Source organism: Hemiscyllium ocellatum, chromosome 8 (assembly GCF_020745735.1).
Source record: "Hemiscyllium ocellatum isolate sHemOce1 chromosome 8, sHemOce1.pat.X.cur, whole genome shotgun sequence".
Classification (NCBI taxonomy): domain Eukaryota; kingdom Metazoa; phylum Chordata; class Chondrichthyes; order Orectolobiformes; family Hemiscylliidae; genus Hemiscyllium; species Hemiscyllium ocellatum.
This window is the reverse complement of record NC_083408.1, coordinates 100,862,269-101,150,626: the sequence shown is the minus strand read 5'-3', so window position 1 is coordinate 101,150,626 and position 288,358 is coordinate 100,862,269. Positions and strand designations below refer to the sequence as shown.

The window sequence follows — 288,358 nt, the reverse complement described above, 5'->3', positions numbered from 1 at the left end:
ACATCAATAAATTTGTACAAAGCAAACTGTCACAAACAGTAACATTCTAATAACTTGATAATTTGCTCTTAATTACATCAAAACAGAAAGTACTAAAGAAGTTCAGCAGGTCTGACATCCGGGGGGAGAGATACAGAGTTAACACTTTAAATTCAATATGACTCTTCTTCAAAGGGACTGTCCATGTTGTGACAGAGGGGGAGGAGGAACAAGTGGACCAGATGGTGAGGATGATCAGATCAAAAGACAGAGGGAGTGCAACGGTAGTAGATGTGAACAGAAATTAACATTCACACCACAAAAAAAGCCAGGTAATGACCATCTCCAAATATGAGGATCTAACCATCATCCCTTGACATTCAATGGTATATTAGTTGTCATCTTGCAAACTTTTGTAGATTCTAATACAATCCTGACAGATTGAATGGCAACAAATGCAACCTTACTGTGTGAAAAAGGAGGGAATGAGAATTGGGAATTACAGACCAGTTAGCCTATCATCAGTACTTAGGGAGAAGGCTGGACTTTTTTATAAAGGATGAGATAATAAAACACCTCGAAAACGCCAAATGGGATTAGATTAGATTACTTACAGTGTGGAAACAGGCCCTTCGGCCCAACAAGTCCACACCAACCCGCCGAAGCGCAACCCACCCATACCCCTACATTTACCCCTTACCTAACACTACGGGCAATTTAGCACGGCCAATTCACCTGACCCACACATCTTTGGATTGTGGGAGGAAACCGGAGCACCCAGAGGAAACCCACGCAGACACGGGGAGAACGTGCAAACTCCACACAGTCAGTCGCCTGCGGCGGGAACTGAACCCGGGTCTCTGGCGCTGTGAGGCAGCAGTGCTAACCACTGTGCCACCGTGCCGCCTACTCTAAGTCAACAAGGGTTTATGAAAGGGAAATGGTGATTGATAAGTCAACTGTTTTTTTTGAGGATATAATGAATAGAATAGATGAAGGAGACCAAATGGATGTTGTGAAGTTGAATATTCCAAAAGCTTTTGATAAATCCTACATCAAAGGTTAGGGTGCAAAATGAAAGGTAATAGAGAATTGATTATAAGATAGGAAACAGAATAGGAATAAGTGGGTCATTTTTTGGAGTGGAAGGTGGTGAGAAGTGGGGTTCCACAGGAACCAATGTTTGACTTTGAAATAACTGCACAGAGGCTGGTATCCCGTCACCATTCCACCCTTCATTTTCTTGCACACAGTGCATTGGTTGTGGCCAGCCAGCTCAGAGCCAGTCCCTGAACTGAGGAGATTCGAAACCCGCTGTTAATTTTTTTCATTTTTTTAACTTATATTTTCCCCAGCACCCATGTTGTGTGTGTGCAGATGTGAGTCACAGTGAAAGACAACAGGTTATACAAATCTTTATTCAACTTCCGCCACCAGGAAGAAAGAAAACACCTGAGTGGCCAGTGACAAGCAGTGCCCTTCTCAGAGGCAATGCTGCGTGATCAAAAAAGTGAAGGGGAGGGCAGGGATTAAATCAAAACAGAGTTGGAGAAGGACATAATGCACTCCACTCCCTGTCCACCTTTCCCTGAAAATCTCAAGAGTGTTTGTGGACACTGTATATTCCTTCTCAAGGGACACCCGGGCTCTGACATAACCACAGAAGACGGGTAGGCAATCAGCCCAAATGGCCCCCTCCACAGCCCACTGCCTGGACCTGTTTATGGCCAGTTTGGCCAGGCCCCGGAGCAAATCCACGAGGAGGTCCTCAGACCTGCCTTCCCTCCCCTCAAACCCCCCTTCCCTCTGTACCGGGTGCCCAAAGATCAGGAGCGTGGGACAGAAGTGCAACCAGAAACAGAGAAGAAGGTCTTTAAGAAAATCAAAAAGGGAGTGCAAACGCCCACACCCAATATATACATGGTCCATGGACTCCACAGCACCACAGAACAAGCAGTTCGGCTGTGAGTCCGTGAACCGTCGCAATCTGTGGTTGCAGGGGACCACTGCGTGCAGCACCCTCCACCCCAGATCACCGAGAGAAAGGGGGAGGACTCCCACATAGAGAGACCTCCACTGGGGATCCTCACCACCCAGTGGACCTCTTGTTTATTTTTTTTAACTTTTTTTAAAGGAAGGCCAACTGGAACACATTGGGATTGCAGAACTTTCAGGCAAATTTCCAGCCTGAGACATCCTGATGGGCATTGCTTCTGCAGGTTCTACAAATAGCAATGTAAGATTGGTGAGGGAGCCAAGGGAAAGACCTGCCCCTTTTTTTCACTTGATCTCTGGGACCATTTTCATGTCCTTAGCTTTTGTAAGGCAAATTGTTAGTTGGAGGAATTTTCTTTATCGAAAAGATAGTTAGGAACAAATTATTAGCAAATATGGTTTGACACATAGCTGCATTGTCATATTTAATAAATCTCCTCAGTTAAATGAAGGAAATGTTGTTGGTCCATTTAATTGATTGAACACAAAGAAGAAGAAGAAAACACAATGGGAGACAGCTTTAGACTGATAAAGTAAGGACTGGCCAAACACAGATTATCCATTTTCAAAATCCAGTAGGCTGTGTAGTGGAGAAAGGCATTTGGAAAACAATTGAAAACAGAGACCAACACTAGCTATCACATAATTGCTGAGATTAGGTTACATCTGAAAACTAATTTGTTTCAGGGCACTTTTAAATTAAAAGGGAGGCAGATACAGCAAAAAAAATCAATCAGCAGGAAAGGAATTAATTTGCTCTGTATTATCAGCACAAATGCTGAATCCAATTTAAATTTACCAACATCTTGAAGCTATGAGGTTTATTAATTAGTGATGATACTAGTAATATCACAGTACATCCACTTAGGAATGAGATCAACACAGCCACTTAAAAAGTGACCATTTGACAGCTCTGTGCCTTAGTAATCCAAATTGAGCCTGATATTTTATCTCACCCCATTAACTTCTACTTTATTGTTTCAAATATTTATCCATATTTCCACTAAAATGAACAGTATTCCTTTCCTCAACTGAAATAACTTCTTAGAGGCTGTTATCCGTTCATCAAATCACCCTTTATTTACATGTGGAGAGTCCTTGACACTGATCCAGCTCCCTCAGACGCAGCTCTCTGAGTGAGCAGAACCTCTAACACTCCTATTCTTTTTTTTGTTTTTTTGGGCAGGTGTGGGACACAGTGAAACACAAATCTTTATTCAATTTCCACAACTAGGAAGAAAAGAAACACCCTGTTTCCTCACACAGTCCAAAGATGTGTAGGTCAGGTGAATTGGCCATGTTAAATTGCCCATAGTGTTCGTCAGAGGGAAATGGATCTGGGTGGGTTACTCTACGGAGGGTCGGTGTGGATTGGTTGGGCCGAAGGGCCTGTTTACACACTGAAGGAAATAAATCTAAAAAAACCACGTGGCAGTGACAAGCAGTGCCCTTCACATCAAAGGGCAATGCTGCGTGATCAAACCGTGAAGGGGAGGGCAGGGATTAAATCAAAATAGAGTTGGAGAGAGAATAATGCACTCCACTCCCTGCGGCACCCACCTCTCCCTGAACAACTCAAGAATGTTGGTGGACACCGCGTGCTCCTTCTCCAGAGACACCTGAGCTCTGACGTAACCGCGGAAGAGGGGCAGGCAATGGGACTGAAGTGCAACCAAAAACAGAGAAGGAGGTTTTTAAGAAAATCAAAAAGGGAGTGCAAACACCCACACCCAATATATACATGGTCCACGGACTTCACAGCACCACAGAACAAACAGTTGGGCTGGGAGTCCGTAAACCATCGCAATCTGTGGTTGCAGGGGACCACTGCGTGCAGCACCCTCCACCCCAGATCCCCGAGAGAAAGGGAAGGACTCCCACATAGAGAGCCCTCCACTGTGGATTGCTGGGCAACCTTCCTAGATGGATGATTGATTACCAGCATCCACACCCCTTAACTAGCCACTTGATGAACCCACTGGTGTTCTAGGTTGGAAGTTACTCATATGTGTGTGAAGCTTGATCTGGGTGGGGAGGGGGTAGGGTAGTCAGGAAACTGGTGATATCCTATTACATAGTCTGACTCACCTCCAAACTTCCCTCAGCTGGAGCAGGGAATCATCAAATCTTGATACCATTTTGAAGCCAGCTCTACAAGCATTCAGGCAGAACTCCTGTAAGATGAACTTCAATGGAGTCCACATTGTGAGAAGATGACTGAACAGTCCTGTTGTCTCAACTCACAAATACTGAACATTATAGGGCAGTTCAAAGAAAACCCTTTGAAGCCGCTCTTAACACCCTCCCCACGCACCCCAGCCCCCAACCTTAATGTGCTGTAGAATTGACATCCATGACTCAGAGGAGTTCGCTGCTACAATAACTGATCCATAAAGCTGTATCACATTTTCATTCCTGACACCTTAATGGTGAGGCAGAGCAGCAGCAGAGAATGAAAGGAAAGAAAGCAAATCCAGATCCTACTGTCATGTTGGATATTCTATCCCATTTGAGCAAAAATGTGTCAGTTAAGGCTGCCTGTTCAGTCACATGACCCATTGCACAAATTCATGTGCGGGAGAGAAGATGACGACAAAATTCCACCTGAGTTTTCTAAGCTCCAGGAAACCTAGTGGCCAATGGAACCTTCCTTTCATTAAATCTTAGATTCACTCTGACCCAAACCCTTGGTCTTGCATTGGGCCTTTCATCTCTCCAGCTCCTTGCGTCCCTTGCCCTGGTTTTGGACTTCAACCTTAGTTCCTCAGCATTGATATTGTTAATATTCTGTTGGTTTACCCAATGTGATGGCATGTCCCATGTGTCTTTAGGATGTTTATACTTTACTCAGTGGATAGTTTCTGTTGATGTCCTTTGGTAAAATTATCCATCTTATTTCAGGCTTTGACTACGATTCTTTTTAGTTTCTACTTCGAGCACAATTTGAATAGGTTTCTCCAAAGATAAACCTTCAAACAACAATTTAGTTTCTCATGAATTCTGATTTCACAGCTCCATAGTCAGTTTTCTATTAATTTTTAAAGATACTAATGATTCACCTGGATGCTGAACTCTTCTATTAAAAATTCCTCTTACAAAAATTGGTTGTTCTCTGATTTAAATAATTGTTAAAACCTTGAAGAACTTCCAGAAGGGTACCTGCACCTTCTTTTATATATTGATGATTTTATAATATTATTTACTACAGGTCCCATTGGCTAAAATATAGGGTTTAATTGTTCAACTTGAGATTTGGTATTTAATTTTGAAAAGCGTCAGTATCCCTGAAAGTTGCCACCCAGGTTGACAGTGCTGTTAAGAAGGCATATGGTGTGTTAGGTTTCATTCGTAGAGGGATTGAGTTCCAGAGCCGCAATATCATGCTGCAACTGTACAAAACGCTACTGGAATATTGTGTACAGTTCTGGTCACCATATTTTGGGAAGGAGGTGGAAGCATTGGAAAAGGTGCAGAAGAGGTTTACCAAGATGTTGCCTGGTCTGTAGGAAAGGTCTTATGAGATAAGGCTGAGAGACTTGCATCTGTTCTCATTGGAAAGAAGAAGGCTAAGAGGGGATTTGATAGAGACATACAAGATGATCAGAGGATTAGATAGGGTAGACAGTGAAAGTCTTTTTTCCTAGGATGATGACATTACCTTGTACGAGGGGGCATAACTACAAATTGAGTGGTGATAGATTTAAGACAGATGTCAGAGGCAGGTTCTTTACTCAGAGAGTGGTAAGGGCGTGGAATGCCCGACCTGCCAAGGTAGTTACCTCAGCCACATTCGGGAGATTTAAAAAATCCTTAGATAAGCCCATGAATGATGATGGAATAGTGTAGGGGGACGAGCTGAGAATAGTTCATTGGTTGGCGCAACATCGAGGGCCAAAGGGCCTGTTTTGCGCTGTATTGTTCTATGCTCTATGTTCTATGTATTTTGAGGACTGTTTTCTCCTAGGTACCCAAAGAACAAAGAACAATACAGCACAGGAACAGGCCCTTCAGCCCTCCAAGCCTGCTCTGACATATTTTGTCCTTCCATACTAAAATTGTCTTCACTTACAGGATCCGTATCCCTCTATTCCTTTCCTATTTATGTATTCGTCCAGGTGCTTCCTGAATGCTGCAATTGTATCTGCTTCCACCATCTCCTCTGGCATCATGTTCCATGCACTCACCACCCTTTGTCTGAAAAACCTGCCTCGCACATCTCTTTTAAACTTCCTCCCCTTACACCTTCAACCTGTGTCCCCTCATAATTGACCCCTCCATCCTGGGAAAAAAACCTCATACTTCCCACTCTATCCATGCCATTTGCAATCTTATAAACTTTTATCAAGTCGTCCCTCAACCTCCTGCATTCGAGGGAAAACAAATTCGGTTTATCCAACCTTTCTTTATAGTTAAGATCGCCCATAGAAGGCAGCATCTTGGTAAACCTTTTCTATACCCTCTCCAAAGCATCCACATCCTTCTGGTAGTGTGGTGACCAGAAGTGTACACAATAGTTCTATAAAGCTGCAGCATAACTCATCTACCCTTATACTCAATGCCCCTTCTCATGAAGGCAAGCATGCCATAGGCCTTTTTTACTGCCCTATCTATCTGCGCTGTCACCTTCAGTGATCTGTGGACCTGTACACCCAGATCCCTCTGCATATCAATGCTCCTAAATGTTCTGCCATTCACTGTGTAATTTGCACCTGTACTTGACCTTCCAAAACGCATCACCCCACATTTGTCCAATCTGGTATTCTGTTTTGCACATCTCTGACATTGAATATTATTTCTCCAGCCACTTTCTCTTAATGTGATTATATATTCACCTTCCTTTATAACTGTTTTAAATCCACAGTATCTCAATATTGTCTGTAATCTGGTTTTAATCTTTCTGTGGATCATTGCTGACTTAATCTTTTGTCTGCTAGATTTAATAAATCTGTATTGTAGAAATGCCGCCTACTTGTCCTTGTTTTACAAGCTTTTAAATGCTGTATTATAGCAATGTTACATTATTTTTTCCAAGAAAGCTTCTGAGTTTATGTTGTTAAGTATTTAATGACTTTTAAAGCCATAAATTCTGTTAAATAGCAATCCGTATCTCTGGGCAGCTTGCTGGGAACTCTGCCATTTTTGCAATCACAAAGGTCATTTCCCACATCCTATGGGGAAAGAATGGATATTTTCTTACCTTCTGGCACATAGATGGGTGTTTTCTTCCCCATCTTTCCCACCTCTCACATCCTAATAAATAATGCATGGCTGTTTTCTAGGATGTTGAAATAAACTTCTTTGGCTGTGGCCTTGATGAATCTTCCCACTAATTCAACATATCTTCTGATTTTACCACAATCATGAAGTGCTTTTAACCATCTTTTTTTCTGTCAGAATCTGCCGTCTCAATCATTTAAGTTGCTTCTTTGTTGCAATAAATCTGCTCCACAACATTCCTGATGCTTCAGCCTCAGTATTAATTAAGTTAATGATCTTTGACTTGATTATTGCTGCTTGCCTCTTGGTGCCCGTTCCTGAGGGCGGCAATGCGAATTGTGAATGTTTTACCTTAACACGTCACAGCCTGATCCCTTGTGCCACTAATTCAAACTTTACCCCCTTGCACACAGCAATTCTTAATCTTCCTCAGGTTGGTTTAAAATAGTGACTTCCCCACCTTACCTTTGCCCCCTTGGCAAGACCTTCTTGTTGAGGGGCTCTGATTGCCCCTTACCAGCTCTGGAGTCTAGGTTGTATCTGGAGTGCTACTTTTGCCTTGCCACTCCTTCATGAGATTTTCTGTTTGCCTGTCTGTCTGACAATTGTGGTAAACTCAACATCTTCTGAAATATTGTTTTCCTGAATGAAATGGATCTCTCCTCCTTTGTTACCTTAAGGTACTTAAACAAAGATTCTCCCACTGATCATCATGACAAATGAGCCGTGGAGTCCAGAATATAGTGTTAGAAAAGCTCGGCAGGTCAGGCAGCATCCAAGGAGCAGGAGAATCGACATTTTGGGCATAAGCCTTTCATCAGAAATGAGCTTTGTGGGCCGGGGAGGGCTGAGAGATAAATGGGAGGGGGATGGAGTTGAGGGAGGAAGGTAGCTGATAAGCTGAGGAGTCAACCACTGTCAACTAATAGGATCACAGAATCCCGCCAGTGTGCGAGCAGGCTATTCAACCCATCCAAACCCATCCCCTGTAACACTGCACTTCCCTTGGCGAACCTACACATTCCTGGACACTATAGAATGGCCAATCCACCCAACCTGCACATCTTTCAACTGTGGGAGAAAACTAGAACACTCGGTAGAAACCCACAAAGACAGGGGGAGAACATGCAAATTCCACACAGAGAAGGTCGCTCGAGGGTGGAATTGAACCAGGTCCCTGATGCTGTGAGGTAGCAGTGCTAATTACTGAATCACAGAATTAGATTACTTACAGTGTGGAAACAGGCCCTTCAGCCCAACAAGTCCACACCGACCCGCAACCAACCCAGACACGTTCCACTACATTTTTCCCTTCACCTAACACTACGGGCAGTTTAGCGTGGCCAATTGACCATAAGTACATCTTAACAAGAAGAAAAGCTTGTCTGAATACCAAAAGGTGTAGCTTATTTCACAGTGGCAATGAGTACAAGTTACATTGGCTGTTTAGATACAATTAAAAAGACTATCAGAGACGATACAAGTGACCTAAAAGAGCATTTCAAGTTGGGCTTTTTTTAACCTTTCCAGAGCTATTGCCACAATTACCTCCAGAAACTGTCCACAGTAAAACTGGATAAATCTCTTAGTAAATTCACAGAAGATACATCAGAGAGGTGTTCAAAAAATAACAATGTGATAAAAATGCAATCTCTACCATAAAAAGGGCAGTAACAGTACTTCCCAGAAACAAATGTTAGAAATGAAATGAGCATTTTTTTAAAAAAAAGTAAGTACAGAAATGGAAAAACTTGCATAGGAACTGTTAAATGTGAAAAGTACAAACAAGGCCATATAGGTGGCAGAATTTGCAAGAAAGGTGCATGTATAGACCCTTTCAAGTCATAATAAAATCAAGAACATTACAATTGTATTAGGGAAAAAGAGCTGGCTGAAAACTGATAATGGGAATATCCTCAACACAGAGGAGCACTTACTCTGTGTAAGTATTTGTAGTGGAGGAACAGGATAATATGCAAGATATCCCAATGAAGTTAACATTAAATCAGGGACCAATTATCTCCCAAATTAATGCAAGCTAAGTAACTGCTGAAGAAAGTAATGACATTGAAGAGTAATCATTCCACAGACCAGATTATTCCCAGGCCTGGCTTTTAAAGAGGATAGGTGAGAACATTGCAGACGCCCTTGCCACAATCTTCCAAAATGCTCTTAATATAGGAACTGTTCCTTTGCATTGAAGGATATGTACATCTCTGCACTATTTAAGATAGGTGGCAACGGGAATAGAGGGAAGTATAGATCATTTAGCTGTTGTCAGAAAATTACTAGAGTCTGTATTTAAAGTTAGAGTGACTGAACATCGTGAACATTTACAGCAAGTGAGAGCCAATGTAGATTGTAAAGACCCAATGAACCAACGGAATTTCTTTTGAAGAGGCAACTTTTGTATTTTGGTGGGGAATTGTTGGTTAACATTGAAGCTCATTGTATTGAAGGAAAATTATTGACCTGGTTAGGAAATTGACTGATTGACAGGAGACATTTTACGGATAGTGGCCAGGTAATCTAATTGGTAGAATGTTACTAGAACTGACCCATTATGATCTGTGTTGGGGACTGTACTATACACCAACAATGGAGATGTTGAAAAAGCAAATCTCTAAGAAATAACATCTGAAGTTTCAGCTTTATTTCTTTACTTTCTACTTAAAACTAAGAAGGTCTGCAATGTGTAATTTTTAACCTAATTTGTTATGTTTTATGCTACACTATGATTACTGCAGTGTTTAACTTTTAACTTTGTTCTTTCTCTCTCCCTTGTTCTTAAGATTCTGTACCTACATACCTGTACCTAAGAAGGCACCTTGTGTGGCAATATTATACACTTTTCACTGTACTCCTGTACTTTTGTACTTGAGTACTTGTGGCAATAAAAATCAAATAAAATCAAAGTTTGTTGATGACACAAAGAAAGACAGCAATGTTAAATTTGTAACTGGAAGCATAAAATTACAAGATTGGTAGATTCCACAAACATACAATAATCAGGGAAATAGATTTCAGTTTGGCAGATGTGAGGGCATGTGAAGGCATAAGAGGTAGAAAAAAGTTCTCTCTAAATGGTAAAGTGTTAGAACCACTGGAAATCTGAATTGACTTGGGAATCCTGGTACATTGATCATCAAATTGACATGAACAGATACAGGGAACAATTAGATTAGATTCCCTACAATGTGAAAACAGGTCCTTCAGTGCAACAAGTCCGTACCGACCCTCTGAAGAGTAATCTACTCATTTGCCTTCTTTTATCCTTGACTAATGCACCTAACACTATGGGCAATTTAGCTTGGCCAATTCACCTGGCCTGCACATCTTTTAGAATGTGAGAGGAAACTAGAGCACCTGGAGGAAACCCATGTAGACACAGGAAGAATTTGCAGACTCTACACAGACAGTTGCCCAAGACAGTATTCGATCCTGGGACCCTGGCGCTGTGAGGCAGCAGTACTAACCACTGAGCCGCCTTGCCACATCCAAATTAGTCAAAATGGAATCCTTATAAAACACAGAGGACTAGAATATAAGGGACAAAATTCTTGCTATAGCCCTGGTTAGTCAGGCAGGAGGTTGGAAGATCACAGTAAGCCCTGGTTAGATTACACTTGGAGTACTGTGAGTAATTCTGGTCTCTATTCTTTAGGTAGGATATATTGGATTTGGGTAAAAAGTGAGGTCTGCAGATGCTGGAGATCAGAGCTGAAAATGTGTTGCTGGTTAAAGCACAGCAGGTTAAGCAGCATCCAAGGAACAGGAGAATCAGGCTTATGCCCGAAACGTCGATTCTCCTGTTCCTTGGATGCTGCCTGACCTGCTGCGCTTAACCAGCAACACATTTTCAGCTATATTGGATTTGGACAGTGTACAGAGTAGATTTACTAGAATAGTACCTGGATTGCAATCGTTAATTATAAAAAGGTTTTACTTAAGCCAGGGTTGCATAACCTGGAATTTTGGACATTTAATCAAAGTTTTCAGATTATTAAGGAGGAGATGGAGATAAACCATTTGTGGAGTCTAGAATTGCGGAGGCAAGGTCTAAATATTTCAGCCAGATCCCTTGGGAGTAAAGTTATGAAATGCTTATCCACACAAAGGGCAACGTATGCCTGGAATTACCCTCCAAAAATGGTAATTGTTGCCAATTTAGTCATTAATTTTAATTCCGGGATTGAGAAGTTTTTTTAGTAAGATGTTATGGGATATAGAACCAAAGCAGATACATGGAGTTAGGGCACGGTTCAGCTGTGATCAGCTAGAATACTGAAATAGGCGGAAGGGGCCAAAGACCTGTTCCTATCACTATGTTCCTCTCTTCCATTATCAGAGGCACCATCTTTCAAAACATGACGGATATTCTGAAGATTCAAATGGACGTTAAATATTTGACAAGACCATATATCCTCATCAACATTACTCATCTAACCAAATACAAAGGAGTGGTCAGCTGACTCATTGCTATCCATGAAGTTAAGCTGTGTACAAAATGGCTTTCATAATTGTGTGATAAAAGTCACAACTTCAAGAGAATTAACTTTGAGACAAATCATGGATATATTAATTACGTTTAGTGAAGTAAGCAATAAATAGAATTGTTATAGCAGGCCAATCAACACAGCGAGTCAGCACCAACCGTCGAAACAGCATCCTACCTAGACCCACCCCTGCAGTTTCCCATAGCTAATTGACCTATCCTCACATCTTTGGATGATGAAAGAAAATCCAAACAGCCACAGACAGAATGTGCAAACTTCACAGACAGCTGCCCAAGTGTTGGGGTGGCACAGTGGCTCAGTATTTAGCACTGCTCCCTCACAACGCTAGGGACCTGGATTCGATTCCTGCCTCAGGCGACTATCTGCGTGGAGTTTGCACATTCTCCCCAAGTCTGTGTGGGTTTCCTCTGGGTGCTCTAGTATCCTCCCAAAATCCAAAGATGTGAGGTCAAGTGAATTGGCAATGCTAAATTGCCCATAGTATTAGGTGCATTAGTCAGGGTGTATAGGGTAGGGGAATGGGTCTGGGTGAGTTACACTTCGGAGGGTCGGTGTGGACTTGCTGCGCCAAAGGGCCTGTTTCCATACTGTAGGGAATCTAATCTAAATTCCGGTCCCCAGCAATGCTAACCACTGAGCCATGGTGGCGCTTAAATGGTAAGACAGATTTTCAAAGAAACACTGGAGAAATGGCACTTGGAGAGGAATGAGGTAAGGAAGCAGCTATTCTTCAGAGTTTGTGAACACATGGGAGAAAATATGCAGGAAGAACATCAAGGAAGTTCATAAAATTACATAGCCAACAGAAAAGATCTGTCCACGATCAGAGAACATTGCAGAATGAAATGCAATACTATTGGGAGCAAAATGTATCTGATGAAGACTGAGATTTCACCTTTAAAGTGACATGCTTTTGCATATCTCTGTTCACCCCCTCAGGATGAGCCACCTTATAGCTAATTGAATACGTTTTGATGTATGCACCATAAAATGGAATATATCGAATTTTTTTACTGAATATGTAAAATTTGATAAACAAGCAGCAAATGCAACGGAAGTCAAAGTTGATCTAAATTCTTAGCAGTTATTTTTCAAGTTCAGATTAATAATAGACATCATATTAAAATAACAAAATGCTCAGGTATAATTTGAGTTTAATTACCAACACACATTTTTCTTGTCCTGTTTTCTCAAGATGCTGCTTCCATAATGACATTTAGGTGACTCCTAACTATGGTCTCGTATCCTTCAAATCATCCACTACAGACAGTCAAACAGGATACCAGCATCTTTTGGCCACAATAGAATTCAGGATGTTTAACTATTGGATTTTAATATAGTAGATGTTGGCTATCAGAATTGTAAAAGCACATTACTTAGCTCAAGAGGTTTACTAAAGGAGTATAAAAACAAGTTAAATACTTTCAAAGAATATTAAACAATGTCTGTCATGTCAGATGTGCTACAGAAAGTTAAAGAGAAAAGTTAAGTTATGACTCATGAGAAAGGGAATTTACTGAACAAGGATCAAGGAGTGGAAATAGACCCCATATGGGCAGGGATAAAAGGGGAGAACCGGGCACTGAACCAAGGAAAGGCAAGAAAAGGGAAACGTATTTAAGGCAGACATTCCGTAAGCCAGGGTTAGTTGTTCAGGAGTTTTATCTTTCCGTGAATATATGCTGGAAACACGACCTACTGAACAAACCACTGATGACAGACTGTAAGCAAGTCTGAGACATTTGTGCATTTGACAAAAATGTTCTCAATAAGAATTAAAGTATTGACTTTTAAATGAAGTACAAATAATTAATGGGATAATTCTCAAAATCCCAGCAGGAGTGCTCATTAGACCTGCTGGTTAATTGTTCATTTATATTGTCCAGATGGTTGTTCAGATTAAATTGGACTTCAGATTCAGACATTCATTAAAATGTCAAATTTCTAAGCTTAGTTTCATGAACTGCAAGAACTTCATTTACATGTGCTCCTATTCAACTGCCAGACAACTTAATAACATGTAGACTAGGTGTAAAGGGGGACAAGAACATGCCTATAAGTACGCATCACCACACTGATACAGCATTCAGAAACATAGCAATTAGACTCTTGGACATGACAATTGTATGAAACTTATCTGGAACTTAGGTTGAGAGCGACTGATTTTGAAGGATTTTAAGCACATATCCATATTATCAGGAAAATCTGATGTATAATTATTACAGCAAGCAAAGCATGAGAGCTTTAAACTTGATTCTATATCTCTAGTGGTGTTAAATTTCCACATGAATTACTTATTTCACACAAGCACTTCATATTTTGAGGGGATCTCCATGGGGAATATTCTGCAAACTGAACATTCATTGTAATGTGGATTATTTTCTCACAAATGTGAATTAAGAAATAGATTAAATCAGAATGAAAATGATGGTCAGCAAGGAGCAGCTCCATTGTACTGGTTCTTTATCACAGAGTTTATACAGTGGTTGATCACAAGTTCATGCCTGCAATCCTTCACACTGTGCTGTAATGTATCTCTGTCACTTTTGAGTTACATTGTGGAGAGTGAAATCAAAGATAGTCTTTGTCTATTTTCTTCCCAACATTTGGGTTCTTATTAATATTCATCTGTTGGCATAAATGCTATTGTGGGCAATCTTACAGGGATCTGAGTAACATGGGCTGTGGATGAGGCACATGGCAGAATCAAGTCAGAATTTTGGTGCAGGCCATCTCAATATCAGGAGCAGCTTATTCCATTTTTTTAAGCTTTTCACAAATGACGTGGCAAGTTTCTCACTGGGCAGCTGCAATTTGCCGATTAAGGAGGATTATTGTTTATTAACTACCTTGTTAACAGCTTAATTTAGCTTCCAATCTTACCAAACTTGCCAAACTTGCCAAACAAGCTGAGCATTGACAGAACTTGATATAGGAACCAAAGTGGGCACCAACTCATCACTTGCTCCCAATGACTTCCACATTGTGTTCTATCAAACGGTAGCCCAATCCACAGGCACCAGCCTACCTTAGCCCTCATTCACGATTATTGGCAACCAACATTTACCAACTTCTCATGACCACCATATCACCTCTCTCACACACTGGCAGAGTGCTCAGAATGCACAGACTTGCACTGCAGGACAGTGAACATTGGAAGGATGGAGCAGTGGAGGCTTGTACATATGGACAGGCATCCAGCTCAGTGATTGGACCTGGCTGCATCTCAGGGCTGCTTGTTTGCTCTCTTACTGTTAACTCACTTAGTGCCCACCTGCCAACTTGCAGCATCCACGACCTGCCTTGCTTTCCCATTATAATGAGTGCAGTCACACAACCAAACATCTCGCCTTGCTGGTTAGCAATCCTCTGTCAAGAGGTCAAACAACTTACTGCACAACAGTGTGCTACATTTGTCTCTCATCTCCACTATGTATCAGCTGCTTATGAGGCAAAAACACTGCAATGTGCAGAAAGCAGGGTGGGGCGAGTAGTTCTCATTAAAGTCCATAGAGTCAGGGCGTCAGTCAGTCAGGGGGTCTGTGCTCAATACTTCAAGGGCTGCCTCCGATACAAGTCCAGTGGATTGGCTGTAGTCAGGGGTCTGGAAGTAGTGTCCTCATCCAGGACACCTGTGCCCTCTGTAGTCCAGGGAGTGGGTCACCGCACACAGTAGGATGGGGTCAGAATCAAGCTTTTATTTGCAGACAGTAAAAGCAAACACATTCAATACCAACGGCTGAAGCTTACCCTCACAATGCAAACCAGATTTCGTCATCAGGCCCAAAGATTATTTTACAGTCACTGATTGTCTGCTGCAGCTGACTTTCATCTATTGGAAGCAGGTGTCAATAAGGTTCTGTCTGGCTCAAAACACCCAGCCAAGCTCTGTCACAGATAAAGATATCTACCTCAGATGGCTATTCCCAATCCCTCAGTTCCTCAACATTTAGGATGTCACCTCATTGCCTGCTCCAAGTGTGTAGAACACAGTATGCCAGGGTGATGTGACACATTCTGTCTAGACTGTGTTAGAGGGCATTCACCCAGACCAGTCCAGGCATCAGAATTGCATCTTCATCAGCCCCACTGTCTGCGCCATCAAGTCCCTAGTTGAAGCAGGGCTGGCATTGTATCTGAGCTCCACATCAGTCATGGGGTTATGCAAGACCATCTTGAGCCATTGTCAAAGCGAGTAGGCATAATCCTCCAGCTTTGAAAGGCACCTGGGCCCCCAAATATACCAGGTACATGAGGATACTCCAGGACATTAGAATCATGACAGCTGCCAAGTTAGAGGGTACACCTCCAGAAAAATGTGCAGGTTAGGTGAATTGGCCATGCTAAATTGCCCGTAGTATTAGGTGAAGGGGTAAATGTAGGGGAACGGGTCTGGGTGGGTTGCGCTTTGGCAGGTCGGTGTGAACTCGTTGGGCTGAAGGGCCTGTTTCCACACTGTAAGTAAGTTAAAAAAAATGGTAACCATGATCACAGATCAGCTGGACACTGATCGGATGGAAGCCAGTGAATTTTGCAGTGTGGTGAGTGCAGCCAATGACACCCCGCACTTGTGGGTGGGGCAATGACATGAAGCGAAATGGAAACGGTCACTAATATGTTTGTGTTTGCAAGACTGAGAGATTCCACACAGGTCGGCCGTCACTGCTTTCAAAGGCAGCAGAGGCCTTCATCAGCTCAGGACATAAAGACTTCCCATTCCTGCAGCCCTTAGGTCCCGCTACGATAATTGACATTGTTCTGTCAGAGTGTCCCAGGACATATGGTGCCTTCTCAATCATCGTCAGGAAGTGAAGTTGGGATCAAAAAATACTGGGCCTCCTGTGCACACAGTATATTCTGAGGGCCCTGCAGTAGTGATCTTGCCCCAGCTGGATGCTCCTTGTCTTGAGTGTGAGGGTGCAAGTATTGCTCTTGGGCTGTTATTCCTGGTCCTTTTACATCTGCCCTCACCTCCTTAGGTGATGGTTGGATCATCACTCTCAGTAGCAATGAGTTAAAATGGGAAGAAAAGGAATGAAAGAGATTCTCAGATTCTACATCAGTCATTAGTGCCATTCCCTGCAGTTTGAGGGCTGAGCCCAAAGCGCCCCCTGCTGACAAGGGACATGTCGCCATCGCTCACTCAGCTCCAGCCTCAGCCTGTGCAACAACTTTGTGAAGGGGCCAGGCCAGGTTGAGTCACGCCCAATGTCATTGAGAAGGGAGAGCCTGCTGCATTCTTCCTACATTCACAGCCCACGTCACATTCTCGCTGCATTCAGTACAGACTCACATTTCACAATCCAGAGAGAACGTGGGGACTGCAGATGCTGAAAATCAGAGTCAAAAAGCATGGCACTGGAAAAGCACAGCAAGTCAGATCAGGATGAAAGGCTTATGCCGAAACATTGATTCTCCTGCTCCTAGGATGCTGCCTGACCTGCTGTGGTTTTCCAGCACCACACATTTTGACAATCAATCCAGAGACTCTACTAATGTTTCACAAACCCAGATTTGAATCCTACCATGGAAGTTAGTAAAATTTGAATTCAATTTAAGATATCTAGAATTAAGAGTCTAATTTAACATTAAAACCATTGTTGATAGCTACAGAAGAACATATTAATGTTCTTTGTGACGGAAACTGCCATTCTTCCTGGTCTGGCCTGCATGTGACTCCAGACCCACGGCAATGCAGTTGACTCTTAACTGCCCTATAGGCAATTGGGAATGGGCAATAAGTGCTGTTTTTAGAACATCTGAGTGGTAAAGAGAGGAAGATATGAGTTATTCTACATTGACATGTTCTGACACAGTAACCTAAGTATTTAATTGCTTTGAATGTCCATCCAGCTCATTAGCCATTTGTAAAGTCATTGCTGCTAACCTCAGCATCATTGAGATTCCCAGGTTCAATTTGAAAGTTGGCCAAGAAATTCACCGAGATCTCAAGTCCTTAATGTCCTCCAGGGAAGGAAATCTTCCATCCTTACCTGGTCTGGTCTAAATGTGACTCCAAAGCCACTACAATGTGCTTAATTCTCAACTACCTCTTGAACAGCACAGCAAGGCACTCAGTTCTACCAATCACTATGAAGTCTAAAATAAAGAAATGAATCTGGATGGACCATCTGGCATTGACCTAGACAGTGGAAAAGACAACAGCAGAAGTCTTTCTCCTAAACATGTGGGGGCTAGTGTCAAAATTGGGAGAGCTGTCTCACAGACTAGTCAAGCAACAGCCTAACGTTTTCACACTCACAGAATCATACCTGACAGACAATATCCCAAACACCACCATCACCCTCCCTGGAAAGGTCCCATGCCATCAGTAGGTCAGATCCAGCAGAGGTGGCATCACAGTAGTATATAGTCGGGAGGGAGTTTCCCTGGGAGTCCTCAACATTGACTCTGGAATCCATGAAATTTCGTGGTTCGGGTTAAACATGGGCAAGGAAACTTCCTGCTACATACCATCCTCTCTTGGCTGGAAAATCAGTACTCCTCCATGTTGAACAACACTTGGAGGAATCAGTGAGAATGGTAAGGACACAAAAGGTCCTCTGGGTGAGAATCTCAATGTCAATGGCAACAGTGGCTAGGCAGTCGTGTTAATGATCGAGCTAGTTGGGTCTGAAAGGTCATGGCTGCTAACCTGGGCTGCAGCAGGTGGTGAGGGAACCAATAAGAGAGAAAACCATGCTTGATCTCACCCTTACCAATCTGTGAGCTGCAGATGCATCTGTCCTTGACAGTATTAGTAAGAAAGGACACTGCTGAAATACTGCAGATGTGCTCCAGAACTTGCTACTCCCCCTAGCCAAGCTATTCCAATATAGTTACAACACAGGCACCTATGTAAAGATGTGGAAATTGCCAGCACAGACAAAGCAGGACAAATTCAAACCAGCTAATTACTGCCCCATCAGCCTATTCTTAATCATCAATAAAGTGAGGGAACATGTTATCAACAGTGCTATCAAGCAGCATCTGCTCAGCAATAACCTGCTCAGTGACACCCAGTTTGGGTTCCACCAACTCCTGACCTTATTACAGCCTTGGTTCAAATATTGACAAAAAAGCTGAATTCCAGAGGTGAGGTGAGAGTGACAGCCCTTGTCATCAAGGCCACATTCAACAAAGTCCAGCATCAAGGAGCCTTATCAAAACTGGACTCAGTGGCTATCCAGGGGCAAACTCTCTGCTTGTTGGAGTCATACCTGGCACAAAGGAAGATGGCTGTGGTGCTTGGAGGTCAGCCATCTCAGCTCCAAGATATCTCTGCAGGAGCTAGTGTCCCAGGTCCAACCATCTTCAGTTGCTTCATCAATGATTTTCCCTCCATCATAAGGTGAGAAGTGAAGATGTTCACCAATGATTGTACAATGTTCAACACCATTCACATCTCCTCAAATACTGAGGCAGTCAATGTTCAAATGCAACAAGATCTGGACAATGTTCAGGTTTGGGCTGTCAAATGCCACACAAATGCCAGGCAATGTCCATCTCCAACAAGGGACAATGTAATCACAACTCTTTGACATTCAATGGTGTTATCTTCACTGAATCTCTCACTATCAACATCCTCAGGGTTACAATTGACCAGAAACTCAATTGGATTTGTCATATAGTGGCTACAAGAGCAGGTCAGATGTTAGCAATACTGTGGAGAGTAACTCATCTCTTGGCTCCCCAAAGCCTTTTCACCATCTACAAGACACAAGTCAGGAGTATGATGGGATACTCCCCGCTTGCCTGGATGAGTGCAGCCGAACCAACAGTCAAAAAAATTGACAGCATCCTAGACAAAGCAACCCACTTGACTGGCACCACATTGAAAACCATCCATTCTGTCCACCATCAATGGTCAGGAGCGGTATTGTGTACAATATACAAAATGCCCTGCAGGAATTCATCAAAGATCCTCAGACAGCATCTTCCAATCCCACAACTATCTAGAAGGACCAAGACAGCAGAAAAATGGGAACACCACCACTGCAGTTTCCCCTCCAAGCCACTCACCATCCTGACTTGGAAATATATCGCTGTCGTTGGGTAAATATCCTGGAATCACCTCCTTATGGGTAATTTGGATTAACTTGCAGATGGTGAACTGCAGTGTTTCAAGAAGGCAGCTCACCACCACCTTCTCAAGGACAACAAGGGATGGGTAATAAATGCTGGCCAGAGAGTGACATCCATGACCCATGAATGAATAGAAAACAAATGGCATGTCACAAATCGCCTTTGATTAGTACCTGCCCCTCCCCTCCCCTCACCACACTCCCCCTGCCCCCAAACCCTCTACTAGCATAACAAATGTATAACAAAATGATTGCAAGTGAAATGTAGCTGGGGTTTTCAAATGACTGCTTCATGCATTTGTTCCTTTGATGCCCTCGCATTCAGCAAACATGGATCCCATGCTTTTGCTCATCAAAGTGACACTGACCCTGCCCACCCTGGACATTGTCCCAGCCACTTGGAGCTCTTCTCATGAAAAGAATGCAAAGTGACGGCAGGGAATGCAGTTCACGGTAGATGCCATAAGGACCAGGTTCCTCCCCCGAAAGCCTTCATATTGCATTTTACCCTGCACGACCCTGACAGCCCATTTCCACCCATCCCTACAATCTGGAGACTAATGCCATTGAATTTCGATCATTGTCCTCCCTACCCTCCTGAAACTTAATGATATACCTAACAGATGCCACCCTTCTTTCCTATGGAGATACCCTCCCTATGGAGATACCACACCATGTCCCAGAGAGAGTGTCCCACTGTGGGCTACACCAGCCCACACCATGTCCCAGAGAGAGTGTCCCACTCTGGGCTGTTCCACATACACTCATTCCCCCCCCATATGCCTTGAGATTTGCCCTGTCACCTTCCTTGTCCCCATTTCTCTCCAATACCAGCCATGACTTCCCCATGCCTTCAGGTAGTTATCCTTCTAGGCCGCTATTCAAACTCTCCTGAAAGATCATTGGAAGGACAATTTGGACTGTATTCTCCCAAGCCTCTGACCGACTTCAATGAGCAGCCCTTAGGTATGACCGATTTAGACCCCTGACCATTTTGAGATGATACACAATTTCCCTGACTCAAAAACAGAAAAGATGGAGCGAGATCCATTCAGTGTCAAGAATGGCCTCATTTGACCTCTTATCAGATTCTGTCACGTGTCTCACTACATTGCTCACACCCATATAAGATTCCCGCCAACAGCAATCAGATATATCAATTCGTTACCCGTTACGTTAATATGATAAACATTATTACAGGGACAGAGAGGAGGACCGGATATTGAGATTCATTCTTTCTGATGCTGGACTCTTCTGCCCAAAAGCTCAAAGAACATCAAAACACTGGGTGGTTCTTATGACACTCCTCCATATTCACCCTTTCAGACCCAAACAGAATCGGTACTAGGAGAACCCACTGCTCAGATTGAAGGTACACCGTGATCAAAAGTGGAAACAAGAAGGAGTTCAACAGAGAAGAAAGAAAACATGAAAAAGAATTGAACAGAACCAGAAAAAAGGCAGGAAGTCGCGTGAGTGGGATGAATCCAGATCAATTGGCAAATTCAGTAACTCCAGAACATTGAGAATATAAGTAGCAAGAAATACCTTCCACTCAATCATCAGACATATGGAATATCTGACATTAAGCTTTATTAATAACTCACCAGGCTTTCCCATTGTATACAACTGGAACACTCAAAGGTTTGCAATGCTTGGTATTTCTTTGTGAAAAATGACACCATGATCTCTAACCTGCAAATTCACCTTACTCCATCCCACCACTATCCGAACACAAACTCGGCTCATTTGTATAAAAGAAAAGATTGTTCTTTCCCCCAATTTACTGCAACGTTCACAGTTAAGACAGAGAACAATAGTTCAGTCACGGCATATAATGAGACTGTCACACGGTCTGCAGGTGGAGAGGGAGCTGGAAGAGGTGAGTGAATTGGTATGCAAGGAATAGAACAGAAATGAATGGGTTTTGAAAGGGGATTCTATAATTATTGGATAGATGCTGCTCTGTGCAAGCATTACTGAGAGTTCTGAAGGGCATGTTGTTTACCCAGTGACAAAGTAAGGGATCCCTTGGGGTGGTTGTATAGGAATTTGTAAAGGAAGGGGAAAAGTCCAACTGCCGTGTTAGAATAAGAAATCTTGGTAGGAAGAGGATCTTGCTGAGGGAATATCTGGCGTTAGGTGCTAAATTCACAAGCAGGAATTTGAGAGCGCTAATCATTGGATTATTGCCTAAACTTAATGCAAATCCAATGAAGGCAGAAATCAGGACTGTTCACACATGGTGTAGGATTGATGTGGGAAAGAGAGGATCCTTTTCATGGATTACTGACATGGATACTGGGAAAAGATGTATTGCACAGATGGGACAAACTGCAGCTGGGACTAGAGTTCTGGAGGAAAGGGTAAAAAAGCCTAAATGTAATAGTGACATGGTAAAGACTATGTATTGTAAAGGCGGTAAGAGGAGAGTTCTTGAATGTATTTAGGCAAAAGCTATTCGATTCTCATTAAGCAAAGAGGTGAAAGGTTATCAGAGCTAGTGTAAAATGTGGAGTGATAAGATCAGCGGATTCGCAGGATCTTGCTCAGGCAGCAACAGTGGTACTGCTCCAGCGCTTTGAGGTATCTGCTGCAGACAGTCCATGTCTCAGAGCCAAATAGGAGGGCGGGAGCTACCACATCTCTAAATTCCGAACTTGGTGTCAGATCTGATGTTGTTGTCCTCGAACATCCTTTCCCTCAGGTGGCCAAAGGCAGCGCTAGCACACTGGAGGCGGTACTGAATTAATAGCTGCCTAGGCTGACAGGACACTCTTGAGGTATTCAAAGTGGTCAATGTTCTCTAAGACCTCCTCTTGATGATCTGGGGTTTGCTCCACAATGCCAGGCCAGGTCAATGGAGGACCTTTGGCTTGTAGATGTTCAGGATCCCCAGCATTCAGGCACTGACCACGCCCCTTGATTGATTGCGATTGGCTGGGCACGTCATCTGGATGACCGACTGATTCCCAAGCAGGTGCATCTCCGAAATGGCAGGCGAGCCCCAGGTGGACAGAGGAAGTGCTTCAGGGATGTCCTCAAGGCCTCACTGGGTGAAGTGCGGCATTCCTACAGAGACCTGAGAATCACTGGCCCAAGGCTGTCCAAAGTGGAGGAGAGCATACGGGAAGGCTTCGAGCACCAGAAGACCTGCCCATCGGGAAAAAGCAGATGTTGGCAGAAACAGTGTATGGAGCATGCTGCCACACCAACGTCCCCAACCACCCCCTTCCCATGACCACCTTCTGCCCCTAGTGTAACAGAGGCTGTGGTAGCTGCATCAGTCTGTACAGTCTCATACAGACTCACTCTGAGAGTCATCCTCAACTGCAAAGGATCACCAATAATGATGAATCAGAACAGCTATGATCTTACTGAATAGTAGAGCAGATTTGAGAGGCTGTGTTTGCATGTTCACAAGTCCATGACAATGCCTCTACCAGAGTCTGCTTGCATACTAATCTACACTCTCTTCCCATAAAGTATAAAAAGGGTGTTTTCCCATTGTATTGGTATTTCTTGCAAATTTGCCTGATGATAGCAAGACAAAACACTGTGACAAATGTGGAGTCTTTTCAGCATTAAATTAAAGACTTTCAGAATGGGAAACACAACTTTTAAATTTGTGGTGATTGCCAAACTGAAGGGATAGTCAATCATTGAGAGAATTGTAACAAATTACAAAAGGCCATGGATAAACTTGCAAAATTGGCGTATAATTACCAAATGAATTTCAACATATTTAAGTGTGATTCATTACATTTGGCAAAAAAAATAACAGGGTGACGTATTACTTGGAAAATAAGAATTTAAATAGGATAGCACAGCAAAGGGATTGGAAAGTACAAATACTCTAATCACTAAAAGTAGTAACATAGGCTAATGAAGCAATTATCCGACCAAACAGTCGGATTTATCTTTCGAGGAATGGAGTTGAAAAGCAGAACAAATAGGATGAATTGTACCAATCTTTGGTCAGATCACATTTACATAGAAACAAATGGGAATAAGGATAGGACACATAGTGCCTGAAGTCTGTACTATTCAAGCTACTGTACACAGTACTGGCCACTGTATTGAAATAAGGATGGAGGGATGCTGGACAGAATCCAAATATTTTTTGCAAGAATGGTACCAGAAAAGCAAGGTTATATTAGAAACTGAATTTGCCATCTTAATACTGTGACTACAAGAACTGGCAAGAAGCTGGGAATTCATCAACCTAAATCAGCTTCATTTGCAAGACACAATTCAGGACTGTCATGGAATAATCCCCACTTCCCTTCATTCCCTCCACCTCAGACACACAATAACAGCAGTGTGTACCGTCTACAAGACCCACTGCAAAAAAATCCCCCAAGGTTCCTTTGACATTGCCTTCCAAATGGTGACCTCTAATACCTCGTAAGTCAAGGGACCAGCCACGTATGCATGCATCCTGCATGTTCCCCTCCAAGTCACACACCATGTGGACTGGGAATTATGTTGTGATTCCTCCACTGTCACTAGATCCACACCCAGGTGAACAGGTTAAGGGGAAGACTGCCTGTAATCCTGAGAGAGCACGTTAAGGTACATTGAAGGTTCCTCCCCTTTGTCTGGAGTAAGTCCCCCCACAGAGAGCTTGAATAAGCCAGTAGCTCTGTAGTTCTGATGAAAAGTCACTGGATTCAAAATGTTAATGCTTTCTTCCCACCAATTCTGCCAGACCTGCTGAGCTTCTGTTTTCGTTTCATATCTCCAGCATCGACAGTTCTTTGTTTTATTAAAGTCCCATAGTTCTAGCAATGCTGGGTGGGAGCGGAGGCCATTTTTGGGACTACAGGCCAACCCACTTCACTCAGGGGCCTAGTCAAGCTGAATTTGGGGGTTTTCAGCAGGGGGGGGGTTCAGTGATAAGAACAGAAAATGCTGGAGAAACTCAGCATCTGTGGAAAGAGAAACAGAGTTGATGTTTTGAGCCTGTTCAAAGGAAGACTTTTCAGACTTGAAACATTATTTATTTCTCCACAGATGTTGCCAGGCCTGTTGAGTTGCTCAAGCAATTTCTGTGTTTTATTTTCAGGTTTCCAGCATTTATTTTCATTTGAGGGGTTTTGGGGGAAATGTTCTGGAAAACCAGGTGAGGGATAAAGGGGGAGAGTGTGCTCTGCTGGTCCAATGGGCCTTAGAAAGGAGTTTCCTACATGCCTGGCTATGTGTAACCCTGCGTAATTTAGACCTGGAATATTATGCACAGCATTGGTCTCCTTATTTGAGGAAGGACATTCTGGTTATGAAGGGAATGCAAAGACTGATTCCTGGGATGGCAGGAACTGATGTATGAGGAGAGATTGGATCAGTTAGGATTATATTCACTGGAGTTCAAAAGAATGATAGGGGATCTCATTGAAAACCAAGAAAATTCCAACAGGATAAGACAAGGTAAATGTATATAGGACATTCCCAATGACCAGAGGATCAAGAACCAGAGGTCACAGTTTAAGGATATGGGATAGGCCATTTAGGATCAAGATGAGGAGAAATTTCTTTACCTAGAGTGTGGTGAGACTGAAGAACTCTCTGCTGTAAAAGTGGTTGATGACAGAACATTGTGTTTTCAAGAAGATGTTTGATATAGTTCAAGGTTACAGAGGTCAAGGGGTATGGGGAGAAAGTAGGAAAAAGGTACTCAGTTGGATAATCAATTCTGATCATATTGAATCTTAGTAGGATTTACACACTTAATGGTATGGTCCTCAGGAGTGTTGCTGATCAAAGCGACCTTGAAGTGCAGGTTCATAGCTCCTTGAAAATGGAGTCACAGGTAGATAGGATAGTGAAGAAGGTGTTTGGTATGCTTTCCTTTATTATCCTGAGTATTGAGTACAGGAGTTGGGAAGTCATGTTGCAGCTGTACAGGACATTGGTTAGGCAACTTTTGGAATATTGCATGAAATTCTGGTCTCCTTCCTATTGGAAGGATGTTATGAAACTTGAAAAGGTTCAGAAAAGATTTACAAGAATGTCATCAGGGTTGGAGGATTTGAGCTATAGGGAGAGGCTGAACAGGCTGGGGCTGTTTTCCCTAGAGCGTTGGAGGCTGAGGGGTGACATCAAGGCAGCATTCAGCCAGGTCTGGTACCAGGGTATCAATGGATATCAGGAGCAAACTCTGTGCTGGTTGCAGTCATACAAGGCACATGGGATTATGGTTGTGGTAGTTCCAGAACATCTCTGCAGGAGTTTCTCATGGTAGTGTCTGAGGCCCCATCCATCATCAGCTGTTTCATAAAAGACTTTCCCTCCATCATATGGTCAATTGTGAAGATGATTGCCGACGAATGCACAATATTTAGCACCATTCACGACTCCTCAGATTCATCAGGTGCTCCTGATGCGGTCTCCCCTACATTGGGGAGACTGAACGTAAACTTAAGGAACAGTTCAACAAGCGTCACAGCTGGGCCCGCAGGGGCCAACCAGACCTCTCAGTCACTGCCCATTTTAATTCCCCTTCTCACTCCCTTTCTGACATGACCATCCTTGGCCTTCTCCTTTGCCACAACAAACCACACCGCACATTGGTGGAAGACCACCTCATCTTCCGCTTGGGCCCTTCCCTTTTCTTTCCTTTCCTTTCCACTCCCTTCCACCAACCGGATTTATTCCTCCCATTGACCAATCAGGTCGTAACTTCTGCCTGTCATCACCTAGCCCCACTTCACCACTCTTCCCCCGCTCCCCCCCTTTATCTGCAGCTCCCCCAAACACCCAGTCCCAGTCCCGAAGAAGGGTTACACTTAAAACATCAACTTCTCTACCTCCTGATGCTGCCCGGCTTGCTGAGTTCTTCCGGCCTCCTGCCTGTCTTCCTCGGATACTGAAACAGTCTGTGTTCAAATGCAACAAGATCTGGACATATCTAGGCTTGGTCTGACAAATGGCAAGTAGTATTTGTGCCAGACAATGAGCATCTCCACTAAGGGACAATCTAACCACCGCCTTTTGACACCATCCAGGACAAAGCAGCCATTAATTGGCAACACATCCGCAACCAACACTCAGTGGCAGCTTCTTTAAAATGAACCGCAGAAATTCACTGAAGATCCTTAGATCCAAACCCACAAACACTTTTATCTGGAAGGAAAGGGCAGCAATCCATGGGAGCACCCACCACCTGTTGTTCCCATCTAAGTCAATCCCCATTCTGACATGAATTATAATCGCCGTTCCTTCACTGTCACTGGGTCAAACCCTGGAATTTCCTCCCTGATGGCATTGTGGGTTAACCCACAGCAGGTGGACTGCACCACCATTGTCTCAAGAGCAGCAGGAACGGGCAATACATGCTTGCCCAGCCAGTGATACCCCACATATCATGAGTGAATAAACGAAAAAGTATATGTGGGAGAAGGTAACAGAGGATAATGTGATGGAATAGATAAGTGGAGCTTTAAATGCAAACATAGCCTGCTTCAATCAGATGGTTTGTACCTGTGGTGTAGATATATATATATGCGGCAATAACTGACACTTATATTACTCTTCACATTGTAAAACACCCCAAGGCACTTCACAAGAATATTATCAAATAATATTTTACACATATGGAGATGAAAGGAATGAAGACCAAAAGCTAAAAAGCTTTGCTTAAAGGAATGCCTTATCGGAAGAGCATGTGAGGTGGAGAGGCAGTAAAGTTTAGGGAGGGGTAATAGACCTTAGGGTCTAAGCAACAGATGGCATAAAGGCCTGTTGTGGAGTAATAAAAGGAAAGAATGCACAAAAGGCCAGATTGAAAACATTTAAGACCACTGTAAACTTGGAAGGCCTTCAATCTCTCAAACCCATCCCAAATCCTTCTCTATTATTTGCTCATTTGCACCTTCTAATCAAACCACTAAGTCCTAACTAAATATTTGTGCAAAAAAAACCCTCTGAAGACATGATCTTAATTTTTTAATTACAGGTCATAAAACAGATGCAGCCGTGCTTATAATTGCAAGAACATTATTGTTTATACAAATAGTGCAGCTATCGAATGTACTTATTTGGAACAAATTAAAGCAGTTGCAGATATCAAAGAGGCAGCAGAGTAATACTGGGCATCAAGTAAGCCTCTCGCTTGCACCAAAACATCAAAGTTATCAAAGTTATCCGAAAGCTTTCAATTAAGGCATCAAAAGGTCTCAAAACTATCAATATAGAGCTCTCCAGAAAGGCTTTCAAAGACATTGTTGAAGTTCTCAAAGGGATCTGGTAATGCCAATTGACACTGGGGGAGAAAGGGATTGGGAAACAGAAATAGAAAGGAAATATGATCCCAGCCTCAGGCAACCGTCTGTATGATGTTTACACATTCTCCCCGTGTCTGCGTGGGTTTCCTCCGGGTGCTCTGGTTTCCTCCCACAGTTCAAAGATGTGCAGGTCAGGTGAATTGACCATGCTAAATTGCCCATAGTGTTAGGTGCATTGGTCAGAGGGAAATGGGTCTGGGTGGATTATTCTTCGGAGGGTCAGTGTGGATTTGTTGGGCAGAAGGGCCTGTTTCCGCACTGTAGGGAATCTAATCTAATCTAATCCATTGCACAAGTAACCAAATTGATTAAAATTTTCACTTTAGTATAAAACTAATCTGCATAGCAATAAAACATCTAAAACCTTAAAAACTACACAAACAATAGATGTCTATAAAATAATGGGGGCTATAGATAAGGTGGATAGTCAGAGGCTTTTTCCCCAGAGTGGAAAGGTCACTTACAAGAGAGAACAGGTTCAAGGTGAGAGGGGAAGGTTTAGGGGAGAAGTGTGGGGAAAATATTTTACCCAGAGGATGATGGTAGGTGCCTGGAACATCCTGTCAGTAGAGGAAGTAGGCACGTTAGCAATGTTTAAGACATATCTTGATAGCCACATGAATGGGAGGGGAAAAGAGGGATATAAACCGTGTATGGGCAATAAATAGCAGATCTAAATAAGGATTAGGAATCAGTGCAGGCTTGGTGGGCCGAAGGGCCTGTTCCTATGCTGTATTGTTCTTCGTTCCTGGTTTTCTAATAGTTATATAAACTTCACAAACCTTACACCTATACAAACAATAATGATAAACAATGAAACAGGAAGTATAGCAAAAATATAGAAACAATAGCAACCAAAAAATAGAGTCATAGACGCATAACCTTCAGACCAACTGGTCCATGCTGATCATATTCCCAAACTATACTGTATTAGTCCCACTTGCCTGGATTTGGCCGACATCCCTCCAAACCTTTCCTGTTCATGTACTTACCCAAAGGTCTTTTCAATGCAGGAAATGTATCTGCATCCACCACTTCCTCTGACAGTTCGTTCCACACACAAACCATTCACTGTGCAATAAAGTTGTCCCTCATTTCCTTTTTAATTCTTTCTCTTCTTAAAAATATATCCCCTAGTTTTAAACTCCCCCACCCCATGGGAAAGACCCTTGCTGGTCACATCATCCATGCTGCTGCTGATATTTTAAACCTCTACAGGGTCAGCCTTCAACCTTGTGCACTCCAGTGAAAATGTTTCAGTCTATCCAGCCTACCTTCATAACACAAACTGTCCAGTCCCAGCGATAGCCTGGTAAATCTTTTCTGAACCCTCTCCAATTTAATAATATCCTTCCTATAGCATGATACCAGCTACAAAAATGATGAGAACCTCATAAAATATCAGAGCCCGGATCTCCATCAGTTATGAACAGCTCCAACTATGTGACAGCACAGGGATTGCGGCTTAGTGGGTGGCCATCTTGCATTTGCACTGCAGCTGGTGATGATGAAGTGAAGTCTCCCTTCACTCACCGCAGCCACTCTATCATTTCTGCACTGCTTTCTCATGAACCCTGGAAAGATAATGTTTTATTGTCTGATCAACTGACAAAGGGGCTACAGTTCATCAGCAAGGAAAAGCAAATCCAAAAAACCCTACTGCACCTTCCACATTGGCCACAATTAATGGGAAAATGTGTAGAATGATGAGACTAGCTGCCCTTAAAAGCACAAAATTTCACTACTAGGACACCTCATCATGACTTAACTATAGGTTAGCTGTGTAGGTTCTTGAATTTGTTGTGGTCTTATTTTTGTCCATTAGCTAGTAATAAGAACATAAGAACTAGGAGTAGGCCATCTGGCACCTCAAGTAAGACATTCAGTAAGACCATGGCTGATCCTCTCATGGACTTAGTTCCACTCACCTGCCCGGTCACCATAACCCTTAATTCCTTCACTGTTCACAATCTATCTCTGCCTTTAAAACAGTCAATGAGATAGCCTTAATTGCTTCACTGGACAGAGAATTCCACAGATTCACAACCCTTTGGGTGAAGAAGTTCCACTTCAATTTAGTCCTAAATCTTACTTTGAGGCCATGCCCCCTACTCCTAGTTTCAGCTACCAGTGGAAACAACCTCCCTGCTTCAATCTTACATATTCCCCTCATAACTTTATAACTTTCCTTCATAACCAATGAAGGACAATATTCCATTTGCCTTCTTAATTACCTGCTGTACCTGCAAACCAATGTTTTGTGATTCATGAACAAGGTCACCCAGGTCTCTCTGCACACCATCTTGCAAATTTTCACCATTTAAATAATAGTCCATTTTGTTGTTATTCTTATAGTAAAATGATGACCTCACATTTACCAACATTATACTCCATCTGCCCACTCACTTAACCTATTATATGCCTCTGCAGATTTTCAGTGTCCTCCACACACTTAGTTCTACCACTCATCTTAGTATCATCTGCAAACTTTGACACATGACACTTGGTCCCCACTCCAAATTATCGATGTAAGTAATTAAGATAACTGAGGCACATCACTAACTACTGATTGCCAACCACAAAAACACCCATTTATCCCTACTCTTTGCTTTCTGTGAGTTAACCAATCCTCTAACTATGCTAATACATTACCCGTAACATCATGCACTGTTATCTAATGTAGCAATCTTTGCACAGTGCCTTGTCAAATGTCTCCTAGAAATCCAAATACACCAGATCCACTGGTTTGCTGTTGTCCACCGCACTCGCAATGGCTCATAGAATTCCAGTAAATTAATTAAGCATGACCTGACTTTCATGAGGGCAGCACAGTGGCTCAGTGGTTAGTACTGCTGCCTCATAGCACCAGGGACCTGGTTTCAATTCCACTTTCGGATGACTGTCTGCATGGAGTTTGCACATTCTCCCCGTGGCTGTGTGGGTTTCCTCCAGATGGTCCAGTTTCCTTCCACAGTCCAAAGATGTGCAGGTTAGATGGATTGGCCATGGGAAATGTAGGTTTACAGGCTTAAGGTAAAGGGGGAGGAGGGGTTAGTCTGGATGGGATGAGAAAGATCAGAGTGGACCCAATGGGCCAAATGACCTGCTACCACACTACAGGGATTCCAAGAAACCATGCTGTGTCTACCCAATTTCTATCCAGATGTTTTGCTATTTCTTCCTTAATGATAAATTCGAGCATTTTCCCCACTACAGAAGTTAGGTTAATTGGCCTATACCTACCTGCCTTTTATCTACCTCCTTTTTCAAACAGTGTTGTCACAATTGCTGTTTTCCAATCTACCAGAACCACCCCAGAATCCAGCAAATTTTGGTAAACTACTTTTTTGGAAGACGGCCGTTTTTCCTCATAGAATTGGTTTTTAAATGCACATAAAAGTAATGCCCAAGATTGTAACTAACATGTTTACATAAATGAGTGTGGTGAGGAGATGAGCTGTTGGACTATATATGGAAGTTAGACCATGTAATGATCAATGAATGTGAACTACACTTTAGCAGATGTGTTGAGTGCAAATTAGATCTGTTCAACTAAGAACAGTCTCAATAAGCTCCATAAAATATGTTTGTATTTATGTCAGTGTTGGCATAGTCAAGGACAATGTGCCAAGTCATGAATTTAGTTTCTTTTGCCCAAACTATGTTGAGGGTATTTAAAGATTCTGTCCAGCTTTCAAACCTCAATGTAGCCACCTTGTAAATGAAGATATATACACACACACACACACACACACACACACACACACACACACACACACACACACACACAGCCCCAAGAAACATCAATCTGTCTGCCCATCTCAGTATTCCTGCCATGTTCCAATACTGAATTCACTTGTTTGATTTGGCTGTTCACAACAAAACCAGAGCTGAATGTACCCCAGCTTTCCTGCACTTGCAAAATGCGCAACACAATATCTACCTTTAGATGTGCAATTGGACAGCATTTACTGGATAATCTGAGTGTGTGATAAATTATGTCAACAACCAAGTTAGGATTGGCAGTAGGGCACACTATGTGGTGCATTTGTGTGTAATGGAAAATATATATGTTCTATTCTCTGCAGACACAAAAGTATATGGCCATGCACAATATCTGTTTGAATTCTACATAATAGATAGCAGCCATTCACTGGTTCATTTCTCAGGCAATGCTCTGAAAAATCAAACACAGCCTAGCATTTATCTGTTCATTAGCTTTAACTGGGTGCATTCTGCATGGCAACACATCTGCCTATCAAAGTTAATTACAATAATAATTAGCATTCCCTCCTTATGTTGTTTTTTCCTTGAATTGGCAATCTTGCAAATAGCCCTGATGAGTTGAAGATGGAAAGCTTCAATAAAATGTGACTTTTCTTCAGCGATACTCATTGTCTGATTTTTGTACAACATAATTTTGTTTTATTTGCCATGTCTATTTTTAGGTGGGGTTGTCATATCTCAAGGCATATAATGATATTGCTAGCTGGATACTGCACTTCAAACTGTACACAGGCAAGTTGACTATTTTAATTATCCCATACTCCATATTCTAATATTGTAACCATTACTATAAAACATTCCATTATTGACTCTTACAATAAAATGCTTTTAAACAATCATTAAAATTTCATTGGCTCACATTCATAAGAACATAGGAAATAAGAGCAGGTGTAGAATACCTGGCCAGTTGAACCTGATCCACCATTCAATAAGATCATGGCTGATTCTATTGTGGACTCAACTGTACTTTACTCTGGTGAAGAGCTTATGCCTGAAATATCAACTCTCCTGCTCCTCGGATGCTGCCTGACCTGCTGTGCTTTTCCAGCACTGCACTCTTTGATTCTGATCTCCAGACTCTGCAGTCCTCACTTTCTTCTACTTAGCTGCCCACTCACCAAAACCCTTAATTCCTTTACTCATATAAAATCTATCTAGCTTTGCCTTAAAAACATTCAACAAGGTAGCCTGAACTAGGAAGAGAATTCCACAGATTCACAGCCCTTTGGGTGAAGAAGTTCCTCCTGAACTCAATCTTCAATCTATTCCTTCTTATTTTGAGGCTATACTCCTTGGTTCTAATTTCACTAGCCAGTGGAAATAACCTTCCTGCTTCTATTCTATCTGCTCCCTCCATAATTTTATAAGATTTCCGCCCTTCATTCTTCTAAATTACAGTGAGCATAGTACCAATCTACTCAATCTTGCCTCATAAGGCAACCTTCTCAATTCTGGAATCAACCTAGTGAGCCTCCCTCTGCACCCCCTCCAGCATCAGTGCATCCTTTCTCAAGTAGGGACATGAAAGTTCTCTACAGTACTACAGCTGTGGCCTCAACAGTTGCAGCATAACCTCCTGCAAATGAACTTTTTGGAATTCATGCAAAAGGGCACCCATATCCCTCTGCACAGCTGCATGCTGCAAGTTTTCACCATTTAAATAACAGCCATTTAACTGTTATTCCTATCAAAATGGATGACCGCACACTTACCAACATTATACTCCAACTGCCAGATCCTTACTCACTGACTTATCTATCTGTATCTCTCTGCTGACTTTCAGTGTCCTGTGCAAACATTGCTTTACACTCAGTTTAGTGTCATCTGCAAACTTTGATACACTACACTTAGCCCCCAACTCTAAATCACCTGTGTAAATAGTAAACAATTACAATCCCAACACTGATCCCTGAGGCACACGACTAGCCACTGACTGCTAACTAGAAAAACACCCATTTACCCCCCCATGCTTTGCTTTCTGTTAGTTAACCAATCGTCTATCCATGCTAATACATTATCTGAATGCGATGCACCTTTATTTTATGCACCAGCCTTTTGTGCAGTACCTTGGCAAATGCCTTCTGGAAATCAGATACACCATATCCACCAATTCTACATTGTCCATCGTGATCATAATGTCCTCAAAGAGTCACGGTAGATTAGTTAAACATGACCTGCCTCTCATGAACTCATACTGCGCCTGCCCAGCGGGCAATTTCTATCCAAATGTTTTGCTATTTCTTCCTTGATGATAATTTCAAGCATTGAGGGTCATTGTCTCAAATTCCTACAATGAAATAAAAATACACGAGGATTCTTAAACCGTTAGTCAGCTTAAAGGAACAAAGGAAATGGCTGCATAGCAACTGTAGAACATAGTACATAGAACATAGAAAAGTACAGCACAGAACAAGCCTTTTGGCCCACAATGTTGTGCCGCGATTTAACCCTAATGTAAAATATAGTAACCTACGCACCCCCTCAACTCACTGCTATCCATGTGCATGTCCAGCGGTCACTTAAGTGTCCCCAATGACTCTGCTTCCACCATCACAGCAGGCAACACATTCCATGCATTCACAACTCTGCTTAAAGAACCTACCTCTGATGTCTCCTTTATACTTTCCTCATAATATCTTCAAACAATGACTCCTCGTACCAGTAAATCCAGCCCCGGGGAAGAGACTCTGGCTATTGTCTCTATCTGGATTAGTGGTGCTGGAAGAGTACAGCAGTTCAGGCAGCATCCGAGGAGCAGTAAAATCGATGTTTCGGGCAAAAGCCCTTTATCAGGAATACAGGCAGAGAGCCTGAAGGGTGGAGAGATCAGTATTGACTCTATCTATTCCTCTCATTATTTTGTACACATCGATCAGGTCTCCTCTCTTTGTCCTTCTCTCCAGAGAGAAAAGTCTGAGCTTATTCAGCCTTTCTTCATAAGGCAAGCCCTCCAGTCCAGGCAGCATCCTGGTAAACCCTCTTTGCACCCTCTCCAAAGCCTCTGTATCTTTCCTATAGTAGGGTGACCAGAACTGGATACAATATTCCAATTCCAAAACCTTGCAGCTCTTAAACACGATCCCCCTGAATGAAAGCCATAACACCATATGCTTTTTTAACAACCCTATCCACTTGGGTGGCAACTTAGAGGGGTCTATGTACTTGCACACCCAGATCCCTCTGTTCCTCCACACCGTCAAGAATCCTGTCTTTAATCCTATATTCAGCATTTCAGTTCGACCTTCCAAAATGCATCACTTCGCATTTATCCAGGTTGAACTCCATCTGCCATTTCTCAGCCCAGCTTTGCATCCTGTCTTTGTCACACTGCAGCCTGCAATAGCCCTCTATATATCAAGACCATAAGACCATAAGACCATAAGACATAGGAGTGGAAGTAAGGCCATTCAGCCCATCGAGTCCACTCCGCCATTCAATCATGGCTAATGGGCATTTCAACTCCACTTACCAGCGTTCTCCCATTGCCCTTAATTCCTCGAGACAACAAGAATCTATCAATCTCGGCCTTGAAGACATTTAGCGTCCCGGCCTCCACTGCACTCTGTGGCAATGAATTCCACAGGCCCACCACTCTCTGGCTGAAGAAATGTCTCCGCATTTCTGTTCTGAATTGACCCCCTCTAATTCTACGGCTGTGTCCACGGGTCCTAGTCTCCTCGCCTAACGGAAACAATTTCCTAGCGTCCACCCTTTCCAAGCCATGTATTATCTTGTATGTCTCTATTAAGTCTCCCCTCAATCTTCTAAACTCCAACGAATACAATCCCAGGATCCTCAGCCATTCCTCATATGTTAGACCTGCCATTCCAGGGATCATCAGTGTGAATCTCCGCTGGACACGTTCCAGTGCCAGTATGTCCTTCCTGAGGTGTGGGGACCAAAACTGGACACAGTACTCCAAATGGAGCCTAACCAGAGCTTTATAAAGTCTCAATAGCACATCTCTGTTTTTATATTCCAACCCTCTTGAGATAAGAGACAACATTGCATTCGCTTTCTTAATCACGGACTCAACCTGCATGTTTACCTTTAGAGAATCCTCGACTAGCATTCCCAGATCCCTTTGTACTTTGGCTTTACTAATTTTCTCACCATTTAGAAAGTAGTCTATGCTTTTATTCTTTTTGCCAAAGTGCAAGACCTCGCACTTGTTCACGTTAAATTCCATCAGCCATTTCCTGGACCACTCTCCCAACCTGTCTAGAACCTTCCGTAGCCTCCCCACTTCCTCAGTACTACCTGCCTGTCCACCTAACTTCGTATCATTGGCAAACTTCGCTAGAATGCCCCCAGTCACGTCATCCAAATCATTAATATATAATGCAAATAGCTGTGGCCCCAACACTGAACCCTGCGGGACATCGCTCGTCACCGGCTGCCATTCTGAAAAAGAACCTTTTATCCCAACTCTCTGCCTTCTGTTAAACAGCCAATCCTCAATCCATCCCAGCAGCTCACCCCGAACACCATGGGCCCTCACCTTGCTCAGCAGCCTCCTGTGTGGCACCTTATCAAAGGCCTTTTGAAAGTCTAGATAGACCACATCCACTGGGTTTCCCTGGTCTAACCTACTTGTTACCTCTTCAAAAAATTCCAACAGGTTTTTTATGCATGACCTCCCCTTACTAAAACCATGTTGACTTGTTCTAATCAGACTCTGCTCTTCCAAGAATTTAGAAACCTCATCCTTAATGATGGATTCTAGAATTTTACCAACAACTGAGGTTAAGCTGATTGGCCTCCAACATGTGTGTCATCTGCAAATTTACTAACCCACCCCTCAACCTCCTCATCCAAGTCATTTATAAAAACTACAAAGAACAGAGGCCCAAGAACAGAGCCCTGCGGGACCCCACTCAACACTGTCCTCCAGGCAGAATACTTTCCATCTACAACCACGCTCTGCCTTCTGTCAGTCAATCAGTTCTGAATCCAGATAGCCAAATCTCCCTGTATCCCATACTTCCTGACTTTATGAATGAGCCTACCATGGGAAACCTTATCAAATGCCTTGCTGAAGTCCATATACACCACATCCCATTACTTGACCTTCGTCGACCTGTTTTGACACCTCCTCAAAGAACTCAATAAGAGTTGTGAGGCATGACCTGCCCCGCACAAAGCCATGCTAACTGCCTTTAATCACACTATGCTTTGCCAAACAGTCATAAATCCTATTCCTCAGAATTCTTTCCAAAACTTTGCTGACCACAGACATAAGACTAACTGGTCTGTAATTGTCTGGGATTTCCCTATTACCCTTCTTGAAAAGAGGAACAACATTCGCCTCCTTCTAATTCTCCGGTGCAATTCTCATGGAGAGTGAGGAGGCAAATATCCTTGCCAGCAGATTAGCAACTTCCTTTCTCCGTTCCCGGAGCAGCCTAGGATAAATCTGGACTTATCAATCTTAATGTTTTCCAAAATTTCCAGCACATCAACTTCATCAATCTTGATCTGGTCAAGCCTATATCCCAGCTCCTCTAAGTTTTCATTTACAACAAGTTCCCTTTCCTTGATGAAAGCTGAAGCAAAAAACTGACTTCGGGCTTCCCCTATCTGCTCAGACTCTACGCACAAGTTCCCTCCGCTATCCCTGATTGGCCCTCCCTTCTCCCTGATCATTCTCTTATTCCTCACGCATGAGTAAAATGTTCTCTCTAGTCCTTCTTGCCAAGCCTTTTTCATGCCCCCCCCCGGCTCTCTTCAGTCCAATTCTGAGCTCCTTTCTAGCAAGCCTGTAATCCTCTAAAGTTGTGCTAGATCCTTGCTTCCTCCACCTTATGTAAGCTGCCTTCATCCTTTTGATGAGAGGTTCCTCTGTTCTCATCATTCAATGTTCCTTAATCTTACCCCTTCTTACCTGTCTCAGAGGAACAAATTTGTGCATCACTCTCAACAACTGCTCCTTAAATTGTCTCCACATGTCTACTGCACCTTTTCTGTGGAACAATTGCTCCCAACTTCAAAATGGCCTCTCCCTTCGTCAGTCTGTCTACGTACCGAGTAAGGAAACCTCCTGAACACACCGGACAAAAACGGCTCCATCCAAACCATTTGCATTTAGGAGGTTCCAGATGATATTGGGAAAGTTGAAATCACCCATAACAACAACCCTGCTACTTTTGCATTTTTCCAGAATCTGTTCGCCCATGAGTTCTTCAATCTCTCTACTGCTATTAGATGGTCTGTAGAAAATGTGTGGTGGCTGTTCCCTTGCTGTTCTTAACTTCCACCCATACTGACTCAGTAGACAAACCTTCCTCAACAACCTTCATTTCTGTAGCTGTGATGCACTCTCTGATTAGTAATGCTACATAGCTTTTTCCACCTCCCTGTTCTTTTTAAACATTCTAAATCCTGGAACATCAAGCAACCATTCCTGCCCCTATGAAACCCATGCCTCTGTTCTGGCTACAACATCATAGACCAAGTACTGATCCATGCTCAAAGTTCGTCACTCTTATTTTGGACACTCCTTGTGTTAAAGCAGACACACTTTAACTGATCCCTTTGTTTCATCGCATGAGAAACCTTCCTGATATATTCATTACATCCTGTCACTGTCCCATCTGCAACTGACCCCCTCTCAGCCATGTGGCTCTGATTCCCACCCCCAAGCCAAACTAGTTTAAATCCTCCCGAATCGCACAAGCAAATCTCCCACCCAGGAAATTTGTGCCCCTCCAGTTCAGGTGCAACCCGTCCTTCATGTACAGGTCCCACCTTCCCCAGAAGGTATCCCAATGGTCAAAGTATTTGAAGCCCTCCCTCCTGCACCATCCTCGCAGCCACATGTTAAGCTGCATTCGCTGACTGTTCCTCATTTCACTATCTCGTGGGACGTAATCAAACCTACTCTTCATTTCTCATTCAATCAGCTAACAGCACTGGTGGAGATCAAATGGAAGCTGGAATAACTCCACAGAGGCTAGTGTCCCATCACCAAGTCACTCCTTATTTACATGTGCATAGTACTTCACACTGGTCCAGCTTCCTCAGAGCCAGCTTTCAGGCTGAACAGAATCCCTGGCACTCCTGTTTCTATATGTCAGCTAGAGCTCCTTGTTTGACCAAGTTAACAGCCCCAATCAGTGAACTCATATTATATGAGGTCCACTGGCTGACCTCAGTACAATCACTACAAAGCTTGATGGCGTGATATCACATTCAATGCCAATTAATGACAATGATATCAATTGCTAATAATGTTGATTTACAGCTAATCAGCTCAATTGATATCAATTAGTAGCTGAAAGGTTTCTAATGAGATCAAGCAATGCCTGAAGACTGCTTGTAAGAATGAATGAGACATGTCAAGAATGAATGGTGTGAAATGTTAAAAAAAGACCAACAGTTTAGATAGAGAAATAGCATCCAAAGCTATTTGCTGACTGTAGAAATGATACCAAGATCTCTTGCACACAGTAAAAGTGAAGAGCAGCAGACAGAGCGATTGAGCTCTGCATATTTGGGTGATGGATACCACAGATGTATAAGGATAATGCAAGACATGGCGAGCGTGACATATCATGACAGCAGATCTCCTGCTACGAAAAGCTTTAAGCTTCAGTAGCAGATCACATCATTCTTCTTATAACCTCGCAAACATTTTTCAATTCCCTTTCAGGTGTACCCTTTCACACAAATCTCCACCCTCACATACCTCTTTTCACTAACCTAAACCATATCCATTCTCAAGCATAACAATTCAACCCCCATCTCAAACTACCTGCCAGCCCCCTCAACTGGAATGATTTATTCAGCTCAGCCAATGATCAAAAACAAAAAACATAGCCAGACTGACTAAGGTTTTAAATATTGTTTTTGGCTCTCAGAAGCTGTAGGCTGTCTCAAACACTTCTATCCATTCTGACACAAGGTAATCAACCTGAAAAATTAACCTGGAGATTTTCACACACCATGAGTGCTCCCAACATTTTTGGGGGAAGTGGTTTCAGCTTTCAGAATCAGCTCTTATTCTGGTTCATGTAAGATACAGCAGTCAGCCATTTCATGAAGATATTGGAAGTGTGCTGGAAGGTGTTGGCACTTCTTCTTCAGAGATGAAGCTTCCACCCTGCCTCCCCAAGTGGGGCTTGAGTTTCAATGGGTACAATCTGAAATCATGGTCAGCCAAGCCAGAGGTCAAGATTATAACCATTGCATTCATTATGCAAAGTGACAGTTCAGTTTATCAGTCAGAAATGTGAAATCATGCCACTAATAACAATGAGCATGTTTATTACTATTTCAGAGGTTACTAAATTTAGAATTATATTTTATTGTCACGTGTACTCAAATACAGTGATACTTGAGTACAGTGAAAAGTGTACAATGTCACCATTCGCAGCACCATCTTAGGTACCTTGGGTACAATGTAGAGAAACAGGAAATATAGTTAAAAGCTCAGCATTAAAATCCTTCTTAGTATTAATTGGAAATATAAAGAAATGAATTTAAATAGTCATGTTTGGCCATGCTAACCTCACATTTCCCACAAGGGCTCAAACCCCTGTCCATTGGGCTTGCTCTTCCCACATTCGATGTTGATACAGATGGGGGGAGATCTCGTGTTGCCTGGTCTTGCTGCAAACACAGATGTTAGGGGCCTCTACCACCACCATGTTGGGCTTGATCTCTCCCCGCACTGTCGCGCTCTCTTCTGCTTTGGGTTTGCTCTCTCACTCTTCCCCATATTGGCTCACTCTCCCTCACATTAGGCTCACTTTCTCACTCCCCTCCACAGTGGTCCACTCTCCTCCGCACTAGGTTCATGCTTTTGCTCTCCCCCACGTTGGCTCACTGTCCTCCCTGTTGGCTCATTTTCCTACTCTCAACTGTGCTGGCTCACTCTTCCCACATTCGGCTCACTCTGTTGCTCTCCCCCTCACTCTCTCACTGCCCGCTGCACTGGCTCAGTCGCCCCAACGTTGGGCTTGATCTCCGCTGCACTGGCTCGGTCTCCTCCACATTGGGCTCGCTCTCCCCCACATTCTCTCACTGCCCCCGCACTGGCTCGCTCTCCCCCACATTGGGCTCGCTCTCCCCCATGCTCTCTCACTGCCCACGCACTGGCTCGCTCTCCCCCACATTGGGCTCGCTCTCCCCCATGCTCTCTCACTGCCCACGCACTGGCTCAGTCTCCCCCACATTGGGTTTGCTCTCCCCCATGCTCTCTCACTGCCCCCGCACTGGCTCGCTCTCCCCCACATTGGGCTCGCTCTCCCCCGCATTCTTTTATTGCCCCACACTGGTTCAGTCTCCCCCACATTGGGCTCGCTCTCCCCTGCACTCTCTCACTGCCCCCCTCGGTTTCTCCACAGAAGGTAGGTAGATTGAAGGAGATAGAAGGAAGAAAATGAAAATAAAAGCAGATGGAGCAGAAGAGCCCTGGGCAGAAGTCTGTACACTGTGCTGCTCCTCCATCACCACCTTGGAATCTTTCGTCATTTCGCCATTGAATAGACAGACTTAAAAAGTTGCATAATTCTCAACAAAAGAACAAAAACAACCACTCTTAATTTAAACAAGTGGAGGCTTATAACTAAAAGGGTAAAAGCCAAGTGAAATGTCTACAGGTTACTCCACCTCAATCATTTGATGAATGTCATCTCTGTGCAACAATCAGGAAAGTTTGCACTATATTACTGGTTGAACATAGGCTGAATCATTGGCTTCAAAATAAGCTGAGTAATTCAGCATTTGAGTCACTGCATTGCTCATAAGGTATGGCTTGGACAAGCCCTACATGTGCATCAGATTTGTTCAGATGAGGAGGAACGTGACGGGCACCTGGAAGTACTCAGGGATGCCCTCATACGAATGGGGTACGATGATCAACTCATCGACTGCTAGTTCCAACGTGCCACAACAAGGAACCGTAATGACCTCCTCAGGAGACCGACACGTGCTGCAACTGACCGGGTACCCTTCGTTGTCCAGTACTTCCCAGGAGCCGAAAAACTACGCTATGTTCTTCATGATCTGTAACACATTATCAATGAGGATGAGCACCTCGCCAAGACCTTCCCCACAACTCCACCTCCATTGCTCACCTTTAAACAACCACCAAACCTCAAACAGATCATTGTTCGTAGTAAACTGCCCGGCTTTCAGGACAACTCCATACAACCCTGTCACGGTAGGCGCTACAAGACGTGTCAGAGTGTGGACATGGACACCACCATTACACGTGGGGACACCTCCCACCATGTACATGGCCGGTATTCATGTGACCCAGCCAACGTTGCCTATCTCATACGCTGCAGGTAAGGATACCCTGAGACATTGGTGAAACCAAGCAAAGGCTATGGCAACGGATGAATGGGCACCGCACAACAATCAACAGACAGGAGTGTTCCCTCCCAGTTGGGGAACACTTCAGCGGTCCAGGACATTCGACCTCAGACCTTCGGGTGACTATCCTCCAAGGTGGACTCCGGGACAGGCAGCAGCGAAAGGTGGCCGAGCAGAGGCTGATAGCTAAGTTCCGTACCCATAAGGAGGGCCTCAACCGGGACCTTGGGTTCATGTTACACAACAGGTGACCCCATTGCACTACACACACACACACACACACACACTCATGTATCTTCTCACAGACTTAGACACTTTACACTCACGCACAAACATATACACTCTCTCATACTCAGAACCACCCACCACAGAAACAAACACACACACACACACACACACACACACACACACACACACATACTACATTTGTGGGGTGAATTTGTACTTGCAGAGTTACATTGTACTTTGCTCAAAAACTGCTTGAATCCATGTAAGACTCTGTGAACTCACTTTTTAGATTAGAATCTGTCTAAACATATAGCACAGACAGGGAACACAGGGGGCTAACACCTTCAACATCTTAACATCTTATCTAGCTGACACCAGTTGTTACAGTTAACCTGGGAATGTAACATTTTAAAAATGGTTTTTAGATTTACATATGAAAGAGGTGAAGCTAACATGGTCATTCTAACAGATGAGAGACTCAACAATAAAGGTATTTTTCAATGTATAATTTCAGTTACATCACACTGTAAACTTTTGCTATAAATTCTGTGTCTTACAATTGTGTCCTCCACAATCACCTGTTGAAGGAGTAGCGCTCCGAAAGCTAGTGTGCTTCCAATTAAACCTGTTGGACTATAACCTGGTGTTGCGTGATTTTTAACTTTGTACACCCCAGTCCAACACCGGCATCTCCAAATCACGAATTGGATTCAATTTCTATCTTTGAAATGTGTGTCAAAGAATGTGGTTGGGAGGTTTATTGTACTATTGATAGATAATGAAATTTTCTGATTAGGACAGCAGCAAGACTGAACAAACATGACGAGTAAAACAAAGTAAAACAAAAAATCACAATTAAGTAATGTTAACATTTTGCTTTAAAAATGATCGATTCTGTGTTTATATATCACTGCTACGTTAGCAACAAACAAGGAAAAAATCACGGGTGGGATGTACCTGGTGACAAGTTGCATGGAGAGTGACAAATCTCGGGGACTGACCTGGTGTCCCCAGGGAACTGAACATTAGTGTCCTGGACACCACCACAAGAAAATAAGACTCAAAAACACGAGAGTATCTTTCAAAACCAAAAACAGAAATTGCTGGAAAAGCTTGGCAGGTCTGGCAGCATCTGTGGAAAGAAGGCAGAGTTAAAGTTTTGGCTCAAGTGACCCTTCCTCAGAACTAGACCGGAAATGTTAACTCTGATTCCTCTCCACAGATGCTGCCAGACCTGCTGAGCTTTTCCAGCAATTCTTGTTTTTGTTTCTGTTTTATAGCATGTATAGTTCTTTTGCCTTTTACAGAGTATTTTTCAAGATGCATTCCCTGACAAACAGGGGTTGTTCTCTTTCCTAAAATATGGGAGTCTTGATGCCAGGTGAGTAATGTTGGGAACATCGTAAAATAAGGGAAGACACCATAGCCCCAGACAGCTGGTCTCTGATGAGCAAGAGATACCCCATGCTGGTTTAACCTGAGGGTCAACTTGTCTCAGGCAAGGGGAGAGGTTGACAAAGAGATACCTTTATGGGAATTGAACCAATAGTGGAGGCATCACAATGTTGCAAACCACCCATCCAGCCAGCCGAGCTAACCAATATCCAGCTGTAACAGGTAGGTTAAGGTGAGATATCATATCATGAAACCTCCAGGAATTAATCCAACTAGAGGGAGTGACAGTGGCTATTAGTGAGGCATGAAGATCTCAGCTCAGTGTAGAGTGGGGAAGCAGGTTAGGTTAAGATTGAATGGATATCCAGATGGTGGGGACACTATGAAATAAAAGACATGGGTTTCTGACATGTTTGTCTGAAATAGCTCCAATTCTCCCATTATTAGCACCAGATATGCAAATACCCATACAAATGACCAATGTCATTTCAGAATACTATTTATGATTACCTCTCTGTAGAAATATGGCAGAGGTTGAGGTGAAACGAAGTTCATATCGTCTAGTAGTACCAGTGCATGAATATTGCTTAAAAGAGTTACATGCAGCTGATGTTTTGCACACTTCAGGACAAATGCAAGAATGCAAAGTGTTAAAAGATCACAACAATTTATACAAAGGAGATAAGAGTGCTGATTGGCTGAGGCATTGCCATTTAGTGAACAATCCTGAGTGTGCGAAATGGCTAGATTAACAATTGATCTAAGATAATCATTTTATATAGTAATATGACTTATTTATACCTTCTAGATGCAAAATACATTCCTACACAAAGAACCATTATCTGTGAAAAAAGGAAATAATTTTAAGCCATGCATTTTTTTTTGAATTACCTGGAAGCTTGGAGAGCCAATGGTTTTTCATTTCTTTCCACCCCCCCCCCCACCCCACCCCGGCCCCGTCAACGTCTCCTTTAAAATTTGGCATTCTTGCACTTATCCTGAAGAGTACAATCTTGGCAATGTGTTTTTCTATTCACCAACACATTTATTGCCTGATGGCCCTGGCATTGCAGAAAACCAGTCACTTTCCTGACGATAGTAGCCCTGCATCGTCAAAGAGCCACAGTCATCCCTTCAAAGTGACTTGCAAATAGTCAGGGAATTGCATAATAACATTCTTAGAAATTGCGCTCGTCTTAAAATAATGTTTTCCTTTCTACAAAGTTTATTTTTGAAAAAAACCAACATCAAAATGTGTAACAGTCATTTGTGGTGAACCAGATGTGCCATCTGCTCTTGCTCAAATGTTCCTAAACAATCAACTTGGTGGGTTCAAAGTTGCATTTTGGAACGCATTACTCGCAAACTTCCTCTGTGTTCACACATTTAAACATAAATATAGCAGAATTAGAAATCATTATATAATAATTATATATTATTTTCACAGGGAAATTGCTGGAATGGTACCCTATTATTGACCCTATTGCAGGGGAAAACTCTTTCTAACTCCACAGACTGATAATAATTAAATTCAGACACGGTTATTAAAGTCTTATCATCAAATTCTCACTGCGTTATGTTATAGTCAGCACTGCTTATAAAAGGCTCAAAGAAATCAAAGTCATATATCTACGTTCAATTTGAAGCTGAAGATCTGGTAAACGTAGATCTGTGATCAGGGAAAATAGTGAACAATGAGAGAAGCCGAATAAATTGAGTTCACAACTGAAAGTCAAGCAAGAAGCTAATGCAGAAAATATGCACTATGATAAAAACACCACTAATGCAAATACCCGTCAGTCTGGAGATACATGCATAGGGTACATCAATCACATCAATAAGCCTTTGTTAGGCTGTTTTTACACTATGCAAGGCCAAAGCTTACACTGAGACTTCTCAGCAAGCTGCGCCCAAAAGGTAAACATTTTCTAAGGTCACATACCAACAAGACCCCAAATACAGGTCTCACTGACTGATGGTCTTTGTGAATATCTTTGTAGATCTTTAGATTCAAGCTGGCTGCACTAGGACCCATGGGTCAACAGCCAGTGGTGTGCTCACTGGTCTCATACAATATGAAAGGAGCTTGAGAAGCAGGGAGAAATACTTTCCTCTGTTTTGACTAAATTTACTGAAAGCTACGGAGACACTTATAGACAATAGAGTTCTTCATTTAGATGGCACTAACTCAACATCTGTCTTTAACATTACTCAGAGGAATACTGCTGCCCAAAAATGAACCAAAAAAATTAATTATCAGTGAGAGAAAGGCTAATCATGTGAAAAATGGTTGAAGTAAATCAAAAAATGCTGCAGTTAAATTCCAGTCAGGATTGTAACTCATGGTGTACAACCTGGTTTAAGTAAAGGACACAGAATTAAAGTAATTGGCAAAATAGCACAGAGATGGGGTGATAATTTATTTTTAGACATTAAGTTGTTATGGTCTTGAATATTCTGTCTGAAAGGGTAGTGGGAACAGTTTCAATAGTTTGGCTGTGTGCTTGTATATACACAATGGGCTGAATTACCTTATGTTGTATAACATTGTTTCATAAACCCATTTTCAAGTGCGATCAAAGTACATACCTGTTGGAAAGTGGTCTGATTAAGTGAAATAAAATAGGCCACCCATCAGTTTGTGTTGTTCAGGGGGACTTAGGCAGCAGGAAATTGTGACGACTATAATCAGAAACTTGAGCCCAGACTTGTCTGGGTACTGCTGCCTATGATGACGAACAAGTTACAAATAGTGACATATTTCTATCTAGTTTTTGTTTGGTGTTAACAATAGTGTTAACTACAGTCACAATATGTCAAGGTTTCTTTTTAAATCTGGAGTCACAGAAATGTTGTCCAGGCTATGTTGGGAAATTGAATGATTCCGTGCCCCATTTACATACACACAGTAACAAACCAAGCCCTGGGAAACTGTAAACTGCGAGTGCAAAACAGAATGCAATGTTAAATGGGCAAGAGTCCAGAACATTGGATGTCGATCACTTCTTTTGAATCATTTGCATTGACTTTACTTCTAATTATTGGCAATAACTGATTGAATAACCTGCTTTATTGTTCGGACATTAAAACGGAGCTTTTCTGCTACCTATGAAAGACTGACCATTAATTGCACAGCTTGTTTCGTCTGCAGGGAAAGCATGTCACCTGGGAGAAACCCCAAACCAGTAGCTAGTTGGGTAGAATCCACATCCCACAAACATGGCCATAAGATAAATAATGTGAAATTAGAGATTATGGAATCAAAGAGAAGTACACCGTAGCCCTCTTGGCTGGCTTGCAAACCTTCAGCTTTGAAACCTAAACTCATTCAAAACTCTACCGCCTGCATCCTAACCCCTGGCCCCTGTACATGCCACCCTCCATTCACTCAAATTAAACCTCAAATTAAAACTTTCATCGTAATGTTTGAACCTTCTCCATTGACTTCCTTGTAAACGCCTCCAGCTCAATAACCATCCTTCAAATCTGTGTTCTTTCAACTCTCTAGTATTCATTGTTCCATTATTAGCATCTTTGCCTTCCACTTCTGCATATTAAAATACTCGATTGCATGGGCTACATACTTAGTCAGCATGATACAATCTAAGAGCTGACATTACTTGTCTAAACATTTTTTAACTCTTTACCCCTCTCACTTCCTTTAAGAGAGCCCTTAAAACCTAACCTTTAATCAGGTAAAAGCAAAATACTTCTAATGTTGGAACGCTGAAACAAACACAGGGATTGCTGGAGAAACTCAGCAGGTCTGCCAGCGTCTGTGGAGAGAGAAACAGAGTTAACACTTTAAAACTGACAGTAAGTCAGAACAGACTCGAAATATGCTTGTTTCTTTAGTCAGGTTTTTGGTCACCTCTCTGCCACAGACGATGTTAGATTGTTCCTTTTTTATTTCCCAGTGCTTGGTATATTTGTATATGCACATATGCATCTTCTTACCCATTGAGTAATTAGTTTAATTCGCAATAACTTAGCACCAAGATTGTAGTTTGAAATGAAACAGTTATAGAGCCATAAAGTTGTACAGCACCGAAACAGACCCTTCAATCCAACTCATTCATACAGACCAAATATCCTAAATTAATCTAGTCTCATGAGCCAGTATTTGACCCATATCCCTCTAAACCCTTCCTATTTATACACCCACCCAAATGCCTTTTAAATGTTGTAATTGCACCAGCCTCCACCACTTCATCTGGCAGTTCCTTCCATTTATGCATCACCCTCTGTGTGAAAAAGTTGCCCCTTAGGTCCCTTTTAAACCTATGCCCTCCAGGTTTGGACTCCCCTGTCCTAGGAAAAAGACCTTGGTGCTTCACCCTATCAATGTCCCTCTTGATTTTATAAACCTCTAAAGTAAGGTCACCACTTAACCTGCAATGTTCCAGGGAAAATATCCCCAGCCTTATCAGAAGTGACTTCTGACTTCTTCACTATCCTATCTGCCTGTGACTTCACCTTCGAGGAACTGTGAACATGCACTCCAAGTTCTCTTTGTTTAGCAACACACCCCAGCATTAAGTGTATAAGCCCTGCCCTGATTTGCCCCATCAAAAAGTAACATCTCACATTTATCTAAATTGAACTCAACTCCTTGGCCCATCAGCCCATCTAATCAAGGTCCCGTTGATAACCTTATTTCCCACACACCTACCCCATACCTCAAGTGGCATCTCACTTATACAACTCACACACACTGCCACACACAAACAAAAGAGACAGTAAAAATTAAAACAATAATTGCAAACGTGGAGTTTAACTCAGCCTGTGTTTTGCAGCAGGCCTGTTGTTCCTGAGTTGAATTGTTATTATACTGAAGTAACTTAATCAGCTGTCTGGATCATTGACCTGTTGTGACAGTAGCCAAAACCTTTTGATTTCTGGCAAGATAAATTCATATTTCCAAAATGGAGATGTCAAGGAACTTTGTTTATCCCCATTCTTAACTCACAATGAGTCCGAATCAAAAGGTTAATGTTGTTCTTTTTAGAGATAAGACAATATGATCCACAAAACTGCCTAGTAACCCTCAAGAAGCAATCTTGATTTTCAGCCTTTCACAGAATCCCTACAGTGTGGAAGCAGCCATTCAGCCATTGAGTTCACATCAACTCTCTGAAGAGCATCCCACCGAGTCCAAATCTTTACCCTACCATACCAGTACTGTTTTGACACCGCTTTATGTGGTTTGATACCAAAAGTAGATTGGTAACCCCCCTAGTTCAGGAACTCCCCACATACGTTCGAGACACCACCCAGGCCCTTCACCTCCTCCAAGACTTCCGTTTCCCCGGCCCCCAACGCCTCATCTTCACCATGGATATCTAATCCCTCTACACCTCCATCTGCCATGACCAGGGCCTCCAAGCCCTCCGTTTTTTCCTCTCCAGATGTCCCCAACAGTACCCTTCCACCGACATTCTCATTCGTTTGGCCGAACTGGTCCTCGCCCTTAACAATTTCTCCTTTGAATCCTCCCACTTCCTCCAGACCAAAGGGGTAGCCATGGGCACATGTATGGGCCCCAGCTATGCCTGTCTCTTTGTTAGCTACGTGATTACACCGGCACCACTCCCCACCTCTTCCTCCGCTACATTGATGACTGCATTGGCGCCATCTCGTGCTCCTGCGAGGAGGTTGAGCAATTCATCAACTTCACCATCACATTCCACCCTGACCTTAAATTTACCTGGACCATCTCTGACACCCCCCTCCCCTTCCTGGACCTCTCCATCTCCATTAATGACGACCAACTTGACACTGACATTTTTTACAAACCCACCGATTCCCACAGCTACCTGGATTACACCTCTTCCCACCCTACCTCTTGCAAAAATGCCATCCCGTATTCCCAATTCCTCCGCCTCCGCCGTATCTGCTCCCAGGAGGACTAGTTCCACCATAGAACACACTAGATGGCCTCCTTCTTTAGAAACCACAATTTCCCTTCCCACGTGGTTAAAGATGCCCTCCAACGCATCTCATCCACATCCCGCACCTCCGACCTCAGACTCCACCCTTCCAACCGTAACAAGGACAGAACACCCTTGGTGTTCACCTTCCACCTTACAAACCTTCGCATAAACCAAATCATTCGCCGACATTTCTGCCACCTCCAAAAAGACCCCACCACCAGGGATATATTTCCCTTCCCACCCCTTTCCGCCTTCCGCAAAGACCACTCCTTCCATGATTACCTAGTCAGGTCCACACCCTCCTACAACCCACCCTCCCATCCTGGCACTTTCCCCTGCCACTGCAGGAACTGTAAAACCTGTGCCCACACCTCCTCCCTCACCTCTATCCAAGGCCCTAAAGGAGCCTTCCACATCCATCAAAGTTTTACCTGCGCATTCACCCATATTATTTATTGTATCTGTTGCTCCCGATGCGGTCTCCTCTACATTGGGGAGACTGGGCGCCTCCTAGCAGAGTGCTTTAGGAAACATCTCCAGGACACCCGCACCAATCAACCACACCACCCTGTGGCCCAACATTTCAACTCCCCCTCCCACTCTGCCGAGGACATGGAGGTCCGGAGCTTCCTTCACTGCCGCTCCCTCACCAGACGCCTGGAGGAAGAACGCCTCATCTTCTGCCTCAGAACACTTCAACCCCAGGGCATCAATGTGGACTTCTACAGTTTCCTAATTTCCCCTTCCCCCACCTCACCCTAGTTCCTAACTTCCTGCTCAGCACTGTCCCCATAACTTGTCCGTACTTGTCCTACCTGCCTATCTTCTTTTCCACCTATCCACTCCACCCTTTCCTATCACCTTCATCCACTCCCCCACTCATCCATTGTACTCTATGCTACTTTCTCCCCACCCCCACCCTCCTCTAGCCTGTCTCTCCACGCTTCAGGCTCACTGCCTTTATTCCTGATGAAGGGCTTTTACCCGAAACATCGATTTCGCTGCACGTTGGCTGCTGCCTGAACTGCTGTGCTCTTCCAGCACCACTAATCCAGAATTTGGTAACAGGACTATCTCATAGATTAGAATGTATTACTACATTGAAGATGCTATACAAATGAAAGCTATGCATGTTGCTGGTTCACTGTGTAATAAAGCAGGAAAAGCAGCAGTTAATAACATTTCCTGGAAATGGGCAAGTTGATTCATATAATCCTCTTCCCCATTGTATCAACCAGCATCATGGTTTCTCATGTACTGGGGCTCTGTATACCTGGTTCCAGCCAGTGAACAGTCAAAAACAGAAATGGATTCTCATGGAATCTGACCACCAGAGAAAAAAACAGGGTGAACTCCACAGAAGAAGCAGCCTTAAGCAATGTGGTAGAAGTGACAGAATCAGCGCTCGAAAACACATTGACTGAGTGAGCATATTTCTGAAGTCAAGTGCCAAATTACGTTCCTAAAATGTTGAGTGGATGATCCATCTCAGCCACATCCAGTGCGTTCCAGCATCACAGATGCCAGTTTTCAGCCAATTCAATTCACTCCACATGGTATCAGTAAACAGTTGGAGGCACTGTATGCCATTGAGACGATGGGCCCTGACAACATTCTGGGAAAACTACTGAATTCCTGCTTTCCACAACTTTCCACACCCCTAGCCATGTTGTTCCAGCACAGCTACAACACCTACTCAACAATATGGAAAATTAGGTTAGATTACTTACAGCGTGGAAACAGGCCCTTCAGCTCAACAAGTCCACACCGACCCTCCGAAGACCAACCCATCCATACCCATTCCTCTACATTTACCCCTTCACCTAACAGTACAGGCAATTTAGCATGGCCCATTCACCTAACCTGCACATTTTTTGGACTGTGGGAGGAAACCGGAGCACCCGGAGGAAACCCATGCAGACACAGGGAGAATGTGCAAACTCCACACAGACAATTGCCTGAGGAAGGAATTGAACCCAGGTCTCTGGCACTGTGAGTCAGCAATGCTAACCACTGTGCCACCATGCCACCCACTTGTCCAAGTCTGTTCTGTACACAAAAAAGCTGGACTGATTCAACCTGGTAAATTACTACCCCGTCAGTCTCCACTCAATCATCAGTAAAGTGATGGAAGAGTACTTTATCAGTGCTATCAAAGAGCACGTCTTCAGCAAATAACTAGCTCACCGACACCCAATTTGAGGTGCACTAGGGCCACTCAGCACTTGATTTCATTACAACTTGTTGCAAACGTGGCTAATGGAGCTGAATTCCAGAGGTGAGGTGACAGGAACTGACCTTGACATCAAAAGTAGGTGAACAGGAGGGTGGAAGAACACAACAAGCCAGACAGCATCAGGAGGGGGAAAGTCAACATTTCAGTTATAACTCTTCTTTAGGACTGGAATTGACTTCACCTCCTGATGCTGCCTGGATTGTTGTGTTCTTCCAGCCTCCTATGTGCCTACTTTGGATTCCAACATCTACAGTTTTTTTTGTCTCTAGTCCTTGACAACAATGCCACAATTGACTAAGTGTGATATCAAGGAATCCAGTGAAATTAGAGCCAATGGGAATCAGGATGCAGAGGTTGGGGGTTGGGGGGGGGGAGCTCTCAGTATTTGGAGTATGCAAGCTGCAAAGCAAAGCAGCTGTACTGAGTAGCTTCCCTCCTGATTCCCCAAAACCTATTAGCCATCTGCACGACACAAATCAGAAGTGTGATGGAATCATGTCCACTTGCCCGGATGGGTGCAGCTCCAACAACACAAGAAATTTGACAGTATCCAAGACAAAGCAGCCCGCTTGATTTGCATTATTGCCACAAACATCCAGTCCCTTTACTACCGACACTCAGCTACAGCAGGATGTACTGCAGAGATTCATCAAAGCTCCTTGGACTGAACTTTCCAAATTCAAAACCACTGCTATGTAGAAGGACAAGGGCAACAAACATATAGGAATGTCATCATCTGCAGCTTCCCCTCCAGGTGACTCACCATCCTTACTTGGAAATATATCACTGTTGCTGGGTCAAGAACCTAGAACTCCCTTGCAATCAGCATTGAGGGGATACCTACATGAAATAGACTTCAGGGATTCAAGAAGGCAGCTCATCATTACCTTCTTGAAGGGATCTGGAGATGAGCAATGAACGCTAGCCCAGGCAACAAAGCCCACACCTCCATGAATGAATTAGAAAAGTACTGGAAAGTGCTAAGAAGATCACCTGCTGAAGCAGTTTAGTTCTGAAATCTGGCACCTTTTTTGATACACTAACCTCACATTTCCTCTTGGAATGCAAAGAGGTTAATGGATGTGCAAACTCATGAATAATTTAGCCCGGGAATGGATGCATAGAGTCGGAAGCAATTGAGACACTGGACAGATGTTGCTCTATGGTGTTGTTCACTGGCAGCAATGAGTCATTGATGGCAATCCCTTTCAAAGGTAACAAAAGTTCTATTTCCATGTTGAGTCTATGAAAAGTGAACTCTAATTAATTGCCAGTAACAATCAGAAGTTCAGGACCTTAGAGTAAGCTGAAGATTCAAAATAGTCCATGAGAATACTGTGAAAGAACTTGAATGACGGAGAAATCTGGAAGGCCTAAATGATTTCCCCCATTCCTGCATTCTTATGTTCTTAGGTTTTTAAATGATACCATCTGTAATGGCACAGAAATAACGTTTTAGATGCAATATTGTTGAACTATAAAATGTTTCAAAATGTTAACACTACGATGCTTTGTTCATATGCAATTGGTGAAGAATGTGTAGCAATTGTTCCAATTTACTTTACAATCGTGCTGTTGTTTCAACAACCCAATGTAGCAGCAAATGGTAGTCAAGGTGCTGCTTTCCTCCTTTCCAATGGAGCCCAGCCTGCTACTGTTCCAGATCACTGGTTACCACAGAGACTTTTACAGAAATTATTTTTCATGGGCTGTTTATGAGCCATGGAAATGAAATCATTAACCTGGCCAATTCTGACTTGTAGATTACTTCAAGCAGTGAGTCGCTGAGTTCATGAAAAGCCTTCTAAGGGAAAGAAAATACAAAAATATTCTTACCTTAATTTCCTCCAAAACTCTCATATTCAAGCAGTAGGGCAATTGGTGCAACAAGACAACAGTTTTGGGTGTTAGCCCAGAATAAGTATCAATACTGCGTTAAGGAATCATCAAACTGCTTGCTTCATGAATGCTGGTGATGTATTTACAAATTGAGTTAACTACATGGGTTTCCAATCCTGAATCTAATTTGACCCAGCTACCTTAAAGCCACATTTGTTAAAGCAGAGGTCATGTTTTCCAACACAAATAAGATACAGGCTGCAAGACTATGTATAAACAGAAACATAAAGACTAGAATGTTATAGAGAGATGAACAAAGGTAGCAGCATTATTGTGCTGAGAAAGGAACTGAGACTGCAGTGTGCTCAACAGAGATTGGCATTGATAGCTACACTTCTGAAGCAGAGTGGTACTGGACTTGTGCCATTTCTAGTCTCATTTAGATCAGACTGAGTCAGGATGCCAGATTTCCTAAAGTATGCTTGCAAACTAAGTAGGATTTTACAATAACTGCAAAATATGGCAGATCCTGGCAATTTGAAATAAACTAGAAAGTGCTGGAGAAACTCAGCAGGTTTGACAGTATCTGCAGAGAGTGAAACAATGTTAATTGTTCCAAGTATATACCATTCTTATTCAGACTGAGGATCATATTGGACCCCAACCATTAACTCTGTTTCTGCCTTCACAGATTCTACCAGACCTGCTGAGCTTCCCCAGCATTCTGAATTTGATTCAGATTTCCAGCATCAGCAGATTTTTTTCGCTTTTGTTCTACAGTTAGCTACAACCCTGGCATCTACCTGACAATGTGGAAAACTGCCCAGGGCAGCATGGTGGCTCAGTGGTTAGCACTGCTGCCTCATAGTACCAGGGACCCAGGTTCAATTCCCACCTCGGGCAACTATCTGCGTGGAGTTTGCACATTCTCCCCGTGTCAGCATGGGTTTCCTCTGGGTGCTCCAGTTTCCACCCACAATCCAAAAGGTGTGCAGGTCAGGTGAATTGGCCATGCTGAATTGCCTGTAGTGTTAGGTGGATTAGTCAGGGGTAGAAATAGGGGAATGGCTCAGGGTGCAAATGTGTTGCTGGTCAAAGCACAGCAGGTTAGGCAGCATCTCAGGAATAGAGAATTCGACGTTTCGAGCATAAGCCCTTCAACGTCGAATTCTCTATTCCTGAGATGCTGCCTAACCTGCTGTGCTTTGACCAGCAACACATTTGCAGCTGTGATCTCCAGCATCTGCAGACCTCATTTTTTACTCGAATGGCTCAGGGTGCGTTGCTCTTCGAAGGGTTAGTGTTGACTTGTTGGGCCAAAGGGCCTGTTTCCACACTGTAGGTAATCTAATCTAATATGTCCTCTACACAAATCCAAAATGGCCAATTCCCGCCCGATCAGTTTACTCTCAATCATCAGTAAAGTGATGGCAGGTGTCATCAACAGCACCTGCTCAGTGACACCCAGTCTGGGTTCCACTAGGGCCACACAGCTCCTGAACCCATTACAGTCTTGGTTCAAGCATGAACAAAGAGCTAAATTCCAGAGGTGAGAGTCACAGTCTTTGACATCAAGGCTACATTCAAGACTACAATGGGACTTTGATCAGATAGGTCGGACGGTGGCAGTTGGAGTTTAATCGAGATAAATGTGAAATGTTGCACTTTGGTAAGGCAAACCAGGTCAGGACTTATACACCTAATGATAAGGTCCTGGGGAGTGATGCCACACAAAGAGACCTTGAGGATCAGGTTCATGGTTCTTTGAAGGTGGAGCCACATGTAGACAGGATAGTGAAGAAGGTGTGTGGTATGCTTGCCTTTGTTGGTCAGTGCATTGAATATAGGAGTTGGGATGTCATGTTACAGCTGCACAGGACATTGATTAGGCTTCTTTTTGGAATACTGCATTCAATTCTGGTCTCCCTGCTACAGGAAAAGATGTAGTTAAACTTGAAAGGATTTCCAAACATCCAAAGAACATCCCACCCAGCTGACACCCTAACACTGCAAACTCCACATTTCCCATGGCTAAAGCTTGCACGTTAGAGCAAGTTAAGCAGTTCACCTAACCTGTACATCTTTGGACCTCAGGAGGAAACCCGCACAGACACAGAAGAATCTACAAACACCACAAAGAGTCACCCGAGGCTCGAATCGAACCTGGGTCCCTGTACTATGAGGCAACAGTGCTCACCACTGAGCCTGCCCAAATGTATGAAGTCTGTGATTCTAATTTAGTGTCAGAGGCATTTGCAAAGGATCTTGGGCAATGTGGAATACACATTGGAAGTTTAAACCTTCCAGGAAAGTTCCATAAAGGTTAATATGTCAGAACTTCCATGGGTTCCCAATGCATATCTTGGGCTGTATGTCCAGACGAGAAGATTTGAATCATTATTTCACAAAATTCTTTTCTCAGTGCAAACGAGTAAAATGCAAATGCGAATAGTGTTGAATTGACCACAAATGCTTCTCTTTAAAAAAATGTAGCCTTAAGTGTTGTAAGTTTCAAATGTTACACATGGAATTCCAGGTCCTTAAACTAACATTTAGTTAGAAACAGATCAAACCGCTCAGCAGCCAAATGAAACACAAGGTAGTTTACTGAACTTTGCAGATGACCCCTGGAGCATTAATCACCAATCAAGACAGCTCTTAAAATATCCCGCAGGTGTGCATTAGCAAGGCAAGATCACTGGGCATGAGCTCAAGCCCCCAAAAGCATTGGAAGAATGCACACAGCACAGCAGGTCTCTTACACCCAGTGTGGCTACAAAAAGAACAAATTGTTATGTCATCTCATTGCAAATCACACTCCCACTCCCTTCCCTCACCTCCAGCGTGTCTCATTGCCACTCTTCTAGGCAGAAGTGCAGATGCTGCAGATTCGAGTCACGATTAGAATGGTGCTGGAAAAGCACAGCGGGTCAGGTCGCCACCGAGGAGCAGGGAAATCGATGTTTCGGGCAAAAGCCCTTCATCAGAAATGAGGCTGGGAGCCTAGGGAGTGGAGAGATAAATGGCAGAGGGCGGGGGGCTGGGGAGAAGGTAGCTGGGAGTGCAGTAGGTGGATGGAGGAAGGGGTAAAGGCGATAGGTCGGAGAGGAGGGTGGAGCAGATAGGTGGGAAAGAAGATTGATAGGTGGGACAGGTCATGAGGATGGTGCTGAGCTGGAAGGTTGGAACTGGAGTAAGGTGGTGGGAGGGGAAATGAGGAAACTGGTGACCCCACCCACCACTCCCATTTATTTCTCCATCCCCGGGGCTCCCAGCCTTATTCCTGACGAAGGACTTTTGCCCGAAACATCGATTTCCCTGCTCCTCAGATGTTGCCTGACCTGCTGAGCTTTTCCAGCACCACTCTAATCTTGACCCATTGCCAATGTTGTCAAACTGACTAAATGCACAGTCTACTGATCATGAAATTCACGAACACAAGATTCAGATGTATTGGAGTCTGACAAATGCAGAAGGATGCCAGTTGCCCAGTACTTATGGGGAGATTTGACAGAAGTGGTAAGTGGATCAATCAGCATTCTGGTGAATTCCGAGGCTTTGCCAGCAGTAAAGAGAGGAGGGACACAGGGGAGGGTGAGAGTCTGGTACTGCAGATCCCAAAAATGGTAAAATGTTGAATTATATTGCATGAAAAAGAGAAACTCACGTTTAAGTAGCACATTATACATTGTCCAGGATCCTAGTCTCCTTCAGCAGAACACCATGAGATCTCACACTTCACTGAGAGGTCAGTCAGTTTAATCTTAGGACTTCCAGTCATCCTCTCAGATTTCCACTTTCAGTATCACTTAGACTTTTCTCCCATAGCCTCTAGGGGTTGCTTAGCTCAGTTGGCTGGGCAGGAGATTTGCTGTGGACTCTCCTTCTTAACCACTCCCCTCACCCATACATATGTTAAGTCACATGTAAAATCACCACCAGTTGCCTCTCTGATGAGAGAATAGCCCAATGAGGGCTTTCCCTTCTGACTTTTCTGTTAAAGTCCTTGGAACTGAACGTAAAGCCACAACATTCCAATCCACAGGCAAGAATATCATTAACTGAGGCACAGCTGCCACTGTGGTTAATTGTTACACGTGCTTCATTCAGTGTTTCATCCATGGTCCTTCCTCTGTAGCTTTCTCTCCCTCACTCGCTGTCTATTACAGATGTCATCAGTTAAGATGTTTACAGTTTCCACTAACAAAACATATGCTCTGCTAATCCACTCTTTAGAAAGTTTCAAATGAATTTGCCTTTATTTGGGAAAACCAATATAACCAGGAGATAATGTGTTAATACTGGGAGGTACTGACTCTCATTACAGACAATAATAGTGACTTAAAAATAATTTTCAACTAAATTGTCAACTTGGTTTGGAAATGGAGTGTGGGGGAGGAGGCGAGTGAGAATCATTCTCACTGTATTAACAACAATGACTGCTTTGTAAATTGACTATCTATAAAATTTACAGGATATGATTGCAATTTAATTGCTTGTAAAAAAAATCAATATAATTGAATCTCCTCTCTTCAGGGGACTGACCCCAAGCTGGCTGGCCACACTGCCAGTGTATTGTGTGCAAGTAAATAAAGGGTGGCGGGACACCGGCCTCTGTGCAGATATTTCATTAGCACTGCTGCCTCACAGTACTAGGGATATGGGTTCGATTCCAGCCTTGGGCGACTGCCTGTGTGGAAAATAGAACATTACAGCGCAGTGCAGGCCCCTCGGCCCTGTGGAAGCAGTCTGAAGCTCATCTAACCTACACTATTCCATTCTCATCCATATGTTTATCCAATGACCATTTAAATGCCCTTAAAGTTGGCGAGTCTACTGCTGTTGCAGGCAGAGCATTCCACACCCCTACTTTTCTGAGTAAGAGGACTACCTCTGACATCTGTCCTATATCTATCAGCCCTCAATTTAAAGCTATGTCCCCTCATGCCAGCCATTGCCATCTGAGGAAAAAGGCTCTTACTGTCCACCCTATCTCACCCTCTGATTTTCTTGCATGCCTCAATTAAGTCACCTCTAACCCTCTTCTCTCTAATGAAAACAGCCTCAAGTCCCTCAAACTTTCCTCATAAGACCTTCCCTCCATACCAGACATCTACATCCTAGTAAATCTCGTCTGCACCCTTTCCAAAGCTTCCACATCCATCCTATAATGTGGTGACCAGAACTGTACACAATACTCCAAGTGCCACACCAGAGTTTTGCACAGCTGCAGCATGACCTCATGGCTTCGAAACTCAATCCCTCTACCAATAAAATCTAACACACCGTATGTGTTCTTAACAACCCTATTAACCTGGGTGGCACCTTTCAGGGATCTATGTAAATGGACACCAAGATCTTTCTGCTCATCTTCACTATCAAGAATCTTACCATTTGCCCACTACTCTGTATACCTGTTACTCCTTCCAAAGTGAATCACCTCACACTTTTCTGCATTAAACGCCATTTGCCACCTCTGAATCCAGCTCTGCAGCTTAACTATGTCCCTATGTAACCTACAACAGCCTTCGACACTATCGACCACTCCACCAACTTTAGTGTTATTCGCAAATTTACTAAGACATCCTTCTATGCCCTCATCATAAAAATGATAAACAGCAGTGGCCCCAAAACAGATCCTTGTGCTACACCACTAGTAACTGAAATCTAGGATGAACATTTCACATCCTCCACGACCTTATGTCTTCTTTTAGCTAACCAAATTCTGATCCAAACCACTAAATTACCCTCCATGCCATGCCTCCGTATTTTGTGCAATAGTCTACCATGGGGAACCTTATCAAATGCCTTACTAAAATCCATATACATCACATCAACTGCTTTGCCCTCATCCGTCTGTTTGGTCACAATCTCAAAGAACTCATTAAGGTTTATGAGGCACATCCTACCCTTCACAAAACCATGCTGACTATCCCTAATCAACTTACTCCTCTCTAGGTGATTATAAATCCTATCCCTTATAACCTTTTCCAACACTTTACTCATAACTGAAGTAAGGCTCACTGGTCTAGAATTACCAGAGTTGTCTCTACTCCCTTTCTTGAACAAGGGGACAACATTTGCTATCCTCTAGTCTTCTGGCATTATTCCTGTAGACAACGATGACATAAAAATCAAAGCCAAAGGCTCTGCAATCTCCTCCCTGGCTTCCCAGAGAATCCTAGGATAAATCCCATCTGGCCAAGGGGACTTATCTATTTTCACACTTTCCAGAATTGCTAACACCTCCTCCTTGCAAGCTTCAATCATATCTAATCTAGTAGCCTGTATCTCAATACTCTCTTTGACAACATTGTCTTTTTCCAGTGTGAATACTGGCAAAAGATGTTCATTTAGCACTTCCTCTAGTTCCTTGGTCACCATGCACAACTTCCCACTAGTCATTCTTTTATTCCTGAGACACTTATAGAAAGCTTTTGGGTTTTCCTTGATCCTACCTACCCACAACTTCTCATGTCCCATCCTGTCTCTTCTTAGCTCTGTCTTTAGGTCTTTCCTGGCTAACTTGTAATTCCTAAGTGCCCTAATTGAGCCTTCAGATCTCATCCTAACATAAGCCTTCTTCTTCTTGACAACTTCTTTAGTAAACCACGGTTCCCTTGTTCGACCACTTCCTCCCTCCCTGCCTGACAGGTATATAACTTATCAAGGACACGCAGTAGCTGTTCCTTGGAACATCCTCCACATTTCAAGTGTGCCCATGCCCTGCAGTTTCCTTCCCCATCCTATACATCCTAAATCTTGCCTAATCGCATGATAATTGCCTTTCCCTCAGCAATTACTCTTGCCCTGTGTTATATACCTAGCCCTTTCCATCGCTAAAGTAAATGCAACCAAATTGTGGTCACTATCACCAAAGTGTTCACCTACCCACAAATCTAACACCTGGCCAGGTTCATTAGGTTAGATTCCCTACAGTGTGGAAACAGGCCCTTCAGCCCAACCAGTCCACACCGACCCTCCGAAAAGTAACCCACCCAGACCCAATTCCCTCTGACTTGTACACATAACAATATGGGCAATTTAGCATGGCCAATTCAACTGACCTGCACAGCTTTGGAATGTGGGAAGAAACCGGAGCACCCGGAGGAAACCCAAGCAGACATGGGGAGAATGTGCAAACTCCACACAGACAGTTGCCCAAGGCTAGAATTGAACCTGTGACGCTGGTGCTGTGAGACAGCAGTGTTAACCAAATCCAATGTGGCCTCGCCCCTTGTTGACCTGTTTACATACTGTGTCAGGAAACCATCCTGCACACATTGGACAAATACTGACTCATCTAAAGTACTCGACCTTACAGTATTTCCAGTCAATATTTGGAAAGTTAAAGAGCCCATAACAGGTACCCTGTTACTCTCGCTACTATCCAGAATTATCTTTGCTATCCTTTCGTCTACATCTCTGGAGATATTCAGAGACCGATAGAAAACTCCCAACAGAGTGGCCTCTCCTTTCCTGTTTCTAACCTCAGTCCATACCACCTCAGTAGACAAGTCCTGAAATGTCTTTTCTGCTACCGTAATACTGTTCTTGACTAACGATGCCACACCTTCCCCCTTTTACCATCTTGTCTGTTCTTACTGAAACATCTAAATCCTGGAATCTGCAACAACCATTCCTATCCCTGCTCTACCAATGTCTCCAAAATGGTCACACCATCGAAGTTCTAGGTACCCATCCATACTGCAAGTTCACCTACCTTATTCCAGCTGCCCCGGCATTGAAGTAGACACACTTCAAACCACCTTCCTGCTTGCCGGCAAACTCTTGCAACCTTGAAACCATTTTTCTGACCTCACTACTCTCAACCTCCTGGACACTAGAGCTACAATTTAGGTTCCCATCCCCCTGCTGAATTAGTTTAAGTCCCCCCAAATAGAATTAGCAAACCTACCCCCCTAGGATATTAGTACCCCTCTGGTTCAGATATAAACCATCCTGTTTGTAGAGGTCCCACCTACCCCAGAAAGAGCCCCAGTTATCCAGGTATCCAAAACCCTCTCTCCTGCACTGACCCTGTGGTCACGTGTTCAACTCCTCTCTCTCCCTGTCCCTTGCCTTGCTGGCACATGGCACAGGTAACAAACCAGAGATAACTCTCTTTGTCCTAGCACTATGCTTCCAACCTAGCTCCCTGAATTTCTGCCATAAATCCCCATCCCCTTTTCCTATCTATGTCATTGGTGCCTATATGGACCACGACTTGGGGCTGCTCTCCCTCCCCCTCAAGGATCCCGAAAACACAATCAGAGACATCACGAACCCTGGTACCCGGGAGGCAACACACCAACAGTGAGTCTCTCTCATTACCACAGGACCTCCTATCTGTCCCCCTAACTATCCAGTCCCCAATGACTAATGCTCTGCTCATCTCCTCCCTTCCCTTCTGAAAAACAGGGACTGATTCTGCATCAGAGACCTGCACTCCATGGCTTACCCCTGGTAAGTTGTCCCCACCAACAGTATCCAAAATGGTAAACTTGTTATTGAGGTGAACGGCCACAGGGGTTCCCTGCACTGCCTGCCGGTTCCCTTTCCGTCCCTTGACGGTAACCCATCTGCTTTTTTCTTGTATCTGAGATGAGACTACCTCCCTGTAACTCCTCTCAATAACTCCCTCCACCTTCTGAATGATCCAAAGTTCATCCAGTTCCAGCTCCAATTCCCTGAAGCAGGTTGCAAGGAACTGGAATTGGGTGCACTTCCCGCAGATGCAGTCAGCCGGGACACTGGTGGTGACCCTTACCTCCCACATTCTGCAGGAGGAACATTTAACTGCTCCAACTGCCATTCCCACTGCTCTAAATTCCCAAAGAGACTTCCTGGCAGGCCTCTAGTCCCTGCTGTTGTTCCTCTCAGTGCTGCTGCTACAGGCAAAATGGAGGTTGCATGTTCTCCCCATGTCTGTGTGGGTTTCTTCCGGGTGCTCTGGTGTTCTCCCACAGTCCAAGGATGTGCAGGTTTAATGTAGTGGCCAAGGTAAATTGCCCGTACTGTCCAGAGATATGCAGGCTGGATGCGTTAGCCAAGGGAAATGCAGGGTTACAAACATTGAGCAGGGGGTGGATGCTCTTCAGAGACTTGCTATAGACTTGATAAGGCTGAATGGCCTGATTTCACACCGTAGTGATCCTATGAAAATGCACTCTCAAGTTAGGCTGAGAAAGGATCTGGAGAAGATGCAATTGGATAGAGATAAGTGTCAAAGAATTGGTGCAATTCTGGTATTTTTGGCACAACCAGTGACCCTCAAGAGTTAAGATGGTATTTGCTGTGCCTGTGCACTTTTCCACTGGGAGTCACACCAGATCCTATATTAGTGTAGGTGTTAATGTTCACATAGTGAATGCCTAGTGGAAATATGCAGAGTAGATGGACCATGGTATCAAGTTGCCTGTGACACTGATTTGAATTGAATGATTTATTGAGTGATTTGTTGTCACAAATATCGTACAGTGAAAAGCTTTTCCAATGTTGCCATGTTACAGCACCAATTTGAATAATTTAAGAATAAGGGAAAGAAAATAGAAAGATATAACTTCAGGAGAGTCCATCAGTCCTGAGCTAGCTCATCACCATCAATGACGTGTTATGTTGCTATCCATTCTCCACTGCCTCACCACATTCTACACTGAACCCAACCAATAAATTTGCCAATCCTCAGGTGCCATCTTTTGCTACTGGGCCAATTCTCCTTTTGCCATCGCCTTGCCACCATCTGGCCACCGCCTACACCAGATCATCCAACATCAGAGTCACATCTCTCACCTCTGGGCCCACCTCAACGTCAATGTTATGCCCTTTCCCACTGCTTTACTGTTACCAGCACTGGGCCCAGCTAACTACAAAGTCCTCAAATGCCATCTTTCTACACTGGGCCAACCTCACCAATGTAACAGCTAACAATTCTGATACCAAGCCCCATGTTCACTCAGGAAAATAAGGGCTCACTCAAGGTCCACACTGGGCCTACTCTTCTCTGCACAAGGCCCACTCGAGGTCTGTACTGGATCCACTCGAGGTACATACTGGGCTCACTTGAGGTCCACAATAGGCCTACTCTCCTCTGCACCGGCCGACATGAAATCTGCGCTGGGCCTACTCTCCTCTGCACTGGGCCCACTCGAGGTCCGCACTGGGCTCGCTCAAAGTGCACACTGGGACTACTCTACTGCACCCACTTGAGGTCTATGCTGGGCCCATTCAAGGTCCGCACTGGGCCTACTCTCCTCTGCACTAGGCTCACTCCTCTGCACTGGGCTCACTCAAGGTCTATGCTGGACCCACTCAAAGTCTGTGCTTTGAAGGACATGGAGTCTACTAGAAGGATAGGACCAAAGATGTAGCATGGAATAGTGAAGAGACCACTTACATTCTGTTTTACAGAGTTGGCCACACAGGACTGAAGGAAGAGATGATCAGACCAGCGGTTCTTCTGTCCCCAGGTAAGATCTCAGTTGCCATGGGGTCAACAAAGTGTTTAAAGGGAGGCCTGCCAATCTGAAAACGTAAAGGGGAACACAAATTATACTGATTTAAGGCATCAATACCACATGTAAGTTGCTTTATCATTCCTCAAAATCATTCATAACAAGGATAAAGAAAGCCAGATTTTAATGTTGCTTTCAGGAAACTTCTTCAGAAACACCCCTCAATTGGCCTCAGGACCTATTACTTCCCCTCAAGCCCACTCTCCATGTTGTACAAGCAATGAAGTGGTACATTGTCAGTTCCATGGTTGAGTCCTCTCTTGTGAAACAAAACATCCTTTGACTTATTCTGAACAATGGCACTGAACATCTGCTAGCAATACATCAGGAACCACACATATGGTCTGCACAGATGTCACATTTTGATACAAAACATTCCTAAAATGCCATGACCTTCTGAGCTGTGGCCTGACAGACTGTCAACCACATTCCAATCCACAAAAATACTCAAATCACATAAATTCCAATCAACCTGACTCTACATTTACTTAACAACAATGAGATTTTGGAACCTACAAGGGCATACCTTCACCTGTGACGGATTGTACACCTGCCTCAGGAAAACAATCTTCGACTAATTCTGAACAATACACATGTTCCTCATACATTTGAGTATTTTTTGCTATTCCATTTTGTTTTCCTGTCTGTGTTATATGGGGTGTAAATCAAACAGAGGGCACTAGGACTTTGCAGTACCTGAACTCCAGCTTCATCTATGATTCCAAGCCCTGCATTATTGCCGTTCCTTTCACATGTTGAGGCCTGCCCTTTGAAGGAGCTCGGCAATCATATCATAGAAACCCTACAGTTCAGAGAGGCCATTCAGCCCATTGAGTCTGCCCCAAGCCTCTGGGAAACATCCTGCCCAGACCCAGCCCATCCCTGTAACCCTGTTTGGGGATGTTTACCATATCCGATCTGCACATCCTTGGACAGCGAAAGAAAACAGAGCACCCAGCAGAAATCCATGCAGACACAGAGAATGTGCAAATTCCACACTGTCAGTTCCCAAGTCTGGAATTGAACCTGAGTCCCTGGCACTGTGAGGCAGCAGTGCTGTCCACTGAACCAGCATGCAACCCAATAAAAGGTTTGGGAATTGGGAGGCTCATCTATTCCTGACAAATGTCAGTTAAGGTGCCTTCATGACAAGTGGAGACTCATTAAAGAGGACCCAGTTCATTGCCACATCATTTTGGTACCTGGAGTGACTGCATGTGAAAACTCTCCACATATTCCAAAGAAACAGTAACTATTCTCCTGGTAAACCTTCTATTCATAATCCAGGTAACAATATTTTATAGATAGTTATTTTACGTGCAGAGCAAAAATCATGAATGTTTGTTGGATATACAGAGAAAATGCCACATAAATTGTTAATTCTTCTATGCTTCCAGTGACAATACAGCAAGGATTTCTTAGCAGCTCCAAAAGAAATTCCTGGCCAATGTTGCTGTTATTTGGCTCCTATTTCTGATTGGAATCATTTGTTAACCGGGAGGCAAGGAAAAGTATTTCCAGTGAAAGAGTGGCAGTCAAGATTTCTCAGTCTCGTGGCTCAGGCTCAGTTAGCTGGTTTATGATATAGGGAAATTCCAGCGGTTCAATTCCCACATCAACTGAGGTTAGATTAGATTACTTACAGTGTGGAAACAGGCCCTTCGGCCCAACAAGTTCACACCGACCCTCTGAAGAGCAAGCCACCCAGACCCATTCCCCTACATTTACCCCTTCACCTAACACCACAGGCAATTTAGCATGGCCAATTTACCTAGCCTGCGCATTTTTGGACTGTGGGAGGAAACCGGAGCACCCGGAGAAAACCCACGCAGACATGGGAATGTGCAAACTCCACACAGTCAGTCGCCTGAAGTGGGAATTGAACCCAGGTCTCTGATGTTGTGAGGCAGCAGTGCTAACCATTGTGCCACGATGCCATCCAAGTTACCATGGAGAACTCTCCTTCTCAACCTCTTCCCTTGCCTGAGGTGTGGTGACCCTCAGGTTAAACTCACCACCAGTCATCTCTCTCTAATGTGGTTTGATAGGCCTATGGCAATATTAGAATCATAGAGTCCCTACAGATCCAAAAGAGACCATTCAACCCATTGAGTCTGCACCAAGCCTCTGAGCAGCATTCCAGCCAGACTCTACTCTAACCCCACATTTCCCATGGCTAATCCACCTAGCCCATACATCCCTGGACACTATGGGGCAATTTAGCATGGCCAATCCACCTAAACTGCACATCTTTGGACTGTGAGGGGAAACCAGAGTTCCCAGATACACGCACGCATGTGCAGACATGGAGAGAACATGCAAATTCCACACAGACAGTCACCCAAGGCTGGAATCAATCCAAGGTCCCTGGTGCTGTGAGCTACCAGTGTTAACCACTGAGCTATCATGCCATCCTTAAATTTTATTGACCAATCACAGCAGAGTAAAATGCCACGCTCATAAAATAGTTGCAATTGTTATTGGCCCAGCGTTACCAATGAGCTAAATAGTTCCACCCCACTGAAAACTAGTCTCACTTTCCCACTGTTCATAATGAGCATCATATACAGATCATATGTCACTTTGCTCAGTAGCTTCTAAATTACAAGGTTGTGGGTTCAAATGCTACTTCAGCCTATAATCCAGGATGACGCAGCATAGCAGTGACTGAGAGCGGCTATTATTCAAATACAATGTAACTGAGGCCCAGTTTTCAGGATCAGGTAAATGATCTCAGCTCATTAATTGATGCAAAGAAGGGATGTTTGTCTGACAATGTTCTCTCAACTAACCCAACAAATAGAGATTAACTTCATTTATTTCATTGATGGTGTGAGGCTTCACTCAGCATCACTCAGAAAATCTTCTCTGATTGCCCCCATAGCAACTTCAAAGGAATTCACCAGATGTGTAAAGTGCTGTGGAATGTTTCTGTGAGATTCAATATGGGAGCTATATTTTGTCAACGTGCAGTGTGGATTTTCTGTTCCTTCAATCTCATAATGCTGGTTGGGAAAGGGGGATGGAGAAGAGCAGAAAATAAACTAATGAATCACCTTTTAAGGCATAGTAGCTGTTGTAAAAGTGGCTAGCCATAGGTATATGGCTATAATTCATATCCTCAGGTATCAGAAACACACTGCCCATTGGACTCACTGCAACATATTTTTTCTCTACAATTAAAAGTCATATGTTGTGTGAATCTTGCATTCAACAACGTAAGAGATAGTAGCCTCGTCCCATAACAAAATAGTTTCAACTCCACCATACCACACACCCTCCCCATTCCCCGCCCCCCCCTCCCCCTGCCCCATACAGAGATGTGAGTTAATGAAAAAGTAACATATGATGTTGATTCCACTCTCAGCCTCTTTCAAATCTCCTTCTGAGGCCTGATGAGACAAATGATCTCGGACAGACTCTCACCTCCCCCATTGCTTCGCTCACCTCTCATTTTCTTTCTCATGACTCCCTGGAACTCTCTTCCTCAACATTTTGTGTTCACCTTCCTAAGACCATTTGATCATAAGAAATAGAAACAGAAATAGGCCATTCAGCCCCTCAAGCCTGCTCTGCCATTCATTGGGATAATGGCTGATCCAACGTTCCTCACATCCACTTTCCTACACTTTCCTCTTAGCTTTTGCTTGCACTACTGATCAAGAATCTATCAATCTCAGCCTTAAATAAATACAAGGCCTCTGCTCCCACAGCTCTCTGTGGTAAAAGTTCTAAAGACTGACAACTCTCTGAGAGAAGAAGTTCTTCCTCATCTCAGTCTTAATTTTGCATCCATTTATATTGAAATTATGCCCTCTGATTCTAGAATCTCTCATGAGAGGAAATATCTTTTCAAAATTTACCCTGCCAAACCCCTTAAGAATCCCATATGTTTCAATGAGATCACCTCCCACTCTCTATACCTCAGTGAGTAGAGTCCCAACTTGTTTAGCTTGTGCTCATAAGATGGGTGCAACTCCAATAACATTCAAGAAGCTTAACAACATCCAGGATCGAGAAACCCACTTGATTAGCACCACATCTACAAATATCCACTCCCTCCAGTACTGATACTCCATAGGATCAACGTGTACTGTCTACAATGTGTACTGTTCACCAAAGATCTTTGGGCAACACCTTCCAAACCCATGACCACTTCTATTTGAAAGGACAAGAATGGCGGCATGGTGGCTCAGCGCACATTCTCCGCGTGTCTGTGTGGGTTTCATGCGGGTGCTCTGGTTCCCTCCTACAATCCAAAGATGTGCAGGTCAGGTGAATTGGCCATGCTAAATTGCCCATATAGTGTTAGGTGTATTAGTCAGGGGTAAATATAGGATAGGGGAATGAGTCTGGGTGAGTTACTCTTCGGAGGGTCAGTGTGGACTTGTTGGGCTGAAGGACCTGTTTCCAAAATGTAGGGAATCTAATTTGATCTATTCTAATGGCAGATACAAGGGTACACCACCATCTGAAAATTCCCCTCCAAGCCACTCACTATCCTGACTTGGAAATATATTGCTGTCCCTCCACTGCCATTTGCCCAAAATCCTGGAATTTTCTCCCTAAGGACATTGTGGGTTAACCCATGCGAGTGGACTGCAGCAGTTCAAGAAGGCAGCTCACCGTTACCTTCCCAAAGGCAACTAGGGACGGGCAGTAAGTGCTGGCCAGTCAGCAATACCCAGATCCCATGAATGAATAAAAAAAGGCAATCACTCCATATCAGGGATCATCCTGGTGAACCTTCACTGATCTGCCTCCAAAATACGGATAAGTTTTACATAGGTGAAAGTGAGGATTGCAGATGCTGGGGATTAGAGTCAAGAGTATAGTGCTAGAAGCACAGCAGGTCAGGTGGCAACCGAGGTGCCGGAGAATTGACAATGCGGGCAAAAGCCCTTCATCAGCCATTCCTGATGAAGGGCTTTTGCCTGAAATGTTGATTCTCCTGTTCCTTGGATGCTGCCTGACCTGCTGCGCTTTTCCAGTACCACACTCCAGATGATAAATTTTATATGTAGCTGGGCATCAAAGCTGTTCATAATACTCCAGATATGGTCTCACCAGGGCATTGCACAGTTGTGGTAAGACTTGCCTACATTCCAACTCTCTTGAAATAAGAGCCAATATTCTATTAGCCTTCATGGCTACCTACTGTATCAGTGTGCTAGCTCTCTGTGTTTTATGTACAAGTGCCTCCATGTCCCTTTGTGTTGCAGCTTCCTGCAGTTTTTTCCATTTAACTAATACTCTGTTCTTTTATTTTCCTGTCCAAAGTGAGCGTCAGACTTTCCAAAATTAAACTCTATTTGCTAACTTTTTGCCCACTTACTTAAGCTATTAATATGTCTCTGTCAATTGTTGGTATCCACCTCGTTGTTTGCTTTTCTACCTATTTTGAGGTCATCTGTGTCGTTCTTTGCAACCTCTCTCTCATGGTGGTGGTACTTTTTTTTCTGTATTGCTTGGTATTTGTGTTTCTCTTCCTTCATGTCTTAAAAATTGTCCCACAGTTTTAGTTTGCACTCACGATGGTGCAAAATGCTACTAGTTTCACAGAATAACACCACAAAGGAAAAATGTCTCCATCAAGAGAGTGGTGGAGGTCAAAACACTGCATGTTTTCAAGGAGTCAGATAGAGCCCTTCGGGCTAAAGGGATCAAAAGGTGTGGGGAGAAAATGAGAACACTCAGTTGGATGATTAGCCATGATCATATTGAATAATGGAGCAGGCTCAAAGAGGCCGATTGGCCTACTCTGCTGCCATACAGCATGTTTCTAAAAAGAGAAAAGAACTTTAGTTCCAAGAATACTGATGATGGAAAGTCTATCTCCCATGTAACCAATTTCATATCATTGATCCTACTGTGCTTAAATCTTTGTGAATCGGTTTTTGACAGCGTTAAAGTAGAACTCTGACTTCTCCCCCATTTCACTTTTATCTAAGTGCTTATTTCCTTCTGAAGTGATATCAACTCACTATAAATTATAATATTGCCCAACAACCTTGCACAACTCAAAGTCTAAGGTGGATCCTTCACCTCTTCCCACGTTCTGAATAGAATTAAAGGAAAGAATAGTTACTCAACCAGTTATCTCTTTCCCCAATGTCACAGTTTCCAACCCCATTCTCAAACTAACTCTTGCTTCTCCTTAATTTGTGAATCATTAGCTTGCCTCTATTTTAGCCAGTACTTCACAAAACAATTCCCTGCTCCAAATATATGGGACTGCTGTTTTTTTCATGTTCACTGTCTCCCTGCCCTCTTTATCTTTGGCTCATTTTTTTCTCAGGTTTATACAGAATTTTACCTTCTGCATTTATTCCTTTTCCTATCACCATTAACCTTTTAAAACATGATCTAATCTCTACTTCCAGATATGTCTTATTTTAGAAAAAATATTTTGATCATAGGGCTGTTTTGAACTCTAACTTTGCCTTTCACTCTGGTTTCTCAAAACAAAATACCTGGTCAACATTCCTCCCCTCTTTTTACAGTAAAGGTATAGGTTCTATTAATCAACAGCTCATCAAGGATTGATTAACTTCTTGGGTTAGTTTATTTAATTTAGTAAGACACTTTACAGGTTTTGAAGCTGCTACTACAGCAAACCATCTGATTGCTGTTTAGAACATAGAACATAGAAAAGTACAGCACAACACAGGTCCTTCAAAGATTAAACCTAATCTAAAAGAAAATAAGCTAACCTACTCTCCAGTCGCTGCTGTCCATGTGCATGTCCAGCAGTCACTTAAATGTCCCGAATGTCATTAGTTTATGTGTGCGTGTTTGTGGGTCTTTATGTAGCTTGTGGACATACAACAGACCAAATGCCAGGCAAAGTCACAATATTGTGTACATTCAATACTATACCTTGATGCCTCAGGGGCAATTTCTCTTAAAAGAAAGGTGTACATACAACACTCTTCTCTTCTCAAAAAGTATACATCTATCTAATTCTGAAGACATTTGTTAGAAACTTACTCCTTACGACTTTTCTAGTTTTCTCTTCCTTTCTTTTGACATTTTAAGCTTCTTGATCGTTTTCTTCATTTCAATACTCTTCCTCCTGGAAATTTTCTCTAAACATAGCTTGTGATTTCACAATTCCGATCTAAAGCCTCAAGTTGCAAGTCAAAATTAGCTAGGGAATATGCTAACCTCTCCATTGAAGATAATCTTGCCCCCATTTGTTTGTCTCTGTTTAGTGGCTAAGACAGACAGAGAGAGCACAATGCTGCTTAGATGAACAATTGAACCTTTTTGAACATTGAAGCTTGCTTGTGGTTCCATAGAAATCTCTGTGAATGAATGCATGCAGTACAATACGTCTTTTTACTCTCTTCAAATATTTTGATTATCAAAATCTTTGCCAAGCCATGTACTTAAAGCAAGACTTACATTTATATAGCACCTCATTTCAACTTGCAAAAACTTTCACAACTAATGAATTCCACTAATGTAGTGGGAACAACATTCCTGCAGAAGGATTATCCAATGCAGTTAGTCAGTACAATATATAAAATATATTCATGAACCCTAGTATTCAAACGTGGATGAAAGTTTGCAACATACATGTGGTACAAGAAATGCCAACCCAAGAGATGTCACCTCCCTGAGGATTCCTACCACTTGGCTGGTGATTCTTTTCAAAGTGAACTGTGTAAATATTTAAATCAAACTGAGTGCATCTCATTCCAAATCAACAAGAACGAACAGGCCATCAAATCATTTTACTACAAAGACGTGAGGGAGGAGCTGAACAGATTTGATTGGAAGGAGAACTTATTAGGGAAGACAGTGAAGCAGCAAAGGCAGGAATTTCTGGGAGTAATTTGGGAAGCATAGAATAAATTTATCCCTCGGAAGAAGAAACATACTAAGGGGAGGATGAGGCAACCACAGCTGACAAGGAAAGTCAGGGACAGCATCAAAACAAAAGAACAAGTAACGTGGTGAAGATTAATGGGAAGACAGAAGATTGGGAAGCCTTACAATTGGCAGAGGACAACTGAAAAAGCAAGAAGGGAGGAAAAGATGAAATATGAGGATAAAGCAGCTAGTTATATAAAAGAAGATTGCAAGAGTTTTTTTGAGATATATAAAAGGTGAGAAAGAAGCAAGAGTGGACAGTGAACTGCTGTAAAATAGGGCCAGAGAAGTAGTCATAGGGAACAAAGAAATGGCAGTGGAACGGAATAGGTACATTGCATCAGTCTTCAAGGTGGAAGACACCAATAGCTTAATATAACTTCAAGAGAGTCAGAGGCAGAAGTGAGTGTTGTAGCCAACACTAAGGAGAAGGTGCTGGGGAAATTGAAATTTCCCAGAAAAGATGGACTACACACCAGAGTTCTGAAGGAGATAGCTGAGGAGATTGCAGAGGAACTGTCGGTGATCTTTAAGGAATTAGTGGAGTCAGGGAAGGTGCTAGAAGACTTAAAAATATTTAATGTAACATCCTGTTTCAAAAGGGAGGCAGACAGAAGGTAGGAAATTATAGACCAGTCATTGGTAAGATTTTAGAAATCGTCATTAAATTACAGAGAACTTGGAAGTGCATGGTAAATAGGGCTGCGTCAGCATGACATCGTCTAGGAGAAGTCATATCTGACAAATCTGTTGGAACTCTTTGAGAGGGTAACAAGCAAGTTAGACAAAGGGGAGCCAGTGGACATGATCTACTTGAATTGCTAGGAGGCCTTTGATAAGATGCTGCACAGGAAGCTGCTAAATATGATAACAGACAATGATATTAGGGACCAGTTTAGAGGACAGAGGATTGGCTGACTGGCAGAAGGCAGGAAGAAATCTTTTTCAGGATGGCACCTGGTGACATAGTGGAGTTCTGCAGGGGTCAGTGTTGGGACCATAATTACTCCCATTATATGTTATCAATTTAGATGAAGGAACTGAAGACATTGTTGCTAAGTTTATAGATGACACAAAGATAGGCAGAGAGACAGGTAGTATTGAGGAGGTGAGGAGGCTGCAGGAGGAATTGAACAGGCTAGGAGAATAGGCAAAGAAGTGGCAGATGGAATACAATGTCGTATTATGAGCCGTGTTTGGTCCCATACGTAAGGATTGAAGTACTGCCATTGGATGATGTCCAGAAGAGGTTTACAAGAATGATCCCAGGACTTAAGAGCTTGTCCTATAAGGAGCAGTTGAGGACAATGCTTCTGTACGCAATGGAGTTTAGAGGAATGTGGGGGATGGAATTTCAAAGATCTTAGAGCAGTAGAGCATAGGAGAGGGCCCTTCAACCCACAATGCTGTGCTGAACATGATGCCAAATTAAACTAATCCCTTCTGCCTGCCTTTGGTCCATATCCCTCCATTCCTCGTATATTGATGTGCTTACCAAAAAGTCCTTTAAATGCCCGTATTGTATCCACCTCCACCACCATCCTTAGCAGTGCGTTCCAGACTCCTACCACTCTCTGGGGAGGAACTTGCCCCACACCTCTCCTTTGAACTTTCTCCCCTTACCTTAAACACATGCCCCCAGTATTGGACATTTCACCTCTGGGAAAAAAAGTCTGACAGTCAACTCTATCCATGCATCTTGCAATTTTATAGACTTCTATCAAGTCTCCCCTCAGCTTCTGTCACTCCAAAGAAAACAAACCAAGTTTATCTAGCCACTTCTTATCACTCATATCCTCTAATCCAGGCAGCATCCTGGTAAATCTCTTCTGAACCCTCTCCAAAGCCGTCACATCCTTCCTGTAATGTGGCAACCAGAATTGAACACAATACTCTAAATGTGGCCGAACTAAAGTCTTCTAAAGTTATTATCCTGACTTTGCACTCAGTTCCCTGACCATAAAGGCAAGCATGTCATTTGCCTTCTTTACCACCTTATCTACTTGTGTAACCACTTTCAGCCAACTATGGACTTGAATGCCAAAATCCTTTTGTATACCAATGCTGTTCAGAGTCCTACCATTCACTGCATTCCTTAACATTTGATAACTCAAGTGCAGCACCTCACACTTATCCGAGTTTAACTCCATCTACCATTTCTCCACCAATATCTGCAACTGATCAATATCTCGCTATATCCTTTGACAAGCTTCCATCTTTTCACAACTCCACCAATCTATGTATGATCTGCAAACTTATTAACTCATCCATCTGCATTTGCATCTAAGTCATTTACATATATCACAAACTGCAGCGGTCCAAGTACTGTCCTAGTCGCAGACCTCCAGTCTGAAAACCACCCTTCCATCACTACCCTCTGCCCCTTACAGGCAAGCTAATTCTGAATCCACGCTGCCAAGACCCCATGGATCCCATCCATCTTCATCTTCTGGATGAGTCTACCATGAGGGACCTTGTCAAAAGCCTTATTAAAATCCATGTAGATAATATCCATTGCTCTACTTTCATCAATCATCTTTGTCACCTCCTCAAAAAATTCAATCAAGTTAGTGAGACATGACCTGCCCCACATGAAGTCATGCCAACTATTCCTAATTAGGCCATGCTTTTCCAAATATCTAAATCCTATCCCTAAGAATTCTCTCCAACAGCTCCCCAACCATCAGAGTATAGTTTCAAGGATTATCCCTATTTACCATTAACTACTCGACATTCTGGGCAAAAGCCCTTCATCAGGAATGAGCTATTCCTGATGAAGGGCTTTTGCCAGAAATGTCAATTTTCCTACTCCTCAGATGCTGCCTGACCTACTGTGCTTTTGCAGCACTACTTGAATCTTGACTCTAATCTCCGACATCCACTTCTGACTAACATTAGCTACTCGTCAGTCCTCCAGGACCTCTCCAATAGCTAGTGAAGATATAAACATCATGGTCAGGGCCTCAGCAATCTCCTCTCTAACCTCTCTCAATAACATGGGGAAGGTACCATCAGGCCCTGGAGATTTATCCACCTTAATACTCTTCAAGATATCCTACACCATTTCTATCTTGATCTCAAAATGCCCGAGCACATTAGTATGCTCCACATTAATGTCATTCTCTTCCATATCCCTCTCCTGGGTTGAATACCAACACAAAGTACATATTTAGGATCTCACCCACATCCTCTGTCTCCAAGCACAAGTTCCCTCCTTTATCCTTGAGTGATCCTACCTTCTCCCTAGTTATCCTTTTGATTTTATGGTAGATATAGAATGCCTTGGGGTTCTCTTTAACCTTAATTGCCAAGGTTATTTCATGGCCCTTTTTTGTTCTTCTAATCCCTGCTTGAGTTCTTCCTGTTTTCTTTATATACGTCACTGTCTGATTTTAGCTCCTAGACATTCCAAATTTTTTGGATGTAGGCTTGCTCACTGAGCTTGAAGGTTCATTTTTCAGACATTTTATCACCATACCAGGTAACCAGTGAGACTCCAGATGAAGCACTGGTGATGTAGCCTGCTTTCTATTTATATGTTTGGGTTTTCTTGGGTTGGTGATGTAATTTCCTGTGGTGACATCATTTCCATGGTGATGTCATTTCCTGTTCTTTTTCTCAGAAGGTGGTAAATGGGATCCAAATCAATGTGTTTGTTAATAGAGTTCCGGTTAGAATGCTATACCTCTAGGAAATCTTGTGTATATCTCTGTTTGGCTTGTCCTTGGATGGATGTGTTGTCCTAGTCAAAGTGGTGTCCTTCCTCATCCATATATAAAGATACTATTGAGAATGGATGTGTGGTCCCTAGCATGGTGATGAATTATCTGAAAATGAAACTTCTAGCTCAGCGAGCAAACCTGCGTCCAGAACCTCAACCTGAGCTACAAATCTTCTTAAAACTCACTAATTCCATGTTTCTTTCTTCTTTTTGACTAAATTCACAATCTCCCTTGTTATCCAAGGGTCCCTTACCTTGCCATCCTTATCCTTCTTCCTTACAGGAACACTCCAGTCCAGAACTCTAATTAGCGGGTCTAAAAACAGTTCCCACATGTCATATGTGGACTTGCCTGATAACAGTTCCTCCAAAACAACTCTCCCTAGCTCCTGCCTAATACTGACGTAATTTGCCATCCCCCAATTTAGTATCTTCCTGCAAGGTCCTGATTTATCATTGTTCATAGGTATCTTAAAACTTAAGGAGTTGTTTAACTGAGATGAGGAGGAATTTCTTTAGCCAGAGGGTGGTGAATCTTTGGAACTCATTGCCACACAGGGCTGTGGAGGCCAAGTCATTGAGTGAATTTAGGAGAGAGACAGTTAGATTGTTGATTATTAAGATGATCAAGCATTACAAGCAGGAAGTGGGAGAATAGATTTGAGAAACACATGATCGAATGGCAGGGCAGTCTCAATGGACTGAGTGGCCTAATTCTGCTCCTCTCTTTGATGATCTTTGGGTCTCATGGTCTTATGGCTGAAGACAAGCATTGTGATGTTGCAGACATCAGAAAAATCTCAAGATGGATCATCCACTTCCTGCAGAGAGTGCTCACACAGGTCGGCTTCCCTTTAATGAGGAATTTTCTTTTCTTTTTAATCATTCTGGGGCCAGCATTTATTGCCCTTCTCTGTTTGTCCTCGGTAAAAGTGTTCTATTTTCCTCCTTAGACAGCACTTTCCAACAAATCTTTGATCACTGCAATCCTGAAAGGCAAAGGCAGCACCATCACTTACATGTTCTCCTCCAAACTGCAAACCAACCTGACTTGGAAATATATTGCCATTCCTTCACCGTCACTGGGTCAAAATCCTCCCTAATAGCATTGCATGTTTATCTGCACTTAAAAGACTGCAGTGGTTCAAGAGGTTGCTGAGGGTGGTACGGTCACAGAATATACTCTGGTGATATCTGTCACCAAACTGCAGACCAAGCTGTCCAAATGCTGAAGGTCATAGCTCTGCATTGGCTCTGCAGCAGTTGGTGAGGGAATCAATACAAAGGGGTGAAAAAAAAATGTTATGAACTTGTCCTCACCTATGTACAAGCTGCAAATGTTTATGTCCATTTGTTGCTGTCTCAGGAAGTAAATAAAAAAAACTTTGATTTGATATAGCCATATGAGGCACTTTAACTTTGAGTGTTTATATTGCTGTAACTCTTTTGGTCATCTTGAAGGCAAAATTTTTCAGCTACATTTCTTGGGCGATGTAGACCAATGCAAATGGGGGCTACTGACAGTCAGATATCATTTATAAATATTTTGAACTGTGATTAGCCACGAGTCAAAGCATCTGCAGGTATATCAACAGAGCACAGTATGGAATAGGCATGATCTAAGATCGAGGCAAAAGTTTGTTTGCAACAAACTGATGAGGAAATTCATTTTTCAGTTCCTCATCAAAACAGAGGAGTAATTCATTTCCTAAGCTGTCAAGGATAACTTTCTATCCATGACTTAACTTGACCTTTCGAAGCATACTACCTGAAATTTCATGAAGGTCTTGAACCAAAATATGAATTTGTCTTGTTTCCTAAGATGATGAATAGCACTTTAGTATTTAAAGCATTTTCCATGTTTCTTAAGCTCAATCAGAATCTGTCTTCCAGTAATGTGTCAAGTGCTGTTCAATCGGTTTAAAGATAGCTTCATTTTTCTTTCATCAAGTTTAACCAAGCACTGGGAATGTGATTTAACTAAAATATGTTGAGTTCTGTCAATGCATATTCAAAATGGATGAGTTTTAGAAAGCGCCAGTTTTGCAGAGTAGAGGATTACAAAACACCATCTGGTATGGAAGAATTGTGGATTGTGTTGAGGAATAAAGGGAAATATTTAAAAGATGTGTTGCAGTGTTCATTGATGGAAAAAGTATTAAAAGGATAAAAAAAAACACAGGATCTTAAGAAAGCTACAAATGGCACAGGTATATTTCACTTGTTCAATGTAGAAACAAACCTGCAATCATCCATTACAACATCCAAATATTTTCTTAGGTGATTACAAGGTTTATTCTTTCATTATCCTGCTCAAAACTTCATTCCATGTGTTGCTCATTCTTTGTGTTAAGAAACTTCTCATATCAATTCCAAATCTTTCCCTTCCCAGCACTGAATCTATTTCTCTTGGTGGACAGTTATAGTTTAACTTGAAATAATGAGTAATGTGCCAAGTGTAGTCACTTCATACCAGTTACTATTACATATCTATGTCACCTCTCTTTCAATCCATCAATCCCAAATTTATTGTTTTACAGTTCAACCTTCTGGGATCATTGTTATCTCTTTTCTGCACTGCTTTGCCATTGTCTCAGTGACCAAAACTGGACAATATTTTTGAAGACCAGAGTGATGGACAATATGAGGGTGATGTTTTATACCACACTAACCTGATTATATAACTGAGTGTTCTTTGGGATTGTTAATTTCTGCTGTGAAATGACTAAATGTGCTAACCACTAAGGTCAGAGAAGAAGGAACTGTGCTGTTCTTGTTCACACCCATATTTGAGCATTAGCCTTTAGTGTCAGAGAATCTTTACAGTATTGAAAGAGGCCCTTTGGCCCATCGTACCCATGCCAGGCATCAACCATCCCTGCACTCAAATGCTATTTTCCAACATTTGGCCCACAGCTTTCTATCGCTTGGTGTCTCATTGAAAACAGGAGAAAGTGAGGACTTTAGATGGAGAGTCAGACTCAAAAAGTGTGGCACTGGAAAAGCACAGCAGATCAGGCAGCATCTGAGGAGTAGGAGAGTCGATGTTTTGGGCATAAGTCCTTCATCAGGAATGCCTTTATTTTAGCTGCTACTCATTCTGTACGGAGCTAATAGTTCTGGTGGTTGACTTGAGGCCCATGACCTTGAAGGTTCTCTGTCAGTGAAAGAACCGTGGTAATAAATTTAAATTTAAACTTGGAAGACTTCCCACTTCTAGAGGTACATGAGACAGGTCACTCATCTGTAAGCCACAGGTTACTGTTAAAGGGGCAATATTCTACATTAAACATTATCTTCCAGACTTCTTGACTGCCATAGATATGGGTTGAGGAGTGGCAGATGGAGTTTAATTTAGATAAATGTGAGGCACTGTATTTTGGAAAGACAAATCAGAGCAGGACTTATATATTTCATGGTAAGGTCCTGAGGAGTGTTGCTGAACAAAGAGACCTTGGAGTGTGGGTTCATTGTTCCTTGAAAGTAGAGTCACAGGTAGATAGGATAGTGAAGAAGGCGTTTTGTATGCTTTTCTTTATTGGACAGAGCATTGAGTATAGGAGTTGAGAGGTCATGTTGCAGCCGTACAGGACATTGGTTAGGCCACTTTTAGAATATTGTGTAATATTCTGGTGTCCCTCCTATTGGAAGGATATTGTGAAACATGAAAGGGTTCAGAAAAGATTTACAAGAATGTTGCTAGGGTTGGAGGGTTTGACCTACAAGAAGAGGCTGAATAGGCTGGGGCTGTTTTCCCTGGAGCGTGGAAGCTGAAGGGTGACCTTATAGAGGTTTATAAAATCATGAGGGGCATAGATAGGGTAAATAGATAAAGTCTTTTCCCTGGGGTGGGGGAGTCCAGAGCTAGAGGGCATAGGTTTAAGGTGACAGGGGAAAAATTTAAAAGGGACTACTTTATCACGCAGAGGGTGGTGCGTGTATGGAATGAGCTGCCAGAGGAAGTGGTGTGAGCTGGTACAATCACACCATTTAAGAGGCATCTGGATGGGTATATGAATAGAAAAGATTTACAGGGATTTGGGTCAAGTGCTGGCAAATGGGACTAGGTTAGATTAGGATATCTGTTCAGCAAGGATGAGTTTGACAGAAGGGTTGAACATCTCTAAGACTCTATAACTGGAAGAATCTACATGTTGACAATCAATCTGATCGCTTACATCACAAATGTACCTTCAGTGACTGTTAAATCATGGTATTTTGTTCAGAAGTAGGGAGACTATTCATAGTGTACAAAGATCCCTACTCATGACAATAGGCCAATACTTTAATAAGATAAATGCACAAAGATGTTTGACTTTGATTATAGAAACAAAGAAACATAGGAACAGAAATAGGTCATTCAGCCCCTCAAGCCTGTTTCATCATTCAATGAGATCATGGTTTATCTGTTGCCTAACAACACATACCTATCTTTGGCTCATATCCCTTAATATCTTTGATTAACAAAAATGTATCTATCTCAGATTTAAAATGAACAACTGATGTAGCATCAATTGCTGTTTGTGGAAGATAGCTCCAAGCATCTACTATCTTTTGTGTGTAGAAATGCTTCATACCATCTCTCCTGAATGTCTGGCCTATTTTTTAGACTATGTCTTTTAGTTTTAGAATTCCCAATCAATAGAAATAGTTTATTTTTATCTCTCCTGTCTTTTTCTGTGAATATCCTGAGGACTTCAATCAAATCACCCTTTAACCTTCTAAGTCCTAGAGAAAACAGACCTACTTAGTATAATTAGGATATGTGGATAATTAGGATATTCGTAGGATATGTGAAACAGTCCATCTTCCGCAGCTACACTGGCACCCCCCCTCTACTTTTCCTCCACTACATCGGCAGTATCGGCGCTGCCTCGTGCTCCCACAAGGAGGTTGAACAGTTCATCCACTTTACCAACACCTTCCACCCTGACCTCAAATTTACCTGGACCGTCTGAGACTCCTCCTTCTCCTTCCTAGACCTTTCCATTTCTATCTCGGGCAATTGAATCAACACGGACATTTACTGTAAACCGACTGACTCCCACAGCTACCTAGACTACACCTCCTGCCCCCTGTGAAAACGCCATCCCATACTCCCAATTCCATTGTCTCTGCTGCATTTGCTCCCAGGAGGACCAGTTCCAATAACGAACAACTCAGATAGCCTCCTTCTTCAAAGACTGCAATTTCCCCCCAGACGTGATTGACGATGCCCTCCACCGCATCTCCTCCACTTCCTGCTCCTTCGCCCTTGAGCCCCACCCCTCCAATCGCCACCAGGACAGAACCCCTCTGGTCCTCACCTACCATCCCACCAACCTCCATATACATCGTATCATCTGTCGTCATTTCCACCACCTCCAAACGGACCCCACCACAGAGATATAATTCCCTCCCCTCCCTTATCAGCGTTCCGAAAAAAACACTCCCTCGATGACTCCCTCATGAGGTCCACACCCCCCACCAACCCAACATCCACTCCCGGCACCTTGCCCTGCAACTGCAAGAAATGCAAAACTTGCGCCCACACCTCCCCCCCCTTACTTCCCTCCAAGGCCCCAAGGGATCCTTCCATATCCGCCACAAATTCACCTGCACCTCCACACACATCATTTACTGCATCCGCTGCACCCGATGTGGCTCCTCTATATTGGGGAGACAGGCCGCTTACTGGCGGAACGTTTCAGAGAATACCTCTGGGAAACCCGGACCAACCAACCCAACCACCCCGTGGCTCAACACTTCATCTCCCCCTCCCACTCCACCAAGGACATGTAGGTCCTTGGACTCCTCCATCACCAGACCATAGCAACACGACGGCTGGAGGAACAGTGCCTCATCTTCCGCCTAGGAACCCTCCAACCACAAGGGATGAACTTAGATTTCTCCAGTTTCCTCATTTCCCCTCCCCCCACCTTGTCTCAGTCATATCCCTCAAACACAGCACTGCCTTCCTAACCTGCAATCTTCTTCCTGACCTCTCCGCCCCCACCCCCACTCCGACCTATCACCCTCACCTTGACCTCCTTCCACCTATCACATTTTCAACGCCCCTCCCCCAAGTCCCTCCTCCCTACCTTTTATCTTAGCCTGCTGGACACACTTTCCTCATTCCTGAAGAAGGGCTCATGCCCAAAACGTCGACTCTCCTGCTCCTTGGATGCTGCCTGACCTGCTGCGCTTTTCCAGTAACACACTTTCAGCTCTGATCTCCAGCATCTGCAGTCCTCACTTTCTCCTAATTAGTATAACGTCTCCTCATAACTCAATCTCTAAAGTCCAGGTATCATTCTTGTGAACTACATTGTACTCCCTCCAAGGCCAATATATCCCTCCTCGGATTTGCTCTCAGTAGTCCACGTGGGGTCTAACCAGGATTTTGTACAACTGCAGCATAACTCCTATTTCTTATAATCCAGTCTTCCAAATTAAAAAAGCCAGAATTCTGTTCACCTACTTGGCTATTTCCTGCACCTGTTTGTGGCATTTTCAAGATCTATGTACCAGAATACCCAAGTGTCTTTGGACATCCATTATATTTAACTTCATACTATCTAGAAAGTAGATCTGAACTCTTCTTTCTTGGTACAAAATAGATAACTCTACATTTGTTTAAATTGAACTCCATCTGTCACAGTTTTGTCCATTCACTTAGCCTATCAATATCCCTTTGTAATTTTATGCTATCACCTACACTGCTGCCTAACTTTGTGTCATCAGTAAATTTGGATGTATGACTTTCTATGACAGTATCCAAGTTATTAATTTATCGTATTACCTAGAAATATGTTGCCTGAATTGGAATTATAATTGGATCGGAATTTCTATGAACTCTAGATAAAAAGTTGTCATCAATGTTCCCACTTAATCACTCATTCATCAATTCCCGATTACTCAAACATGGCAGAATTGACTTCGCCAGTACAGCAATTTCACACAAAATTGAGGCAGCTTGTAAAAATCCATTACTCGATGTTACAGAAATTTGGCAGTAAATTGAATGTGTTTCATGTACTGGGCTTTGAACACAAGATAATTGTGGAACATGTTACACTTGGACTAGGTTTTTCTACTTAAATATTATCCTTGGATCAGAATTCCTACACAATTGGAGTGAATGGGAAACTTTTTGGTTCTATACTTGGATTAAAATTGCATTTAGATTAGGTATCCAGCTTGTATGTTTTAGAGTTTGTGGTGCTCAAGGACATTTATAAGTGGGGTTGGGGGGAGCTGATTTTGCTGTGGTGCGTATATGTCAGATTTCCAGCTTTAACCGAGTCCACAACTAAATGTGGGATGTCAATGAAGTAAATTGAACATATTTTTAATGCATTTGTAGCTTTTTCTGAACTGCCCTTGAGAAGTTGGAGGTGAGCCACCTTGTCATAGAGTCGTCCAGTAGAGAAACAGACCCTTCGGTCCAACTAGTCCATGCTGAACATAATCACAAATTAAACTAGTTGCACCTACCTTTTCCTGGCTCATAACCCTCCAAACCTTTCCTATTCATGTACTTATCCAAATGTCTTTTAAGTATTGCATTGTACCACATCCACCACTTCCTCAGGAAGTTTATTCCACACATGAACCACCTTCTGTGTAAAAAAAAATTGCCTCTCATGTTTTTTTTAAATCTCTCTCCTCTCACCTTAAATAAGTGCCCTTTAGTCTTGAAATCCACCATCCTAAGGAAAAAGACAACTATCCTAAGTGGTACCGGTCATCTTTTGGAGGATGCTGTTGAAAATTCTTTGTGGTGATCCTGTATGTGGCATTCAGTGCAGCCAGGGTGGCCATTTTCTGATGTTGGATGGAGTATTGATTAAGCAGGTTGGAACATATTGAGCTTTTTGGGTGCAGTTGGAGTTGTACTCATCCCAAGCAAATAAAAAGAATTCCATCATACTCATGTCTTGTGGATTTACAAGCTAATGCAGAATTCTTATACACACTAACTCAAAGAAGTAGTTGGGCATAATGGATTTCTGCTGAAACAATTTTTGAACGGTTCACTTAAGACTGGATTATCAAGTCTAAACTGTACAGCAATTGAATCTAGAAGTCTGAATAAGGAAAATCGTTATGTCATTATGGGATTGAAATCTATTACCGGTCGAGTCCAATATTTACACAATGTTTATTGCTAGTGCCTTTCATAGAAAAATGTATGCACTGCACACTGTTTGGATTGAAATGCAGTCATATACAAATGTGCTTCCTCGTCTGTCGTACTCATGTGATCTCTACCATGAGGGAGCCATCTTATCTTACTGACACTTCAATAAAGAACTCATTACGACCAGACTGCTGTGCTTAGAAAATTGAAGGTGTAATACACAGCTACCGACAGAGAGAAACATTTATAGTGAACACTGCTATAAAGATACTGAAATAAAGTAAAATTCAACAAAGAAAAAGGACACAGTTGAAACACAGAGGAAAGAAAATGACTAGAGCTTTCCCTCTTCCAGCTCTGGTCAGAATGAAAGGAGACTTGAAGCGAAAACTTGCATTTCTTTTCCACACACAATGACAAACCAATTACATAGCAACAGATTTGTTGACCAAGCCAAAGAAGGTATGTGTCACTACAATCTTAACATAGTTGTGAAGAGACTATTGAAAAATATATTCAACCCTGAATCTCTCTGATGAACTGAAAAGCAATCTGCAGAAACTTGAAAGCCCTGAAGGCACAGTTGTAGCCCAAATGAACATAACTTACAAATGGTACGAGGTGAAAGTGAGTCCATTGATCAATATACGACCTCATTAACTCAACCTGAAGGCTCTGCTTATTGTGCACAATTAGAGAATATAATCTCATGGAAGAGGGATTTTATCAGGCACAAAAGATCCTGCATTGAGACCACGTCTAATGAGAGAAGATATGGTCACTCTTTGGAAAGGAATTGACATGTGCAGAAGTGCACGTTCGGGAAGCAACTACTATATATTCGTTACAGAGCAGAATAGGTCCTGTATTATATTGGTTGATAGTCAGTCCCAAGAACAAAACAATCACAGATAAAAGAAAGGGCTCAAACACTGCAGAGAAAAGAAGCAGGCACATCTGGAATGGAGAATGCAGTGTTCTCACTGCAAAAAGCTGAATCATTTTGCAGACATGTGTGTATGGTCAAAACCAAGCACAAATATCAAGTACATATGGCCACTGGAGAGATATCACCTGAAGATTCTGATGAATCCTTCTACACAATACAACTGTTTCATTCAGTCAAGTGGACAGATGATACACGGTTTATGAATTGATTGAGCACTGCAGAAGAAGATCATCAGGTCAACATAGCAAGATAGACACCAGTACATCATGCAATGACGTGACCTTCACAGATCTATGCAAAGTGGCTCAACATTGTGAATCCAGAAAAAAGACCCTCTAAAATAATATTGAGAGGAACAATGACTTGCAGCCAGTGCTCTGTGACTGCAGTTTATGGAAGTGTGCTATAGCTAAACAACATCCACTCCATTACGTTAATAACCATCCACATCTTTACAACATTGAATGATAGGTAATCAAAAACAAAATTGGTGATTCATGTCAACTAATATTTCACAATATATTAATGGAATGTGATGAAGGAAGTTGGGAGGATGCTTGTGTGGAGCCATGCTGTAAGTGCAATGTAACACGAGACAATCCTGCCCTACTCTTCACATTGATTTTCAATTTCTTCACAGCCTCATGGCACTGTCAACCCTGTTCTTCATATTCAGAACCCCAGCCCTTTTCTTCATCTAATATTCTGCCCTATAATCAGAACCTTTGTCTTTTTGTTATGTTTTAATTCTCTGCACTGTTTTTTGCAAATGGATTCTCCACCCAATTCGACACGATGTGATTCCAAACTGTTCCCTCTGGTGTAGGTGCAGTTTTGGAAATGGTTGCTTGACTCATTGATAAATGCAGGCATTCCACTGGCCTGCTTAGTCATGTGAACATAATCAAAAATTTACATAGTCAAAAACGACATCGAGATCAGGCTTTCCTACAGAAATATCATTTATCCCAAATTGACACGCTATCATAATTTCTAAGTTATTTATCTTTCTTCTGTTCTCTCAAATTCATGACAGTTTGCAGCGTACACTCGCTCAATCAAATAGAGCAGGTACCTATGCTGATGTGCATTAGTGGTTTGGCCTACTTTCCTTTACTTAACATATTTTGGTGCCAAAGCAGATGTTCACTAAGGTTAGGGCTCCCCCTATTGTCTGCTGTTTGAACTCTGACTGAGATGTTTACGGTGTATAAAAGTCAAAATGACTTTGCTCCAAGTGCATCATGTTTGCTATCACACAAGGACCATTCCCAAATGTGGTACAAGGAGTGAATAACCTCCCAGCAGTTTAAATATAAAATTATGCATAAAGGTTGCTATTAAATAATTCAGTCCCCAGAAATGTGCTAACAATTAAGCTGAAAAGCTGGGATGGTTATAATCCTGGTTTTGCGAGACTGTTTATCACATGGGATCCTATACCATGTTTTCTCACTTTCTATTCCATATAGGATATGAAAATTGGAAACTATTTTCATGAATAGTTGACAATGTGTTATGGCACGCAGATTTGGACTATGTTCCTCTCAAACCTGAATGGTGGGGCCAATGATTGTGCAGTGTGACATTAATGAGTATTTTTAATTTCAAAACCACCATTAAGACTGACAAACAGAAATATTTTAAATTGTAAGTACTCTTTGATAGAACCAACATGCTAACTTGTTTAACCTCTTAGCTTTACCATGATTCATTTAAAATCCCAGTTTCACTCTCCTCATTTCTGATATTGGTACATTGACTCACAGGAGCAACAAGCCTAGAAATCTCTAATGTTTACATGTTTTCAATGAATACAGGAACATATCCATTCTTCAATATCACAGAGATAATGTTTTTGTATAATTTTGAATCAAATTATATAATGTATTCGAAATCTATTTGAAACGTTTGCAAAATATGGATCTCTTCCACACTTGTGGTTCTATTTCAGACTTTTTTATTTGCTCATGAGATGTGGGCACTGTTGGTTGGCAAGCATTTATTGTCCATCCTTAGTTAGCCTTGAGAAAGTGGTGCTTCCCCTTAAATCACTACAATCAATGTGCTGCAGGTTGTTGTTCAAGAGAACGTTCCAGGGCTTTGACCCAGCGATACTGAAGGAACAGCTATAGATTTCTAAGTCAGCATGGTAAGTGGTTTGGCAGGGAAACTGGGTGGCGATCCCAATATCTTTTGCCCTTGTCCTTCTAGTTGGAGTTGGTCATGGGTTTGGAAGGTGCTGTCTAGGGGGCTTTGGTGAATTTCTGCAATGCATCTAGTAGATGGTACACACTGCTGCTATTGAGCATTAGTGGTGCTGCACTCATCCAGGCAAGTGGGGAGTATTCCAACATACCCCTGACTTGTGCCATGTAGATGGTGGAGAGGCTTTGGGGTGTCAGGAGGTGAGTTACTTGCGGCAGGATTCCTCCGAGGTCACATGCTACTTGTCTGTCCAAAACTGGATATTGTCCAGGCTTTGCTTTATTTTATTCACTCATAGGATGCAGGTGGCACTGTCTGGGTCAGAATTATAGCCCATTGCTTTTTGCCCCTGAGAAAGTGATGGTGATCTGCTTCCTTGAATAACTGCAGTCCATTTGTTGCATGTGGTCATGGACGGCTTCAATATGTGAGTGTTGGGAAGGGTGCTGAACATTGTGCAAACAACAGAAGACATCTCCACTTCTGACTTTATGTTGGATGGAACGTCATTATGATATATCTCTATTGTTGTAGAAAGACAGCAGATACTGGGGATGTTGAAAAATATCATTCAAAGAACATTGGATCAAAAATGGATCAACTACTTGCTTGGTTGCAGGTAAACACCAACATAGAAATGAACCTGTTTTCCTTTTGTCATCTGTTTTCAGGTGGGCATAAAAAATTCTGCAGCGTTGTTCATGAGAAACAAAAAGGGCTTTCCAGGCCAAAATTAATTCTACAACCAACATCAGTACAGATTAACTAGTCATTTCCATAATTTTAGTTGTGGCTCTTATAGCGTCATACAGCATGGAAACAGACCCTTCAGTCCAAATTGTCCAAGCATACCAAAGAACAAAGACCAAAAAACAATACAGCACAGGGACACAGCCCTCCAAGCCTGTGCTAACACATTTTGACCTTCCATATTAAAACTGTCTTCATTTACAGGATCTGCATCCCTCTAATTCCTCCTATTCACGCATTTGTCCAGGTGCTTCTTGAATGCTTCTATTGTGTCTGCTTCCACTTTCTCTGGACTCGATGGGCTGAATGGCTTGCTTCCACACTATAGGGGTTCTATGATTTATGATAAGTTTAACAATATCTTTCCTATGGCAGGGAGACCAGAACTCAATGCATATTTCTAAAAGTGACCTAACCAATGTCTTCTATACAACTTTGATTGTCATGCTGAAATATAAAAATAAAATTCTGAAGAATGAAGTCTTACTTTCTCGCAAATCTCCCGATTTATGTCTAAGCCTGATCCAGCCACGCACTCTTTTGGCAGAATAGTTACCTGCTTTTCAGGAGCCAATTGTAACTGCACTAGATTTGATATGTTTTATTACGAATGAACAATGTGCAGGAAATTGTACAACGGAAATCAGTTGCTAATAACACAAATCCCTGATAAGCTAATCAAATTGTGCAGCAGTCAGGTTTTTCATTTGGCAGATATCAGTTGTATCCCGACTGAATGAAAGCAGGAGACATCTGTAGAGGTGAAAATAATCAAGTTAAACATAATTACTTCACCCATTTCCCAGGTATGATGTCCTGTTTAGTAAGTCTTCAACCTCTTTTTCAGGCTTTGCCAGGAACCAAGTATTTTCCTGTGTGTCATTGTTAAAATTCCAGGAAGGGTGTGATTCATATCTTTTGTCAACAACAAATTTATTTTAAAAAGCATGATTCATACTGCAATCTATTGGTCATAAGTTTATAATGCAGATCAGTCTGAGGCAAAAGAATGCATTCTCCTTTGAAGTTATGAACATTATATCCATCAAAAAGCTACAGATACTTTTGAATCAACAGAGCATGAATTCTCCTGTGGTGATTCCAGTATGTCAGATGCGTTTTGTCTATCTTCTACTGTGATCCAATATAAGTATCTACATTGATGTTATGATGTTAAAAGAAAATTTAATACTTTATCTGAAAGCAGTTACCTCAAAATTACTGCTGAAGAAGTAAAACAATTTGCAGTTGTATAGCAATTGTAACTAGCAAAGAATGCCAAAGGAGCCAATGGGGTAATGGTAAGAGGATCAGAACACAAGCCAAGGAAGTGTGTTTGGGAGGGATGAATTTGCAATATTATTGCTGCAATGTTCCTGCAAAGAGTCATCCAGTGTTAACAATAACATTATCCAAATTCAGTACCAAACATATCTGTTACATGTATGTGTATACTACACTTATGAATCCCTCTGTACATCATTTCATAGACTCATAGAAATGTACAGCACAGAAACAGACCATTTGGTCCAACTCGTCCATGCCGACCCAACCCAACATCCCAACCCAATCTAGTCCCACCTGCCAGCACCTGGCCCATACCCCTCCAAACCCTTCCTATTCATATACCCATCCAAATGCCCTAAACGTTGAAATTGTACTAGCCTCCACCATTTCCTCTGGCAGCTCTTTCCATACACATACCACCCTCTGAGTGAAAAGGTTGCCTCTTAATCTCTTTTATATTTTTTCCTCTCTCACCCTAAACCTATGCACTCTAGTTCTGGACTCCCCCACCCCAGGGAAAATACTTTGTCTATTTATCCTATCCATGTCCCTCATGATTTTATAAACCTCTATGAGGTCACCCCTCAGCCTCCGATGATCCAGGGAGAACAGCCCCAGCCTGTTCAGTCTCTCCCTATAGCTCAAATCCTCCAACCCTGACAACATCCTTGTAAATCTTTTCTGAGCCCTTTCAAGTTTCATAACATCTTTTCAGTAGGAAGGAAACCAGAATTGCATGCATTATTCCAAAACAGGCCTAACCAATGTCCTGTACAGCCACAACATGACCTCCCAACTCCGGTACTTGATACTCTGACCAATAAAGGAAAGCATACCAAATGCCGCCTTCACTATCCTGGTTGCAACATTTCAACTTGTAAGTTGGTGTGTGATTCTACAGGTGGAAAATAAAGAACTTTTTTTTTGTAAATTGAGACTTTTTCCCATAACATTTTTCTCCTATTGGGTGCAAAATGAAAGAAAAATTAATATATGAATGGTTTATTCTTCTAATTTGTACTAATATATATTCTGTATATCCTCCTCAAGACAATGCCACCACCCTACCTCTTCTGGTCACTTCAAGTGATTTATCAAACAGGGAAAGAAACAGTAAATAGAGACTGGTTAAAATTGAGATTGAGGAAAAGGCAGAAAATTGTTAGGATTGAGATGCAAAATAAATGATTGATGGTTTCAGTAAAGAGATGTTGAAGTGCTGGAAACCGTGATATTGTTGAAATAGCCATCAGCAACAGAGGAATCGCAGATGCCAATATCTAGAGGCTAGTTAGAAAGGGAACACTCATTAAAAACCAGATGAGGGCCAGCTCTGAATGAGGTTCAAACCAGAGGTTGAATCACTCCTCTCTAATACTGATCAATTCGCTGTGCATTTGTAGAATCATAGGTTAATACATCAAAAGGAACCTATTCAATCCATTGCCCAGATATTGAAAGAGATATTTAATTAGCACAATACCCTGTTCTTTCTCCATTGTTATGCAAACACCCCACCACCCCCCCCCCCCCCATAAACCTCCACCTTCTATAGACGCAATTTTGTTTTCTAAATTACTATTGAATCTATTTCCTGCACCATTTCCAGGGAGTGCATTCCAGAAGATGACAACTTTTAGCATAAAAAAATCTCCACATCCACCACCTCCCCCCACCTACCCTGGTCCTCTCGCCAATTATCAGCCTCTTCCAGTTACCACCACTTCTGGCACTCTCTGGAATTTTGTCTTCACTGGTAACCAATTGTTAGATGTTAAATTAAACATTAATTCTTTAAAGTCAAATGAATTGAACATCAATAGCCCCGAAGCTGTAATACATAGGAACAAGACAGTCTCATGGGTGGAATTAAATCACAACAATGGGTTTGGCATCACTTTGCCAAATCAAGGGTAAGCTAAAAGACTGACAGGGTTTGAAATTTGATCTTCTCCTGCAGTTGTCCACTTCATCATTATCTGGCAAGACATTCTAAACATTTTTCCTTCTTTACTAATTGAGAGAATACCTTTCTGCCAAAGGACAATGAATAAATATGATACAATTGGAACTTTTTTTGAGAATTGCAAGACTGTTTAATCAAGAATCACTTCAGTGCCAATTTCCTCTGCTGTGATTTGACTGGGGTTTTGATTGAGGCTGCCAGAGCTTATTGCTCTCAGGACCCTTATCAAATGATTATAGTGTGAGGACCTCTATCTACACCTCCATGGTTGAGTACATTTTTGACATAAAACTACCATGTTGTGACCTATTGTGTTACTTTCTGAAAAAAACAAATCTTTTTACACATAAAATACAGCAACCCAAGGAAGCTGAGGGTTTACTGGTAAAGATTTATGAAATCATGTGGAACATTGATAGGATCAATCACCTAGACCTTTTTCTGAGGGTAGGGGAGTCCAAAACTAGAGGGCATAGGTTTACGGTCAGAGGAGAAAGATTTAAAAAGGACCTGAGGGTAACGTTTTCACTCAGAGCATGGTATACATTTGGAACAAGCTTCCAGAGGAAGCGGGTAACAAATACATTTAAAAGGCATCTGAATGGGTACATGAAGAGAAAGAGTTCAGTAGGATATCGGCCAAATGCTGGCAAATGAGACTGAATCGGTATATCTGGTTGGCAGAGACGAGTTGGATCAAAGAATCTGTTTCCGTGCTGGATGACTTTGTTACTCTATGATTTGGATAATGACATAGAGATCCATATATTCAAATTTGCTGATGACACAATGTGAGATGCCATTGCAGATGGTGTAGATGATAGCATAAAATTACAAAGGGATAGACTAAGTGATTGGGCAAAACTGTGGCAGATGGAGTTCAACATAAGCAGGTATGAGGCTATCCATTTTGGACCAAGAAAAGATACACCAGGAGACCTTCTGGATGGTATGAAGTTAAATACAAAGGATAGCCAAAGAGACTTGCCTCTAGGAGCATAGATCTTTAAAATGTCACAAAAGGAGCAGACAGTAATCAAGAAAGCTTATAGAATGCTGGCCTATATATCTAGAGGACAAAACCCTGGTTAATCCTCACTTGCAGAACTGTGAGTGGATCTGGACACCATATGTAAGAAGAACATATTGGCCTTGGAGGGATTACAATGTAGGTTCACAAGAATGATACCTGGATTTCAGAGGCTAAGTTATGAGGAGAGGTTATACAAATTAGGCCTTTTTTTTAGAATTTAGAAGGTCAAGGGTTGATCTGAATGAAGTGTTCAAGACACATGAAGGGAGCAAATATCTGGGAGATCCCAGATAGTCGTAAGAATAATAGGATTGTAATAGTAGAAGTTTTTAACTTTCCAAACATAGACGAGGAATGCCATGGTGTTAAGGGCTCAGATGGGAAGGAACTTGTTAAATGTATTCAGTAAAATTTTCTCAATCAATATGTAGGTGGCCGTACTAGAGAAAGGGCAAGATCCGATCCAATCCTGAGAAATAAGGCAGGGCAAGATTAGGAAGCTTGGTTGACGTGAACCAGTTGGGCCGAAGGGCCTGCCTCCATGTTATATGACTCCATGACTCTACATTTATAGGAAAAGACAGGGTAAATATTTACACTGGTTGGCCATTCTAGAACTAGGAGGCATAATCTGAGAATTGGGACCAGATCATTCAGGAGAGATGCTCGGAAGCACTTCTACACACACAGGGTGGGAGAGGTTTGGAATTTTCTTCCACAAATGGCAGTCGATGCCAGATCAGTTGTTTATTTTAAATCTGAGATAGATACATTTTTGTTCAATGTGCATTTTTGTGCATTCCTGAAGAAGGGCTTATGCCCGAAATGTCAATTTTCCTGTTCCTTGGATGCTGCCTGACCTGCTGCACTTTTCCAGAAACACATTTTTCAGCACATTTTTGTTAAACAAAGCTATTAAAGGATATGAGCCAAAGACAGGTATGTGTTCGGCCACAGATGAACCATGATCTCATTAAAAGGTGGAACAGGCTCGAGGGGACTGAATAATATATTTCTGTCCCTGTGTTTTCTGGAATATCTGCACTAAGCACAGTTATAAGTGTACCTTAAATGTGAAATAAATTTACAGCCAGAGGGCATAATCTCAGAATAAGTGGTCGCTTATTTAAAACAGGGATAAGGAGGAATTTCTTCTCTCAGAAGCAATGAATCTGTGGAATTCTTTACGACAAAGGGATGTTGAGGTTGGGTCATACACAGTTTTTTAATTGATAAGCGAATCGAGGGTTATGGAGAAGAGGCAGGAAAGTGGAGTTGAGGATCTGCCATGATCTCATTGAAAGGCTGAACAGACTTTAAGATTGAATAGCCTATGTCTGCTCCTACCTCTTATGGTCGTGTCATTTTGTGTTTGTCTACAGTTTTACTTTCTAGCATTAACCTTGTTTCCTTTGATATTGTTGTTCAGCTGCTGAGGTTCACTGCCCTACATTTCTCTGTCCTCATCATTCCCTCCATGTAGAGCATGCCCTGTTCCTGGAGTTTGGATTTATGAGACAATTCCATGAACTGTACACCTTGCTATTTCCAGTGCTGCATCTATGATCAAGCAAATGAGCTCTGCTTGGTATTGTCCAGCACCATAATTCCAATCCATTGACAAAGCAGCTATGATTGGAAACTGAGAGAGAAAAATGGTGCTAATGTATCCACATTCTGCCATGCTATGGTAGGGTATTATAATGGTCCAACTCTCTGAACAACAGAACTAAAATTTCTAAATTTGGTTTTCAGCATTATATTCCAGCTCCATAGTAACAGGAAGAGATTGGCCTAAATTAGAGATTATTATAAATTTGATTCTCAGTGTGTAATTGTGTTAATTTTCTTTTGCTCCCTTCAATCTAATGAACTTACTAGCTAACCCAAAACTCACCTGATGTTTTGTTACCTGAGGCAGCTATCAGTTTGCCCCTCTCCTCCCTGTGCCCTCAGTTTGATTCCTGTCATCCTAATACTCAATAGAGTTTTCTCCAATCATTAGGCATCTGCTCTAGCATCCTCAAACAAAACTGGAAAACAGATAGTACTGTCACAACCAATCCCTGGGCGAGGGCAAGTTGTTATAGTCCTGGCGAGGAGAAAAGAATTGGCTCCCCTTCTTTATTCGATCTCACTCCTTCACCTTTGTTGATGCAGCAAGGTCAACTTAAAACAGGGATCCCACCCCTTATGGATACCTATCCCAGTTCCAATGTACTTATGTTTTAACAGGAGCCAGTTTAGCCAGGCCTTCTTGGATTAAGAAAAGAGTGAGTTTATTATTTAGTGAGATGAGAGCATAAGTAATGAATTGCAATATACACAGCAATAAGAAACAAGGAAAGATACACAGATAGTAAAAAGATTTTCAAATCAATCTTTGGTCTGTCCAGCCAGAGGAGATGGTGAATCGTTTAAGCCGTTAAGTTGGGTGGTTTCAGCAACGCTGATCTTGGCAATCAAACAATTGGTCTGGAGATTCTTGGATCTACAAGTTAGCCAAAGGGAGTTGTCCTGTTTACTTTCCACAGTGACTTTGCTGATTAGTGACTTGCTTCCAGCAGGGGGGTAGAGGGAGAAAGAGAGAGAGAGAAAAACAGACAGAAAGAGACAGAGCCTTTTTCTTTTACCTGAAAACACAGGTGCAACTTTCAGCTTCACACCACACACAGAAATACCATAGCCCCCAAACACCAAACTAGCACACACATTTCTAGTTTCAGTTTTTTTTTAAACCACTTCTCTTGTGTATTCCTAGAAGGGAAGAACATAAATTGTCTTTATTCCAAATTGTTTCCTTTTATCTCTCTGTATGTTCACAACCTGGGACATAACAACGGAATGGTTTCCAGTGAGATGGTAATCAGCCTTTATTAGCACTGCAACTGCAGGAGATTACAGTTTAGCTTCTGCATTGCCATTCTTCCTTGATGCCATCCAGGTGTGACATTCCATTGTTCCTCCAGGTACTGAACATAATCCACACAGGAGTTTCCATTTTCAGGTGTACAGCCTTATCCCTTATCCCATCCAGCTTCCTGAAAATGATCTGTGGGCGTGATGGAGCTGGGGAAGAGGCAGGCAAGCCAGCCCGACAAAACCCAATCATCTCTGGCTGGAGCTAAACATTAATCTCCTTGTGCCTAATTAAGGAAAACCTTCTTTGGCAAAGGCAGGCATTATGATGATATGGCACTGATCAAACTTAGACCAGAAGGGAGTAGGTTTCATTCATCTGGCTTTAAGTTATGAAGAACAAAGCCAGGGACCAGAGGGTTATGTGAACATTTGAAACTATACCTTACTAAGAAATTGCATCAGGGAAGAGCAGAGAATGATACAGAGCCACTGTATTGTATGATATTCATATTAAAAAGACATCTTTGTTCCTTATGTTAATTTGGTTCTGGTGTATATTTTGAAGCACATCCCCTCAAACAGGTTAAAAGCAAATAAACTTATGATATAATGTGTAACAATAGAACCTCGTTTATTGAACACAGTGAAACACATGTCTTTATTTAAGCTGTTAGTATTTGCTGGCAAATGGTTTATGCAGTTAACAGCATTACAATGTAACAATACAGGAATTTGGACAAATGTCTCAGTTCAAGATTATAATTTCGAACTTCTGGGGAATTCTCTTTTAAAACTTGTACTAACTGTCTAGGAATGCTTCAGGGATAAATACGTTAATTGGTCCATTAGATTTGCTTCCAAGGTGGTGAACCTTATCTGACCCTTGTCCCACAGGAAACACTGCATTAATAAAATTGATCTGAGCCTCATGTGGGCAGAAATAATATAAATAAGCACATCGTTATAAAATTTTAACAAGTGTTAGTCATAAAATTGTATCTCCTTTGTATGTGACGTAAGGACATAAGAAGCTATTGACAGGATAAACCATTCACTGCATGCACAAGGCCCATTCAAACCATTTCCATTCTGCCAGTCTCCAAAGGTGCTGTTTACAAGTAATGGAATAAGCTGCTATTTTGGGCAGCAAAGCAGATATCAAATAAAACTTTCAAAAAGAATCGCTGCATTTATATTTTTTTTTGCAAGTTCATTCCAAGTCTGCATTCACTACCCAATTATGTGATAATTGCTAAGTGTAAAGCAGTTGAAATGTCATGGGGCTGGAGACAACGTGAGCTTGTAATTGTTTGTCTAATTCAAGATTTCTCCATGTTACATTGTGATCTGTTAAACTTGGATTGTGCTTCAGCCCAGTCTTTTTTTTTCTCCCCCAAATGAGTCAGATTGATCTCACTTTACAAGACAAATTGTTCTCCCTTTTCTTCACAGCTGAATAATTTAAAACCTAGTTCTTGGCCTTCCACAAATTGTCTCAATCACTCTATGGGCTGAATATTAACGTTTATTTTTGGCTAAGTATTGAGTATTTTTTGGAAGGTTCATCACAGCAAGGTCTACTTGCTCACTGTATTTTAGTGAAAGTACTCCATTAACTACTTACCCTACCACTATGGCATCACACTCATCAGATTTCAGCCCCGACTTGCTGTGTACAAATTGCCACCATCTGGATTTCCTGAAATCAATGGGCATTTCTTGCCATATTTGAAAGCCAGTTGTGCTCCTGGGTATGTACTGGCAGTCCAAAGCTTGCCCTACAAGGCAGTGTGTAGCAGCACAGTGGCTCAGTGGTTAGTACTGCTGCCTCACAGCACCAGGGACTCGGGTTCGATTCCAACCTCGGGCAACTGTCTGTGTGGAGTTTGCACATTCTCTCCGTTGCTGAGAGGGTTTCTTTTGGGTGCTCCAGTTTCCTCCCACAGTCCAAGGATGTGCAGATTAAATGAATTGGCTGTGTTAACTTGCTCATAGTGTTCAGGGATGTGTAGGTTAGTCAGTAGGGTAGGGGAATGAGTCTGGATGGGCTACTCGTCTGAGGGTCAGTGTGGACTCATTGGGCCGAAATACCTGTTTTCACACTGTAGTGATTCTAAGGTTCCTGAGATTTGCTCTGCTTGGGGCGTGGAGAAGGAGGTTTGGAATTCTTCCTAACAGGTAGTCATCTGGAGGTGCTCCTGGGTGGAGTGAAGCAAATGCAGGACTTCCTGTTCCCCAGTCCCAGCAGTGGATGCCATGACAATAGATCATGCTAATCTGATCTGGAGTTACGATCCAGGTCAGTGAGGTTTCAGCCATCTGGAGAAATGCCCATGCCTTGGGAAGAAGAACAAAGTCCTTAGAGTTAATAGAGTCATACAGCATAAACTTCTGCCCACCATGTCTATGCTGACCAACAAACACCAAACTACACTAATCCCATGAACCACTCTTGGTCCTACTAAAGCCTACTATTCCCTGGCATTTTAACTAATCAGCCAGGCGTTTCTTAAATCTTGCAAAAGTACCTGAGTCCACCAAACTCTCAGGCAACAGCTTCCACATATCTACCACCCTCTGGATACAAAAACCTTTCCTCAGATCTCCTTGGAGAAAGTAAGGATTGCAGATGCTGGGGATCAGAGCTGAAAAATGTGTTGCTGGAAAAGCTCAGCAGGTCAGGCAGTAACGAAGGAGCAGGAAAATCGACATTTCGGGCATAAGCCCTCTTCAGGAATGAGGAGGGTGTGCCAAGCAGGCTAAGATAACAGGTAGAGAGGATGGACTTGGGGGAAGGGTGTTGGGAATATGAGAGGTGGAAGGAGGTTAAGGTGAGAGTGATAGGCCGGAGTGGGGGTGGGGGCGGAGAGGTCAGGAAGAAGATTGCAGGTCAAGAAGGTGGTGCTGAGTCTGAGGGTTGGGATTGAGATCAGGTGGGGGGAGGGGAAATGAGGAAACTGGAGAAATCTGCATTCATCCCTTGTGGTTTGAGGGATCCTAGGCGGAAGATGAGGCGCTCTTCCTCCAGGCATCGTGTTGCCATGGTCTGGCAATGGATGAGGCCAAGGACCTGCATGTCCTTAGCAGAGTGGGAGAGGGAGTTAAAGTGTTCAGCCACGGGGCAATTGGGTTGGTTGGTGCAAGTGTCCCAGAGGTGTTCTCTGAAATGTTCCGCAAGCAAGCGGCCTGTCTCCCCAATGTAGAGGAGACCACATTGCGTGCAGCAGATGCAGCAAATGATGTGTGTGGAGGTGCAGGTGAATTTGTGATGTATATGGAAGGATACCTTGGGGTCTTGGAGGGAAGTGAGGGGGGGAGGTGTGGGCGCAAGTTTTGCATTTCTTGCGGTTGCAGGGCAAGGTGCCAGGAGTGGAGGTTGGGTTGGTGGGGGGTGTGGACCTGACGAGGGAGTCACGGAGGGAGTGGTCTTTCCGGAACGCTGATAGGGGAGGGGAGGGAAATATATCCTTGATGGTGGAGTCTGTTTGGAGGTGGCGGAAATGACGAAGGATGATACGATGTATCTGGAGGTTGGTGGGGTGGTAGGTGAGGACCAGTGGGGTTCTGTCCTGATATCCTTGGGAGAGAGATTCTCACAATCTATTCTGTCTATGCCTCTCATAATTTTGAATATCTCAGTTAGATCCCCCCGCATCCCTCCCTTAACCTGCCCCAGCCTCCTCTGCTCCAAGAAAAACAAACCCAACCTTTGCAATCTCTCCTTTCATCCCAGGCAACATTCTGGTGAATCTCCGCTGCACCGTGTTCAGCGTGTCCTTCTCCACTCTGCCAGTATAAGTGTCACCATCTTCTATCTGATCCCTACTAGGCAATAGCCTAGTGTCTTATCACTGGACTGTTAATCCAGTGACCTAGATTTCGTCCTGGGGACCTGTTTTCGAATCCTGCTACAGCAAATGGTGGAATTTGAATGCAATAAATATCTGGAATTAAGAACCCAGTGGTGACCATGAATCCATTGTCGATTGTCAGGAAAACCCATCTGGTTCACTATTGTCCTTGAGGGAAGGAATCAGCCATCCTTATCTGGTCTGGTCTACATGTGACTCCAGACCCACAGCAATGTGGTTGACTCTTAACTGCTCTCTGGGCAATTAGGAATGGGCAATAAATGCTGCCCAGCCAGTGACGCCCTCGTCCTGTGAATGAATAAAGAACTCTCTCTATCTCTGCCACTGTAAGCCTCACGGTCTCCCACTCTTGCTGTCACATGCAACATCATCCCTCACTCACCATCAGACACACACAGGCCCTAACACAATTAATACTACAGCATTATGGCAGTTCAATTTGAGATGCAGCACTAAAGTGCAGAAGGTTCCCATATTGGAGATGTGCCTGGAGGGTTCTTAAAGGCTGGCATGATCTGGATGCCAAAGTCCTTAGACATGGGATGTGCCTGTGGAAATGCCCTAAGTTATTTGTAACCTCTCCAGTGTCCAGCATTGAAGTTCTTCAGGGCAAGCAGTGAGCTGAATCCACAGGCACTTGCTCTGATTCCCATTTCTCCACATCTAACCTGTTCGGCACCTTCGGTAAGATAGGAAAGAGAATATTAAAGAGACAAGTTGGGCTGTTAACAAGGAATTTAGCAAGCTATAGTCCCCTTTTAGTGGCAAATTGCTGCTGTCTATTGAGCAGTTCACATCATCAATTGTCAAAAGCATAAAAGATTGCTCAAATTGCTGACAAAAACAATATAGGCTTTGCTGACACCTCATCCAATTCTGCCAAACATTTCACTATCTCAGACCACGATAAGATTCTTCATGGAATTAGAAAGATTTAAACCATCAAGAAGCCCCCGCTAATCCTAGCTCCAATGATATACATCATTAATTTATCTAAATATAGTAGTCAAACACAACACAAATGTCCAAATATGGTCATATTCAACCACAACAAAAAAATGTAACAAAGAGGATATGAATAAAAGTAACAAGGACACTTACAAAGGGTTTAAGTTACAAAGCCATAGTCACAGAATGTTTTTGCATTGAAGAAATTTATAAAATTTAAAATCCTTGGTCTTCTTGTGCTGTTAAGGACTGTTCACAGTCTGCCCAGTTAAAGAAACAGATGAACAGTCCATCTTCCGTAATTACACCGGCACCACTCCCCACCTCTTCCTCCGCTACGTTGATGACTGCATTGGCGCCACCTCGTGCTCCCGCAAGGAGGTTGAGCAATTCATCAACATCACCAACACATTCCACCCTGACCTTAAATTTACCTGCACCATCTCTGACACCTCCCTCCCCGTCCTGGGCCTCTCCATCTCCATTAATGATGATCGACTTGACACCAATATTTTTTACAAACCCACCGACTCCCATAGCTACCTGGATTACGCCCCTTCCCACCCTACCTCCTGCAAAAATGCCATCCCATATTCCCAATTCCTCCGCCTCCACCGTATCTGCTCCCAGGAGCACCAGTTGCACCACAGGACACACCAGATGGCCTCCTTCTTTAGAGACTGCAATTTCCCTTCCCACATGGTTAAAGATGTTCTCCAAAACATCTCGTCCATATCCTGCACCTCCGCCCTCAGACCCCACCCCTCCAAACATAACAAGGACAGAACCACCCTGGTACTCACCTTCCACCCTACCAACCTTTGCATAAACCAAATCATCTGCCGACATTTCTGCCACCTCCAAACAGATCCCACCATCAGGGATATATTTCCCTCCTCTCCCCTTTCCGCCTTCCACAACATCCATTCCCTTCGTGAGTACCTGATCAGGTCCACGCCCCCCAACAACTCACCCTCCCATCCTGGCACCTTCCCCTGTCTCCCATCCTGGCACCTTCCCCTACCACTGCAGGAATTGCAAAACCTGTGCCTACACCTCCTCCCTCACCTCCACCCAAGGCCCTAAAGGAGCCTTCCACATCCATCAAAGTATTACCTGCACATCCACCAATATCATTTAATGTATCCATTGCTCCCGATGTGGTCTCCTCTACATTGGGGAGACTGGACGCCTCCTAGCAGAGCGCTTTAGGGAACATCTCTGGGACACCCACACCAATCAACTCCACTGGCCTGTGGCCCAACATTTCAACTCCCCCTCCCACTCTGCCAAGGACATGGAGGTCCTGGGCCTCCTTCACCACCACTCCCTCACCACCAGACGCCTGGAGGAAGAATGCCTCATCTTCGTCTCGGAACACTTCAACCCCAGGTCATCAATGTGGACTTCAACAGTTTCCTCATTTCCCCATCCCCCACCTCACCCCAGTTCCAAACTTCCAGCTCAGCACCGACCCCATGATCTGTCCTACCAGCCTATCTTCTTTTCCACCTATCCACTCCACCTCCCCCCACCCCCGACCTATCACCTTCATCCCCTCCCCCACTCACCTATTGTACTCTATGCTACTTTCTCCCCACCCCCATCGTCCTCTCATTTATCTCTCCACCCTTCAGGTTCTCTGCCTGTATTCCTGATGAAGGGCTTTTGCCCGAAACGTCGATTTTCCTGCTCCGCGGATGCTGCCTGAACTGCTGTGCTTTTCCAGCACCGCTCTAATCCAGAATCTGGTTTCCAGCATCTGCAGTCATTGTTTTTACTCAGTTAAGGAAAACCTTCTTTTGGATTAAACAGCATGATACTATGCCTTCAACTTGCCATGTGGGCTGTAAGGGAGAGCACTTCCTGACGATGTTTTCTGTGTTTTGTTAGCATATCACACAATCAGACTTAACAATTAGGACATCATTCAAAACATTAAATGTTGACGGCTTGAAACAATACTGAAATACAACCAAAGGAGAGAGATGGGAAAAGAAAGAGTTATAAATTTATAATCGATTTATAAATGACACTCCTAGAATAGGCAGAGAATTTTGACCATTATTTCCTTCATCCTTTAATGCTACAGTTGTTAACAAAATTTATCTATCTCAGATTTAAAGTTAAGCAAAGATATTAAGGGATTGGATTGAAAGCAGGTATAATAAGTTATGCCACAGATCAGCCAGGATCTAACTGAATGACAGAACAAACATGAGGGGCTGATTGGCCTACTCCTGTTCCTATGTCCCATGGAAATAAATGAAATGGAAAATTTGAGCAATATCAAAATAATCTCTTGTTTCAGGAGCAAAAACTGGGGAGTTCAGGCAGTGGACATGCTGCCTGCAAAATCTTTTGGTGAGGCTTTTATAATATAGTTAGAATAATCAATTGATATCACATCTTTACCAGATATGAGGAAGGGTCACTCAACCTCATATATTAACTGATTTCTCTCCAGAGATGCTGCCAGACCTGCTGAGATTTTGCAGCGGTTTCTTTTTTTGTTTATTTTCATTCCAATGTCTAGTTTTGAAGCATGATTTAGCATAACTGAAACAAGGAAATGTGAACCTTTAAATAGGATTTGAAACTACATTTCTGCAAGAGAAATAACAGCTTCAAATGAAATAAGTGTAGTAAAACTGTGTTTCATTAATAGCACTAACCTCATTTATATGGGGTTCCCTTCATGGAGGAGAATAATACGGCTGGGTGAACTATTTTCATAAGATCAAGAAAGAGGAACAATGGATGGTCACTGGGCCCACCAAGCCTGCTCCAACATTTTACATAGAACATAGAACATTACAACGCAGTACAGGCCCATCGGCCCTTGATGTTGCGCCGCCCTGTGAGCCTGACCTCGGTGGTGGGCAAGTTGTTGGAGGGAATCCTGAGGGACAGGATGTACATGTATTTGGAAAGGCAAGGACTGATTCAGGATAGTCAACATGGCTTTGTGCATGGGAAATCATGTCTCACAAACTTGATTGAGTTTTTTGAAGAAGTAACAAAGAGGATAGATGAGGGCACAGCAGTAAGGCGTTCGACAAGGTTCCCCACGGGAGACTGGCTAGCAAGTTTAGATCTCACAGAATACAGGGAGAACTAGCCATTTGGATACAGAACAGGCTTAAAGGTAGAAGACAGAGGGAGGGTTGTTTTTCAGACTGGAGGCCTGTGACCAGTGGAGTGCCACAAGGATCGGTGCTGGGTCCTCTACTTTTTGTCATTTACATAATTGATTTGGATGTAAGCATAAGAGGTACAGTTAGTAAGTTTTCAAATGACACCAAAATTGGAGGTATAGTGGACAGCGAAGAGGATTACATCAGATTACAACAGGATCTGGACCAGATGGGCCAATGGGCTGAGAAATAGCAGATGGAGTTTAATTCAGATAAATGCGAGGTGCTGCATTTTGGGAAAGCAAATCTTAGCAGGACTTATACACTTAATGGTAAGGTCCAAGGGAATGTTGCTGAACAAAGATCCTTGGAGTGCAGGTTCATAGCTCCTTGAAAGTGGAGTCGCAGGTAGATAGGATAGTGAAGAAGGCATTTGGTATGTTTTTCTTTATTGGTCAGAATATTGAGTCCAGGAGTTGGGAGGTCATGTTACGGCTGTACAGGACATTGGTTAGGCCACTGTTGGAATATTGCGTGCAATTCTGGTCTCCTTCCTATCGGAAAGATGTTGTGAAACTTGAAAGGGTTCAGAAAATATTTACAGGGATGTTGCCAGGATTGGAGGATCTGAGCTACAGGGAGAGGCTGAACAGGCTGGGGCTGTTTTCCCTGGAGCGTCGGAGGCTGAGGGGTGACCTTATAGAAGTTTACAAAATTATGAGGGCCATGGATAGGATAAATAGACAAAGTCTTTGCCCCGGGGTCGGGGAGTCTAGAACTAAAGGGCATAGGTTTAGGGTGAAAGGGGAAAGATATAAAAGAGAGCTCAAGGGCAGCTTTTTCATGCAGAGCGTGGTACGTGTATGGAATGAGCTGCCAGAGGATGTGGTGGAGGCTGGTACAATTACAACCTTTAAGAGGTATTTGGATGGGTATATGAATAGGAAGGGTTTGAAGGAATATGGGCTGGGTGCTGGCAGGTGGAACTAGATTGGGTTAGGATATCTGGTCGGCGCGGACAGGTTGGACCAAAGGGTCTATTTCCATGCTGTACATCTCTATGACTCTATAACCCTGCAAAGGTTTTGCTACTAATGTGTTGGGGCTAGTGTCCAAACTGGGAGACCTACCTTACACACAAGTCAAGCTATAGCCTCTTATAGTGCTATTCTCAGAATCATACCTGACAGACAATGTCCCAAACACCATCATCATTCCTGGGTTCACTCTGTCCCACTGGCGGGACACAATGAGGAGAGGAGATGGCACAATGGTGAGCAGCTAAATACCCACTCTTCTTTTCTGTAGACCTCCGAGGCCACAGACTTGGAAGAGTATTGGTATATACTCAGAGGGATGTTACTCCAGGAGTGCTCAACATTCAACCAGTGATGCTGGTTAACCACCCTATTCCTTGGATGCTGCCTAACCTGCTGTGCTTTAACCAGCAACACATTTTCAGCTGTGATCTCCAGCATCTGCAGACCTCATTTTTTAACCAGAAAGAAACCCTGCAGTATGTGATGGAGCAGCCACTGAGGAAAGCTTCAATGGCATCAACATTTTCTCCCACTCCTGTTAGAATGTGGCTTTTGGTTAGTGAGGTTACTCAAATTGCCAAGTCACTCAGCATTTCCAATGAAAGCTCCAGCACTTTAACTTTTTGGAACATCCCATGAGAGCTCTTCCATTTCATAACCTTAGCTGGTGGAAATGCCACATTTTAATTTCTTCAACATTGTAAAAGTAGCTCGCAAGTTTGTGTGTGGAATTTGTTCAAGAATTTCCCTCAAACACAAATCAGTCACATGTAGTTCATAATAGCTGCAGTTTGCATAAATTGAACCCTCTTCCCCATTTACTGAACAGTTCATTCCCTGTGCAGCCGCGGGCTGCCAAACAAACTAATGAATTGTATAAGGATGAAAGGAAGGCCAGGCTAGAAGTTCCCAATTTACAGCTTTATTATTGGCCGGTACAGTTGCAGCACCTATTAATTTCCTACAGTCAGACGTTGAAATGTGAATGGTTAGCAATGGAACCTTTTGACATTGCATCCTCTCGGACTGCCAAACCTCCACATGTGAACAACCATCTGGTTTTTCTAACAGGTCGTAAGAATTTTATTATTACTGGTGCACTGAGATGATTTTTTTGGGCCCATGAAACTAAACATTATAAAGAGCTGCTAGCACGATGGGAGATCTCCACTCTGGCACATTTTAAAACTAGCTCATGGGAAAGTGGACATCCCTGACATGGCCAGCATTTATTGCCCTAAATGACATTTGAGAGTTAACCACATTGCTGGGGTAGGAAATCACATATCGGCCATGCCAGGTAAGGAAGGCAATTTTTCTTCTCTGAAGGACCATAGTAAGCCAGACTTTTATGACTCTCAACAAAAGTGACACTTGACTTTATTCCAGATTTTTGCTGAATTCAAATTTCACCACCTGCCATGCTGGGATTTGAACCCATGTGTCCAGAACATCAGCTCAGCATTCTGCATTACTAGTTTGGTGACATGAGGGTTTACCCAGCCTGCACTTGGCCAGCTTGCCACCTAGTTATTTAACAGCTGTGAGCTGGCATCTCACCTGGGCCATATCATCCTGACATAGTGAGGAGAATGGGGAGACCTGAACATTAACAACATTTAAAAGCCATTTGGACTAACACAAGGATAGGAAAGGTTAGAAGGGTATGGGCCAAGTGCAGGGAAATGGGTTAGCATGGACAGACATTTTGGTCAGCATGGACCAGTTTATGGTAAGGGGCTGTCTCCATGCTGTAGGACTTTATGACCATAACATTGTAGAATCCCTACAGGGTAGAAGCAAGCCATTTGGCCCAATGAGTCCACAGCAACCCTCCAAAGAGCAACCCATCCAGACCCATCCCTCTACCTTATCCCTGTAACCCCACATTTCCAAAGCTGTTCCACTTAGCCTGTACATCCCTGAACACCATGGACAATTTAACTTGGCCAATTCACCCAACCTGCATATCTTTGGACTATGAGAGGAAACTGGAGCACCCAAAGGAATCCCAAGCATACACAGAGAGAAAGTGCAAACTCCACACAGTCAATCGCCTGAGGCTGTAATTAAACCCAGGTGCCTGGCGTTATGAAGCAGCAGTGCTAACCACTGAGCCACCATGCCACCCCAATCAGGCTCAGAAGAGAGGAGAGATCCAGAGGGGGAGAATCATCTGAGGAGAGCCCTCAGTTGCACACAGGGGCCTGAGAAAGGGGCATCACTCCACCATCAAGCCAAAAACCTGCCTGGTTTCACTCAGCAGGCGAGACACTTGGCATTGGTTTGCCTGCTGTGGGTATCACTGCAGCGAGAATGGGCATGTACAGGATGGTGGGACAACACATCTCCACTGCAATAGGACTATTTTTACACTCTAGGAGGGAGAGTTGTTGGGCAGGAGGGAGCTTGGTAGTGGTTGGATATAGTACTTTAGTCTCGAGATCAGAAAGGACTATAAGAAACTAATGGTAAGCTATTAAGTGAATAAAGTGTGACACTAGGAGCTCGGCTAATAATCTTAAATGCAAGTATCCAGAACTTTAGAATGACAAGGCAGCAAATGTTAAAGCCTGATCCTTAAAGAAATTGGGAATAATCACATCAGGACATCTTGTTTGAGCAAAGTAGCTTCAGAATAGATAATCATAACTGTTTGCACAAATTCAAGTTCAATTCATTTGGAAATAGAGCCATTGGTTGGTCTTATAACAAAGACAAAGGCAAAGTGAGACGGATGAAGGAGAATGGTTTTAAAAGGTTTGTTTTGGAGGACTTGAGAGAAAGAATTTGAAGATGAAAGCTAGCTTCCCTTCTCTGGTTAAGCTGATAACTCAGTTCTTAATGAGATGGAACAAAGACATGACTGATGAAGGGTCACTGGATTGGAAATATTAATTCTATCTTTCTCTCAACAGATGCTGTCAGATCTTTCTCCTGCATGCTCTTGGTTTTGAATCAGATTTTGAGTTGTGTTTATTACAAAGAAACATTGAAAATGGGAGCAGGATTAGGCCGTTCGGCCCTTTGATCCTGCACTACCATTCAGTAAGCTGATGGTGCAATCTCAGTATCCCATTCCCACTTTCTCTCCATACCACCAGAGCCCTTTAGCAGCAAGGGCCACATTCAGCTCCCTCTAGAATACATCTAATGAGCTGGCCCCAATGGCTTCCTGTGGGATAGAATTTCACAGGTTCTCTGAATTAGATGGATTAATAGACTGAAGCTAAATCATTTTAATTTAAAGAGTGCAATTAAAAATGACAACATCTCTTTTAAATTCTCTAGCAATAAACTATGATATTAAACATTATGACAATCTTACTGGTTCCAATGTTGTAATGCTTTCAGCAAGGCATTCATTCAATAAATTTTACAGCAGGTGGCATGTTTCCTGGCATATACTTTATTTTTGACGACAATAAATTAATTGTTTAGCATCCAGGAGCAACACGTCCAACTTTTCTGAACTTCAGCTGTGGGTAGGAAGGAGCTTTTCTCACTTAACTCCACCCCTTTTTACAAGGGCATCTATTTTCCTGACTATGTTTGTGGGATTTAATGGCCTTTATTTGCAAAGCAATGTAATTTTCCTGAATCTCTTAATATCCCTTATGAGAATTTTCCAATATAAAAGCCCATACCCTTAACGCAATGCAAAAACAACGTTTTTTTTTCTGTTTGGGCAGACCAATGACATTGAAGGGAATCAGCACATAACAAGCAGCTGACTTCTGTCAAGAGACTCCCTCGTCTGTTCATAGATGTGCAGCAGGACTCCAGGGATAAATCCATCCCATTCCTCAGCAAAATTATTTGGCCTCCACTGATACAGAATGTTTTCAATGTGAGGGAACTCTTATCGGCCCGTTATCATTGTTGTATCATCAGTTTCCATTGTTGCAAAATCATGCTCCCACACAGATAGAAATGTTTCATATTTGTCCCCAAACAAAATATGCCTGTGGGCAAGGCTTGCAAAGAGAACATTTTTATTTTAACATTTGACTGAATGCAGTCACTGCAGTAGTTTGAATTCATAAAGAGAAGAATGCAATAAAGTTTGATTTGAAATAAAACGCTGGGCATGGAATTCCAGTAAATTAACAGTGGAAAGAGAAAAACAGATACATTTAGCATTGTTTCTGCTGACAATTTGCAAAAATTGCCATTTTTTAAAAAAAATCAGTTTGTATTCTGTTAGTTTGCAAAACACTTTGAACAATTGGGTGTGAAAATGAATGGAATTCACCAAAATTAATGTGATAATTGATTCTGGATTCACCGATTCGACTGGCGTAAACATACTCACAAAGAAGTGGCCTCCTCAAGGTTTCTACCAAGGTTGGTAATCACACGTCCATGGAGCCAGCTTTGGCTCCAAAAGAAATTATTGTTGGCTGACTTACTGCCAAGATCCAAAGAGAAGACATTTGGAATCAGCCCAAGGGCAGAAAAAAAACCTTAGCTCCCGAGCCAAGATCCTCTTTGTTTCAAAATCAAACCACACAAGTTGCTCAAGGACCACTCTCTGGATACCGCTCCTCATCAGCAGGTGTCAAACATGAAGTGACACAACCACTGAGACTGGTAGTACAGAACTAGAAACCAATACACATCAGTCAATTAGACATGCTTTATGTTCCAAGTCCAGCTTGCTTTTATGCAAGGAGAACAGTTGAGACTATAACACTGTGGATAATTTAATTGAAAGCATTAAATGTCACTGACTTCAAAAGAATCACATAGTTGATTGCTGAGCCAGTGCTGGTAGTTCTACAATCTGAAACAATGTTCTCTTAGGGTTCTGTGCTTTCTAGAAGACTCAACTACACCTAAAAAAATGTATTTTTAAAAAACTTTTTTATTTGGTTTACTAAATACTAAAACAAGTGACAGGGTCTTACATCTTATTCTGCTTTATAGTATAAAAACATTTCCTTAAAAAAAATCCCTTCCCACAATTATTCTTTAGAAATGTCTACAGTTGAGAAAAGAATTGAGACTGAGAGTCATAGAGATGTACGTTGTGGTTCTGTTCGCCGAGCTGGGAATTTGCGTTGCAGACGTTTCGTCCCCTGTCTAGGTGACATCTTCAGTGCTTGGGAGCCTCCTGTGAAGCGCTTCTGTGATCTTTCCTCCGGCATTTGTAGTGGTTTGAATCTGCCGCTTCCAGTTGTCAGTTCCAGCTGTCCGCTGCAGCGGTCGGTATATTGGGTCCAGGTCGATGTGCTTATTGATTGAATCTGTGGATGAGTGCCATGCCTCTAGGAATTCCCTGGCTGTTCTCTGTTCTCTGTACAGAGATGTACAATACTGAATTAGCCCTTCGGTCCAATTTGTCTATGTTGACCAGATATCTTAAATTAATCTAGTCCCATTTGCCAACACTTGGCCCATTTCCCTCTAAACCATTCATATTTATGTACCCATCTAGATACCTTTTAAATGTTGTAATTGTACCAGCCTCTAGCAATTCATTGCAGTAGAATCATTTCCAGTGGATTCTTATTTTATTCAATCACAGGATGTGGGCATCGCTGGCTAGGCTAGCATTTATTGCCCAAATTGAATTATCCAGACAGCAGCAGTTAAGAATCAATGACATTGCTGTGGGTCTGGAGTCACATGTAAGCCAGACCAAGTAAGGACATCAGTTTGCTTCCCTAAAGGGCATTAGTGAACCAGATAGATTTTTTTTTCTGACAGTTTAATGATTCCAGGTTCTTATTGAATTCAAATTTCCCCATCTGCTATGATGGGATTCGAATTCTGATCTCCAGAACATTACCTGGATCTCTGAATTAACTGTCTAGTCATAATACCACTAAGCCATCACTGCTGCCCATTTAGGAGAGCTGGCAGGAGCTCTGACTTGGATGACAGGCCAAAAACCTAACATTGGGTCAAAGTTCTGTAATTTAAGTTCTCAGAACCCTTCAGGCACGTCAGCTTTGGGAACCTCCTGTGTGAACATATGAACAAAGGTATTAGAGCAGGAGTAGGCCTTTCGGTCCCACCTTGAGCTGCTCTGCCATTTTACAAGATCATGACTGATCTGATTGCAGCATCTAATCCATGTTTCTGCCTCCGCTTGATAATCCTTCTCTCCTTGCTTAACAAGAATATATTTACCTCTATCATAAAAATATTTAAGGACTTTGCTTCCAACAACTTTCAAGAAGACAATTCCGAAGGCTCATCTCCTCCTAAGAGAAAATAATTTGCCTCACCTCTGTTTTAAATGGCTGACCCTTGATTTTTAAATAATGACTCCGAGTTCCAGGTATATTCTAATTATTAGTATGTCATGAATACTTACAAACAGTGCAACCGAATTGAAATTACAATCACATAGCAATGTTATATACGAGTTGTGTACCTGATGGAGTAAACTTTGCCCTTTAATCTCTGGTAGTACAAATGTCTTCAACAACTTGGCTTATTCAAGTAATTTATTTGCACAATTGCTCACATTGTAACGGTAATGTCTGTCCAGGTCAACCAGTTCAAGTGAAGTCAGTTGTATATGGTCTTGCTTGTAGTTAGAGACTCAGAGCTGTACAGCATGGAAACAAACCCTCAGTCCAACTCAGCTATGGTGACCAGATATCTCCGTCTGACCTAATCCCATTTGCCAGCATTTGGCCTATATCCTTCTTAACCCTTCCTACTCATATACGCATCCAGATGCCTTTTAAATGTTGTAAATGTACCAGCCTAAACAACTTCCTCTGGCAGCTCATTCCATACCTGTCTGCATGGCAAAAGTTGCCCCTGAGGTCTCTATTAAACCAATACTCTCTGGTTTTGGGCTCTTCCACTTAAACACTTACGCTGTAAGCGTTGAAACTTCTTCATATCAACCAGCTTGAGAAGTCACAGTCTTATTTGATCTTCCTTGTAGTCCATCACATGTAAGTTGAGTAACGGAGTGATATTGACACTAGCACCAGTGACAATCTTGGCATATCAGGATGCATGAAATCTCCATCAAGTCCACATCAACCTTCCAAACAGTATTCCACCCAGACCCAGCATCCTACCTTACTACTGTAACCCTGCATTTCCCATGGCTAATTCACCAACCTACACATCCATGGACTCTATGGACAATTTAGCAGGGCCAGTCCACTAACCTATACATCTTTGGACTGTGGGAGGAAACTGGAGCACCTGGAGGAAACCCACACAGACATGGGGAGAATGTGCAATCTTCACGCAGACCACTGAGCCACCGTGCCACCCTATAGTGCAGATTGTCCATTCATTTTGGTTTTAATCACTTGGATGGATTAGCAGTCTTCAGTTCTGGTTGTGTCCGTGTATTGTGTCAAATTGGCCAAATGTGATGAAACAAAGAACAAAAAAAAACAAAGATGCTGGAGATCCAAAATAAAAACAGAAATTGCTGGAAACATTCAGCAGGTCTGGCAACATCTGTAGAGAGGTAAAAACAATGACTGCAGATGCTGGAAACCAGATTCTGGAGTAGTGGTGCTGGAAGAGCACGACTTTTGCCCGAAACGTCGATTTCGCTGCACTTTGGATGCTGCCTGAACTGCTGTGCTCTTCCAGCACCACTAATCCAGAACATCTGTAGAGAGAAAGCAGAGTTCACATATTGAGTTCAGTGACTCTTCATCAGAACTGATAGCAGCTGATATGTGTGAAATGTACGTGGAAGACCAAGTGTGGTTGGGGGGAGGGGTTTCAGTGGTTAGATGAAGACGGGAGTGGGGGGGGTGGGGGGGAGAGAGAGAAAGATGTAAGGGATAGGTAAATGAAGTGTTTTTAATAGTAGGTCAGGACAGAACAGGCGGCACGGTGGCACAGTGGTAAGCACTGCTGCCTCACAGCGCCTGAGACCTGGGTCAATTCCCAACTCAGGAGACTGACTGTGTGGAGTTTGCACGTTCTCCCCGTGTCTGCGTGGGTTTCCTCCGGTGCTCCGGTTTCCTCCCACAGTCCAAAGATGTGCGGGTCAGGTGAATTGGCCATACTAAATTGCCCGTAGTGTTAGGTAAGGGGTAAATGTAGGGGTATGGGTGGGTTGCGGTCGGTGTGGACTTGTTGGGCCAAAGGGCCTGTTTCCACACTGTAAGTAATCTAATCTAAAAAAGAAGAGAAGCTGAATATGTGATAATAAGAGCTGAGGATTATAGGTTACTATTTCTGTCACATCCGGTGGGATACCACAATCGGAATTCATCAGCATTCCACAGGGACCATTCCTTCTGGGACACTCTGGTACATTTGTCCTCCATTCTGCACCCCCCCCCCATCACAGCACCTTGCCATGCAATCATAGAAGGTATAACACTTGCCATTTACCTTCTCCCTCCTCCCTATCTGAGGTTGTAGACACATTGCTTCCAGGTGCAGCAATGATTTATCCGCACTTTACTCAGTCTAGTTGGCTGTATTTGCTGTTCACAGTGTGGTCTCCTCTACATTAGAGAGAATAAATGCAGGCTGGGTGACCGCTTTGCAGAACACCTACATTGTGTCAATTAAAATGATCCTGGGCCTACCACTTCAACACCCCACTGTGTTCCCACACTGTCATTTATATCTCGAGCCTGCCTCAGTGTTCCAGTGAGCCTCACTGCAAGCTCGATTAACAGCATCTCATTTTCCACTTGAATATCCTGAGCCTCGAGGGACTCAAATAGGAGTTCAATAATTTTAGCTGGAGAAAGTGAGGACTGCAGATGCTGAAGATCAGCATAGAGAATGTGGTGGTGGAAAACCACAGCAAGTTAGGCAGCATCTGAGGAGCAGGAAAATCGATGATTCAGGCATAAGCCCTTTGATTCTACTGCTCCTCGGATGCCATCTGACCTGCTGTGTTTTTCCAGCACCACACTCTCGACTTCAATACTTTTAAAGCTTGATTTCATCCTTTCATATTTTTACCTGATTCCTGAAGAAGGGCTTATGCCCGAAACGTCGATTCTCCTGCTCCTTGGATGCTGCATGACCTGCTGTGCTTTTCCAGCAACACATTTTTCAGCTCTGATCTCCAGCATCTGCAGTCCTCACTTTCTCCATATTTTTACCTCCATCCCAGACTTGGTCCTGACATGACATGGATTGTTTTCAGCTCAGCCTGCCCAATATCTCCAACTCTTAGCTCTCATCATCACTTATTCAGCTTCTCGTCTGCCCTGGCACACTATCAATAATCCCCTTCCTTGCCTACCCCTTTCATCTCTCCCTCTGGGCTCCATCTCCACCTATCCACTCAATATTCCAAGTGTGGCCACACTAGCATTTTGTATAGTTGACATTACGGCTCCAGAACTCAATCCCTCTATACCATATGCCTTCTTAACAGCACTATCAACCTAAGTGGCAACTTTCAGGGATCTATGTACATGGACTCCAAGATCCCTCTGCATATCCACACTACCAAGAATTGTTCCATTGACCCAGTATTCTGCCTTCCTGTTATTCTTCCCAAAGTGCATCACCTCATATTGAACTGCATTGAACTCTATTTGCCACCTCTCAGCCCAATTCTGCAGTTTATCCAAGTCCCTTGCAACCTGTAACTTTCTTCCACACTGTCTGCTACTCCACTGACCTTAGTGTCATCTGCACATGTGATAGGATTTCCTTTCCACTTTTGTCCAATGTCCTCCTATAGAATAGAGCTTGTATCTATTATTGAAATGTTGGACTTGCCTTGATTTGTGAAACAAGTCACATCTCATAAATGATTTAAATGTTCCTCTGAACCTGTTGATGACAATTGCTGTGCCAAAGCCAAGCATCAGCAGATATTCCCTGTCTGCTTCAATTGTTTCGGACCTGTGTTCCGTTCCATTAAAACATCAATAATGTGTTCTTTGGGATTATCTAGAAGTGCCTTTTACAGGAACATAATTAAAAGATAAAGTTATTTTAATCGTGGTTAGGCCTTCTTTGGTGTAATGGTCTCAGTACAATAAATAGGATGTGAAGATCCTCCAGAAGAAGCAAAAAAGATTCGCAAGAGGATTAATTTATCTGAAAAGGCTGGGGTTCTTCCCTTCAAGAGGTGAACTGATAGAGGTCTTTAAAATCTTGAAATGGTTTCTCAGATGGGTGTAGGGAAATTATCTTCACTTGTAGAGGAGTCCCTAACTAGAAGTCAAACACAAGACAGTATTGACAAATTCAGTAGGGAATTCAGAAGAAGGAGTGGTAAAGCCTAGTTGAGGCAGTCAGGCACTTCTTGTGGTGGAAGAAACGCAGGATCCAGTTTGTCTACAGCGAGATCCCATAAACAACAATGTGATCATGACCAGATATTTAGCGTGATGTTGACTGAGGAATAACTAATGTCCAAGCCATTGGGAAAATACACCTGCTCTGTGCAAAGAATTACCTGTGGGATACATCAGAATATGTATCAGAATTTAGAGTCAGAATTAGGCATTATTGTCACATGTACTCCAGTACAAAGATACAGGAGTACAGTGAAAAGTTTATAATGTCGCCATTCACAGCTCCATCTTAGGTACAAGGTACCTGGGTACAAAATCTTACCTATAAAAAACAACAAAGGAAGAAGTTCCAAGTTCAACATTACAGATCTCAGTATAAAGTAGTAAATAACAAATAAATGAAAAGTGCAAAAATACAGTCAATAGGCTTGCAGAAGCTCCATGGTGGGAGTTCCCTATGAGGACACAAAGTCTCTCCCATGCATGGTTTGTCCCTTTTCTCATTCTGCATTACTGTCTCTCCACTACTCACTGTCCTCTCTGTCCTGGGTTGTGCTTGATCTCTCAATCCTCGTGCTCCTGTGTTGCCATCTCACCGCCAACCACCACCTCCAGGCTCACCAGCCACCTCACCACCGTCTGACAGAGCCCCACTCTGGTGCCGTCCCAGGCATCCGGCCACTTCCACAATGTCACCGACTGCCAGAGTTCTGCCCGGGCCCCACCAACTGCCTTGGGGGCTGAGCGGCAATATCCCCACTCTGGATGCCCAGATGCTGCCGTCACCACAACCGAGCTTCCTCCAGAAGGCAAGTGGAGAGCAAAACTAAAAGAAATGAAGAAAAGAAAGAGAAAAGAGAAAGGGAGAAAGAAAGCTGTCAGAGTGGACAAACATTGGTTCAGGACTCCAACTCCACTGCCAGCCCAAGAGAGTAGATTAAGGCCTTGGTTAAATTTCTCATCTGAGAGATAGCATCTGCAACACTACTATATTCTTTCAGCACTGCACTAGAGCATCAGCCTAGATTTTTGTGCTCACATTCTGGACTTCGACGTAAATTTGTAAACTTCTGACTCAGAAGCTGGGGTGTTTCTGATGGAGGAGTTACTTGCTATCTCTGACAAATTATACATTGAAGGCATTGAATAAGGCAATTATGTGATTACACCAGAGAAACATTGGCTCTGAAAAGAACTGTTGTTTCCTTAAAAGAGGTCCTTAGAAGAACTGATGGGTCTCAACATTTCAGGCACCATGATCTGCCTATTGGTAAAGGACAATTTTGAGACATTGATGTTTCAATCGACCTTGGGTGAAGTAGCTCATTAACAGTAAAAAAAAAGGTTTGGTCATATTTAATACCTTCCAAGTGAGCTGAAGTCTATCATGTCGAAATAATCAGCTTCATTGCCAATTCTATGCGTGGGAGTTGGAATAAGAGCTGAGGTGAAATTTAGAGATTAAGTCAGTGGCGTATTATAGAATCAAAGTGTCATAGAGATATACAACACGGAAATAGACCCTTCAGTCCTACTCTTCCATGCTGTTCAGATACTCTATATAAATAGGATAGAGATAAAAATAGGATATAAATAAGTATAGTCCCATTTGCCAGCATTTGGTTCATATCCCTCTAAACCCTTCCTATCCATATACATATGCAGATGCCTTTTAAATGTTGCAATTGTACCAACCTCCACTACTTCCTCTGGCAGCTCATTCCATACTCAAACCACCCTCTGCGTGAAAAAGTTACCTCTTCAGTCCCTTTTAAATCTTTGCCCTCTCACCCTAAACCTATGCCCTCTAGTTTGGACTCCTGCAACTTAAGGAAAAGACTTTGTCTATTTACCCTATCCATGCCCCTCATGATTTCACAAATCTCTATAAAGTCACCCCTCAGCCTCTGACACTCCAGGGAAAATAGCCCCAGTCTATTCAGCCCCTCCCTATAGCTTAAATTCTCCAACCCTAGTAACATCCTTGTAAATCTTTTCTGAATCCTTCCATGTTTCGCAACATCCTTCCGCAAGCAATATTCCTAAAATGGCCTAATCAATGTCATGTACAGCCGCAACATGACTTCCAAACTCCTGTACTCAGTGCTCTGACCAATAAAGGAAAGCATACCAAACACCTTCTTCACTATCATATATACCTGCAACTCCACTTTCACGGAACTATGAATCTGCACTCCAAGGTGTCTTTGTTCGGCAACACTACCCAGGACCTTATCATTGAATATATAAATCCTGCCCTGATTTGCCTTTCCAAAATGCAGCACTTCATATTTATCTACATTAAACTCCATCTGCCAATCCTCAGCCCATTGGCCCATCCGATCAAGATCCCATTGTACACTGAGGCAACTTCTTCACTGTCCACTACATCTCCAATTTTGCTATCATCTGCAAACTTACTATCCATTCCTCCTAAGTTCATAACCCAATCATTAATATAAATGATGAAAAGTAGTGCTCCCAGCACCAATCCTTGTGGCACAATGCTGGTCACAGGCCTCCAGTCTGAAAAGCAACCCTCCACCATCACCCTCTGCCTTCTATCTTTGAGCCAGCTCTTTATCCAAATGGCTAGTTCTCCCTGTATTCCAAGAGAATACCAATCTACCGTGAGGAACCTTGTCAAACGCCTTACTGAAGTCCATATAGGTCACATCCACCACTCTCCTGTCATCAATCCTCTCCAATGTGAGTGGAGCATTGGTTCTCCCTATGTGAATGACCTGAAAAATCATTACAGAAAACATTTGGTACTTGCAGCTTAACACCATTTAACGCCAGTGACACACAAAGATCGCTGTGCCTTGTTCACGAACATTTAAAGGTGACGCACAACAGCTGAGTTCGTACAATTGAGTCTGTGGTCAACGGTTTTCATTATTGCACCAGGATTATCCCACAGTCGAAAAAGCTGCAAAGGAAAAAGCTACAGCCTTGTCACTTGAAATCTTCAAGACTCATCTCCAAGTTATTTCCATTTACAGGTTTTCAATACCAGGACGATGATCTCTGCAGATTCTGCCTGCTTTATCTAGTATGAATCATGTAAATGTTGGTGGAATACAGATAGGAGTCTGTAGTGCTGAGGCAGAAGCGAGTGCTGCAGGAGAAAGGAAGCTTGCAGGAGACTCAGGACCAGCAAGGACGAGACAAGATGGGGAGAAGATGGTGGGAGTGGGGCTTGGAGGTGCATGGCATAAGAGTCCAATGGATAGCACAGGGTGTGTTTGGTAGGGTGGTGAGTGGGCATAGAGAAGTGGAAGAGGGAAGGGCCTGGTATACTGGATGGCGGGAAAAATTGAGGACTGCGGATGCTGGAGATCAGAGTCAAAGTGGAAAAGCACAGCAGGTCAGGCAACATCCGAAGGGCAGGAGAGTCAAGGTTTCAGGCATAAGCCCTTCATCAGGATGGTAGGGATAGTCAGTCAAGGCAAGAAAATGAGAGGTCTGGAGGGTTAATTTCAGAATTCCTATCATGTGGAAGGAGGCTATTCAGCCTGCAGTGACCCTCCAAAGAACACCCCACTCAGACCCACTGCCCACTGCATATCTACCATGGCTTATCTACCGAGCCAGGCATTTTAGCTTCAGGCATCAGGAAGGAACATCAACAGAGAGCCATCCCATTGCCCCTGTACCTGATCCACATTCAGACAACGGGTGAGGCATCAAAAGTTTCTACAAGATAACACGCGTTAAATCTTTTTAAATAATCCATTTATCCAATAAAAATACCAAAATTAAAAATAATATTTGGGGGACTGGGTGGGGGGGTGGGTGGGAATACTAAGATCGTAGTGCACAAAATACTTTGAAAGAATCAAAAAAGATCCTTAGGATGTGAAGGCAAATGGAGAAGACATTTTCCGAGGGACGTTGTCTTAATCATCATCATCATCATCATCATCATCGCTAATGGGCCATTGGCACAAGCTCCACGTTCAGAGCCTCAGCATCCTCATAGAGCCAATGTGCAAAATAAAGAGACAGCATATCTTGCTCACACTTCCTCCAGGAAAAATGAATTTTGAGAAGAAGCAACTAGTTTTTCAATGGGAGTGTAAAAGGGATGGAGTTTAGGCATGTGGGAGTGTCACACTGACTACCTGCATTATATTTGGTCTTTTTTTCTCTCTCTACAGGACATGGGCATTGCTTGCTGGCCATCATTTATTCCTCGTCATTGGCTCCCTTGAGTAGGTGGTAGTGATAAGCTGCCTTCTTGAATCACTGAAGTCAAACCCACAATGCTCTTCGGGGGGGGGGGGGGGGGGAATTTCAGGGTTTTATCAAATCTCTACAGTGTGGAAAGATGTCATTTGGCAATCAAGGGCCTGCACCAACCCTGCAAAGAGCATCCCACCAAAACCAAGCTCCTTACCCTATACCACCATTTTTTAAGACTAAAATTGGGCCCTTGAAGACAGAAACAGGGGAATATATTACAGGGAACAAAGAAATGGCAAACAAATTGAATTGGTACTTCAGATCTGTGTTCACTGGGGAAGACACAAGCAATCTCCCTGAGGTAACAGTGGCTGAAGGACCTGAACTTAAGCGAATTCATATTTGCCAAGAATTGGTGTTGGAGAGACTGTTAGGGCTGAAGGTTGATAAGTCCCCGGGGCATGATGGTCTACATCCCAGGGTACTGAAGGAGGTGGCTCGAGAAATCATGGATGCGTTGGTGATTATTTTCCAGAGTGCGATAGATGCGGGATCAGTTCCTGCAGATTGGAGGGTGGCTAATGTTGTACCACTTTTTAAGAAAGGTGGGAGAGAGAAAGCAGGAAATTATAGACCAGTTAGTCTGACCTTAGTGGTGGGAAAGATGCTGGAGTCTATTATAAAGGATGAAATTACAACACATCTGGATAGTAGTAACAGGATAGGTCAGAGTCAGCATGGATTTATGAAGGGGAAATCATGCTTGACTAATCTTCTGGAATTTTTTGAGGATGTAACTCTGAAGATAGACAAGGGAGATCCAGTAGATGTAGTGTACCTGGACTTTCAGAAAGCTTTTGATAAAGTCCCACATAGGAGGTTAGTGAGCAAAATTAGGGGTGCGTGGTACTGGGGGCAAAGTACTAACTTGGATTGAAAGTTGGTTGGCTGATAGGAAACAAAGATTAGTGATAAACGGCTCCATTTCGGAATGGCAGGCAGTGACCAGTGGGGTACCGCAGGGATCAGTACTGGGACCGCAGCTTTTTACAATATATGTTAATGATATAGAAGATGGTATCAGTAATAACATTAGCAAATTTGCTGATGATACTAAGCTGGTGGCAGGGTGAAATGTGAGGAGGATGTTAGGAGATTACAGGGTGACCTGGACAGGTTAGGTGAATGGTCAGATGCATGGCAGATGCAGTTAAATGTGGATAAATGTATGGTTATCCACTTTGGTGGCAAGAACAGGAAGGCAGATTACTACCTCAATGGAATCAATTTAGGTAAAGGGGCAAAACAAAGAGATCTGGGTGTTCTTGTACACCAGTCAATGAAGGTAAACATGCAGGTACAGCAGGTAGTGAAGAAGGCTAATAGCATGCTGGCCTTCATAACAAGAGGGATTGAATATAGAAACAAAGAGGTTCTTCTGCAGCTGTACAGGGCCCTGGTGAGACCACACCTGGAGTACTGTGTGCAGTTCTGGTCTCCAAACTTGAGGAAAGACATTCTGGCTCTTGAGGGAGTGCAGTGTAGGTTCACGAGGTCAATTCCTGGAATGGCGGGACTACCTTACGCTGAAAGACTGGAACGACTGGGCTTGTATACCCTTGAGTTTAGAAGACTGAGAGGGGATCTGATTGAGACATATAAGATTATTAAAGGATTGGACACTCTGGAGGCAGGAAACATGTTTCCGTTGATGGATGAGTGCCGAACCAGGGGACACAGCTTAAAAATACGGGGTAGACCATTTAGGACAGAGATGAGGAGAAACCTCTTCATCCAGAGAGTGGTGGCTGTGTGGAATGCTCTGCCCCAGAGGGCAGTGGAGGCCCAGTCTCTGGATTCATTTAAGAAAGAGTTGAATAGAGCTCCCAAGATTAGTGGAATCAAGGGCTATGGAGATAAGGCAGGAATAGGATACTGATTAAGGGTGATCAGCCATGATCATATTGAATGGTGGTGCAGGCTCGAAGGGCAGAATGGCCTACTCCTGCACCTATTGTCTATTGTCTATTATCACAGCCAATCCACATGCTCCTGGACACTACAGGGCAAGTTAGCATCACCAATCCACTTAACTTATACATCTTTAGACTGTGGGAGGAAACCAGAGCTCCCAGTGGAAATCCACAGAGAATGTGCAAACTCCTCACAGACTTTCACCCAAGGCTAGAATTGATCTGAGGTCACTGGTGCTCTGAGGTAGCAATGCTAACCACTGAGCCACCATGCTGCTTTATGACAGTGAAGGTATGTTGATCATTGGGATGAAGAGTAGTTTGAAGGGGAACTTTCAGGTTCTCTTTCCAGATACAAGTGGTTGTGGGTTTAGAAGTTGCTGTCTAATTTCTGTAGTGCATCTTGATTCCTTATGATCCCAGGTAGTAGCACAGAGGTGTATGTTGCTCAATAGAAGATGGGCAGATAACCCTAATGACTCTGTTTTCAGGCATAACATAAAAACACATGTTTTATTGTTATCTTTATTTAATCCTTTGCCTCACTCCCAAACTAGAAAACAGGTGGGGAGAGCCAGGACCAGAGTACTACTCAGAATGGTGAGCCATACCAAAACATACAAACACTTTACTTAATTTGATTAGGGAGCACTGAATGAAGCATGAGGCAAATTTGAGAAAGAACAAGTGAAGTTAACTGATAAGGAGCAAACAACTGCCGATACTTTCATTCTTCTGCTTAATGGCCAGGGGGCTTTGTACCCCACTGGACTAGCTTTTATTATGCCATAAGACCATTAGTGGAAGTAAGACCATAAGACCATAGGAGTGGAAGTAAGGCCATTTAGTCCATCGAGTCCACTCCGCCATTTAATCATGGCTGATGGGCATTTCAACACCACTTACCGCACTCTCCCCGCAACAGTTAATTCCTTGCAAGATCAAGAATTTATTAATCTCTGACTTGAAGACATTTAATGTCCTGGCCTCCACTGCGATCTGTGACAATGAATTCCATAGGCCTACCACTCTCTAGCTGAAGAAATGTCCCCTCATTTCCATTCTAAATTGATCCCCTCTAATTCTAAGACTGTGCCCACAGGTCCTAGTCTCCCTGCCTAATGGAAACAACCTCCCAGCATCCACCATTTCAGAGCCATGCATTATCTTGTAAGTTTCTGTAAGATCTCCCCTCAACCTTCTAAACTCTCGTGAATACAATTCCAAGATCCTCAGCCGTTCATCGTACGTTAGGCCTACCAATCCAGGGAGCATCCGTGTGAATCTCCGCTGGACATGCTTCCGTGCCTGTATGTCCTTTCTGAGGTGTGGGGCTGACAATTGGATGCAGCAGTCTAAATGGGGCATAACTAGAGCTTTATAAAGTCTCAGAAGTACATCGCTGCTTTTATATTCCAATCCTCTTGAGGTAAATGACAATATTATATTCGCTTTCTTAATCACGGACGCAACCTGCAAGTTAACCTTGAGAGAATCCTGGACTAGCACTCCCAGATCCCTTTGTACTTTAGCTTTATGAATTTTCTCACCATTTAGAAAATAGTCCATGCCTATATTTTCTTTTCTAAAATGCAAGACCTCGCATTTGCTCACGTTGAATTTCAACAACCATTTCCTGGACCACTCTCCTGAACTGTCTAAATCTTTCTGCAGCCTCCGCACCTCTTCAGTACTACCTACCTGTCCACCTAACTTTGTATCATTGGCAAACTTCGCCAGAATGCCCCCAGTCCCTTCATTAACACAGATCATTAACACATAAAGTGAACAGATGAGGCCCCAACACAGAAACCTGCGGGACAACACTTGCCACCGGCTGTCATTTCGAAAAAGAACCTTTTATCCCAACTCTCTGCTTGCGGTCAGATAGCCAATCCTCAATTCATGCCAGTAGCTCACCTCGAACTCTATGGGCCCTCACCTTACTCAGCAGCCTCCCGTGAGGCACCTTATCAAAGGCCTTTTGGAAGATAGACAACATCCACTGGGTTTCCCTGGTCTAACCTACTTGTTCCCTCTTCAAAGAATTCTAACAGATTTGTCAGGTATGACCTTCCCTTATGAAATCAATGCTGATGTTCTAATCCAACCCTGCACTTCCAAGAATTTAGAAATCTCATCCTTAACGATGGATTCTAGATTTTTACCAACAACCTAGATTGGGCTAATCGGCTTGTAATTTTCCATTATTCATCTTGATCCTTTCTTGAACAAGAGGGTTACAACAGCAATTTTCCAATCATCTGAGACTTTCCCTGACTCTAGTGACCTTTGAAAGATCACAACCAAAGCTTCCGCTATTTCCTCAGCCACCTCCCTCAGAACTCCAGGATGTAGCCTACTGGGGCCAAGAGATTCATCAATTTTTAGACTTTTTGGCTTTTCTAGCACTTTCTCTTTTGTAATGGCTACCATACTCATCTCTGCCCCCTTCAGTGACCACCTGCCGTCTTTCAAGACAACATGAAACATCTGTCAAATGTTTCCAGATGGATGTAACACTATAATTTCCACTTCTCAAGAGCAGTGTTTTCAGGCATACACAGTATCAGATTTTCGACCCCAAGTCTCCTTGATATTATATGGGCAAATCTGCTGCCATCCAAGACACCAGCACAAACCAATGTATGAAAAGTTGTAATCACCTCAACATTACCAGACCAAAAACAATGTCCAGGAAATGATGACTTAAACCAAGGCAGAGATAGTAGCTTAGAGGTCACGTCATTAGACTGATAATCCAAAATGCAGGCTAATATTCACAGGACATGGGTTCAAATCACACCATGTGGTAGATGATGAAATTTGAATTCACATAAAGAGTTAGCTCAATCGTAACCAGTGTTCTAAAATCTCATTTGGTTCACCAGTATTATTTAAAGAAGTAAATTTGCCATCCTTACCCAGTCTGGTCTACATGTGACTCCAAATCCACAGCAATGTGGTTGATTCTCAACAGCCCTTTGGAAATTATTCAATGACCACCTACCATCTTTCAGGACAACATGAAACATCTGTCAAAGGTTTTCAGATGGACGTAGCACTACAATTTCCACTTGTTAAGAGCAGTGTTTTCAGGCAACCTTTGGGGGCATGGGGAGCAGCCCCAATTTGTGGTCCACATCGGCACCAATGACATAGATAGGAAAAGGGATGGGGATGTAAGGTGGAAATCCAAGGGGCTAGGGTGGAAACTTAGAGCTAGAACAAACAGAGTTGTTATCTCTGGTTTGTTACCCATGCCAAGTGCTAGCGAGGCAAGGAATAGGAAGAGAGAGCAACTGAACACGTGGTTACAGGGATGGTGCAGGAAGAAAGGATTCAGCTACCAGGATAATTGGGGCTCATTCTGGGGTAGGTGGGCCCTCTACAAATAGAAGGGTCTACACCTGAACCAGAGGGGTACCAATATCCTGGGGGAGGGGGGATATTTGCTAATGTTCTTCAGGAGAATTTAAACTAAGTCAGCATGGGGACGGGAACCTAAATTGTAGCTCCAGTGTACAGGAGGCTGAGAGTAGTAAGATCATGAATAAGGTTTCAAGGTCACAGGACTTTACTGGCAAGCAAGAAGGTGGTTTGCAGTGTGTCTAATTCATTGCCAGGAGCATTCCGGAATAAGGTGGGTGAACTTGCAGCATGGGCTGGTATCTGGGACTTCAATGTTGTGGCCATTTCAGAGACATGGATAGAGCACGGATAGGAATGGTTGTTGCAGATTCCAGGATTCAAATGTTTCAGTAAAAACTGGGGAGGTGGTAAAAGAGGGGGAGGTGTGGCCTTGTTAGTCAAGGACACTACTACGTTGGCAGAAAGGACATTTTATGAGGACTCGTCTACTGAGGTAGTATGGGCTGAAGTTAGAAACAGGAAAGGTTACCCTGTTGGGAATTTTCTATAGGGATCTGAAAAGTTCCAGAGATGTAGAGGAAAGGATTACAAAGCTGATTCTGGATAAGAGTATAATTAATAGGATAGTTGTTATGAGGGACTTTAATTTTCCTAATATTGACTGGAAACACTATAATTCGAGTGCCTTAGATGGGTCAGTTTTTGTCCAATGTGTGCAGGAGGGTTTCCTGACACAGTATGTAAACAGGTCAACAAGGGGCGAGGCCACATTGGATTTGGTACTGTGTATGAACTGGGCTAGGTGTTAGATTTGGAGGTAGGTGAGTACTTTGGCGATAGTGACCACAATTCAGTTAATGTTACTTCAGCGATGGAAAGGGATAGGTATATACCGAACATCAAGAGTTATAGCTGATGAAAAGGCAATTATTATGCGATTAGGCAAGATTTAGGATCCATAGGATGGGAAAGGAAACTGCAAGGGATGGGCACAATTGAAGTGTGGAGCTTGTTCAAGGAAGAGCTACTGCATGTCCTTGATAAGTATGTACCTGTCAGGCAGGGAGGGAGTGGTTGAACGATGGAACTGTGATTTACTATAGAAGTTGAATCTCTTGTCAAGAGGAAGAAGCATGCTTATGCAAAGATAAGATGTGAATGCTCAGTTAGGACGTTTGAGTGTTACAAGTTAGCCAGGAAGGACCTAAAAGGACAGTTAAGAAGAACCGGGAGGGGATATGAGAAGTCTTTGGCAGGTAGGATCAAGGAAAACCCTAAAGCTTTCTATTGGTGTGTCAGGAATAAAAGAATGACTAGTAAGATTAGGGCCTATCAACAACAGTAGTGGGAAATTGTGCGTGGAATCCGAAGAGATAGGAGAGGCACTAATTAAATATTCTTCATCAGTATTCACACAGGAAAAAGACAGTGTTGTCGAGGAGAATGCTGAGATCGGAAGGGATTAAGGTTCATAAGGAGGAGGTGTTAACAATTCTACCAAGTGTGAAAATAGATAAATCCACTGGGCTGGATGGGATTTATCCTAAGATTTTCTTTGAAGCTAGGGAGGAGATTGCAAAGCCTTTGGCTTTGATCCTTAAGTCATCATTGTCTACAGTAATAGTGCCAGAAGACAGGAGGATAGCAAATGTTGATTCCCTTGTTCAAGAAGGGGAGTAGAATCAAACCTGGAAATTAAAACCAGTTGGGGGTAAAGTGCTGGAAAGGATTATAAGAGATAGGATTTATAATTACCAAGAAAGGATTTGAGTAGGGATAGTCAGTACGGTTGTGTGAAGGATAGGTCATGCCTCACAAACCTTATTGAGTTATTTGAGAATCTGACCAAACAGATGGATAAGATAAAGTGGTTAATATGGTGTTTATGGATTTCAATAAAGTGTTTGATAAGGTTCCCCAAGGTAGGCTATGCAGAAACTACGGAGGCATGGGATTGAGGGTGATTTAGTGGTTTGGATCAGAAATTGTTGAGCTGAAAGAAGACAGAGGGTGGTGGTTGATTGGAAATGTTCATCCTAGATTTCAGTTACTAGTGGTGTATCACAAGGATCTGTTTTGTGGCCACTGCTGTTTTTCATTTTTATAAATAACCTGGATGAGGGTGTAGAAGAATGGGTTAGTAAATTTGTGGATGACACTAAGGTTGGTGGAATTGTGGATTGTGCGGAAGGATGTTGCAGATTACATAGGGATAAACTGCAGAGCGGGGCTGAGAGTTGGCAAATGATGTTTCATGCAGAAAAGTGTGAGGTGATTCACTTTGGAAGGAGCAACAGGAATATAGAGTATTGGGCTATTGGTAAGATTCTTGGTAGTGTGGACGAGCAGAGAGATCTCTGTGTTCATGTGCTTAGAACCCCGAAAGTTGCACCCAGATTGATGGGATTAATAAGAAGGCATATAGTGTGTTAGATTTTTTGGTGGAGGGATTGAGTTTCGGAGCCATGAGGTCATGTTGCAGCTATACAAAACTCTGGTGTGACTGCACTTGGAGTATTGCGCACAGTTCTGGTCTCTGCATTATAGGATGGACGCGGAAGCACTGGAAAGGGTGTAGAGAAGATTTACTTAGATGTTGCCTGATATGAAGGGAAAGGCTGAGGGACTTGAGGCTGTTTTCATTAGAGAGAAAGTGGTTGAGAGGTGACTTAATAGAGACAGACAAGATGATTAGAGCATTAGATAGGGTGGACAGTGAGAGCCTTTTTCTTGGGATGGTGATGGCTAGCACAAGGGTCCATAGGTTTAAACTGATGGGTGATAGATATAGGACAGACGTCAGAGGTAGGTTCTTTACTCAGAGGGTGTGAAATGCCCGGCCTGCAACAGTCATAGTTTCACCAACTTTAAGGGCATTTAAATGGTCATTGGATAAATATATGCATGATAATGGGATAGTATAGATTAGATGGGCTTCAGATTGGTTTCGCAGGTGGGCGCAACATTGAGGGCCATTGGACCTGTACTGTGCTGTAACGTTCTATGTTCTATCAAATTAGGGATGGGCAATAAATTCTGGTCTAACTGAGTAATGCCCACATCCAATAGAATTCCTTTTCTTAATAAAAGTTTCTATTGCTTAAAGTGTAAATTAAACAAATAGAAGTAGTCATCTCTGTAATCCTAGAGGAACATAGCACTTCTCCCTCATTACAGATTACTTACAGTGGGGAAACAGGCCCTTCGGCCCAACAAGTCCACATCGACCCGTCGAAGTGCACCCACCCAAACCCATTCCCCTACATTTACCCCTGCACCTAACGCTACGGGCAATTTAGCATGGCCAATTCACCTAATCAGAGAGGTGATTAATGTTGAGTTTAGTGATAAATGGTGGAGTCTGTGGTGCAGTGGTAATGTCGCTGAACCACAGCAAATTAATTTGAACTCTAGCCACAGGTAACTCTGAAACCCTTTTTTGTTGTGGAATTACATACTGATATCCTTTAGGGAAGTCAATGTCCCACTTTACCTGGTATGGCTTTCAAGTATCTCCAGACCCACAAGTATGTGTTTGACTCTTAGCAGGCCTCAGTTCAAGCTTGATTGGGGTGTACAACAAAAACAAATGGACAGAACACTGGCCCTGCTGATAAAAAACAATGAATGTTCCACATGAAAAGTTTCTTCCCTTTTCATTAGCTCTGGCATACTCAGAACAAACATCAGGAAAGGATTCAGAAGCCTTGTTCCCCACTGTGAAAATTTGCTGTATTGGCTTGCTATGATTCCTGCATTCCAACAGTAAGTCAAAAAGTAATGCACTGACTGTGAAAACCTTTGAGACATCCTTAGGTTGTGAAATGTGATACAGAAATGGAAGATTTTATTTTCTATTACTTTTGACAGTGCAGAAGACCCTGTTCATAGAGATCCTTGACCAGTCAGGAACTAGCCTCCATCACTTGGGATCTCTATTTCATCCTTACAAATTGTACAACTATCTACATTTTCATTATCTGCAGAATGACACCAGTTCAAAGCTGGTAACCTTGGTGCTAATAAGCAGCGAGGGAACAATGAAGGAACAGTAGCCCAATGTCACTCAGAAACCAAGACAAGATGATGGATAAGTCATTCTAAATCTGGTAGTCATGAGTTAGATATTCTATACTAGCTCACAAAGAATCCTCTCCCTGATTTGTTTTCTTTTTAAGAGACAGTCATGAGATTCAGTAATGTGGACTTTCTTTGCCACAAGGTATGATTTATTGGCAAACAACAATTTCAGCAAGAGTTATATCTGATGGCAAGGATTCATACTGTCCACTTAGTTTAGAATTATAAGTCTTTCCAATAGGGATAATCATAATATAATTCTTACATTCTATTCTGATTATTGTTAAGTGTTTTTGGCTTAGATAGGAAATGTATTTACTGCATTTTGACTTTTTTTGGGCACCTTACCACTATTTTATTCCTTGGTCACAGATTTTAAACTGTCAAGATCAGTTAATCAATTGAAAACAGACAGGTTGAATTCATCAATTGATGACAGATAGGCTGGACTAACCAATTGAAAACAAATGGTTCTATCTGATTTAGCATCCAACCGTAAAGTGTTTTGTAACCAAAGAACATCTTTAAAAAAGAAAACAAAGTGATTTAGAATGTCATCCTTCAACATTCTGTCTGGTGTTTGAGACAGCTGAGACAAATGGGTGTATACCCTCCCTCATGGTTTGTAAGGGTTCTTTGAGAGATGTCCAAGTTGGTATGGAGAAAAGCACTAACAGCTGAGTCTGCTGCAACTCAGCTTGGCTATGGAAGTTATGGAAAAAAGAAAATGTTTTACTGGGATTCATTCGGTTCACTAGAATGACCTCTGGTATGGAAGGATTGTCCTACAAACAAAGATTAAACAGGTTGGGACTCTACTGACTGGAGTTGAGAAAAATGAAAGGTGAATTCCACAGGCTCACCACTTTCTTGGTGAAGAAATATTTCCTCATTTCAGTCATACGGTCATACAGCACAGAAACAGACCCTTTGGTCCAACCAGTCCATGCTGAACATAATCCCAAACTAAATTAATCCCACCTACCTGCTCCTGGACCATATCCCACCAAACCTTTCCTATTCACATACTTTTCGAAATGTCTTTTAAATGTTATAATTGCACCCACATCCACCACTAGCTCAGGGAGTTCATTCCATGCATGAAGCACACTCTGCATAAAAAGATTGCCCCATGTCTTTTTTAAAATCTCTCCCCTCTCACCTTAAAAATGTGTCCCCTATTCTCCTAAATGTTTATCCCTTATCCTTAAATAATGACTCTTGGTTCTGGACTCCCCCCACTATCAGGAACATCCTTCCTGCATCAAACCTATCTAGTACTGTTAGAATTTTATAGCTTCTATAAGATACCCCTCTTATTCTTCTAAACTCCTCATATGTCATTCGACCATCCCAGAATCAACTTGGTAAACCTTTGCTGCACTCTTTCTGTAGCAAGAACATCCTTTCTCAGATATAGAGACCAAAACTGCACATATTGTTCCATGTGTGGGTTCACCAATGCCCTGTACAATTGCAGCAAGACATTCCTGTTCCTGAACTCGAATCCTCTGGTTGTGAAGGCCAACATTCAGTTTGCCATCTTTACCATCTATCGTACCTGTTTCTTATTTTCAGCAATTAATGCATGAGAGCACCCAGGTCTCATTGAACATTCCCTCTCTCAATTTACAGCCATTCAAATAATAATCTGCCTTCTATTTTTCCTACCAACATTTATCCAGATTATACTGCATCGGCCATGCATTTGCCCACGTACTCAGTCTGTCCAAATCACATTGCAACATCTCTGTACCATTCCCATGTGACAATATGGTGGCTTTAAGGGATGTATTTTTTCATGCTTTTTTATGAAGAGAGGTTCTAAGCCAAAGGTATAGAGCAGTACACCCGAGCTGCCAGAGGAAACAGCTTGTGAGGCCTTGCATTTTTTTTAAGTTGGAACAATTGAAGGTGCTTGAATGGGTGTGGTCAAGCTCCCACAGAACCAGGGTTTTTAGTTTTAGCTTTCAACAGTTGCTGTTGGAGTCTTGAAAAAGTGGAAGCTATTTTTTCCCCTCTCTCAGTTACAGCCAAGAACTGGGGGTTCTTTTCCTGCTAGTGGGGTTGCATATGAAACAATCTATTTTCTGAATTTGCCTTTTGCCAAGGGTGTGTTTATTATATTAGAACTGTTAATTAGAAATAGTTATTGTATCTATTATTCTGATAAGTTTTTCAGTAGAGTTGTTATTCCAATTCTTCCTTTATTGTATTTTAATATAGTGGGTGAATAAAGTATGATTTGCTTTAAATCCAGTAGTTTGACCAATCGAATTGCATCAGGAATGCAACACCTTACACTTACCTTTAACATAAGAAAAAGTTAAGGTTTAGTCTTTTGCATATTTGAGGGGGTTTGGTCTGGTCCAGAACATTTACAGCTCAATCTTTCAGCTTTGTGTTATTTGCAAATTTGGGATATTACCACTTAATTCTCTCACATAATCATGAACATGCATTGTGAATAGTTGGGGTTCGGGTACAGATCCCTGCAATACTCCAATAGTCACTGCCTGCCATTCAGAAAAAGACCCATTTATTCCTATTCCAGTAGACCTATCAAGCATGATTTCCTGTTTGTAAACCTATGCTGACTGTGACTGATTCTGCCATTGTTTTCTTGGTGTTATGCTATAAAATCCTTGATATTTCACTTTAACATCTTCCCCACTATTGATATCAGACTCACTGGTGTATAAGCATTTGTTTTATCTCTACCCCACTTTTTAAATAGTGGGCTTCCATTACCTACTCTCCGAACGATAGGACCTGTTCCAGACTTGATGACCAATGCATCCATTATTTCTAGGGCCACTTCCTCAAGTACTCAGGGACGTAGGTTATCAGCATCTGGGGATTTATCAGCCTTCAATCCCATCAATTCCTCTAATACCATTTGTCTACTTCCTTCAAGTTCCTCCCTCTCATTAAAAAATGTATTCTCCATCGTTTCTAGCACATTCCTTGTGTCCTCTTTGTGCAAATAGAAGTATAAATTTATTCATCAGGCATTTTTTTCTTCCCCATTATAAATCCCACCCCCAACCCATTTCTTACTATAAAGTATCTACATTAGTTTTCATCAATCTTTATCTCTTTACACACCTGTAGAAACTTTTAGTCAGCTTTTATGTTCCCTGCAAGCTTATTCTCATACTCTATTTTCCCCTTCTTAATTAATACCTTGATCCTCCTTTGCTGACTTCTAAATTGTTCCCAGTCTTCAGGTCTATTGTCTTTTCTTGCCAATTCATGAACTCCCAACATAAGCCACAGTTAGGCCACTGCCAGACAGGAGTATCAGCTATGATCCGACTGAATGGTGGAGCAGGTTCAAGGGGCTGAACAGCCTTCTTCGCTTTTTGATGGGATAATGTAGCTATTGCTGTAATACAGTTCCTGAAACTGTATTAAAGTGCATGTTGAGTTACCAGAATAACAACTTTACCCCATGTCCAATCCACGGAAGGAGCTGACCTGGAAATGCTCAATGCTGACATTGGACATTGACATTCCTTACCTTGGACATAAATAGCTGATGAACATAATAATATAAACATTATTTCAATGATAATGATACATATTAATTGGTACAATTTTAAAGCTGATGTTAGAGGAGACTTGGTATGTTCACATTTTGGGGGAGGCAATTGCCTAATCCAGAAACCCAGGTAATGTTCTGGGGAGCCAGGTTCAAATCCCACCACAGCAGACAGTGGAATTTAAATTCAATAAAATAAAAATCTGAAATTAAGAGTCTAATGATGACTACAAATCCATTGCCAAAACTCAGAAAATCACAAATGTCCTTCAGGGAAGGAAACTGCCATCCTTCAATGGTCTGACCTGCGTGTGACTCCAGAACCACAGCAATGTTTTTGACTCTTAAATGCCTTCTGGGCAATAAATGCCAGTGACATCTATGTCCTGTAAATTAATAAAGGAAAAAAGTCATGCACATATCTTTGAAGGAGTCAGCACAGGGTGTGAAAACAGTTAACAAAGTAAATGGGATCCTGGACTTTATAAATTAAGGCATTGAGAAAGCCAGGTAGTTATGCTAAATTATATAAAAACACTGGTTCAGTTTCACCTGGAGTGCTGTTTCTAATTCCAGGCACTATACAGAGGTGTTGGATCCTGTACAGAGGAGAATTATTAGAATGGCTCCAGAAATGAGGTATTACAAAATGTGGAAAGTCTGGAGAAGCTGCCAATGCTCTTTTTAGAGAAAGATAAAGGAGATTAGATAGAGGTATTGGCAACCATGAAGAGTTTAAGATATAAAAAATAAAGGATAAAACTTCTTCCAATGGCAACAGTGTCAAAAACTAAAGGACACGGATGTAAGATGATTGCCAAGTGAGCTAATGGTGGCATGACGAAATATTTGTGTGATCAGGATTAGAGATGCACTGTATGGTCTATATTGGATATGGATTAAGCAGTCATCTTCAAATAAATATTTACAGTAAGAGAAATTTGGGGGGTTACGGGGAAAAATGGGGAGTGGAACTAGCTGAACTACTCAGAAAAAGAGACTAAAGGCTAAGTGCTGGAAAATGGGATTAGAATAGTTAGATGGTCATTTTGACTGGCATGAACAAATGTGATGGGCTGAAGGGGCTTTTTCTGAATGTTACATGTCTATGAATATTACTTAAAGGATGAATAGACTCCTCCTGTGCTGTACTATTCAAAGAAATTAAAATACATTTCCTGCCTTGTGCTAGTTTTATACACTTTATACGCATTTTACACACTTATGCCAACACATTTCAATCCTAATCCAAGTGCATCAGGTGACAATTGTATCATTGATAGTAATGTGTACAAAAGATGAGACTTTAGCACAATTTTTAAAAAAAATTTCTTCTGTTTTCTTCCATTTATCTACATTGTCCAGAAGTTGCAGGGAAGGTCATTGAGAGCTCACAACACCTGTCATCAATAAAGTGCAAAAAAACCCCAATTCTGTCATAAAGAAGGAGCATGTCATTAGTACAAATTTGCCACAAATTATTTTAGACAAATAGTTTTGCTCCAGTTTTAGCCTAGAAAAACAAATAAATGATCATCTTGCTGTGAGCCTCCTACTACTGTGTCAAGAAATTATTTGACTTGCAATGTTAAATCCAATGAATCTCACTGCCTAAGTTTAGGGTTGGTATTTCATGTTATAAGTATTAACATAGCAAGTGGTTAAACAGATAATTGAGATTGATTGATGAATTAATTGGCTCAGTAGATAGAAGGGTGGAATGAATGGTTCTTGTGGCGCAGCAGTTGTGTCTCTATCCCTGGGCCAGAAAATCTCGGTTCAAGTTCTGGTTTCCCGAGAGGGGTATAATAGATTTCTGAACAGATTGATTCGAAAAATAGGTTAAATTTCTTAAAAAACAGACCCTTGTGGCAATGTCCCCAAACCTTGACTGAGACCCAGGTTCAAGTCCCAACTGCTTCAGGGTGTGCAATAACATCCTTGAACCAGTTGATTTTAAAAAATATTTAAAATGGTGGGTGGAATGAGAAGGTTCTTGTAGCTGTGTCCTTACCTCTGAGCCAGGAGACTAACGTTCAAGTCCAACCTGCTGCAGAGGTGTGTAATAACATCTCGGAACAGGTTGATCAGAAAACATCATAAAGGTAGAATAAGTGGGACTGGTACATGGAAGAAGTTGGAAGACTGAGTCCCTAATAAACTCTCTCCACAAAGTGTCTGGTCTCTGTCCTACTGACTGGCGTGGATACAAACCGACAGTAAAGACCCTGTTAGTGAAGTGATTTGTGATCCTGACATGATACTCAAACTTGGGGGCTTAGAAACAATGTTAAAGTTAAAAACAGCTCACTCAGCCAGTTAGTAAACTGTCCCCAGAGATATGTTACTAGCATAGATTTTATTTTTTCCCTGATTTTTAATTATTTGTTCTTTCTCTTCTTTTTCAAAGTCCAACTAATCTTCTTCCTCTTTCCCTACCTAGTTTGACTCCTAACTCACCAGATTTCCTTTCAGATTGTTCATTCAGTTTCTTCATCTTTGCTTAAATTTAATTAGTAATGGAGATGGACTATTTCACCAGAGGTCCCATTGCCCATTAATTTCATGACCAATTTTTGTTCCTCGCAATTTGCACCCCAAAAATAATACAAACAAAACAATGAGGAATTAAATCTATTTGAACCATCACAATTTCCAAGTTATCATATGTGTTTGTAATGTGCAATGAGTCATCTTCCGACTCTTGTGTATACTGCAGTTTAATGTAATAAAGCATTCTTACTAGAGGAGTATTACTAAACTATACAAAAATATTAGGTGAAAGAGGAAAGAATGTATTGAGGTGGAGATGTAGTGAGGAAATCCACGTTGTGGCTTGCCCTGGGTGCTTGCTTGGAGAGAAGACTTAAAGAAGACTTTAATATTTAGTTTGTTTCCTTTATTGTTGCTGTTTTTCTTATTATGGTTTTGAAATCAAGATGGCACCGATTATGTCAGTGGAGGCAAGATGGTACATAGCATAGGGCTTCTGTTCCACCAGCAGCGACATAGCAAAGGGGACTTGTGCCTAGTTACCAGGCCCATGATAGAGCACTGAACAAGAAGGACTGTAGAGTTGAACACTTACTTTGTTTCTTCATTTTTCTGCCTTTATAATTGATGTTTTATTTTTCTGTGTTTTAAGAGCGCCAGAGAGTGGCGACAATATACATTTTTCACTGTATTTTGTAACACATGACAATAAATCTAAGCAAATTAAATAAATAAATCAAAATTCAAGAGCTTTAGACCTAGGCTGCTGAAGGAAATAGCACCAAACTATGACCAAAGGTGGAGTGGTTAAAACTGATGATATGTTTTTGTTTGTTATGGGGCAGGAGCTTCAATGGTAAAATCAATATTTGTTCATTATTCTAGTTGCCCTCAAAAATGTGTTGGTGAGTCAGATGCTCAAACTGCTGCAGTCCACTAGCTTGTACCCACAACGCTATTGCAATAGGAGTTCAGAGAATTTGACCCAATGGCAAAGAAACAACAACAATGTACAGCGAAATTGTGATGCCTCAAATTCAGATGGCCCAGAACTCTGGTTGTTTTTAAATCATCAGCCATTCCCCTAGCAGACAGCAAATTCCATATGTGGAATGATAAGCCAAAATTCTATACTGGGAACTCGGGACTTGCAAGGTGAATATTTTAGCACAATTTGAAAAGCAGGCATTCTTTCCAAAAGGCAAAAGGATGAGATTGCCAGTCCATTCTGATGTTTTGACTAGATTTGATTCCCTACAGTATGGAAACAGACCCTTCAGCCCAACTAGTCCACACCAACCCTCCGAAGAGTAACCCACCCAGACCCATTCCCCATATTTATCCTTGACTAATGCACCTGACTCAATGGGCAATTTAGCATGACCAATCCACCTAATCTGCACATCTTTGCACTGTGGGAGGAAACTGGAGCACCCGGAGGAAACCAGCACAGACACAGGAAGAACATGCAAACTCCACATAGACAGTTGGCCAAGGCTGGAATTGAACCTGGGTCCCTTGCGCTGTGAGGCAGCAGTACTAACCACCGAGTCACCCATTAGATTTGATTAGATTCCCTACAGTGTGGAAACAGGCCCTTCAGCCCAACAAGTCCACACCAACCCTCCAAAGGTTAGCCCACCTGTCTTCTGACCAATGCACCCAACAACTATGGACAACCTAACCTGTACATCTTTGGAATGTGGGAGGAAACTGGAGCACCCGGAGGAAACCCATGCAGACATGGTGAGAGTGTGCAAACTCCACACAGTCAGTTGCCCAAGGCTGGAATTGAACCCGGGATTCTGGCGCTGTGAGGCAGCAGTGCTAACCACGGAGCCACTTTGCCTTCCCGTGATATTGTATAACTCGGAGGGAAATGTATGGCTGGGCATACATCTTTGTGCCTGCTGAATAAGATTTCAGGATAGTTTCTCAGATCAACATGTTCTGGTACCAGCCAGAGTAGTCTGTACCAGAGCTGGCATTGACTAATGCGATAAGATTAATTCATGACCACAAGGTGAAAGTACTTCTGAGTGGCAATGATCATAACATGACTGAATTTCCATGCAGCTTGAAAGAGAGAAGACTGGGTCTAAAACTAATATTTTAAACTTAAATAAGAGCATCAAAACAGAGCTAATAAAAGTGAATTTGAAACTTAGATTCAGGTAAAAGACAATAGAAACCATTGACAAACATTTCATGGAATTTTCAAAGAGACAGAAGAGATATACTCCACAAAAATGGAAATTTCTGAATTCTACACTAGCCGTGGTTAACTAAAAAAGTGAAAATAAATTGATCAAATTTGAAGAAAAACATCTGATTCTACACATATATAAAAGATAGTCTAAAATATTAGCGAGAGAGAAATTAAATTACAAGACAAAGTTAGTTTAAAATATAAATACGAGTTTGTCTATTTTTAAAATAGTTAACAGAGCACTGAACCTGTAGAAAATTGGTCTAGAGAATTAATAATGGAAAATAAGCAGATCGCAGGTTGGTCTTCACAACAAAAGATTCAAGCAAAATTCTATAAATATCTGCCAATCAGGAATTAAATGGGAGGGAGAAACTTAAGAAAATTAGTACTACCAGAGAAGTAGTACTTAGTAAATTATCAGAACTGAGGTTCAGCAATTTGCCAGGTCCTGATGGTTTTTATCTTATGTTCTTTAAAAAATGTCTAGATTAGAGTGGTGCTGGAAAAGCACAGCAGGTCAGGCAGCATTCGAGGAGCACGAAAATCGACGTTTCAGGCAAAAGACCTTCATCAGGAATAGAGGCAGGGTGTCTGTAGAGTGGAGAGATAAATGAGAGGGGTGGGGTGACGGTGGGGAGAAAGTAGCATAGAATACAATAGGTGAATGGGGGTGAGGATCGAGGTGATATGTCAGAGAGGAGGGTGGGCGAAGGTAGCAAAGAGTACAATGGGTGAATGGAGGTGGGGATGAAGGTGATAGGTCAGAGAGAAGGGTGGAGTGGATGGGTGGAAAGGAAGAAAATGTGACTAGTAAAAAGTAGTTTATGTGCTGATTTCAACTTATTAGAAGTTCACTCGATTTGGAGAAGACACCATTGGATTGGAAAGTAAATGATGAAATTCCATTCCTCAAAATGAAAGGGAAACAGAAAGCAGGAAACTGCAAACCAGTTACCTTAATATCCGTTCCAGGGAAAACACACAAAGCTTTCAAAGACTTCATAACACTGCACTTACATGAAGTTAAATGTAATTGGGCAGAATCAACATGGTTTTGTGAAAGGAAAATCATGTTTAACCAACTTATTGACTTTAGATTAGATTAGATTACTTAGTGTGGAAACAGACCCTTCGGCCCAACAAGTCCACACCGACCCACCGAAGCGCAACTCACCCAGACCCATTCCCTACATTTACCCCTTCACCTAACACTACGGGCAATTTAGCATGGCCAATTCACCGAACCTGCACATTTTTGGACTGTGGGAGGAAACCGGAGCACCCGGAGGAAACCCACACAGACACGGGGAGAATGTGCAAACTCCAAACAGTCAGTCGTCTGAGGCAGGAATTGAACCTAGGTCTCTGGCACTGTGAGGCAGCAGTGCTAACCACTGTGTCACCATGCCACCCACAGTTCTTTGAAGTAATAACGTGCAATGTGGATATGTTGTACTTAGATTTCCAGAAGATGATGTTTCAAAGGTTATTGTGGAAAATAAAAGCTTATGGTGAAGAATCATAGAATCTCTACAGTTTGAAGCAGGCTATTTGTCCTATTGAGTCACACTGACCCTCTGAAAAACATCCCACCCAGACCCATCCACCAGCTATTCTATCTGTGTAACCCTGCATTAACCATAGCTAATTCACCTTGTCTGCACATCTTTGGAGTGTGGGGGGTGAACCAGAGCAGGCAGAGGAAACTGACGCAGACATGGGGAGAATTTGCAAACTCCACACAGTCACCCAAGGGTGGAATCAAACCCAGTCCCTGGCACAATGTGGCAGTAGTGCTAACCACTGAGCCACTGTGCCATCCTGTAGGAGATAACTTATTGGCATGGGTGGGAGATTGATTAACAGTGTAGCTATATATGGGTAATTTTCTAATTGGCCAGATTAATGAATAGTATGTTATAGGGAACAGTACTAGGCCCCTAACTGTTTATAATTTATACAAATGATTTAAGATGAAAGGATTGTCTGGTCAGCATGGACGAGTTGGACCAAAGGGTCTGTTTCCGAACTGTACATCTCTATGACTCTATGACTGAAGGTATGGTAGCTAAATTTGCTGATGACTTGAAGGTAGGTAGGAATGTAAGTTGTGAAGAGGATATAAGAAGGCTCCAGAAGGATATAAATAGATTAAGTGAGTAGGTTAAGATCTGGAAGATGGAGCAAATTGTAGGAAAATGTGAAATGGTCCATTCTAGCAGGAAGAATAAAAGAAATTCATCATCTAAATCATAAGACATTTCAGGGCTGCATGATTGTTTAATAATATTTGAACTCATATTTATATAATATTACATAAATCATTAGGATGCAGGAACTGGAGGCGGTGTTACAATTTAGTCTGGAGGAGTTGTCTTGAGAGTCATTGATCAAGGCTCTGGGCCCATGATGTCTGATCGTTCAGAGCAAACATGGGCAAGGAAACCTTCTGACCAATATCATTTGCCAGTCCTTTTCAACCAAAGGATGATATTTTGAAGCTGAGGTGGCAAAGGCACAGAATGCATACTGGGTATAACTTTAAGTATCCATCAACACGCATTGCTCAATGGCACCAGTATTGAACATGCTGGCTGATGCCTGAAGAGTATATCTACCAGACAGACCTGAGAGTAACAACATGAAGGAAAAGCCTATTTGACTTCAGTCTTACCAATCTGTATGTTGCAGATGTTCCTATCTAAAACACTATTGGTAGAAGTAATCATCCTTGTGGTTGTAAAAATCTGCTTCATTGGACCTTGGCACAGCATATATAATTATTACATCCATTGCTTGATGTACAACTAGTCATATGATGTGCCTTCATTAGTCTGGCCGTTGACTTTTATGTATGTTGGGAGTTCTGCTCCTGGCACACTCTTGTATATTCCTCATTGAACCAGGATTGATTCCCTAGCTTGATAAAGATTGCTCAATGAGAATATGCTATTTCCAAGAGGTTACAGATTGTGATGAGAAACAATGCTGCTGTTGCTGGCCCACTCCACCTCACTGGGAGTTGGTTAGCTCTGTTCACAATTCAATGTGAAATTTATAGCACAGATTCAATTCTTGTACCAGCCAAGGTCACCATACTTTCTCAGCCTCACCTTTTGCTTGTCCCAAAGAAGGGTATCACCCAAAATGTTGACTTCTCCACCTTCTGATACAGCATGGCTTGCTGTGTTCTTCAAGCCTCCTGCTCGTCTACTTTTGCTTAAAGCACGGTGACCCTCAGGTTAAACTCACTGCCAGTTCTGATGAAGGGTCACAGAAACTGAAATGTTAATTCTGCTTTCTCTCTATGGATGCTGACAGACTGGCTGAGATTCTCCAGCAATGTCTGTTTGTGTGCCTGTAATTTTTTTCGACTGCGAGAGCATTCTGGGTTTCTCTGGGGATACGATGACTTTCACTACACCTCATGTGCCCAGCTTGAGTTGCTAGGTGTTCAAAATCTATTCCATGGCACACAGATACTGTGCCTCACAAAACAACAGAAGTCAATTTCTATGAAAAGATGGGACTTTTTTATGCTAAGAGTGTGCAGTGAACAAAATTTTGCTGCATGTGTCTTAACTCATTTGAAAAAACATTCACCCTTCACACCTGTGTTCATGCTCCAACATTGATTTTGACTAAACAATGCCTTAACTTTCAAATTCATGGTTACATCCTGTCCCTGACTCTAATTTCCTCTAATGCAATACCCCTTCAAGAATTCTGCCTTTCTCTAATGTTGGTCTTTTGTGTATCATTTAAGAATAAAGTCAGACAAAGCACCAATGCATATTGACAGACTCGATTGGACAATGGCACTTCCTATCCTATTGATCTGGAAATGTTCCCCTTCACAACATCTGGAGGCCTTGTCAGAATTGAGAGAGCTGCTCCTCAAATGAGTCAGGTGATCATTTTACCTTACCATATTCACAGAATAAAATCCAACAGCTAACATCCAGACTCTTCCATCACCATCCTGAGCATCCCCTTTCCTACCATTAAGACAGACCCACCAGAGTTGATGACATCATGGGATACAGTCTAGAGGCAGTGGACAGCTGGGAACTGATGTTCAACCTTCGATGGGATTGTAGAAAGAAAAACAGGACTTTACGTCTTTAAATGCAGAATATTAACATGACAGTTGGACATGTACTGAACGAATGAGAATAATTTCTTTTGGTGTTAGATTAATGGATAAGATGTGTAAACAGCAGTTTGAACTGGTTAGTTTGGTTCCCAACACATCCTCTTCGTTATTTGTAATTATTCAGGGTAAAGGCGAGGCTGAATAGGCTGGGGCTTTTTTTCCCATGGAGCACTGGTGGCAGAGGGGTGACCTTATTGAGGTTTGTAAAATCATGAGAGGTATAGATAGGGTAAATAGACAAGGTCTTTTCCCTGGTAACTAAGGTACTAGACCTAGAGGGCATAGGTTTAGGATGAGAGGGGACAACTTTAAAAAGGACCCACGGGCAACTTTTTCATGCAAAGGGTGGTGTGTGTATGGATTCAGCTGCCAGAGAAAGTGGAGGAGGTTTGTACAATGACAAAATTTGAAAAGCATCTGTTGGGTATATACATAGGAAGGGTTTAGAGGGATATGGGCAAAGTGCTGGCAAAGGGAACTAGATTAGTTTAGGATATCTAGTCAGCATAGAGGAGTTGGACTGAAGGGTCTGTTTCTGTGCTGTATATCTCTACGATTTTCCGACTCTAAGTGGAGGGCATGAGTTGGAATATTATTTGAGCAAATATAAAGAAACACCAGGAGGTTCTGCTGATGCTGTAGTAGTGTCCTTGCCTCTGGTTCAGAGGGTAGTGTTCAAGACCCACCTGTTTCAGAAATGTGTCATACACATCTGAACATGTTAATATCTAAAAACAAAGAACAACAGCAACATTCATTTCCTCTCATGATCCAAGACACTAACTAAACAATTGCAGTCTCAGGTTAAAACCTTATAACTCAAGGACACTCCCTAAATAAATCTCTTGAGCACACAAAGAAAAACTAAGGAATCTTCCAATGCAGTGGTAATGTTGCTATCTCTGGGTCAGAATAACAAACTTCAAATCAAACTTGCTATGGAAGAGTATCACAACAGACTGAACAAAAATGTGAGGTCTTGTAGTGCAGTGATATCGTCCCTACCTCTGAGCCAGAAGGTCTGGATTTAAATCCCATCTTCCACAGAGGTGGCTCAATGATTAGTACTGCTGCCTCATAGTGCCAGAGTCCTGGTTCAATTCCCGGGCATTCTCCCCATCTCTGCATGGGTTTCCTCCGGGTGCTCCGGTTTCCTCCCGCAATCCAAAGGTGTGCAGATTAGGTGAATTGGCCATACTAAGTTGCCCATATTCTTCAGGGATGTGTAGCTTAGGCACATTTGTCAGGGGTAAATGTAGAGTAATAGGGGAGGGGAACAGGTCTGGGTGGGTTACTCTTCAGACGGTCAGTGTGGACTTGTTTCCACACTGTAGGGAATCGATAATTCTATAATAACTGAACAGCTTCACTAATATTGTTTATTGTGTGTAAACAGATGCAAGAGGGTGTTATTGTAGTGTCCCTGTTTCTGGGCCAGAAAGTCAGGGTTCAATTCCTACAAAGATGTGCCAGATGTGGTTCATTATGAATGAAATGACAGAGAGAGACACATTAGAGCAGTTTATGATAGGATGGTAGTGCTCATACCTTCAAGCCTGAAAGTTTAAGTTCAAGTTCCACCTCTAGATGTGATGACCATGAAGGTGTGCCATAAAAGGTCCAAGCAGGTCAATAAATATATACGTTGGAGCAGACAATGATTGCTGTTGCATTCTATGTGTTATCAGCAAATAAAAAAAACTGATAGTCTTGACCTCAAATGTTCTGTCATTCATCGCAGAGCTATTTTGAATTTCAATAGATATGCTGAACAAAGCAAGATGATTTAATTGTCACAAAGTTGTCAAAAAAGTGCGTTTGTGGCATAATGGTAGTGGCTATACCTTTTGGTTAGAAGGTATGGATACAAGTTTGACCTTCCACAGAGATCTATCACAAACGTTTCTGATAGGTTGATGATAAACAATAAACAGACACTAAAGGATCTTGTGGTGTAGTAATAGCATCTTTGCCTCTGGACCAGAAGATCTGGGTCCAATACCAAAGTCCAATTTCATGGTGGTGGAGGTATATCATAACATATGGAACACCCACTGACAAGAGTAGACTGGACCCAAGAAATGTCCATCCCTGCCAACATATCTGCTTTGTTTTCCCTCCTAAAAATTAATTGATTTTTTTTTTCTGTAATTGGTGGAAAATCCTTTCCCAGCTCCTCAATGTCAACCTGTTTCTAGAAAACATCAATTTGACCACAAATTCAATACAAGGATGGGACGCTTCACTCTGTGAATAAACATGTTTCAAGTAAAGACTGGGTCTGCTGTTATCCTTCTCCAAATGACTGTAAGGATATAGCATTCATGACAGCCAAAAGTGAAAACCAACTCCATAAATGTAACTGACAGCCATTCAAACTGATACTAATTGAATATACTAACCTACATTGATATTAATAACATTGAAATATCAGTATTTTTGCCCACTGGGCAAAACAGAGGAGAGTTAATTAGAGGCACAAGAATATTTCTTCACTAAATCTCTTTGATGATCCAGCTACCTCTCCTTCTCTACGAGATGCTTTAAAAACTCCCTTTTTGATCAAGTGTTGGTCACCTGCCCTAATATTTCCTTTTGTAACGATGTGTCAAATTTGGCTAAGTTACACTATTGTATAATACATCAGGACATTTTACAACATTAAAGATGAACACAAGTTGTTGCTGTTCCTACCATCAAATTTTTCAAACAATGTATTAATTCCCACCTATGAAACAATTAGGAAATGTCTAACAATAAAAGCAGCATTTTGAGTGGTCTCGCAATCCTCCAATTTACAAGAATATGCAATTTTCTGTTTGCAAATCTAATTTCTCAATCCATTAATCTAATAGATGAACAGATTATTGCTTTAGATTGAAAATTGCAAAGCACCAGCAATTCACAACCAAACTGTGGTAAGAAGATTTAAAGATTTTAAAAAAGAAAGACTTGTTGGCTACAACTAACAACAGGAAGTTGTTCTCTCCATCTGTAATCTTTTACTGCTTGTTTTCTACATCTGGTCATTTTGTGGTCCTGTTGGAACTCTTGCAACATGCTTAACAAAAGCAATAATTCTCTCCTGCTCCTCTATATACTAGGACTGTGGTAGTTTATCATTAAAGACTTGGCATTGGCCTGGCCTGGATGGGTTTTGCTCTTATTGTTACAACATTGATCATGGTCATGTATATGCATAAATATGTACAAACCCCCTGACATCTCAATCCATCAATCTAAGTCAGCCAGACTATTACAAGCAATTGTTACCATATGCTCTATCTGTGTCATTACTATTAAGGCAATTTAATTGGGACGATGAGATGTTTTAAAAATGTTAACACCAGCTTTAGTTACCCTAATTATTTTCTGCACAAACAATGAAATGGAGGCCATCTGAAAGTTCAGGAAATTTATTTCAATCACTTAACTCTTCTCCCACCAAATGGAAACAGAATTTTTGATTTCAAAAATACATTTAAAAACATAGAAAAATAATGAACAATTTTACAATTCTCCTAGGACTTTCTGGTATTGAATTTGTGGTCAATGTTAGGTTTTCTGGAAATAGGTTGATATTGGTAAGCTGGGAAAAGATCGCAGAAAAATTCAATTAATTTTGAGGAGGGGGAAAAATAGCAGATATGTTGGCAAGGATGGACATTTCTTGAACACTTAAGTAATAGATAGCATTTCAGGAGGCATAGTGGATAGTATCCCTGCCACTGAGTCTCTGTCCAAGGCTTGATGGTAAGCTCATAACATAGCTGAACAAGTTGAGTATCAACTTATAAATTCTTCCACCATATGCAATTAGAAGACAGTAAGAGCTGGAGAGATTTCCAATCAGCCAGGCAATGAAAAGGAATTGGAGCCTTTACATCCAGCTCCAGGCTAAAAGATTCAGGAAAAACCTAGCTTTTGTTTTTATTCTTTCATAAGATGAGGGTGTCATTGGCTAGGCCTGTATTTATTGCCTATCCCTCATTGCCAAGAAGGCAGTGAAGAGTCACTCTCATCACTATGGATCCAGACTCACATGTAGGCCAGACCAGATAAGGATGACAGTTTCCCTCCCTAGATGACAGTAGTGAACCAGATGGGTTTTTAATAACAATCAACACATGATCATTAGCCTTTTAAAATTGAATTTAAATTCCACCATCTGCGGTGGTGGGATTCAAACTCAGATCCCAAAACATTACCTGGTGTCTCTGGAATAACAGACCAATGATAACACCACTGGGCCATAACCTCCCCTAAAAGACTGAGTTAGCTGAGTTATGTGGATTGGAAAATCCTGATGAAGGGTTTTTGCCTGAAATATCGATTTTCCTGCTCCTTGGATGCTGCCTGACCTGCTGTGCTTTTCCAGCACCACTCTAATCTTGACTCTGATTTACAGCATCTGCAGTCTTCACTTTTGCCAAGTTAGATGGATGGCAAGTGTGAATCAAGTCAGTGCAAACAGCAGGAGGTTCAATCCACATTCTGGCTGGGATAGATTTTGGGACCTGCCTCCTCTCCCAATCCATGGTGAAAATTGTATTACAAAGGATCAGACTTGCCTTCGGACAGAACAGAAGAAAAGCTGTAATAGTTTGACATTGTGTCTCTAACCACACTGACATGAACATACTTTTGGAGAAAATGTCATTGTGAATCCATTAATCCCAATTAAGCTGCATATTCTCTTTGCAGAGGTAGTGGAGTGCAATTTAATTCTCCATGGTCCATGTCCGTATTGTTCAGAAACGAATGTGCTGAAATGAAACAATTATTGGTTTTGCGTTCTATCACTCCTGCTTCCTGCTTCCCTTCACCAACTCCTTTCCATGCAGTGTATAAATAGAAATTCAGCTAGAAAATGTTATACCAATAGACACAAATGAGATCAATGTTCAAACTGTAGGACCATCACGTGTGAGAGTTGTGACTTCTAATTATTATGCTTATTTGAGGTCTTTTAAAAGTGAAGATTTTGTAAGGTGAGGCAGGAATACTGTAAGAGGATAATACAATTAAGGATCCTATCATTTCCAGTCCTGAGCAACAAAACCTATTTCATTGAACATAAAGAAGTTGCCCTTACCATGATTATGATACACATTTTCCCCGAACATTGAACATGACCATGACATTTATTGTCAAAGGGAAGGAAACATGCATGTTTTAATGTGAAACCTTAAGACACCTGTGGCTACATTCTACCCACCCTCTTCAGTATGATTGATGCAACTATTGTGTCAGAATATGATTTAATAATGTTAACTGAGTCCTACATCACAAAAATTGACAGAAACTCCACCAAAGCCATTAATCCCATTGTTTTCAAGAAATGTGAAATATCCTGACACCTTAATCAGGATTTCCTGCTATGTCCAACCAACTGTAAGGAACAGACAAACTTTGCTGACCTGGACTCCTGGTTCAGGGATTTAACACAGGAATTAAAAATTAACACTCAAGCAACCAAGTAACTGTGTTACCCTACAGCAATAGATAGGTAGGGACAAACATGAAAGTATATAAAATAAGTGATACCACGTAATTTATAGATTAATCAGAGACTTACCATATAGCTAAATATCAGCCTTCCATCCACTGACTCCATCTATACTTCTTGCTGACTAAGGTAGCTACCAACATAATCAAAGATCCCCTCCCAGCCAGGTTATACTCTCCCCCACCCTCTTCCATCAGGAAGACGATAGAAAAGTTTGAAAACACATACCAACAGATTCAAGAATAGCTTCCTCCCCACTGTTACCAGACTTATGAACGGACTTCTCATATATTAGAGTTGATCTTTCTCTGCACCTTCTCTGTAGCTATAACAATACATTATGCATTCTTATGTCCTTATGTAAAGCTTAACTTGCCTGCATAGCACACAAAACAATATTTTTCACTATCGCAATACATATGGCAATAATAAATCAAAATAAATGCATCTGTGGAATGGAAGCAGCAAATCTGACTTTGTCCAGATCAGAATGTGTGTGGATCTCACAGCATCCAATAGAATTTCTGAACTTTAATGTTCTCTTTTCCTAACTTTTTGCACAATACATTTATAACATAACAAGTGAAACTGCGATATTTCCTTCCAAGAAATATCAAGCACTAATGCAATCATATTTACAAATCTGTCACAATTACATTTTGCAAATCCACAGATTGGTCTATGAACTGGAAATCTATATTGCTTGTATATAGCACCCTTCCAAGTTTTCAGCATTCAAGTTTAAAATAGCAAGCAGCAAAAATTTAACTTCAAACAAAATCAAGGATTAGTTTATTATAAAATTATCGATGGAATTTATTAAGTTAACTAAAAAAAAAAAAGATGTATTAAATAAAATCCAGGTATAAAATGGAAAAGTACATACAGATAAAAGATACGTACAAAGATGAGAATAAGATCATTTTGGTATTATTGCAATAAAAAGCAAAAGAACTGCACATGCTGGAAATCAGAAACAAAATGAGAAATTGCTGAACTTTTCCAGCAATTTCTGTTTTTGATTTTGGTATCATTCCAGTTCTGCTACTTGTTTGCAAATTCTCTTTTTATGATGGTGAAATTTCAAATCAGAACTCATTAGTTTTGACAGCTTCTGATATGGAGTTGTTTGTATGAGTGGACTGTTACTTCACCGGGATAGTATGCTTGAAATTAAGCCCCAGTATTCCCAGAGTAGTGTTAAAACATTAAATATTTTATTACAGCACACAAAATTCCTCAATTTACCTGTCTCTTTAGACCCAGGTTAATAGAAAACACAAGTCAGGTGGCTATACTTAACAAGATGACTGTTTACGATGAATAAGTGGACTCTAGATACAAGTAACAAATATGAATAGTTAAAATTCCAATCCTTTTATAAAAACTTCCCCTACAAACATTAGTTACAGACAGAAAAAGATTGGTGTCATGACTTGTAAGACTCAATGGGTAAAATAGAGATAACACAATAGACAGAACAGGGAGTATAGAGAGAGAGAGTGTATAGAGAGAGAGAGTATAGAATATAGAGAGAGAGAGAGAGTAGAGAAAGAGAGAGAGTATAGAGAGAGAGAGAGAGAGAGAGAGAGAGAGAGAGGGAGAATAGAGAGAGAGAGAGAGTAGAGAGAGAGTAGAGAGAGAGTGAGAGAGAGTAGAGAGGCCATAAGACATAAGAGTAGAATCAGGCCTTTCAGCCCATTGAGTCTTCTCCACCATTCAATAAGATCGTGACTGATCTGAAATTTCTCAGCAAGACTTTCCTACCTTTTCCCCTTCGCCCTTGATTCCCCTACTGATCAAAAATCTATCTTGACAACATTTAGCACTCTAACCGCAATTGCCTGCTGCAATGAAGAATTTCCCAAATTCACCACTGTCAGAGATGAGATTCCTCCTAATCTCCGTCTTAACTGGATGACCCAAACTATGAGATATTGCCATTTAGCCCTCAATTCCCTCAAGGAGAAACAACCTTGACAAATGTCCCCTATGAAACCTGCATGTTTAACAAAGGATATCTCTCATTTTTCTAGACTCCAATGAATACAGGTCCAACCTCCTCAACTTGTCAGAAGAAAATCTTTCCTGATCCAGGATTAACCGAATGAACCTTCTCTCGACTGCCTCCAAACCTGTATGTCTATCCTTAGATAAGTGGACAAAAACTGTTCACAGTAGTCTAGCTGTGATTTGACTTATGCCTTGTATAGATTTAGCAAGATCTCCCTATATTCTTTTCAAAGGGAATGCAAAATAAAGGTTGACATTTCACTTGTCTTGCATATTACCTGTTAAACTTGAATGTTAGCTTTTTATGATTCCTGCACTCCAAATCTCTCTGTGCTATAGCTTCCTGTAGTCTTTTCTCATTTACATAATATTCAGCTCATTAAAAACATAAGAACACAGAGAAAGGGAAGGCCTTTGATCCTTCGAGCTTGCTTAGCCATTCAATACGATAGTGGATGATTGTCCAACTCGGTTCCCTTTCCTCCTTTCTCCCCAAACCCATTGAGCCCTTTAGCCCTAAAGGACTGTATCTGACTCCTTATTGAAAGCATTCAATGTTTTGACCTCATTCGCTTTCTGTGGCAACTCCTTTATTCTCTGTGACCAAGTGTATAATCATACATTTCCCACACTATATTCCATCTACCAATTTTTTTGTCCACTCACGCAACCTGTCTTTCATCCCTCTGTAGATTGCATCATCCTCTCCACTTCTCATCTATTTTTTCCTCAACCAGAAACTTGGCTATAAGACACTCAATTTCCTCTCGAGTCATTAATATATATTATAAATAATTGTTTCCCAGCTTTAATCCTTATGGCACTCCCTTTATTCCAACTCACGACCTATTAGTTAGCTAATCCTCTATGCATATTCTTAACCTTAAGGTAGGCTTACATGTGGCCCCATATCAAATGCTTTCTGGAAATCCAGACATATTACATCCATGGTTCCCCTTTGTCTATCCTGTTTGTTACCCCCTCAGAATTATAGTAAATTTGTCAAGCAAGGTTTCCCCTTCATGAAAACAGGGGGATTCTGTTCGATAATGTTATGCATTTCTAAATTTTCCTATTACAGCTTTTATAATAAACTCTAACATTTTCCTAGTGACAGGTGGTAAGCTAGTTGGCCTATAATTACCTGTTTTTTTTGTCTGCCTCCCTTTTTAATAAGGATGTTATATTGGCAGTTTTCTAATCCTCTGACTTTTAAAGATTCCTGGAAGATTGCTGATGCCAATTAGGCCCAAGGATATGCTTGTCTTTCACCCATTTGTTTCCATAGTAATTTTTAACTAGTAATAATTATCATGTCCCTTGATTATTTAGTAATTTTGAAATGCTATTAGTGTCTTCTACCATGAAAGTCCAACATTTCCTGATTCCACATTAATTCCCATCCTCATTGTTTAAAGAGGTTTTGTTCACTACAGCTTTTCTCTTCACTTTTATATATTTAAAGAAGCATTCGTTGCCCATCTTGATATTTTCTACTTCTATATCTGTATTGATCATCTTTTGTTGTTTTTAAAAACTTTCCCAAACCTCTGGATTATTATTAATCTTTACTATATTGAAAATGAAAATACAATGTGTTGCTATCCTTAACTTCCTTGATTAACCATGGTTGACTTATCCCCTTCCTAGAATTTCTCTTCCTCACTGGGATCTATCTTTGCTGTGATATAGGATTTATTTTATTTTAAATATTTGCCCCTGTTCCTCAACTATCTTTGCTGCGAAGTTATCTTCCAAAACCACTCTACCTTTATTCCTTTGTAATTAAATTTAGCACTGTTATCTCTAACCCAGGTTTCTTGCTCTCAAAATGAATGCTAAATTTTGTTGCGTTGTGGTAACTGTTTTGGAGGGAATCTTTTAACTCCAAGATCATTTGTTAAACCCTATGTTATTATACATCACAACATTCAAAATAGCTTGAGCCCTAACTAGATCCACAGCGTATTGTCCTGGGAAACTGTCCTGAATACACTTGTGGTAGTGTTCCCCTTGGCTACCTCTGCCAACCTGGCTCTCTCAGCCTAGATTGTCCTCAGTGAGGATTAAATTTGCATTGTAACTTCATAAATCTGTTGTACTGAATTTCACATTGAACTAAGGAAAATCGATTCACAATACTGACGGGATGGGTGTGGGAAGATGAAGAGGAGAGCTGCAGTTCACTAAATGGCAAAGGACCATGTGATAGCGAGGTTGAGAAATCCATCTTGCAGGAAGGGGTTGGAGAACGAGGGGTGAAGGGGGTTTAAATGAGGTGTTTGAGGAAAATGTTCTGATTTCAGGGTGAGGAAAGAGATCAGAAATTTGAAGGGGGATTAGACGCCTGTGTTGGGGAGGGAGATTGGAGGCTGTATAATACAGGCAAAAAAGGTGATTGGAAGATTGTGTGATCATATGTCTCAGGGATAAGGCAGAGTGGAAAAGTACAGTGTGGTCCAAACATGGAGGCACCTCAGCATGCGCACACAGTCTAAATTGTATGTGAAGCCAGTGAACATCTGAGACCAGTAAGCCCTCACCTTGGTGAAACTAGTAAAAACGCTAGTCCTGGAAATCTAGTCAACAAGAGTTAAAAGCTGAAAACCTGAAGCACATTAAATCGGAGAGGTTGCCAGCCTCAAAGTTTCAACCTTTCTGTCTAGAGTATTAGTCATCCACCCACTTCCAACTTCAGTTACAGCTACAAGCGATTTTGAGAGAGGTTGGTTTAGCTCAGGAAGTGAATTCCTCACCTGCCACGAGCTCATCTGCTTAAAATAATATTTTTCCCCTCTCCCCAAAGTGCGGTTTGTTCAATTAAAAGCAAAGGCTTATTTGTCACCTAATGATGGTTCCTAAGACTAAAACTATGCTTTTGGGATGTTTGGAAGACAGGAATGTATGTGCAATTTAAAGGTGAAGGTGTCACCCATGCCTCAGCTGGCAGCACTCATCACTGAACTACAATAGGAGAAGGTGCAGACTGCAGATGCTGGAGATCAGAGCTGAGAGTGTGGTTTTGGAAAAGCACAGCAAGTCAGGCAGCACCCGAGGAACAGGAGAATCGACGTTTCAGGCAAGAGCCCTTCATCAGGATTCCTGTACTTTTCCAACACCACACCCTTGAACCTGAACTACAATATCCCCATTTTGGGTTATGAATGCATAACAGCCAAAGCTCCAGAGCCATGCAATGTCTGAGGTGCTGTCTTTTGAATGAGATGTGAAATCCAGGATCTCATCTGCCTGATCAGATCAATGTAAAAGATTGCATAACACTTTTTCATAGAATAATAGAGGAAGCATTCCTGCTGTGTTACTAAACTTAAATAACATCACATAATGAAGAAACAGATGCTCTGGTTATAATCAACTTCGTAACTTAAAAAAATATCGGTGCAATACAGATATATTAGTCTTTAATGCATGACACAACTGAAGCAGAACTCAAATGCAAAACAACAGTCAAAGCATTTCATCAAGTTCTATCGCAAAAGCCAAACATTGTGGAAATCTGAATTGAAATCAGAAAATGCTGAGACACTCAGCAGGTTTGATAATGTCTGTGGAGACAGAAACAAAGTTAATGTTTCAGGTCTGTAACTATTCATTAGAGCTACAAAAAAAAATCATATTATTCTGAGTGGAATTTGGCATCGAACAGTGAACAGCTCAGCGATTTTAATTGTGAAGTAGAATTACTTAATTGCTCAGATAATTACTTCATAATTCTACTGGGGAACCTGGGGAGGAAGAATTATAAAATGTCACATGATGCACAAGCAATTTAATATACTCAAAATATTACACTCAAAACAGTAATACACATTCAGTGGTTAGAAGACAGATTAATTTTGCATTGATTGTAGACATCAATAATAATGTTAGCACTTGTTGCCCATTGCTAATTATCCTTGAATTGAGTGGCTTGTTAGACCATCTCAGGCAACAGTTGAGTCAACCACATAGGTGTAGGTCTGGAATCACACATTGACCCGATCAGGTTATGATGGCCTACTCACTATGACCTCTGAAAAATATGACACTGGAGCAAAATGTGGAAATGATGTCAAAGAAAACAATCTGGAGAAGAAATAATTTGAATACTTTCCAAAAATCAGTAAGTGTTAATAATAAAAGTAAAGCCTGAATATTAAAGGTAGAGGCTAATTGCAAAAGAAAGCAAAAATGCTTCAATTTCTTTTCAGTGACAAAAACAAAACAAAGTTGATGGATGGAAAAGCAAGGAAGGATGGAAAAGCAAAATCAGTTGATGAAATAGGATGAAATTTTTTGTTGTCTTCGCTCTCCAAAAGGAAAAAAAAGGTTGGTACATTTTTTCATACTTAAAAATGGATGAAAGAAACAGTAGTAATATAACTCAGTTTCTCTTTTTCTTAATATGTTGTACTCCTGTATTCCTCAAAACTGCATGGTACAGGAAAACAAGATCATAACTGCTCTAAGCTAATAGCCTATTGGATCTGAGAAATGTGTAGGCACAAAAATTCCAAGTCCACAGGGATTTTGCTTTACTTTTGAAGAAAATGCAATAGTTATGGCTGCAGTAGAATACCATGAAAGCTCTTTAGATGTAAGGATGTTTAAAAATGGGCTGTTTTGCTTCTTCACGTACTATTTATGGTTAAGAAGCCAAAAGGTCACAGATGAAAGGTAAGTGCAGTAAAACGGAATAATAAAACCAGCTTGAATACATAAAACATAAGATAATCACTGACTGTGTTCTCTCTTCTGCATCCATGAGTATCATCATACAGGTGATCTTAAAGGTGTACAGTATTTGATATTGACATGAGATTTGATAAGGAAATGGTAAGTGGAATATTCATCATTGGTCATATCAAGTAGCTTGGGAAAAGATGTTGAAAATCAAAGATGACCATAGGAATTGAACGGTAATAAGAGAATCTCACCAACTTTAAGGGCATTTAAATGGTCATTGGATAGACATATGGATGAAAATGGAATAGTGTAGGTTAGATGGGTTTCAGATTGGTTTCACAGGTTGGTGCAACATCGAGGGCGAAAGGACTTATACCGTGCTGTAATGTTCTAGAACAAGCCAAACAAAGACACTCATGAGCTGAGAAGCATGTCATTCCAACCGGAACTCTATCAACAAACACATTGGGTTAGACCCCATCTACCACCCCCTGAGAAAAAGAACAGGAAATGACATCACCACAGAAAATGACATCGCCAACCCAAAGAAATCCAAACATATAAATAGAAAACAGGAATTATCAACAGTGCTTCGTCTGGAGGCCCACTGAAGATGTTACCTAGTTGGGTGACGAAATGTCTGGAAATGAACCTTCCAGCTCACATCCACATCCAAAATGTTCTATGTTCTATTTGAAAGTCATCTTATTAAAGTGCTTCTGTTCCAATTCCTCCTTTTGATTCTATAAACTGTACAACTCTGATATTTCAGATTCATACATCAATTCTTTTTATCGCACAACAAAAGTTGTACTTTAAAAAACACTAATGCATAAATTCTAACAGAGGTATACACGCTATAAATTTCTCCACTCACTGGCGATGTATGAATTTTAGGCCAAGGTAGGTATTCTTTGCTGTGCTTAATAACGGCACTCATTTTTTTTCCAGGGCTAGAGAAAGTTCTCATCCCTCTGAACATCTGAGACTGCATCATAATGTCAAATTATTGCTTTAATGAATTCACAATTTTTGCTTCCCCTAACCCCTTCCTGGAACTTAAACAAAATAAAACAAAGAACCGTGGATGCAGGAAATCAGGAATGAGATCAGAAATTGCTGGAAAAATGTCAGCAGGTCTTGCAGGATCTCTGGAGAGAAAGCAGAGTTAAGAACAATTCTGAAGAACGGTAACTGGACTCCTCTGCTCTTGGTTCGCTGCTTCGTCTCCCATTGCTCCTCAGCGATACATTTCCAGAACTACAGAGGAACCTCGATGATCCGAACAAGATGGGTGGGCACTATTTCATTCAGATAATTATTTGGATAATCAATTTGACCTTAAACAAGGGAAGCCATACTGATCTCATCCTGTGCTCCAACAGATAGTTTGTTTAAATCTATAATTTTGATCAGTTTGCTATGTAAACAAACTAGTCTTTGCATGCTTCAAATTGCAGATAAAATGAAGGACTAAACCCATACCATCACATAAATATATGAAATCCTAGTATTAAACAAGGTCCCAAACAGCTTCTACTGTCACAAGAGCATTTGTCAGTTTCCATGAACTGTCGAAATAGAAAAACAGAAGTACCGCGTCGCGTATGTGTTCACTTTCTCCGCCATTTCTTTTCATGAATGGCCCAGTGAAATGATGGGAATAAAGCACTTACTTTTGCAAAGGACTGTGTAACTATTCCTTATGTAAAAAAAAATTGAATCACTGTTGCTTGAGGTACTTGTATTCCTTTGTTTTTGCTAGCATTTTCACAAGTTCTTCAGTACAGATAATCTGAATTCACATTCCTCTTTGATGTAACATTTTTATGGGACCTTGAGATTATCTTCAGATAATCTGAAATTCGGAAGATTGATATTCAGATAATCAAGGTTCCTCTGTATTTCTTAAAACAGCGCTACCTGGACCCCACACTATAGATTATATGTTGTGCTGTTCTTGCTGACAATGGAGCACGAAGAGGCAAATTATGGACAAGTAGAAAAGCGAAGACTGGCAGAAAAGGATGAGATTTGGAAAATCTGGCACTTATATCTTTTGAATAAAGGAGATTGAGCAGATCATGGTATACAAAACCATGACAGGCTTGGATAAGACAGAGAAAGAAAACCAGCTGCTATTGCAAGGGCTGGGAGATACAGGTGTAATGTTTTGGGCATGAGGTGCAGGAAAGATGTGAGGAAGTTAGTTAGTTAGTTCAGCATTCTATGGAGATATACTTGTTAGGCTACAGGGATAAAACAAGAACAGTTTTTGACTGCTTCATAGTTAGCTGGAATAAAGTCAATGGGCTGAGTGACCTCCTTTTGTGCGATAATATCTCTGACTCCAAGTAAGGAGGAAAAATTCTAAGAGAGAGGTAAACCCAATCACGGTTAGTCAAGGAAGGTAGCAGGCACTAAATTGAAAAACAAAGCATAAGAGGAGGCCGGAGACGGCGATAAACCTGAAGACTGGGATAAATTCAAAATCCAGCAAAACATTACAAAGACAGAGAAAATAAGCAATGAGTACAAACTAGGTAAGGTACAAAAAAAATACGAGTTTCTTAAAATATATAAAAAAGAGAGGAGTCAAAGTGAACTTGAGCCCCTTAGAAAATGAACCAAGGAGACAATTTTGGGGAACAAGGAAATAGCTGAGGAGTTAAACAGATATTTTGTAACAATCTTGACCGAGGAAGATACTTGGAACATTCCATTAATACTCAAGAACCGGGGGAGGAAATTGAATACCATTACCATCATTAAAGTAGTAGTATTAGACAAACTAATGGGGCTAAAATAAGTTCCATAGCCCCAACAGCTTGCATTCTAGTTTTATGTCATCAGCAAATTCTAAGTGGAAAAGCAGGTTGTGAGAGGGATTGAGTTTACAGAGAAATATTTATAGATTATGTAAGTGAGCAAAACGTTGGAAAATGGAGTATAATGTGGGATAGTGTGAAGTTGGAATTTGGAAATGGAGAACAAAAGAACACACTATTTAAATGGAGAGTAATTGCAGAAAACTGTAACACAAAAGGCATTTGGGGGTACTTGTACACAAAGTACAGAAATCTAGCACACAGGTGCAGCAGATAATCAGGGAGGCTAATGGAATGTTGGCCCTTATTTCAAGGATGTTTAAGGATAACAGTAGGGACATCTTACTGCATTTGTACAAGATGCTGGTGAAACCACACCTGGAATACTGTCAGCAGTTTGGCCCTTTTATTTAAAGAAACATTCAAATTATCATTACGTTGGAGGTATTATCGCCAGGGAGCCCATGGCCTAGTGGTATTATTGCTGGACTATGTCATTCCTGATGAAGAGCTTTTGCCTGAAACATCGATTTTCCTGCTGCCTGATCTGCTGTGCTTTTCCAGCACCACTCTAATCTTGACTATTAATCCAGTCAGGTAATGTTCTGGGGACCTGAGTTTGAATCCCACCATGGCAGATGGTGGAATTTGAATTCAAGAAGAATCTGGAATTAAGGAGGTCATGATGACCACAAAATCATAGCTAATTATCAGAAATACCAATCTGGTTTGCTAATGTCCTTCACGGAAGGAAATCTGCCATCCTTACACAGTCTGGTATACATGTGACTCCAGACCCACAGCAATGTGGTTGACTAATTTCCCTCTGGACAATTAGGAATGGGCAATAAAGGCTGGCCTAACCAGTGACATTCTCATCCTGTGAATGAATTTTTTAAAAAAGTTCAGAGAAGGTTGAAGGTGGATAGGCTGGGGCTTTTATTTCACCCTCGAGTGAGGGAGGCTAAGGGGTGATCTTACAGAGATTTATAAAATTATGAGGGACAGAGATAAGATGAATAGTTAAGGTTTACTTCCAGAAGTAGGGGAGTCCAAAACTAGACGGTATATTTTTAAGGTGTGAGGAGAAGGATTTAAAAAGGGACCTCGGGGCAATTTTTTCACACAGGGGTGGTGCACGTATGGAATGAGTTGCCAGAGGAAGTGGTCATAGTAGGTACAATTACAGTTTAAAGACATTTGGACAGGTACATGAATAGGAAAGATTTAGAGGGGTATGTACCAAACACAGGCACGTAGAATCATAGAATCCCTGAAATCCCTGATTGGAATGGATGAGTTGGGCCAAAGGGTCTATTTCTGTGCTATATGACTTATGACTCTAAGTTTTACTTGTATAATCCCCGCTATGTCAGAATTGTGTTAGGAGTAAAGGGCAAACAGGTCGGGACTCTAAATCACTGGAGTTTAGAACAAGAGGTGCTCTTAATGAAACACATCAGAGTCTTAAGGGGCAGAGTAGGGTAAATGTTGAGAACCTATTTCCCCTCATGGGACAAGCTAGGACCAGAGGGTCATAGTCTTAAACTGGAACCCCTTCTTCTGAGACTGAGATGAGGAGAAATTGCTTCTCTCAGAGGGTTTAGTGTCTTTGGAACTCTTTGCCACACATGGTGTTGTCAGAGTCATTGTGTATATTTAAGGCCGAAAGACGTAGATTCTTGATTTACAGGGGAAATCAAGAGTTCAGGGAAAGTTCAGGAAAGTGGATGTGAGAAATGTCAGATCAGCCATGATCCTACTGAATGGCAGAGCAGGCTCAAGGGGCCTAATGACCTACTTTGGTTTCTATTTCTTATGGTCTGATAAAAAAAAGTGTCATACACACCTCAGTCCTGGAAGTCCAATCACACCCCTCATCCAAATTGCCTTTATATCTTTCCGTGGGGAAAACAGAGGGGACCCAAGAAGGGGGCAGAGACAAGAAAAAGTGTTACTGTCATCCAGTGATTTCTAGCATCTGTTAATGGGACAATTTGTTATCAGGAGAAAGTGAGGACTGCAGATGCTGGAGATCAGAGCTGAAAATGTGTTGTTGGAAAAACGCAGCAGGTCAGGCAGCATCCAAGGAGCAGGAGAATCGATGTTTTGGGCATAAGCCCTTCTTCAGGCTTATGCCCGAAACATCGATTCTCCTGTTCCTTTGATGCTACCTGACCTGCTGAGCTTTTCCAGCAACACATTTTTCAATTTGTTACCAGTCTATTATAATTGATATAATAGCAGAGCATTTAAATTCACATGAAATAAACAGAGTGTAGACATGCTTTCAGAGTGTTGCTCCTTCATCAAGTGAATATGGTGACGTGTGACTTCTGAATTTATAAAATGCACTGCAGTGTCTGACATTAGACCACAAATTCATTGGCAGACTGTTTCAAGCTATGTGTACTAACTGGAGAGTTACCCATATTTCATCTGTGCTCCACTATCCTTGCCCAAACTGTCCAGCAGAATCATACTGCATATCATCTTATTGTCAAGTGTCAAGAAATATAGCAAGATTTTTGCTTTGTTTTGTCAAATTTTCATGCAACACCAACGGGTAAGGAAACATGAACTCCAGCTCAATGTCTGCAAGGTAACGTAAGGAAAGCAAGTTTTAACTGTCTTGTCAAGCAACCAATTGCCTAACTATTCTAAAGCACATGGATATTATTATTCAAAGACAAAGTAGAATGGAAGAGATGCATGACCAACAACCAAGTAGAGAACCATCAGAACTATATATTGGGCAGCTAGTGCTCATCAGAAATACATTCACAATTCCTTGGATATCAGCAAAAGGTTCTATAACATGCACTTAGCCCAAATAATACAATGTTAATACAGATCATGGTGCTACATTGCCAAGAAACAAAAGCCTAATCAAACTAATTCTTTGACATGCCAATCGAGCACAAAAAAGTGAGGAAGAAAACGGAGATAATTGTATTTGATCTGGAGCGATAGCAAACTGCAGCAGGGCAACCAAGAGCAAATGAGACCAACACATACCTCTCAATATTGGTATACGATCATCAGATCAAATGACTGGTCAAACCTTTAAAATATTACACTGAAGGTTGAATTGTTAAGCGTGTCAACTCGGTTTTTATCTGTTTTATATGAGATAAAATTAGATTAGATTCCCTACAGTATGGAAACAGGCCCTTCGGCCCAACAAGTCCACACCGACGCTCAGACAAATAACCGCCCAGACCCATTCCCCAACCTTATAATTACCCCTGACGAATGCACCTAACACTATGGGCAATTTAGCATGGCCAATTCACCTGAAATGCAAAATCTTGGACTGTGGGAGGAAACTGGAGCACCCGGAGGAAACCCACACAGACATGGGGAGAATGCGCAAACTCCACAGAGTCACCCAAGGCAGAAATCGAACCCGGGTCCCCGGCGCTGTAAGGCAGCGGTGCTAACCTCTGAGCCACCATGCCGCAAAATAGTTATTTAATTGACAACCCTGGCCTATTTATAACCATGTATACATTTAGGATTTCTTTTTTACTTTCTGGATAGAGGAGGATGTGTTACATCACAAAGTGCGCAGCAAGTATACCGTTAAGAAACATGCTCATGATATCATCATAATATCATAGGCAATGAGATATATCAAAGATTGAGGGTATTCAGGTCACAGGCTCCATCTTAACAAAGACCACGTGGAAAATGACACACTGATGAGTAAGTATTATTTGTAACCAAATAGTTGTATTATTTGTAAGTATTATTTGTAACCAAACATCTCAATAGTCATGCTTTCTTTTCTTCATTTGCTAATTTTCTCCCACCCTTAGATGGCATTGGGGCTGGTGAGTTGAGACTCAAGGGACACCCAGCCTGTAGGTGAAGCCCGGCCAAAGATGAAGACCAGCAACTTGTCTGCTTTTATTTTTTTCCTCTTTCTATGCTTTAAAAGTTTAGCATTACAGTTCTCTAACTTTATTTCTTTATTCTTCTAACTTATACTTAATATTTTGTACCTAGATACCTTTGTACCTAAGGTGGCAGCAGAAATGGTGACTTTATGGACTTTTCACTGTAATCCTATATCTCTGTACTTCAGTACATAGACAATAAAACCTAATTCTATTAGACACTGAAGTACCTATGCTTTTTTAAAAAATGCACTCACAGGTCAGGGTGTTGCTGACTAGGCAGCATTTATTGTCCATCCCTAATTTGTTGATAGCAGTTAAGAGTCAACCACATTGCTATGGGTCTGGAATCACATGTATGCCAGACCAGGTAAGGACAGCAATTTCTTTTCCCAAAGGACATTAGTGAACCAGATGGATTTTTCCAACAATTAGCAATAAATTTATAATTATCATTAGACTCTTAATTCCAGATTTTATATTGAATTCAAATTCCACCATCTGGGCACCGATGTTTGAACTCAGGTTCCCAGAACGTTACCAGGGTCTCTGGATTAACAGTCCAGTGATAGCACCACCAGGCCATCACTCCCCTTGTTGTGATGTATTCATATATACCAGGATCCGTAATGAACGCTCATGGAATCTTTCAGTACTACATTACGAGTTCTTACATCATGGGAATTTACGAAATCATTGCCTCAAAATAGCCTCCCTAAAACACAAGCCTACTTTATGGTTACAGATCAGGTTGTAGCGGTTGTGGTTTGGTAATGTGCTGTTAGAGGAACCTTGAGAGTTGCTGGTAGCATAGAACATACAACAATACAGTGCAGAATAGGCCCTTTGGCCCTCGATGTTGCGCCAAGCGTGGTGGAAATATCCCTGCGTTAGTAACCCATAACCCCAGGTTAATGTTTTGGGGCCATGGGTTCAAATCTCACTATGGCAGATGGTGAAATTTGAAATTAATGAAATTCTAGAGTTGAAAATTAGCTTAATGTGACCATTATCAATTGTTGTTACAAACCCATTCAGTTCTCCGCCCTTTATGGAAATAATCTGATCTTCTTGTCTGAATTACATATGAATCCAGACTCCCAACAATGTGGTTGACTCTTAGCTGCCCTCCAGGCAGTTAGGGTTGAGAAATAACTGCTGGCCTAACCAGCGGTGCCCACTTCCCAGGTATGAATAAAACAATTGTCCCAAACCTTGGCTCACCAACCAACTTCGATCCTAATTATTCAATCATATTTGACATTTACAGCTCATGGATCCTGCTGAGCAATTGCCAATGAGCAAATTAATCTTTATAGTCAACTCTGAACAATTATAGAAACGTTGAATCTTATTGGAGCTATTCCAGCCCTTTGAAAGAACCATCCAACTCCTTCTCCATGCCCATTTTCTCTCTGTTGCCTTGGAAATGTTTTCTTTTGCGAGTTACTATTACGTTTGCTTCATTATTCTTTCAAAGTATGTGCAATCTAAATCATAGCTTCTAACACTATAAACAATTTATGCACACAGCTTTCCTGGTCTCCTTACAAGCCAAGAAATCTCAACTACTCTTGTATGATTCGATTACACTGGAGTTTTTTTTAAAAACTCTTTTTATAGTTTTCAACCTGCTAATATTCATTAGGAATTCATAACCATTGGCCTCCTTCATAAACCAGGATGCTGTCATATTCATTTATAAATTAGTCATGAAGTTTGTAAATATTTGAAACTCATGTTAAGACTGCCTCTGCAGCTGTACCCAGGAGACTAAACAAACTTTACAATATATGTAATAAGTTGAATAAGGCCAAAAGGTGGCTTTTTAAAATTTTTGGATTGTGCCTGATTTAAAAAGGCACCTCACTGACCAACACAGAACAAAAATGCTTCACATTTGCCAATGCTACACAATGAACATCTGGCTCCAGTGTGTTAGAAGAACTTACACAAGGCTCAAGTTTGTTGCCCTAATATTGTAAGCATTCAAGTACGGTGGTGCACAACAGACTTGTGCACCATTACTTAATACAACTGCTTCCGACATTCTAACTATGAAGCTGACTCCCCCTCCAGGCTACGCAAAGAAATTTGTGTGAGCTCTCTCTGCTTTGAGCTGCTTCTCCATTTTAACACCTCACTTCAGGTCTGAAGATCATATACAAACTACAGGAAACACTGGATTCTTAACACTGAAGGAATTCTAGAAATATGAAACAGAATTGTTTGGAAACACGTTTGATAGGTCACAAGCTTAAACCACATTGGGACCCGTTGAACACAAAGAATGCACTCCCTTTGCATCGGTGCAGTGAGAAGATTCAATTGCAGCTTATCCATTGGGTACAGGCAGCCGTTTCAAACCAATAGGAAGATGAGAGAAGATAAATATGCCTTAGATATTGAGTAGAGGTTAGTAGTGATATGGGCTTTGCTATCCTGGAATTAAATTGCTGAAAATCAATACTGTTGACCCCAAATGCTAATGGAACAAATTTTACTGATTTTTTTAAAACACTTGCATCCTTCTGCCTAGCAACTAAATGATTTCTTATACCGTTGCTCATTGACAATATGGAATCCAGGGAAACTTAGTGTTTGATAGCTAATCTATTCTGCCTTACAAGTCACCTTACATATCCTTTATGTGAATAGTGATATTAAAAGATTGCAAGGTTAATTGCTGTTTGCTTCATTTCTGGTCATTTCAAAAGCAGAAAAAAATACCTGGTTCTCACTTCTAAAAGATTCTGTAAAATGTCAACAAATCATGTCAACAAATGAACAAAGCATGGCAGCTGGACTATAATGGAGGCTGTCAAAACTTTTATAAACATAGATATAATGTTTAATATTTCCTTGTTACACCACATTGTTGAATTTCAGAAAAGTATTCCAAAAAGTGATAAAAAGACCACACCACACCACATTAATTTAGCTACTTTTAATCATAAACAGTATAAATATTTGAAAATGATAAACCAAGAGCATCCATACCATCAAGCATTGCAAACAGGATTCAAAATATAAAAATCTTAACCAGACAAAAGAGATAACAATCAGTTCACAGCCAAACACCATTGAGCTGGATTATTTACTTGGTATTTAATTAAAACCATCTGAGTCTAGCAATACTAATGAAGTGCGTGAGAACATTTACTTTGAAATGACCAACACATGATCCAGTGCATTCTGTAAGCAAAGTTCAGTTTAAGCTTATTTACTTTTTACCTTTGCACATTCTCCAAGATCACCTTCTTATTAATAACAGTAATGAATGGAACTGTGCTACTGGTCTTGCTGCCAAAATAGTCACTGCATCAGTTATATAGCGTTACACTCTCACTCAAGACCGTCTTATGAAAGTTGATTTGTAATGAAGCTCTGGAATGGCCAAAACCAACGTTAAAAAAAAACTCTGGCATTCGCAAAGTGAGCAAGAATCAGATCAAATGTGTTTCTGTGAACAACAATGCCTTCATTTGTTAAATACTTCTGTGATCTAGGACAAGAAAGTCCCACAGACTACACAACTTGCTAGCATTTTTTTTAATGCTGCAACAAAAAAATAAAACAAATTCTATATTCAAGTTGAACTCAACACTGATGTACTGAAAATTAAAACAAATGTATCTCAATCTATTTTGCAAAAGACAAAAATGGTACAAAAGGTGCTTGCCAGCAAATATATGCCAGCTGTCTGTCGTCTAAGCATGTCTGCAATGAATATGATAGATTAAGACAGAAGACTCCTACACTTCATAAAACAGTTCACCAACAGAAGAAACCCATGAATTGTTAAGTAAAAGCAGAAATTACTGGAAGTACACAGCTAGTCTGTTAGCATCTGTAAAGACAAAAAAACAAACTGACATTTCAGATATAGATCCTACATCATAACTTGAAAGTGAGACTGTATTATCTTCCAGTTTGTAATTCTGGAAAAATATTCCCAATCAAAAAGTTTCCTTTTGCATCTGCTGACAGACTTGTTGTATATCTCTTGAACTTTGTTTTTTTTATTTAACAATTGCACTTCCTTATGTCAAATTACAATGGAATACACACAGGGGCACATAGCTTCCATTCAAGTTGGAATCCTGATACTAATGACTCCCAATAAAGAAATGCCACACAGCAATTTTTAAAATCATGCCACACACCCCCATTAGCGTACCTATGCACTTCAAAGGCTTTCCTTCTTTCAGAATGAATTAAAAGCTGTCAAAAAAACTTCATGTTACGAACTAAAGGATTTTGATAAAAATAAATCACAATTTTAATTTAAATGTCCTTCCTGGACATTTTTAACTTGTCTGCATTTCAGCTGGCAGTAATGTGAACACATTGGTAGGAAATGTCTGCTCAGTATCTGTTCACAGTAATAAATGTCTCCACTCAGTAACTGGAAAACATCTGCGATGAAACATTTTAAAAATACAGAATTGATAAAATGTTAATGATTAAATAGTCTAATTAGTTTGACTTTTCCTACCCATGTTTTCTCCTTGTTTTCAGCAATAAATGAAAAAGAATCAGAAGACAACAACTTGATGTTGTGAAAACTTTGAAAAACAATTGATTATCTTTTCACTGTTACACTCTCTTATTTTAATGCTGGAGCCTTCCCACACCTGTGCCTCTTATCCTTCTCATTATACACAGTCATAACATTGGAAAAGCTTCCCTCTGGCGCTCTTCCTCAAAGTCTTTTACAAATCCTTTCTCCACCCATAGCCTCCTGCTTACCACACACTCTCATCTCCAAATCTATTTCCAGATACTTAAAATGACTGACATAAATGATTGGTTGAAACACCCACACAATCCCCCTAAAAGGGGTAAAATTACTGTGTACATATGTATAAACACTAAGAAACATACTTACAAAATGTAAAGAAAATACAAGGCAACTTACCAGTATACAATCTCTGTACCTTGGTTATTAATTGTTATTATTTGGCTGCTTTCCTGTTGAATTTATAATAGTTGGTTTAAGCAGCAAAGGATGCAAGTCACAGTCAGTTCAGCTATGTTCAGTGTCAAGACAGTAATGCAAGGCTGGATGGTCTTTCCTTCAGCTATGAGAGTAATAGGTAAAACTGATCAGTTAATGGCATGGATTGACACATGAAAACAGGATATTGTTGACATCCCAGAAGCAAGTCCGAAGGAAGAGCTGGACTGGCAACTCAATGTTCTGGGCTATAGGATCTTTAGATGAGACAGAGGAGGGTGTAAAAAGGGTAGTGGAGGAGCACTATTGATTAAGGAGTCGATTACTGTAATAAGGAGAGATGATATCTTGAAATGTCCTCAAATGAGGCTTTGTGGATAGAATTTAGAAATAATAAGGGGGCAGCCACTTTATTCTGAGTGTATTATATGCCTCCAAAAGGGTCAGCAGGAAATGGTACAGCAAATATGCAAACAGTTCACAGAGGTGTGCAAAAATAATAATCGGATAATTATATATTTGGGATTTCAACTTTCCCAACATAAATTGGGATACTCATAGTATTAAACATTTAGAGGGGGTAGACTTTTTTGAAATGTATCCTGGGATTTTCTTTTTCATCAATATGTAGAAAACTCAAGGGACGGAGCAGTGCTGGATCAGTTTCATGTGAACGAAGCTGGACAAGTGTCCAATGAAGCAGTAGGGACACACTTTAGTGAAAACGATCACAACATAGCACAGCTCAATTTTGTTCTGGACAGTTGACTGGGAACACCTCCTTATGGGTAAGTCTACCTTGGAGCAGTGGGGTCAATCATAAAGGAGCGAGGAAGAGTACAGATCCAACATGTACCCTTTAGAGGGAAACGTAGGAGCAATAAGTTTAGAAAACCCTGGATGTCTTGGACAATTCTGGACTGAATGTGGAAGGGGAGAAAGAGCAAGTTCAAAGGGAGCAATTCAGCTGTGGCCCAAGAGAAATAAAAGAAAGCAGGAGGGAACTTAAAGGAATTAGAAGAGCAAAAATGGGGTATGAAAAGGAACTTGTCAACAGGATACAAAAAATCCTCAGATATTTTATAAATACATTAAAGTGAAGGGGTTAAACAGGGAAAGTGTAGACCCTATTAGGGACAAAAGGGGGCAGTGTGTGTGTGAATCTGCAGGATATTGGAAGGGTGTTAAATGAATACTTCTGTTCAGTCTTCATTCTGGAAAAGGAAAACATAGGTACAGAATTGAGGAAAAGGGATTGTGAGGAAATTGCACAGTTTGGGATAGGAAGTGGGGAGATATTAGAGACTCTGTTGGGCTTTAAAAAGGACAAATTACCCTGGCCTAGATGAATTTCATCCCAGGCTGCTGTGGGAGGTGAGGCAGGAAACTGCAGAGGCTCTGACACAATTTTTTAATTCCTGTCTGTCCATTGCTTGGGGGGGGGGGGGTGTGGAGAAGTACCAGAGGACTGGAGGACGGTTAATGCAGTTTCACTTTTCAACAACAATGGTAGAGATAAACCAGGAAATTACACACTAGTGATTCTCACATCAGTGGTAGGGACACTATTGGAGAAAATTCTGAGGAGTAAATTAATACCCACTTAGGGTCAATTACAGATAGTCAGCATGACTTTGTCTGAGGGAAGCCTAACAAATTTGTTACAACGTCTTAAAAATGTGATCAAATGTGTGGATGAGGGAAGTTCAGATGATGTAGTTTATATGGTTTTTAGCAAAGCTTTTGACAAGGTTTCACAGGTAGACTGATTGAGATAGTTAAAACTCATCAAATTGGGGGAAACTTGATGAGATGGATCAGAAACTGACTTAGTAAAAGGACACAAAGGGTTGCATTAGAAAACTGCTCAAGTGGCTAGGCTAGTGTCCAGTGGTATATCACAAGGATCAGTTCTGAAACCCGTATTGATTGTTGTATACATGAACGATACAGATGAAAATGTGGCGGGACTGTTAAGCAAGTTTGAAGATGACACCATGATTGATTAATAGCAAAAAAAAATGGTTGTAAGTTTTAGGAAGATATAGACATGTTGGTCAGATGGTACTTACCTTTGCTAAGTGTAAGGCAATGCACTTTAGAGAAAGAAACAAGATGAGGGAGTATTTAAATGAATGATGGGACACTGGATAGGTTAAAGGAACAGAGGGATCTTGGCGTATTTATTCATAGATCCCTGAAGTTGGCAGAGCATGTGCATAGGATAGTCAAGGTAGCATATGAGACACTTGCTTTCAACAATTGTGGCATTGAGTACAGAAGCAAGGAGGTAATGTTGGAGTTGTACAGAGCATTGGTTAGGCACAGCTGGAGTACAGTCTGTAGCTCTGGTCACCTCACTACTGGAACAAAATGACTGCACTAGAGGTGGTACAGAGGATGTTCACCAAGATGTTGCCTGGAATGGAGAAACTGAGCTATAAGGAGAGACTAGATAGGCTTGGATTGTTTTCTTTAGAGCAGAGAAGACTGAGGGGAGACATGATTGATGCGTATAAGATTATGAGGGGTGTGTACAGAGTAGGTAGACAGCAGCTGATTGAGGAGGTCAATCACGATAGGACAGAGTTTCAGGCTAAGGGGCAAGGGAAAAAAAAATTTCATTCAGCAGGCAGTGGGAATCTGGAATATACTGCCTGGGAAGGTAGTGGAGGCTGAAAACTTTGGGATATGGGACAAGTGCAGGAAATTGGGATTAGCGCACCCTTAGTGGCAGTTACGTCGGTGCAGACTTGATCGGCCAAAGAACCTTTTCTGCACTGTACGAGTTTATGAATTCAGTTAAACATGCTTTAAAAATTGCTGAATTTCGCAATGAGCTCTTGCTTTTGCGTTAGCTCTGCCTTTCATGTAACAGCTTTGTGATTTAATCCTGTTTAATGTAGTTTAGCTAGGAAACTAAAGTTTGCATTAAAAACACTGGTACTTTCATATGAGGAAGAAGAAAGACAGTGCATGGAATCTATTGACATGAATGAACTCAAAGATTGCACTCGAGGGAGCTTTAGCATGTAGTAGCTGTCTTAAATGCAGTGTCTCTCATAACAAACTATCGTGGTAGTAAAAGAATCCCCTGAACTACACACAGAACAACCTCGATTGTCCAAATGAGACAGGGTGGAGAGTATTTTGTTTGGATAACTGATTGTTCGGATAATGTTTTTATGGGCCTTTGAGATCTTGTTCGGATAATCCGAAATTTGGATAATTGATGTTTGGAAAACTGAGGTTGTTCTGTACAACTTCCTGCCCAGTTTAACCTAACAAAATTCTACTTTGAAAGTATTTCTGCATTTTACTTCCAGGAAGACGCAACTCATTTTTGCAAGGTTACTTCTGGGTTTTGTCTCAATCATATTCTTGCTACAATTAATCCCTGCATTTCAAGTTGAGAGTCATGAACCAACCTGATACTAAAGGAAAAAGAAATGGTCAGATGTTCTTCCACTTTTCTTTGAGGTTAGTTTTGCCCTTAACACTCAATTCACACTTGTAAGTTTAGTATCATTCTGAAGCCGTGCTCTAACTTCAAATTTCCATTTGAATGCAGAATTTGCTGCGATACTCTTGTCTCATTGCATCAAACACTCAGGAGCAGATCATAATAATTCCCTCGTCCATTCAAAATCTCACCCGAAGTGCAACACAGTAGCTTGCATTTAGCTGCCTGAAGAACTGTATTAAAAGTTAAAACCCTGGATAACACCAGTGCATAAATCAGATCTGTATTTGTAATAACTCCATAATTATTCCCACAAAATGGACTCTTCATAAGAATGAGCCCTGTGAAATTCTAAATCATTCGTACCTTCAGATCATCAGAGAGGCTGAAAGTGCCACATTGACAGAGCAGCGCAATCATTTTCACTTAGAGACTCTTTCAGCAGTTTTCAAAGCCAACGTTACAAGATTGTAGGAACTATTCAAAACCGTGTGAAGATTTAATAAAAGGCAAGCAATGATAGAGAGTGAAAGTAGTTTGAAAGCAGAAGTCCTTTTCACTTCATAAGGTGCATGATTTAAAAAAAAACTATTTTCAATAGGAAAACATTCATTTCAGCTAACCAACTCACCTGATATATTAGCAGAGGCTCTAAAGTTGCTATAGCTTGCTTCTACTTTAATAATTTTGTTGTTCCTTTAAGCAACCACTTTAATTTGCAAACTGATGACATTAAACAGTACTATTCAAACTCTGGTTGCTCACTGTCTAGAAGACATCAAATTCCAACAAAAACAAAATAACAAGTGAATGCTTCTCAAAAGCTCTAAAAACCAAATGCATTTAATTACTGTGACATGATTGAGGAATATAATAGAAATATAAAAGAAGGAAGGCCATAAGTCTACTTCTAAGTGTGCAATAAGAAGTCAAGTTACAATAAATGCTGTGAACTACAAATATGCTTTGATTGTTTACAGTCACAAACTTCTTTGCTCCCAACCTGTATGAGAATATCTGGATTGAAAGTTTGCCATGAGCGTGTGGAGGAATGCAGATGATGGTTTTTTTTTGACAGACAATGGACATGGGAAGATTCATGGTACGTATGAACTACATCTCTCCTTATTACTGGTATTTGAGTGGGTGATTAAAATCAGGCCATATCAAAGAAAAAAAACCCTGATTTGAAGTCTACTTACAAGACAAGCATAATCTTAGCTGAGATCTAAAACCAGAGACAAAGACAGTCACCACCCTCTGTACTTCAGCTTGTGATATCCCTGTAGTAATAAAAAGGCAAGATCCATGCGGTCCAGCTGGCTTCCAGTTGCACTGTGAAACCTGCCTTTAAAACAGCATTTTACTCACATTAGACAACCCACAAAGTAATTACTAACTTCCAACTAGAATCATCTGTATATACCACAACCTGACAGAACATGCATCAGCTTAATCTCAACCACGTAAAATAATCAATTCTTTGAAGGAGGTCCTCATGACAAGGCTCCTAATAACAACCTCTTCAGAAAGTATTTAACATGTAACTGAGAATTAGAAGTACTTATTTTCTATTGCTAGTGATCTTAGATTTTTCTGTGAATGTTATATGATACTGTATTTACTACTGGAGACCTTTCGTGCTCCCACATTTCGATCCCACTCATTGGTGATCAACTCATTCTTTGTCTACTTCACTATCTTAATTATGGAATATAATCCCGAAAGTTGTGAATTATGATGAAAGTTCATTATCGTGAAATGTTCACTCTGTTGCTCTCTCCGGAGATGCTAAGTTCTTTCCAGTATTCTGTTCTTACTTCACATTCCCAACATCTGTACTTCAACTTTACTAACAGGCAAACTGGAAGTAGAAGTGAAATATGAACTGAAAACAGTGCCTCCTTTTTGAAAGTCTGAGATTGGCTGGCACCCGTCTCAGTGGTTCAGCAAAAGATGCAGCTTATGGAAAAAAATGCAATTATTTGAAGGTTTGAGATGTGTTGTGACAGTCATTAATCAAGGAGGAGGCCAGCAGAGAGGTTATAGTTCAATGAATAGGACAATCTAGAAGGCAGGTCTTAGAACCTGGCATTGCTTTTGGTTTCTTTCACAGTTGAGTGCCCTGTACCAAGGTCAGTGCAAAATCATAAAAAAACTCTCAATGGCTTGCAGTTGCAAGTCCACGTACCAACTCCTTTTCAGTGTGTGCTCAAAATGCTGTTTGACAAAGAATATTGTGTGCTCCAAGAACAAATTGACACGGAGCTTTAGTGGCTGCTTGCAAACATTCAAAGTTTTTTCTACTTTCTGACAAACCAATCAGATAATCAAATCTTGAAAACAAATCTCCCCAGATAGAGTCATTTGTAAATCAGACAAATATGCAGAAGACTGATGCTGATCACGGAACCTGAAAAACATTCCCCTTCATTTTGGAATGAAGTGTTTGTATGTAATGATGGCATTACAGTGGAGTTTGGAAAATGTTGACTGGAGTATGCTGATCATCTCACCATCTTTCAGCAACTGAACAATTAGATTGGAATATCATTGCTCAATCCATTTCTGTCTTGGAAGTGGTAGACAAATGGGCAAACCATGTCAATCTTAACTTCGCAGTCCCTGGACCCTGTATTTTTCGCAGCATTCGAGAGGATAGGTTCACTTTGTCATGTCCCAAAGCCTTATGATTATAGCATTCCAAATCCTTCACTGCCTTCATTAATAGCCAGTTTCAGCATTTTGTGCAGTTCTTCGTAGGAATCATAAGTAGGAAGGCACAACTGGTTAAAGCTGGATATGAATAAAGAGAATTGGTCAATACAAAAATCAGGAACTGGAAACTGGCCTCAGTAATGATAGCTACGAAACTATCATTAAAAGAAAAAAACATTTGGCTTGCTTGTGTCCTTAGAAGATCTGTTTTCCTTATCTGGTCTGGCCAACATGTTTGGTGCACCAATCTGTCCACCACTGAAGCCAGATGCCAACTCACAGACACCTCCTCCTACTGCCCCCTCGACCGTGACCTTACCTCTCACACCAAATCATCTCCCAGACCATTCACAACCTCATCACCTCAGTGGATCTCCCATCCATAAATTCCACCCTCAGTCCTGGAACCCCACACCGTCCAGTTCTACCCCTTACCCAAAATTCACAAACCTGATTGCCCCGGTCGACCCATTGTCTCAGCCTGCTCCACAGAACTTATTGCCTCATATCTTGACACTGTCCTGTCCCTCTTAGTCCAGGAACTCCCCACATACATTTGGGACACCACCCACACCCTCTACCTCCTCCATGACTCGTTTCCCTGGCCTCCAAAACCTCAGCTTCAGAATGGACACCTAGTCCCTATACAAGTCCACCTGCCAAGGGAAAGGTCTCCAAGCCTTCTGTTCTTCCTCTCGCACTGACGCAACCAGTATTCCTTCACATTTGATTGGCTAAACTGGTCCTCGCCTTCAACAATTCCTTCGAATCCTCCCACTTCCTTCAGACCAAAAAGGGTAGCCAGGGGCACCTGCATGGGCCCCAGCTATGCCTGGCTCTTCATCTGATACATGGAATACTCAATCTTGCATAGTTACAATGGCACTATTCCTCACCTTTTCCTCCGCTGCATTGATGACTGTATCAGCACCACCTTATGCACCCATGAGGAGGTTAAACAGTTCATCAACTTCACGAACACCTTCAACCCTGACCTCAAGTTCACCTGGACCATCTCGGACACCTCCCTCCCCTTCACTCCTGGCACCTTCCCTTGCCACCACAAGAGATGTAAAACCTGTGCCCACGCCACCCCCTCCATCCAAGGCCCCAAAGAATTCTTCCACATCCAAGATTTTCCTGCACATCCAACCACCTCATCTACCACTCTGTTGTACTCGATGTGGTCTCTACACCGGAGAGACAAGGCGCCAACTCGTGGAACATTTCAGAGAACGTCTCTTGAACACACGCACCAAACAACTCCACCACCCTGGGCATCCTCCACTGTAAAATCCTCACCACCTGGCGCCTGAAGGAAGAAGGGCCTGTTTCCACACTGTAAGTGATCTAATCTAATCTAATCTAAACACCTCATCTTCTGCCTTGGGACCCTCCTACCAAATGGCAATGTTGATTTCACCAGTTTCCTCATCTCCCCTCTCCCACCTCATCCCAGATTCAACCCTCCAACTCAGCACTGCCCTCTTGACGTGTCCTACCTGTCAACCTTCCTTCCCACCTATCCGCTTCACCCTCTACTCCAACCCATCACCATCATCACCCACCTTCATCTATCTATCACCTTCCAAGTTACCTTAACCCCAGCTCCAGACCCCCCTCCTATTTGTCTCTCAGCCCCCTTCCTACGCAGACCACCCCCCCACATTCCTGATGAAGGGCTTATGCCCGAAACGTTGACTCTTCTGCTCCTTGGATGCTGCCCGACCTGCTGTGCTTTTCTAGTGTAACACTTTTTGACTCTGATCTCCAGCATCTGCAGTCCTCCCTTTCTCCTACATGCTACACCAGACCTACAGCAATGTGGATTGGCTATTAATTGCCTCTGGATTGGCCTATCAACCCACTCAGCTCAAGGATAGTTAGGGTTGAACAACAAACCGTTGGCCTTGCCAGCAATACCCATACCCATGAAAGAAGAAAAATAAGTACTAAACAGGAAATCAGCTTTTCAGTCCCTAGAGTCTGCTCTACAATTCAGTGAGATCATAGCTGATTTGTATCTAAATTTTATTCAGCCGCCTTGGCATCATGTATGTTTAAATGCCTTTCTGTCTTGCAATGATTTGTTCATCTCAGATTTTAAGCTATTTATGGAGTTGGTTTTTTGGAGCAGATCATTCCACAGTTCCACCAACTGCATGCCGAGAAGTGTTTCCCAGCTTTGATGTGGAGATGTACAAAGTTAAAAATCACATAGCAGTGGATCATAGTCCAACAGGTTTAATTGGAAGCACTAGCTTTCGGGGCACTGCACCACATCAGGTGGTTGTGGAGTACAAGATCATAAGACACTAAATTTTTGCAATAAATTCTGTGTCTTATGATCTTATACTTCACAGCCACCTGATGAAGGAGCAGCGCTCCGAAAGCTAGTGCTTCCAAGCAAACCTGGTGGACTATAACCTGGTGTTGTGTGATTTTTAATTCCCCAGCTTAGGAGGGAGTTCTTGAGGTGTAGAATTCATGGGGTTGGTGCGGAATTAAAGCACACAGTGCCTAGGAATTAGTATCGTAAAAGAAAATGCACATCTGCTATCCGTGCAACTACACCCTAGGAGTGTTCCTTTTACCGAACAACTTACCAGGTATGAGCTGTGGGCAAGGTATTCTGCGTAGGCGCTGCTATGATCTGAAAAGATGGGCACATTGCCACAAATCCTCCTGGAGGGAGTTGGGAGGAACCTGTCGTGAACTGTAACAACCGAGCAAGCTCTTCCTGTGTGAAACTGGACACTACTGTCCAGAACCACTTCATTACCTGTGGGTGGGGTGGAAAAAAAAAGAGCAGAGTTTTCAGAATTTTGACTATCGCACTCCTGACTATAATTTGATGCCGCTAATTTGGCTGCAGTTCCTGGTCAGCAAAAGTTTCTGAATGAGACATTCTCTATTCCTCGATCATGACAATTAAAGACAATTCGTCATTCCACTGACACAGAGACCTCTCCCCATCATCCAACATACAAATGCAAGCAAGACTTGCCTCATTTCAGATGAAAATGGCTGCTATAACAAACATTAGTAAATGGTGAGTTAAGTAGTTAAATGTTTGTTCTGATAAAAAAAAACATACACCCAAAGCATTTTTTGGGGCCACATATTGCAAACATTTTGTGTTTCATAAAAAACGCCTTAGTTTGCCTCTAATACAGAAAGCCCCGAGCTGTACCAACAACTCCTGTTATAGCTCCACAATTTGTCATTCTCTCTGGTTTACCTTCTCTCGGAAGTGCCAGGACCCTCCAACAATGACAGCATGGGTCTTGAAATCAGGTACACTGATGTTGCCAGTCCCACACATCAACAGCTGGAGGTCAAAATTTAACAATCAGAATCAAAGAAAGTTTCATTTTCAATAATTAAGAAAGGTAAAGTCACATGTATGTAATTTATGTAGAAAAGATACCAGATGGAGACAGGGCAATATTTTCCACAGTCTCAGTATTGAGGAATGCAAGGCAAGAGGGTAGGCTTTGCTTAGAAAGAAATAGGGAAATAAATGGTGGGAGAGTGTAATCAAAGATGACAAATTCACATTCTGTTGCCATTATAACTGCGGGCAGAGGAATTTATAATTGAAAATGTTGGCAGCTGTTTGGAAATGAAAGCTTTGTATAATTTGTTACACAATATATGTTCTGTATCTAAGAAAACAACTTCAAAAGAGACTGGTTGGAAGGAATACCTGGTGAAAGAACTGCTATAATTCAATGACAAAATGGGTAATTGTAAATGCTGATAAGCTAAGAAAAGCTAGAAGCATACAAAAGAAAAAGAAAGACTACTGTTTCGAATGACACACTGTCTATTTCATTCAGAGACCACTAAATCCATTGCGTATTTCCTGCTTTCAGCTCAAGGATCTCAGTATCACACGGCATAAGCACCGGATTTTAACTCATGGTTGAAAATAGAGAAGCTGCAACCTGCAAGCTTAGGGTACTGTGGATAAAGGATATGCTGAGAAACAGTGAAGACAGAGCACTCCTCGGATTTTGAAGAACAGGTGTAAATAGGTTGGAAAAGCGAAATAGGGTACAAGAAGTAAGATGACTGAACTTGGCTTGTCACACGTTTTTAAGTATCTACGTATATCTCTATAGAAAGATATAGAGACAGCTCAAAAAGAGAAACAAACTAATTCACTCTGTTCTTCTGTGAGTGAAAATTTTCAAAGACCTTTCCCAATGTCAAGGTATTGTGTACACACTGTATGTGGCAATGCTGCATTAAATTACTGTGAATGAAGCTCCATTCATAAAGACACATAAATGCATCTCAGATGCTTCCACACCAGGAGGGGGAAAAAGTCAGGAGACCAGGAGAGCTGTGTATGATTCTTAAATCCTAGTAGGTAGAAGGTGGACAACGCAGTAGCTCAGTGGTTAGCATTGCTTCCTGACAGTGCTAGGGTTTAATTCCAGCCTCGGGAGAACTACCTGTGTGGAGTATGAACATTCTCCCTATGTCTGCATGGGTTTCCTCCAGGAGCTCCGGTTTCATCCCACAGTCCAAAGAAGTTCCCTCCCACAGTCCAAAGGTTAGGTGGATTGGTCATGTTAAATTGCCTATAATTTCCAGGGATGTGCAGGCTAGGTGGATTTGCCAAGGGAAATGCAGGGGTACCGGGATAGGGTATGGGTTTGGTCTGGGTGGGATGCTCTTTTGAGGGTCAGTGTGGACCCAATGGGTTGAATGGCCTGCTTCCACACTGTAGGGATTCTATGATTCCAACAGACCAAACCTCTTATTTACGGAGTGGAAGATTTGTATATTCTAACTTTACGCTGCATATCATAAATATTGTTCTGTTCTATGCAAGATTGGACTCAACCTGCAAGCAGGCCAGCTTACATTCAAAATGCAGAGGGTCTTGTGGCATAGTGGTAGTCTCCCTCACAGTGTATCAGATCATGGTTAAGAAAAAGAAGGAAGCATATGTAAAGTATAGACAGGATAGATCAAGTGAATCCTTAGAAGAGTATAAAGGAAGTAGGAGTATATTTAAGAGGGAAATCAGGAGGGCAAAAAGGGAACATGAAATAGCTTTGGCAAATCGAATTAAGGAGAATCCAAAGAGTTTTTCCAAATACATTAAAAGGACAAAAGGGTAACTAGGGAAAGAGTAGGGCCCCTCAAAGACCAGCAAGGCAACCTTTGTGTGGAGCCGCAGAAAATGGGGGAGATACTAAACGAGTGTTTTGCATCAGTATTGACTGTGGAAAAGGATATGGAAGATATAGACTGCAGGGAAATAGATGGTGACGTCTTGCAAAATATCCATATTACAGAGGAGGAAGTGTTGGATGTCTTGAAATGGGTAAAGGTGGATAAATCCCCAGGACCTGATCAGGTATACCCTAGAGCTCTGTGGGAAGCTAGAGAAATGATTGATGGGCCTCTTGCTGAGATATTTGTACCATCGATAATCGTAGGTGAGGTGCCGGAAGACTAGAGGTTGGCTAACGTGGTGCCACTGTTTAAGAAGGGTGATAAGGACAAGCCAGGGAATGATAGACCGGTGAGCCTGACGTCGGTGGTGGGCAAGTTGTTGGAGGGAATCCTGAGGGACAGGATGTACATGTATTTGGAAAAGCAAGGACTGATTAGGGATAGTCAACATGGTTTTGTGCGTGGGAAATCATGCCTCACAAACTTGACTGAGTTTTTTGAGGAAGTAACAAAGAGGATTGATGAGGGCAGAGTGGTAGATGTGATCTATGTGGACTTCAGTAAGGCATTCGACAAGGTTTCCCATGGGAGACTTATTAGCAAGGTTAGAACTCATAGAATACGGGGAGAACTAGCCATTTGGATACAGAGCTGGCTCAAAGGTAGAAGATCATTGGTCCACTACTTTTTGTCATTTACATAAATGATTTGGGTGCGAGCATAAGTTAGTAAGTTTGTAGATGACACCAAAATTGGAGGTGTCGTGGACAGCGAAGAGGGTTACCTCAGATTACAACAGGATCTGGGCCAGATGGGCCAATGGGCTGTGAAATGGCAGATGGAGTTTAATTCAGATAAATGCAAGGTGCCGCATTTTGGGAAAGCAAATCTTAGCAGACTTATACACTTAATGGTAAGGTCCTAGGGAGTGTTGCTGAACAAAGAGACCTTGGAGTGCAGGTTCATAGCTCCTTGAAAGTGGAGTCACAGGTAGATAGGATAGTGAAGAAGGCGTTTGGTATGCTTTCCTTTATCAGTCAGAGTATTGAGTACAGGAGTTGGGAGGTCATGTTGCGGCTGTACAGGACATTGGTTAGGCCACTGTTGGAATATTGCGTGCAATTCTTGTCTCCTTCCTATCGGAAAGATGTTGTGAACCTTGAAAGGGTTCAGAAAAGATTTACAAAGATGTTGCCAGGTTTGGAGGATTTAAGGTACAGGGAGAGGCTGAACAGGCTGGGGTTGTTTTCCCTGGTGCGTCAGAGGCTGAGGGGTGACCTTATAGAGGTTTACAAAATTACAAGGGGCATGGATAGGGTAAATAGGCAATGTCTTTTCCCTGGAGCCGGGGAGTCCAGAACTAGAGGGGATAGATTAGATTAGATTACTTACAGTGTGGAAACAGGCCCTTCGGCCCAACAAGTCCACACCGACCCGCCGAAGCGCAACCCACCCAGACCCATTCCCCTACATTTACCCTTTCAACTGACACTACAGGCAATTTAGCATGGCCAATTCATCTGACCCTAGGTTTAGGGTGAAAGGGGAAAGATATAAAAGAGACCTAAGGGGCAACGTTTTCACGCAGAGGGTGGTATGTGTATGGAATGAGCTGCCAGAGGAAGTGGTGGAGACTGGTACAATTGCAACATTTAAGAGGCATTTGGATGGGTGTATGAACAGGAAGGGTTTGGAGAGATATGGGCCAGGTGCTGGCAGGTGGGACTGGATTGGGTTGGGATATCTGGTCGGCATGGACCGAAGGGTCTGTTTCCATGCCTTACATCTCTCTGACTCTATGTCTGAACAGGTTGATATATTTTTTACAACAATCCAGGTGCGATAGTGCCATCTAGTGGTATGAGGAGATGATTATGATGCTTGCTTCATAATCATCACAGCAAAAATCAAAAACAAGAGAATGAAAACTGTGACATCTTACAGATTATCCAAAAGGCAAGGTCCAAATGGTGAGTCACTGTGAGCAGTAAAGTTTAAGACTTTCTGCAGGTTCTGGCTGTTTAGGTGGACGCACAAAAGAAAATTAACCAAATGCATATCTTCACACTGAGACAAATTTCTCAAAATCTCAGCTTGAAGACAGTGTCACAAGCAATTTTGCCTGTAAACTCATGCTTTTCTATCTAGCAACCACAAAGATGCAGAATTTTCACAATTTTTGTCCCCTTTAAGATGCCACACATACATGGTGGTGCAAAAAACATCGTATAATGCAGTGAAATAAACAGGCTGTGAACAAGAAAAAACATTTAGAGGGAACATTAGTCACAATGATATTGAATGAGTCACTTCATAAGCTGTTACATACCTCCAACTCATTTTCATCAAATATAGCGAGAAGATTTTCTGGAATCAATTCATTCAAGCCTGTATAAAAGAGGGAAAAACAAGGAAGCTGGCATTTAAAGAAGTTTCATTAATTCATGTTCCCTTTTTTAAACAGTGACAAACTGTGAAAGTAATTAATTAAGCTGGGAAATAGTGCTCTGAGATGTCCCGAAGGCGGTGAAACATTGAACAATTTCAACCTTGTTCTTCCTTTTCGCATTTTTATTCCACTGTTCTTTGCCTGCACGGATGAATGATAAAGCTACACCTTTCTCCTAAATTAGTCATTGCCCTAACAAACAATCTTTTATCAATTAATTTATAGAAAGCAGGTGGTGCTGGATTGTCTATCCTGAACTGTCCTTCCTCTCAATGCCAAGATTAGAGTGGTGCTGGAAAAGCACAGCAGGTCAGGCAGCATCCAAGAAGCAGGAAAATCGACATTTTGGGCAAAAGTCCTTCCTGATGCTGCTTGACCTGCTGTGCTTTTCCAGCACCACTCTGATCTTGACTCTGATCTCCAGCATCTGCAGTCCTCACTTTCGCCTTCCTCTCAATGCATCCATTTCAGGTGAGGACAGTGACTCAAAATCATAGCAGTAGATACTTTTCTCAGCCACTTTCAGAGTAAATCTCTCCACCTCTTTGGCACAATTGATTCAGAGTCTGATGGAATATTTAAGTATTCATGAGGCTTTCAGATTTGACACTGCACTTGAGAGAATATGTGCTCAGGATGGAAGAGATAGCACCTGCTGGATTAAAAATAAATTGCAATCTATCTGCCCTAATCCTTTGATCACAAATATTTACAGAACTCTACTGTAGTATGTGTCTTCACAATTTTTAAAAACTTATTTTTATTGTCCTTTTGGAACAAATCTCTCAAATTATAATGTCATTTCACTTTTGTCAAGGTAAAGTTTACCATTGTACCAAATGCATGAATGTCGACTCAGAAGTGACAAAATGAATACAACCGAGATTGAACCACTTCACACAGAAGTTATAAACAAGTGGGTTGGTGTATACTAGAATCCTTATGGTGGTCAGCATCAATAGCATGTTGTCCTTAGAACAATGGACTGTTTGATGATTTATAAGAGATGACTGTCTTACATCTCTTGGGAAACACATGCAAAAGCCAAAATCATGTTGCTTTTTGCTAAGACGACCACTGGCAGGCTCAGAGGGCCTCTGAAAACAAAAATGTAACTGTCCAAGCAAAAAAAAAAGGAAATATTGGATCATAAACAAAGGGCAATCTTAGGTCCTTGTGTTAAACACGTAACATTTTGACTACTTAGAAAAAGTATACAGGATTCCACAACAATGATAATATTCTGGCTTCATTTCTATTCATTTTCCATCATTGCTCACTCGGAGCAGTATCATACCTTTAAGGAAATACTCCACTTCTTGCCGCACCTGACTGGCCAATCTGTACTGTGCCAGCATGTTCAGGTAGAATATCTTGTTGTCATTGGTTACTGGCATCTGTGCACCTCCAGCTATCAACTCTATAACCTGAAAGGATAAAATAAGAACAATCTCAAATTAGTGATCTAAGAAAGAACATGTGAAAGCTCTATCTTTGATCCGCCCAGTCGACTCTAATTCCAGGATTGTGTGTTGCTTCCAAGGTGGCAGGGTAAGCTGCAGGGCGGAGGGAGGGACAGAGAGAGAATTAGCAGGATTCACAAAAGCATGTTTCAAGATCTAAGGTTTAAGTAAGGCATCTCAAACACAGTAAATGAGTCATAGAGATGTGGAGCACAGACACAGACCCTTCGGTCCAACTTGTCCATGCCAAATAGATATCCTAAATTAATCTAGTTCCATTTGCCAGCACTTGGCCCATATTCCTCTAAACCCTTCCTATGCATATCCATCCAGAAGCCTTTTAAATGCTGTAATTATACCAGCCTTCATCACTTCCATACACACACCACCCTTTGCATGAAAATGTTGCCCTTTGGTCTCTTTTAAATCTTTCCCCTCTCACCCTAAACATATCTCAGAACCAAGTGATAATATTTATATCCAAGTGACTGGCATTCAAATATTTCATGTCTGTAAAAGTTAACAACAGAAGTAAAAACAATAAATCCATTGCTTATATTCTACGTCTTTAGATACAAAACAATGTAAGAACAATTAACTTTAAAATTACTCAGGCTGCAGTTGGGATTATTATATAGAATTTGTAGCAGCCAGTCTGAAGGATGACAGAATGATACTCCACAAAAGAAAACCACATAATCTAAAGAGTCCCACTCTCATGATCTTTCACATTGTTCTGCACTTAACAAATCCTTTTTGTAAGTTATCACTTCCATGACCTTCTCAGCAATGTATTCCAAGTCACAATTTTCCACTTAACCTTTCATTTACTTGTGGAATGTGGCCATCATTGGCTTGGCCAGCATTTAATGCCCAAAGCTAATTGTCCTGAGGTGATAGTGGTGAGCTGCCTTCTTGAACCACCGCAGTTCTTGTGGTGTTGGTATAACCACAATAAGGAGGTGGTCAGCCAAGCTAGCTGGAAGGCTGGTTTGTTATGCAGTGCGTTGCTGACAATGTGGCCTCTATCAGCCCAGGTTACCATAAAGGCACACCTTCTCAATGTTGCCCCTTTCCTGAGGTATTGTGACTGTCTGGTTAAATCACCAATTGTCTCTCTGTAATGAGAGAGCAACCCTAGGGTTGGGTAGGTCCACAGCAAATTTGTCTTTACCTTTTACATTAACAGTGTTATTACGCAATGAGTCCAGCATTTTGACCCAGCAACAGATAAGGATTAACAATATAGTTTCAAATAAGGATGTTGTATACCATGGAGAGGAAATTGCAGGTGCTGTTGTTTCCCTGCATCTGTTGCCCTTGACCTTCCAGGTGGTAAAGGTTAAGCATTTTGAAGGTGCTGTCAGAGCCACCTTGGTGTGTTGCTTGTAGTGCACCTTGCAGACACGACACACGGCTGCCATTGTGCATTACTGGTGAAGGTAGTTGAATATTGAAGTTCATGGATGCGGTGCAAGTCAAACAAGTTGATTTACCCTGAATGGCATCTTCTTCTTAGGTATTGCTTGGATGAGTGCAACTCCAACAAAGGCAAGTATTCAAGCACAACACTAACTGTTGCCTCGCAGATGTTGGACAGGCACTGAGGAGTCAGGAGGTGAATTACACACCAGAATTCCTAGCCACTGACCTGTTCTCGTTTCCACAGGATGTTGATGGTGAGGATTCAGTGATGGTAATGTCATTAAACGTCAATGAGCAAATGGCTAGATTTGCTCTTGTTGGAGATGTACCTGCACTTGTGGTCTGAAAGCTAGCTGAGACGGCCCAGGCTGGCTGTGGTTTGGGTTGCTGCATTCGAACATTGACTGCTTCAGAGTCTGAGGCAATGCAAACGGTGTAGATCATAATGCAGTCATCACAGAACGTCCCCACTTCTGACCTCATGATGGAGCAAGGGCACTCAGGAAACAGCTGAAGATGACTGGGCGTAGGACACTAGCCTGCAGGACTCCTGAAAGATGCTCCGGAGTTGAAATGAGTGACCTCCAATGAGCACAATTTTCCATTGCAATCGGTGTTATACCAACTAGTGGAGAGTTTTCCCCAATTCTCATTGACTCCACTTTTGCTAGGATTCCTTCAGGCCATATTTGGTTAGATGCTGCCTTGATGTCAAGGGCAGTCATTTACACCTTTCATCAATGAGCAGATTATCCCTTTACAAATGCTGCTTTCTCCTTCTATTATTTTATTGATGATCGAGAGTATACTGATAGGGTGGTAATTGCTTAGGCTGGATGGGTCCAGTTTTGGAGCACAGGACATACCTGGTCAATTTTCCACATTTTAGGGTTGATGCTTTTGTTGCACTTGGCCTGGACCAGCTAGGCTCGGGGCAAAGCTACTTCTGGAGCACAAACTTTCAGAATTATTGCCGGAATATTGTAAAGGGCAATAACTTTTGCAATCTCCCACACTACCAGCTGTTTCTTGGCATCTTTAATGCTGTGGTCAATGTTTCTTCTTAGCTGTGTGACTGCATGACCAGGCAACTGTCCCAATGCTCCATACCTAATAATCAGAATCAGCCAATCTGAAAGTAGCTGCTGTACATGGGTCTTGGAGGCCGCACAGCCAGGAAGGAAATTACACGGAATGTTTGTGGTGGTTTTGATGGATCATGCATTTGTGGCTTCTTTCTGAAGATGGATGCAAATACCTCAGCCTTCTTTTTTGCATTTATGCGCTTGACTTTCCTATTGTTTAGGATGGGATATTTGTTTAACTGTCTACCACCATTCATGACTGGATGTGGCAGACTGCAGAGGTTAGATCTGATCTGTTGGTTGTGGGATTGTTTAGCCTTACGTATAGCATGCTGCTTTCCACTGCTTGTAGTCTTATGTTGCAGCTTCACCTGGTTGATATCTCATGTTTAGATATCCTTGGTGCTGCTGGTCACATGATCTGCACTCTTCACTGTAGCAGGTTTAATGGTAATAGTAGAGACGATGAATTGCGGGGTAAGAGGGAGTAATATGCCAGGTTATGAGGCTGTGGACAGCGGTTACTAATATATGAACAGGAAACAAGAACTAGGCTACTCTGTTCTTCAACCCTGTTCCATCCTTCAATAAGATCATGGCCAACCTGACTTTAGCCTTATTTCTATATTCCTCCATACTCCTGATTATCTTTCACCCTTAACTGATCAAAACTCTCTGCCTCTGCCTTAGAATATGTAAAGATTTTGCATCCATTGTCTTTTGAAGAAATTTCAAAAACTCTCAACACTCAAAACAAATTCCCTCAGCTCCATTTTAAGTGGAAGGCCTGTTACTTTTAAACTATGGCCCCAATTCTAGGTCCTTCCACATCCACCTGAAGGTCTCTCAGGATCTTGCGTATCTCAATTAAATTGTCTCTGGTTCTTCTAAGCTCCAGACGATACAGGCCTAGCCTGACTAGCCTTTCCTCAAAAGGTGATCTGCTTATTCTAGATATTAGTCGGAACTACTCCTAGAATATCCTTCCCTTGTACAATGACCATCACTATACACGTTGCTCCAGATGCAGTCTCACCAATGCCTTATATAACTGATGTACAACCTCCCTACACTTGCTTTCAATTCCCCTCTTGATAAGACAGTATATTCTGTCAGTTAGAAATTGAAATTGCTGGAAAAGCTCAGCAGATCTGGCAGCATCTGTGGAGAGAAATCAGAGTTAACGTTTTGGGTCAAGTGACCCTCAGAACTGTCGGTTGCTAGGAAAATGTTGGCTTCTATGCAGATGATAGGCTGGGAGAAGTGGGTAACGAGTAAATGATAGGTGGGGACAGAGCTGAAAGGGAAAAAAGAGCAATTAGATCGACAAAGGAGTGGATAATGATCTGGCTAGAGGGGTGATTACCTATTAATGGGTACTGTTAGTTGTTAACAATTGGTGGGGTGCAATGTCAAGGTCTGGTGTGTGGGGGTTGGGGTAAGGATGTGAGAGAGCTTGCAGATGACACGTATATGGAGGTGCTGTGGACAGTGAAGAAGATTACCTTAGAACACAACATGATGGTGATCAGATGGCCCAAAGGAGTGAGAAGTGGCAGATGGAGTTTAATTTAGGTAAATGTGAGGTGCTGCATTCTGGAGCAGGACTTATACATTAAATGGTAAGGTCCTGGGGAGTGTTGCTGAACAAAGAGACCTTGGAGCATAGGTTCATTGTTCCTTGAAAGTGGAGTCACAAGTAGATAGAATAGTGGATGAGGCATTTTGTATGCTTGCCTTTATTGTTCAGTGCACTGAGTGTAGGAGTAGGGAGCTGAAAAATGTGTTGCTGAAAAAGCGCAGCAGGTCAGGCATCATCAAAGAAGCAGGAGAATCGATGTTTTGGGCATAAGCCATTCTTCAGGAATGAAGCTCTCTCCAGCATCTACAGACCTCACTGTCTCCTAGAGGAGTTGGGATGTCATGTTGCGACCGTGCAGAACATCGGTTAGGTCAGTTTTGGAGTATTGCATGCAATTCTGGTCTCTCTCCTTTAGGAAGGATTTGTGAAACTTGACAGGATTCAGAAAAGATTCACAAGAATGTTGCCAGGCTTGGGGGATTTGAGCTATTGGGAGAGGATGGATAGGCTGGGGCTACATTCCCTGGAGCGTCAGAAGCTAAGGGATGCTCTTATAGAGTTTTATAAGATCATGAGGGGCATGGATAGAGTAAATTGGCAAGGTCTTTTCCCCAGAGTAGGGAAGTCCAAAACTAGAGGGCATAGGTTTAGGATGAGAGGGGAAAGATATAAAAGGAACCTAAAGGCAACTTTTCACGCAGAGGGTGGTTCACGTATGAAATAAGTTGCCAAAGGAAGTGGTGGAGCTGGTACAATGATAACATTTAAAAGTTTTCTAGATGGATACATGAATGGGAAGGGTTTAGAGGGATATGAGCCAAGTGCTGGTAAATGGGACTAGACTTATGTAGGATATTTAGTTGGCATGGACGAGTTGGACCAAAGAGTCTGCTTCTGTCCTGTATATCTCTATGACTCAGTGACTATGAACCCTAAAGTTATTGATCTCTGTATGGAGTCCGGAAGGCTGCAAGATCTCCAAGTGGAAAATGAGGTGCTGTTCTTCCAGCTTGTGCTGAGCTTCTCTGGAGCACCCAGCAAGCCTGTGAAAGAGATATCAGCAGGGAATAGAGTGGTGTGTTTAGGTGACAGACAACTGGAAGCTCAGGGCCTTTTTTGCATAAAGAATGCAAGTTTTCTGCTAAGCAGTCATCTGGTCTATGCTTCGTTTTTCCAATGTAGGGGTGACCACATTGTGAGCAGTGAATGCAGTCAACTAGATTATATCAAATGCAGGTAAAGCACCGCTTCACCCATAAGGTGTTTGGGCCCTCGAATACTGAGAAGGGAAGAAGTAAACGTATAGGTGTTACACCTTCTGTGGTTGCAATGGAAGGTGCCATGAGGCTGTAAGGTCTCTGATTTACAGCATCTTTTGTTTTTATTCTGTCAATTACTTCCATTCAACGTTTGGCCAGTTTGGCATCGTGGTAGTGCTGTACACATGATGGAGAATATCTTCACTGTGAAGGAAGGACTTTGCCTCCTCACATCATCTCTAACCATGGAAAGGGTTCGTCAGCAACAAGGCATAACATGAGACTTCATTTCAGACCCAAGGGAATTTCTTAAACAACATTACCTTCTCTAAGTGTCCCGACTTGTTGTATTTTTCCTCAGCAAAAACGAGGTCCATTTCACTCATATCATTTTTCAAGATGTAACATACTTTACTCTTGTAGAATTCTGGATCATCTGTTGCAAAATACTGCGAGCAGAGGTGACAAGATAGAGATGGTTCATAATCACACAAGCAACATTTTGGCACTTGTGAAAGGAGTAAAGACATGAACAGTGAAAATGCTATTTCATACTACTTTTTGGGCTACTGACACTATTAGAAGACATGGGCAAATTTGCAATTTCCTTTCCTGTCGTATTAGTGTGAGCAGTGCCCTATATTTATAATCTGTGTCAACATCCAGTCAGAAGTTAATGGATTAGTCAGAAAAAAATACAGAGCATAAAGTAACTAGCAAGAAACCTGCCATTAAAACCCAGACCAGTTTCCAGCAGATCATCCATTGTATTTTCAAGCTTCATGGACTTCAGCAATTTAAGGAGAAACGTTAAAGTTATGTTTTCAATCTAGTGCTTTCATTTGAAATCTTACTCCCTGAATAATCTGCAGCTCCATCCTCGAAACAACCAGTTGTTTCAGTGGTATCTGAAAACAATTTAACTTAGAGTCATAGAGATGTATAGCACAGAAACAGACCCTTCAGTCCAACCCTGCCAAGCCAACCAGATATCCTAACCTCGTTTGCCAGCACTTGGCCCATATCCCCCGAAACCCTTCCTATTCATATACCCATCCAGATGCCTTTTAAATGTTGTAATTGTACCAGCCTCCACCACTTCCTCTGGCAGTTCATTCCATACACACACCACCCTCTGCGTGTAAAGGTTACTCATTAGATCCCTTTTAAATTCTTCCCCTCGCACCCTAAACTTATGCCCTCTAGTTCTGGACTCCCCCATCCCAAGGAAAAGACCATGTCTATTTACCCTATCAATTACCCTCATGATTTTATAAACCTCTATAAGGTCACCCCTTAGCTTCTGACACTCCAGGAAAAACAACCCTAGCCTACTTAGCCTCTCCCTATAGCTCAAATCCTCCAACCTTGGCAACATCCTTGTAAATCTTTTCTGAACACTTTCAAGAGGATGGAAACGTTGGAGAAAGAATTGAGAGAAAGGAAATCCAATCAAGTGCACAGTGTTGGAATTCAAAAGCTTGTCTTACAAACAGAAGGGTTCTCTGTTAACTTTGCTTTCTTTTCGCAGATGCTGCCAGGCCTGCTAAGATTTTCTAGCAATTTCTGATTTTGTTTCTGATTTCCAGCATCTGTAGTATTGATTTTTCTTTTGGTTTAGGTCTGAGTTTTGTTGGATTGAAGAGAGATCATTGTGGAGTGAATGAGTGGTGCTGGTAGAGGAAGGGAAGGAATAAAAGAAAGGAACCAAATGAGAAACGATTAGATTAGATTCCCTACAGTTTAGAAACATGCCCTGCGGCCCAACAAGTCCACACCGACCCTCCGAAGAGTAACCTACCCTCTGACTAATGCACCTAACACTATGGGCAATTTAGATTGGCCAATTCACCTGACCTGCACCATCTTTGAACTGTGGGAGGAAACCCACGCAGACACGGGGAGAATGTGCAAACTCCACACAGACAGTCAGCCGAGGCTGGAATTGAACCTGGGACCCTGGTGCTGTGAGGCAGCAGTGCTAACCACTGATCCACTGTGCCACCCACTTCACAACAAATCACTGTTGGCCAATTTAAAATCTTCATGAGCTCAAAGTGCTGGAGAAACTCGCAGATCTAGCAGCACCTGTGGAGAAGGAAACAGAGTCACCATGGAGTCCTTTGACTTAGTTGGAATGTAGCACCATTGGATTTAAAATGCTGACTGAGTTTCTTTCTCCAGAGCTTAAAAATGTGTTGCTGGAAAAGCACAACAGGTCAGGCAGCATCAAAGGAACACGAGAATCGACATTTTGGGCATAAACTCTTCTTCAGGGATGAGGAGGGTGTGCCAAGCAGGCTAAGATAAAAGGTAGGGAGGAGAGACTTGGGGGAGGGGCATTGGGAATACGATAGGTGGAAGGAGGTTAAGGTGAGGGTGATAGGCCGGAGAGGGGGTGGGGATGGAGACGTTGGGAAGAAGATTGCAGGTCAAGAAGGCGGTGCTGAGTCTGAGGGTTGGGACTGAGAAAAAGTGTGGGGAGGGGAAATGAGAAAGCTGGAGAAATCTGCATTCATCCCTTGTGGTTGGAGGGTTCCTAGGCGGAAGATGAGGCGCTCTTCCTCCAGGCGTCGTGTTGCCATGGTCTGGCGATGGAGGCGACCAAGGACCTGCATGTCCTTGGTGGAGTGGGAGAGGGAGGTAAAGTGTTCAGCCACGGGGGGATTGGGTCCTGATCGGAGTTTCTCCAGCAATTTCGGTTTTCTTTTTTATTTCAGAACGCCAGCATTCACAGTATTTTTTTTTCCCAATTTAGAAAACATCATTACATCAAGTTGCGTATGATGTTCAGATTTACCTGAAACAAAAAGCAAAATACTATAGATGCTACAAATATGAAATAAAAGCATTAAACACTTATAAATGTTCAGACTGTCAGGGGTAGCATCTGTGAGAGAGACAAACTGAGTTCATATTTCAGATCAATGACCTTTCAGCATTAACATGCTGCTAATCTTCAACATGTGACGAAATATCAAATGCATTCAAAAGACACAAAGGCCACATTAACTAATGAGCCCTCATTACCTTATAGTGCATCCTGAGTCCAATAATTTGTGCCAAGAATGAACGAGTAAAGCGTGCACAAACTAGCTGTTTGTATGCTCCACCCTGAGCAGATTCATATAAGCACTTCCCAACTACTTTCCCTGCAAATTCATACAACTTCAGTCGAAGATGAGGTGATCGGTCTGGGTTTGGGTGTACCTAAACAACCAAACAAAACACTTCACTTATTCATTACGAAAATATGGTTTGTACAAAAAAGATATGCTCAACAATAAATAAATAGTAAACAATATGTGCAGACTCAAATTGGTATTTCCTATCCCAAACAGAAATGGCCAGGCTTGTACTTTCAGGAAATACCTTACGTAACCTCAGGATTTCTGAAAGTACTTTATACATCTTTGCAGCTAAGTCACAATTATTGGGAAACGTGGCAACCAGTTTGCATAAGGACAGCATCATTATTAACAGCTCCATGATAGAAGTTGAGAGATAAATGCAAAGGAAACACTATTATCCAAAGGACATGGGTGGGGAGTATTTCGATCTGTTCATCGAATGCCGATTAATTGATGCCGGATAACACAGTTAGCCACACATCGGGACCTCGCGATCTGAAGTCTGATCAATCGAAAGCCGGATAATCGAGGTTCCTCTGTAGTAACCAGGCTAACTGGAGAATTCCCCATGGGATCTCATACATCCACAAGAGAGAGAAGATGGAACGGTGTTTACCATCAGCTCTGAAAAACATGATCTATGACAACACAAAGCTGCCTCTGTACTCACTGCAGTGTTTGCCTAGATTTGGTGCACAAGTGCAGGAATTGCACAGAAATTCATAATCTTCTGAATAAGAGGCAGAGTCTAACTACTGAACCAAGGGTGGCACATGCTTTTCTCCATGCACATTTTATCAACAATGAAACAAATGATCAGATAATTAAATTTCTTCACTTCTAAAACACAAATTCAGATAAATATTTCAAATTAATTTGGCAACCTTTGAATAAGGGAATCACTTTAAACTCACCATAATGGATTCCTTCAGTGAGCAAAGAGGGGCTTTCACAACAATATTTACGACAGGAATTAGAGGTGACAGGACAGAATCTGGTTTCTGTTGCATTATGTAATACTGTCTCCTTCTCTATCTGTCACATTTAAAATAGCACTACTCCGCAGAGAGAAAAAAATACTTTCTTGGCGCTTAAACAATTTATCAGAAATTAAAAGTCTTACTATGCTGAATATTAAGTGAAATTTATACTCACCAGCCCCTGGTTATTGTCGCTGAAGTGCATGAACAGACCATTGCTTTGATCAAAGAGTGCTTTACACATCAATTCAAACCACTCCCTGCGTGGGCCACCCCAGTCCAATGCTGAAACAATACACAAGTACCTCAGAATAATAAAGTTATTTTCTCTTATTATGACGTTGACATTTGACATAGTGCCTATATGAGGAAACTGATCTTCACACAAAGGACGATCAACATACAACCACAAAATCGCTAAGATAGAATTGTTGCAATGGGGCTAGTTTAGGTTCATTCTGGAGAAGTAAACTAATGATCTGAATGTCATCCCTCAATTGCAATTATCATGTGATCTTGCATCAAAATGCTTTGGATATTGATAGACAGTAAAATACAACTGGGACAAATTCAAATCGAATTAAGCCAGCTGTGTAGACCATTACCAAATAAAGAAACTTAACTGCAAAAGCAAGTTTAAGCAGATTCACAATTAAACAGACCACACACAATCACAGACCTCAATTCCCTTCTGTTCTTTCATGCACAGTTTCTTCTCCACCCTCATCTAACCTCAGTAAATTATATTTCTACCTTTTCCCAGTTCAGATGGAAAGTCATTTATTTTAAATGCTAATTCTGCTCTCTCTCTCTCTCTCCCTCCTAAGTGCCGCCCAACCTACTGACTATTTCCAGCACATTGTGTTTATATTTCAGATGTCCAGCATGTACAGTAGTTTGCTTTTGTGCAGGCAAGTAATGAGTCAGCTGGCCAACTCTTGTTCTGTTTGTGCCTAATCTCATATCCATACTGCAGCATTTGTGTGGATACAGAAGCAGGTTTCTTAAGGCTGGTGACTGTACACAGAGGTTACAGGAAACAGAAGAGTGCAGGAACTGATAGATTCGCATCAATACAACAGAACTGACATTTCATGGCCTGAATATTCTTCTTACTGCTATGCTGCTAATTTATGTCATTTGATGCTATGAGTTAAATCCTGAGAGAGGCAGTCAACAAAGTTAAATCTCTCAAGTATCTGTGAAATCCTCTATCATCCAAAAGAAACCTAATAAAATCTTAGTCATATCAATTTATCATCATAGCCTACATTTGTCAAACTTAAAGCAATTCGATTTTACAGCAAGTAGATTTGCCCCATTAATGCATACAGCAGCAGTGGAAAATGTTGATATGTCTTTGGTACTGACCTTCTTCATCCTGAAAAATCACTTCAAAATTCTTGCTCCAATCAGAAACAGAGAAGTTTCTTGTTGCTTTCAGGGACTATTAGGATGCAGAAATTAAACAAAAAAGGCAAAGTGAATTTTAATTATAATTGCTACTGAATTAAAACAAATCAAGATATATAGAGTCAGAGATACGTACAGCATTGAAACGGACCTTTCGGTCCAACCCGTCCATGTCGACCACATATCCCAACCCAATCTTGTCCCACCTGCCAGTACCTGGCCTATAACCCTCCTAACCCTTCCTCTTCGTATACCCATCCAAACGCCTCTTAAATGTTGCAATTGTACCAGCCTCCACCACTTCCTCTGGCAGCTCATTCCATACCCGTACCACCCTCTGTGTGAAAAAGTTGCCCCTTAGGTCCCTTTTATACCTTTCCCCTCTCACGTTAAACCTGTGTCCTCTCGTTGTGCACTCCCCGACCCCAGGGAAAAGACTCTGCCTATTTACATGCTGGACTGGATTCTTAAAACTACAATGTGCACTTGGCTGACGAATGCCTGTAGGTACACATTAACAGAAATCTCCTAAGGTGGGAAATAAAATAATTGACCTAGGTTAAAGAGTACTTTATTTCTGGAGAGTAGAATTTTAATAATTGGTCATTAATTATCAAAGTAGATGGACTGCAATCATGCAGGGAGCAGATGAAACTCACCGACTCAAGGAAACTGTGACGGCTGATTTTCAGCACAATCTTTGTATGTGAACGTTTCATGTGCATTTGACGAAGTTCTCGCTGAAAGAAATTCACTTTGTCTTGGAACGTTTCAGAACCACCTGTGATGTGATACAGTAACAATCCACAAGGTTATATTTCATACCAGCAGTTCATAAGTTCATAAGATATAGGAGCAGAATGAGGCCATTTGGCCCACTGAATCTGCTCCGCCATTCGATCATGGCTGATATGCTCACTCCCATTTTTCTGCCTGCTATCCTTATCCCTTCAACCCATTAACAATTAAAAATCTGTCAAACTCCTCCTTAAATTTACTCACTGCCCCAGCACCCAGCGAATTCCACAAGTTAACAACCCTTTGGGAGAAATAAGTTCACTTCAACTCGGTTTTAAAATATGCTACCCCAAGACTATGACCTCTTGTCCTAGAATGCCCCACAAGAGGAAGCATCCACTCCGCGTCTATTTTATCCACACCTTTTATTAACATCTTGAATACCTCAATTTAATCTCCCCTCAGTCTTCTAAATTCCAGAGAAATAGGCCTAAACTGTTCAATCTCTCTTCATACGACAAACCCCTCATCTCCGGGATCAATCTAGTCAACCTTCTCTGAACTGCCTCCACTGCCACTATATCTTTCCTCAAATAAAGGGACCAAAACTGTACACAATACCGCCATGACCAGGGCCTCCAAGCTCTCTGTTTCTTCCTCTCCCAATGTCCCCAACAGTACCCTTCCACCGACACGCTCATTCATTTGGCCGAACTGGTCCTCACCCTTAACAATTCCTCCTTCAAATCCTCCCACTTCCTCCAGACCAAAGGAGTAGCCATGGGCACCAGCTATGTCTGTCTCTTTGTTGGCTACGTAGAACAGTCCATCTTCCGTAATTACACCGGCACCACTCCCCACCTCTTCCTCAGCTATATTGATGACTGTATTGGCGCCACCTCGTGCTCCCGCGAGGAGGTTGAGCAATTCATCAACTTCACCAACACATTCCACCCTGACCTTAAATTTACTTGGACCATCTCTGACACCTCCCTCCCCTTCCTGGACCTCTCCATCTCCATTAATGACGACCGACTTGACACCAATTTTTTTTTTTTTACAAACCCACCGACTCCCACAGCTACCTGGACGACACCTCTTCCCATCCTACCTCATGCAAAAATTCCATACCGTATTCCCAAATCCTCTGCCTCCACCGTATCTGCTCCCAAGAGGACCAGTTCCACCATAGAACACACCAGATGGCCTCCTTCTTTAGAGACCGCAATTTCCCTTCACACGTGGTTAAAGATCTCATCCACATCCCGCATCTCTGTCCTCAGACCCCACCCCCCCAACCATAACAAAGATAGAACACCCCTGGTGCTCACCTTCCACCCTAATAACCTTCGCATAAACCAAATCATCCGCCAACATTTCCACCACCTCCAAACAGACAACCACCAGGGATATATTTCCCTCCCCACCCCTTTCCGCCTTCCGCAAAGACCGTTCTCTCCGTGACTACCTGGTCAGGTCCACGCCCCCCTACAACCCACCGTCCCATCCTGGCACCTTTCCCTGCCATCACAGGAATTGCAAAACCTCTGCCCACACCTCCACCCTCACCTCCACCCAAAGCCCGAAAGGAGTCTTCCACATCCATCAAAGTTTTACCTGCACATCCACCAATATCATTTATTGCATCCATTGCTCCCGATGCGGTCTCCTCTACATTGGGGAGACTGGGCGCCTCCTAGCTGAGTGCTTTAGGGAACATCTCTGGGACACCCGCACCAATCAACCACACTGCCCTGTGGCCCAACATTTCAACTCCCCCTCTCACTCTGCCGAGGACATGGAGGTCCTGGGCCTCCTTCACCGCCACTCCCTCACCACCCGACGCCTGGAGGAAGAACGCCTTATCTTCCGCCTCGGGACACTTCAACCCCAGGTCATCAATGTTGACTTCAACAGTTTCCTCATTTCCCCTTCCCCCACCTCATCCCAGTTCCAAACTTCCAGCTCAGCACTGTCCCCATGACTTGTCCTACCTGCCTATCTTCTTTTCCATCTATCCACTCTACCCTCCCTCCCCCCCCCAGACCTATCACCTTCATCCCCTCCCCCACTCACCTATTGTACTCTATGCTACTTTCTCCCCACCCCCACCCTCCTCTCACTTATCTCTCCACCCTTCAGGCTCTCTGCCTGTATTCCTGATGAAGGGCTTTTGTTCGACACGTCGATTTTACTGCTCCTTGGATGCTGCCTGAACTGCTGTGCTCTTCCAGCAACACTAATCCAGAATCTGGTTTCCAGCATCTGCAATCATTGTTTTTACCTCATGAATGAGTACACCTAGATGCCTCTGCACTGCAGCACCCTGAAGCTCTCCCCATTAAGATAATAGGTCACCTTACCTTTTTTTTGGCCCAAATGCATGACCTCACACTTACCCGCGTTAAATTCCATGTGCCATATTTTGACCCACTCTCCTAATCTATCTATATCCATTTGTAAGGTCCTTATTTTCTCATTGCAATTTACTATACTTTTGTGCCGTCAACAAATTTCACTATAGAGCCTTCTATCCCTGTATCTAAGTTGTTAATATCCGTTGGTAAATAGCTGGGGCCCAAGGACCGAATCCTGCGGCACCCCACTATTTACACTTTGCCATCCAGAAAAAAAAAACATTTATCCCGACTCTCTCTCTTCTGTCCATCAGCCAGTCATCTATCCAGGTTAATTACTCCTAATCCCATGTGATCCAACATTGTGAATTAAACTTTAGTGCGGCACCATATCAAATGCCTTTCAGAAGTCCAGATAAATTACTTCTACAGCATCCCCACACTGCTTGTTACATCTTCAAAGGACTCTAACAAATTAGTCAAACAGGATTTGCCCTTCGCAAAACCTTGCTGACTCTGATGGATGGAGTTTTGACTTTCCAAATGTCCGGATATTGCTTCCTTGATGATGGATTCCAACACTTTCCGAACATCAGATGCTAAACTGACTGGTCTGCAATTTTCCGCACTTTTCCCCCCTCCCTTTTTGAATAAAACTGTTATATTAGCCATTTTCCAATCCACTGGAAGCTTCCCCGTGTCCAGGTATAGTGGGCTAAATTGATCAATCACTAACAGTAAATTGTTGCCATTATCTCAAAAAAGATACAGAACATATATCAATGTTGCTTAGGCAGACAGTTCAGTCTCAGTTTCATCTAAAGACCATTACTGACAATAAAACATTACTCATCTCGTGTCTAAAGTACCAGTTTGGATTGTGTGTTCAACAGTTACAACAATTTAAAATTATAATACATGGCAGGTAATAATTCCTAAAGGTCAATTTGCACCGTGACAAACACATGTAAAGGATTGTTGCAGCTAACTGCACACTTAGAATCTTGAACGTCTGAAGCAACTCTACAGAAGATTTTTGATACCAAGTGTATAAATATAGAAGAGTGAAAATGAACTACAGTGATAGAAGACAGCTAACACAAAGGAACATGAGAAATAAACTGTAGATTGGTCTCAATCAAACCAAACTTCTCTTTATATTTTAATCAAACATACAAGATTTCCTTTCTTTAAATAGGATTTTCATGCCCATTTTTATTTTGTAGTCCTGAGGCAATGGGACAGACATAACTCAATTCAGCCAAATGAAAATTTAAAATGACTCAGATGCTAATTTTTCTTCCCTTTTGCATCCAAGTAAATTTTCTAGCCATCACTTGGCATCTCCTCAAAACAGCTTTCCTGACAGACCTGAAGACATGGGCGATTTGCCGTCACAGAAATCAGGAGCAGAATTCGAATCCAAGTGGTGCTCGGCAGTGATTTGATACTGGGGTGTTTTCTCTTTAGCTGTCCAGTTCAAACTATTTTCCCCAAATTTAACAGCATTTTTTTTCTCTCTGATACACAACATTTACATATCAGACAAGTACAAAGTTTCAGTCCTTACCAATGTTCTTATGTAAGAAACGAATAAATGTTGCTGCCATGATGTTTCTTTCTTTACAACTGAGTTCTACAGGAGGCTGTATTCCATCATCCACCACTAATGTGAGGAACTTGTGCACTGGATCTAGACTATGGTAGTAAAACTGAAGATAAAAAGATACAATTTTATTTTCTCCCCCAATCAATTTCTCGTCTCAACTTCTCTGAACTCTATTGAGACTATCAACACCTGTGGAGATTTTACTTTCGGTTCTGTTTAAGCAAACTGACAAGAAAATATCCTGCACTTACTCATACAACAGTACAGCACAGAACAGGCCCTTCAGCCCACGATGTTGTGCCGACCACTGATCCTCATGTATGCACCCTCAAATTTCTGTGACCATATTCATGTCCAGGAGTCTCTTAAATGTCCCCAATGACCCTGCCTCCACAACTGCTGCCGGCAACGCATTCCATGCTCTCACAACTCTGTGTAAAGAACTCGCCTCTGGCATTCCCTCTATATTTTCCTCCAACCAGCTTAAAACTATGACCCCTCATGTTGGTCATTTCTGCCCTGGGAAATAGTCTCTGGCTATCGACTCTATCTATGCCTTTCATTATCTTGTATACCTCAATTAGGTCCTCTCTTCTCCTCCTTTTCTCCAATGAAAAACGTCCGAGCTCAGTCAACCTCTCCTCATAAGATAAGCCCTCCAGTCCAGGCAGCATCCTGGTAAGCCTCCTCTGAACCCTCTCCAAAGCATCCACGTCTTTTTTATAATAGAGCGACCAGAACTGGACGCAGTGTTCCAAGTGCAGTCTAACCAAAGTTTTATAGAGCTGCAACAAGATCTCACGACTCTTAAACTCAATCCCCTGTTAATGAAAGCCAAAACACTATATGCTTTCTTAACAACCATGTCCACTTGGGTGGCCATTTTAAGGGATCTATGTACTTGCACCCCAAGATCCCTCTGTTCCTCCACACTGCCAAGCATCCTATCCTTAATCCTGTACTCAGCTTTCAAATTCGAACTTCCAAAATGCATCACCTCGCATTTATCCAGGTTGAACTCCATCTGCCACCTCTCAACACATCTCTGCATCCTGTCAATGTCCCGCTGCAGCCTATAACAGCCCTCCACACTGTCAACGACACCTCCAGCCTTTGTGTCATCTGCAAACTTGCTGACCCATCCTTCAATCCTCTCGTCCAAGTCGTTAATAAAAATTACAAACGATAGAGGCCCAAGGACAGCGCCTGTGGAACACCACTCACCTCAGACTTCCAGGCAGAATATTTTCCTTCTACTACCACTCGCTGTCTTCTGTTGGCCAGCCAATTCTTATCCAGACAGCTAAGTTCCCCTGTATCCCATTCCTCCTGACCTTCTGAATGAGCCTACCATGGGGAACCTTATCAAATGCCTTGCCGAAGTCCATATACACCACATCCACAGCTTGACCCTTATCAACTTTTCTAGTCACATCCTCAAAGAACTTGATAAGGTTTGTGAGGCATGACCTGCGTTTAATCAATCCATGTTCTTCCAAATGGTCATAAATCCTAACTCTCAGAATCCTTTCTAACACCTTGCAGATGCCAGACGTGAGACTTACTGGTCTGTAATTGCTGGGGATTTCCTTATTTTATTTCTTGAAGAGAGGAATTACATTTGCTTCTCTCCAGTCCTCAGGTACGACTCCAGTGGAGAGCGAGGATGAAAAGATCTTTGCAAGTGGCGAAGCAATTACATTTCTCATTTCGCAAAGCAGCCGAGGACAAATCTGGTCCGGGCCTGGCGACTTGTCAATCTTAATGTTTGACAAAATTTTCAGCACATCAGCTTCCTCTATCTCTATCCATTTCAGCATGCACGCCTGCTCTTCAAAGGTTTCATTCACTACAAAGTTTGTTTCTTTCGTAAAGACAGAAGCAAAAAACTCATTTAAGACTTCCCCTACCACCTCAGACTCCACACACAAATTCCCTATGCTATCCCTGACCATTCTCTTATTCCTCACAAGTGTAAAATGCCTTTATGTTCTCCCTAATCTGTTCTGCCAAGCCTTTCTTGTGCCCCCTCCTGGCTCCCCTCAACCCATTTTTAAGCTCCTTCCTCGCTTGCCTGTAATCCTGTAGAGCTGAGCTTGACCCTAGCTTCCTCCACCTTATGTAAGTTACCTTTTTCCTTTTGACGAGAAGCTCCACCACTCTCGTCATCCAAGGTTCCTTTATCTTACCACTTCTTGCCTGTCTCAGAGGGACATATTTATTCATCACTTGCAACAACTGCTTCTTAAACAGTCTCCACATGTCTATTGTGCCTTTACCATGGAACAATTGCTCCCAATCCATGCTTCCTAACTCATGTCTTATCGCATCATAGTTTCCTCTTCCCCAATTAAATATCCTCCCATTTTGCCTAATCCTCTCCTCCTCCATAGCTATGTAGAATGTGAGGCAGTTGTGGTCACTATCACCAAAATGCTCTCCCACCACAAGATCTGATACCTGCCCCGGCTCGTTTCAGAGCACTAAGTCTAGAATGGCCTCTCCCCTCGTCAGCCTGTCAACGTACTGAGTTAGGAAACCCTCCTGAACACACCTTACAAAAACAGCTCCATTCAAATCTTCTGCTCGAAGGAGGTTCCAATCAATATTGGGAAAGTTAAAGTAACCCATTACAACAACCCTACTACGTCCACACTTTTCCAAAATCTGCCGACCTATGCTTTCTTCCATCTCCCTGCTGCTATTGGGGGGCCTGTAGTAAACCCCTAAAGAGGTGACTGTTCCCTTGCTGTTCCTAATTTCCACCCATACTGACTCGGTAGGCAGATCTTCCTCAACAATGGAAGCTTCTGCAGCTGTGATACCCTCTCTGATTAGTAGTGCTACACCCCCTCCACTTTTCCCCCCCCCCCCCGATTCTTTTTAAATGCTCTAAACCTTGGAACATCCAGCAACCATTCCTGCCCCTGAGAAACCCATTTCTCTGTTGACTCATGTTGACCCATGACACATGAAGGATCACTGACTATCAAAGCAGTCAGTGTCTAGACAGTGGCAGACTATTTATAAGTTGGAATGAAAGGTGTGGAGATTCAGAATCAAATTGGCTCAGTCTTCACTGGGTGCCTATATACTATAGCAAGCCAACAAAAACACACTGGACTGCAGTGAGGACCAATAATGCCAGTTAATTCTTCCTGTAGGTCTGTAACCAAAATTAATTGCAGAACTTTCCTGCAGCTTTAGTCAAGATTAGTTAACACTTAGCAATTAAACATCAGATAGATCTTGTCAATAGAAATATATAACACACAAGGTAGATTTAGCCCATTATGTTTCCTTTTGGTTGTACTGCAGAGTAATTAAACACCAATTGAAAGTTGCTCCCTGTCCACTAAAAACTCATAATTGGAATAAAAGACCTACCTTTGTTCCTGGACATACTCTGCAAGTAAAAAGTCTCCAGGGTATGATTTTCAGATAAAACTCCTTCACTGAGAATTGCTGCAAAACAAATATTCTTTTTATTGTTCAGTTTGCATCAGCTGCTGAGTATATTAATTTGAATTTCTTTGGGTTTTAACTTTAAGCATGTTTCAGTAATAGGTAAAGGATAGAATACCACAAGCTATCAAATAATGTTTCTGCCTTCACTGGTATTCCAAAGCTCAATGGAACGTACTGGAAAGGGAAAAAGAGGTTGTGAAATAAGGGTTGCAGCAACAACTGCGGCAGCAATTTAAGGGCACAAGAGACAAATAAATTCAAATGGCCAGGGTTCCAGCTCCTGACTGTTGTGTATCACCCCTTGTGGATGCATGCACATCAAGGATCGAAGTAAAGATACATTCATATTCAGCCTCAAGGGCCTTGACAGTAAGCTAGGAACAAGAGACGAATCATAAATGGTCAGTAGGAGAGGTCACTAGAGGGTAATTAACATGAATGTAACTACATTCTAACAAGGAACCATTTGTTTTCAAAGGAGGAAAAAAAAAGAGAAAATTGTCGAAAAATAATTAATAAAAAGAATGCTGCTCAGATTTTCAAATGAGCACATGTGTCTTGGTTGATGTTGGGCCTAAAAATCTGAACAAGTTGAAGGAAAAATTAACAAAACAGAAAGCCTGATCTTTACACCACTGGAGCACAACCTGCCTAATAACTTCTAGAAAAGCCACACATTAAGCACATGAAGACATTTTCACAAGACTGAATAGCGAGTGTTTCAGTATGTATAGCTGAAACATTATATCCATCCTCTTATTTTGAGTTTCTCTGGTAATAACGGACACTGTCCCATGAGATTTCTTGATTATGCTACAAATGTAAAATTTCTAATTTGCAGATGAAACAAAGCTATATAAAAATTTTTATTCCAAGGAAAATACAAAACATTTTCAATAGGATTTGGACAGGTTTTGTGACTGGATAAGAACACAGTAGATGGAATATAAATGTACAACAGTGTGAGGTTATCCACTTTGGTAGGAAGAATAGATGTGCAGAGTATTTGTTAAATGGTGAAACTGGTGGTGAAAAGTTGGAAACTGTAGATAATCAAGGCAACTTAGGTGATGTTGTGACCCTTCAGTGACTTGCTGACATGTAGCAAGTTATTAGGAAGGCGAATGGAATATTAACCTTTACCATTAAAGGTGGTAAAAAATTTGAGTACAGGAGTCATGAATTCTTGCTTCAACTGTGTAAGAGCTTGGTTAGTCTGCAACTAGAGTAAAGTGCGCAGTTTTGGTCTCCATATCTCAGGGAAGGTATTATAATTGCCATAGAGGAAGTGCAAAGAAGATTCACCAGATTTGTTCCTGGATGGCAAGATGGTCTTGAGAGAGGATGGGCAAACTAGGCTTGTATTCTCTACAGTTTTGATGAATAAGAGATGATCTCATTGAAATCTACAAAATACTGAACAGTATAGACCGGGTAGGTGCATGCAAGATGCTTCCCACAATTTTGGAGTCTAGATCAAAGAAGCACAATTCAAAATTAAGGCGAATGCTTCATAAGTCCGTGATTAAGAAAATTTCATTTACTCAGAAGGAGGTGAAATCTTTGGAATTTTGTACCCCACAGGAAGCTGTTAAGGTTCAGTCTTTGAGTACATTTAAAGCAGAGTTAGATGAATACTTTGATCAATGGTATGAGGGTTATGAAGATAGTGTGGGGAAAAGCCTGGGTTCAAGCCCCACCTACTTCAGGGGTGTATTATAACATCCCTGAATAGGTTGATTAAATAATACCTTCAAGTAGGTTGAGCAAGGGGTATAAATCTGCCACATTTCATTTTCCCACATTATACTCAAAATTGTTCACTTTGGCAGGAAGAATAATAAAACAGAAGATTATTTAAAATGAGAATGAATTTAAAATGTCAAGGTGCAGAGAAATCTAGGTGCTTTAGTGCATGAGTCACAGAATGTTCAGATAGACTTGCAACAAAAAATTTGTACGGCTAGTGGAGTGCCATCCTTTGCTATTTGAAAAATTGAGCCAAAAAGGGGGTTACGTTTTAGTTAAGCAGGGCATTGTTGACAGCACATCTTGAATACCCATGCAATTTGGATATGCTTCTCGAAAAGACGACGCAAACGCTTTGGAGGTGATTCATAGGTGTTTACTAGATTGATATTTTGGATGAGTGGGATGTCTTACTTGGGAATGTGGGACAGGCTGGGCTTATTTCAACGGGATTTTGAAAGAGTGACAGATGACTTAATTGAAATGAATGAGATCCTAAACTGTCTTAACAGGATAGATTTGGAAAGGATGCTTCCTCTTGAGAGTGAGTGAGTCAAAAATTAGAGGGCACCATTTAAGCATTAAGTGTCTCCTGATTCAACCTTTAATATTTCCTTCACTCTCAATTATCGAAGGAAATAGCACCCACATATCATAATTGATTCACAGGATCCTAAGTGGGAAGGATCCTTGCAGTGGCATTGGAAAAGCACAGCAGGTCAGGCAGCATCCGAGAAGCAGGAAAACGGACGTTTCAGGCAGGAGCCCTTCATCAGGGATGAGCTCATTCCTGATGAAGGGCTCCTGCCCAAAACGTGATTTTCCTGCTCCTCGGATGCTGCCTGACCTGCTGTGCTTTTCCAGCACCACTCGAATCTGGACTCTGATCTCCAGAATCTGCAGTCCTCATCTTCGTCTTGCAGTGGCATTGTTGATCATCTTTCACAGCCATTCAAAAAAATCTTTTTAAAAAAATGAATATTCTCGTCTAGCTTACAGTCCATTGACAGCACACTGCCACCAAAGACTTTGCATGGGCCACTGAGGGATAAAAAGAAGAATAACCCACCCGCCAGAGGTTGCTGTGAGGTCACCAGGGAATTTTGTTTTTTTAAATATTTAGTCATGGGATAAGAGTGTCACTGGCTAAACAGCATTTACTGCCTTTCCATGATTGCTCAGGAGGCAGTAAAGACTCAACCACATTCCTGTGGGTCTGGAGTCACATGTAGGTCAGACCAGGTAGTTCCCTTTCTTAAAGGACATTTGTAAACCAAATAATTTGCTGGTAGTCTACACTTACTAGTAGGATCAAGATGGCCGGAAAGAATCGCTACCTGGCCAACTCAATGGTTAAACCGTGCTTCCTATGGGCAGCACGTCTCACCTTTCCTGCCACTGGCAGAACTGCACGGTAACAGAAAAATGTCAGACACCCATGTTTGATGCCTTCCTTCCTTCCATCCCACACTAAAGGGCTGATAATGTTCATCCTTTTGTGTTTTTATTGTAATATTAACATTCAAGACATTATTTCAATGTCATAGCCCCTTTCTTACCTTTGGTGATATGTAACAATAGACCTTCTTGGGTTTTTTCACTTTTTCAGCCGTCTGACTTTCCTGATCCAAATCTTTCTCATCATCTTCTTCATCTGTATTGGTTGATGGGTGCCGACCCATGCTCGAAGGTGGTATTGATGGTAATTGCCACTGAGAATTAGCATAATTTGCAGTGTTATACAAGTATGCTTCAAAACAAACACTGGTTCCTGGGGTTGAGACGTTCTTTTCTACTGTGTTCTTTTCATTGTCTATTAAGGCAAATAGTGAATACACACAATTATTTCCACTCAGAACCCATTCAGTCAGAAGCTCAGGTTGCTTTAGGTCAGTTTTAATCACACTTTATGTCAACCACTGCAATCCCAAACAGTCTCTCTCAGAGATCTTTTTAGGAAACTTGCAACAAGCAATGATGGAATTCAAGTCTATTTATATGATTTCTCCAGACAGTGAACTCCTACGTTCAATGCACAGTTATAGTAGATGCTGGTTCCAACAGAAAGACTTGAACAAAACTAAAACTTGAAATCTCAACACAGTTCCCTTCTCAAAACCAGTCAGCATACCAATTTTCAAAAAGTATTAATGTCTGATACTGAAATGCTGTTCTGACACACTGACCTGAGGTTTAATTACAGCAATAATAAGCATTTGCATAACAAAATTGTCAGAACCCTTCATTTTTTAAAAAAAATCATTTTTGGTTGAAACTATGAGCTAAGAGCTGAAGGTAACCTTTGGACTGTGAGCAGTAGTTTTTTTTAGAACAGAGAAACTGACAATTTATAGGACCTGGCCTGGAAGTTAATTGCAAGTTGATTCTTACATAAAGAACACTGTAGACCTTTCAGCTGTGGAGATGCATTGTGCTCCCATGTTGCCAAATGTTCAGATGTTAACAGTTCCGTCACAGGGAGGCCCTTGCTAACCACTCCTAAACAAAAGACTATTAGAAAAACCCAAAGTTTTAAACTATACTTTTGTCAGAAGGATTATAGCTGCAAAAGCTACAGGATAGAGGTTCGATTGATCCCTGCTTATCCACCCATTATCAACATATTTAAAATTTGGAAAATAGAATACCAGTTACAAGTTTTGGGCGACACGATGGCACAATGGTTAGCACTGCTGTCTCACAGCGCCTGAGACCCAGGTTCAATTCCCGACTCAGGCGACTGACTGTGTGGAGTTTGCACGTTCTCCCCGCGTCTGCGTGGGTTTCCTCCTGGTGCTCCGGTTTCCTCCCACAGTCCAAAGATGTGCGGGTCAGGTGAATTGGTCATGCTAAATTGCCCGTAGTGTTAGGTAAGGGTATGGGTGGGTTGCGCTTCGGTGGGTCGGTGTGGACTTGTTGGGCCGAAGGGCCTGTTTCCACACTGTAAGTAATCTAATCTAATCTAATGAGGAGTAAAAAAAAAAGAATTAAGTGAAATATTCCTCAGTGCCCTCTGGAAACTATTTGCAATGATGTGTACATTCAGAAATCAAGCAAGATACAATCCAATGTGCCGATGACAACATTGAAACTGCTTAAGTGAACTGGCCAGTTACATCTCTCATTTTTCATCTGGGTTATCCTTTAACTGTGCCTGTCTGTCTGAGAGTGGAGAGGTAGAATCAAAAGGAGATCTGGTTTAAGTCATAGACGTCAATTAGTTTACTTTTGCTCAGTTAAAGCTATTGAATTAGTAATACATTATTAATTGTTTTGTTTAAGTTATACACTTGGTGGTTGATATTGGTTATTCAAAAAGTTGGACTAAAAAACGCTGTGGCAATTTGGAGGGTTGGCTTTTATTGTATTGTGAATACTGGGATGGGAGCTCATTTCATTGTTTACCTGTGTCAAAAACACAATGCCCTCAGATTCTTCATAGGTACATGATCAAACAAAATTGGGTACCAAAGCTGGAGACAATAGGATGAATAGCTAGGTCACAGAGGGAAGGAGCATCTTAAAAAGAAAAAGATGAGTTGAAGCAAAGGTTTACAAGAAAATTCCAGAAATCAGAACCTTTGCAAATGAAGGAACATAGGAACAGGAACAGGCCATATGGCTCCTCAAGGCAATTCGTCATTCAAATCAGATCGTTGCTGATCTGTAACCTTAATCTCTATAGCTTGTCTTTGACCAATATCACTTAAAATACCTGTTTAACAAACATTTGTCAATGTTAGATTTAAAATTAATCTGTGCATTATCAAATGACTTTTGCACAAATCAATTCTATACTTCTTCTCTTTGCAAGCATAAATGTACTTTAATTTCTTCCTTCCAATTTTTAAACCATGGCCCTCTTAGAGACTGCCAATAGCAGAAATACTTGGTCCCTTTCTATCCTAACTATCCCCCTTCTACCACAAAAACATTTTCAAAAGATTCTGCAACGTTCTAAATTCTAAAAACTGAATCCTAGTTTTTTACAACATTGACTTGAAATCTAATCCTTATCTAGGTGTCATTCAAATAAGCCTACAGAACATTCCTTCCAAACCCAATTTTGCTCTTTCAAGATTGGCACTGAGAAATGCTCACAATGGTCTTCCATAGCCTCTACCCTCTCATATTCTAGTCCACTGGTTAAAAGGCCAGCACTCCAATGAACTTGCTAATTTGTTTCTGCATCTGCACATGACATTTTTGTGATCAACATACAAGAGCCCGAAGTCTGTTTGGTGTTCCTCGCTTTTCATCATTTAGAAATAACCTGTTCTATCACGGGTAAATACAGGGGAATGGGTCTGGGTGGGTTACTCTTCGGAGAGTCGAGCTTTTTGGGCTGAAGGAGCTGTTTCCACACAGTAGGGAATTTAATCTAATATTTAAGGGCCCAAAACAGATCCTTGAGGAATTGCATCCTACCAATTAATGACCCTGCTCATTATCTTTAATCACAATTTCATTCACTCAGCCATTGTATAAATCCAGTGAATAAATTTACCTTCAGCTCAACAAGTTTCAGTTTTATTTCACAGCCTCGCGAGGCTTTTAACAAATGCCTTCTCAATGTCTGGATAAGTAACATCCATAGACCTGGACAGCATTTCATTAATTGAGGCACAGTTGCCAGTGTGGATAAACGTGAACAAATTCGATTAATACCTTAAATGGATGAGTTGCTTTGAGAAAGGTTGGACAGGATAGGCTTGTAGCCACCGGCGTTTAAAAGAGTAAGTTGAGACTTAATTGAAGATGCAGAAAGATCTTCGTAGGGTGCATGTGGAAAGGATATTTCCGCTTGTAGGAGAATCTAAAATTAAGTTCACTGGTGCCAGTCAATAATCACTTTGTTATAAAACAGAGATAAGGAATTGTTTCTCAAAGTTGAATGTCTTCACAACTCTCGCTCTCTCAAAAGACAGTGCAAGCAATGTCCTTGAATATTTGCAAGGCAAAAGTAGATAGACTTCTTAATAAGCAAGAGATGAAAAGTTATCAGAGGAACGTGAAGTAATCCGATCAGTAATGATCTTATTGAATGACAGAACAGGCTCAAGTGATTTACTCCCAATTCTAATTTATAGGCATTTTTGAGGAGATATATGACAGGACCAGATTATGACTTGATAGATTGAGAATAGAATCAGCTGAAAGGAATCCTACTTTCTGCATGATAGAGAAGAAGAAGTGCTAAAGGAAGATGAGGAGATTGGTCCTCTCAAAGGTGTCAAGCAAATCATGTAGTATGACACAGTGATCACACAGTATGATCATTGTCACACTGGATTCCAATTGTGATGTTGATTCGGGCAGTACCCCTTTAGAGAAGTAAAGCTTAAACTCAGCATTGCAAGAAAAAGAAGAGAGATTTGGGAAATGAGCAGATCTCAAAAAGAAAAGAAGGTTGGAAATGGGACAGTAGTTTACAAGGTCAAATAAAAGACATACTGTTAACCAGATTACAAAATTTTAGCTTGAAGCTCTACTCACCACTGAGAACAATGATGTCAAACACCCCATTACCAATCAATTGGTCCCAGTAGGTAACAGATGCTCGAAAACAACCTTTTCTCCACAATGTCAAGTTCAGAAGCACTAGGCACTTTGACTTATTCAAGGAAATGGTTTTATGAAACAAAACATCTGACATTTCATTTTCAGGGCCACCAAGCTGAAATCCAAGTGAAGGATAGAGTACTCAGTTACAAATGAAAAAGAGGCAAGTTGAGCTATTTAAAAGGTTGTTTTCACAATATTAGCGCAAATACTCAAAAATACACAGACTCAGGTGGCACAATGCATGCAACATTATGTATTGGATACAATTACAACCATGATCTGCTACATTGCTGACATAATTGATTTCAGCTGCGTTGCTATGCGCAATGCAGAGTGGGAGCCAGTCTCTTCCCAAAGGGAGAGAAGATAAATGGAAGGAGAGTTACTATGCTAATGTTGCACATCTCATGTTTATTGTACAACAAAATCAGTGCAGTCCCCAGATGTTCACTTCCCTTTAATCAAGTACCGGGAATGGAAAAGCATGGATACAATTCAACTATCTAAAACAAATAAATTCATAGTTTTGAAACTCACATATAAAAGGCCCACTAATGACATGAATAAATTCTTACATTTAAAGATGCTAATATTTCAAGCTACAAGTGCCTTCACATTTTCTTCCCTTAATTCTACTTTCCTTGAACCTTGTATTCCTGGGGCAAGGACTATTTATTCAAGACTTCTACCAAAAAAGAATGCAAGAGCAGCTGAAGGTCTAATGCAGTTTTGACTTTATCTCCTTTTATGTCAAAAACCTAATCTCTGAAGACTTCAATTTTCAACAGTAAGCTTGAACCTCTATTTTGTAACCTTGGTGCAGAACAATGGCAACACAATATGCCCAGCCTGTCACTTGGAAGTTTGCGATTTCTTAAATGTTTAACATTCTGCACATTAAATCAGGAATTAAGAAGCATCACCTGTCAATGTGTGCATATGGGGATATCACTAGTTGGGACATCTCACCCAATATTTTTAAACAAACACTGGAAACATTCACAAAAGTTCTGAAGAATCATACCAGACTCAAAACATTAACTCTGTTTCTCTCTTCACAGATGCTGCCAAACCAGCAGAGTTTCTCTAGCATTCTGTGTTTCCAATTTCCAGTGCTTTGCATTCAATGATTTTTTTAAAAAACATGGCTGCTCTGCTGATTAAAGCAATAACATTGTGCTGGTTCTAAAGATGGGTTTTGAAAGTCAGAAACTTGCCAGCATATGTTACTGAAACAGCAGAAACCAAACATCTCTTTGGGTCAGATTCAATGAATCATTTCAACACTAATTTTAAATAGTAGTGTTATAGCAAATGTATCTAAATTTCCACATTTCCCACCCCACCCCCAAGGACAATGATTTTAGAAAAAAAGAAAACCTTTATGAGACTATCTAGTGGAATATGGTGCCTTTTAGCCAGAAACCCTGGATTCAAACCTTGGATTCAATGGCCAAGGCGGCGTGTTTGTGACACAGCCAAACAGGTCAAGTATTGACCTGCAAGTCTTTCCATCATACATCAGGGATTCCAAGTCAATAATGAAATGGAAGGAATGTTGGAGCCTCTTCCATAACTAGCTAGAGGTCCAAGCTACAATACTGGAAACATGCATGTCAAAAACCATGTTGCCACAATAGCTCTGACCATGTGAAACATTTCATATCACTATCATATTGTAGTATCTCTTGAGATGCTCAGGACCACAAACGGAAGAGCAGTAAAAATGAAACAATAACTTGCTGTCAAGAACAAAATGCCTGGAAATCAAGACACCAGAAAACAAAGCAATGGAAAAGTTAGGAACTTCTTTTGTCACGCGCTCTCTCAATACTGAAGTAGAACGTATTGTCAGATTATTTTCGGAGCATAAGACAGAGGCAGTTCTCCGAAGTTAGGAGGACCATGCAGGATTTAAATAACAGCAGTTATTTCAGAGAACAGTAAATCAGTCTAAACTTTAATGTAGGATCTCTTATAAATTCTGGAGATTCACTTACATGTAACTCATCACTCACCTCTTTGATTTGGACTTTGTAATCATCCTGCCCAATGACAGACAATGCATTACTTGTTGGATTATCATATTCATCACGTGGGGCGATCTGCAATGTGTGCTGCTGTCCACTGGTCAGTACCAAAGTGGAGAAATGGTAGAGAATTTTTGTTTTTGCTGGAAAGACAGATCCTATAAATGGAACAGGAGAGGGAATACATATTATCCATTTCAGAATTGGGTACAGAGATGAGTAATTTATTCAACTATTTCGACGAGAGAGTTAACATTTTTTTTGGTTCCAGCTTCAAAAGTATCAGTGGACAAAATAAAAAACTCCAATTTTTGTAATTTTTGTTTTAGAAGTTAATTACATACAGGATACCACGTGGCTTTACAAGATGGATAAAATAAATTTAGATATTTAACTCCTTATCACGCAAATGAAGTCCAGTGTCCTTGACCTATTATACTGTGAGACTTGCGTTTATAAGCTTCGAACAATAACAATTTGTTTATGTGCACCAAGCAAGCACCAAGGAGCATAATAAAATATTAAAAACTTAGCCATATTTGCACCTTAACAGGACCACACAATGACCATTCCTCGTGAGGGTGAATCAAACCTTCCTCTGAAGCATCATGGTATTTACATCATCAAAAATGCTAAATTAACATCATGAGGCTTTTCATTGATCTAGACCTACAAGAACAGACCAGACGCTGCGAAATCTGAGGTGAAAAGCTTACCTTCAGCTCCCAAAGCCCATCTGCCATAGTCCATTAACTGTTATAGACCATGTGCTGTCATTACAGTGAAACTGCCATCGACAAGGCAGAAGTCTGGAATGAGACAGCATATTCTCCACTTGCCTTTATTAATGTAGTGCCAGCAACACTCAGTATGGTCCACACCATCCAAATGAATGCAGCCCACTTGATCAGCATCTCACCCATTACCTTAAATGTTCACTCTGCCCACTAACATTGCCAGTGGTGTTGCAATTTGTCAAGGTTTGTTCCAAACCAGAGACCTTCATTACCTTTAAAGGGATGACAGTAGATGCATGACAGCATCAACAAGCTCCTCTTCATGTCACTCGCTATCCTGACTTGAAAAGATATTGTCATGCCTATACTGTCACTGGGTCAGAATTGTGGAACCCCTTCCATAACAATAACATGCGGGTGTAGACACATTCAGCTCAGCTAGTTCTGTTGGCTGGATAGCTGGTTTGCAATGCAGAGTGAAGTCAACAGCACAGGTTCAATTACTGTACTGGGTTAGGTAACCCTGGGGTTAAACATTGAGTGTTGTCATTCTAATAACACCTACTGCCTATGGCCTTCTGGGACAACGGCAACTTTCATTTCACTGTAACTACATCATATGGACTATAACAGCTCATGAAAGCAGCTCATCATCACCTTCAAGAGCAACGAAGGACAGTAGTAAACACTAGTCAATAGGGATGCTCACATAGGTGAACATATATGAAACAAATTATGTGCATTTTTGCAAATGAGGTTAAGGTATATTCTGGTTTAACTTCTTGGATTCCCATAACAATCTGATAAACCTTTTAAGGTTGCTGATCAGATATTGTTTTTAAGCAAAAATACCCAGTTTCTTTAGAGCCTAGCTCACATTTTTGACACAAAGAATTCATAAGAACACTGCACAAGTTACTCAAACAAATCCCCTAGCTCATTGTCTCGTTGCAACCTTAATTATTCTGGATTATTGGATATGTTGAGCTTTGGATCTGATAAGGCCCCTGAATCTTTTACAGCATCACTCAACAATTTCAACCTAATTCACCCAATGTGCGTGTCATTTGTTTTTCCTTCTTCTTCGCAGTGCTAATGTGCTTTCAATTATTACTAAATCATAGACATTATTTGCAGTCTAAGGATTGGATTACAATTATTCAGTGTCATTTCAATTTGAAATCCACACATGCAGCAAAGAAAGGAAATTTCTAGCTCAAGGATCTAAGCTTTTTCAGAACTTAAATTCCATGAGGCAGGAAGGTCAAGCAACATCCTCTACACCACTTTTAGAATAAAGACTAGACAGCAAGGTATAAAGAGCTGCATTTAAGTACCATTTGTGGTCAATTACCTAATTATTTAGGGAAGCCTTTATTCAAGGTGCTTAGTAATCAATGCGGACAAATGTATAGACAAAGAAAAGATAGGCAATCTCAATCCCCAGTAAGAACATACACACGATCACACCTACCAGGTTGAAAAGTTTTATAGTATGGGCTGTAAGCCACATTCGATCCTCCGACTTTGATAGAGAGTTCGTACCTTCCTGCCTTTCTCACTGTGAAGCCCACCTTCACCACATTGCTCTTCTGTGCATGGAGTACTTCCTGTGTGACTGGAACATCCAACCCAAGCTCCATGTGTGAAATGTGAATCCGTAATCCCACAGGACGGTGTGCAGGAAATGGTCGCCCATTCTTGTAGAACAACTACACAACAATATAGGAAGATTTTCTTTCTGAAAAATGACATGCATTACTATTCGTTCTTGTTTTAACATCTTGTATAATGTTTACACAACAGAAGGAGGCTGTTGAGTTCATAATTCCCATGTCAGCATCCAGCAAGAGGAACTCAGCAAGTCCCATTTCTTTGTATTATCCCTGTAGCCCTATAAGAAATGGGGATGACATAGCCTAGTGGTATTATCACTGGACTATTAATCCAGAGAACCAGGTAATGTTCTGGGGAAATAGGTTCGAATCCCACCGTGGCATGTGGTGGAAATTGAATCCAATAAAAGTCTGGAATCAACACCATGAAACCATTGTCAATTGTCAGAAAAAACCATCTAGTTTGCTAATGCCCTTTAAGGAAGGAAATCTGCCCTTACCAGGTCAGGCCAACATGTGATTCCAGACCCACAGCAATGTGGTTTAATATCAACTGCCCTCAGGAGCAATTAAGGATGGACAATAAATGTTGGCCTGGTCATTAGGCCATAAGACATAGGAGAAGTAAGGCCATTTGGCCCATCGAGTCCACTCCGCCATTCAATCATGGCTGATGGGAATTTCAACTCCACTTACCAGCATTCTCCCCATTGCCCTTAATTCCTCGTGACGTCAAAAATCTATCAAATCTCTGCCTTGAAGACATTTAGCGTCCTGGCCTCCACTGCACTCTGCGGCAATGAATTCCACAGGCCCACCACTCTCTGGCTGAAGAAATGTCTCCACATTTCTGTTCTGAATTGACCCCCACTAATTTTAAGGCTGTGTCCACGGGTCCTAGTTTCCTCGCCTAACGGAAACAATTTCCTAGCATCCACCCTTTCCAAGCCATGTATTATCTTGTAAGTTTCTATTAAGTCTCCCCTAAATCTTCTAAACTCCAATGAATACAATCCCAGGATCCTCAGCCGTTCCTTGTATGTTAGACCAATCATTCCAGGGATCATCCGTGTGAATTACCAGTGGACACGTTCCAGTGCCAGTACGTCCTTCTTGAGGTGTGGGGACCAAAACTGGACACAGTACTCCAAATGGGGCCTAACCAGAGCTTTATAAAGTCTCAGTAGCACAACGGTGCTTTTAAATTCCAACCCTCTTGAGATAAATGACAACATTGCATTCACTTTCTTAATCACGGACTCAACCTGCATGTTTACCTTGAGAGAATCCTCGACTAGCACTCCCAGATCCCTTTGTACTTTGGCTTTACAAATTTTCTCACCATTTAGAAAATATGCTTTTATTCTTTTTTCCAAAGTGCAAGACCTCGCATTTGCTCACGTTGAATTCCATCAACCATTTCCTGGACCACTCTCTCAAACTGTCTAGATCCTTCTGCAGCTCCTCACTTCCTCAGTACTACCTGCCTGTCCACCTAACTTTGTATCATCAGCAAACTTCGCTAGAATGCCCCCAGTCCCTTCATCTAGATTAGTATATAATGTGAACAGCTGCGGCCCCAACACTGAACCCTGCGTGACACCGCTTGTCACCGGCTGCCATTCCGAAAATGAACCTTTTATCCCAACTCTCTGCCTTCTGTCAGACAGCCAATCCTCAATCCATACCAGTAGCTCACCTCGAACACCATGGGCCCTCACCTTGCTCAGCAGCCTCCCGTGTGGCACCTTATCAAAGGCCTTTTGGAAGTCTAGATAGACCACATCCACTGGGTTCCCCTGGTCTAACCTACTTGTCACCTCTTCAAAAGAATTCTAACAGGTTTGTCAGACACAACCTCCCCTTACTAAATCCATGTTGACTTGTTCTAATCAGACTCTGCTCTTCCAAGAATTTAGAAACCTCATCCTTAATGATGGATTCTAGAATTTTACCAACAACCGAAGTTAGGCTAATTGGCCTATAATTTTCCACCTTTTGTCTTGATCCTTTCTTAAACAAGGGGGTTACAACAGTGATCTTCCAATCATCCGGGGCTTTCCCTGACTCCAGTGACTTTTGAAAGATCTTAACCAATGCCTCCGCTATTTCCTCAGCCACCTCTCTCAGAATTCTAGGGTGTATCCCATCGGGGCCAGGAGATTTATCAATTTTAAGACCTTTTAGCTTTTCTAGCACTTTCTCTTTTGTAATGGCAACCATACTCAACTCAGCCCCCTGACTCCCTTTAATTTTTGGGATATTATTCATGTCTTCCACTGCGAAAACTGGCGCAAAGTACTTGTTAAGTTCTCCTGCTATTTCCTTATCTCCCATCACTAGGCTTCCAGCATCAGTTTGAAGTGGCCCAATGTCTACTTTTGCCTGTCGCTTGTTTCTTATGTATTGAAAGAAACTTTTACGATCATTTCTAATATTACTGGCTAGCCTACCTTCATATTTGATCCTCTCATTGACGCCTACATCCCATGATGAATTTAAAAAGGGTCTCATCAGGTAATTACTCAAAATCCTTCTGAAAACAACAACCAAATCTGTTTCCATCAGATACTTAGGCAAGCACTTAGATCCTTAAAACATGCTAAGTATTTCCACATTTCACCTCTGTGCTCTTTGACTATCAACTTAAATTTGTATCTGCTCGTTCTTAACTTTTTCCTTCCATGGGAACATTTCACCATTGCATACTACATCCAAACTCCTCATGATTTTGAAGGCCTCCATCAAACGTCCTCTCAATGCTCTCTTCTCAAAGGAGAATTGTCTCAAATTATCCAAGCTACCTTTGAACTAAATTTCCTCGTCTCGACAACCATTCTTTTTTCTCTGCAGCCTCTTCACTTATACCCCCAAAGTTCATTATCCAGAATTGAACACACTATTCCAGTGAGACAAAACCACCTATTTACATAAGGTTCACCATAACTTCTGTATTTTTGTAATTTATGCCTCTTTGTAGTTCTCAACATTAAGTTTTATCTGCTACATGTCCACCATTTCCAGCCAGTCTACATCCTTTTGACATCCATCATTACCCTGCTCAAAGTTCATGATAATTCCATGTTTTGTGACATCTGCAAACTTTAAAATTGCACCCTGCACATCACAAGTTTACATCATTGAAATGGTTCAGGAAAAGCAGTGGTCTGACCACTGGGAAACCCATTGCAAACTGGATGAAGAGGTGCAAGCATTCAATTGATTCAGAGTTGTCATGATCAGAAGGGTGTCAGTTAGAAATATGGGTGCTTTTAAGGATCAACTTTAGAGTTGACTGAAAAAAGGTGCATTCATTTGATTTTTGTACTTAACAGCAGTGTTCTTACTGGGGCGACTTGGTGATGGAAGAAAAATGTTTACACCTGTGTAAGAGCACTTCTGAACAGAAACAAAAAAAAGGGAAAGAAATGGAAAATAAACAAAACAAAGGAAAAGCAAGTTCAGAGTTCTTGTGGTACATGGCAGGGTCTGAGCCAGGAAACCTGGGTTTAAGTGCCATCTACTCCAGAAGTGTAGAAGAACATTCCTGAACAGGTTGATTAGAAAACATAGAATTCAAATGTAACTTTCAGTTCAGGAGGAAGGATCATTTGCAGCACTCCATGCCAATCACAAGCTGCAAGTAACTGGTATAGCAACATAAAACATTGCCTACTCATGATAATGTCTGAAGCACTTGCTTAACAAGAATGTATGTACTTCTGCCTTAAAAGCATTCAAAGATCAGAGTTCTCCTCAGGGCTCTTGTGGTAGTGAGTCCATCACTGAGCGAGGAGACCTGGGTCCAAGTCCTAACTGCTCCAGAAGTGTGAAATAACATCTCTAAATGGGTTGATTAGAAAATACCCAAAAGGACAGTCCTTAGAGCTCTGGAGGCATGGTGGGAGTGCCCGTACTTCTGGACTAGAAGATCTCAATCCAAGTCCCACTAGTTCCAGAGGTGTGTTGCAAGATTTATAACAATCTAAATATATAAATATCTGAAATAAATTGCAACACCTCAATCAGCCATGTGGCCTAACTAATCAAGTTTGTATCGCTAATGGCTCTTGTTGTGCAATGGTAGCAACCCCACTTCTGAGCAGGAGACTTGGTTTCAATTCCCACTTGCTCTAGAGGTGTACCATAACATCGCAGAATAGACTGATGAGAATAAAAAAAAATCAACATTCTCACTTATGCTCCTAATACGTTTAGAGAAAGTCAGACACGACAAGGGCTGGAGTGCTTTATTTCCCCCTCCCTCACCTTTGGTAGTCTGCATTGCCCTTAATGGAATTTTGTAAACTGATCCATTAGAAAACATGGGTGATTTATTAGTGGTATTAATATACAAAGGAAAACACAGGTGACTTGGTGGTGAGAGCAAAGCTGTTTGGTCATGTGAGATAACACTTCTGGATATTAAAGAGTGAGCAGAATTCTTTAAGGGCTCTTGCACAACAGTGGTACCATCCCTACCTCTAAGCCAGTAGGTCTGGGTTCAAGTTCTATTCCACAGATGTGTCATAACACCTTTGAACAGGCTGAATAGAAAATGGTTGATTAAAATAAAAGCACTACATTTCCAAGACAAGAAAGGAGTAATGTTGAGCGTATTTAGCCTCATCCCTCTTAAATCTCACCACATACTGTGCCTCTTTCATGGTCACAATGGTGAAAAACAATGCTGTCACTGTTCCCAAGAAAACTAGGAGCTCCCTAGCATATCACTGTGTCTTCAATCTTTCTTTTGTTTGGAAAGATCTACCCTTTGCTTGGTGCCTTCTGATGTTGGCACAGTTGGGTTTGCAATTCTGTCTTGAGAAATCCCATTGACAGTTCAATTTGGTGTCAGCAATGGCTTGGTTGTAGCACTTTTCTTCTGCGTCAGAAGATTCAAGTTTCATTCCACAACTTCAGTTCAAAAGTTAAATACTGCAATGGTGCAGGTGCCATACCACAGACGAGGTGCTAAACAGAGGGTACATCTGCCTGCTTCAGGTGGATATCAAATATCTAACAGCAATAGTTCAGAGAAAGGTAGGGGAAGCTATGCCTATTGTTCTCATCAACAGTTATCCATCAATTCCACACACTGAAATTGGTGCTGTTTCCTGTAATAGTGACCACAGTTCAAAGAAGTATCTTAGTAATTTAAAGTACTTTGAAATATCCAGTAGTCATGAAACATACTCAACTAAATACTGTTAGATCCTATAAGTGTTTCAGTATATTGCAGTTCATAGTAAACCTCATTACTCCAAATATCTCAATTGTTTCTCAGATGGGCCAAAAACTACATAACTTCTCTTTAATGGTGCTTTTGAGTAATGGGTCTTATATCACCTTGCACCAAGCACATTAGCAACACTGGCTTTGTTAAAATATTGTATTAATACTTAAACAAAAAGTGAACAACTCCTTTCCAAATGATAAAGGTTTCACAGGTTATTAGTATGTTCTGGGTATGACAATACTGAATTCAGTGCAAGTTTATAAAATAGAACTGTTTTCCTTGCTGTGCAACTGCTGAGAAGAATGAACAATTCTCTTGCTGTCCCTGTGAAAACTGGAAGCTCTTTAAACTCTGTTCAAACTTCTCTTCTTCAAATAGAAAAGCCCCAACTTAAGTCTGTCTATATAACTGAAGTTCCTCAACTCAGGAAAAAAAATACTCCTGAATCTTCTCTAATGCCTTCACATCCTTCCTAAAGTGTAGTGTTCAGAATTGGATGTAACGTTACTGTTAAGGCCAAAACAATATTTAAACCAGCCAGGTTTAAACCAGATTCCAGAATGTTCTTAATTGCAAACTCAACTTCACAGTGGAAACAAACTGCACTTGGAAAGCCCCACTTTGTAGGTTCAATATAAATTTCTTCTTGCCTGCTTGATAAACACAAGATAAACTGATGTTTGTGCCAGTTTAAACTGGTCTATGTTGTGGATGTATCTGTTGGGACCATGTCAGAAGCCATATTAGAGTAGATTCACTTCCACAAATCTTGTTTTGTTATTAGTTGAAGTTACTGATATCAATTGGGGTAGCATGCCCACACATAACCTTTGGTATATCCATTCTTATTTCCCTCTATGATTAAAGGCTTTACTGTAGCTCAGAACACAATACCTAGCGCTCATTCTATAAGCAACTGAAAACATGTTTTCTATAAGTCTATAACTGAGTATAACGCTGGAGGCAATAGATAATCCGCGCAGAAATTTGCAAATACCATCCTTAGTTACTAGAGTATTGTTCCCAATTCAGAGAATGATATTTTAGGAAGGATATCACAGTCTTGGGAGAAAATGCAGAGTAACACCAAAAAATAAGGACATCAATTATGTGGTGGAATGATAAAAGATGGCATTTTCTCTTTTCAGCTAGACAAGGCCAGAGGGAGAGATAAAGTAGTATTCAAGATTGTGAAGGGTTCTGATAATATTCTAAGAAGTGTAAAGCTGCTTCCAATGGCAGAAGGATCAGAACAAAGACATCGACAGTACTGAGCAAAAGGGTTGGGGAGAATCAGTCTTTCGCAGTGAGGTATGATGATCTGAAATGCATTATCTGAGCAGGTGGTTGAAGCAGATTCTACAGAAACTTACAAATTGAATTAGATAATCACTTGAACAGAATTTACAAAGCTGAGAAAACAGTAGAAATGGTGCTGAATTGGATGTTTTTAAAAAGAGCAGTACAAGCATAAATCACTGAATTAATCTCTTCTTCTGTTATTTCATGTTCTAATTGCATAGAATTCTGTATCTTTCATCATTCTCCATACTTTCCAAACTCCACTCATCACTGGGCTAAGTTTATTTCAAAAATCTGGCCTGAGCTTTTAAATTGCTCTGCAGTCTCAATATATTTCTGCCAACAGCTCTGTGTGGACATACACTTATTAAAAATATGGATTGCAGAGGGATAGCTGTAGTACTCAGGGAGGTTTGGAATGCTGGATGAATTGAGTTATTAATTTGAGTTGTCAATGGCTCTCTCTGTATCCTATGAAGGATCCTATGAAGATACTATGAGGAGGAGCTGGAGTTTTAGATTTAGTGACCTGGTTGGTATTCATGCCTCAACTACAAAAGTAAGACTTTGGTCATTATCACATGGGAGCTTGCTGCCAACAAACTGTTTGCCATATTTCCAACATCAAAATTACACCAGTGACTATGAAATTCTTTGGAATATCTTTAGCTTATAAAATCTGCTTTACAAATTCAAGACCCAATCCAACTGTTACTCAGTCTGATCCTCTGACTCGCTGCCTCCAATTCCCTCCGTCTCCCTCCCTGCTTCCAAACGTCTATTAGAACTTTAGCTTTACCCTATCCAGCCCAAAATTCTCAATTTCTCCCTTTTTGCCTCCTGTAAATAACTCAGATTTTAGCCTTATTGATGCAAAGCACTGAGAGATATCACACTGAAAGTGTGACTATTAACTGATCATTTGTGACCACAAATCTCAAAATTATACTTTTGGGAGTGATCTCATAGCTCAGAATTTGATTGCGAGATAAATTCAATGTAGTTACTTTTTGCAGTATCTGATTGCCGCAGATGATTGTTTTCTTAGTATCTCCGGAAGGTTGACGATTTAAATATTAGTAGACCCCCTGAAAGTTCTACTCTAGATTCCTCATCAAGATGTTGTGGGTCTATGCTCCTTCATTGTCGCTGGGTCAAAATGTTGGAACTCCCTACACAAATGGCATTGTGACAATACCTTACGCCAGATGAATATCTGCAATTTAATATAGACCTTCACTACCATCTTCTCAAGACAGTTAAGAAATAATCAATAAAACAGACCCACTCTATGATTCAATAACTTTTAAAAATAAAAAGGTGACACAATCAAAAGTGGTGCGTCAGTGCACATTAGTTTTACAGGTAGCTGTTTGTAGATGACATACCAAGATGAAAGTCTAGCGTTCCATTGGCTCATATGCACTTTGAGGTGTTCCGTCAGAGCAGCAAATTGTTCTTCTAGTGGCCTGACAATATCATGCCTTCAATCCGACAGCACAGATTAGCTAGTCAATTATTCCATTGTTGTTGTGGATCTCTCCGAGTAATGCTGTCATTGGGTTGATATGTCAGCAATTCTTTGAAACATTTCTGAGAATACTAATAAAATGCTACGTGAAGACAAGTCCTTCTTTTCAACTTGATGCAGTTACTGAACCCTGACACTACTCAGTTTTATTTGCTTCATTTGTACCTAAGATTTCAAGTCCAGATTTTGTACATTCTTATAATCAATATTATACGTAAAGTCTCAAACTTGGATGCATGAATTTGCTCAAAGTTTTTTTTTTGTTACAGTTCTGTCCCACTTTTGTGTGAACAAATTATTGCAAACTTTGACATCCACATTAGTAATGGAAGCCACCTATCTAAACAATCTATGTTACAAGTGTATCCTTCCATCTTCATGACTGCAATGCATCTATTCATTCTTTGTCCTTAGAGCAAATCAAATCTAATGCAACAAACTGTACTTCCCTGCTTCCTAAATTACAATCAACTTCCATACCTCATTAAGACAAGTCCCCTGGCCGGATGGGATCTATCCTAGGATCCTCTGGGAAGCACGGGAAGAGATTGCCGAACCTTTGGCATTGATCTTCAAATCATCATTGTCTACAGGAATAGTGCCTGAGGACTGGAGGATAGCAAATGTGGTTCCCTTCTTCAGAAGGGTAGTAGAGACAACCCTGGTAATTACAGACCAGTGAGTCTCACTTCAGTTATTGGTAAAGTGTTGGAAAAGGTTATAAGAGATAGGATTTATAACCATCTAGAAAAGAATAATCTGATGAGGGACAGTCAGCACGGTTTTGTGAAGGGTAGGTCGTGCCTAACGAATCTTATTGTCTTTTTTGACAAAGTGACCAAACAGGTAGATGAGAGTAAACCAGTTGATGTGGTGTATATGGATTCCAGCAAGGTGTTCGATAAGGTTCCCCACAGTAGGCTATTGTACAAAATGCGGAGGAATGGGATTGTGGGAGACATAGCAGTTTGGATCAGTAATTGGCTTGCTGAAAGAAAACAGAGGGTTGTAGTTGATGGAACATAGAGTCATAGAGATGTACAGCACGGAAACAGACCCTTCGGTTCAACCCGGCCAGATATCCCAACCCAATCAAGTCCTACCTGCCAGCACCGGGCCCATATCCCTCGAAACCCTTCCTATTCATATACCAATCCAAATGCCTCTTAAATATTGCAATTGTACCAGCCTCCACCATTTCCTCTGGCAGCTCATTCCATACACGTACCACCCTCTGCGTGAAAAAGTTGCCCCTTACATAATCATCTTGGTGTCCAGTTACTAGTGGTATACCGCAAGGGTTGGTGTTGGGTCCACTGCTGTTTGCCATTTTAATAAATGACCTGGATGAGTGCTTAGAAGGGTGGGTTAGTAAATTTGTGGATGACACTAAGGTTGGTGGAGTTGTGGATAGTGTTGAAGGATGTAATAGGTTGCAGAGAGACATAGATAGGATGCAGAGCTGGGCTGAGAGGTGGCAAATGGAGTTTAATGTGGACAAGTGTGAGGTGATACACTTTGGATGGAGTAATCGGAATGCAAAGTACTGGGCTAATGGTAAGAATCTTGGGAGTGCAGATGAGCAGAGAGATCTTGGTGTCCATGTACACAGATCCCTGAAAGTTACCACCCAGGGTTGTTAAGAAGGCATACAGTGTTTTGGCCTTTATTAATAGAGGGATTGAGTTCCAGAACCAGGAGGTTATGCTACAGCTGAACAAAGCTCTGGTACGGCCACACTTGGAGTATTGTGTACAGTTCTGGTCATCGCATTATAAGAAGGATGTTGTTGTGGTTCTGTTCGCCGAGCTGGAAATTTGTGTTGCAGACGTTTCGTTCCCTGTCTAGGTGACATTCTCAGTGCTTGGAAGCCTCCTGTGAAGCACTTCTATGTTGTTTCCTCCGGTATTTACAGTGGTTTGTCTCTGCCGCTTCCGGTTGTCAGTTCCAGCTGTCCGCTGCAGTGGCCGGTATATTGGGTCCAGGTCGATGTGCTTATTGATTGCACCTGTGGATGAGTGCCATGCCTCGAATTCCCTGGATGTTCTCTGTTTGGCTTGTCCTATAATAGTAGTTTTGTCCCAGTCGAACTGATGTTGCTTGTCATCTGTGTGTGTGGCTACCGAGGATAGCTGGTCGGCTAGTTGAAACAATGGACTGACAGAAGAGACACATCAAACAGTGAGACAAAGTAACGTACCCCTGATAACAAGGAAAAGACAAACACACAACCTCAACACCAAGGAGAGGGAAGCACTAAAAACACTAAGAAATGATAAGAACATAATCATACTACCAGCAGACAAAGGCAGAATGACGGTCATCCTGGACAAAGCAGAGTACATCCAGAAAGCACAACAACTACTTGCAGATACCAACACCTACCAAAAGAGGGAGTGTGACCCCACCCCACAACTCACCAATAGGACAAACAATACTGAGGAACCTACAAAAAAAACGGACAGATAACCAGGTTTGACCTACAGAGAATGAAACCTGAAAGCAACAACACCCCCAGATCCTATGGACTACCTAAAGTGCACAAACCAAACATCCCACTCAGACCCATCGTATCGCTACCAGGGACACCATCACACAAACTGGCTAAAGAACTACAACAGAAACTGAAACACCTGATCAGCGGATCCAGACACACTATACAGTCAACACAGGAATTCTTGGACATCATAGAAATATACACATAGACAAGGAAGAAACTATGGTCTCATTCGATGTAATGGCACTGTTCACCTCTATCAACAAAACCCTAGCCAGAGAAACAATAGCCAACCTGCTGGACATACAGAACAGACAACAAGACGGGGAATCTATCAACAAAGACTGCATACTCAAACTACTGCACAACACACTTCACATTTAACAACCAAATATATGAACAAATCAACGGCACACCCATGGGCTCACCCATCTCTGGACTCATAGCAGAAGCTGTAATGCAGAGAATAGAGCAAACAGTCTTACTGCAAATTCAACCCAAACTCTGAGTCAGATATGTGGATGACACCTTTGTAATGATTAAAAACACAAAAATAGAGAACACACACTGGATCATCAACGCCACACTCACAGGAATCAGATTCACTAGAGACGAAGAAAAGGACAACCAACTCCCATTCCTAGACGTGATGGTACAGAGAACACTGAAAGGTATACAGGAAAGCTACACACAGACCAAGTCCTGAACTACGAAAACAACCACCCCAACACACACAAAAGAAGTTGCATCAAGACACTGTTCAAAAGGGCCACAACACACTGCAGTACACCAGAACTGCAAAAAGAGGAAGAAGAACACCTCTACAATGTATTCACCAAAAATGGATACCCCCGCAATTTCATCCACAGATGCCTAAGGGAAAGACAACGGAATGAGGACATGCCACACTACCATACATCAAGAACATTTCTGAAGTGACAGCAAGACTACTGCGACCACTAGGACTCATAACAGCACACAAACCAACAGCCACTCTCAGACAACAACTCACCAGGACAAAGGAGCCGATACCCAGCATTGGCAAAACCAACGTAGTGTACAAAGTCCCATGCAAGTACTGCACAAAACACTACATAGGACAAACAGGAAGACAGCTAACGATCCATATTCATGAATGCTAACTAGCCACGAAACGACACGACCAGCTATCCTTAGTAGCCACACACACAGATGACAAGCAACATGAGTTCGTCTGGGACAACACTACTATTACAGGACAAGCCAAACAGAGAACAGCCAGGGAATTCCTAGAGGCATGGCACTCTTCCACAGATTCTATCAACAAACACATTGACCTGGACCCAATATACTGACCACTGCAGTGGACAGCTGGAACTGACAACCGAAAGCGGCAGAGACAAACAACCATAAATACCGGAGGAAACAACATAGAAGCGCTTCACAGGAGGCTCCTAAGCACTGAGGATGTCACCTAGACAGGGAACGAAACATCTGCAACACAAATTCCTAGCTCGGCGAACAGAACCACAACAATGAGCACCCGACTACAAATCTTCTCCCAAACTTTGAATAAGAAGGATGTGGAAGCTTTGCAAAGGGTGCAGAGGAGATTTACTAGGATGTTGCCTGGTATGGAAGGAATGTCTTACAAGGAAAGGCTGAGGGCCTTGAGGCTGTTCTCATTAGAGAGAAGAAGGTTGTGAGGTGACTTAATAGAGACATACAAGATAATCAATGGGTTAGATAGAGTGGACAGGGAGAGCCTTTTTCCAAGTATGGGAACGGCAAACACGAGGGGACACAACTTTAAAGTGAGGGGAGATAGGTACAAGACAGATGTCAGAGGTAGTTTCTTTACTCCGAGTAGTAAAGGTATGGAATGCTTTGCCTGCAATGGTCGTAGATTCGCCAAGTTTAAGTGCATTTAAGTCATCATTGGACAGGCATATGGACATACATGGAATAATGTAGATGGGATGGGCTTCAGATTAGTATGGGGAGAAAGTGAGGTCTGCAGATGCTGGAGGTCAGAGCTGAAAATATGTTGCTGGAAAAGCGCAGCAGGTCAGGCAGCATCCAAGGAACAGGAAATTCGACATTTCGGGCATAATTCCTGATGAAGGGCTTATGCCCGAAACGTCGAATTTCCTGTTCCTTGGATGCTGCCTGACCTGCTGTACTTTTCCAGCAACATATTTTCAGCTTCAGATTAGTATGACAGGGTGGCGCAACATCGAGGGCCAAAGGGTCTGTACTGCGCTGTAATGTTCTATGTTCTAAGACTGAATCATGGTTTTAGGTAAAATAAGGACAGAACTGAAATCAGAAATATTACTGGGTCTGTGCTCTGGTTACCTACTGCACTCTATTCTCCATTTCAGATTAAGAAAGTACATAGCATGGAAATCTCACCTACATTGAGACATGAGATTTAGTCTCATAGCCTTTCTAAATTAGAGAGACTAAAATATTGTTACTTACATGTATCCTAAAGGTCATGATATGCCCAACTTCCGGAGAATCCTTCCAATCCCAAGTTACTAAGCATGACCTGGGATCCAGATAGTTCCCACGCACGTAGTCATAAATGGTGCGGTTTCCTCGCCTACCTCTGTTGTCATTTTGAAGAAAGCTGATAACCCGTGCGAATAGCTCATAGAGAAACTTGGCAGTAAAGAGGAATGCTATTATGGAAACTGCGATGCCACCTGCACACAAATACAAAAGTTGTTTCTTGACTTTTTTTTCAAATTAACTATGAATACATAAACGTTACAAAAAATACAAATTTTAGTGATTTCGCTAACACAAATTAGATGGAAAATATTAATAATTGTAAATAGTGAATTGTGTTTGATATTAGAGACTGGTGCTACCAATGAACAATGTGAAGTAACATATTATAAAGCCTACCATCACAAATCACTCCCAATGGTGTGGGAAACTTACTAAGTTTCTATTCAAGTGAAACTATGAGAGAGAATGCATGTGCATAAGGTCTATGCTTTGATTTTTTTTTAAACAAGTATCCCTCTCCTTAAGAGGTCAATTACGGAGAATTACAGTCCTGAGGAAGATAATCAAATATACTCACCAACAACGATAAACATCAGGTCTCTCTTTAGAGTGCGAAGAGTGGTACTAGAGGCAAAAACCACTGCTCCCACTAAAAAATAAGTTTAACTTAATAAGTAAAATCACCTAAGTTGAAGAAAGGCTTGAATCACAAATGCAATATTTTAAAGTGGTTGATATTTTACATACCTACAGACCACTTTTCAACTCTGCGTCTCTGGACTAAGTTGTGTACAAGCTTTAGTTTGTGTTCCCACTCTAGGGGGCTCTTTGTAATCTCAAGGATCTTCCTGTGGTAGTCACCGTAGATGTAACCCCTTGGCTGTGAGAGCTACCTGCGATTCACTGTCAAACTGGATCAGATCAGTAAGGGTGCTGCAGCTCAATGATTTTATCCTGTATGGAAGCATGAAATTAGAAAGCTGACATTACCACTCAAGTCAATCAGCTACTGTTCTACCTCTGGGGGGAAAAAAAACAATTCAACAGCATCTCTTGAGGACAGAGGATAGACATACAAGGCCAGAAGACCATAAGACAGAGAAGCAGAAGTTAGGCCATTCAGCCCATCAAGTCTGCTCTGCCATTCAATCATAAGTTTCTCAAGCCCCATACTCCCATTTTCTCCCTATTACCATCGATCCCCATGTCAATAAAGAACCTACTTCTGTCTTAAATACACTCAATAGTCCGGCCTCCACAACCTTCAATGGCAATGAATTCCATAGATCCACTACTCTCTGGTTGAAGAAGTTGCTCCTTATCTCCGTTCTAAAAGGTCTTCCCCTTTACTCTAATGCTGTGCCCTCGAGTCCTAGTCTTTACGAATGACGGAAACATCTTCGCAACATTCACTCTGTCCAGGCCATTCAGTATTCTATAAGTTTCAATTAGATGCCCCCTCATCCTTCTAAACTAGTATAGAAGGATGATTGAGTATAGAATGATATGCACCTCATCATTTTAAAAATAAATATATTTATTAGAATGCTGAGGAATCAATAGGTTTGATAGATGGAAGGGAGGTTGTACATGCTATTCATTTGCACTTTCAGAAATTATTGGCAATGATCCAAATTTTAACCAATAACCCAAATGTAGTTAAGACTAATACATAAAAACCAGCAAAGGAGAACCAGAAGGTCAAGTCAGAATCATTAGCAAACCTAATTTTAAGAATAACTTTTTCGAGCCTTAAACCATTGATAAATTACACGGTAAAGTAGATAGAATTCTGCTAAAAAAGACAAATGGGACAAATTCAGTTTCATTGGAGAGCACAAGCGAAACTGGAGCAAGAAAAATGGTAAAAACGGGAATAAACAAAAATAAATATAAAACTGCAGGAAACAATCTAGTCAGCATCAGTGAAGAGAACAGACAAGTCAACTATGGTGATAAAAAAATCAAGTATATAATCTCAGACTTGTGTTAATGTCAGGGATATTGATAATATGAAGTATATTTGCTTGTGCTCACTGCAGAAAGTGGAGCAGGTACAAAGTAGGGAACAGCAGGTTACTATTTGGGGTGAAAACATTTAACTGCAGTAGTTTGTATGTGAGTTGGGCAAAAACTGACTGGCTGTTTTTTATACCATTCGATACATCCAAGTGCATTGGCTATCCAAACCGCTCGCTGACCTGGATTGTGCACTTTACTTTCTCAACATTTCTAAGGATGTGGCTCTCACTGAATTATGAATTATTTTCATAGCCTTTGTTTCTATAATTCTCCCATTCTCCCTTCCATTGTCTAAGATGATTTGTTACCTAATTATATTTTTGATACTTTGCTCCTGCACTGGTTCATCTATTTGATGGTTCCCTCTTTTCTCTCATTCTGTAAATGCTTAAAACGCATGCCCACACAAGAGATTTCAGCTCTGAAGATGAAGACAACACACAGTTAACACGTCTACACTCCACAGATACTGAGTGATCTGTGCAATTCCAGCAGTTTCTGCTTTTGTTTGAGATTTTCAAGGTTTGCAGTTTTTAAGTTTTTGTGAAAAATATATGTATTCAAAACAGGATGTGACTAATGGCCCTTCTCATTTTCACTTTACTTTCAATTTAACACCATCATGACAGGCTGCAAGATCCTCTTTTGAGCGAAATGTTTTTCTCACTCAACTCATTATCTCTATCAAAATTCAAATATGAATAAGACCACCTTCCAAACTCTCAAGTCTACCAAAGTGGTTAAAAAGAGTCATCTTGAGCAATACATTATCTGTTTTGCAATTTGTATACTGAATCGCTGTCTCTGTAACCCATGGAATAAGAGGATACAACAAAGTTAAGGTAGAACAGCAGCCATGATCCAACTGGCTCCGCTACATCGATGATTGTATTTGCGCTACCTCGTGCTCCCACGAGGAGGTTGAACAGTTCATCCACTTTACTAACACCTTCCACCCCGACCTCAAATTTACCTGGACCGTCTCAGACTCTTCCCTCCCCTTCCTAGACCTCTCCATTTCTATCTCAGGCCACCGACTCAACACAGACATTTACTACAAAACGACCGATTCCCACAGCTACCTAGATTACACCTTCTCCCACCCTGCCCCCTGTAAAAACGCCACCCCATTTTCCCAATTCTTTCACCTCCACTGCATCTGCTCCCAGGAGGACCAATTCCACTACTGAACAACCCAAGTGGCCTCCTTCTTCAAAGACCACAATTTCCCCTCCAACATGGTCGACGATGTTCTCCACCGTATCTTCACCACTTCCTGCACCTCGACCCTTGAACCCTGCCCCTCCAATCGCTACCAGGACAGAACCCCACTGGTCCTCACATTCCACCCCACCAACGTCCGGATACATCGTATCATCCTCCATCATTTCCGCCACCTCCAAACAGACCCCACCACCAGGGATATATTTCCCTCCCCACCCCTCCGGAGAGACCATTCCCTCCGCAACTCCCTTGTCAGGTCCACAACCCCCCCACCAACCAACCTCCACTCCCGTCACCTTCCCCTGCAAATGCAAGGAGTGCAAAACTTGCACCCACGCCTCCCCCCTCACCTCCCTCCAAGGCCCCAGTGGATCCTACCATATCCATCACAAATTCACCTGCACCTCCACACACATCATTTACTGTATCCGCTGCACCCGATGTGGTCTCCCCTACATTGGGGAGACAGGCCGCCTACTTGCGGAACATTTCAGGGAACACTTCTGGGACACCCGCACCAACCAACCCAACCGTCTCATGGCTGAACATTTTAACTCCCCCTCCCACTCCGTCAAGGACTTGCAGGTCCTTGGCCTCCTTCGTCGCCAGACCATGGCAACACGATGCCTGGCAGAAGAGCGCCTTATCTTCCACCTAGGAACCCTCCAACCACACGGGATGAATGTAGATTTCTCCAGCTTCCTCATTTCCCCTCCCCCCACCTTATATAAGTCCCAATCCCTGGATTCAGTACTGCCCCCTTGACCTGCAATCTTCTTCCCGATCTCTCTGCCCCCCCCCCCCCCCGGCCTATCAGCCTCACCTCCTTCCACCTATCGTATTCCCAGCGCCCCTCCCCCAAATCCCCCCTCCCCTTTTATCTCAGCCCACTTGGCACACCAGCCTCATTCCTGAAGAAGGGCTTATATGCCTGAAACATCGATTCACCTGCTCCTCAGATGTTGCCTGGCCTGCTGCTCATTTCCAGCACCACATTTTTCAACTCAAGGGAACACGGCCTACATCTGCACTATCCCTTTTTTTCTGATCACCAGATGGAGTTTAATGTAGATAAACGTGAAGTGCTACATTTTGGAAAGGCAAATCAAGGCAGGACTTATACATTTAAAATGGTAAGTTTTTGGGCACTGTTGTTGAACAGAGACTTTGGATTGCAGGTTCATAGTTTCTTGAAAATGAAGTTACAGGTAGATAGATATGCTTTCCTTTATTGGTCAGAGCAACGAGTACAGGAGTTGGCAGGTCACATTGAGGCTGTACAGGATATTGGTTACTTCACTCTTGGAATATTTTGCGCAATTCTGGTCTCCCTCCTATCGGAAGGAAGTTGTGAAACTTGAAAGGGTTCGGAAAAGATTTACAAGGATGTTGCCAGGGTTGGAGGATTTGCACCATAGGAGAATTTGCGCCATAGGGAGAGGTTGAATAGGCTGGGGCTGTTTTCCCTGGAGCATCAGAGGCTGAGGGGTGGCCATATAAAGGTTTATGAAATCATGAGGGGCATGAATAGGATAAATAAACAAGGTCTTTTCCCTGGGAATGAGCAGTCCAGAACTGGGGGACATAGGTTTATGATGACAGGGGAAAAATTTAATAGGGACCTAAGTGGCAACCTTTCCGTGCAAAGGGTGACGCATGTATGGAATGAGCTATCAGAGGAAGTGGTGTAGGCTGGTTATAAACATAACATTTAAAAAGTATCTGAATGGGTATATGAATAGGAAGGGTTTAGAGGGACATATGTTGGCAAATGGAACTGGATTAAATTAGGACATCTGGTCAGTGGGAACGAGTTAGATCGAAGGGTCTCTTTCCGTGCTGTACATCTTGATGACTTTAATCTTATTTAGCTTGCCCACTGAGATTTTGTTCAAGGTCCTTTTCAATTTTTGCACATTAATATTCATCAGTTTTCACTTCAACATCAACTAAAAAAAATTTGAAAAATGTTCTGCCTTTCTATTGGAACGGAGTGGTGTTGACAAGTGAAGCCGATTGGTTAGTGAATGAGGAACTTATTATCAATGACAAAGGTCCACTGCCAGCCAACAACAATGTGATTGGTTGCCAAGTAGTTGAACAGTTTATGCTGTGAGCAGGTCAAAGAGAAGCTTAGTCAGACTGGACAAGAAACCAGTGAGACTGCAGCAGTCAATTAAAAATTCTCTCTAAAATTACAGAAGGAATATTTGACATTAATGAATTGCAGAGTAGGAGGAGATGGTGATCTAGTGGCAATGTCCCTGACATAGTAAACCAGAGGCTCAAACTAATGCTTTGAGGTATAAGAACAAGATACTAAACAAACTTAGCAGGTTTGGCAGCATCCTTATTGACAGAAACAAAATTAACATTTTGAAATGTCAACTCTTTCTCTCTCCACAGATGCCTTCAGACATGCTTAGTTTGTCCAGCATTTACCAATATTGTCTTTATTTCAAATTTCCAGCACCTACAGTATTTTGCTTTTATTTTAATACTTTGAGGACATAGGTAAAAATCCCACTGTGGCAGCTAGTGGGATTTAAATTTAATTTACACAATTTTGAATTGAAAGCTATCCTTAGTTTCATGGTTGCCATTACTAATTGTTATTAAAATTCATTTAACTCATTGGTGTTCCAAAAGAAGGAAATCTGACCACCATACCTGATCTAACTCCAGATCAACAGATTTATTCTTAATTGCCCTCTGAAATTGCCCAAGAAAATCATTCATTTCAAGGGAAATTTGAGATTACTAATAGAGATCAGTCTTGCCAGCAATGCCCATATTCCATGTGAGGTATAAACACTGATTGCATGTATTCCTTTAACTCTAGCATACTTAAATGCCAACATCAGAAAAACACTCCTGAATGCAATAATATAGTGTCTATTTTCCAAATTAACTTTCTGTGGATTTACAGACTGAAATTTCCATGTTGTTGTTAAATTAAGAAGTTAGCTCTTTACAGTGGCCCAAAATAAGTTTGTTTTTCTAAAAAAGAAAAGTTAAAAGCAGAAACAGCCCAATTGAAAATCACGGGTTTGTTACTTTGAATCTATACAAGTTGAAAAATAAGTAATGGCTGGATTGGTGAATGCTTGATAGAGCATGGTTTGAACCCAAGTATATTCCAAAGCATGCCTGATATTCACAACATCTGCCTACCATGATCATGAGGAGTTTACTGGATTCTCTGCCAGACTGCTAGTTGCAGTACCTCACAAGCGAGCCACTTTTCGACTCTGGGAGATGGAGAGAAATAACATGACCATTATTGTCAAGCTTTGCTTGTTTCTCCAAATGGCTGGCATAGGGCTATATACTCGATACCATTTGCAGAGACACATTAATTCTTGGAGACTATAACCCTTCCCAGGTAACATAGGCAGCATATATACAAAAATTCAACGTTATTTTCTTTGCAAACGTACACATGGAAACGGTGCTCTTGACCCTGAGTGAAGAGCCACTCCTGCAGTGCTAATTCCTTCACCAGTTGGCATTGGGCTGCTTCTATCTTCTGAACCGCACAGTCATCCAAGAATGCTACCTTCAGACGGAACAAAGTACTCGGCACTGCTAGTGCATCTAAATTCTGCACACCTGCAAATAAAACACATAGAATGAGTGGACTTCATCCAATAGCTTTTGGACTGACAATTGCCAACCTTACAGAGATTCCAGTAGGGAAGTAAAATTTGTTTCATTTAAAAACAGAAACAGTTATACTCATATGATGCTTTCATTGACTGCCAGAAGTGAGCCAATGCAGCACTTTTGAAGTATTTAGAACTTATAATCTCTACTGTGTAGAAATAGGCCATTTGGCTCAACAAGTCCACACCAACCATCCAAAGAGTAACCAATCCCATTACTTTACATTTACATTTGACTAATGCACCTAATGAACACTATGGGCAATTTAGCATGACCAATTCACCTAAGCTGCACATCTTTGGACTGTGGGAGGAAAGCGGAGCACCCAGAGGAAACCCATGCAGACATGGGGAGAATGTGCAAACTCCACACAGACGTTTGCTCGAAGCTAGAATCGAATGGTGAGGGTCCCTGGTGCTGTGAGGGAGCAGTGCCAACCAGGTTACAAAGTTACAATGTATGGTCTTTAATTCTATTTTTCTAATATTATTGAATCTGAACCCTGGTCCTCTGGTCCAGGAGTAGGGACACTATCTTGAATTCTACTCACTGATTCAGTACATGGGACTTCAACTTACAAGACAATGCCTTTAAAGAAAGCCAGGTCACAGATGTACAATTGTACGGTCACCTAACTTAACAAGCTGACCAAGTTTCTCATTAGACCGAACATGGATTAATAGAAGACATGGCTAGACAGCTCTCTTACACATCCACCATTGTTTTATCTGGATGAAAACTGAAACTAAATTACAACCAACCATCCCATATGCAGAAGCTACTAGTCGCAAAAGAAGCTTAATTTATGCAAAAGACTATGCTAACATCACTGCTTTGATGACAAGAGACTGAAACTCACTAAGATGGTTTGACCCAATTGTGTGCCAATCGCCAGCTGTTAGATGACCACCATTCTTCTTGTGAAATGTTAGGATAAGCTTGCCTGTTTCTTACATCCTTTTCTCATTAATTTGTTCATGGGATGTGGTAATCACTGGCTAGGTCAGCATTTAGAACATAGGACAGGATGTAAGCACAGCACAGGAATGGGCCCTTCAGCCAATGATGTTGTGCCGAACATGATGCCAAATTAAACCAATCTGCCTGCACTTTCTGTATCCCTCCATTGCTTGCATTTCATGCGCTTATCTAAAAGTCCCTTATATCCCCGATTGTTTCTGCCTCCTTCACCACCCCTGGCAGCATGTTCCAGACTTCTACTACTCTATCTAAAAACTTGCCCCTAGCATTTCCTCTGAACTTGCCACCTCTCACCTTAAATACATGCTCTCTAGAATTAGCATTTCAACTCTGAGAAAGAGATTCTGACCGTCAACCCTTCTGATGCACCTCAATTCGATAAACTTCCATCAAGTTGCCTGTTAGCCTCCGCCACTCCAGAAAAAAAAAACTGAGTTTTTCTAGCTCTCCTTACAGTTCATACCCTCTAATCCATGCAGCATCCTGGTAAACCTCTTCATCTTCTCCAAAGCTTCCACATCCTTCCTGTAATGTGGCAACTAGAATCAACCGCAATTTTCTAAGTGTGGCCTAACCAAAGTCTGATAAAGCTTGACATTTTGACTCTTGTACTCAATTCCCCAACCACGTAGGTTAGGTGCATTAGTCAGGAGTAAAAATAGGATAACAGGGTAGGAGATTAAGTCTGGGTGGGTTACTCTTCGGAGGGTCGGATTGGATTTGTTGAGCCAAAGGGCCTGTTTGCTCACTGTAGGGATTCTAAGATTTGATAAAGGTAAGCATGTCAAATGCCTTCTTTACCACCATGCCTAATTGCGTGACCACTTTCAGGGAGCTATGGACTTGAACCCCAAGATCCCTCTGTACATCAATGCTGTTCAGGGTCCGGTCATTGACTATATACATTTCCCTAACATTTGAGCTCCCAAAGTACAGCTCCTCACACTAACCCAGATCAAACTCCATCTGCTATTTCTCCGCTCATATCTGCAACTGATCTGTATCCCACTGTATCCTTTGACAACCTTGTAAACTATCCACAATTCCACAGAACTTTAAATCATCTTCAAACTGACTAACCCACCTGTCCACAATTATTGCCCATCCCTAATTTTTATCTACATTTATTTCCCATTCCCTCAAGAAGATGGTAATGAACTACCTTCCGAACTGCTACAATCCTTGGGATGTGGGTACGTCCACAGTGCTGTTAAGGGAATTCTGAGAGAGAGACCTGGTGACAGTGAAGGAGCAACAATATTAGTCCCAAGTCAGGATGTGGCTTGGAGGCAAATTTGCATGTGACGCTATCCCATGCGTCTGCTGTCCTTTGCCTTACAAGTGATAGAGGTCATAGGTTTAGAAGATGTTGTCAAAGGAGCTTGGGAAATCGCTGCAGTACAGTTTGAACTACAAATACTGCCACTGTGCATAGGTAGCAAATGAAGTGAATATTAAAGGTGATGGATGAGACTGTCAATCAAGTGGATGCTGTGTCCTGGAAGGTGTTGAGTTTCTTGCGTGCTTTTGGAGCCAGGCAAATATCCCATTAAACTCCTGACTTGTGCCTTGTTAGCGGTCAGGCATTACGGAAACATGATGTGGAGGCACCGGCATTGGATTAGGGTGGACAAAGTTAAAAAACAGGAGTAAGTGAGGACTGCAGATGCTGGAGAGCAGAGTTGAAAGTGTGTTGCTGGAAAAGCACAGCAGGTCAGGCAGCATCTGAGGAACAGGAGAATCGACGTTTTGGGCACAAGCCCATCATCAGGAATCCTTTGACATCCTGATGAAGGGCGTGTGCCCGAACGTTGATTCTCCTACTCCACGGATGCTGCCTGACTTGCTGTGCTGTTCAGCACTACAGTCTTGAAGTTAAAAATCACACAACATCAGATTATAGTCCAACAGGTTCATTTCAGAGCACTGCTCCTTCATCAGGAACGCTTTTACTTCAAAATAAACCTGTGGGACTATAAACTGGTATTGCATTATACAGACAGGAATTGAGTTACTCACCATAGAATTGCAAGCTTCTGACCTGTTGTTGTAGTACCTTATGTGGCTGGGTAGTTTAGTTGCTAGTTAAAGATAATCTCAAGATATTGATAAGGGGGGTCAGGGGGAGGGGGGGGGGGGGGGGTCAGTGATGGTAATGCTATTAAACATCAAGGGATAATTAGATTCTCTCATTAGAGTTGGGCAAGTAATAATCACACCACACATCAGACCAAACCTGGACACTGTCCAGGTCTTGTTGCATACAGATACAGGCTTACTTCAGTATCTGAGAAGTCGGAATGGCACAGAACACTGTGTATATCACAAATATCTCGTTTTTGATTTTAAGCAGAGGTAAGGTCTACAGGATACAATGGCGACAACAGTGCTCTTTCAATAGTTTCTCTTCAAGTTTGGATTCCATCTCTGTCACAAATTGGAAACAAAGAAGTTGAAAATTCAAAAATAAACAAACAGGTCTCTTAAGGGCCATAGCACCCACTCTGGAAACTGACAGATTACAACTTTAAAAAAAAGGCTGTTTCCAGCAAAGTCACTGGCTTACATTGACCATAACTCCACAGAATCTAACGATGACCATGAATCTATTGTCGATTGTCAGAAAAACCCATCTGGTTCACTAATGTCCTTTAGGGAAGGAAACTGCCATCCTTATTTGGTCTGGCTGACACGTGACTCCCAACCCACAGCAATGTTGTTGGCTATTAACTCAATTTGGGATGGGCAATAAATGTTGCCTAGCCAGAGACACCTTCGAATGAATTAATGAAAAAAAAAGAACAATGCAATTCAGGAAATATCATTCTCTTTACTCAGACTTAAAAATTCTTCCACTCTCCCTTCCACACAACACTTCAGCACAGAAAGAAGGCCTTTGGTCCTCTTAAGCCTGCACTGACACATTTTGCCCTTCCATACTAAGGGCAAATTCCATATCCCCTTATTCTCTTCCTATTCATGAATGTGTTCAGATGTTTCTTGAATGCTATTATTTTACGTGTCTCCTCTGGTAGCACGTTCCAGGCACTCACTATCTTGTGAGAGAAAAACTTGCCTCATATTTCTCTTTTACAGACCCCCACCACACCTCCTCTAACATCGAACCTGTGTTCCCTAGTAATTGACCCTTCCACTCTGGGGGGAAAAGCCAAATACTTTCCACTCTATCCATGCCAATCACAAACTTCCATTGGATCACCCCTCAACCTCTTGCATTCCAGTGAAAACAAACACAGTCTATCCAACCTTTCTTCGTCACTAAAATTCTCCAAACAGGCCAACATTTAGATAAACCTTTTCTGTACCCTCTTCAAAGCATCCACATTCTTCTGACAGTGTGGTGACCAGAAACTGTATGCAATTAACCAAATGTGGTCTAACTGAAGTTCTATAAAGCTGCAGCATAATCTGCCTATCCTTATATTCAATGTCCCATCCAATGAAGACAAGCATTCCAGAAACCTTTGTTAACCATCTATCGGTGATGCCACCTTCAGTGATCTGTGGATCTACACACCCAGAATCCTCAGAATAGCAATACTCCTCAGGGTTCTACCGTTCACTGTATAATTGCCAAACGTACTAAACCTTCCAAATTAAATCACCTCACATTTGTCTGGATTTAACTCCTCCGGCTGTTTGTTTGCCCATGCCTCCAACTGACCTATATCCTGCTGTATTCTCTGACAATCCTCCTCACCATCCACCAATTTTTGTATTGTTCACAAATTTATTAATTAGACCAGCCACGTTTCCTCTAAATCATTTATGTCAACCCCAAACAGCAGACAGCCCAACACTGATCCCTGATCACAACCTAAATTTTGAAAAGCATCCTTCCATCACTATCCTTGGTCTCCTATGTCTAAAAATTTAAATCTGTTATAATCAATTTCAGGATTTAAAGGGAGACCAACTTATTCAGCCTTCCAGGCTTGATAATTTGAGTAACTATTTCAATTGCAAATTCCAGTAAAAATGTCAATGTTATAAAGAACATTGTTATCACTTTTATTTGTCATATTGATTGAGGGATAGATACTGGCCAGGGCACCAGAGAAAACTCCCTCACTCTTTCTCACAATAGAGTGGATCTCTTGCATCTGCCTCAGCTTGAGGGTAGGACTTCAGTTTAGTGTCACAACCAAAACTATTTCCCCAGTCCTGTACTAGATTGTCAATTTTGATGTGTGCTCAAGTTTCTGGAATGGGACCTGAAACTTGAACCTTTTGATTTAGGAGGGAAGAGGGGTGGCATGATGGCTCAATGGTCAGCACTGCTGCTTCACAGCATCAGTAACCCAGGTTCAACTTCATTCTCGGGTGACTGTGGAGTTTCCAAGTTCTCCCAGTGTCTACATGGGTTTCCTCCGGTGCTCCTGGATTAGTTATGAGAATGATGGTGGTGGTAGGGGTGGGGTGCTCTTTGGAGAGTCAATGTGGCCACAATGATTGAATGGCCTGCTTCCACACTTTAGGAATTCTATGATTACCAACTGAGCCACAGATGACTCAAGTGAAAGTTGGAGTAAATAATGAAGAGTATAAAACTCTTTACTGAGCTGAAAAATGTGTTGCTGGAAAAGCGCAGCAGGTCAGGCAGCATCCAATGAGCAGGAGTATTGACTTTTAAGCCCTTCTTCAGGAATGAGGAAGGTGTGCCAAGCAGGCTAAGATAAAAGGTGGGAGGAGGGACTTGGGAATGCGATAGGTGATAGGCCGGAGAGGGGGTGGGGGTGGAGGTGGAGAGGTCGGAAAGAAGGTCGCAGGTCAAGAAGGCGGTGCTGAGTCCGAGGGTTGGGTCTGAGATAAGGTGGGGGGAGGGGAAATGAGGAAGCTGGAGAAATTTGCATTCATCCCTTGTGGCTGGAGGGTTCCGAGGCGGAAGATGAGGCGCTCTTCCTCCAGGCGTCGTGTTGCCATGGTCTGGTGATGGAGGCTGCCAAGGACTCTTTACTCAAGGTAAAGTTTATGACATTTGCCTTTAAATAATCAGAGAGTAGCTTTATGTTCAAGAATTCCAACTTTTAATGGAAACAAAAAGCTTATGGTTAGGTTTCAATTGTATCAACCAACATTGACAGTGACTGAAGTATTAAAAAGTAAAATAGCCAAGCTGAAAGCCAAGATTAATTTGTGTTTGCAATTTTGAGGGAATGTTTTCAAATGCTGAAATCCTGAGTGAGGCCCTGCTGGACTTGAGAGACAAAATCACAGTCTCCCAGAAGAAACAATGCATGTTCATCAAATGACATGCATTTAGCATTGTTCTGCAGATTGCAGTATTACCAAATTCACAGATAGAAGAACTCTTGCACATCTTTCCTTATTCACAAATGTAACAGTTATTTCTGCTTTGTATTTCTTTAGTAACTGGAAAAAGGTAGTAATACTGACAAATACATGGTTTAATCATAATTAAAATGACATTGCTTTAAAGTGCCTCTTCTGTCTTATTCTCATTGAAGCTGCCAAAGTCTTGTTCGGGCATCAAGTCCCACAATCTGTTGAATAAATGCTTTCATCTACTTTTTTTAAAAAAGGTTGGGGGTTGGGGGTGGGAGGGGGGGTGGGGTGGGGGGGGGGTAATGAGTAAGAAAGACACAGAGAGACAGAGAGAGCGAGAGAGAGCAGACAGACAGACAGAGACAAAGACAGGGACAGAGAGAGAAAGAAAGACAGAGAGAGACAGACAGACAGAGATCTTATGTGGCAAGGACCTACTCAGTTTTCCTTATAATTCCACAGTCTTGGACCATAAAGCCTCCCATATTTCTGACCATTATCTTATAGAAGCTAACTCAATGCCAACAAGACAATTTTGGACTTTGTGTTCAATGAGATATTGCTTCACTGAGAGTGTGACAGGGGGTACAGCACTAGCAGAGTTTGAGTTGGCACTGTGTTCCAGTCTCTCACTTTTGAAATATGTTCTACTTTTCTATGTTTAGACTGTGCATAACTGATACAAGAGTACAATGGAAAACAGGTTTCAATGCAAGTACATTATATAGCTTAGTCTGACTAGCCTTAATTTGCCTTGCCTTTTGAAGTGTGAATTACTGCTAACTTGGATCACTAGCACGCCAGTTTAAAGAGCTAGCAATTAGATATAATGGGCTTAACAGGTCAAAGGAAGCCCCAAAAGAAGGAAATACAATTTCTGTTTGGAGAACATTGTTTTTTCTCTCTCACACACACATTCCTGAAGGGCTTATGCCAAAGCATCCTTCTCCTCAGACGCTGCCTGACCTGCTGCGCTTTTCCAGTGCCACACTTTCTCTCTCATGCAATCTTGCACAAATACCACACTTTTCTGAAATCTCTATCTTAGGAATATCTTCTGTTCTGAGTGAAGAAAACAGGGCAGATTTTAGATATCTTCCACTTTTGCATGGTAAACATAGAACAGATTGTACAATAAACATTCTACCCATCAGTTCTGATGATTGGAACTCTATCATTGAACCAGCTGAATGAGATTTCAGTACATTAACTGAACCACAAATGTTGAACAGGGAAAACTAGAGGACAACTAGAGTATTGTAGAGTTCTGGTCATTGCACTGCCATTGCATTGCTGGACAAACGTGACTGTACTAGAGAGGGCGCAGATAAGAGTTAGAAGGACATTATTGGACTGCAAAGCTTTAGCTATTTGGAAGTACTGCATAGGCTTGAATTGTTTTTTTTTGCTGTGGTGGTGAAGAAAGATTGAATGATTGTCTGTAAATTCATGATGGGCCTAGATACTTCACTTAAAAATGTCAATAGCTCTGGCACATGGACTTAAAGCATTTGGTTCAAGGGTTTGAGGACATTTCTAGAGAGTTTACTCATGAGAGCATGGCAGGACTCAGGAAATCACAACCCAAAAAAGGTGTAGAAACAAAAAAAAACTTTATTTCGAAATGAGCATTACCTGTAGATTTAACAACCTGAGAGCTGGAAGCTGGGATCAGGCGGGTTGCTCTTTTCTTGCATAGCAATTGAAATGAATGGACGCCTTCAATACTGTACATTTCTAGGATTGTGATTTTAGAACACCAGGGTGAGGCTATCACACCCAGGACATTTGTTGACTTTTAGCCTTATGTATTACTTCATTGTTCAAAACTTTACAATAAATGCCTTTAAATTGTACTTTAATTATAATCAACTGTAACTTAAGGTTACTCAAAGTAAATATGCTGTAATTTGAACAATTTCACTGGGAATACAGCATTTACTTAATGTTGGTAGAATAGCCCCAGACGTTAAGTCATTTAAAAACCCACGTAGCTGTTGACCTTTTCTTCTAGATAATAGAGGTTGCAGGCTTGAAAGATGCTGTCAAAAGAAGTTCTATTGACTTACTGAAGTGCATATTAACAGGTAGTATGCACAGCGTTTAGAATCATAGAGTCATAGAGATGTACAGCATGGAAAAAGACCCTTCGGTCCAACCCATCCATGCCAACCAGATATCCCAACCCAATCTAGTCCCACCTGCCGGCACACGGCCCATATCCCTCCAAACCCTTCCTATTCATATACCCATCCAAATGCCTCTCAAATGTTACAATTGTACCAGCCTCGACCACATCCTCTAGCAGCTCATTCCATACATGTACCACCCTCTGCGTGAAAAAGTTACCCCATACGTCTCTTTTATATCTTTCCCCTCTCACCCTAAACCTATGCCCTCTAGTTCTGGACTCCCCAACCCCAGGGAAAAGACTTTGCCTATTTACCCTATCTATACCCCTCAATTTTGTGAACCTCTATAAGGTCACCCCTCAGCCTCCGACGCTCCAGGGAAAACAGCCTCAGACTGCACAGCCTCTCCCTATAGCTCAAATCCTGCAACCCTGGCAACATCTTTGTTAATCTTTTCCATACCCTTTCAAGTTTCACAACATCTTTCCGATAGGAAGGAGACCAGAACTGTATGCAATATTCCAACAGTGGCCTAACCAATGTCCTGTACAGCTTCCAACTCCTGTACTCAGTACTCTGACCAATAAAGGAAAGCATACCAAATGCCTTCTTCACTATCCTATCTACCTGCGACTCCATTTTCAAGGAGCTATGAACCTGCACTCCAAGGTCTCTTTGTTCAACAACACTCCCTCGGACCTTACCATTAAGTGTATAAGTCCTACAAAGATTTGCTTTCCCAAAATGCAGCACGTCACATTTATCTGAATTAAACTTCATCTGCCAATTCTCAGCCCGTTGGCCCATCTGATCAAGATCCTATTGTAATCTGATTTAGGCATGTATAGTGAAAACCACTGTCTGGGAGAGCAATCAAAAACCATTGACTTTGCCATAGATGGCTCAAGCTTTTGAAGTGTTTCTGCATTCATCATAATCCTGACTTGCAACTTGTAAATGGTGCAGAGGCTTTGATGAGTCAGGAGGTGAGTTACATTCTACAAACTATCAGGCTCTGACCTGCTCCACAGAACAATATTATATGACTGATTCAATTCAGGATCTAGTCAACGATGAGAGCCAGGATACTGACAGTAAGAATTTAGGTGATGATAAATCCATTGAACATTAAGGACAGTAGTCAAATCCTGTCTCTTGGACATGGTCACTCCAAACATAAACACCATCAGTGGATAGAACGTGACTATTACAGTGCAGTACAGGCCCTGTGGCCCTCAATGTTGCATCAACCTGTGGAACCAATCTGAAGCCAAAGTAACCTACACTATTCCATTCTCATCCATGTGCCTATCCAATGATCATTTGAATGCCCTGAAAGTTGGCGAGTCTATGACTGTTGCTGGCAGTGCGTTTCACGCCCCTACCACTGAGTAAACAAACTACCTGTGACATCTGTCCTATATCTATCAGCCCTCAATTTAAAGCGGTGCCCCCTCATGCTAGCCATTGCCATCTGAGGAAAAAGCTTCTCACTTTCTAACACCTCCTCCTTATGCACCTCAATCCCATTTAGTCTAGTAGTCTGTATCTCACTATTCTCCATGACCACATTAGTATTCACACAGGAAAAAGACAAAGAAAAGTATTCATTGAGCACTTCCCCTATCTTGACTGACTTCACGCCCAACTTCCCACAACTATGACTAGAATAAGATTTGGGCCAAGCAAGCAGTCTTTTATTCCCGATATGCCTATAGAAAGCCTTAGCATTTTCCTTGATCGTATCCGCCAACTACTTCTTATGTCCCCTCCTGGCTCTTCTTAGCTCTCCCTTTAGGTCTTTCCTGGCTAACTTGTAACTCTCAAGGGCCTTGACTGAGCCATCACATCTCATCCTAACATAAACCTTCTTCCTCTCGACAAGAGATTCAAGTTACTTAGTAAACGACGGCTCCTGCGCTCAACAACTTCCTCCCTGCTTGACCGGTACATTCTTAGCAAGGATCCAATCTGAATATTTCTAAGCAGATTATTAATGAGTGGAATGCTACTTGAAAAGACAGAGTGTTTCTGTTATGTCCTTCAGGGCTTGGCAAACTGTCAGTTGTGATATTACCAAGCCACTCTTGGTAATGAACACTGAACACATTAAATTATTTGACTTAATTACCCCTAGTGATTCATCCACATAATTTTCAACATAGGAGAGAAATATTCATCAGCTGAGTGAGGATGGTTAGTGGTAATCAGGAGGTTGCTTCCTTGGTCATGGGGTGGGGGCAGAGGGGCAAGTGCTAAGTGAATACTTTTCTTCAGTATTCACACAGGAAAAATGGACCTGGGGCTTTCAGTGACGAGGGTGGCGCGAACCAAGGACTGTCGGAGGGAATAGTCCTTACACAAAGCTGAGGGGGTTGGGGAGGGGAAGCTGTTCTTGGAAGTGGGGTCTATTTGGACACCAAACAAATCATCCTCAAACACTTCTGCGCGCTCCAAATAGATCCCACTACTAGGAACATCTTCCTCTCCCTAACCCCCATAGCTTTGCGCAAGGGCTGTTCCCACTGACAGTCCTTGGTTCATGCCACCCTCGTCACTGAAACCCCCAGGTCCATTTTCCCTGCAACCAGAAAAAAAAAGCAAAACCTGCCATCATACTAACCCCCTTTCCTCCATCCAGAGTCCCAAACAGTCCTTCCCGGTGAGACAAAGGTTCACCTGCCTCTCTTCCAACCTAGTTTACTGCATCAGGTGCTCCCAATGTCTCCTTGATATAGAGAAGACGACAGAATATAAACAGGGAACAACTCACTGAGCATCACAGCTGGGTCTACAGGGACCTACCGGACCTCCCAGTTACCGCCATTTCAGGATGGACACCACCCTGTCCCTGCCTCCCCCACTTGATCTGCAGCTTCCCCAACATCCCTCCAACCTCAGTCCTGAAGAAGGGTCACACCCGAAACATCCAGTCCTATACCTACTGATGCTGCCTGGCTTGCTGTGTTAGAACAAAGAAAATCTCCAGCCCAGATACAGGCCCTTTGGCCCTCCAAGTCTGAACCGATCCAAATGTACTGTCTAAACCTGTCGGTCAATTCCTTAGCATTGTATCCCTCTGCTCCCAACTTACTCATACATCTGTCCAAACGCATCTTAAATGAATCTACCGTGCCTGCCTATACCACCTCTGCTGGCAACACGTTCCAATGCTCACCACCCTCTGTGTGAAGTACTTGCCGAATTTATCCCCCATAAACTTTCCACCTCTCACCTTGAAAGCATGACCTCTCATTATTGAATCCTTCACCCTGGGAAAAAGTTTGCCTCTGTTCATCCTGTCGAGACCCTTCATGATTTTGTAAACCTCAAATCAGGTCCCCCCTCAATCTCCTTTTTTCTCGTGAAAATAAACCTAATCTATTCAACCTCTCATCACAGCTAGTACCTTCCATACCAGGCAACATCCTCGTAAACCTTCTCTGCACCCTCTCCAAAGTGTCCACATCCTTTTGGTAATGTGGCGACCAGAACTGTACACAGTATTCTAAATGCGGCCAAACCAATGTCTTGTACAATTTTAACATGACTTGCTAGCTCTTATACTCAATACCTGTTCAATGAAGGCAAGCATATTATATGCCTTCTTGATCACTCCATCCATCTGTGCAGCAACCTTCAGGGTACAATGGACCTGCACTCCCAGATCTCTCTGCCCATTAACTTTTCCCAAGGTTCTTCCATTCATTGTATAATTCACTCTATAATTAGACTTGCCTAAATGCATCAACTCACATTTGTCTGGATTGAAAGCCATCTGCCAGTTTTCCACCCAACTCTTCAGTCTATTTATATCCTCCTGTATTCTCTGACAGTGCCTTATACTTTCTGCTACTCCACCAATCTTTGTGTCATCTGCAAACTTGCTGATCATACCAACAGTGGCCTCTTCTAGATCATTTATATATATTACAAATAACAGTGGCCCCAATACTGACCCCTGTGGAACATCACTGGTCACCTTTCTCCATTTTGAGAAACTCCCTCCAATTACTACTCTGTCTCCTGTTGCTCAACCTGTTCTTTGTCGACCTAACTAGAACATCCTGCACACCATGTGACTTCACTTTTTCCATTGGTCTACAATGCGGAACTTTATCAAACACCTTACTAAAGTCCATGTATATGACATCAACAACCTTTCCTTCATCTAACAACTTGATCACTTCCTCAAAGAACACTATTAAGTTGGTAAGGCACGATCTTCCCCACACAAAACCTTGTTGCCTATCACTGGTAAGCTCATTCTTTTCTAAATATAAATGGATTCCATCTCTCAGTACCCTCTCCAGCAATTTTCCCACCACCGACATCAGGCTCATTGGTCTGGAGTTACCCGGAATATCCCTACTACCCTTCTTGTACAGGGGGACACATGAGCAACCTTCCAGTCCTCTGGCACCTCACCTGTATTAAAGGATGCCACAAAGATATCTGTCAGGGCCCCAGCAATTTCCTCTCGCGCCTCCCTCAGCAACTTGGGATAGATTCCATCCGGTCCAGGCAATTTGTCCACCTTAATAACCTCTAGCCTACCCAACACATCTTCCCTACTTACGCCAACGCGATCCAGACTAATCAAACTTCTATCTCTAATCTCAAGATTCATCATGTTCCTCTCCTCAGTGAACAATGATGCAAAGTAATCATTCAGAATCTCACCCATTCTCTCAGGTTCTCTCATTATCTTTTAGTGGACCAATCTTTTCTCTAGTTACCCCCCTCTTCTTCCAGCCTCCAACTTGTCTGCTTTGGATTCCACCATCTGCAGTCTTTTTTCCCTCTAATCTGTTAAGAATGTACACAGCCCTGTGTTTTAGATTCACCAGCAGACACCTTATTTTATGCTACACTACTCCTGGCATGTTCTTCTGCATAAAGTTGACCCCAGATATTTGTGATAGTATTTGGATAATAAGAGGCTGAGTCATTATAGATCATGGTTGAATACCATTCTGTTGCTGGTGATTGTTCAAAGGACCTCATGGAAGCAGAATTTTAAACTGTTAGGTATGCTCTAAATCTGTCCTACTTAAACTGGCTGATGGAGTGATTCCTTAGTGAGAAGGTTAGACTTCATCTGTAAGATGGAGCAAAAATCCCCATTAACTAAAGTACTGGACAAGATTCTGGACTTTTTTAGAATTAGACTCCCTACAGTGTGGAAACAGACCCTTTGGCCCAACAAGTTCACACCAACCCTCTGAAAAGTAACTCACCCAGACCCATTCCCCTACCATATTATCCTGTATTTACCCCTGACTAATGCACCTAACCTACAGTCGAAGGTAGATAGGATAGTGAGGGCGGCGTTTGGTATGATTTCCTTTATTGGTCAGAGTATTGAGTACAGGAGTTGGGAGGTCATGTTGCGGCTGTATAGGACATTGGTTAGGCCAATGTTGGAAAATTGCATGGAATTCTGGTCTCCTTCCTATCGGAAAGATGTTGTGAAACTTGAAAGGGTTCAGAAAAGATCTGCAAGAATGTTGCCAGGGTTGGAGGATTTCAGGTATAGGGAGAGACTGAATAGGCTGGGGCTGTTTTCCCTGGAGCGTCGGAGGCTGAGGGGTGACCTTATAGAGGTTTACAAAATTATAAGGGACATGGATCGGGTAAATAGGCAAAATCTTTTCCCTGGGGTCGGTGAGTCCAGAACTAGAGGGCATAGGTTTAGGGTGAGAGGGAAAAGATATAAAAGAGACCTAAGGGGCAACTTTTTCACGCAGAGGGTGGTACTTGTGTGGAATGAGCTGCCAGAGGAAGTGGAGGAGGATGGCACAATTGCAACATTTAAAAGGCATTTGGATGGTTATATGGAAGGGTTTGGAGGGATATGGGCAGGTTGCTGACAGGTGGGACTAGATTGGGTTGGGATATCTGGTCGGCATGGACGGGTTGGACCGAAGGTCTGTTTCTGTGCTGTACATCTCTATGACTCTAACATAGCACAGCCAATTCACCTGACCTGCACATCTTTGGACTGTGGGAGGAAACCGGAGCACCCAGAGGAAACCTACACAGACCCAGGGAGCATTTGCAAACTCCACAGAGACAGTCACCTGAGGCTGGAATTGAACCCGGATCCCTGACATTGTGAGGCAGCAGTGCTAACCACTGAGCCACACTGCCACCCAAAATATCTAAAATTATTGGACAAAATCCTGAGCTCAGGCTATAACAAACACACACACAGCCAGAATGATTTCAGTCTGGGACTATTGTTCAGCCTGGAAATCAAATTTACACCTCCACTCTAAGAGTGCAATGAACCAAACCCAAAACAAAAACTACAGATGATTTGGAGGTGCCGATGTTAGACTGGGCTGTAAACAACCACCAAACTCAAACAGATCATTGTTCTCATCAAACTGCCCAGCTTTAGGACGACACCATACAACTCTGTCACGACAGGTGCTGCAAAATGTGTTAGAGTCTCAACATGGATACCACCATTACAAATGGGTTCACCACTCACCATGTATGTGGCAGGTACTCATGTGACTCAGCCAACATTGTCTATCTCATATGCTGCAGGCAAAGATGCCCTGAGGCGTAATACAGTGGCGAGACTGAGCAACGGATGAATGGACACCGCATAACAAACACCAGGCAGAAGTGTTTCCTCCCAGTTGGAAGATCTTCAGCGGCCCTGGAAATTCCACCTCGCACCTTCGGATGACCATCCTCCAAGGTGGACTTCAGGACAGCAACAATGCAAAGTGGCCAAGCAGAGGCTGATAGCCAAGTTCGGCACCCATGGCGATGGCCTCAACTGGGACCTTGGGTTCATGTCACATTACAGGTGACCCCACTACACTATACTTTCTCCTACAGATCCATACACTAATGCAGACACTCTCTCATCCGCTCATACATACACATCACAGTCTCACAGACTTATACCCTTTTACACTCACACACACACTCATACACACACACAAAAGTTTGTGGGGTGAATTTGAACTTGCAGAATTACATTTTATTTTGCTCAAAAACTGCATAAATCCATCTAGGATTCTATAAATCCTTTTTCAGTAATAGAATCAGCCTGCCTCACACAGGGCACCTCACACCTTCAATGCATTAGCTGAGCCGACATGACACCTATTGTTAAAGTTCACATGAGAATGTAATTTTAAATAAAAAGTTCTAGGATTTACATATGAAAGAATTGAAACCAACATGGTCATTCTAAAAGATGAGATGTAACAAACAATCTAAGTCTTTTTCAATACATAATCTCAGTTCCATCACACTGTCAACTTTTGTTATAAATTCTATGTCTTATGATCTTATACTCCAAAACCACCTGATGAAGGAGCAGTGCTCCGAAAGCGAATGCTTCCAAATAAACCTGTTGGACTGTAACCTGATGTTGTGTAATTTTTAACTTTGTAAATCTACAGACTGAGGGTAACTTTTACAATCGGGCTACCGAGCACAGACAATATGCTGCTTACAGAGATACTGGACTTCAACCTCAGTCAAAATTCATTCGCACATACTTTAACCACTAGGGAACTACTTAACTTCAGGAGAAAACACCAGAAACACATTGGACAACACAGATTTGAGGGGAGATAGTGGGACATGTAGTCTATATAATTAGCTAGCATCAAAAGGAAGGTGGGTGGTGAAGGTGCAGGGAACCCCAAAAGGTAGGAAGCCTGATTAAAGATTGTGATTAAACTGCTGTTTAGGTTCTAACAGTGTAAACTGTCTAAATTTAATGATATATCTAATTATTGCCCTCGATATAGTTACTTGATATAGTTAATTTCTGAGCTGCATTTATCTTTATTTTCTTGTATTTATACTTTTTTGCATTTAAATAAACACAAAGATTCTTTTGCCCTGGAACATCTGTCTATTGCTTTCTTCATTTCACATTCCTGAATAAGGCCACTGTCTACAACCAGGGATCTGGAGGTGATTTGAACCATCCAAAATCAGCAAATAACTGATTGCAAACCAGAACCCTACAATCTCCATCAGGACCAGATTTTTGTAACTCCACCAACACTTGCATGAGAAAATAAATCCAAAATAGGCAGAGGAACTCTAGTACATGTCTCATTGGTGTTGATTCTCTCAACCCCTGCCTAAGCACAAAGTTAAAAATCACACAACACCAGGTTATAGTCCAACAGGTTTAATTGTGACATGAACCCAAGGTTCCGGTTGAGACCCGTCCTATGGGAACTGAACCTAACTATCAGCGTCTGCTCGGCCACTTTTCGCTGCTGCCCGACCCAAAGTCTGCCTTAGACTTGGTCACTCTTAACAAATGAGAACTTAAACAATCAAGTTATTTTTCAATGCATAATTTCAGTTACATCACACTGTAAACTTTTCCTATAAATTCTGTGTCTTACAATTGTGTCCTCCACAACCACCTGATGAAGGAGCAGCGCTCCAAAAGCTAGTGCTTCCAATTAAACCTGTTGGACAATAACCTGGTGTCGTGTGATTTTCAACTTTGTACACCACAGTCCAACACTGGCATCTCCAAATCATGCCTAAGCAAAGTAATTCTCCTGTTCTTCAGGACTCAGTTAGCTCAGTCATTAGTGACACTAAAGTCAATCTTCACCATGGACACTGAAAACACCCACTGACTGCTATGCTCAATGCTTCATCCAAGTGGTATTCAACATAGGAAAATGTGTTTTATCCGCCCAGGGGTGGGTGCTGGTTGTAACCAGCAGGACGTTTCTGTGCTATGCTTGACCTGCTCCTGGGTTCGAATGCAAATATCAAAGATTTCCCGACTTACTCCTTCCTAACTGTACACACAGGTGGGGCAAGACATAGCCAGGAATGAACAGGGATAATGACTGTAAGTTATGATTCAGTGAGCAGAAATTTATTACGTTTAAAATCTGATTGAAGATTTGTAGCTCGGGTATCCGTTGTTGTGGTTCTGCTCGCCGAGCTGGAAGTTTTTGCTGCAAACGATTCGTTCCCTGGCTAGGGAACATCATCAGTGCTGTTGGAGCCTCGTGTGAAGCGCTGCTTTGATGTTTCTTCCGGTATTTATATTGGTTTGTTCTTGCCGCTTCCGGGTGTCAGTTTCAGCTGCAGTGATTTGTATGTGGGGTCCAGGTCGATGTGTCTGTTGATGGATGTTCTTGCCGTTTCCGGGTGTCAGTTTCAGCTGTAGTGGTTTGTATATGGTGTCCAGGTCAATGTGTCTGTTGATGGAGTTTGGGGATGAATGCCATGCTTCTAGGAATTCTCTGGCTGTTCTCTGTCTGGCTTGTCCTATGATAGTGGTGTTTTCCCAGTCAAATTCATGTTGCTGGTTGTCTGAGTGTATGGCTACTAGAGATAGCTGGACCAGCTATCTCTAGTAGCCATACACTCAGACAACCAGCAACATGAATTTGACTGGGAAAACACCACTATCATAGGACAAGCCAGACAGAGAACAGCCAGAGAATTCCTAGAAGCATGGCATTCATCCCCAAACTCCATCAACAGACACATGGACCTGGACACCATATACAAACCACTACAGCTGAAACTGACACCCGGAAACGGCAAGAACATCCATCAACAGACACATCGACCTGGACCCCACATACAAATCACTGCAGCTGAAACTGACACCCGGAAGCGGCAAGAACAAACCAATATAAATACCGGAAGAAACATCAAAGCAGCGCTTCACACGAGGCTCCAACAGCACTGATGATGTTCCCTAGCCAGGGAACGAAACATTTGCAGCAAAAACTTCCAGCTCGGCGAGCAGAACCACAACATTTATTACGTTCAATCAATTTCAAAGCAAGTTTGCAAGGCTGGAATGAAGCTCATCTTGGCTAGGACATCCGGGATAATGACCTTGCTCTTCTTCAAAGTATGTCAAGGAATCTTTTACATGAGAGAGAAGACCGTCTCAGTTTCATACAGTCTCTGAGACAGAGCACCTCTAACAATACAGTACTTCCTCAATACCCCAGAGCAAGGTCATTATCCCGGATGTCCTAGCCAAGACGAGCTTCATTCCAGCCTTACAAACTTGCTTTGAAATTGTTTAACATAATAAATTTCTGCTCACTGAATCATAACTTACAGTCGTTATCTCTGTTCATTCCTGGGCTATGTCTTGCTCCACTTGTGCGTACAGTTAGGAAGGAGTAAGTCTGGAAATCTTTGATATTAGCATTCAAACCCAAGAGCAGGTCAAGCATAGCACAGAAACGTCCTGCTTGTTGCAATCAAATTCTATAGTGAAACTTTCACTATCGCTGTTAACTGAGAGACACAAATGCCATAAACTGAGCCATGGCTTTGAATCCTTTATAGTGCAAGACTACTATTCTAGACACTGCAAAGTAATAAACAAATACTTCAAGAGATAGAATGGGGAAGACTAGAAACAGTACATCAATTATCCTTTTCTTTCTCCCACTTGAGCAACACATCAGAAGCAAAAACCTCAATGAGATTTTGCTGGAGATAAAATAGGTCAACAGTAGCCTAATGGTTTTAAAAAAAAGGCACGCTTAAATTGAAATAGATGCTTTAATTAAACTTTAGATATCGGCTGCTTTAATTGTTCAGGGACAATCTTCTATTATACTGCTTTCAAGATGCTAAATACCTAGTCTTTGGCTATTCATGATTACACTTGAGCAACTATTGATTTGCTCACCTTTTTCCTCACCTCCACAACTAACACATTAATTCCTGTTAAAGGTATATTGAATCGTGTTAAATTTGATGTGCTTCCAGTTTCATTTCCTCAAGCCTAAGCAGTTCAGACTTGACGTTGACCACTTTTCAAATCTCATTCACTAGTTTGTCATCCAGTTTTCATTGTCAATTCACGGTATTTTGCAACAGAGACAACAATGTTGAAGACACATATAAAGACAAGTTGCAGCTACATGCTTATTTTATGAAAGAAGTAATGATCAATTAGCAAATGACTGTTGTAGTATCAGGAAACAGCTCACAGTGGGTATTCTTAACAAGAAAATGAGGTTGTCAAGTCAGAGCATTAAGATATCGCAGCAGGGTTTCATGGGATTTTAGAACAGGTCATCAAAACTGACGCAATAGGACAATTGGTTAACAACACTATTTCTAGACATATTCTTAATTTATTCTCTGTGGATTGTTAATTGATGCTGACAAAATCAAGTGCAGTTCGCAATAAAGGTGCAACCTACAACCAGAGGACACAACATCAAAATGTAGAGCGGAATCAAGTAACTGCACTAGAAAATAATTCTGTCAGCTTTTCTTGGACAAACGCATTGAAAAAGGCCAAATGACAAGGTTAAAAGACACGTAACAGCTGTCCACATGCCTTTCAAGAAAGGTGACTAGTCAAATCAAGAATCCTACTTTGTGAAAAAGATAAATGTAATTAAGTCAGTGGTCGCAGAATCAGTAATTATAAAATTCTGTGACCATTTGTCAAGTGAAACCATCAAAATATTTACAGTAAAAATGCAACACAATAGAGTACTTCAGTTGCTTAATTGTGGGCAGTGAGCAGACTGCAGCTGCATACTTCCATCCATCTGCAGTCTGACCCTGTTTTACAGATTGCTTATAGGATATTGAGAAACACAGAGATCACTATCATATGCAGCTCTTCAATTATTCTATAAGGATTTGTAAATAAAAATGTTACTTTCAAAACAAAATACTTACTTGTCATTACAAACAAGCACTTATGGTGCCATCATTCTAAAATACCAGCAATAAACCTTGTCACGGTGGAGTTAAGCATTATTTCTTTCCATCACCATACTGTTTTAGAAACATAGAGAAGCAGAAAACAAAAAGGTTTCATTGGTGCCAATTTCCTTTGGGCTTTGCTGCCAGTCAACTAAAACTAGCATTGCTAGTTGCATGAGAAAAGTTGGCTTCCTGCCCTGCCCCTGTACACAATATTGATAACCTTGGAAATTTGCCATTGTAGCCAAAGACATTAGAGAAAAAAAAATGCTGTCCCTTCTCCATCAACAGATTTTTAAAAAATTAAATAAAATGTCACTTGGTTACAGGTTATGGAGTCACTGAGCTCCTCCTGACTTTTGTACAGTGACTATAAAACAGAAGCTTGCCTTTTACAGCCAAACTTCAAGCACTTTACAGCCAGTTCTTTTCAAAATGTTCGTGTTTTAGTAAACACAGCAGCTATTTTGCACATCGCAAACAATGTGATATTGCATGGAAAATTTGTTTTTATGGTATTGATCAGTAAGGACATGAGGAAAAATTCCTTTCTGCTTGAGGTTCATTTGTCAGAACAGGACTCAAAACTTAAATTCTGCTTTCTCTCCATAGTTGCTAGATGTCAGTGGGGGAGCACTTTGGGGCCAGCGGTCATAATTCTATTAGATTAAAAATAATGATGGAAAAGGATAGACCAGATCTAAAAGTTGAAGTTCTAAATTGGAGAAAGGCCAATTTTGATGGTATTAGGTAGGAATTTACGAAAGCTGATTGGGGGCAGATATTTGCAGGTAAAGGGACGGTTGGAAAATGGGAAGCCTTCAGAAATAAGATAACGAGAATCCAGACAAAGTATATTCCTGTCAGGGTGAAAGGAAAGGCTGGTAGGTATAAGGAATGCTGGATGACTGAAAAAAATTGAAGGTTTGGTTAAGGAAAAGAAGGAAGCTTACGTAAGGTATAGACAGGATAGATCGAGTGAATCCTTAGAAGAGTATAAAGCAGTATACTTAAGAAGGAAATCAGGAGGGCAAAAAGGGGACATGAGATAGCTTTGGCAAATAAAATTAAGGAGAATCCAAAGAGTTTTTCCAAATACATTAAGGACAAAAGGGTAATGAGGGAGAGAATAGGGCCCCTCAAAGATCAGTAAGGCGGCCTTTGTGTGGAGCCGCAGAAAATGGGGGAGATACTAAGTGAGTATTTTGTATCAGTATTTATTGTGGAAAAGGATATGGAAGATATGGACTGTCGGGAAACAGATGGTGACATCTTGCAAAATGTCTACATTACAGAAGAGAAAGTGCTGGATGTCTTGAAATGGGTAAAGGTGGATAAATCCCCAGGACCTGGATCAGGTGTACCCTCGAACTGTGGGAAGCTAGAGAAGTGATTGATGGGCCTCTTACCGGGATATTTGTATCATCGATAGTCACAGGTGACGTGCTGGAAGACTGGAGGTTGGCTAATATGGTGCCACTGTTTAAGAAGGGTGGTAAGGACAAGCCAGGAACTACAGACCAGTGAGCCTGACGTTGGCGGTGGGCAAGTTGTTGGAGGGAATCCTGAGGGACAGGATGTACATGTATTTGGAAAGGCAAGAACTGATTAGGGATAGTCAACATGGCTTTTGTGCATGGGAAATCATGTCTCACAAACTTGATTGAGTTTTTTGAGGAAGTAACATAGAGGATTAATGAGGGCAAAGTGGTAGATGTGATCTATATAGACTTCAGTAAGGTATTCGACAAGGTTCCCCATGGGAGACTGATTAGCAAGGTTAGATCTCACAGTATACAGGGAGAACTAGCCATTTGCATGCAGAACTGGCTCAAAGGTAGAAGACAGAGGTGGTGGTGGTGGTGGAGGGTTGTTTTTCAGACTGGAGGCCTGTGACCAGTGGAGTACCACAAGGATCGGTGCTGGGTCCTCTATTTTTTTGTCATTTACATAAATGATTTGAATGCGAGCATAAGAGGTACAGTTAGTAAGTTTGCAGATGACACCAAAATCGGAGGTGCACTGGACAGCGAAGAGGGTTACCTCAGATTACAACAGGATCTGGACCAGATGGGCCAATGGGCTGAGAAGTGGCAGATGGAGTTTAATTCAGATAAATGCGAAGTGCTGCATTTTGGGAAAGCAAATCTTAGCAGGACTTATACACTTAATGGCAAGGTCCTAGGGAGCATTGCTGAACAAAGAGACCTTGAAGTGCAGCTTCATAGCTCCTTGAAGGTAGAGTCGCAGGTAGATAGGATAGTAAAGAAGGCGTTTGGTATGCTTTCCTTCATTGGTCAGAGTATTGAGTACAGGAGTTGAGAGGTCATGTTGCAGCTGGACAGGACATTGGTTAGGCCACTGTTGAAATATTGCATGTAATTCTGGTCTCCCTCCTATCGGAAAGATGTTGCGAAGCTTGAAAGGGTTCAGAAATGATTTACAAGGATGTTGCCAGGGTTGGAGGTTTTGAGCTATAGGGAGAGACTGAACAGGCACGGTGGCACAGTGGTTAGCACTGCTGCCTCACAGCGCCAGGGACCTGGGTTCAATTCCCACCTCAGGCGACTGACTGTGTGGAGTTTGCACGTTCTCCCCGTGTCTGCGTGGGTTTCCTCCGGGTGCTCCGGTTTCCTCCCACAGTCCAAAGATGTGCGGGTCAGGTGAATTGGCTATGCTAAATTTCCCGTAGTGTTAGGTAAGGGGTATGGGTGGGTTGCGCTTCGGCGGGTCGGTGTGGACTTGTTGGGCCGAAGGGCCTGTTTCCACACTGTAAGTAATCTAATCTAAAAAAAGGCTGGGGCTGTTTTCCCTGGAGCGTCAGAGGCTGAGGTGATGTTATAGAGGTTTACAAAATTATGAGGGGCATAGATAGGGTAAATAGGCAATGTCTTTTCCCTGGAGTCGGGAAATCCAGAACTAGAGGGCATAGGTTTAGGGTGAGAGGGGAAAGATATAAAAGAGATGTAAGGGGCAAGTTTTTCACACAGAGGTGGTGCGTGTATGGAATGAGCTGCCAGAGGATGTTGTGGAGGCTGGTACAATTGCAACATTTAAAAGTCATTTGGATGGGTATATGAATAGGAAGGGTTTGGAGGGTTATGGGCCAGGTGCTGGCAGGTGGGACTAGATTAGGTTGGGATATCTGGTTGGCATGGATGGATTGGAACAAAGGGTCTGTTTCCATGTTGTACATCTCTATGACTCTAGATGCTGCTAATCTGAAGGAGATTCTCCTGCAATTTCTGTTTTTGTTTGTTTCAGATTCCAGATCTGCAGTTCTTTGATTTATGTTATGTAATGCTGAATGTCAAATTTGGTTCAACAAGCCAAATGACCTACTCCTGCTCCCATTTTCAGTTTCTAAAGAGAACCACAAAATAAAAGCTACACCATTCACGGATAAAATCACAAAACACATGCAAATTGCCAGAGATAACTGGAATATATTCCCCAAAAAATCATCGAGGTTAGGTTAATTTAAAAATGTCAGAATATGATTAGTAGATTTTCGTTGGAAAACAGGAATTATGGACACAGAGAAAACTGAGGTGGGATACAAATCAGCTAGGCCCGAACACAATGGCAGAACAAGTCCCAAAGGACAAAATGATCTATCCCTGTTCCTATATTCCTAATCCAATTTATTTTGCTAAGAAGGGAGCACTTCCTTATGTACTTTTTCTGCAGCTAGATCTGGATCTCCTTTATTAAACTCAGAACACTCAAAGTGCTGTACATTTTTAAATACAATGGCATGCCACTTGGCATGCAACTAGGAAACTGTAGCCTAATGTTGTAGCTAGAATCATTATAAACAATTGACATATTTTCAATCTTACTTTAAAACCAGTCAATCCACATAGCTGATCTAGCTAGCCATTTTCAGTACACTGCTCAGTAAAAACACTGTAGCTTCATGCCACCTTGGCTGCCTCAGAATGCTGTTACAGACAGACTTTGATTTCAATGTATATTAACTGTATGCTTGGCAAATACTGTAACTAAAAATGCCAACAAAACAATTCAAAAGTCTGGCTCTCAATTTTTTTTTAAATGAGTACATTTATCCCAGAAAATTCCCAAACATATTGTCCCATCAAAAAGCAGTTGTGTTTGCACCCTAATGCAAGGACACTGGTGAATGCAAGAAATAACACTGTAAATGTGCATCACAAGCAGCCAACTGAGTTGTCCAGAGCACAGCCTCCTCCCTTTCAAAACTCAAACCAAGTGAAATTTGATTATTTAACATCCCAACTTCTTGTAATTGCAGCATTGTCCAATAATTATAGCACAAGATAACCAGAGGTAACATCTTGCTTTTGTCCGTAGCATACTCAAATACAAATCATTGTTTGCTCTTTTCACAAAAATAGCAAAAAAAATCTAAACATGCCAAACTCTCCATAATTAGACCACTTAAATTTATAATTCCATGCCTTTTTAAATAAAAGTAATCAAAACAAATCAACTCAAATCATCAAGCTGAGCCACAAGTTCTCAGCTGTAACAAGTATCACATCAATCTCAAAACATTAACTGCTGTTATTTACTTATTCCTTATGTTGTGAACCACTATTTATGTTCTTATGATCCCAGCTGACATCAAACTAGACAAATCAGATACCAGAATGAAATCTGGCTTGACAGATTGTAAGTTTTAGATTTGCAGTTGGTTCTCATGCTAGTTACTGATAACCTCATGACTACATTCAGTCAATGTTCTTTAACACAAGAACTCAAAGATTATTACATAAAAATATCAAGATATATACAAGACAGTTTAGAGAGATACTAATATCACAACAAAAAAACCCTGCTTTCCTGCAAACATCCTGTAAAAACTCAATCGACTCTTTCCAGTTGTGAAGGCCTACATTATTTTTCAGTTCTGATCGCCTCAAACCATCTTTTCACTTCTGATGGCCTAAACCTCTTTTTATATCCTATATCTTGAAAACTTCTTCACGGACTGTCATAACTTGAAAACTTCACAAATAATTTGTCTTTGTCCCAGGGTGAAACTCCACTTACGAACTTAAAACCTGATCTACTTATGGTCTCCAGTCCATTTTCTCTAAAATGTAATAAAATATAATGTGAAAACACTTCAATTAGTTCCAAAGGCATGCTGCTCAGTACTTACATGGAGTCATCCATCACAGAAATAGACCCTTAGGTCCAACTTGTCCATGATGACCAAATATTCCAATATGACCTAGTCCCGTTTGCCAGCATTTGGCTCATATCCTTCTAAACCCTCCCTATTCATATAACCATTCAGGTGCCTTTTAAAATGCTGTAATTGTACCTGTTTCTACCACTTTCTCTGGTGGTTCATTGCATACACGCATTACCTGGTGTATGAAATACACCCACTGAATGCAACTTTACCAAAATCTCAGTGAACTATCATGACTTTGACCTCAAACTAGTATTTACATTCTTAGAAATACAAGCTGCACATTTTAGACATAATTAAAAATCCAAATTCCCAAATGTTACTAACCTTGACAACAATACGTGTACAGTATTGGCCTGATATTATTTCCCATTTAGATAATAGTCACTATTACAACGTGCCAGCTCATCTAGATTCATAAAGATATACAGCACGAACAGACACTTCAGTCCAATTCGCTCATGCCAACCTGATATCCTAAATAAATCAAATCCCATTTGCCAGCATTTGGCTCAGTTCCCTCTAACCCTTCCTATTCATATACGCATCAAGATGTCTTTTAAATGTTGTAATTACATCAGTCTTCACCACTTCCTCCAGTAGCTCATTCCATACATGCACTACATTGTGTGAAAAAATTTCTCCCCTTACGACTCTTAAATCTTTCCCTTCTCATCTCAAACCTATACCCTCTAGTTTTGGACTCCCCCTACTGTGGAAAAGATATTGTCTATTTACTCTATCCATGCCCTTCATGATTTTAAAAACATCTATAAGGTCACCCCTCAGCCTCCAACATTCCAGGAAAAATAGTCTCAGCCTATTCAGTTTCTATCTAAGCTCAAACTCTCCAACACTGGCAACATACTTGTAAATCTTTTCTGAATCCTTTTAAGTTTCATAACATCCTTCCTGCAGCAGGGAGGCCAGATTTACATGCAGTATTCCCATAGCAGCCTAACCAATCTTCTGCACAGCAGTAACATGACATCCCAACTCCTATATTTAATGCACTGACCAATAAAGGCAAGCATATCTAACTCATTCTGCTGGTCTAATGATTAACTCACTCAAATTTGTTCTATATTCTTATTCATGCACGCCTTGTAAAAATGAGAGAATCTGGATGAAGGAGTCTTCGAGACTTACCATCAAACAAGACCTTATATTGGAGAAGATTATTAGCATTGATCCATTCTTTAATCTGTTTCTCTCCAAGGTTCTTCCACCTCAGTTCCCAGGCCAACACACAAAGACAAAAGGTGAGCAGGAAAGTCAAAATGCAGCGGTCCATCAGGCCATCATAAATGAGTACAATATTATACTGCAACCCTGAGTTTCAGAATACAGTTAAATACAGAGTTTCTCACACCTCTTTGTTGTGTTTGCTAACAATAGCTGTGATTCCAGGCTGAACAATACAAAGAATAAGAGCATCTGTCAGCAGTTCATGGCTTTAATTTCAGCGTTCAAGCTGTTCTGCGAAAAAGAAAACACAATTTGAGAAAAATTCAGCTAAATAAATAATTTTAGAATATCTATGATTTCTTCACTACAAAACTTGAAATTTGGTGGTGCACATCCCAGTAGAAAATGTTGACAAAATAGAGTCTGCTCAATATACATGACAGCTCATTGGCAATAAGTCATAAGCAGCTTACATCAAAATTTTGAAGAAGCATTTACAACAACCAAGCTGCAGCACTGAAGTGCTTCAAAAGGAAAATCTGCACTGATTACATCTTCGAAAGTACAGAGTAATGAGTTCAAACTTTAACTAAACCATTTCCAGTTTTATTTATAAAAATAAATATTTTTAAAAAGGAGTGAAATTTGAGAAGTGCACTATTCTGCAATATTTCCCTTTGAAAAGTGGACCTAAATAGACATTTCACTGATCAGATAAATTCCTTCCTGATTGATCATAACAGCTACACAAAATTAGTTCATACACTCTCAATCTAGCTCCCCATAAGCCTGAAACATCAACAAAAAAAAACTATGTCTAGTTTGTTTAATGCAAAGGTAACATCACCAGAGTTCTGTTGGACCATCAGGCTCCTCTCATCAAAGAGGGTTGATGACAGTTTAACCAGAGGGTCATGACACCTCAGGTGAGGGAAGAGTTTGAGATGGGTTCTTTTTGATAACTTCAGCCAATATGGCTGAATGGAACCCACATTCCTCTCGTCATCCTGCATCGCAATAACATTCAAGCTTTAATTCTTAGATCTATCTAATCCTATTGGTTTTTGCCAGTGCGAGAAAAGTAGAGTAAATTAAACCGAGTGAACAAGAAGCTTTCATTCTTTTAAAATTTATAATTACCCAGTGGCTCTGCATTTTCGACTATTAAATAAATTATTTGGGAACAGGGCTAGTTTGAGTTTTTTTTAAACGTTTAATAGGTTTTCAACTTCCCTTTACCAAAAAAGGAACTCTATAGCTACATAAAATACCTGCATTCTCAACGAGGAAACTGAGTACAACAATTACTATTCCGCTCCAGAAACGTCCACTCAGTTCAACTGTTCTTCAGGATGTTTCCTAATTCTCGCTAAATTTGCAGCACTTCGTTGTTAAAGGATTACACCTGATCCTTTTTAGTTCATTCATCCGATTCTTACTAATGTTGGCCCAAATTCCCATCAATCTGATTGTTGAACTAACCCATTAAGTTCTAAAACAGTATCACAAAATCAATCAAAGGAGGCCATCGTGCCACCTCTTGTCCCTCGCAAATACTCCGCTGTTTTGACATTCGTGAGAAAGAGAGGAAGGTAACTATTGTTAAATAAGGAAGATCATCTTCACGATTGAAAAAAGAAACAAACTCCAGCCAGCAGCTGACACAAAACAGCAGTTTTGCGAGAGTTTCGACCTTCCCTTAACTTGTTACGGTGAGCGTTTGATTAAGATTCAGTACCACGCCTACGACAGACACTAACCTGTGCCCTCCACCTCCACTGGTCCTCCCTCTTCATCTTGTTCCTAGGGACCCTGTAGCAACCGGAAGCTGGAAGAAGCCGGTCGCTACGCTGATGACGTCTCTGCCCGGCGCTTACCCGATGACGTGATCGCCCACCCGGAGCATCGAAGACGACAACATGGTAACGGCGAGGAGGAGCGGTCTGGGCTGTCCGTGTGGGGAATGCCTTTCGTTTCGTGGATATTTTGTCGGCAACGAGAGGGTTTTTGTTTCGAGCCGCAGAACGGTTCCGGCGCTGGGGGAGGCCACTTGGCCCATCGCGAGCTGTCTTGCCCAACCTCCCATCCCCATCTGAAGGAGGGTCCCTGAACTCTCTCCACAGAGGCCGCCAAGCCTGCTGAGTTTCTCCAGCAATTTACCTTTCCTCCCCAGCGTTTGGTCAGTGGCCCTGCGGCTAACCGTGTTTGAGGTGCATCCCCATGGCTCCTTCGGAATGGGTTGAGGATTTCTGCCTCCATTCACTATCACCTTTTGGGTGAAACCTTTTTTTTTCCTCATCTGTCCTCGGATTTGTCTACCAATCACTTTAAATCTGCGCCTCTCACCCCTCCCCAAGACACCGAACTCTCTGCTGAGGTTAATAGGTCGTACCCATCCATCTGAGCTCAGGCTACTCATCTCTTTCCCCTGTCCCTAGGATGTCCCAATTCTTATTTTTGAGGGGAGGATTTCATTCCCTATCTTCAGGATGATCAGGTGGGAGTGAGTTGGTCTCATTTTCCTCTCTCCAGCATGAGCAACTCGTGGGGTGAGATTTGAGTGAAATAACAAATACCTTGACTAAGCTACAAAAAGCACAAGGATATCAGCAATCCAACTGTTTTAGGAGGAAATGCTATGAGATGCAGGACAACGAAATAAAAATGATCCTGTAAAATATGGGATGGTTGGTGACCCTACTCTTCCACATAGTAATTCCATCAGAATAAAATCTCAAATTGTTGGCTTCGCCCAAACACACTCAATTTATGTTAAACATTCTGTGCCTCATTTAAGATGGTTGCAGTCCAGATAAAATGGAGAATATTTCTACTGTAAATAACACTTTTGGAAAGCTAATACTTTTTGTATAAGCTAATACTTTATGGATATCTGAAGAAATATATCAGGGTCAAGAATCAAAGGGTATCACTTTCAGTTGATTGGTGAAAAATATATTCATGGATGTTCTATGGAGCATCCTTATTCTAATTATGTAACTACAATTCAAAGTTAAGCTTACAGTTAGCACATTGTTCATCAGGAGGCAAATTGGGCGTGCAATTGACTTGTTAATTTTATTCTTGTGCTTTGATATCTGGCTGTTGACATTATTACTGTTTGCATGTGCCATTTGGGCCTTTTTAAAATTTCATTTTGTTTTTTCAGGGAAAAGCAAAGAAAACTAGAAAATATGCAGTCATGAAGCGAATGATTAGTTTGCGAGATTCACGAATGTAAGTTTTTTTTCAATTAAGGCTAGAGGAGACTTAAAAGGATTGACTAGCCTAATGTTTGCTATTTTTCTGCTGCTCTGTTGTATTGCTCTTTTTAAATATTCTTTCATGGGATGTAACTGTTTGTGGCAAGGACAGCATTTAATGCCCATTCCTTATTACGTTGGACTGAGTGACTTTCAAGAACATTTCAAGTCAACCAAATTGCTATAATTCTGAGTAATAGATAGGCAGATTAGGTAAAGATGGCAGATTTTCTTCCCTAAATGATAATAGTGAACCAGATTGGTTTTTACAAAAAAAAGTTTCACAGTCATTAACACAAACTTTAAATTTCAGGTTCTGTTACTTGAATTTAATTCATCGGTTGTTTTGATAGCAATTCAATCCATGTCCCTAATGTATTTGGTGAGAATCCGAAATACCAGTCCAATGACATTATTACTATTCCACTCGACCTGAAAAGTAGTAGTGTCATCAGAACTAGTCTAAACACTTAATATTCTCTTAAAATTTGTTGCCATATGAACGGGAAGAGCTTTTTATACTCTTTCAGTTCCTATGAAAATTATTATAGGTATTGTATTTCTTAAAATTGCTGGCAAAATGACAAGGTACTATCCTTGTTTTGACCCCTGCTTTAAGTCACAAAATGCAAGTCACAGCTTTCCTCGATTCAGAGCAGAAAAGTCTCACCTTAATCCTCCATCCATTCCAAGTCGTTGGATCTTGTTAGGAACAGTAATAAGATCCCTGCAATTTGTCTTGATCTGTTGAAAGAGGGAAAATTATTTCAGATTGCTAATCCTTGAGCTAAGTAGTCGGGTAGGGAAAGGGGGATATTGATTAAGCTGTAATGACCTTGTAAGCAAGTAATGATTTGACATTTCCTGTCAAGTTTCTTACATGAATATCAGCTACTTGTGTTTGATGATGATGGCTGGTGCCCGTGAAACTACAGTAAGCACTTTTGTGAAAAGGTTGACGGAATGTTTCTAACTTCGAAGTTTTTAAGAGATTTCTTGCTTTCAACTGATGGCAGTTGATACAAATTGTGAATTCAGCACCTTCATACTACTAGTCATTATTTCCCTGAGGAAATGATACAAGGTATATCATTTGTCTTTTTCCAGAAATGAAAAAGACAGAGCAAAACCACAGAAGAAAATTAAGGATGATCCCAGTGCTTTGAAAATCAAAGAAGTGTATGTATGGAACTCAGCTTTACAGATTATATGTTTAAATTAGCAGTTTATATTGTTAAAAATGAATAAATATGAGGAATGGAATGTATCTGTGCTGTCTGTGTTGCAAACAGCAATGAGCACTCTCTGTACTTGTCAAAGTAAAGCTTGCTTATCAAAATTTTCACTTTATAATGATTATTAATTCGTTTCACAACTTAGGGATTCATTGCTGAATAACTGCAGTAGTACATTGAATCATCAACATTCTGCATCAAGGATTTTGGGCAATATTTGCTCATTCTCGATCGCTTCTTAGTCAGTCCCTCGAGATCAAGGGTGGCTTTCTTCCACTTAGGAGCTTTTCTAGTTAGGAGTTAGTACCTCTGCTTTGGTTTGTAGTGCTATCCACATCCCAACACCTAATGACTGAACTGCATCTTTAAGTTCAATGAGTTTTTATTCTTTACCCATCTTTACACCAAACCTGTTGGAATTATGATAGGTACCTTCCCTACACATCCAAGGGTCTGATCACACTACCTAGCTTCAAGCTCTTATTCCAAATTAGCGAGTTTTGAGAAGATTTGTAGCTCAGGTTGAGGTTCTGGATATAAGTTTGCTTGTTGAGCTGAAATGTTTTCAGACGTTTGTCACCATGCTAGGTACCATCATCAGTGGGCCTCTGGTGAAGCACTGGTGTTAAGTCTCGCTTTCTATTTGTGTTTAGGTTTCCTTGGGTTGGTGATGTCACTTCCTCTTCTTTTTCTCAGGGGATGGTCAAGGAGTCCAAGTCGACGTGTTTGTTGATAGTTGTAGTTGGAATGCATTGCTTCCAGGAATTCTCAAGCATGTCTCTGCTTGTGTTGTCCTAGTCAGTGGTGTTCTTCCTCATCTGTACGCAAGGATACTAGTGATAGTGGGTCATGTATTTTTGTGGCTATTTGATGTTCATGTATCCTGGTGGCTAGTTATCTGCCTGTTTGTCCAACCTAGTGTTTGATACAGTTCTTGCAAGGTATTTTATAAATGACGTAAATAACTATCTCTTGTTTCAAATCTCAGGACCCTTTCAGTTATGTAATGGATGCTTGACTTTCGCATGGTAGGCAAACCAACATGAAAGCTTGCCACATCATTACTTGTGTTGGTCACATACTGCACATTAGGCTTATTCCTTAACAGCTGATTGATTCAAATTGTCATCTGAATAATTTTGACAAGGAGTTTGATAGAAAAATGAGGTGATGCCTTCTTAATAACTAAAGTAGAAAGAAGAAAGAGTACAGAATAGGGTGAAATTTTCTCTTGACCAAAAGATTGTGTATTGCATGGTGGGCTAGCAGCATCTGATAACAGGGTAAAGTACTGCATAATATGGTATTAGCTAAGTGGGAATTCTGAGAACCTGAAAATGTTCACACTGTTCATTCATAGATAAATATGTCTACAAAGCATTTTTACACATTCCTTGTTTACTTGCAAAATTTAGCAAATGTGATAATCTTATTTAATTAAATACATTAAAAATAACATTTAATCATTTGAGAAATTACAGACTTTTCTTGTTACTTTCTTAGGGTCAAGTATCCTTCTTGCCTGTTTTTCCAATATAACACACAGCTGGGCCCTCCCTATTATATCCTGGTTGACACCAATTTCATCAACTTCTCCATCAAGACTAAGCTGGACATTGTTCAATCGATGATGGACTGCTTGTATGCAAAGTGTGAGTGCTTGTCAGTTACCTAGTATGTAATATAATTATTTATGTATCTGTTCTGTTATCTTTCCTTTATGCTGGATATTATTTTGATTTGATTTGTTACTGTCCCGTGTACCGAGGTATGGTGAAAAGTGTTGTCAATGTACTTTACAGGCAGATTGTACTATATAAGTGCATTAGAGTAACAGCTGCTAAGAAGATGCAGAATGAGATCAACATTAACCTTACAGAGGTACATTCAAAAGTCTGATAAAGTGGTTTAGATGAGGATATCAATTTTGTTTTCTTCCCTTACCAATACTCTAATCTACCTGATCTTTGCTAACTTCAAGTGCCTTTACCAGTTTGGAGAAAGTGACGATGCCTTGAATGCCTTTTCCTGTGGGCATTTCTCATCTCTGTCCTAAGATGGAACTCTGGCGAAGAACAGTGCACTGTAGAATCAGTAGTGTAAGAGTTTGGGATTTTAGTTGAGCTTGTATTACTATCTATGGGATCAGTTGCAGGACACCTTTGCAGATACAGGAGAATGCTGCATTTATTGTTTACCCTATCAGCATGTTTTGAATTTTTTTTTGTCTTTTTCCTATTACAATGAAGTGCTTCCAATGACAAGAGCATTTCTGCAGAATTCATAGTTTAAAACAAGGGGTCAACAATGTAGCTCCTCCTCCAGCTAGTGTTGACTGTCAGCACAGCTTTGGACAGCTGCACTGTTGTCTTTGACATCCTAATGGTCTTGCTTCCCAAATATTTCTGCTTTGTACAGCTTAGTTGATCTTGAATCTACAGACTGAGTATTTTCACACAGGCAAAATTGAATGTCAACAACTGTCTGTATGTGTAATTGGTGTCAGGGTTAACACTGGATAGAAGATTGGCAAGCTAACAGGAAGCAGAAAATGGGGCAAATGAGTCACTTTGTTATATCTTACAACAGTGTAACAAATGGTGTGCCACAGGGATCAGTGCTCAATCTTTAACATTTTAAAATTGAAATAAAGGGACAGCTATTAGATTTACTGATAACACAAATAGGAAAGGAAGTTTCTAAATTTAAACATAACATCTTATGTAACTAGTGAGAGATTACAGAGCTCTAAAGTGCAAAGGGATCGGGATGTCCTAGTGCATGAATTGCAAAAGCTTAATATGCAAGTAGAGCAAGGGTTTTGCAAAGCTAATGGAATATCATCACGTATTGCAAAGGGAATTGAATACAAACGTTGGAAGATTATGCTTCAGCCATATGAGTGGCATCACATCTTGAGCACTTTGTACAGTTTGTTGGTCTTTTTTTAATTTAAGGAACTATGTAAGTGCTTTGAAAAGTCAGAGAAGCTTTACTAGACTAAGACCTTGAATAGGTGGGTTGTCTTCTGAGGAAAGGTTGAACAGACTAGGCTTATACCCACTGAAGTTTAAAATAATAAAAGGCGACTTGACTGAAACATAAATGATCATGAGGGAGCTTGACAGGGTGTATGTGGAAAGAATGTTTCCTTGTGGGAAAATCTCTAGAAGTAGATATTGCTAATTAAAAATAAGAAATTGCCCATTTAAGACAAGAATGATGAAAAATTATTTCTTACAGACGTTCATAAGTCTTTGGAATGCTCTTCCTCAAATGATGATGGAAATGGAGTTATTAAATACTTCTAAGGCAGAGAGAGATTCAATATAAGGTGAAAGGTTAATGGGATATGCAGGAATGTCAAATAATAATATCAGCTGGTGATCTTATTGAATGGCAGGGCATGTTCAAGGAGCTGGGTGACCTACAGTTGCTCTTTGTTTCTATGTCTGCTCCATTTATTTGCATGAAGGAGATGAACTAGCGGAATTTCAAAATGTTACATAAACTTTAGTGGAATTTGACGTTGGGGCGAAATCTCAGAGACATCTTTAGCTGCAAGGTAACTTTTTTAAATGCTAAAGGGTAATGCAGGTTATCAACTACCCAAATCCCTTGTCTGTCATATTGCATCTATCTTTGCTTCTTTTCTATGTCCTCAAGCATCCATTTTCCAATTATAGTGTAGATTAGTGAGTTTTCTCATGTCTGTATGCATGTCTAATTCTCCGCGTTCTCTCTTTTTCTCTCTCTGCAATTAGTAATTGAGAGAATAGGAATGTCCCATTGCCTGAATTCTGAAAATGGGAATAATTCTTAAAGAAGCAAAAGCTGGCATCTTTTGCCAAAAGATTAAAAAAAAATCAAGATCCAGAATGTTATGTGTGAGATCAGGTGAGATATGCTGCATGGAAGAAAGGAGGTGAGAGATGTAAAAACAAACGAAGTATGCAGTATTTTTCAATTGATTGCACCTGATGCAGAGTTCATAGCTTAAATTGCAAAAAAGGTATTTTAAGAAAGCGATTGTTGGCAATGGGCAAGAGCAAAAGAAAAGTTTTTCTTAATTTTTTTGCAATTTGAGCTGTGAATTCTGCAGCAGGTACAATCAATTCAAAAGTATTGCACAACACTCAATCTGAGAGCAAAGCAGATGCTGAATGTTGAAGAAAGAGAAGCAAGGCGATACTATCAGAACCTACTTCTACAGCCTAGGATTTTTTTCTGAATTGCCTTGTTTACTTGAACATAATCTGTACAATTTCTGTTAACTGATCTGTACTTGGAAATGAATAGACCGCTTTTGCATTTAAACACTTTACACCTCTCACCTCCTTTCTTCCATGCAGCATATCTCACACATGACATTCTGGATCTTGATTTTTTCACCTTGTGGCAAAAGATGCCAGCTTTTGCTTCTTTGAGAATTATCCCCATGTTCAAAATTTCAGATATTGGGACGTGCCTAGTCTCCCCATTACTAATCATAAGAACAGAGAGAGAATCAGAAATGCACGCAAGCAAGAGAAAACTCACTAGTCTATATTATGACTGGAAAATGGATGCTTGAGGACACAAAGGAGGTGACAGAAAGACAGATGCAATATGATACACGAGATCTACAGAATGAGTATCTCATAGCATTCAGTGGCATAAACGTTGCTGAATGTCCCATTGTCAACATCCTGTGGGGTGGGGGGGGAGGTGTGAAGGCAGAAATGAAGAACGATGAAATACTCTCTGCCTGCCAAGATGACAGCAGCTCAAAAAACACTTGAAGTTTAATGCTATCCAAGAAAGACCACACTTTGTTGTCAGTCTATCCAATATCTTCAACATTCTTCATTCCTTCCACCATCAACAGGTAGTATGCACCATCGACAAGATATACTGCAGTAGTTCATCATAGCTTCTGTAACATCACTTTCCAAGCCCACATGCTGTAGTACCTAGAAGGACAATGTCATAAGATTCATAGGAACATCACCACCGGCTAGCTCCCATACAAGCCATACTCCCTTCTGATTTGGAACTGTATTGTCGCTCCTTCACTGTCATCAGGTCAAAATCCTGGAAGTCACTTCCTAACAGCATTGTAGGTATAGAGAAACTTAAAATACAACAGGCAAGAGTGCGATAACAAAACATACAGATAGAACGAAACTGGGAGACATACACACATATCCAACCACAGACCACACATACAGAAATGGAAAATGAATTTGTTCATTTTCCTTAAAGGATGGAGTTCTTTCATGAGTTAACTGCAAGTGATTATTTCCATAAAATTGTGAAGAATTGGACAAAACTATCTGTTAAGTACTTCTTGTAAGATGGGCACAGCTGGCAAGGATGCTTTCGGTTTAAAGAGAGAAGGAGCATCAGAATTTTCACAATAAAATAAAGCATAGGATAAAAGATGTGACCTCACCTGAATTTTCTCTAGGTGTTCCCTGTATCACGGACTGTGTGATGGCAGAAATTGAGAAGCTGGGACAGAAGTACAGAGTTGCGCTAAGGTAAAACAACTTCTCAAACCGGTTCATCAATGATTCACTGTAATTCAGATATTCAGCCAGGAATAAGTATACTTTTTAATCATTCATTTGATGAGAAAGATGATGTCAAGGTCCGCATGGATTACTCATGCCCATTTGCACTTGAGATGGTCATTGTGAGCCACTTCTTTAACAACTGCAGTCCATATTGTGAAAGTACACTGTTTAGGAGATCTTGACTGAACAGTGAATCAATTTCCAAGTCAGGATGTAGAGAAATTTGGAGTGGTGTTCCCATGGGCAAGTTGCGTTTAACCATTTAAAGATACTCGTTTTTCATTCCACGTTTATTTAATTGACTGAACTTGAATTCTGCATCTACAATGGTGGCATTTAAATACCCATTTCTATCATTTGCGCAGGCCTCGAGCTTGCTGGCAGGAGTTTTCAAAATGCAGTGGGTAGCATCTCTCTTTCTCTCTCCGAGCAAAAAGCTCTGGATTCAAGACCCACATTAGGACTTGATGGTCATGGAAGATACCGTGCCCTCAAACAGGCCGAATGACGTAGCCAGAAAGGTGACTTGGCAATCTGTAAATCTTCTCCTGTGCCTGCCACTAGCAGTAAGAATGGGAAAGTACTCTGGTCAATCAGAATCCCACATTTAGTAGGTTTGGCACAAGAACTTCCCACATGAAAAGACTCAACACAGAGATTCTTGTCACGAGCTATATTCTTTGGTAAGTATCCTCCCAGAAGGTGCAGCTCACTAGCTCAGTAACATAATCATTGGGTTACATACAGAGTTCCTGAGGCACTGAAAATGCAAGCAGTAGCTATTCTTGTGCATATTTTAAGCATGAGATCTCCTGTCCTGAAGTGTTGCAGAAGAACTCTTGAGTATTTATCTCGCTGTCTAGGCAAGTGAAGATAGAAATCTAGGATTTACCAACAGGAATAATTCTAACACATGGAAGCCAAAAATATCTACAGAGAAGAAATTGGAAATATGTTCAGTGTCAGTCATTGGAAAACCATAATGTATTCCTGAATTTATAATATTTTTGTTTACTTTTCCAGAATAGCAAAGGATCCACGGTTCGAGCGATTACCTTGCACACACAAAGGAACATATGCTGATGATTGTTTAGTGCAGAGAGTCACACAGGTAAGTAAAAAATGTACTCACTGTTTTGAAAATATTTTGGTAAATAAGCATTTTAGTTGTTTCTCCCCCACCTTTATCTACCTTTTTTAATGACATTGGGCTACTATTTTACAAGTACCGCCAGTGTCTTGCAGTTCACATAAATGGCCATTCTTCATATGTAGCCATGAGAAATATAACCTTGCCCATTGTCTGTCCATTTGTATGTTCCCAGCAAACTTTATTAAGTAATGGGTGTAACATGGAGTAGGGCAACGGTAGCACCCCAAACTACTATTCCAATTGTGATGATGTAAAACATCCAAGATTGGGGTGTGAATGTGAGACATACCTTATAATTGTGTCCATTCAGGCCTTAAATTTACTTGCAAGATTGTAACAGTAGCCCAGACTATTTGTATTTCTTCTTGAGTCCTGTCTCCGTACTCAAACTTGAGTTTAACTGTTGGAGAAAATCATATTCTAGTACGTTGCTAAAAGAAGTATTTTGCTCCGGTGAGTTTGAACTGACGGTTTCGAAGAGCAATTCACTTAATTGTACTCCTCTGATTTTTTTTTTCTCCATATTTCTGCAATCTTTTTTTCTCCTTCAACTAATTTGGCTGTTCCCATTTTAAAACAATTGAATTTGTACATGCTAACTTCTCAGGCTCTGCATTCCAAATCATGACGACCACTACATAGTCTTTTCCTTATTTCCTCTAGATCTTCAAACAGTCACCTTTAAATTTTTGCCACCTGGTATCAAAGCTTCAACTAGATAAAAATAATTCTCTTTATTGACGCTTATCTAAAAGTTGTGCTATTTTAAACAATTCAACCAAATTTGCTGTTGGCCTTCTCTACTTTAAAGAGAACAGACTAGTTTCTCCAGTCTATCCAGAAAGTTTGTAATTCTTCATTCCTGGGTGCACTCTAGTAAATCTGACCTGTGTCTCCCCCAACTGTCTCGCATCCACCCTGAAGTGCAAAGCCTATAATTAGAGAGTTTTTTTTTCAAAAGGCAACTTTCACATTTTCTTACGCTCACATTTGCAGCACAAGTGTTACATTGTGGCGACAGTGGACAGAGATCTCAAGAGGAGGATCCGAAAAATTCCAGGAGTCCCTATTATGTACATCTCTAATCATAGGTGAGAACATTTAAGCAAAGAAAAAGCTTTTTGTGCTACTCACTGTCTATCAAACAGGACCCAACCTTGACAGTTTCTTTCTTATAAAATTCATGTCCTTATGGTCTTTGAATTCAAAATCCACCAACTGTCTTCTGAATCTTGGCAAGTTAGACAAAGCAAAGCCAATGGATGTGATCTTTGACAAGCTGCCATCAATCATGTGGAGAATTCCATAGGTTCACTACCCTTTTGAATGAAGAAATATTTACTCATCAAATGAGAAGGTTGTACAAGACTCTGGTCCGACCACATTTGGAATATAGAGAGCTGTTTTGGACCATGACTCGAAGGAAGGATGTGCTGGCGTTGGAGGAGGGTCTAGCGGAAGTTGAGAAGAATTGAATAGCTTTCATTGTCATGTTCGCTCTAAGTAGCCGATCTGATACACAAGGTAAATAAGATAAGATCCCTCGTTAGGAACAAGGTACTGGCATGGATAGAAGATTGGCTGATCGGAAAAAGGCAGAGAATGGCAATAAAGGTGTGTTTTTGCAGCTGGTGACTAATGGGGTTCTGCAGGGGTCAGTATAACACAACTACTTGGGTTATACATTGATATGGATGAAGGAATGGAGGGTATTGTTGCTTGGTTTGCCATTATCACAAAGGTACATTTGAAGAAAAGGTACTGTTGAGGAAGCAGGAAGTCTGTAGAGTGACTTGGACAGGGTGGGAGACTGGGTAAAGAAATGATAGATGGAATATGATGGGAAGGTGAGAGGTTATGCACTTTAGTAGAATGAGTAGAGATACAGATAATTTTCCAAATGGAGAAGGGCTTTGGAAATCTGCAGCACAAAGGAACTTGGGAATCCTAGTTCAGGATTCCTTTAAGAATTGTAGGAAGGATGTGCTGGCGTTGGAGGAGGGTTGAGAGGAAGTCTACAAAAATAAAATAGCCTCCATTGTCACATGCACACTATTGAATGCAGCAAAAAGTTAGTAATGTTGTCTCTTGGTGCCACCTTAGATACAGGATTCCAAGATACAGATACTTTAAGTGTTACAGAATTTAAATAGTTTAAAAAAAAGTAGGCTAGCATAGGAATAGGGCGTTTAAATAGTACAGAATGAGAATCAAGTGTCTTTTAAAGTACTCAAGTTATAGTACTTTTTTCAGAGTGCATATCCACCAGGCTTCAGAATATGAGGCGGTGCTCTCTGCACACTCTGACCTCCGTCCAAGACTCGCCTCTAGCACTCATCCCCTGGCCAGTCTGTGCTCACTCTGCTGTTCTGGCTCCAGCCACAACTTGGCTCCCAGCGCAGCCACGCTCGCTGTGCTCTCCATTCTGCAACTCATTTCCAGGACTAAGCCCACACACACACTCTGCTTCTGCTGCTCCAGGCTTTCGCTGTGACTGACTTCCAGGACTCAGCCTGCGATCGCTGTGCTCTCTTCCGGCCCCAATTCGCTTTTGTGATTCGACCCACCGTCGCTCTGCTTTCCACTCTGCGCTCCAGCCTGCAACTCACTTCCAGGGCTCAACTCGCTCAAGCTCTGCTGCCGCTCTGGGCTGTTGCTTCCTGGACTCGATACATGATCGCTCTTCTCCACTCTGGCTGGAACTCACTTCGGGGACTTGACACATGATCGCTCTGCTCCCACTCTGGCTGGAACTCACTTCTGGGACTCAGCACATGGCCACTCTGCTGCAGCTTGGCCACGACTAATCTCTGAGTCGGGCTGATCTAGGACTCGGTTTTCCTTTCCCTCCAGGTAAGGTACTTTAAGGAGTTAAAAGTTGGGTGGTGAAAGAAAAACTGCAGCGAGAGGGAGAAAAAAAAGAGGAAAAGGAGCTGATGAGCTGAGGAGCCCTGGCTGGAGCATCACTTTAGCCACCATAATGAACCCCAGGATGAAGCTGCTTATCATATGAGGAGCAGGTTAAGTACTCTGGGTCTGCATCAATGGAGTTTAGAAGGATGAGGGAGTATATGATTGAAACTTAGAATACTGAGAGGCCTGGATGGAATGAATGTGGAGAAGATGTTTCCACTGGCAGGAGAGACTTGGACTTAAGGGTACAGTCTGAGTGAAAAACATCTTGAGTATTGCAGAAGAAGATCCATTTTGCCAAAACCTTTCATGTTCCACCCATCAGCACTGATGTCCTTGTACACTAATCAATGAAAATAGACCTGTGCAACAAAGAACTCCGAAGACAAATAGTATATTGGTCTTCACTGCAAGAGGATTTAAGTTCAGAAGTCTCCTCTTGTTGCCATTATTCAGGGCCTTTGTGAGACCATTTTTGGTGTATTTCCTGCAGTTTAGATCACTCTACCTGAGAGAGGATATATTTGCCTTCGAGAAAGTGCAACAGAGGTTCACTAAGCTGATAGGTCAGTCCTGCCATTCCGTCTATGATGAAAGATTATTTAATTAAGCTTGTATTCGTAACAAATTAGAAGGATGAGAGCGGATCTAATTGAAACGTACACATTTTAACCTGGCTGGAAGGACTAGATATAGGGAGGATGTTTTCCCTGTTTGCGGGAGTCTAGAGGAGAAAGTGAGGTCTGCAGATGTTGGAGATCAGAGCTGAAAATGTGTTGATGGAAAAGCGCAGCAGGTCAGGAAGCATCCAAGAAACAGGAAATTCGACAGGAAATCTTGATGAAGGCCTTATGCCCGAAACGTCGAATTTCCTGTTCCTTGGATGCTGTCTGACCTGCGGGAGTCTAGAACCAGGAATCTTGGCCTTAGAATATGAGGTAGACTACTTATTTCTTCATATATCTTCATTCAAAGGGTAGTGAACCTATGAAATTTTCTATAGAAGTTGTGGAAACCAAGGCACTAAATATATTAAAGAATTTTTTTTTTAATTTTAAGGGCATCAAGGGGTATGGGAATAAAGTGGAAATATGTCACTGAGATAGCAAAAATCCTGTTGAAGGACAGAGACCTTCCAAATGGCCTGCTATGCAAAGGCATTGGACTATTAATCCAGAAACTCAGGTAATTTTCTGGGGAGCTGGCTTCGAATCCTGCCATGGCAGATAGTGGAATTTGAATTCAAAATAAAATCTGGGATGAGGTGTCCATTGATGATCACAAAACCATTATCAATTGTCGGGAAAAATGCTTGTTCACTAATGTCCTTTAGAGAAGGCAACAGCTGTCCTTACCTGGTCTGGCCTACATGTGACTAGACCCACAGCAATGTGGTTAACTCTCGACTGCCCTCTAGTAATTCAGGATGGACAATAAATACTGGCTAAGCCAGTGATACCCTCATTCCCATGAGTATGTTTTTTTTTAAAAATCCTAATTTCTATATTTTTATGCAAGAATGTCAATAATGGGAGAAGCCAACAGCTATACTACATGAGAGACACTACTGTTTGGCAGCCAAGTAGACTCTGATTGATAGAGTGCTATGGAAAATGTGGCAGATAATGATTGACTACAAATTGCTAGACTTTGTTTAAATTTTTGAAATTAGGCAGGTTGACTCTGGTCAGGGAATTGCCCTGAGAAATGAACCTGCATATGGCTATCACCTGTTTTGATGTTGAAACAGTGTGATAATGCTGCCCCTTTAACAAGGTTATCTTGTCCTTGTTTTTTTTTAAAAAGAGTGGTCGTAAAAGAAGAGGGGTCGTAAAAGCAGAGGTGTCAATATATCTGGAAGTGGCTACTTTAAACAGTGGAGGGGAAGTGGCAGTTCAGGGTTTTTTTTTCTAGTTTGGTTTGTTTCTAACAGGCAGTCAGAACCTGCTGGTAATGAAAGCAGCTAAAGTGAAGAGAACGTTCCATCTGACTCTTCTCTCTGAACACTCTCCTGCCTATAGGATCCTGTATTTAAATTAACCTTTTGCCAAGGGGTGTGTTTATGGGATGTAGTGAGAATTGGAATAGCTCCTATGTTAAGTTACAATATTAAGTCGGTTGGATTTTCAAATAAGTTATTCTAAATTCTGTTTTCTTTTATTTGTGTTTCAACCGTTGTGTTTAAATAAATTCTGTTTTGCTTAGTGGTTTGCTTAGTTGAGTGGTTTGACCAGCTGCCTCACTCCTGGAATATCTGCCTTACATCTACCTTTAAAATAAGAAAAAGTTAGGGTCTGGGCTGCCTAAAAATGTTTTGAGGGGGTCTGGCCTGATCAATAAGAACAGGCACACTGTTCACATTTATCCTGTCAGCAAAGAACAAGGCCCTATGTATTAACATATGTAGTTTCTGGTACATTCAAAATTAGCATACTGCAAGCCTGATAAACAAAACCTAAATTGGTTCTTCGAATTGTTCTTCACACACAAGATTAAGTAGTAAATGTTGTCCAATTGTAGAATCTCACATAATGTTTGACACTATTGCAGGTTTTGCAAGTGTGGGCTGGTTGTGTATGGTCAGTACCTTCCTTGTTCAAAACAGCCAAAGGGATATGCTGCTAGGATCCGCCAGTCTTGTTGATGTACAGACGATATAACTGGCATCACATTGGTGCTGGAACTCATACAGCATATTATTCATTTGTGTGATAGGCAAAATGTCTTTTTGGCTTGGTAGTCACATTTTGTTGTGGCAAAGACCACTTGTGTTGCTATTGCGTAGTAACAGTGTGAAACAGCTGTCCATGATGGGACACTACAGTTGAACCACCATGTCCTCAAAATGAACTTATTTGCTGATACAGTCTTATGTTTGTACATTATTTCATACACACACCCTCTCATTATTTAATCATCATCTCATACAACTGCCTTATGCTTTCCCCTAAAATCTCCCATCTCCAAATGAGGATATGCAGCAGCTTTTTCAAACCCTGGTTAGACCACACTTGGAATATTGTGTTCAGTTCTAGTTGTCTCATTATAGGAAAAATGTGGAAGCTTTAGAAGGGGTGCAGGAGAGATTTATCAGGATGCTGCTGGACTGGAGAGCATGTCTTATGAAGAAAGGTTGAGGGATCTAGGGCTTTTCCCATTGGAGTGAAGGAGGATGAGAGGTGACTTAATAGAGGTGTACAAGATATTGAGAGGTATAGATAGAGTGGTTGGTCGGAGACATTTTCCCATGGCGGAAATGTCTATCACGAGGGGGCAAAATGTTAATGTAATTGGAAGAAGGTTTAGGGAAGATGTCAGAGGTAGTTCTTTACTCTGAGAGTAGTGGGTGCGTGGAATGTACTGCCAGCAGTGGTAGTAGAGTCTGATACACTAGGGACATTTAAGTGACTCTTGGTTAGGCATAGAACATAGAAAAGTACAGCACAGAACAGGATCTTCGGCCCACAATGTTGTGCAAGGATTATTCCTAATCTAAAATAAAATAAGCTAAGCTATGTACATCTCAATTCACTGCTATCCATATGCATATTCAGCAGTCACTTAAATATCCCGAATGACGCTGCTTCCACCACCACCGCTGGCAAGACATTCCATGCATTCACAATTCTCTGTGTAAAGAACCTACCTCTGACATCTCCTCTATATCTTCCTCCTTATATCTTAAAACTATGACCCCTCGTGCCAGTCAGTCCTGCCCTTGAGAAAAGTCTCAGGCTATTGACTCTATCAATGTCTCTCATTACCTTGTATACCTCGATCAGGACACCTCTCTTCCTCCTTATCTCAAGAGAGAAGGCTGAGCCTAAGTCAACCTCTCTTCATAAGGCAGCCCTCCAGTCCAGGCAGCATCGTAGTAAAACTTCTTTGCACCCTTCTCAAAGCCCCCATATCTTTCCTATAGTAGGGCGACCGGAACTAGAAACAATGTTCCCTTCCCCCCCCCCCCCCCCCCGTTAATGAAAGCCACAACACCATGCTTTCTTAACAACCTTATCCACCTGGGTGGCAACTTTGAGGGATCTATGCACTCGAACACCAAGTTCCCTATGTTCCTCCACACTGCCAAGAATCCTGTCTTTAATCCTATATTCAGCATTTGAGTTCAACCTTCCAAAATGCATCACTTCGCATTTATCCAGGTTGAACTCCATCTGCCATTTCTCAGCCCAGCTCTGCATCCTGTTTCTGGCACGCTGCAGCCTGCAATAGCCCTCGATACTATCAACGGCACCTCCAACCTTTGTGTCAACTGAAAATTTACTAACCCGCCCCCAACCTCCTCATCCAAGTCATTTATACAAACTACAAAGAATAGAGGCCCAAGAACAAGAACCCTGCAGGATACCACTCACCACTGACTTCCTGGCAGAATACTTTCCATTTACAACCATTCTCTGCCTCTGTCAGCCAACCAATGCTGAATCCAGACAGCCAAATCTCCCTGTATACCATATCTCCTGACTATATGAATGAACCTACCATGGGGAACTTATCAAATGCCTTGTTGAAGTCCACATACACCAAATCCACTGCTCGACCTTCGTCAGCCTCCTCAAGGAACTGAATAAGATTTGTAAGGCATGACCTGCCCTCAGAAAGCCACGCTGACTGCCTTTAATCACACTATGTTTTTCCAATTAGTCATAAATCCTGTCCCTCAGAATTCTTCTCAAAACATTGCTGACCACTGATGTAAGACTGACTGGTCTGTAATTGACAGGGATTTCCCTATTATCCTTCTTGAAAAGAGGAACAACATTCGCCTCCCTCCAAACCTCCGGTATGACTCCCGTGGATAGTGAGGAAGCAAAGATTTTCGCCAGCAGCTTAGCAATCTCCTTTCTTGCTTCCCGGAGCAACCTTGGATAAATCTGGTCTGGTTCTGGGGACTTATCACAAATGTTTGCCAAAATTTCCAGTACATCAACTTCATCAATTTTGATCTGTTCAATCTGTTTCCCAGCTCCTCAAGTTTTCATCCACAACAATGCCCGTTTTCTTAGTGAAAACCAAAACAAAAAACTCATTTAGGGCTTCTATCTGTTCAGACTCCACGCACAGGTCCCCTATGTTACCTTCCCCCGATCATTCTCTTGTTCTGCACGTATGAGTAAAATGTCTTTGGGTTTTCCCTATTTCTTCCTGCCAAGCCTTTTTTGTGCCCCCTCCTGGCTCTCTTCAACCCATTTCTGAGCTCCTTTCTAGTAAGCCTGGAATCCTCTAAAGCTGTGCTAGATCCATGCTACCTTCACATTACCTAAGTTGCCTTCTTCCTTTTGACGAGAAGCTCCTCTGTTCTTGTCATCCAAGGCTCCTTAACCTTACCCCTTCTTGCCTGTCTGAGGAACAAATCTGTGCATCACTTGCAACAACTGCTCCTTAAACCGTCTCCACACGTCTGTTGTGCCCTTTCTGCGTCATAATTTCCTTTTCCTGAATTAAATATCCTCCCTTGGTAACTGCTCCTTTCCCTCTCCAAGACTATGGTAAATGTGAGACAATTGTGGTCACTGTCACCAAGGTGCTCTCCCACTGCGAGATCTGATACCTGTCCTGGCTCATTGCAAGCACCAAATCCAAAATGGCCTCTCCCCTTGTCGCCTGTCTACATACCGAGTAAGGAAACCCTCCTGAACGCACCTGACAAATATGGCTCCATCCAAACCATCTGCACTAAGGAGGTTCCAGTCAATATTGGGAAAGTTGAAGTCTCCCATAACAAAAACCCTGCTACATCTGCATTTTTCCAAAATCTGCCACCCTATGAATTCTTCAATCTCCCTACTGCTATTAGGGGGTCTGTAGAAAATCCCCTATGAGGTGGCTGCCCCCTTGCTGTTCCTAACTTCCACCCATACAAACCTTCTTCAACAACCTTCGTTTCTGTAGCTGTGATGTACTATCTGATTAACGATCTACACCCCTCCTCTTTTTCCACCCTCCCTGTTCTTTTTAAACATTCTAAACTCTGGAACTTCTAGCAACCATTCTTGCCCCTGTGAAATCCACGTCTCCGTTATGGCCACAACATCATAATCCGACGGCTGGAGGAAGAGCGCCTCATCTTCCGCCTAGGAACCCTCCAACCACAAGGGATGAACTCAGACTTCTCCAGTTTCCTCATTTCCCCTCCCCCCACCTTGTCTCAGTCAAATCCCTCGAACACAGTACCGCCTTCCTAACCTGCAATCTTCTTCCTGACCTCTCCGCCCCCACCCCACTCCGGTCTATCACACTTACCTTGACCTCCTTCCACCTATCGCATCTCCAACGCCCCTCCCCCAAGTCGTTCCTCCCTACCTTTTATCTTAGCCTGCTGGACACACTTTCCTCATTCCTGAAGAAGGGCTTATGCCCGAAACGTCGATTCTCTTGCTCTTTGGATGCTGCCTGACCTGCTGCACTTTTCCAGCAACACGTTTTCAGCTCATATTTACTATATGCCAATTTGCTGCTGATTTAGGTAGTAATCCAGAGAACAGTATGGTTCTGCTATTTAGTCTCTAGCTGAAGATAGTGCCTTTATCCTACCTACACATGTGTACCGATTTGAACCTTAATAACCGGATCCTTCCTCAACCATTCCAACTTCTGGAGTTAAAAGCTAAGTATTTGTAATAACAACCGTGTAAGTGTCATCTAGCGTCAGAAAAACCCAACTGGAAAGAAAATCTGGCCTTAATTGGTCTCAATTAGGAGTCCAGATCCATAGTTACATGATTCACTTATAAATGCCCTCTGAAATGATCTATCAGGCCACTCAGTTCAAGGGTAATTAGGGCTGTACAGCAAATGCTACCTTTCCCAGTGACATCCAAATCCTTTGAAAGAGAAAAGGAAAAATATGTTCAGAATTGGGAAAAGTTGTTGATATAAAACTGAAGGTTAATTGGCTGAATGCATGTAGGATTTGTACCAAGACAGAAGAGTCAATGAAACAAATGAAAATAAATATAATCACAATCAAATTTTACCCTGAGGTTTCAAAGTGACCAATATTGGGAATTGATTATTCCAGGGTGCTTGACATTTCTGAAAGGTACAAAAAAGAAAAAGGGGATGGTTTAATGTATTGTGTAGCATTATAATGATGGTTTAGTACTGTAATGGAGAATACTCCTAGCTGAAGATCAAGATGTAGAATCAGTTTGAGTAGAAATATTCAGCAGCAAGAGAAACAGGTGTTGGTGGTGTCGATACAGTAGCGTTTCTAAGTATAAATCAAGAACTAATGGGGCTTGTAAGCAAAATACTGCAATAATCGGGATTAACTTTAATCTTTGTATAAGTAACCTAGTTTTCCATTCCATTCTAGGATTTCTGGCAATGTAACAGTTATTCAGTAATATCTCCTTATTGAGAGGTTGCTGTGTTTTGGAAGAATTATGAAAGCAGGTCTTATCCATTTGTCTGAAAGAGAAGGATTCCATGGAACTATTTGAAGAGCAATAGCACTCATCATTTCCTCAACTAATAGCTCGAAACATTTGAGCTGATCATTTATCTCAGTGTATGTTGTAAAAGTGTGTGCAAAACTTGGCTGCGACATTGTCCAATATTACATAAGTGACTGAGCTTCGAAATTAATTGTCTGTGAAGCACTTAGAAATCTCCTGAGGTCATGAGAGTTACTATTATTAAATGCATTCATTCTTCCTTTCATACATATAGCTGAACAGATTGCATTGATATAAGCAGTTTGATTTTTAACACTCCACTGTCCAATTTTTTTTTCAGGTACAACATTGAACGGATGCCAGATGACTATGGTGCCCCCAGATTTTGAAAAGGCAGCAAACTTATGTTTACATCAAAAGATTGGTGTTTGCTGTTTGTCAATATCGCTGTACCTGTTGAATAAAAACTTGGGGCATGTACATGTTCCACAAAATTGTATAAAAGAATTTTGTTTCATAGTAAATTAAAGTGTTATTTGGAGAAGTTTTAAACTAAGTGGGATTGGCTTCCAACTTTTTTTTCTTGAATGTTTTCTATTCCTTGTTTATGGGTCCATCTGGTGACATTCCAGTGCCAAAGATCCAAAAATTCCAGTTCATCATCTTGGCAATGAGATCAAATTGAAGAAAGTGACATCTAGGCCTCATTTTGTCATCTTCATAATGTCACGCGATTACTTCCAACTGGAGTATTATTTACCAGTTGGAAATGAGAACTTTTAAATGAACTATCCTAAATCTAGAAAAGTTGTGTCAGGTAGCATCCTTCAACAATACTGACTATAATAAAGCCAGCTCAACGCAGGTGAAGAATGAATATCACTGTGTGTGCTTGAGAGGTAATGATTTTAGTATTTTTGCCATGTATAATTTTGTACAGATTTACTCTTCAATACTACATTTAAACAATTATTATCGCTGTAACTGTTCTTTGGTTTGTTTTGGACCTGTAGTTGATGCATTTAAACATTCAATTCAGGAAGTAATCTTACCATTGTACAAACCCATGCACAGTTATGGACAGAGCACTGTGGGATTATCTTTCCTGTTCCAAACAATTATGATTTCTCGTGCATCTCGAGTTGGCAGGGAGCTTCCACTCTGACACTCCTGGGCAATTCAAAGTAGAGCAGGAGCTCACTTCAGCTCTTTACAATTTTATGCTGTGCCTTTTGAGGTAATATTTTTACCTAAGTCACGTGTATTAATTACAAATTAAAACGACTGCTATATGTATTTGCCTTGCACCCTTAAAACGTGGTTCAAACCTTGAAAAGTTAACCCGACACCACAATGAAGTTTTTTTTTACCATTCAGGTTTATGGTGATTTTTAGTAAGAATGTTCAGAGATTTACTGTGGGTCTATACCTATTAGCAAGTACCTGTACCGAGACTTTATGGTTTATTTTCACTTGAAAGGATTTTAAATTTATTTTTCTTTCTTTGAAAAGGCAACCCTTGAAGATTGAGTTTGCCCACCTGCAGAATTAATGCACAAATAAAATCAGTTTAATTGCAAAGAGAAGAGACCATTTTTTCCAAACATCAGTAAGAATTTTGAATTTATTATATATAAAAGACTACTTATTGAAATAAGTAATTTTAGTCTGGAAGCCTCAACTTAGACCTCTGAATCTAATGTGTGCCTGCCTTTCCTAGGAGTCAATCAGGGGTGCTGTATTACAGATAGATAGTTGGTTGTATACCAGCAAAGTTAAAGTTTGTGAACTGGCCATTTTAGTTCAAAGTCAACAGTTCTGCACGTTGACTTCAGTGAACCCGGGAGTGTGGTAATATTTGAGGAGATGTTCTAAGAGCCGTTTAATTGTGTTGTTTTGCATGATGTTAAGACATAAATGTGTAATGAGTGTGAAAAAGGGAGAAAAGCATTCTGCGGGAATGTACAATTCAAAATTGGAATTTCTTCCTTCACTTAGTCTTCTCTTCCATGATATTCAGGCTTTTAAAGTTCACATTGACATGATCTACTAAATAATTCCGGTTGATTCAAGGTGTCTCTTTTTATTCATCTTTACTTTGTTGGTAGACTGCACTATAAAGTTGACAGCATTGTTAACATTACAATTACAAAAAATGCTCATTTGAAGAGACACCTGGAAAGTGGAAAAATACAAAATGGCAAATCACCTCAAAATTACCAATTGCTTTTAAACTAAGTCTGTGTCAGGTTGTAAGTTTGCTCACTGCACTGGCAGGTCTTTTTCTTTTCAGATATTTCGTCACTGTGCTAGGTAACACCATCAGTGAACCTCCGGTGAAACGCTGGTGTTCTGTCCCACTTTCTATTTGTGTCTTAGTCTCTTAAGGTGAGTGATATCATTTCTGGTTCTTTTTCCCAGAGATTGTTAAATGGGAGTCAAATTGCTGTGTTTATTGATGGAGTTCCAGTTTGAATGCCAGACCTCTATGAATTCGCGTGCGTGTCTCTGTTTAGCCTGTCCGAAGATGGATGTGTTGTCCCAGTCAAAGTGGTGTCCTTCGTCTGTAAGTATGGATACTAGTGATAGCTGGTCCTGTCTTTTGGTGGCTAGTTGGTCTTCGTTTACAAAATACCATGCAAGGACTGTAACAAACACTACGTCGGACAGACAGGCAGAAAACTAGCCACGAGGATACATGAACACCAAAAGACATGACCCACTATGACTAGTATCCTTACGCACAGACGAAGAAGGACACTACTTCAACTGGGACAACACATCCATCTGATGACAGGTTAAACAGAGATACGCATGGTATTTCCTGGAGGTCTGGCATTCAAACTGGAACTGCATGAATAAACACATCAGTTTGGACCCCATTTACCAACCTCCCAGAAAAGGAACCCACCACAACAGACCAAGACACACAAATAGAAAGTGGGACAGAACACCAATGCTTCACCAGAGGCTAACTGACGATGGTACCTAGCATGGTGATGAAACATCTGAAAAACAAACCTGCCAGTTCAGTGAGCAAACTTTCAACCTGAACATCAACTTGAGCTACAAGTCTTCTCAAAATTCATAAATCAATGTCCACAAAAATGCTTGGAAAATTGTCCTGTTCAATGCTTCTGTCAAAAGCATTTTAATAGAGACTGAAGTTTCACATCTGCAAAATATTCCTCCAGAAAACCTGCACAAGTGTATCTAAGTGTATATCAGTATCTTACCTGATGCTGGGTGATTGGTGTCACCTTTGACTTCAAGATCACATCCAATCTCCTATTTGTGCCATTACTAAAACTGCTTGTTACCTCATTCATCACTTGTGTCACTGTTCATATGCTGCTAAAACCATAATTCATGCCTTTGTTACATCTGGTCATGACTCTTTCAACACAGCCAAACTGGATTTCCACATTTCAGAATTGAGGTAATTCAAAACTCTCATGGCCATGTCTTTACTAATACCAAGTTTCACTCCCTGTCCCCTCTGTACCCACATACTCTGATCTACATTGGTTCCTGGCCAAGGAATGTCTTCCTTCACTTTAAACTTCAGTCTTTTATCAATTCTTTCAATGTACTTGTCTTGTCCAGTTCCACATACCCTGGGATACCAGCATTGAATTTATTCTGGCCTTTTGTACATCCCTAATTTGGCTGAAACTTCCCTACACCTATTCCACATCTCTTCCTTGCTGTTCCAAATGATGGAATGCTGTTGAAAAATTGTTATAACAAGGGCTATTCAGTTACATTGACCTGTTTTGCAGCCAAACGTAACACCCATCTCCATCGAATGTGTGGCAAAAATAGCACTCCGTAAAACCAAGCTTGTGTCTCTTCAGATGTCTTAATGTCATATTTTGCTTTAGAATCTAATCTAATATTATCTAATGCTGCAGTGAAGCATCTTGGGCTGACATATGACTTTAAATTTTTGTTGAATGCTGATCCAACTGATGAAATGCCACTGAAAAATTGTTAAACTAGGGCTGTTCAATTACTTTGTCCTATTTTGCAGCCAAAAGTAAGACCTATCTCCATAGAATATGTAGCAAAAATATAAATTTCTTTATGGATTTGTACAGTTTCACTCAGGTTTACAGCAGAGGCTGCCTCTCTCCTTAGTAAATAAATAATGAAATATTCTATTAGATAAAGCAAACTTTTTTTTATTGATTAGGGGTGTGTCGGTTGATCAAATAATCCGGATGCCAAGAAGTCCACGTAATCAATTAAAAGTCACACTAAATAATAAAAATGTAATGCAGCGGGTATACACATCACTATTGTATACCATAAATCACTTAAATAATAATCACACCCTCAAATGATTTCTTGGACATTGCAATACTACAGTAAACTTCTGGTATTTCAGGTTTTATAATTTTTGCTGTTTTCATGAGGTGCTGGTTAAAACCAATTTTGTATTTTCATCAAAGAGTAGCATGATGAAAATATGCAACTGATGTGTAATTTTGATTTATGATGTAATATACCTTTGTAGTGCACAGGCAATTTGTTTGCATTGCTGATCCTTTAGCACTTTTGTAGCCATACAAAAAGATTTAATGTAGATATGCTTTCTGTGCAGCTTACAGAAAACATTGATGATGTTGCATGTGTTTTCATACCAACACTACCAGCCTGTGTTTGATGGAGTGTGCTGCCACCGTCCTCTTTCATTGACTGAGTTTAAAGGCCTAATGGGTTTATAATGGTGGAGGCAAACACCTCGTGAATATTAATAAGAGGTTCTTGATGTAAACAAAGTGGCTTGTTGCATGGTGTTGATTAGGTACATGTTATATAAATTAGGCCTTGTTACTCAGACTTAGGATGTAGGTCTTCACTGTAGTAACCTGTTCTGACTTTTCCTCAACCCAATGTGACTATTGGGTGGAGATAAATGCAGTCTCCATTATTAACCCTTTCAGATCCATTCTCTTATATGCCATATAACCCCACACCCTGCCCCCAACCCCGGCAAAGTTTGTATTACACGGTTAACATTTATACATTCATTACCTCATCCCTCCTAAAGTCTGAAACTTCATAAATGTGGGCTGTTTGGAGGTTTCACAATTATTTTTCTTCGGAAGATTGCTAGGCCTTTTAATTGAGGATTGTTGACCTTGGTTCTGTTCTTGATCCTGCAAAACTGGGTGGTTACTCCATTACCACAACTGGAAGATGCTTAATCGCCACACTTGTGCTCCCTCCAAAGCAGGAATTCACCAAGTCCCATTCCCTTTCATCTCCATTCTGAAAGATGCAACCTATTTACTTTTCATGCAGAATCACCTTGTCTTACAAAAAAAAAATTTCGTTTTAGGAAATACCATCCTCATATTAGAAATGTTTTATGAATAAATTTCCAAATTAAACAAGATTATTGATAGTATACCAGCTCAATATTTTTCCGCATCACCTTTATTACAAATTTATGTCTCAGAACCAAATCAAAATTGCCTGTATTATGTTTGGGTTTTCACATATGCTACCTAAGTATGCTCAGTCTGGACTGCCCCACATCTGTGACTAGTGGTGTTCCACAGAGATCTGCACTGGGACCTCTGTTTGTGATCTATATAAACAACTTGGTTGAAAATGTAGATGGCTAGCTTTGTAAGGTTGCAGATGATACAAAGATCCGTGGAGTTATGGACAGTGTAGAAGGTTGTCAAAGGATACAATGGGATTGTAGATAAGTTGCAGATATGAGCGGAGAAATGGTTGATGGAGTTTAATCCAGGTAAGTTTAAGATTCTGCACTTTGGGAAATCAAATGTTCGGGAAAGTATATAGTTAATGGCAGGACTCTGAACAGCATTGATGCACAGAAGGATCTTGGGATTCAAGTGCTTGGCTCTCCAAAAGTGGCCATGCAAGTAGATAGGGTGGTAAATAATATATTTGGCATGCTTGCCTTTATTGGTTGGGGAATTGAGTACAAGAGTTAGGATGTCATGTTGCAGCTTTATAAGACTTTGGTTAGGCCACACTTAGAATATTGCCTTGAATTCTGGTTGCCACATTACAGGAAGGATTAGATTAGATTACATTACATTACTTAGTGTGGAAACAGGCCCTTTGGCCCGACAAGTCCACACCGACCCGCCGAAGCGCAACCCACCCATACCCCTACATTTATCCCTTACCTAACACTACGGGCAATTTAGCTTGGCCAATTCACCTGACCCGCACATCTTTGGACTGTGGGAGGAAACCGGAGCACCTGGAGGATGTGCAAACTCCACACAGTAAGTAATGTAATGTAATCTAATCTAAGGCGGGAATTAAACCCGGGTCTCAGGCGCTGTGAGGCAGCAGTGCTAACCACTGTGCCACCGTGCCGCTCACGATGTGTAGGCTTTGGCGACAGTGCAGAAGAAGTTTACCAGGATGCTGGCTGGATTAGAGGATATGAGCTTTAAGGAGAGATTAGAAAAACTCGGGTTCTTTTCTCTGGAGACAGAGGAGACTTGGTAGAATCTTGGTAGATTACGTAGTTAGGATTGACGGTCAGAATTGTTTTTTTTTCCCAGAGTTGAAATGTGTAAAATTAGGAGTCATGTATTTAAGGTGAGAGGGGTAAAGTTCAAAGGAGATGAGGGGTAAGATTTTTAGAGAGTGCTAGTAGTCTGGTATGGTGGTGGAGGAGGCAGATACGATCGCGACAATTAATTGTCTTTTAGATAAACACATGAAGATGCAAGGAGGGATGTGGACCAAGGGTAAACAGAAAAGATTAGTTTAATTTGGCATCATGTTCAGCACAATAGAGTGAGCCAAAGGGCCTGTTCCAGTGCTGTACTGTTCTATGTTCTATCATCTAGTCTGAGAGATGTTCAGATCCAAATTAGCCATCTTCAGGATCATTTTTGAACAATGCGGAGTTTAATGCAACTTGTTGGCAAGATGAAAGACTGAGTAAGCACAAAGTTTTATTATTCATCTAGATCAGGTATAGACAGTCTGGATCGAGTGAATCCCAAGTAGGAGTATACATAAGAGGGAAATCAGAAGGACAAAAAGAGGATATAAGATAGCTTTGTCACATAGAATCCAAAGAGATTCTATAAAATACATTTAAGGGCAGAAGAGTGACAAGAGAGAGAATAGAGCTCCTTAAAGATCAGATTGGCCATCCATGTGGAACCACAAGAGATAGATGAGATACTAAACTAATATTTTCTATTCGTTTAGTATTTCGTGTATCTCTTGTCCTTCACCACCATGTGGAACCACATGGAAGATAGGGAATTTGGGGAAACAAATTGTGGTGTTTTGAAGAGTTCATACTAAAGAGGAAGTGCTGGAGGTCTTAAAATGCATAAAGGTAGATAAATCCCTAGGACCTGATCAGGTGTTTCCCAGACGTTTGTGGGAAGTTAGGAAGAGATTGCTGGGCCCCTCAGCCACCTGTGAGGTGCTGGAAGACTGGAGGTTGGCTAATGTGGTGCCATTATTTCAGGAAAAGCCAAGGGAACTACAGACCAGTGAACCTTGCATCAGTGATGCGTAAGTTGTTGGAGGGGATGCTGAGGGACAGGATTGACATGCATTTGGAAAGGCAAGAATTGATAAAGGATAGCATGGCGTTGTGCATGGGAAATCATGTCTCACTACTTGTTTGAGATTTTTGTAGAGAAGTTGTCTGTAATGGACTTCAGCCAAACGTCCACATGGTGGACTAGTTAGTAAGGTTGGATCACATGGGACCCAGGCAGACCTAGCCAATTGGATTCAACATTGGTTTGAAGGTAGATAGGGTGGTGGTGGATGGTTAATGTTTGGATTGGAGACCTGTTACCAATGATGTGCCAGAAGGATCAGTGGTGGATTATATAAATGTCTTGAATGTGAATATAGGAGGAATAGTTAGTAAGTTTGCAGATAACACCAAAATAGATAGTATAGTGGACAGTGAAAAAGATTATCTGAGTACAAGAGGACGTTGATTAACCAATGGGCTGAAGAGTGGTAAATGGAGTTCAATTCAGATAAAATGTGAAGTGTTGTATTTTGGTAAGTCAAACCAGGCAGGACTTATACACTTATTGATAGGGCCCTGGGGAGTGCTGCCAAACAAGTGCAGGGGCATAGCTCCTTGAAAGTGGTGTTGCAGATAGACAGGTGAAGAAAGTGTTTGGCATCCTTGCCTTCATTGGTGATAACATTGAAGATAGGAATTGGGATGTTATGTTGCAGCTGTACAGGACATTAATGAGGCCACATTTGGAATACTGCATACAATTCTGGTCTCCCTGCTGTTGTTAAATGTAGGGGGATGCAGAAAAAGTTTAGGTAGTTGCTGGAACTGGAGGGTTTGAGCTGAAGGGAGAGGCTGAATTGAGTGGGGCTATTTTCCCTGAAGCATCAAAGGCTAAGGAATGACCTTAAAGGTTATAAAATGATGAGGGGCGTTGACGGAGTATAGCCAGTCTTTTTCACAGCATAGAGAATAAAAATGTTTTGCTGGAAAAGCGCAGCAGGTCAGGCAATATCAAAGGAACAGGAGAATTGACGTTTCAGGCATAAGCCTTTCTTCAGTTTCCTGAAGAAGGGCTTATGCCCGAAACGTCGATTCTCCTGTTCCTTTGCTGCCTGACCTCCTGCGCTTTTCCAGCAACAGATTTTTAAGCTCTAATCTCCAGCATCTGCAGTCCTCACTTTCTCCACAACATAAAAAAGCCCAACTCCAGAGGGCGTAGGTTTAAGGTGAGAAGGGAAAGATTTAAAAAGGACTTGAGGTGTAACTTTTCCACACAGGGTATGTGTGTATGGAAAGTGTTGCCAGAGGAAGTGGTGGAAGCAATGACAACATTTAAAAGGCATCTGGATGGGTATAAGAAGAAGAAGGGATTAGAGGGATTAGGACCAAATGCTGGCAAGTGGGACTAGGTCAGATTGGAATGTCATGTCAGCATGGATGAGTTGGATCGAAAGGTCTTTCTGTGCTGTATGACTCTGTAGCATGCAAGTTTCTTTGTGGATTGTTATTGTGAATTATCTTTCTCTCCTGTTTTGCAAATTTGGCATATAGCATCAGATACTTGGAAATTGTTCCATTGTACAGGTAGTTCTTTTATAACGCGATGGTTACATTCTTGTGCAACCCAACATTACAGTAAAATCATGTTTTAGAATTCTGATTCAAGTGCTGGTGATAGAACTGTGTTACACTCACACATGTTCTAAAAGCTTGTGCTTTTGAAAACAGTATCCCCAATTAATCAATCGCATTACAGTAAATTTGTGTTACCAAAATGCGTGCTATAGCAGAACGACCTGTATTTACTGCTTTAAAAAATAAATTAATAATTCATCAACTTCACCATATTAAAAAGAGTTATGGAATAGAGTATAATTTTAAATCATTCGCTGAAAGAATATCAGACAGCAGGTTCTTTTTGCTTATGTAGACCCCTGTCGTGGTGTCACTGATTTATACAGACAAATCTTCAAATATTTTAGCTCGGTTCATAGCACCTTAAAGGAACTCATAACATGATTAATCAAAGTATCTGGTTCTCGAACTTCCCAAAACTACTGATGACTGAACCAAAGACTGAGGTAATGTTCTGGAAACCCAGATTTGAATCCCATAGCAGCAGAAGATGAAGGTTGAATTAATTTTTTTTTAGAAGTAAAAGATAGCCATGAACCCTTTATTGTAAAAATCCCACAGGTCATTAATTTCCTTACCTCATCTGGTTGACTTGTGACTGCAGAACTACAGCAACATGGTTAAATCTTAAGTGCCTTCTAAAATGGCCTAAGCAAGCTACAAAGTTCAGGGCAAACTAGGAATAGGCAACAAATGCAGACAACATTCAATGCGTAAATTGTTAAAAGTTTAGTTGATGTCAGATGATTTTGATTTACTAACTTGAGATGTTGTCTGACACCTGAAATCGCCATCATGGAAAAGACAGAAGATGATTATTTGAATGTAAAGGCTGGTGAAGTAGAAAGTGAGGTCAAAGGGAACACTTGTTTTTCTGGGAGGGGAAAGGATGGGAGCACATATGCAGGAAATGGG

The 288,358-nt window shown here is 41.6% G+C and overlaps 2 protein-coding genes across 2 annotated transcripts; one reads left to right on the top strand and one right to left on the bottom strand.

The window, feature by feature from the left end:
* Positions 1-168,463: 168,463 nt before the first annotated feature.
* arel1 (apoptosis resistant E3 ubiquitin protein ligase 1) lies at positions 168,464-258,571 on the bottom strand. Its single transcript, XM_060829395.1, is given in 23 exon segments — positions 168,464-170,490; positions 173,019-173,194; positions 173,654-173,743; positions 177,938-177,996; positions 179,355-179,484; positions 185,195-185,320; positions 187,902-188,081; positions 189,158-189,267; positions 190,354-190,429; positions 191,055-191,176; positions 195,061-195,202; positions 198,487-198,564; positions 201,876-202,129; positions 205,813-205,993; positions 207,900-208,069; positions 210,123-210,360; positions 223,297-223,523; positions 223,910-223,981; positions 224,080-224,209; positions 224,211-224,286; positions 230,019-230,190; positions 256,720-257,049; positions 258,519-258,571. Coding segments are annotated over 22 exon segments (3,057 nt in total). The 5' UTR covers positions 256,865-257,049; positions 258,519-258,571; the 3' UTR covers positions 168,464-170,387.
* Positions 258,572-258,627: 56 nt separating this feature from the next.
* On the top strand, positions 258,628-278,854 carry fcf1 (FCF1 rRNA-processing protein). Its single transcript, XM_060828564.1, has 8 exons — positions 258,628-258,680; positions 259,928-259,995; positions 261,129-261,200; positions 262,760-262,908; positions 266,706-266,778; positions 267,838-267,925; positions 268,964-269,058; positions 278,639-278,854. Exons 1-8 carry the CDS (start codon positions 258,678-258,680, stop codon positions 278,685-278,687), a joined length of 597 nt encoding a protein of 198 aa, XP_060684547.1. The 5' UTR covers positions 258,628-258,677; the 3' UTR covers positions 278,688-278,854.
* Positions 278,855-288,358: the final 9,504 nt, after the last annotated feature.

What these genes read in the sequence shown, in the direction of transcription:
- fcf1 (XM_060828564.1), top strand. An exon ending in AAGTACAGAGTTGCGCTAAG is followed by an intron (nt 266,779 to 267,837) that starts GTAAAACAACTT and finishes TTACTTTTCCAG; the next exon opens with AATAGCAAAGGATCCACGGT. An exon ending in TAGTGCAGAGAGTCACACAG is followed by an intron (nt 267,926 to 268,963) that starts GTAAGTAAAAAA and finishes TCACATTTGCAG; the next exon opens with CACAAGTGTTACATTGTGGC.